The sequence below is a fragment of the Eublepharis macularius genome, chromosome 2 (genome assembly GCF_028583425.1).
Source record: "Eublepharis macularius isolate TG4126 chromosome 2, MPM_Emac_v1.0, whole genome shotgun sequence".
Lineage (NCBI taxonomy): Eukaryota > Metazoa > Chordata > Lepidosauria > Squamata > Eublepharidae > Eublepharis > Eublepharis macularius.
The window spans coordinates 116,746,676-117,035,033 of NC_072791.1; the positions used below are offsets into that span (position 1 = coordinate 116,746,676).

At 43.5% G+C, this 288,358-nt stretch overlaps 1 protein-coding gene across 1 annotated transcript; it reads left to right on the top strand.

The window, feature by feature from the left end:
- Positions 1-302: 302 nt before the first annotated feature.
- Positions 303-151,249, top strand: SYT9 (synaptotagmin 9). Its single transcript, XM_054971964.1, has 7 exons — positions 303-450; positions 85,784-86,129; positions 96,958-97,504; positions 148,639-148,759; positions 149,078-149,249; positions 150,444-150,573; positions 151,142-151,249. Exons 1-7 carry the CDS (start codon positions 303-305, stop codon positions 151,247-151,249), a joined length of 1,572 nt encoding a protein of 523 aa, XP_054827939.1.
- Positions 151,250-288,358: the final 137,109 nt, after the last annotated feature.

The window sequence follows — 288,358 nt, forward strand, 5'->3', positions numbered from 1 at the left end:
GACTGGCGCGCAACTGGTGGCGGGGGTCCGCCTCCCGGCGCCTTTTCCCCTTCGCAGGCAAGCTGCTGGGTTCGGCACAGCCCCAAGGCCGAGCCGGCGAAGTTGGGAGCGGCGGAGGCTCGGGGGAGACTACACGGAGGGGCGGCGCTGGTGTGGCTGCCGCCGTCGCAGCTGTTTCCAAGCATGCAAACGGTTCCCCAGTTGCCTCGGCGGTGGCAGACAAACAGCAAGCAGCAGCCGCCGAGGAGGCGCGTGTGAGCGACCGGAGAGCTCTTCTCTATTCACAAGGATGCTGGGGGGCGATGCCTGGCGGCAGGGAGGACGAGATTTGCCAGAAAGCGCTGCGTCTGCTGGACGAGCTCTGCTCCGTCGGGGCAGTAGAGAACGAGAGATGCCTGGAATTCAACTACTTCTGGCGGGACAGCTCCAGACCCCGACTCACGGACTCCGGTAAGCAGCAGAGCTGGTGATGGACGGCTGGAAATGGGAGGAGGAGAACTTAAGCGGGAGAGGGGGGCGCCCAGCGACCCTCTTATTCTCTCATCAGAATTAAACAGGCAGCCGGCCTTGCTGCGTTTGGAGAGGTGTTGCATCAAGGTTACCCAAATTCTGTCCCCCAGATCCATAATGAGGAGACCAGAGTTCTGGTCTAATCGGAACCACCCATTGATTTTCATCCAGTCAGGATTTCCTTCATTGCCAGTAAGTGATGGTGCAGTTGCTGTCCCCATTCTGGACTACTAGAAAGAATACCTTTCTGCCACCCCTCACATCCACTGTCTACACTTCAAATCGAATCTCGGTGGTCATCATAGACATTTCTTTCATAGTATATCAAATTAACATGCGCGTGATGGAGGTGGGAGTAGAACATCAATTTTGTTAGTTTAATCTGATGTGGGAAGAAAATCTGTTGATACTAATTAATTAACTATATATCTATACTGCTTTTACTCACTGCTGAAAAGTTTTCAATAAAATAAGTTAATTATGTATATGAATCTTATTACCACTCCCCCCTCCCCAGAATTTAGAGCCTTACATCCCAGCCCTATGCATGTTTATTCAGAGATTTGTATGTGAGCATGGGCTTGAGCTGTAAGGTGTCATCGGAACTATTTTTAGATCCTGTCTGATCTCTCATTGCCACTGTAAGACTTCTGCATGTGGATGCTTAAAAAATAAACACCTCTGCAGGAATCCAATAATGACAGGAGTGCAAACTGAGAACAAAAGTGAGGCAGAGTTTGTGTTTGGCTATCTTAAGGCATCTCCCTGCACACTGTTGTTGTTTTCCTAAGTGACATAAAGAACTGAACAATGTAGATTCTACTGGCATGGTCTGTGGAGTGTATGCTCTCTTTCTCTCACACACACAATATCAAATAAATACACTGGGATAAAAGTGTTAAATATTTTTTTGGTGCTCCTACTAATATTCTAAACAGGTGTCTGAATGTTACCAGATTACACACTTCTATGCCTTGGATTCCATTAGGACCAAACTGATGATAAGAATCAACTGGCTGTAGATCTTGTATTTTAAAGCATATTTGCTGAGTAAAACAGAATTGGATTGAAACTGCTTGAGCAAGAAGAACAGAGGACAAACTGCTACAGTTTTTTAGTTCTGGTCCTTGTGATGGGTTGTACTTAGATTATGAGAGTTATTTGCTTCCTCATTTGCAACTCAGCAGTTAGTTTTCATAAATTTATTTGGTAAAAATTTGGTAAAGGAACTAAAACATAGTGCACATGCTGAATTGTTAAACTGATGGTTTCTTTTGCTTTTTGAAATAAATATTGGGCTGTGATCCTTAGCAAGAATGTGCTTAAGATGTTGTGTCTTATGGTGGGGTCTGGGGATTGGATTTTGTTGCAGATGAGCTTTAATTTCACAGAATCACAGAGTTGGAAGGAGCCATACAGACCTTCTAGTCTAACCCCCTGCCCAATGCAGGATGAGCCTAAAGCATCCCTGACCAATATTCATCCAGCCTCTTCTTGAAAACTGCCAATGAAGAGGAGCTCACCACCTCCCTAGGCAGCTGATTCCACCTTTGAACTACTCTGACTGTGAAAAAGTTTTTCCTGATATCCAGCCGGTACCTTTCTGCATGTAATTTAAGCCAGTTGCTTTGAGTCCTATCCTCTGCTGCCAACTGGAATAGCTCCTTGCCTTCCTCCAAATGACGGCCTTTCAAATATTTAAAGAGAGCAATCATGTCCCCCCTCAATCCCCTCTTCTTCAAACTAAACATTCCCAAGGCCCTCAGCCTTTCCTCGTAGGGCTCAGTCTCCAGACCCCTGATCATTCTCGTTGCTCTTTTCTGCACCCTCTCAATTTTATCCACATCCTTTTTGTATTGAGGCCTCCAGAACTGCACACAGTACTCCAGGTGCGGCCTGACCAAGGCAGTATAGAGAGTGACTATGACCTCCTGCGATTTCGATGCAATGGCCCTTTTGATTCAACCCAAGACTGAGTTTGCCTTTTTGCCACCGCCTCACACTGACTGCTCATATTTAGTTTACAGTCCATTCTTACTCCAAGATCTCTTTTGCATACTAGTGTATCCCCCATCCTGTATTTGTGCTTCCCATTTTTGTGGCCCAGATGTAATACTGTGCACTTACCTATGTTGAATTGCATCCTGTTCACAATTGCCCACTTCTCCAGAGTATTCAGGTCTTGTTGAATTTTAACTCTGTCTTCTTGGGTGTTTGCCACTGCTCCCAATTTGCTATCATAAGTAAATTTAATGAGTAGACTGTTTACCCCTTCATCCAGATCACTGATAAAAATATTGAAAAGTACCGGGCCTAAAAAAATGAGCCCTGCGGTACCCCACTGGACACCTCCCTCCAATCTGATGAAACGCCATTGACCACCACTCTTTGGGTGCGGTCCTCTAACCAGTTCCCTATCCACCGAACTGTCCTATGGTCCAGTCTCCAGTTTATCCATTGGAATGTCATGGGGGACCTTATCAAAAGCTTTACTGAAATCCAGGTAAATCACGTCGACAGAGTTCCCACGATCCAGTAAGCTTGTCACTTGATCAAAGAAAGAAAGTAGGTTGGTCTGACAAGATCTGTTGGGGACAAATTTACCACCTTATGTCCTGTAGTAGCATTTTTAATACAATGATGAGCATGATGCATTTCTTCCGTGTGATTTTCTATCAGAGCAACTGCCTTTGGTGCTTATTATGGATGTCTTCAGCATAGTATCTTTAGTTTCTTTTCTTTCAATAGTGTTCCTATTGCTACAAACAGAAAATTACATAGTTTCTGTTCCACTTTCTAAACAGATGTTAAAACATTTTAAAGCCTTGAGATCCTAGAATCATTCTGAAGATGTCACAAATTCAGAGTTTCCCTTCTGCAGTTGCAGATTTGTATTAAATCAAGGGTCAGATGAATAATCAAGGGCCTAAGGTGTATCTGAGTCTCTCTGTGTGGCAGTTGCATACAGTACACATCCAATCCTCACAGCCGAAACACATTTAGAAATCTTCAGCACATTCTGCTTCCCCAGCCTTTTGATTGCAGGGTAGGATGGGTTATGAAGCCATAACAACGTGATGCAGACAAGGTTCTCTTGTGCTTCATCTTAATGCTTTATTTTATTTGTTTTTGGGCCAGCTCATGGGTTTGTGGCTTGGTGTTCTAACAGTAAATGGTGACTATGGAAAACTATTTTTTTTATACTTCATTTATACCCCCCTTCTCTCCAGTAGGAACCCAAAGTGGCCTACATTATTCTCTTCACCTCCAATTTATTCCTATAACAACCCTTTGTGGTACATGAGGCTAAGAATGTGTGATTGGGCCAAGATTCCATGGCAAAGTGGAGATTCAAAACTGAGACTCCCAGATCCGAGCCTCTTGCTGCACTAATGATACTCTAATCGGCGGCCACTGGACTCACCTGGAGGCTAGGTTGCCACTGATGGGCGGGGAGGGAGATCAAAGCATGGCAGCTGCCATGTTAGAGGGCTCACCTGGTATTTCCCAGGCGGGTCCTCGACCAATCAAATTCAAATCCCAGACGCCCAGTCAGGGATGTCCAGGGATGGAGCAGGAAAGGGGAGGAGCCTGCCACCGGACCTTGGAAATGCAGTCTTCACTCAGGTCTGGCAGCCAGATATTTATCAGGCTGCTGCCCCTGCCCCTCTTCACTTTGGCTTGGCTGTGAACACCCACTCACCACTCCCTTGTACATGTCTGTACTTTTTTTTTGTCACAACTTTGTCGGCGATTTGTCATTGCATCAGATCCCTTTTGGGGGAGTCAGGGCCTGCGTTCCCAGGCTCCCTGGTAAGGGGATGCCCGTATAGAATCTTGGGAGTGAGTTATGGAAGTGCGTGCCCAGCTTGGGGCCTGCCACGGCATACTCACTCCCATGTGGCAAGGGAATCACTCAGGGGTGATCTCCCCCTTAATGCCACTCCTTCGTTCCCCCCTCAGCTGTGGTCAGGGGAGGTGAGGGTCATCGGCTGGCAGGCGGATCAGCTGATGTTTTTGGGATCCGATCCACATGTATCACCAATGCTCCTTCCTCCTGTTTTCAATAAAGTCGTGGCCAATTTTCACTCCAGCCAATGTGTGGGTCTGAGTTTGTTGCCTTGCTTCCTCCCCTTCCCGACACTCAGCCCTAGGTAGCAACCCCTATACAAAATTACCAAGGAGTGATGTAATTTATGCCCTTCTAAAGTTATATTGAAAACATGTTTGAAAGTACTAAACCTCCTTACTAGCAAGTGCCCATTGAATTCATTAGAATTTATTTAAGACTAACATGTTTTGCATCACACTCTTAAATACATTAACAATGCAGTCCTAAGCAGTGTCACGTGCTTCTGAGCCCACTGACTTCAACGGACTTAGAAAAGTTTAACTTTGCATAAGACTGCATTGCAGTTTACTTAATTTCTGCATTAGGGAAACATGATATCACTGAAACGAACCAAAATAAGTCCAACAGATCTAATTAGTTCATGGATTTCATTGTGGGATAGTGTCCATTGATAGCTGTCTGATTTACAGTGACTGTTGGTTTATACAAATCTCATAGCTTCCATACTGACAAACTGAAAAATTAAGGAAGCTTGAATCAACACATATTGGGGAGGCAGAACTCCTATATCATTGGCCTTGTAAATATGGCTAGAAAATTTGCTACCTCCACATAAATCTTTACTGGTCTGGATGATCATCCGGACCACCTGTGTTAGTCCTTGTGTCCAATCAGAAGCCTTAAAAAGGCCCATATGAACTCCTACAAAATTCGAGATCTTCTGCTGGGTCCCACCCCCAGCTCTGCCTGCCCAAGTTGACAACTATGAAACAGGAGCAATGAGACCTTTTCCAGTCAGAGTGCTCAGACTGCAGAACATTTCCCTTTGGAAACTTACCTTGCCCCCTCACTCCTTGCCCTCTGATGTTCTATCAAGATTGTTTCATTCAGAGGGCATTTAGGAGCATATGTAATTCTGATGCTGCTGTTTGCAAACTGTATATTACTCTGAAATAAGTCATACTGGTTTCAGTGAGCCTCATTCCCAAGTAATTGTGCATAAGATTACAAACTTGGTGCTTTTTTGATACGGACATTTCAATTTCATATGTTGAATTTTTGTTTTTGCTATTTCTGTATGTTCTTAGGTAATTCTTACTCAGCTTAGACAACCAGTGATGCAGCTATGTATGCACCTTGTCTGTTATCAGAAACAATTTCTTGCACTAATTTGATAAGTCCCGAACTATAGTTTAAATATGCTTAGACTAGTTTCTGTATTACCCACCCTTAATTACAAATGACATCAAGTTTATCAAATTAAAGTGCTTAAAATAAAATAAAATTTAATTTGATTATTATAAATGATTTAAACATAGATTTTTCAAATTTAAAATGCACCTATGTATTATATTAGGAGTGACAGATAGGTATTTGTCAAAAGAAATTCAGAAAATTATTTCTTTCAGTATGTGTCATGCACCTCAATTCTAAGTAAAACTTTTGAAGTGATGTCCAAGATGAATTTTAAAAGATAGTTGTTTAGACTGTATTAAAAGAGTTTTGTTGCAATCATTAGCGTACTTGTTTGTTATCTAGGTCTTAATAAGAATATTTGATTTGCTTTTGTTGAGCTGTAGATTAAGCTCTTTAAGTGTTAAAGCCATTGATTTTATGAAAACTTTGGAGATTTCTTGCAGAAGACACCTGACCTTAACAAAAATGGCATTAGGACAATTGCATGCTACAGTGCCCCCCCCCAACCTGGCATTCTTGATCCTAAAGGTATGAGTGCCTGTGGCAGTGAGCAGAGTAGCTATAGCATCACCCTGCCTGTGGAATATAGAACATGTTTATTCTGCTATGCTGCCTGTCCAGCACTTCTTCCACTGGTGTAATCCTCAGGGTTTTTTTTGTTCTTTATACAAGTAAAGAGCTTTTCTGCAGCTAAAGTAATACCCTTGTGTTCTGGATTACAGAAACCATCTTATTTATCCTTGGGCGGGGTTAAATCCTGGTATTTAATCTGCTGTGTTTCTTGTTTGGGAGAGATCATATTTAATTAAAAAATAGTAGATCTGACAGGAGATAGTAACATGCAACCAGAGTTCCACAGGGACTATATGAAGGGGTAAAAGTGTTAGAAATAATAAATAGAGGTTATGGTCTCGCCAGTAATGTGCAGCTAATAACTGTGTTCAGTGGACCTACATAGCACATGGAGATGCTCATTCCTATTTGCATGGGAAAAAATGGAAAGAACACCACCATCTATACACTGCTGTACTGAAGGGCTCACAAGCTTCCAATGTAATTTTGTATCTGGTTTTTGTTGATATTCAATTAGGTGCTTTCTGCCCAGTTTACAATTCAGGTTTTGATACCTTTTATGTAACATCCTGATGATTGGATGTGGTCATCCACCTACAAGAACTGCATGCAGCATCAATTTGCATTTTATAGAGCCTGATCCAGGAGATGGACTCCTGTGCAAAAACTACTTCCGTGCACATGTCTATGACTACTAACTGTAGTTTAGTAAAATGCCCTTACCTAGATAGCCTAGGCAACCCCAGTTTCATCAGATCTCAGAAGCAAAGCAGGGTCAGTACTTGGATAAGAGATCACCTAGAAAGTCCAAGGTTGTTATGCAGAGACAGCCAAAGGCAAACAGAGTTGCCAGATCCCCTTATGTTTCCAGTGGGAGGGCAGGATTCAGCACTCACCTTTCTGTTCCTCTTCATGTGCACTTTTCTGTTTCCAAGTGAAACCTATTATTTCTTATGACATTATATCATGTATAGAGTTACAGTATACACATTTTTAAGACCTGTACATTTAGCTAACGTTTCTGTGCTGATGTATCATTGCAGGAGTGAGGCAGATTAAAAGAAATTGTCTTGTTGTCTGCTTTTTCTAGCTATGAAGTCAATTGTCTTACCCTAATTGGGAAACACTATATTGAGTTTGCAGAAGAGGAAGGTAGTACTCAGTGTGGCTCAGCAGAAACCTATCAATAGTAGACAGGCCAGAAACAGCATTCTTGTTGAGTTATTAGTACAAGGCAGCTAATGGGCCCTGAAGAATGTCTCCCAAGTTTTTGAGGACCGATGGTATCAGCATTTATTCAACTAAAAAACAATCTGTGTTTTTTTTCCTAATTGGTATTATTAGGTTGACATCAACATTAGTGATATTTTAGTTTAACTCACGTAAAACTGTTTCCATACAGAACTTTGTCGTGGGAAGTTTCTAGATGTCTATAAGATGACAAATCTAAGCCCATCTGTGGGGAGGGCGGGGTATAAATTGAATAAAATAAATAAATAATAAATACATAAATGTTTTAGAAGAAGAAAATAAATGAAGAGTATATGCTGATTATCACTTCCCATATTGCACAGTTATTGTAAACGTAAAGCCAGGGTTGTACCACTGTAAATGAGCTCTCATATTGCTCTTTTTTTGTGACCAGAAGTTCTGATGTCAGTACTTGAGCACAAGAGGCACAGATACAAAATCAAGATTCCAGTCTGTCAAGTCTTTTGGATCTCCAAAGTCTGAAATGATTCTGTCTGGAGTGTGTCCCTTGGGTATGGAAACCCTATTATTCCCTTATATTGCAATCTTGTAAACATTACTTTTCTTACTATACTTATGTACCATTAGAATCCAGAGCACATGTTACTCTGCCCTTGGAAATGCTGCCAAAAATGGTATTCCCTTGGTGAATTCTCTACTTCTCACTATAATTTTTAACAGCTATTACTGCAAAGAATGTAGCCATAATCTATTGAGTATCGCTGGCCCTGCTTCATGTCTCTGGCAGCTGATAATGTGTGCAGAAGCTTACAACATGATAGCTGGGTCTTGGTGAACTTGGTGCAAAGATGCCACTTTCAAAAGTATCCCCATAACAAACATATGTGGACACTAGATTTTAGAATAACACCACAGCAAGTGGTCATTTGTTCCCCTGTTACAGAGAATGTAATTTGAAAGAGAATTTACTTACCTGTGAACATTTTCTTTACTATAATACATTTTACAACCATGCAAAGATCTCTTACAGTGGAAAGCTTTGTACACATAACATTAGTGTCTTTTAAATATTTTAAATAAATACGTACATAAATTAGTATGTGTGTATGCCGCTAGTAATGAAAATGGTTTTTGGAAACAGCTGTGGTCCATGCCTTTCATACAAAAAGATGGCATCAGTGCAATGATTCCCTGGAAATCAAGTAATGATCTGACGCTAGGAACCTACCATAAAAAATTCATAAAGGTTATAGGAAACGATTATGAAGCTCCAGAAGAGGATGAAGAGAAATCAGGAACTACTTAGACACATAAAAACAATAAATAAAAAGGCCATGCTATTAATCATGGTGAATTTTATTAGCGCCGCACTGAGTAGAAGAATGACACTGTAGATTTCAAGTAAAGCTTTTTGTTCTGTATTGCCTACTGGGCTGTACATTTTTGAAGACTGGAAAATAGGCATCTTCTACTTGTATTTTTTAAAAGCTTCTGCCAAATTAAAATATAAGTAAATACTATTGGTTTACAACAAAAGACAGAATTTCTGAAGCATATAAGCAAAAGGAATGCAAAGTTATGTTTGGTTATATATTCAAGTTAAAGGCAGATGCTTACATTCAAAGAAGGAGAATAAAAGGATGAACATGTCAGATGGCTTTTGAATGAGCCCTTTAATATATTTATGTTTCAGCCTGATGGTTTTTTTCTCTTCAACTATCCATATAGGACTCCTCGTTTGCTCTTACTAGTCCTGTAGCCAGAAATGTTATGGTGAGAAGGCATGACTGCACTTGGAGGGGGACTGTAGGGTTGCCATGTACCCATTCTAAACCATGAGACTCATTGAGCAGAGCCTGAGGATGTCTTGGGTGGTAGTCCAGCAGTCTAGTGGGATGGGGCTTCATGTTGCCACACTGAATAGCTGTATTAGTAGTCGTGTTTCCACTCACCACTAGATATGTACCACACAGTATCAGTATGGAGTCATAATATGTAGCTTTGAAGAGATGGGGTATTTACCAGATTAAAAAATAAAAATAACATGGAAATTAACAACATTCTAAATATAAAAAGTAGTTCAGCCTTTCATGACAATTATTGCCTCCCATTTCCATTTTATATGTGCAGTAGATAACGCAAGTAGGCATTCATAGAAGTCTTAGGAAAAGCCTTCTGCAATATGGCACACCACCTGCTATCCATGGAAAAGTTGTTTATGTTCATACCCGGAGTCTTTCATTGATTTACTTACTCTGCCTACATTTTTCCCTCAAGTCTTTTAAAACTGTGAGGTAGGATTCAGAGCTCTGTTGGAAATCACTTACTTCAATCTGTACTGAGTGATTATGGGCTTGAGAATATTGTGCTCCCCAAATCGTTTGGCTTTCTATTATGAAATGTTCTAGAGCTTAAACCTTCTTAAGTATTATGCCTCTTCAGTCATTTAGGCCTGATTTTTATGCTGGGTGAGGACAATTATTATTCATTATTAATAGAGATGGGCACGATCTCCATTACGATAAAAAAACCCCACAATAATGGCAATCTCCCAATCGTGACCTGGTGGATCGTTGTCTTCCACGGCAAATGATCCCGCAGTTGGGAGGGGGCTGGACCGGGACGATCGTGATAGGACCGGAAGGCTAGACATTCAGGTGCCAACGATCTATTCCCCTGGCAACGGAGGCAGGGGAATGCCTTAGCTCTGTTTGAAACTTGATAATATTTCCCCTAGCGAGGAAAAGCAAACAGTTGTGAGTGAAAAGGTGGCTTCCTGAGAAAAATATAAGCAAAGTGATTGGGAGAGGAATGGGTTAAGAGAGAGAGAAAACTTTGAGTGCGGCTATCAGCAGAAACTGTTTTGCGCTCCTCCTGAGTTCATTCAGTGCGTTGAAAGAGTTAAGAAGAGATCTCTTCTCAGTGTTAACTCTTTCAAAAAACCCTTGCTTTGAGAGCAGCTATCAAGCTGTTTTGTGCTCCTCTCCTGACTGAGCTCGTTCAGTGCGTTGAAGAGTTAACTGAAAAGAGATATCTCTCTCCTCCTGGCTTCTTAGCCCAGTGCTTGATTTTTGCAAGAAGTTGGTATGTGATTTGATGTTTCATTTGTGTTTTTCCTATTTAAAAAACCATAGGATCTGCGAGGATCCGTGTGGATCCTGGTTTTACTTTCTTCCTGTTTAAAATATGCTTTTGGAAGACTGCCTGCTTGCTTTTAAAATTGGGTGGGATGGAGGATTCTATCCCTGCTTTTTTTTAAAAGCTGGCTGAAACTTGTTGATGGGGTGTCTCTCTATTTGGAGAGGCAGGGACGGGTTAAAAACATTTTCCCCCTCTGCTGTAAGTGCATGCATGCATGCGTGTGTGCGTGTGTGTGTGAAAACGTCCCCTCCCTGAGGGGAGGTGGCTCGTTGCCAGGTTAAAAACTCCCCCCCCTGCTCTAAGTGTGTGTGTGTGTGAAAATGTCCCCTCCTTGAGGGGAGGTGGCGCGTCGCCGGGTTAAAAACTTTTTTCCCCATCTGCTCTAAGTGTGTGTGGGGGGGGCGCCCCTCCGATCCCATGTTCCAGATTGGAAACGGGACTTGATCGGAGTGAATCGGTGATCTGGGGTCATCACCAGAGCAGATCCACGAACAGCTTGATCGGTATTTTTTTTGGATCATGCCCATGTCTAATTATTAACGATGATTATTCATTGATGAGGAAAAGGCATTTTGGACATGCTCAGAGGCTCACATTCTTTAATATAGATAAGTTACAGAAAAGTGGTTTACAGTTCTTGTAATTGATGATTAAAACCATATACCTGGTTGAATGAAACTGGGCCTGATCTTTCTGCCCCCACTCCCATGGTCCTACCTATTCCCAGGGCAAATCTTTCACTGAAGACAGAGGAGGCAATCCTTCCTTCTCAGGCACCCAGTTCCCCCCCCCCGATGTTCTCACCTCTGTGGAAATAAAAAAAGGAAAAAGGAAAGAAGCAAAGGACCCAGGAAGAAAAGGTTGTAGGACACTCAAATAAGAATGAAAATGGCTAGAGATGATCTTTTTTTAAAAAAAGGAAAGCTGGAAATTAACACTGTCCATAAGTCTGCATGTTCCACACAGTCAAAAGCTTTAATGTAATCTAGAAAATGCAGGCTGATTGTCTTCTGAAATTAACTGGTATGCTCCTTTTCTGAATCCAGCTCGAACATGTGGCATTTCTCATTCCATATATTGTAACAGTATTTGTTGTATAATTTTGAGCATCACTTTCTTTGCATGGAAAATTAATGCAATGATCCGATAGATGCTGCAATCTTTGGCATCTCCTTTTTTTGTAATTGAGATTGAGATTTAGCATTTCCAGTCTATGGCCATTGTTTTGTTTTTCATACTTGTTGACATATTCTTGTTAAGATTTTGATGTACTCTGTTTCTGTAGTTTAAAATAATTCTGTTGGTATACCATCAACTCCAAGTGATTTGTTTCAGTTTCTTTGAGTACAGACTATTGATGCATTTGAGTGCAGTTTTCACTTCACTTTCTAAGATTACAAGTTCTTGGTCAAAAGATTCTTCTTTGAAGGAAACTGCCATCCTTCCATCTCTTCTATATAGGTCTTCAGTGTATTGTTTCCATCTTTTCTTTATTTTGTCTTGTTTGGATACTGTATTTTTGTGCTGATCTTTCAGCATCCCTCGCTGTGATTTGAGTTTCCTTTTGATTTCCTGGATTTTACAGTGCAGATTTCTTGCTCTTTTTTGTTTTTCTCTTCTGTTTCTTGGCATTGGTTATTATAATTGTTCTGTTTGTCTCTGCATGCAAGTTGCTGAAAAGCTATATTTACAATTCTAATTCTCTGTCTGTCAACTTTTACTCTTGCTTCTCATCTGTTTTTAGCAATTTTAAGAGTTTCATCTGTCAGCCATCTAGGCCTTTTCTTCCTTTTGGCTATAGGAATAGTTTGTACATTCTTCCTTGATAATGGTGTTTTCAGCACATTCAGTTTATGGTGATTCAGATTCCATTCTGCTTCTCTTGATCTTCAGAATTCCACGCAAGAAAAGGAGGCATGAGATGCAGAATTGAGTTTTCTCTGGCTTTCCCCCAACTTGTTCCCCTGCGCTCATACAGTGACTTTTTTTTGAAGCTGCTGTTAAGTTGCTATTGATGCATTTTACGTGCGCACAGAATTCTGTACTGCTTCCTCCCCCTTTCCTTTCCATGGATGTGAATTAGTTGGCTACCCAGTGGAAATCACTCCCTCTCTCCCTCCATCCATTTCTCCCTCCCTCCCTCACCAGCTCTCCACACTTTTTTTTTTAAATGTGGGAAGGGTTATAACGTTGTGATGTCATTTCTCATATGGCTGTATTGTGAAGTCAAGATTGCAAATTCATAACCTTACAAACTGTGCCCACAAATTACATTTTCCTCATCTGACCAACTCTTTAGCATTAGGAGAAGCCTGACGACAAACCCCAAGCAGCTGACCATCCAACCCCCTCTTTTTAAATTAAGGAGGAGTTGCAACACTGTGAAGTTCATGCGTTCTATCCCTTTAAGCAATGTCCATCCTGTTTCCTGATGGCGATCCACATTTTCCACTGATTGTTTCTTGGGTTTATTTTTTATTTCCTTTCTTTATAATTGGGGCTCACAATCACAGTGATTTGGAAATGGGGGTTGTGAGGCTCATCTCAAGGATCTACCCTCCCCATCCCAGAACACGGCCATTTGATGTGAGGAGGCCAGTGAGAATACTATTTTTTCTGGGCAGCAACATTTGAACATTTTGTTCTGGCAGAGAACAGAGAAATCAGAAACAACTGCAATGGCTGTGAAACAAGTATGAAAAGTGCTTTATAGGTTCTCCCCATACTTCACCGCCAATTTCCTCTCCAGAATTGTTTTTTTAAAAAGGTGGGCATGGGACTGTGAAATCAGCGAATACAGAGAAAGAGAGAGGGAGGTGTATAGTGGATACACTGGGTTCCACGTCGCAACATTACAATTCATGTGCTAACATTTTTTAAAAAAGTGACGTTGGCTGCAGTCCCCACAAAAGACAGCTCCAAACAGACACATCTCAACACATCTGGAATAAAAAGCAGATGCCAGACTGCTTCACCACTGTGCAGTGCACAATCTGGGGACCCTAAGCCAATTCAGCACTGATCAGCGTGAATACTCAGAACTGCCGGCTTAACATGTGCCATGCAAAAAGGACCCAAATCTCTCATTTCAGCCTACAGTTTTTCTGGTTTTTGCTCAATTAAGCTAAGTAATGCAAATCTGTTCTTTACATTTTCTGACTCTGTACTCCTCTTGAATACACACCTTAACGTGGTGAAGGAGTTTGAGTGTGTCAGTGAAGCTAAGAGCAACGCTGTCAGGAGCACAGGCTTGGTCAAGAGTCTAAACTCCTGGAAGAGTCACTCAGGGTGGAATGGTCAAAGCTGAGATGCATCCACCCCCTTCAGGAATCAACGGTCACATCAGCAGAAAAAAATTGGATGTTCCAATGGTGATGGGAGCGGAGGAATTCTTAAAGTTTAGCTACTGGGCAGCAGCAGTAGTGGAAAGTGACAGTGATGGAGGATCTTTCACAAACGATGTCAGTGTCATTTCAACTAACTCTGGTTCGTACTGCGCAGAAAAAGGCAATGGTAAACCACTTCTGCTAATCTCTTACCTTGAAAATCCTATGATGAGATCATCCAAAATGAAAAAAAGATATAGTGCTGGAAGACAGGACCCCAGGTTGGATGGCACTCACTTGGCTAACGCGGAAGAGCCGAGGACAAGTATGAATAGTGCTATTCTTAATGATAGGACTGGATTAAAGCCAAAAGGATGGCATTAGAGATCACATTGCAAATTTACAATGATTAGTGGAACATACTAGGGAATTTCTGAAGAAAATCAGCTTGTATTTTATAGATTACAGCACATGTTTTGACTGTGTGGATCATGAAAAGCTGTGGAGAGTGTTAAAAGAAATGGGTGCCACAACATATGATTGTTTTGATGTGCAACTTGTACTCAAGACAAGAGGCTACTGTCAGGACAGAATATAGGGAAACAGAATGGTTTTGTCAGGCAGGCCAGCCAGCCTGCCTGCCATACCTGTGAATGTGTATCTACTGGAGGAGATGGGTAATAGTATCTCCCTTCACTGTATCTTTGCTATGCTTTGCTTGGGCTGAGTGATATTATCAGTGCAGCTGGAACATCTGGGAACCGACCTTGGGAAATTCAGCTCCGCTTCTCTTCTAGACCTTTCACTGACTTCAACTGACTCTTGTTTGAACTGGAGAGAGGAGACTGGAGGTATAACCTCTCGGGGAAGACTTTTCTTTGGCATTCCAGGCAATTACTATGTACAAGGGCGCTTCTAGGGAGCAATACCTATTAAAGACCTTTAACTCATACAACTGTGTTTGATGAAGTGGAGAGTCTGAGGGAATCCCTTAGACAGGCCTGACATTAGCCAGGCCTGACAGGTTTCCAATTGGCAAGATGTCGGTCAAGAGTATATATTATCTCCCTACCTGTTCAATTTCTATGCAAAGTATATCATAAAGCAAGCTGGATTAGATCTAGAAGAAGGTGGAATGAAAATTGGTGGAAGGAACATTAACCATTTGATATATGCAGATGACATCACGTTACTGGCAGAAAATAGTGAAAACTTGAAATGACTACTGATGAAGGTCAAAAAGACAAAAGTAATGACTACTGAGGAATTACAGAATTTTAAAGTTGACAATGAGGAAATTGAAATTGTTCAAGAATTTCTGTTTCTTCGCTCAATCATCAATCAAAAGGGAGACTGCAATGAAGAAATCAGAAGACTGAGACTTGGAAGAGCAGCTGTGATGTAGGTAGAAAAGATCCTTAAAGATAAAGATGTGTCTCTGGGAACAAAGATCAAGATAATCCAAATTACGGTATTCCTGATTACTATGTAGGGATGTGAAAGTTGGAAAGTGAAGAAAGCTGACAGGAAGAAAATTGATTCATTTGAAATGTGGTGCTGGAGGAGAGTTTTGCGGATACTATGGATGGCCAAAAAGACAAAGGGGTGGGTACTAGATCAAATCGAGCCTGAATTCTGCCAAGAAGCTAAAATGACAAAGCTGAGGGGATCGTATTTTGGTCACATGAGAAGACAAGGTTCTCTGAAAGCCAAATCCTCCAATTTGCAGGATCTTAGCAAGTCTTTTAATGATAGGATGTTTCGGAGGTCTTTCATTCACAGAGTCGCCCTAGGTCAGAGGCGACTTGATGGCACATAACACACACACGACATGATCTTTAAATTCTTCTAAATGTTATTTAGATTATATTTTGGCACTATGATTCCTCTTCAGCTTTATTCTACTTATTAATATTAAGAATGTATTGTCTCTACCACAATCAGCTCCTGGTTTATTTTAGCAGAGAGAATAGAGCTTACCCATCTTCTACTTCCAATCATGTAATCTGTTTGATTGTTGTATTGGCCATTTGGTGATTTCTGTGTATACAGTCATCTGTTTGGTTGCCTGAAACATGTGTTTGCAATGAACAAATTGTTGGCTTCACAAAATTCTCTGAGTCACTATCCTGCTTCATTGCATAGGTAAAGGTAAAGGTAGTCCCCTGTGCAAGCACCAAGTCCCCATGGGGTCGGGGGGGGGGGGCGGAATGTCGCATCACGACCTTTTCTTGGCAGATTTTTGTTATGGAGTGGTTTGCCATTGCCTTCTCCAGTCATCTACACTTTACCCCCAGGAAACTGGGTACCCATTTTACCGATCTCGGAGGGATGGAAGGCTGAGTCAGTCTTGAGCCAGCTACTTGAACCTGGCTTCTGCCAGGATCGAACTCAGATCATGAGCAGAGCTTGGGCTGCAGTACTGCAACTTACCACTCTGCACTACGGGGCTCTGTGCCATGGAGCATAACCCTAGTCAAAATTTTCGGACAGTGTTTGACTCTGCTTTGTTTCCTACCTTTACATTCTAGTCATCTATAATTATCAACGCATCTCATTCAGGAGTATGATCAATTTTTTCTTGGACACTTGCATAAGGGCTTTCAATTTCTTTCTCTTCAGTATTTGTAGTTAGGGCATAAATATTGATATTATTTTGTCAGACTTTTGCATTGTAGCTCTTGATTGCTTGTGCTACATATTGCCATACTATTAGAGCAATAGTTTGTCGTTTCCAGAGTAAAACAACTTTGTACGTTTTTGACTTAAAATGTCCTCATCCACCTCAATTTAGATCATTCACACCAAGAATTACAATGTTTAAATGTTACGTTTCTTGTTTTACATGTTCAAGCTTATCCCAATTCATACTTTTTACATTCCATGTTCCTGTTATATGTGTCGCACAGTTTTGGACTTTCCTTTTGCATTTATTTACATCAACAACTGCTGTCCTTTCAGCTTTAATCCAGTCCTGTCATTAAGAACAGCACTATTTGTACTTGTACTCTGTTCTTCCCCAGTAACTGATTGAGTGCAATCCACCCTGGGGATCCTGTCTTCCAACACTATATCATCTTTTGTTTTAGGCCCTTTCTCCATATGAGGTTAAATCCAACATTTATAAGTAGTTGCTCAGATCGATGTTGATTCGGCTTGGCCTTCCTGCCTTCTGCATTTTTGGGGCCAGATTCAATTTGGTGTCTGGTTTTTCATTCTAGACATTTGAGAAAACGTTGGTGTAGTGTCAGGCTTTCTGAGCTTTGTGATCCATGTTACATTTTTTTAAAAAACTTTTGTGCATGTGCTGTAATGTTGTAATGTTGCAACAACAGATACTCAGCATTCCCCTCCCCTTCTAAGTTCTACTATTGGCTGATTGGACAGGATTTTGGTTCCCAGAGATGAAGTTCCACTATTGGACATACCCAATCACGTGATCATGGCTGGGGAGGGTCAACTATCGAGCAACCCTCTACTGCTGCTGCATCCCCCATTTTGTTAGCCCTCACAAAATGGAACCTAGAAAATCCTTTAAGCTATAAAATTAATACATAAAATAAATAAATTAAATCTTCAACCAAAGGTGCACAAATTTGGGATCTGTGCAACCCACAAGCAAATGTATTTTTATTGCACAGGCCTGTCACAACATGGCAGCATTGAAACCCTTTAAAAATGCTTCAGTGCTGTAAAATATTAAAGCAGGAGGAGCGCTACTTCCTCTGGCACTCAGAAGGTATTAGCGAGCTACCTTGATTGTGGTCTGCTTAGACATTACTAAGAAGTAAACCCACAACAGAAGGAATGTCAATACAGTAATGTTTCAGTTTTACTATCCTTTTTTCTAATTTAAAAAATAGCAGAAAAGGAGTTCAGAGAGCTGAGGAGCGTGAGAGTGGTTACTGGCAGGCGGCCAACCAGTCAGCTCCTGGGGAAAGGAAAGGGGGAGAGGAGAAGCAGAATGGGAGTAAGAGTTCTGCTCATACATAAGATGCAAAACACCAAAATGACCGTTACCAACTAACTAATCACTATGAAAGAATGTTAAACACGTCTTGTGCAAAAATATGAAATTTACTCACACTATAGATATGTCACAAGGTTGTTCTAGCCACTACTATTAGAACAACTGGAGCAATCTATATATTTACACTTCAGTAAGAAACCTCAAAGGGGCGGTAGAACATTCAATAAGAGCCCCTATTGTTTGCAGAAGCATACATTCAGGATACTCGGGATTTCATTAATAAAGTAGAGGGTTTAATTGTACCCAAAGAAGCAGTGTTTGTTACTTTAGATGTAACTTCCTTATATACAAACATCCCACATGAAGAAGCACTACGGACCGTCCAATCCTTGTTGGATAAACGAGATATCCAAGAACCTCCCACACATTTTTTGCTAGATCTTTTAGACATAGTACTCACAAAGAATTATTTTCGGTTTCAGGAGACTTTTTATTTACAGACATGCGGGGTAGCCATGGGCTGCTCTGCAGCACCAAGTATAGCAAACTTATTCATGTCACGATTAGAAGATAATTTTTTTCAGAACCCAGACCAAAATCTTTTTTTCACACATATTTTGTTTTACTGCCGTTTTATTGATGATTTATTTCTTATTTTGTCTAATAATTCATACACAATAGAGCTTTGTAATTGGATGAATACGGTGCACAATAATATCAAACTTACATGGTCAGCTGATGGTAATGAAATCAACTACCTGGACGTGTCGGTGTATAGGGCAGAGGGTAATGTAGTTCATGTGCGCCCCTACAGGAAACCTACGGATAGGAATGCCTTGCTGCATTATCAATCTTTTCATCCACCCCACTTACGGTGTAACTTACCTTTCAGCCAGTTCCTACGCCTCCGTCGGAATTCAACTAAGATGGTAGATTTTTCAATACATGCAAGGAAGATGGGGGATCAGTTTATATCCAAAGGTTACCCAGAAGATGTTGTTGTGAGAGGCAGGGAACGGGCGTTAGAAAGAAATAGAAAAGATCTCTTAAAGGAAAGTGGAGTGGAAAGAGAAACTAGGATTTGCTTCGCACTGGATTACACCCCATTAGCGAAGCAAATCAAACAAATAGTATACAAACATTGGCATTTAATAAAAGATCTTCCGGGGTGCACAGATAAACCTCTGGTAGCCCACCGAAGAACCAGGAACTTCAGAGACCAGCTCATTCATACAGACTTGATAAATCATAAACCACATAGGAATTTTCCTGAAGGGCATTATAGATGTGGAGGTTGTAACAGCTGTGACTTGGTTATGCCTGTCCAGAGGTTTAAAGCTATGGGACTGTATTGGAGGGATTTTTCAAACTGTAACACAAGAAATGTGGTTTACCTTATTGTATGTATTTGTAATAAGATGTACGTAGGCTGTACAACTAGAGCTATTAAAACACGGATACAGGAACATCGCTCTAGAATACGTCGGGGAGTGGAAGACGCGCCTATGGTCTCACACTTCATGGCTTTGAAACATCGTGAAAATGACTTTGTTTACACAGTCCTACATGTAAGCCACTATAAGGAAGAAGTCTTTATACAACGGGACTTGTTAAGAAAAGAAACGTGGTGGATCTACAAACTGCACACGGAGGAACCACAAGGAATGAATGTTAGTTGCGAGTTGACATCTTATTTGTGAGGACTGTCTGGGGACTCTGTTCCTTTAAAAATTAATCAATGATAATAGAGGAGAATCACACAGCAATTTTTAAGGAGTAGGTTACTCCCTCTCCTTTATACACGCCGGTGAGCGATTTGGAATCATGATAGAAATGCTGTTCGATGCGCTGTATGTAAGTAGGCGTTTGCAGAGCCATGGAATGAAGGCAGAATGGAGATTTGTTTAATTTATATTGATTTATACCTTTTATGTATTTCTTACAGTTGTAACTGCTCTGAAGAAGGGGATACCGGAAACGGGACCTCTTGCTGGCTGACCCGTTCAGTTACAATTCTGGAAAATGGCTGTTTGAAATTACTAGTTGATTTTCTGTCAAAATTGAATTGGGCAACCTAAGGGTGCTTTGATTTTTTGTATGAAAGTGAATGAAATTGGATGAAATTGCATAGAGGCTCTTTGTAGCTTTGATAAGTTTGTATGCTTCTGCAAACAATAGGGGCTCTTATTGAATGTTCTACCGCCCCTTTGAGGTTTCTTACTGAAGTGTAAATATATAGATTGCTCCAGTTGTTCTAATAGTAGTGGCTAGAACAACCTTGTGACATATCTATAGTGTGAGTAAATTTCATATTTTTGCACAAGACGTGTTTAACATTCTTTCATAGTGATTAGTTAGTTGGTAACGGTCATTTTGGTGTTTTGCAAGTCTATACCGTTACTCTCTCTTTTGTATGTTGGGGTTTTGACTAGGAGAGCTATGGCTAATTCTTCTTTTGAAGGTTTCTTGACTTTTTCAGAAGCAGATAAGGTCAGAATCCTTTCAGATATGTCCTCTATTGTAAATGCAACAGATGCCCCACAGGATGAATCCTGGGGACAGTTACAATTTATAAAAAAGAAACGAGTTAGATACCACCTTCACGCGACCTCGCTAACAGATTATATACGTTGTAACAGGATCCCGCGGGGTTTAAGAGTCAACAAGCCCCCGGGAATGTTTCAACGTAATGAAGAATTTAAAAGCAAATGGGCGGCGGTGCTTAATAAATGTTCCTTAGACCTCATGCTTTTAGTAGTGGAACAATCTAAATTGGAAGTGGAGAGTCTGGATAAGGAGATTAAGAACTTAGAGTCCACCTTAAAACAGAACACAGCACAAACTTCGTTTGACACGAAATTAGCCGAGTTGGAAAATCAGGTCCTAGATTTTGATCGTAAAATGAAGGAAATAAAAATCAAAAAGTTCCATAGGGATGCGAAAGATTATACAAATGGACGGGTGTATTCTTGGTGGTTGGAGACAGATACTTCACGTAAAAAGGTCACCTGGTCTAACCCCTTAGAGACCAACTCAGAACTAGAGACGACTGATGGGGAGGACACAGATACCTCAGTTGAAGAAAATACTTACATTAATGCCCGCTCGGGACGTTTGAGTAGGAGCAAAACAAGAGGGAATTTTTTACGTGGAGGCCCCAGGAACCGGGGACGGAAAACCTAGTGGTTAACTTATCTAGGAGAAGGCTTTCTCCAGAAGAGACCAGAGTGCTTAATTTAGGATTAGGTTTTGTTCCGACCCCACGGTATAACGCGTTTAAAACGAGAATAGACCTGTTTAAATTGACCAGATTACTTAAACTTAGGAACTTCTTTGGGAATACACCTGTTAATCAGCAGATCCCCTTTAATTTACGCCCCCATTCTACCTTTATCCCTCCAACAACGGACCATAGGATACAGACCTTTGAGGCAATGGTAATTAGGGATTTAGAGCAAATTGAGAAACAACAGCGTCATAAGAGATGTAACCTTAGTGTATCAGAGTTAAAAGTGTTGAGTGAACTCAGGAAGGATGAGTCCATAATTATAAAAGAGGCAGACAAAGGGGGAGCCATTGTTATACTGAATAAGGAAGATTACATAGGGGAAGTGAAGCGGCAGTTAAGTGACAAAAAAAGCTATAAGGAAATTCCCAGCGACCCTACAAAAAGTATTACCGGTCTAATTAAAAATTCTCTACAGGAAGCGGTAGCAATGGGTTGGATTTCTGAGCAGTGGTTTAGGGCATTGTTAAATACGTATCCTAGAGTTCCCATCTTTTACATACTCCCTAAGATTCACAAACCCGGTTCACCCCCCCCTGGACGGCCGATTATTTCAGGGTCCAACTCGATTTTAGAGCCGGTGGCTAAATATTTGGACTCTTTTTTACAGCCATTTGTGAAGAAAATAAAATCATACATTCAGGATACTCGGGATTTCATTAATAAAGTAGAGGGTTTAATTGTACCCAAAGAAGCAGTGTTTGTTACTTTAGATGTAACTTCCTTATATACAAACATCCCACACGAAGAAGCACTACGGACCGTCCAATCCTTGTTGGATAAACGAGATATCCAAGAACCTCCCACACATTTTTTGCTAGATCTTTTAGACATAGTACTCACAAAGAATTATTTTCGGTTTCAGGAGACTTTTTATTTACAGACATGCGGGGTAGCCATGGGCTGCTCCGCAGCACCAAGTATAGCAAACTTATTCATGTCACGATTAGAAGATAATTTTTTTCAGAACCCAGACCAAAATCTTTTTTTCACACATATTTTGTTTTACTGCCGTTTTATTGATGATTTATTTCTTATTTTGTCTAATAATTCATACACAATAGAGCTTTGTAATTGGATGAATACGGTGCACAATAATATCAAACTTACATGGTCAGCTGATGGTAATGAAATCAACTACCTGGACGTGTCGGTGTATAAGGCAGAGGGTAATGTAGTTCATGTGCGCCCCTACAGGAAACCTACGGATAGGAATGCCTTGCTGCATTATCAATCTTTTCATCCACCCCACTTACGGTGTAACTTACCTTTCAGCCAGTTCCTACGCCTCCGTCGGAATTCAACTAAGATGGTAGATTTTTCAATACATGCAAGGAAGATGGGGGATCAGTTTATATCCAAAGGTTACCCAGAAGATGTTGTTGTGAGAGGCAGGGAACGGGCGTTAGAAAGAAATAGAAAAGATCTCTTAAAGGAAAGTGGAGTGGAAAGAGAAACTAGGATTTGCTTCGCACTGGATTACACCCCATTAGCGAAGCAAATCAAACAAATAGTATACAAACATTGGCATTTAATAAAAGATCTTCCGGGGTGCACAGATAAACCTCTGGTAGCCCACCGAAGAACCAGGAACTTCAGAGACCAGCTCATTCATACAGACTTGATAAATCATAAACCACATAGGAATTTTCCTGAAGGGCATTATAGATGTGGAGGTTGTAACAGCTGTGACTTGGTTATGCCTGTCCAGAGGTTTAAAGCTATGGGACTGTATTGGAGGGATTTTTCAAACTGTAACACAAGAAATGTGGTTTACCTTATTGTATGTATTTGTAATAAGATGTACGTAGGCTGTACAACTAGAGCTATTAAAACACGGATACAGGAACATCGCTCTAGAATACGTCGGGGAGTGGAAGACGCGCCTATGGTCTCACACTTCATGGCTTTGAAACATCGTGAAAATGACTTTGTTTACACAGTCCTACATGTAAGCCACTATAAGGAAGAAGTCTTTATACAACGGGACTTGTTAAGAAAAGAAACGTGGTGGATCTACAAACTGCACACGGAGGAACCACAAGGAATGAATGTTAGTTGCGAGTTGACATCTTATTTGTGAGGACTGTCTGGGGACTCTGTTCCTTTAAAAATTAATCAATGATAATAGAGGAGAATCACACAGCAATTTTTAAGGAGTAGGTTACTCCCTCTCCTTTATACACGCCGGTGAGCGATTTGGAATCATGATAGAAATGCTGTTCGATGCGCTGTATGTAAGTAGGCGTTTGCAGAGCCATGGAATGAAGGCAGAATGGAGATTTGTTTAATTTATATTGATTTATACCTTTTATGTATTTCTTACAGTTGTAACTGCTCTGAAGAAGGGGATACCGGAAACGGGACCTCTTGCTGGCTGACCCGTTCAGTTACAATTCTGGAAAATGGCTGTTTGAAATTACTAGTTGATTTTCTGTCAAAATTGAATTGGGCAACCTAAGGGTGCTTTGATTTTTTGTATGAAAGTGAATGAAATTGGATGAAATTGCATAGAGGCTCTTTGTAGCTTTGATAAGTTTGTATGCTTCTGCAAACAATAGGGGCTCTTATTGAATGTTCTACCGCCCCTTTGAGGTTTCTTACTGAAGTGTAAATATATAGATTGCTCCAGTTGTTCTAATAGTAGTGGCTAGAACAACCTTGTGACATATCTATAGTGTGAGTAAATTTCATATTTTTGCACAAGACGTGTTTAACATTCTTTCATAGTGATTAGTTAGTTGGTAACGGTCATTTTGGTGTTTTGCAAGTCTATACCGTTACTCTCTCTTTTGTATGTTGGGGTTCATACATAAGATGCAGCAGCGGCAACTTAACAGTGGCTTCAAAAAAGGTTGTGGTAAATCCACAGGGAAAATAAAAGCTGGAGAAAATTTGATTCTGCATCTCATGTCTCTCTTACACATGTGGAACTGTAGAGATCATGAGAAGCAGAATGAAATCTGAACTGCTCCAATTTGACCATGCAGAAGAGAGCTTGGATTGTCTCATCATAGAGTTTTTGAGATAAGAGATGATCGGAAGTGGTTTACCATTGTCTTCTTCTGTACAGTACTAACCAGAGTTAGCTAATCTGTCACTGTGCCTGTTTGTGAAAGATTGCCAGAGTCAAGTTCCACTACTGCTGCTGCCTGGTAGCTAACCTTCATGGATTCCTCTGCCCCCATCACCGTTGGTACTGTCAGTTCTCTTCTGCTGATGTGATCCTGAAGGGGGTGGATGGATCTTAGTATGGTATCTCAGCTTTGAGTATTAGGCCTTGAGTGACTCTGCTAGGAGTTTAGACTCTTGACTGAGTCTGCACTCCTGACAGTATTACTCTCAGCTTTAGCAACACACTCAAACCCCTTCACCACATTAATGTGTGTATCCAAAAGGAAGTTTGGCTCTTATATGGATCCTAATTGGATAGCCAACTCTGGAAATACGGCCCTCACTCAAACTGTGTTTCAGTTGCTCTTAGTGATAATATGCACTACATGGTCCCTGACTGGGTATCATTACAGAAACAAAGTTTGGGAGGGCAGGGGAATAGCAATGATGCAGAAGTAGTTCAGGGAAACAATGGTTATAAGCAGTGTCCTATGCATCCATCTATGTAAGGAAAAGGAAAAGGAAAAGGAAAAGGAAGGAGCAAGGGAGAGAGAGAGAGAGAGAGAAGGAGAAATGTTACATAGTTAGGTTTAAGGAAACTTAAATGTATTGCTTGTTTTACTCCTAAAGCTATTATACCTATATTGTTTATATGTTTATTGGTTGTATAAGATTGTATAACTTTCAATTTACTGTCTAATTTAGAATCTGTATAACTTTTATATTATGCACTTACTTTACTTCAATTTCTTTGCTTTAATAGAATTCTTAATTAAAAAAATAAGAAGGAAATTCTTTTTAAAAAGGCATTAAAATATTGATATCTAAAAAATGACTGTGTAAAGATTTGTTTAAAATATTTTGTTCCTCATCAGATGAAAGTTTAGATTAAATATTTCTTTTTTCCTTTTCTTTAATTTCTTGTTGTCATATATGATATAGGCTTAAAAATCAAATTACCGTTAAAAAGAACAAGCCCCCAACAAATGTGAAGTTATCTTTAAAAAAGCAACTCTCTCTTTTAAAAAGTCTTTTAATTTTTAAAGTATATAATATTTTATGCTTGGATAACTCTAAAGTGACTCAACTGATTTTGGTCAAACATTTTTGTAAAAGCATAGTTCTTAAGGAGTAATTTAAGCATGACAAATTTCAGCCACAGGGGAAGAACATTTATAAATCTAAGACTGAGTGGAGATGTATAGACGAAATAACTCTTCTACATTTTAGTACAGTTTGTAGCAAGCACGTTAGTTGTGAAATTATTCATTCTGGGACATAAACTGCCATTTGCTATAATACAAGTGAGAGCAGATTGAGTCTGGGTAAATAATTTAACTGTTCTAATTAAGTAGCATTTTATTGCCAGTTTGTACAGCTAGAATGATTCCAAGATAGCAACAATTTACCATTCTAACAATACCAGCAAATAAAGCTGCAATGCTAAGAACACTTTCTTGGGACGACAGTGGACCAAACTGAATAAAATTGGGCTTACTTCCAAGTAGGCTTGCTTAGGATTGTGTTGTATGTTTTCCTTATCTAAATCCGGAACACCTAATTTAACCCTGCTATATTTTCAAGGTTGTAACTGGTCCATTCATTGTGGCGGGGCTTGGCAGTCAACTACTGTGGAATGTAAAATCCAATACTATCACAATATTACTTATAACAATAATTCCTACTAATCAGATCTTATATTGACTGGGTTAATAAACACAATACAATTATTAAAGCTTACAAGATTTTAATTGCTATCTTCAGCAGTTACTATCTTCAGTCTTTCCTGAGTTAATGAACCCATGAGCTGATTTTTACTTTTAAGCTATGATTAATTTTATATCTTTGAACTGTTTGAACTTTCAAATTTACTGTTTTGGGCGGCAAATCAATATTTTTACAACAGACTCACATACCCTTCAACATATACATTTCTAATGAAGGAAGTTTGTTTTCATAAAATGTGAAGAATTTTGGCCAGTCCAGTTAGGGTTATCATACCCAGCCTGACAACCAGCAAGATACTGGGGGGAGGGGGGATAGAGGGGCAGCTTTCGGTGATGCTATGACATCATTTGGGGGGGGGAACCTGGTTGTGATGTCACATCTGTATAGGAATTGCTGGAAGCTTTGTGGTTTTTGGCTATTTCTAGAGAGGAAAGGCTTTATTTTTGTTTTTTTCCATAGACTTCCTAGCAACTCCTAAATACATGTGATATCTCTTCCAGGTATTCCTTGGAAGTGACTTCACAGAAGGCCAACAACCTTTTTTTTTCTGAGAGAAGGGTATCCCCCATCTGGGGTGTGCTCAGCACATATTCGGGTTTACCGAAGCAGGGAAAAAATGGTATTTAAACTACTTTGGGATTATTAGGTAAGATTCGGCCACTGTTTCTAATGGGAAATGCCATTCCTGGCTATCCGAGGGGCTGGGGGGGACTTTCTTACCTAATAATTCCAAATTTGCTGGGAACCCTCTCCTAACCCTCCCCTCATGACCCTCCAAATTTCAGGAAGATTGGACTTCGGGGGGGGCATGTTATGGCTCCCCAAAGAAAGTGCCCCATCCACCTCCAATCTCCATTATTCCCTATGGGGAAAACTAGGGGGGTTCTAGGTGAGTGGGGGTGGCATTTTGCAAGCAAAATTAACCGAATTCACAGAGGACCTTCATCTGCCTGCCCTCTCATGATGAACTAAATTTCAGGGAGTTGGGACTTTGGGGGCCATTTTATAGCCCCCCTCCAAAGATGCCCCTATCCTCCAATTTAAGTTCTTGCAGCATTTTTTAAAAAGGCACTTTCCTTCCAGTGAATCCGCATTGGCTGGAAAGAGAGATGCTGCAGGATTGGTCACTCTAAATCACCCCTCCCTTCCCTGATCCCCCTTCCTCCTCCCCCTTCTGACTGTCACTCCAACCAGCTCCTCCTCCCATCGGCTAAAAAAAATGCTAGGAAGCACTTTTTCTCTTGCTGGAATGGTAAGGGAAAGAGTGCTGCTGCTCCACTTAAAGCTCACTAAAGTGTTCCGAAGCACTTTGGTGAGGTTTACTTCAGCATTCTCGAATTGTTTCAGCAATGCTGAGTCTGATTCGGGAATGCCAAAACTTCCTGAATCGGGCCCAATCCAGGTAAAAAACCCAGATCCCGAATCCGAAGCACACATCCCTATTGGCAACCCTACCTGGAACTGACTTCAAAGAGCTGTACATATGGGTAAAATCTTCCCTTCCCTCCAACCCCGCCCCCCCCACACCCATCCATTATGGCTCTGAAGATGTTCAGATGCATGTATATTTCATGGATGTAGCTGGGAATGGGATTGTGTCCATTGGGCCTACTTTCCAATATGTGTTCAGTCAATGATCTTCAGAGAGCTATATGTGTGTAAAAGTACACACAAAAGTAACTGGAATGTTTCATTAAAATAGCATTGATATCAGTTAACAATTAAAGTGAATGAAGGTGCAGGAAATGAGGCACTTTACATCCCAGGTATTGTGGACTCCAGCATAGCGATGACTGTTAATTAGCAGTACAAAATACATTCTTTGTATAGTTGTATCCTTCCTCCCCTATAATTTAAAAAAAGTATTTTTGTTAAATTGTAATGATTGTCAAATATGTCTGTGATTATTTTAATATTATGACTGAATATTTGAATCCAAAATTGGACTTTTTAAAATCATAGGAGGGTTAAGGAGCTGAATAATTTGATTTTAAAATGCATTCAGTTCCTGTAATGAAAATGAAGAGGAAAAATTTTCACTCATATACAAGAAATGCATGCTGCTTGCCTTTAATTTGAGATGCTATACTTACCTAATTGACTTTATTGTTAGGTCCCTGCAAGTCCTAATGCAGTTTCGTAGGGCTTGTAAAGCAGTGATGTTCTGCTAGGCTTTCGGTCGAGGACAGTGACGGACGCCATCCTGCTGGCAGTTCCTCCTCCTTCCCTGCTTCCTCTTTTTCCTTCCTTCCTCCTTTCTGTTTGTTGTGGGGCAATAACAAAATTTGGAATCTGAAGTGTTATCACCATCTGGGAATATCTTAATTATGGATCATCAAAATAGTTTATTATTTATGAAGGTTTTATCATTATGTTGTTCACAACCCTGAGGTCTGTGTATTCAGGGATACAGCAGTTTATAAACTGAAATTATAAATAAGTAAGTAAGTAAATACTAACTATAAAAGAACAGGCTCCTTATGTTATCCGTGTCAATGGATAATGTTGAAATACTTTAGGTAAAAGTGTCAAATAGCATTTATTTACTTTATTTATACCTCTACCTTTCTCCCCGGTGGGAACCCAAGGTAACTTAAGTCTGGCGACTGACATACATAAAAATAGTCTGTTAATGGGATCTGCAGGCTTTGTGTGGCAAGACTGGCCCTCTTTACATGGTAATGTATACAATACTGACAGTGCACCTTTATACCTTTGCTGTGATACCTTTGCTGAGTATAAAACGAAATATTTCCATTTAAGCAAGGTTTATAACTTTTGAGCAATGCCAGCTACTGAGAAGCAATAAAAGACAAGACAACCCTTTCAAGAAGCTTCAGTTGTTTTGAGGAGATATCTATCCTTCTGTGGGTCATTGCAAGTTTGTTAACAACAGAACTATATCTTACCCTACCATGTTTTACGTAGTGGGCTAAGTCACTACCTCTGAGGTTCCCTGCCTGCAATATGGCAGTTATAATACCTGCCTACTGTATCCAGAGGAGTTAGCCGTGTTAGTCTGTAGTAGCAAAATCAAAAAGAGTCCAGTAGCACCTTTAAGACTAACCAATTTTACTGTAGCATAAGCTTTCGAGAATCACAGTTCTCTTCGTCAGATGAGAATCTTTTTGATTTTGCCTACTTTATGAGACTGCTAGAAAAATTACTGAGATAGATGAAGCATTTTAACCATTTTGGAGGAAAGTGCTATATGAAAATTAACAATAGTGCTATTAAGATAGATACCAAGAATGGATTAACTGGTTAGTGGCAGCTTCAAGGACGGAACCAGTATAAGGTAGCCTTTTTATCTCCGCTACAACCCGTCTGGACACTAAACTGGGAGTACATGAGAGGAGCTGCCACTCAGGCATTCTTCTGGGTCTTCCCTCCTAAAATGATCAGGTCCTGAAAATCTGAGGGTTCTTTCTTTCTTTCTTTCTTTCTTTCTTTCTTTCTTTCTTTCTTTCTTTCTTTCTTTCTTTCTTTCTTTCTTTCTTTCTTTCTTTCTTTCTTTCTTTGCACCAAAAGTATTGCTCCCTGGTCATTACTTACATGTGATGAGTTACTTGAGGGTAAATTTACATAAGACAAAATGCTTCATGTGCCTTTCTTCTATTGACAGTTGAATTAGTTAGATCTATAGATAGGAATTTGTCCTGGTAAAATAGTCTTTTAATAGCATGGGAGCCCAAACTGTGTCAGAGCCCATAGAAGAGCATGGAACACAATATAGTTTGCCAGTGTCACAGGGCAGTTGGAAAACTATTCCAAAGGAGTCATCTGAGCATTTATCAAAAATGCCAGGTAATATAGCAGTGCTATTTTGCTATGTGTGATATCACAGGCAAGCTCACCTATAATAACTGTATGCTGATAGACCTAATACAAAGCAGTGATTATTATGTGTTTGCTATTAGCAATTCATTTTTTTTTTTTGAAAAATTTTTTATTGGGTTAGAACATTTTTATTTTTACATTACAATCAATTTTCCCCTAATTTTTCGTTTCTAACCCCCTCCCTTTCCCCCCCTTTTGTTGACTTCCAACAGCTTTCCCACCCTCTGTCCCTTTTCCCTTACTTCTATTAAATTCCTCTGTCTAAAACAGATATACATTCTCCATTATATTAAGCAGTGCATCATTAACTCCTTTAATTATTATACACCCAAACTATACGTCTTTAGATAAACAATTTATCCCATTTTCCAGTTTTGAATAATTCTATATAAACCTATAAAAATATATAAACCATAAAAATTTCCCACATTTAAATCAAACAATTTGATTTATTCTCTATATATTACTCATTTCAACTTTTTATGGTAATTCTATATAACTCCTCAGATACTCAATCAATTTAACTCTTCTATACATTCAGTTTGGTGCATATAAATCTTGTCAAAGAAAGAAAATATTGTTAGTTAGTCAGTCCTCATGTTTAAACCTTATCATTAATTATTCTCTATCAGTTGACCTATACATATCTATATATACCTCAATCAATTAATCTAACTGCTTATAAATTCACATTTCTCTTCCTCCCCCGGTAAAGTCACCCCTCTCTTTTATACTTTTATTATATTTCAGTAGTTCTCAAACTGCCACAGTTTTCCTCCCACCTCCCATTTCTTCTCCAGGTATTGTTTCAGCTTCTCCCAGTCTGTGTTGAACTGCCCTGAGTCCAGATCTCTCAGTTTTCTTGTCATCTTGTCCATTTCAGCCATATACAGCAATTTGTAGATCCAATCTTCAATAGTTGGTACTTCTTGTACTTTCCATTTCTGCGCATACAAAAGTCTAGCTGCTGCAGTCATATAAAAAATCAACGTCCTATGATGGGCTGGAATTCCCTCCATTCCCAAGTTTAGCAGCAGGAGTTCTGGGTTCTTATTCATTTGAAACTGTAAAATTTCACTCATTTCTCTTATTATTTCCCCCCAGAACTGCCTAGCTACCTCACACGACCACCACATATGATAGAGGGAGCCCTCATGTTTCTTACATTTCCAGCATTTATTAGAAGTATTCAAATTCCCTAGCGCAATCTTCTTTGGTGTCATGTACCAACGATAGATCATTTTGAAAATGTTCTCTTTAATATTGATACATGTCGTTGTCTTCATTGTAGTTTTCCACAAGTATTCCCATGCCTCCATTGTTATTTCTTTATTGAAATTTATAGCCCATTTCACCATCTGTGTTTTAACTATCTCATCCTCAGTATACCATTTCAGCAATACTTGGTATACCTTGGATATTCTTTTCTTGTCTTCTTTAAGAAGGGTCTGCTCTAGTTCCGAGTTCTCTGTTCGTATGCCCCCTTTTGCAAAGTCTGAGTTATATAAGTCTCTAATCTGTCTATACTGAAACCAATCATAGTTAGGTGATAGTTCCTCTTGCGTCTTTATTCTAAGTTTAGATACTTCAATCTTAGTTATTTCTTTGTACGTTAAACATTGTTGTTCATTATCCACAGCTCTCGGATCTATCACCTCATATGGAACCACCCACAAGGGGGTTCCTTCTTGTAGGTAAGTTCTATACTTCTTCCAGATTGTAAATAGACTTCTCCTTACAAAATGATGCAGGAACATCGAGTTGACCTTTACTTTGTCATGCCATAGGTATGCGTGCCATCCAAAGATTTTTTTATATCCCTCTAGGGCTAATAGTTTCTTATTCTTTAATGTCATCCACTCTTTTAGCCAAACTAGGCAGATTGCATCATGGTAAAGTCTCAGATTGGGCAGTTGCATTCCGCCTCTCTCCTTTGCATCTTGTAAAACTTTTACTTTCACTCGAGGCTTCTTGCCTGCCCAAACAAAATCTGATATTTTCCTCTGCCATTTTTCAAATTGTTTAGAGTCTCTGATGATTGGTATTGTCTGTAACAAAAACATTACTCTTGGTAACACATTCATCTTAACTGCTGCAATCCTGCCCAACCATGACAGGTTCAATCTATTCCATTTGATCAAGTCTCTCTCTATCTGAGTCCATAATTTTTCATAATTATTCTTGAACAAATCTATATTTTTTGCAGTCAGCTCAACTCCCAAGTATTTCACCTTACTAGTTACTTCACAATCCGTTGTTTCCATTAACAATTGTTGTTTCTGCTTAGTCATGTTTTTGCATAATATCTTTGACTTCTTTTTGTTAATGAAGAAACCTGCCAAATCTCCAAACTCCTTGATCTTGTCTATCACTTTTGGCATGTTCTCCAGTGGGTCTTCTACAATTAACATTATGTCGTCTGCAAATGCTCTGACCTTATATGAATAGTCCTTTATTTTTATTCCTCGTATTTCCTCATCTTGTCGAATTTGTATCATCAGAATCTCCAATACTAAAATGAACAACAATGGAGATAACGGGCAACCTTGTCTTGTTCCTTTACTAATCGTCAATTTTTTGGTCAATTCATCATTCACTACAATTGCTGCAGTCTGGTCTCTATAGATTTCCTTGATTACTCTGACGAATCTTTCTCCCAGTTGTAGCTTTTCCATAGTGGCAAACATAAAGTCCCAGTTTAAATTGTCAAACGCTTTTTCAGCGTCTACAAAGAAGAAACCAACCTCTTTGTCACAACGCTTGTCGTAGTATTCAATAGCATTGATCACTGTCCTTAAGTTGTCTCTTATTTGTCTGTCTGGCAAAAAGCCTGCTTGTTCCTCCTCTATGACTTCCGAGAGCCACCCCTTCAATCTCTCTGCCAATATCTTCGCAAAAATTTTATAGTCATTATTGAGTAGTGATATAGGCCTATAATTTTTCACGCTAGTCAGATCTTGGCCCTCTTTTGGGATCAATGATATATTCGCTTCGCTCCAAGTGTCTGGAATTCTTTGATCCCTAAAAACTCCGTTCATCACCTCTTTTAGGAATGGTGCCAGTTCATTGGCCATTGTCTTATAAAATTTAGCCGTAAGTCCATCTGGCCCTGGCGCCTTTCCTAGATTTGCGGATTGTATTGCCATATTTATTTCCTCATCAGTTACTTCACTGTTCAGCTTATTTCTCCAAGCTTCCGAGATCTCTGGAAGTTTGGTTTTCTCCAAATATGATGCTATTGATTCTTTGTTTACTTCTTTTTTATTATACAGCTTAGCGTAAAATTTATAAAAGGCTCTGCTAATGGTAGTCTGCTCCAAATACGTTTTGTTTTCTTCACAAATTTTATTTATTATTTTCTTTTCCCTTTTCTTCTTTAATTGCCATGCCAAATATTTCCCAGGTTTATTAGCACCCTCAAAAGCTTTTTGATTCAGTCTTTTAAGGTTCCACTCCAATTCTTTGTTACTCATTGCTGTTAACTGTTCTTGAAGAATTTTGATTTCCTGATGTATTTTCTTTTTCCCTGGTCTCTTTTTTAACTGTACTTCTTTGGCCTTTATTTTCTCCTCAATCTCTTGTCTTTTCTCCTCTTTCTTTTTCCTTGCTCTACCATTTAAGTCCATTAATATGCCCCTTACAACCGCCTTGTACGCGTCCCAAACTTTACTGGTTGGTACTTCTTTATTCACGTTGTATTGTATAAAAAACTTAGTCTCTCTTCTCAGTGTTTCCATATTCTCACTTTCCTGTAACAGGTCCTCATTTATTCTCCAGGCTTTCCTTTTTCTCCTTTTTCCAAATTTCCACATAATTGGGTTGTGATCTGAGCCTACCATCGGCATTATTTCTACCTCCTTAGTCCATAGCGCTAAGTCCTTTGAGGCCCAGATCATATCAATTCTTGATAATGTAAGATGCCTTGCAGAATAAAAAGTAAACTGTTTGGTTTTAGGATATTCTCTCCTCCATACGTCTTCGAGAGTCTCTTGTTGAATCAACTCAAAAAAAAGCTTTGGCAATATTCCTCTTTTCTTTTGTGCTTTTGTAGTCTTTTTGTCTAATTCCAAATCTGTCACTCCATTGAAATCTCCAGCAAGAATTATCTGGTCATATACAAGATCGTCTAGGTGCTTCCTTAAGTCCTCAAAGAAGCTTTCCTTTGCACCGTTAGGTGCATAAAGTCCGACTACCAACACTCTCTTTAAGTTCCAATTACATTCCACTGCTACAAATCTAGCTTCCACATCTCTCATAACAAATTTTGGCTGCAGCTCCTCTTTTATATACAACACCACTCCTCTTTTTTTCTTGTTGGAAGCCGCTACAAATTCTTTGCCCAATTTTCCAGATTTTAAATATTTTACATCCTGTTTTCTAATGTGGGTCTCCTGCAAACAAACAATATCACATTTTTGTTTTAGTAGCCAATGAAAAATATTTTTTCTCTTATTCGGTGAGTTTAGTCCATTTACATTCCAAGATAATACTTTACACTCCATATTCATGGTTTTGTTGGTAAGTCTTTTTCATTGTCCTTGATAAATCTCTCCATCTCCCGCTCAGATCTGATGCGTTTTTTTGCCCCTCCAAACTCAAAGGACACTCCTTCCGGTAACTCCCATCTGTATCTGATATTCATGTCCTTCAAAGTCTGAATTAGCACTCTATATTTTTTCCTGTCCAATAACACTGATCTGGGCAGTTCCTTCATTATAATAATCGTCTTGCCATCAATCTCCAATGGATCTTGAAATTGTTTGGTCACAATCCTCTCTTTCATATTTCTAGTTGTAAACTGCACAATCACATCCCTTGGTAGTTTCCTCTGGGTTGCAATTCTCGAGTTCACACGATACGCCACATCTAGGATAGCCACAATTTCCTCCTCCTCCTTCCCCAGGTAATCAGCCAACACCTCAGTCATCTGTTCTTGCGCTGACTTCCCTTCCACTTCTGGCAGACCGCGAAAACGAAGCTGCTTCTCCATGTGTTTAGTTTCTGCAACTGACATCCTCCCCTTCACCAGCCTCATCTCTGTTTGTTGCGTGTCTATTAAATTCTCCATCGCGTCTTCTACTGTTTTAACTCTCTGCTGCGTTCCTTGTAATTCACTGCTAATCGTTTCCACACCTTTTTTCACTTCTGACAGCTCCGACTTTACTGTCTGTGTAACTTCCTTGACCTCTTTAATAAGCTCCAATTTCGTGTCCTTAAGTTCTTTCATCATGTCTATAAGTTTTTTGTCCAAGTTTTCTATTGCCGATTGCCACTCTTTTTTCGACATCGTGGGGCTTGCTTTAGCTCGCTCCCACGAATCTGCTCTCTTCCTCAGCTCCGTGGCGTATAATTAAACGTTTTCCTTTTTTTTTAAATGTCCCAATCTTTGCCAAAATTAATTTTTTATATCCAAAATGTCGGGCGTCTTTTCTCTATGGTTTCTCTATGTTATTATAATCCAAGATGGCCTACTTCCTCTTCCGCTGAAGCCACGACCCTTCCACTATCAAAGATGGCGATTCCCCACTTCCTGTCCTTTGGCAAGGGCCGCTTCCCTCCAGCCACTCTATTGTTGTTACGCACTTCCTGTCTCCCGTCTTCCCACAGCAGGTCTCGCGATGGTGTCTTTTTCCCACAGCTCCAAAACCACAGGTATTCAAAACAATAGTCCGATTTTTGTAATAACTTCTTTAACCTTAGTCTCTTTTAAAATACAACTCCTGCCGAGTCTTCACCTCCTTTTCGCTAGTCTGTTGCAGTTTAAAAGTCTACTTTCTTTCCTCTCTGTTTTTGTCAATCTGTCCCGTTTCAAGAGATAGCGATCTTTACCTTCTCTCCAGCTTTCTCGGGTTGTAATCGCTGTTTCGATCTTAAATTCTCCTCTCGACTTCCCTCCCCGATCGAAGCTTGGGTATGTAGGTCTTATGCCAGCCGAATTGGCCCCAAAATTGCCGCAGAGACTATAGCCGACCCGTCGCAAGGTGGGACCTCAAGGATCGGGGGGGAGACTCCTTGTGTAGAGCCCCCCCTCGTCCGAGATCTAACTCACCCTAGGGTCTTGAGCGTTCTTTGCCTGCTCCCCGCCTGAGAGCAGTCGGCCGCGGGTTATTTTCACCCCTCCGGCCGGTTAAAACGGCAATCCGGTCAGCTCCACAAATGGAGCTGCGTTAGACCTCCATGAATCCCAAACCGGAAGTCCCCTATTAGCAATTCATAATTGCTTAGTTATTCTGAGAAGCTGTGTTTAGTTACATTGAGAACTGAAGGTAAGAATTGAGAGCTTTGTCTCAGGAGATAACGGTACAGGCTAGCATTGTGCGTTTGCCAGATTCATTCACACAGAAAGGAATTCTTAAAAGGTAACATATTCAGACAATGGCTTATTCTGTAGGATCACACATGCGCAAATGTAACATGAGCTTACTTTGCACTAAAAAGATGACATGCATACTAAAATTTCTAACTGCGACATACATTATGAACCAATCATATTGCAATTAGGTACAATGATGTTGTGATGTCGTAATTGCTATAAAACTCTTCTGCTTAAGAGGATGAGCTAGAGGGAACCATTTTTGGTATTTTGTTTTCCTCCTATAGTTGTAAAGAGTCCAGTAGCACCTTTAAGACTAATCAACTTTATTGTAGCATAAGCTTTTGAGAACCACAGCTTTCTTTGTCAGATGCATCTGAGGAAGAGAGCTGTGGTTCTCGAAAGCTTATACTACAATAAAGTTGGTTAGTCTTAAAGGTGCTACTGGACTCTTGTCTATTTTGCAACTACAGACTAACATGGGTTGCTTCTCTGTCTCCTATAATTGCAATTAAAGTTCTATAGACCAGTCACTCCACTCCAGCCCTTTGTGTCTAAATGGGAAGGGCACAGAGGGTTAGCTGTTTTCAGGCATAACGTGTATCCTATAAAAGTGTTAGATCAGTGGCACTTAGGAGGTCTGTAAAATGGGACTAGAATAACCTGTATTAGAGTACTGTTTCGAGGAAAGATAAATAAAAATTTATAAATAAGGATAAATAAAGACAAATAACGGTAAATAAACATTAAAAAGGACTTTACACATTAATATTACAGATAGATGCTGCTGTTGCTAGCTCTGTATATCTCATAAGGCTTATGATAATACTGGTGGTGCCCTATTCTTTCTGTGTCTTTCTGCATTCATGTGTGTCCTGTGTTCATCATAAAAGATAGTATGTTAGCCCATCTTGGTTCAGCCCATCTGTGGTTCTTTTGAAAGCATATAAGTTACATTCAAGGGAGGGCATGTAGGATAAATGAATTCATAATGTTCTGATTAATTATTCAACTTAAAAATCTTAGGAAATGTCACAAGGAAATAACAATAGAAGTTAAGAGAAAAAGAAGTCAAAATGGAGGTCATTTCAGCATTACTAGAGAACAGCCATATATTTTTCTCATATCAGATCAATTTAAAGAATTGCATATTTTATAAATTAAAATATAAAATGCTTCTCACAAATGAAATAACATATATATACCTCAAAGATATCATATTATATATGTATGAAATAACATATATATACATATAGAAAAGAGTCCAGTAGCACCTTTAAGACTAACCAACTTTACTGTAGCATAAGATTTCGAGAATCACACTTCTCTTCGTCAGATACATGGAGGGTAAGAAGAAACTGGTCAGATGTATAGGTGGAGAGGGGAGGGGGGAGTAGATGCAATCAGTAGCTTCTGATAATGGGATCAGTTTGCTTCTGATAATGACATCAGTTACTTCTGATAATGAGGTAACCATTCATAGTCTCTATTCAATCCAAGCCTGATTGAGTCAAATTTACATATGAATTCCAATTCAGCAGTTTCCCATTGGATTCTGTTTTTGAAAGGTTTCTGTTGAGCTACAGTGACCTTTAAGTCCTTGATGGAATATCCTGATAGATTGAAGTGTTCTCCCACTGGTTTCTGGATGTTGCCATTTTAATGTCAGATTTGTGTCCATTTATTCTTTTGTGCAGAGGTTGGCTGGTTTGTCCAATGTACTGAGCAGATGGACATTGTTGCCACATGAGGGCATATATCATGTTGGAGGATGAGCAGCTGTAAGAGCCAGAGATAGTGTAGTTGATGCCATTGGGTCATGTAATTGTATTTCCTGGGTAGATATGAGGGCAGAGCTGGCATCTGTGTCTGTTGCAGGGTTTGGTACCTGTGTTGGTGACTCTGCTAGCCAGTTCATGGTTGTAAGTGAGAAGTTGTTTAAGGTTGGGGGGGCTGTCTGTAGGCAAGGAGGAAAGCCCTTCAAATGCCCTCAAATTCTACCACCAGTCCCTCAGGGTTTCCCAAAGCTTTAGGAGGGGAGGGACACCACTCCTAGCCTATAAGGGAACTAAATATAGCAAAGTCTACCTTGCAAGAATATTGTTGGAGGCAGAGTTCACAGCCAAAGATAATTGTAAGGTAGGTGGTTCACGAGAACTTGCAAGACTGGGTTCGGCAAAAGTACCTTGCCTCCCAGCAACCCGCGCTGCTGCCGCCAGCTCCGAGGTGCACCGGGGCAGCTGGCTTGCCGCGCGGGGCGGTGTGCTCCACAGTGCGTGATGACGTCACGGAAGTGATGTCATCACGCAGCACTGGGAGCATGTGCACACTGTGCGTGCACGCATGACCGGACTTGGGTTGCCCTGGGCACCAGCAACCCTAGATCCGGCCCTGCACCTATGTACTACCTGTGCTTCATGTTGTCTAATGTCAGTCCTAGAACTGATTATGTTCTGTTTCAGCAATTATTCAACTCCATATTGGATCCTTGTAAAAGGATCCAATGTCTTTGTAAATTTGTTTTTATTTATCCTATGACATGTCCTTGACACTGTTTGGAAATGTCCTTAACACTATCTGGAAATGTCCTTGATACTGTATTGATTGTATTAATCTCATGCTATGTATTCCGCCTTGAATCTCAGTGAGAAAGACGGCATACAAATGACATAAATAAATAAATAAAATACTTTATTCTCTGATAATCAGATCCAAAATTGAGATTTATTGAATATGATTCATCGGTTGATGAAATAGATTAATTCTGTTTCACATTTTAAAATTCTTGTTTAGTTGTATCTGGCAGAAGTGTATCTTTTTCCAGATAATGAGACCTATTTTCTCCTTTTTATGATTTCTGTCTTCTCAGCAGCGTTTACTCTTTTTATCAGCTCAGTATCATCTGATAATCCCATTAACAAAGAATGTATCTTTCATTTTTTAAAAAAGTATTGGGCAGAATTAGAAATGATCCAGAGGCCTGGTCATAGTGACACCTAAGTATTTGAGCTATTTTTCAGCTTTGGGGGCAGGTGTCAGGGCTTGTTGCTGCCACCGCTGGGCGGGGCCCCAGCTGGGCCAGCCCTGATGTCAGAGGGGCACCAGGGATGCTGCAGGACCCTGCTCTGTGGAAGGAGGGGTGGTATACATCACCCTGACTCCCTCTCAATCCACTCGCTGGCCTGCTCAACCTGGTCTGCTTACCCTCTGCATCCTCCATCATCTCCTTCTCCCAGAACTCTCCTCCAAGCCTCCACTCTCACACTGCTCTGCTCTCACTCCACACCATCTCTCCTTACTCACACCCACCACCTCAGAGCTCTTCCCAGCCACCAGTTATAGGGTTTCCTTTCCCCGCCCCGCCCTCCTTCTAGGCTTGTTCCGTCTCCTGACTTGGCCCAGCTGTGCCTTCCCTCAGGTGTTTCCCTCCTACCACTAATCCCTTCTGGCTTCCTTGCCTTGCTGGCAGGGTGGGGTTGAATGTGAGCCATCCCCAGCTGAGGTCTCCTTTGCCTTGCTCACAAGGAGCTGCCCCAGTAGGCCTTGGAACTGCTGAGCTTGCCTGGCCTTGCTCGCGAGGAGCTGCCCCAGCCGGCTGCTGCGCTGCTGAGCTTGCCTGGCCTTGCTCGCGAGGAATTGCCCTGGCCAGCTTCTGGGCTACCTGCTCATTGCTGCCGGGCGGGGCTACCCATCTCCTTCCCCAGAATGCCTGTGGCAGCTCCTCCTGGAGGGGCTTGGCTCCTAGCAACTCCTGAGCCAGGCTACTGTCCTCTCGCCAGGGCGTGGCTCTGGGCTGTAGTGGCTGCTTCTCCTCCTTGGCTGGTAAGGGCTCTGTTTGGGCTGTTGCTGGGGCCCTGTTCGCCCTGCCTTGGCCCTTTTCCTCTAGCCTGCTTAGTCCCCTCTCTTCCCCCTGGAGGGTGGGACTAGCTGGCCTCTCCCTGCTCCCCCCAGCCTTCTGAGGCTTTGGCCTTTCGCCCCTTCCCTCTGGAGTAGCCACGTTCTGGCTCTGTTTGCCAGTCAGAACGGTTGAACTGCTGTCTCCCAGCTGCCCCCCGCCGCTGCCTGCCAGCAAGTCCGGGGGCTGGGCTGCTGACCCTGGACAGCAGGTAACACCAAATTTGACACCAAATTTTACATATTGCTCTCAGACACTTTCAATCAGACTTGTGCATTTTTATGCAGAGCCACTCTTTTGTTTCAGGTCACTGATAAAACTTTCAATGCATAATAAGTGTTCATATTCTCTTTGATGTTTTAATTAAGATTTCAAAAAGAATTAAATGTCTGTCTCTCATGGTTTATGACTGCTAATTAAAACTTGTACTGAAGTAGCAAGGAGTCCAGTCCTCAAAGCTCTTTTCTTTGCTCAAGATTGTTTCTTTCTGTACACCTCTTGTTTCTTCATTTAATATTAGGCAGTCTTTCTTATATTATTTTACACAGGGCTCATTTTGAGGGGGAACGCACTAGAATGGCGGTCCGGCAGTTCCCCCAAGTCATATGGCCCCGCCAACCTGACTTTAGGGCTGTTTAGGCCTCAATTGGGGCCAAAATGGCCTGAATCCCGGCCAAAATGGTCTGGATCGGGTTGGTGCCGTGCGGGGGAACCTTCCACTACCCGGCACCGACCCGATCCTGGCCGTTTCCTCCCTGAAACGAGAGGGAAAAAAGGCCCGGATCAGGGCCAAAACGGCCTGGTTCGGGTCAGTGCTGGGTGGGGGAAGCCATTTTGGGCCCGTTTTGGCCCAGAAAGGGCTGACACAGCCCAGATCGGGTCAGTGCCTGGTGGGGGAAGCCTCCCCTGCTGGTCACCAACCCGGTCCTGGACATTTTGGCCCTGATCCGGACTGAAATGGACCCAAAATGGACATTTTTGGCCATTTTCAGCCTGGATTGGGGCCGAAGGGGCCCGGATTGGGGCCAAATGGGATCAGATTGGGTTGGTGGGTGGAGGAAGCCTCCCCCGCCCAGCAACAACCCAGCTCTGATTGTTTTGATCCCAATCTGGGCCCAAAAGGGCCATTGTCAGCCCTTTTGGGCTTGGATGAGGGCCAAAACAGCCCAGACCGGGTCAGTGCCAGGCAGGGGTGGGTTACCCCACCTGGCTCGGACCCAATCCTGGCCATTTTGGCCCTGATCTAGGCCTGAAAGGCCCAAAATGGCCACTTTTGGCCATTTTGGGCCATTTTCTGCTGGGATTGGGTTGGTGCTGGGCGGGGGAAGCCTCCCCCTCCAGGCACTGTCCCGGTCCCAGCCATTTCAGCCCCGAAATGGGCCCCAAATTGTGATATTCAGCCACTTTGGCCCCATTCCCGCTGGGATCGGGGCCGGAATGGCCGGGATCGGGTTGGTGCCGGGTGGGGGAACTGTCCCCTGTTTGGCACTGACCTGGTCTTGGCTGTTTTGGCCCTGATCAGGGCCCAAACGGGGCTGAAATGGCCAGGTCGGTGCCTGGCGGTGGATCCCTGATTTTACAGATAAAAAAGTAGAAATTTAGTCATCACATTTTTCTGCGTCTTGTTTTCCCTTCCTTATTTCTGTCATACCTTTTCCTTTTCTTTGACCCCTTTCCATATAATTAATACCATGACTCTAGTTTATCCAGAAACCTTTGTCAGTGTTCTTGATACCACACAGAGAAAGAGGAAAAACATGGCACATACCAAAATGGAGTTTGATAGACATAAAAGAGTTTGTTTCCTTCACTGAAGCAACTTCTGAGTTCAGAAGTACTGCTCATGTGTTTATTTATTTGTTTGTTTGTTTATTTATTTGTTTATGTTATTTTTAGTCTGCCTTTCTTACTGAGACTCATAATGACATAGTGTAATTCAATGCCCGGACATTCCATAAACAATAGGGTATGGATTTCAGAATTTTGAAAAACAAGCAGAAATCTTATACAGAGCTGAAACAATGTTGAAACATAATGTTAACATAACACCATAAATGACTGTAATAGACAGTGTCTAGTAGTATAATCTACAGTCTCTTTATTGAAGCATCTCTTTGAAGCATTTCCTTATAATACAGCCCTATTACCTGAATAATAGGGCTGAATAATTTGGTTTTGCAAAGTTTGCGGAAAACCAGGAGAGAGGGAGATTTCCCGATCCCTTCAGACAGGCCATTCTATAAGGTGGAGGACACTATAGAATATAGATTATAGTATAAAGAATGCAAGTGTATGGGCTGCTGTTGATTTTGCCTATTTTCAGGGTGGCATCTGCAGAAGTCCCTGCTCAGATAAGTGAAGCTGCCATGGTGGAGCACAAGGAGAGAGACTTTTCCATAGATATGAGGGACCAAGGCCATGAAAAACTTGATAGTGATATGTGATAGCCAATTCAATGAATTGAACTCAGTAACTGAGAAGTAGCCAGTGGAGTGACTGAAGAATGAGAGTAATATGCATGCTCTGCCTAGCTCCTGATGATAATTGAGCTGCCACATTATTTACCAACTGAAGTCTACCAAGATGACTTTCACAGGAGAGCTACATAGTGTGCATTACAGTAGTCAAGTCTTGATGTTACCGTGCCATGGATCCTGGTGGCCAGATCAATAGTGTCAAGGTAAGGGGCCATCTTCCAGGCTAGACTGAGTTTGTGGAAGGCAGTTTTTGCAACTGCATTAACTTGCTTCTCTAGCAGCAGTGCTGGATCCAGTATAACCCCCAGGCTCTTAACAGTCTGCAAGGATCAGCTGTGCCCCGTTGAAAGTCAGGAGCACAATCTCCTTCAGCATCCCCACCTTTCCAACCAGCATCACTTGTCTTGTTTGGGTTCCATTTCAATTTGTTTGCTTTCTACCATTTGTTCACAGCTTTTGTTTGCTTCAAACATTTGTTCAGGCAGCAATTTAAAACCTTTGCTGCATCACCAGGTGATAAGGATAGAGAAATATAAAGGGGGCTGCCATCCACATATTGATGACATCTAATTCCATAGCTACGAATTATTTCTCCTAAAGAATTTACATAAATATTGTATAACATGAAACTCTCTGTATCATGCATCTGACGAAGAGAACTTGATTCTCGAAAGCTTATGCTACAATAAAATTGGTTAGTCTTAAAGGTGCTACTGGACTCTTTTTGATTTTGCTACCACAGACTAACATGGCTAACTCCTCTGCGTACAAGATTACTCTCATCCTGACGATAGCTGGTCTCCAACAGCAACTGTTTGCGTCATGAGGGAGCTATTGAAATGAGTCCAAAGCCTCAGCAGGATGACATGATCTGTTGTGTCAAAGGCTGCAGATAGATCCAGGAGGGGCAACAATGAAGGATGGCTTTTGTCTGCATTCAGGCAGAGGTCATCCAGTAAAGCCACCAGAGCCGTCTCCATCCCATAGGCTGGCCTACAACCAGACTGAAAAGGGTCGAGAGCACAAGAGCTGTCCAAGGAGACCTGCTCTCTCAGTCTCTTTGCCCACATCATTGGCCACATCATTTTTGTCTTGGGATGACTTTTTAAGTAGTGGGCAGATAATTGCTTCTTTGAGTTGCTAGTGAAAGGTGCCTTGTGTTGATGACTGATTTATGATAAACAGGGTGTTTGTTGTGGGGATAATAATAACATACTTTGTAAACCGCTCTGAGTGGGCATTAAGTTGTCCTGAAGGGCGGTATATAAATTGAATGTTATTACATCAAGTGCTCATTTATGCAGTTGATTTTAGTAACCAAGATGAGCAAGGATCCAGTGCAGAGGTAGTGGCTTTCAAAGATGCAAGGATTGTGATGACTTATAAAATGCCATCTCCTAGTACTTTGTATTATTTAATCCAGGAAAACAATGAGTATCATGGGTGACTGGCCAGCAGTTTCAGAGAGCTGTTCACTCCGAGCTGCAGTGGTGTTTCCTGTGTTTCCCATTTGCAGCAGAGAGGGTGCCCTGGCATACTATTGTGCTGATAGCCCTCCTGGCACCATAGGCTGCAATTCTAGAAGCACTTTCCTGAGAGTACACCCCACTGAATGGAATGGGACTTACTGCTGAGTAGTCCTGCTTGGGATTGCTTCCATATGCACTTACTGCTAGCTTTGACTTTGTTTTAGCATTATTGGGTGACACCTGGAGTGTGTGTATGGGGGAAGGAAGATGACTCTCAGACCAAGGCCTCCAGTCCCCCAGGTTTCCATACCTGTTTGAGATGCAGTGCCCAGCCTGCTGTTGGCGATGGGGAAACCCTTTGGTGTGTTTTTTCTGGACATGGAGTACCTGTAAGTGTTCTGAGCAGAGATCTGTTAAAAACACCTCAACACTGTTTAAGCTTTCCCTCAGATGTTAATGCTAATTGCCCCCTTTGTGCATTTCTCACCATAAAAGTGCAGCACTATATGCTATAAGTGTGCTCGATGGTCCCAAGAGATATGTTCCTGTTTTGCGTGTGATATCATCAGAGCTATGGGTGTCTTGGCTGTTTTATGTAGTGCTTGGAGGGGACTGTGATTGGGTATAGGGAGGATGTACCTGGCCACTGGGGAGTGGTGTCGTTGGCTGTAGATTTTTAAAAATGGAAAACTAAGTTATTGTTTCTGCACTGCAAAAAGTTTATCAGAAGAGTTTGCTGATTCATGCTTAAAAGCTAAAATAATTGGGTATCAATGACACATTTTGTTTAGATGAAGTATGAAAAACCACTGCTGGGCGAAAAAGTGTAAATGCATTCTTGATTGCACTACAGTTCTTCTAAATTTGCCCAGTGAATCAGATTCTGCTGGTTATTACAATGCTACAGAACCTATATGGTGAGCTTGGAAAGAGACTCTGCATTCAGTGCATTCAGTGCAAGACTTCCCCAAATAAGACACCTGACAAAATGTTTGCAGGTGTCAAGGCAGCGATATATAGGAACAGACACCATTAATTTTCTTCTGCTTGACTGTTTCATAAATGGATCTGAAACTACTGAACTATAGATAGGTTTTCATCAGAAGTGTTCAGCAAGATGTTAGGAGATAAAGTTTTGGCCTCCCCACTGTTACTATCTCTGAATGTCTGACTGTAGACTTTTCTACTATTCTTTTGCTTGGTAAATCCGAAGTACCTCCCCCTTTCAAACTCCTTTCCATTCATTCATTCATTCACATTATTTATAGTCATTCATTCATTCATTCACATTATTTATAGTCATTCATTCATTCATTCACATTATTTATAGTCCGCTTTTCTCACTGAGACTCAAGGCAGATTACAGAGGGTAAGTCAATATAATCAATGGTTGAAACATTTATAATGGACAGGGATACAGCTGTGATAATGAAAAGCATGACCTCCCCAAAATCCAGATCCGCAGTTAACACAGACATGTTTGAAGTGCATGTGCCTAGCAAAGTCTCTACATGCCTAGTTCAAGACTTGAAGTACTGTGTCATGTCATGTCACTTTTGCATTCGTGTCGTCTTAAAGGGTCAGTGTCTGGAATAGATGTCTAAATAAAGATGCAATTTCAGGAACGGCCCTGAATAAAGATGCAATTTCAAGTATTTCCTGTCTGTATTTCAAGGGAGAGTTTCCACATGCCACAGTTGGAGGATTGTGGGTCTGGCTGTATATACACAGTTCATGTGCTCTTGTACAGCCAAGCACGGTAGTCTGAGGAATTATGCTGCTTGCAAAACAAGTGAAGCGAACTTTCTGTGTAGATAAACTTAGAAAATACAATGTGATCAATAATCTTGCTTACAATTCCCAAAGAGCCAGCAGTATAGACTTCAAATACAAATAAATCAAAGCAAAGTAAAATTGTGTAACTAAAATCTAACTAAAAGCTCCAACATGTAGGTAAATGTTTGAAGCTTTATTTTTAGCCAGGCTCTTATAGTGCCACCAAGCCTATCATAAGTGAATGTCCTTTAGGGTAACTGCAGAATGACAACATTACTCATTTGTGACAGAGTAAGCTTCTTTATGCTCCAGGTTTCTAAATATTTCTGAAAATATGGAGCACTGAATTTTTCTGAGGTTCCTTTGTGCTTTGTGAAGCTCAGCTTTATAATTGTGTTAGGAGTTTTGTTTGCAACAAATCAACAATAATCATAGCACTATAGCTTTATAAGACATTTTTGCTCTCTTAAATTGCATTAGCCTGGAAATTTGTAGGAATATTTCCTGTACTTGTCCTGCCTGATTTATGATGTGGTTTTACCCAGTCTCTGGGTTGAACACAGCATCTTGTTCTGATTCCATTATTACTGTCCCCACTTACACCTAGATCGATGTTGTTGTTATTCTTCACATTTTTATCCTGTTTTACTCCTTCCTCCCTTCAAAGCACATCACCACAAAAGAACATCCCTCTACCAACGTTCTTTTAAAAGGTTAGAATAAGAATAAAAGCCGTAAAGAATTGCCCCACAATTCCAAACAGCTAGACAGCCTTCTCATCCTCATTAGCCTTATTTCCTATCCTGCCTGGCTGCCAGAGATCAGGAGGATATTTCCAGTCCAAAATAGTAATAACAAATGAGAGTTTAAAAAAAAACTACCCCATAGTTTTCAAGGGACTGCTAACAAATGACAAATTTTGTGGATCCTAAGGAAGATGAGGGAGGTTCTGTGGTGTGGTGTTTAGCCTTCTCTCTGAGTATTTAAATCTATGCAAAGCTCTGGGACTTCTGCCTCTGCTAACAGGTACATGCAGGAAGGGAACCTTTATTTTAAATCTTCTCCTTAAGTTCTGTATCTTGATGCAAAAAAAACCCTTCACTGGTGGCGTTTTCAAACAACCTTTAGCTAATTAACAGCACAACCCTAAGCATGCTTCCTCAGAAGCAGAAAGCATGAAAAATGTTTCATGTGTAAAGATTCCTTGTTTCATAAAACTGATAAGAACAAATGGATGCAATTGGTAATACTGACTGTCTTAACTATGGTATAACTGGGGAGCGGTCGCAGGCCCTGTGCTAGGAGGCCCCCAACTGCTGTGCAGCTACCCTGGCTTCCACTACCCTCTCTGCTGCAGCCACAGCAGCGACTTGAGAGGTGACAGCAAGGGACAGGCTGCCCTGCCAACGTGCAGCTGCCCTGCTTGTTGTTGTTGTTATTGTTGTTGCTATTTATTATACTTTCTGCCTCTGCAACCACAGTAGTCACTCAAGAGGCAAGGGTCAGAGGCTGCCTCCCCTGCAATTGCCCTGCCACTGGTGAGCAGCAATTGAGTCAAATGAGGGCCAGAGGGAGGGGGCACTGCACTTTGTGGCACCTGTTAGCTTGCCCATTGTGCCAGCCTGCTATGGGCCAGCAACTAGCTGGCTGGCAGGTTCTTTACAGTGCCACTCTCCCTCTATCAACCAGTCCCTCCGTGTTGGTGGCAGAAAGGGCCTGTATGTGTGCAGCCAGCCACTGTTGCTATCTGGCTCACTAGAATGCCAGGTTGCAGCTGAAGGCAGTACTCATATAATTGCATCATGTGGTATGTCTAGTCTCTTGCAACACATGTAACAGCTGTCCTTGCACTGCATGTTGCCTAGTGCCCACCACTGCCAAACATTCCTCTACTGTGGCTGCAAATGAATCACAGGTGACAGAGATATGTGATGGGGGCAATCAAGGGAGTAGGTGGGGGGGACATCTTTGACTTTTGCTTAGGGCCTCGGAATCAGTATGACTGCTCTTGATAGGTAATACAATATTAGACCCTCCTGACAGTTTCAGAGTTGTAATTATTACTTTTCTGATGATTATCCCTAAGAGAGAGTACATGCTTTATAGGTTTGTAAATAGGGAGGGGGTATTGGGCAAAATACAACCACAAATACATATAACAATCCAAAATTTTGTAATTGGCTTCATGAGTTAAAACTGTTTCACATTGTGGAAGGAATATTGTAATCACCAATCTGATATGGCACTGTCAAGAACTGCAAGTGGTGACTCAGGTAACGAAGAGACCTCCAAGGAACAAAGTCAAATTCTTTGAAATAGGTAACTAGAAAACCACCTCAGCAGTATATCATGCACAGTTTGGGGGCGGGTATGCTAAAATTAGTGTGTAAACAGTTTTGAGTGCCTTTGGGTTTTTCCCTCCCTTACATTTAAACAATATGAACTACATTCTATATTATCTTTACATTTTTACAAGTATTGCAAGATCTATGTTTGAGTTTAAACCACATGTATAGACTTCAATGGACATAAAAGAGTGCCACTCTTCCTAGGAGCTGGCTGCTTTTCAAGCCCCAGAGAGGGGGACAGATGCCCATAGTGGCTGCTGAGCCAGTTGCTGTATGAACCCCAGAGAGACCAGTCTAGCTACCCAAGAGGTGGAAAGAATGGGTGCAAATTGCATTGGAAGCCTGCCAGCTCTCTCTCTTCTTCCCCCTTCTGTCAGGGCAATGGGGGCATGGTGTAGGCCTATAGGGGTGCCCTCCCCTCCCAAGGCCTGGGGCAGCAACTCTTGATGCCCTGTAGCTAAAACTGCCCCAGACTATATTGTGAATTTCATGGGAATTCCATGGCTGTTCTGTGCTTAAGGGCCAAACTAACTGTTAGTCCTGGAGATTCATGTCTGACCATTAAAAAAAAAGTTGAAAGGCAACTGGTGTGGGTGAGGGGGCTTTTCATTTTTTTCTTCCTGCTCAAAATATATTAGTTTAAGATGACAAGTGCCTAGAGCAGTTGCCATAACACTCATAGTCAGTATCCATCAATGAACGCCTGCTGCTTCCCCAATTTTCATTAAAGGTAATTGAGATAGAAGCAATAAGCTTTCTATAATGCACTCTTTCTGGGGCTGCCTTTGAAGTGGTTCTGGAAGGTACAACTAGTTTAGAATGTGTTAGCCCAATTTATTTTATTTATTTACTATATTTATAGTCCAACTTTTTCACTAAGACTCAAAGCGGATTACACAGTATAAGTTGATAAAAGTCCATATGAAGAGACATTTAATAAGCACAATGTAAGTCGATAGAATCAATATGATGGGACATTGAATGATCAGTATACTAGGACTACCAAAATCTGAATGAGCATAGCATATTAGGCATGATGCAGAGTGTGGATATAATGAAAAAAATGGTAATACATCAATAAAAAACAATGAAACAGTAAGAGGGTAATGTGTCCTGTACAAAGTGATATAATCCACTGTACCTTTCCCTTTATGAAACATCTTCCTGAACTATTCTTATTTAGTCCTATTACCTCTATAGAATACTTCTCTTGAACATCTCCATTTTACATAGCTTGCAGAATAAGAGGAACATGGGAACCTTCTCGGGCAGGCTATACCACTTGGTGAGGACTACAACAGAGAAAGCATGCATATGGCATTTGATGATCTTGCCTATTTGCTTGCTGGCACTTGCAGAAGACCATGAACAGATGTGCATGCCCCATCTAGCTCCTAATTATACATGAGCTGCAGTATTCTGAATCAATTTTAGTCTGAATTCAAGGGCAGATCCATGTAGAGCACATTACAATAGTCTAATCTCGATGTTACCATGGCATGGATCCAGGAGGCTCAATACACTGAGTCAAGGTAGAGGAGCATCTTCCAGACCTGACAAAGTCGACAGAAAACATTTTTTTTTTTGCAGCTGCATTAACTTGATTCTTCTGTAGTAATGTTGCACCCACTATAACTTCTAGGCCCTTACCAAGGGTCAGCTGAATTCCATCAAAGGTGGGAATTACCTCAGCCTTCCTAACTAGCATGGCTTGTGTGTCTTACCAGGATTCAGTTTCAGTTTGTTCTGTCTTAGCAATTTAAACACAATGGTTGAGCAGCGGTTTAGGATGAATATCTCCTTGTGGATACATATGTGGAGCTGAGTTTCATCAGCATATTGATGATGCTGAATTCCCACATATTTTTTTGTAAGGTCTCAACATGGAGGTTGAATAGTAAGGGGGAGACTGCACCCTGTGAAACTCCTCAGCACAAGTCCTACACTGATGACAGCTTGTTTCTGATAGCAGAAGTTTGAAAATACAGTACTTTTTAAAAAGCATTTAAAAACCTAAATGGACCACTAACTCCAATAGAAACGTAGCCACACGTTAAGATCTTCCTCGGAGACATTTGCTGGTGTGCTTGTTGGAATTTTGGTGGGGCGACTCACTGGAGAGGGCCTTTTCAACAGTGGCACTGAGTCTCTAGAAGTTCCTCTCCAGAGACATCTGTCTTGTTCCCTCACTGCTAAACGTGTAGTAAAGATGATGATCTTTAGAAGGATGCTTTAGGAAACTCTTGTTATGTTTGTTTGTTACTGCTGTTGTTGACATTGGTTTTTGCCTTGTATTTCTTGTCACCTTAATTAGTTCTGCTGTGGCTTTAGTTTTTTTTTTTTGTTCTGTGTTTTTAGTTGGCACAAATTAGTCTTCATGTTGATTATTTTTATCCACCTTTCTTAAAGCGTTAGCCACCTTTCTTGAAGTGAAAGATAGCATAGAAATATTTCAAATAATTAAACACATTGTTTGAATATGGCAGGCTTGTTACCACATTTTTCCATGGAGGCTTGATATTGTTGACCAACAACAACTATGGGTGGGTAGCAGAGGCCCCAAAAGCATTGCTTTTCCTGTGTGGATTCCTGGGGGGGGGGCAGGCAGAATAGTCCTGCTTATATATAATTGCCCATTCAGTAGATTCTCTCTATAGGCTGTGATCACACAGTGTGATTTACATTCCTTTTGGGAGCTCATCTGGCTTCATTTACTGCCCTAAATGGGAGAGCTTTTTGTAAATGGGGTGCATGTTTTTGAAACAGCACAAGAAGAGGTTAAGCAGGTGTTAACAGAAAATAAAAGATAAAGGCAATTTTAGCTGAGTTTCTCCAGTTGGTTGCCCTGCTTGCGGTCAATTGTTTTATCCTATTATATTTTCCATAACCAGCTGTTACAATTCCAGGCAATAGGGTTCCATCCCTGCAGTCAGTGGAATGAAGTAGTGTCAGGAGAATGTCATTTCATAAGTAAACACTCCTTTGGTTCTTTTTTTGTTTTCTTTTTTGTCCATGTGTTTGATTTGATTTCAGATTCTGAATACTGGTCCTTTTCCTCTGGTAACACTGTCGAGACGCTTAGAACACTTCCGAGCACTTACGAGAGCACCCTTGCGGAATCTGTTTTTAACAGTCTCTTTCCCACACTGAGTACTTAGCATTGATTGCTGTGGCTTTATATGGCATTCTGAAATACAAATTCAGAAATATTAGTTTTCTCCATAAATTTTACCTTTTGATCCACTTTTTGTTCCTCTCCAAGGCAATGATATTATGTAGAATTCATGTTTGTACACAAGCAGTATGAATTCTACATTTTGTAATAAAATCTGCACGTTATTTATTATCTATTCTTTCTCAATACTGGTTCAGTTTAATTAAACTTTACATTTGAAATAATATCATTTGGGGCAGTGATTTGCTATTTATTTTTTATGCTTTCTGTTATCTCAGACTAATAGATACCAACAAACTTCTTACTATTAAAATTATAAAATAACCCAGTAATTTTTCTTTAAAAAGTTGTACAATTCCCACACACTTTCATAGATTATATTATCTTGGGCCATCCTTTGTACACACAATAGATAATATTCCATAAATCTATGAGTGATAAACCAGGGGACACAGTGGTAAAGAAGATGAAAGGATGGCCTAATTATTGCACTCTCTTCTATGAAATAGTAAAGAGTCCAGTAGCACCTTTAAGACTAACCAACTTTATTGTAGCATAGGCTTTTGAGAACCACAATTCTCTTCATCAGATGCAGTGAGAACCACGGTTCTCTTCTGTACAGTGAGATGGGTCATCATTGTTATCAGAAATAATAACTTTCTCTGATCTTCATTGCCAGCCCAAACATGTTAATTTCACAAGGAATTCTGGTTCAAGTAATTAAGCAATACTTCCTGTAAAAATTACCAGAGTGCTAACAGTCTTCTTTCAGTTGATACCAAATGTCCATATAGGAAAGATGTCCAGGGTGACAAAAAGCTAGACTGAGGTCCTCTGATAACCACTAACTAATTTCTAGTAAACCACCCAATGTCTTCTGTGCTTATTAAAATTCTTAGAATACTGAAAGATGGACCTTGATGCACTGTAGCAAGGCATTTCTTGCATGTTAGAGTCACTTGACAAAATTAGTATACTAAGAGAGCGTTAGCATCTACCTTACTTTATAAATCCAGAGGAGTTAGCCGTGTTAGTCTGTAGTAGCAAAATCAAAAAGAGTCCAGTAGCACCTTTAAGACTAACCAATTTTATTGTAGCATAAGCTTTCGAGAATCACGTTCTCCCTCTGAGTCGGAGGACATCCTGGGTTTTCCCTCTGTCCAATCAGGGAGGCAGGAAAGTTGATCTTTCTTCCCCTTCCTGTCTGTATGTGGGAACACCCCCTGTACTTCCAGATCCAGTTCCTTTCCTGCCTCAGGGGAGAGCAGTTCGCCTTAGGCTAGCTCTGCACTGCCTTTACTACTTTCTACCCTGTATCTTCTATTTACACTCTTTCTTCCTCTCACCCCTTTTTTCTACTTTATTTCTGCTTTCTACTTCACCTTTATCCTTTCCCCTTCTCCTATATCCTTCCTACTTGGGACGGCCTAGGAGAAGATTGAAAGCTGAAGCCAGAATGGCCTCTGCGGCCTCGTCTGATTCAGAGGAGAGCTTCATGGAGAGGGCGAGCCACCCCCCAGGAGCTGTCTTACCGATGGCGGGGGTGTGCTCAGCCGGCGCCGGCTTGCCTTGCGAGGCTGAGCGGCTCCCCGGCGAGAAGATGGCTCCCGAGGAAGATCGGCCCTCAAGGAAACGGCCCCGTCTCCAGCAGAGGGCGCCGCAGAGCTCTTCATTCCAGCAACAAGAGGCCCCGAGCAACAGCGACGGCGCAAATTTCTTTTCGGCGGCAAAAGACGGCGCGGCTAGCGTTTTCCCGCCAATGCCAACCGACGCGCTTCCCAACCTCCCGGCGGGAGAAATGGGACAAGAACGCGGCTGCGAAGCCCAGAACAACCAAGTAAGTGCCGCCTATCTCTCTATGCCCCCAGAAGTGATGGGTTTCTTACGGCAGACTATGAGGGAGGAGATCGTGGCCCTACGTAAGTCTGAAGAGGCACAGTCTTCCCAGCCGTCTTGCTCCAGGGGACGTCAAGCTTCCCAAGGGAGACCCGATATCGCTGCGCCTTGGCCCACCAAGGCAGCTAGAAAGACCCAATCTAATGCTACTGGGGGGACAAGGGGCTGGATAGAGGACGTCCCTTCCCCTAGTGAGGACTCTGAGGGTGGAGAATTCCTCTCTGAGGAAGAACAGGAGGATGAGTCTTCTAATACTGAACATCCGAACAGGCTGTTCCAGATGGAGGATTATCAATATCTCCTTGCAAAGACCCTATCTGCCCTCGAACTCCAAGAGTCGCCCAGGGGGGAGGATGAACCATCTCCTAGGGACCCCAGTATCAGACCCAAGGGGAATAAAGAGTTCTTCCCTAGGTCAGAGGAGAGAACCAAGGTCTTTCCCTTCCCTGAATTCTATGAAAGACAATTAAAAGCTGAATGGGCCACGCCATCTTCTTGCAAACACTTCTCTAATAATGTTAAGAAGTTGTATTCTCTCCCTAGTTTTGCCACTGAGCTGTTGCAGGTTCCTGCTGTGGACGCACCAGTAGCCGCTTTGCAATCTCACGGCCTTCTGTCAGAAGACGGTCAAGGGGCAATTAAAGACAGCCTGGACAAGAAGGGTGACATTGCCCTGAAGTGAACTCATGAGGCGCTCGCCATGGCAATTAAAGCGTCGGCCATTGCATCTACAGTTTCACGAGCGTCAGTGGTCTGGACCAGAAGACTGATTCAATTGCTGCCAGACAACAGCAAACGTCTCCTGGAGGGAGCAAATAGGATGTTGAAAGCCAGCACCTTCACGGCAGACGCCACTCTTGATGCGATGTCCTTCTGTTCCAGAGCTATGGCATCTACCACTGTCACTAGACGTCTGTTATGGCTCAGAGCGTGGCAGGCCGACATCCAATCCAAGGTCATATTGTCAGCCTACCCCTTCCAGGGGAAGAAGTTGTTTGGAGACCTACTAGACAAAATACTGGTGGAGACAAAGGACAAGAAAAAAGCCTTACCTCGACATCTCAGAGGGAACGAGAGACGACCTTTTCGCTTCCAGTCTTTCAGAACGAGCCATACCTTACCCAGACCACGGCAAGAGACCAAGAGAAGCTGGTCCTTTCCTAGATCGCAGTCCCGCAGAGGCGCCTTTTCGTCCAGACCTCACAAGCCATCGGGACCCCGGAGCTTCAGGTCAGACGTGGAGGACAAAGGTCAGAAGCCCTGACTCGAAGGAGGCCCCGGTGGGAGGGAGACTGCTTCTTTTTCGCCAGCAGTGGGAGACTTCCCAGGCGGACGCCTGGGCTATGGAAGTGGTGTCGTCTGGCTACTTAATAGAATTTTACTCTCTTCCACCGGAGCGGTTCCTTATATCTCCTCTCAAGAAAGACCCAAGCAGAAGAGCAATAACCATACAAGCTGTGCGTCACCTACTGGATATCAGAGCTGTGGAGCCGGTACCACAACGCGAGAGGGGAACCGGGGTATACTCCATCTTTTTCACGGTCCCCAAGCGGAACGGAGATTGGAGATCCATCCTGGATTTAAAGTTCGTGAACCAGTTCATCAGACTGCGACATTTCAGGATGGAGACCCTGCGTTCCATCGTGGAGGCGTTGAGACAGGGGGAGTACCTGACGTCTGTGGACCTGACAGAGGCCTATCTCCACGTACCCATTGCTCCACCTCACCGACGCTTCCTAAGGTTCTGTGTCAAGGACATGCACTTCCAGTTTCGCGCCATGCCCTTCGGCTTGGCAACAGCGCCAAGGGTCTTCACGAAACTGCTAGTTGTTCCGATTGTCCGACTGCGAGAGATGGGTCTACATCTACATCCCTATCTGGACGACATTCTAATACGGTCCAGTTCTCGAGAAGGGTCAATCAACGACACGCTCCTAACGATACAGACCCTGGAACAACACGGCTTCCTGATCAACAGAGCCAAGTGTTCTTTAGAACTGTCTCAAAGTCTAGAACACTTGGGACTGATAATCAATACGCGTCAATGCTCCTTCTTCCTCCCGGAGGGGAAGATCAAGAAAACCAAACAGTGGACAATGAACATCATCAAGCAACGCCGGTCCTGCATCATGGAGCTGACCAAATTGTTAGGTCTTCTCGTGGCCAATTCGGAAGCCATCTTCTGGGGGCGCTTTCATTCCAGACCTCTACAAGCTCTGCTACGGCCTTACCAGCACCATATTGCTCAGAAAAGAAACATCAAAATTCAAGTGCCTCCATCGGTCAAGAACAGCCTTCGATGGTGGACCATCGTGCTCAATCTTCGACAAGGCAAAAGTTTCCTGACTCCTCAGCCCATCCAGGTTTTCACGGACGCGAGCCTCTCAGGATGGGGCGCATCATTGAATGGTCTACCGGGACAGGGCCGGTGGCTGCCAGCAGAACGCCAACTTCCCATCAACGTGCTAGAGTTGAGAGCAATCCATCTGGCCCTCATTCACTTCCGGGAACATCTGACCTTCCAACATGTTCTCATCCGCACGGACAATGTGGCGGCGAAATCATACATCAACCGGCAAGGGGGTTCCAAATCCTCTCATCTACAGAAGGAAGCGCACAAGATCATCAGCTGGGCGGAGGACAACCTTCTATCTCTGCAAGCGGAGCACATCAGGGGAGTGCTCAATGTGGAAGCGGATTGGCTGAGTCGAGAGTCGTTACATCCGGGGGAGTGGTCTCTCAGCAGAGAAACGTTCACACTGCTAACGGATCACTTCGGCACTCCAGAGGTGGATCTTTTCGCGTCACCGCAGAATCATCAAGTGCCGAGATTCTTCTCCAGATACTTTCACCCGGAGGCAGAGGGCACGGACGCCATGACATCGCCATGGCCCAGGGGCCTGCTGTATGCGTTTCCCCCTCTTCCGATTTTACCGAAACTTCTGAGAAGGATCCAGGATCAAGCAGCCACAGTGATCCTAGTGGCTCCGTACTGGCCCAGGAGACCGTGGTTCTCGGCCCTGCGGTCGCTATCGACCCGCTCACCATTCCGCTTGCCAGTACTTCCGGATCTGCTTCAACAGGGACCGTTCTGGCATCCTCACCCAGAATGGTGGTCTTTGACCGGATGGAGATTGAAAGGCGGTCATTACTCAGTGTAGGATATCCAGCGCGTGTCGTGGACACCATGCTTTCCTCAAGAAAGAGATCTACGAATAGGATCTACAATTCCACGTGGAAAGCCTTCGTACGGTGGGGAAAACGCAAGAAAATTGACCCTATGTCCCCGTCTATACGTGACATCTTGGGGTTTCTACAAGAAGGCCTAGACAGGGGATTGAAGCCGCCCACCTTAAAAAAGCAGATGGCGGCAATCAGCACGGTGCTTCCAAAGGTGGAGTCGTCCACCTTGTCCACTCATCCTCATATTAAGAAATTCCTGCGGGGAGCCACCTTACTGAACCCCCCTACGGTGCATCGATTCCCAACCTGGCGATTAAGCGTTGTCCTCAAGGCTCTTACCAAACCACCCTTCGAGCCCGTACAGGACATCCACCTCAGGTGGCTGAAATTAAAGACTGTATTCCTAGTGGCCATTACATCGGCACGTAGGATTTCTGAGTTGAGCGCACTATCAATTAGGCCGGATTTATGCATCTTCCACAAAGAGAAAGTGGTTCTCAGGTCGGATCCAACATTCCTCCCCAAGGCGTACTCGAGATTTCATCGAGCGCAAGAGATTATACTTCCTTCTTTCTCACCTAATCCTCAGCATCCAAGAGAAAGAGAGTGGCACACCTTAGATGTGCGCAGAGCACTCAAGACCTACATTATTAGGACTGAACACCTACGTAAGACGGACTCCTTATTCGTCAATATTGCCACGCCTAAGGTAGGACAGAGAATGTCTTCATCGTCCATTGCCTACAGCATCAGGACATGTATTGGCGAGGCATACAAGGCTCTTAAGTTGGAAGTTCCGTCAGGTATTACGGCTCATTCTACCAGGTGTGCAGCCACCAATGCGGCCTTCAGACGGAATGCCTCCATAGAAGAGGTCTGCAAGGCAGCCACCTGGTCTTCTGTTTCGACCTTTATCAGACACTATCAGTTACACACGTTCTCGTCATCGGATGCAGCATTTGGTAGAAGAGTCCTGCAACACGTCATAGAGGACGAAGATCATCTCCCACCCGGACCTTGAAGGGACTGCTTTGGGAGCACCCAGGATGTCCTCCGACTCAGAGGGAGAACGGCCCCTTGGATACTCACCGTGAAGGGTCCTTCTCCTCTGAGGTAAGGAGGACATCCTGCCCTCCCGAGCTCTTCGTCCTCTGCCTAATTGTGTACTAATCTGTTCCTACTCTCCTTCTACCGCTGCATTAACAACCTGACTTCTGTTAATATTCCCTTGTTCTAACAGTTTCTAGTTAAAAAAGGGTTCATAACTAGTCATAGTCTTGACAGTTCTTTATTTGAAAGTTTGTTCTCGTTTCAGTAATAGTTATCTAGTAGAGTGACTGAATTGATGACTGCTGTGGGGAGACCTCTGGATCTGGAAGTACAGGGGGTGTTCCCACATACAGACAGGAAGGGGAAGAAAGATCAACTTTCCTGCCTCCCTGATTGGACAGAGGGAAAACCCAGGATGTCCTCCTTACCTCAGAGGAGAAGGACCCTTCACGGTGAGTATCCAAGGGGCCGTTCTCTTCGTCAGATGCATGGAGGGCAGAAGGAAACTGGCCAAATATAGAGGAAGAGAGGGGGGAAGGGGGGAAGGAGGAGAGGGGTGATGTAAACAACTCCTTTGATATGGAGATGCAGACAGCTCCTTTTGGTGTGGGGATCAGTTTGCTTGTGTAAAGATTCAAAGGAGTTTGCCGTGTTAGTCTGTTGTAGCAAAATCAAAAAGAGTTCAGCAGCACTGCAGCACAAGCCCTCGATAACCACAGTCCTCCCTGCCTGATGCATCTGACAAACAGAACCGTGGTCCTCGAAAGCCCACGCCAGGTGCCACTGGACTCCCCCTGACCCCGCCTCTGTAAAGGAAATCAGTTACCTGTGATAATGAGATAACCATTCATAGTCCCTATTCAGTCCCAGCTTGACAGAGTCAAATTTGCATATGAATTCCAATTCAGCAGCTTCCCATTGGATTTTGTTTTTGAAAGGTTTCTGTTGAACTACAGCGACCTTTAAGTCTTTGATGGAATGTCCTGGTAGATTGAAGTGTTCTCCCACTGGTTTCTGGACGTTTCCATTTCTAATGTCAGATTTGTGTCCATTTATTCTTTTGCGTAGAGGTTGGCTGGTTTGTCCAATGTACAGAGCAGAAGGACATTGTTGGCACATGAGGGCATATATCAGATTGGAGAATGAGCAGCTGTAAGAGCCAGAGACAGTGTAGTTGATGCCATTGGGTCCTGTAATTGTATTCCCTGGGTCGATATAAGGGCAGAGCTGGCATCTGGGTCTGTTGCAGGGCCTGGTACCTGTGCTGGTGACTCTGCTAGCCGATTCATGATTGTAAGTGAGAAGTTGTTTAAGGTTGGGGGGCTGTCTGTAGGCAAGGAAAGGTCTTCAACCCAGGGCTTCTGAGAGAGAGGTATCATTTTCCAGGATGGGTTGTAGCTCAGTGATGATATGTTGGATGGGTTTGAGCTGGGAGCTATAGGTGACAACCAGCCAGATTAGCAGTCCATTTGACTGCACGGCCAATAAACTGAGCTTCCCCTGAAGTTGTGCTTGATCTCAACTTGACATGAGATATGACCCTCTATTTTCCTATAGAGTCCTAGTATTTTCTTAACAAAGGAAAGATAGTCTTATTTTACAATCCATGGTAGAAAACCTTTTCCTTGTCAGAGAAAGAAATTCAGGAAGTGGTCATAGTAAAGATTCTAGAAACAACTGGATTTTGGAGTCCTCTAGAAGACCTATTTTGTAGTTAACGTATTTTGTGAATTTTTGTTTCTTGATATTTCAAGAACGTGTCTATTATTCTTTGAGAAACTATTAATCTCTGACCAGTTAAAATTATTTGGAGGTTGGTTTGAACATCTCTAATTTTGGGGAACTCAGAAGACTGTGTATACTAAAAAAAATTGCATAGCCTAACTCAAGCAAAAATTGGTCTGTGATGATGTACTTTTTCTGGGAATAAGCTCCATTTAATAGACCTCAGTAGGATTGTGAGTACATCTGCTTGGGTTTGCTCTGTGTTCTCTGATTTAAATTTTTCGTCCTCTGTGATAAGCACAGGAATGTATCTTGAACCAGATGTTCACTAGGGGAAATCAACTTTGCTGAAACAGCTTTGGAAGTTCAAATATTCATTTGTATTTTCAAATTAGTTCTGTACCCTGTTTCTGGTTTTAATTGCCTAGGGCAATTTGTAAGTAGCCATTTGTTGTTTGTCAGATTTACCCTATAAAAAACCAACCTGTTCTCAAGCAAAGGTATTAACCTAAAAATTCATTTGATTCTATTTGCCCTACATTATTATTACTAGTATTGTGCTAAGGGCCTATTTTGCCAGAATTTATATAAGTGCCCGGTCCCTCTTCCAGAAGGGCTTTTGAGGCTATCTGCTAAAAAAACAAAAAAAGATCTCAATAGTCTCTAGGGTTGCCTGATCCCCTGGGCGTGAAAGTGGGAGATGGGGGGTTATGGGGGAGCACTTACTTTGTGTGCACTTGCTCCAGAGCACTTCCATATAGTGCCAGGAATGATGGGTTGCTAGGGGCTGATTTGATATAAATTGGCCTCAAACACTAGATTGTGTGTGTGTGTGCGCGCGCACGTGCGATTTTTACCAAATCAACCCTATGCACAACCTGTCACTTCTGCGTCACACTGGGAAATAGTTCATTCCGAGCACAACGCAGAAGTGTTCTGAAGCCTTCCAGAGTGCAGTGTGGAGTACCTAGGCCCTTTCCCATACCTTCCCTCTCCCCTGCCAACCAGGTGAGTGGTGGTGGGAGGCAGACGCTGGGAGCAAGGGATCCCCCTGCTTCCACCGGGAGGCTACTAACCCTGGTATTCTCTTTTTTCCTCCTTAACTGAGTATAAAGCAATACCTACTATTGGGCTATTGAAAAGGCACAATAGCATTCTGTCAGTCACAATTAACTTCCTCCTTTTCCCAAGAAGTCTACATTGTAATCATTTGGTCACTGAAACTGAAGTCTGTTAAATAACATGTAGTTCTTATTTGAACAGCTCATCAGCAAATACCACTGATTGCTCAACTGATTGTCCATCTTCTGAAAGTACATAATACTAGAATATCTCTCTGCCAAGAACTCATGAAGTAGAAAGGCAATTTGTCTGTTAAAATGTTAGTTCAGAGATGTGTAAGAAGCATGTTGGAATGTTGGTATTAACAAACAAAATTATTCTCTCACTGGATTTGTATCTGAAAGATGGATTGGTTTCTATATGTGGATGATTGACATAAATTGGCCTTTTACCTCAGCAACACATTTGCCATTATTGTGTCTCCCAACATCTGTTCACAGGTTAAAAGACTTCACCGTGATATTGGCAGGGGAGGGGCAGGAGGAGGACTGTCACTTCAGTAATATGTCAACAATATAATCCGGGGAGACCAGATTCGAATCTCCATTCCACCATGGAAGCTTGCTTGGTAACCTTGGGCCAGTCATACATACTCAATCTAATCTACCTCACAAGATTGTTGTGAGGATAAAGAGAAGCAGAGAAGAACAATGTCAGATGCTTTGGATTCTCATTGGGGAGAAAGGTTAGGTATGAAACAAACAAACAAACAAACAAATAAATAAATTTAACCAATCCTGTAAAATGGCAGGACTTCCTATTGTTAACAAATTTGCTCCGATCTTGCAAACTGGTGGACGTGGCTTCTTTTATTGAGTCAAGCCATTTCATTTTAGGTCTTGCTCTTTTCCTACTGCCTTCCACTTTTCTTAGCATTATTTTTTCCAGAGAGTCTTGTTTTTTCATGGTGTGACTCAAGTAAGATAGCCTCAATTTTGTTATTTTAGCTTCTAGAGAGAATTCAGGCATGAATTGATTTAGAACCGACTTATTTATCTTTTGGGCTGTCCATGGTATCCGCCAAACTCTCCCCAACCACCACATTTCAAATGAATCAATTTTCTTTCTGACCTGTCTTCCTTCATTGTCCAACTTTCACATCCATACATATTAATGGGGAATACAGTTACAAGTTTCCTTTGCTGTCAAACTAAAACTGGAACTCTTGCAGCCATTGTAATGGGGAATACCATAGTTTGGATTATCTTGATCTTGGTCCCCAGAATGACATCTTTATCTTTAAGGATCTTTTCTAGTTTCCTCATGGCTTCTCTTTCAAATCTCAATCTTCAGATTTCTTGGTTGCAATCTCCCTTTTGGTTGATGATTGAGCCAAGGAATGGAAAATCTTGAACAATTTCAATTTCCTCATTGTCAACTAAAATTGTGTAATTCCTCAGTAGTCATTACTTTTGTCTTCTTGATGTTCAGCTGTAATCCCTGCTCTGGCACTTTCTCCTTTAATCTTCACCATTAGTCATTTCAAGTCTTCACTTTTCTGCCAGTAACATGGTATCATTTGTATATCTAAAATTGTTAATGTTCCTGGCATCAGTTTTCACTCCACTTTCTTCTAAATATAATCCAGCTTTCCTTATGATATGCTCTGCATAGAGGTTGAACAGGTAGGGAGTTAATACGCATCCTTGTCTGAAATCCCAGTATATGCATAATAGGCCATTCATTTTGGTGGATTATATGTTGCACAGGCCTCACCTGATAAAAATATATATTACCATAGCTAGCCGAGTGTTCTGCTTCCAGTAGTAAATAAGACAACTGGAAGAAAAGGTTAGATTGGAGAATTACAATGTACTTCATGAAGTGATTCAACTCAAGTCAGATACAAATCTTTTCCAGTATTTTGGGGCTACTTTCAGCATTCTGTCCCTCTATCATTAAATTAAATGTATTGAGTCATTTGTTGAATCCAGTTTTGAATCTGTTAATTTGCATAATATTATTTTAGATGCAGATCTGCTGTGTTCTATACGAAAGAGCTTGTTTGTGTATGTGTTTGTTGTTTTATATTCTGTTCATGTCATTACTTTTACTATAGTTCCTTATTCATAACTGTAGGCTTAGTTTCAGGTGGGTAGCTCTTGGTCTGTAGCAGAACAACAACATTTGAGAACAAAAAATCTTATACTCCGGAAGATTTTGTTGATCTTTAAAGTGCTATTGGACTAGGGATCCCATTCTCCCAGTGGGGACAGGGGATCCCCCTTGCCCACTTTTTGCTTCCCTCCACTGCTTACCTAGCCAGTGGGGGGAAAGGTGGAGAATGGGCTCCCCTGCCTTGTGCAATGATATCACTTCCTGAAAGTGATGTCATCATCCAGTGTGGGCTGTGCACACGTGAGGAGGCTTCTGGGGAAAAGACCAAGGTAAACCCCAGGTCTCCTCCCTCCCTATATTGGACTCAAATAGTGTGCATGTGTGATGTTAAGTGTTAATGACAGCAATGACAGCATCAAGATCATTTGTATACTTGTTTGTGAATAACACTTATGAGTAGAACCCAGTTATGAGCAATATGATTTGAGGTGTCCTTTTAATCTAGCATCTAGAACACCCTTAATCTGGCTCGTACTGCTTCAACAGATCACCTGAATAGTTCTAGTAGTTGATGTCTTTTATGCTGCATCTTGGCATTTCTGAAAGATGCCAAGCTATCTTTCACAATTTTAGAACTGATATTCAACAATCTTCTTTGACTACAGTAAGTGATGACATAACTTTACAGTTGCCTTTGATTTCTTTCTTCAAATGTCTGTCTGTGGGACATGAGATGATAATATAATCCTCATGGCAACATGTTAGTTATCTAGCAGGAAAGGACTGACCCGGTTTGACTTCAGTTTTTATAACTTAGTGATGACAGGGTATCTCGAGACAGCCTAATTATGTTAACCTAGAATTGCACAAGTTAGGAAGGGCAGTGAATGCCACATAATACTCTTCGATGGCTCTCTGCTTTAAAATTGGTCATTGCTTGTCTGCAGAAGTGGCTTTTCTGCTGCTAGGCTGTGCTGTAAGAGAGAATGCTGCTTCTGTGTGGGATGTACTATAATGGAAGAATAACAAGGTTGCTTGCCCTGTTCCTTGTTTTGCAGTTTCTCATGAAATGCAATTAGTCCATCTTCAGTTGTTTCCTGCTTTCCAGACAAAATGTTATCAATTCTGAGTGTGTTATGTACATGAATGAGCAATGAGTAATGAGCAAGTATGTTGTTCTAAAAGGTTTGCTCACAGAATTCACAATTTCATGATAGTAGTTATGAGTAGAGATGGGCACGATCCAAAAAATTTTAACGATCCAATGGATTGTGGATCGGCGCCGCCGACGATCCCGAATTAATGATCCGCGCCGATCATCTCCTGTTCCCGAGCCGTGGATCGTAGAGGCCAAAGTGGGGCATGCTGGTATTATGAGGGAAGGTGGGTGGTGCTGGCGGCCGCCGGGCCTGGCGGGCACGGGGAGGCGGCGACGAGCCGCCACCCCTCAGGTCCCATTCAGCAACACAGGAGGTCTGTGTTTGGCCATCAGAGCTGCCTATCAGGGTTTGCAGGGATGAGATTGGAGTGCCCATGGCTACAGAACACCCCCTTCCCCCTCCCTCCCCTGGGTGCCTTCTCCCAACTGGTGACTGCTTTGCTGCTCCATGGTTGGAAGGAAGCCCTGCTGATCAAGGAAAGCTGGGCTTCCATTCAGGTTTCCAGGGCGACAGAAGGAGGGCAAACAGAGCTCAGGCATTCCCCTGGCTCCGTTGCCAGGGGAATAGATTGCTGGCGCCTGAGTGTCTGGATCCCCGATCCGAGCCCGATCACCCCGATCCAGGCCTCTCCCGATCACCAGATTGTTGGTCTTGGCCAATCACGATCCGCCGGGTCACGATCGCACAATCGCCATTATCGTGGGTTCTTTTCGATCGTAATGCAGATTGTGCCCATCTCTAGTCGTGAGTCATGGGTGGCTATTCTGCAAAATAAAAAAAAGGTTATAAGGAAGATATTTCTTTGAGAATTCCTGGGGCATCCAAGGAGCTCTGCAGAAATGTATAATAAAATTCTGTTTTGTTTGTTTGTTTGTTTCAAATTGAGAGGAGGTAAAGGAGCTTGGTTTAATATTATGTATTAATCCCATTTGGTGGTTCATTCACTTTTTTTACTCTGTAGAAAAGCTAGAATAAACATACTAGTGAATAAAGAAGTTAATTCATGAATAAGTAATACAGAATATTCCCATTGTTTCAGTTCATGGCAACATATCAAAATTTTATATTCTAGCACTGATGAGGATTAAAGACTTCTTCACTTTTTAATGGAAAAGAAGATAGATTTCAGAGTGCCCTTTCATTCAGATAGGTTGACACAGTAAGCTCATTTTACATTTTCTGACATTTGCATCTTTTCAGGTGTTAAGTGGATAAAGATCTTTTTTCACAGAAATCTGTGCAGAGGTTTGTGTGTGTTTTCTCTTTTAAAGAATGTTCAACATTTCCATCATATATTCAGTACCATTTTGCACCAAGCAAGGTGATAGGTAACAGCAGGTGAGGAAAAATGTCCTGCTTATATTTAGCTACTCCTTTCAAACTATAACTTCCTCCTACATATAAATTTAGATAATGCCCCAATAATTTAACAATCCTTTTTGTTCATGAAATCATGAAACTTAACATCTTAAATGAGTGGTTTAATTCTGAGCTATTCTAATGAGAGAGGGAGGGCATTCAGTATTCTGCACCAAGGTAATCAAAATTCAGAGTAGATTCAACCACTGCACATTGAATGTTATACATAACATGTTAACATAGATGGACTCATTGCAAGTAATTTCTTTTGTTTTACAGTAGTCAGGCTTTTGGGGAAATTACATATAGAGATAAGGCTGATGCCAGGAAACCACAAGCATGGAAAAATGTTATGGTGCAGTACAAAGCTTTGAAAACTCACCTCTTGGCTATGCTTAGCTCTCTGGCTTCTTTCACCAGGAAGTATCCATCAGTTTCCAACTTTGTTTGAAACTATGAAAGCTAGGGATGTTGATTTCTATGCCACATATCAAGTCCCACATGTGTGCTAATCTCACAAATTACTCAGCGGCATGCCTTTCCTTGCCACTAGAGCTCTAAGGGCTGCTTCTCTTATGACATGCTCCCCTTATCTATGCATTTCATTCGACTCATTTGTGAGTCAGGATTTTATTACAATACTGTTAGGTATGTTTGAAAATGGTCCTTTCTAAGATTAAACAAAATGCTCTGCAATCAGTGATTGGGGGAAAAAAATCAAGCTTTCATATATGAAAGCAATGTGAAGTACCATAGCACCATTGACTGGCAGCCTGTTTTTAAAGTTACACCTAGAAAGTGTAAACTGTTTTTCTTGATAATGCTATATCAAGATACCATCACCAAGTACTTCTAACTAACCAAGCACATGAAATGAATGCATTGCTGCAGTGTCACAGGAAAAATACATTATTACTCAAAACTCAGGAGTATATTTGTGAAGATAAGGAACCACCTTAGCCTGGCTGTAATCCCAGTCATTCTGGCCATCTTCTCTCTGTTCACACAACATTGGTAGGGCTGGCAGGCAGAAGTGGCATATGCTATTGCCTCATGTGATAATTGGTAGTTCACTCAAACAACTGTGCATTTTCCCATCCTAATTATGGGGGTGGGGAGTTGCAGCTTCCCTCCCACTCCTCAAAGTAAAATTGTCTCCCTAGCCAAACTCAAAAGGCATCTAACAGCCTTACGGGTTTACATTGTCTTCAGAGGTTTGTGGGTGTCCCAGTGAGCAGCCTGTCTTCTGACACCATTTAAAGCACAGTCTTGGGTTAAAGGTTAAAGGATTGGTGGTATTGGTGTCCTGATGGGTTAGGAATGAAGTTCCCACATGCATACTCCCACACTCCCCTGTCATGCTGAAGCCCAGTTTATTAAGAATATCCTCCAAGTGGGTGATGTTTAGTGAATTGGGCTTTTGAGCGATCTGCAGCTTCCTCATGGTGCTGGACATTTTTTCTGGTGTGAGGGGGGAGGTAAGTATCCTGCTGACCCTTGACCTCCAGTCTCTGCATCCCAGCTTTGACCCCTGGGGGATCTGTCAGTTACCATGCTCAATTCAAGGTATTGGTTATTACATACAAAGCTCTTCATGGCCTTGGTCCGGCATATCTGTGGGACCGCTTCTCTCCCTATGTTCCTCTATGGCAGCTTCGCTCATCTGAACAGGGTCTCCTGCAGGTGCCAGGTTGCACATGGGTGAAATCAACAGCAGCCTGTACACGGGGTTTCTCTGTGGTGGCCCCTACCCTGTGGAATGTTCTTCCTAAGGAGGTCAGGAGAGCCCCCACTCTCCTGGCTTTCTGCAAATGATGCAAAACTGAATTATTCAAAAAGGCTTTTTATTTGAATGGGAGGACTGTATTGTAGAGATGGGGTCTCAGATGCTTCATTGATGAGTTAGGGACCATAGACTTCACCACTATATTGCCTTACATATTATCTGTTGCTTTAAATATGTACTCCTATGTACTACCTATGTTTTATGTTGTCTAATGTCAATCCTAGAAGTGATTATGTTCCAGTATTTTCTTCTACTTTGTATTGGATTCTTGCTAACACTATGTCTTTTTAAACCTGTATCTATTTACCCTATGGCATTGTTAATGGAAATGTCCTTCATACTGTATGGAAATGTCCTTGATACTGTACAGAAATGTTGGTTATACTAAGCTTGTACTGTGTAATCTGCCTTGAGTCTCAGTGAGAAAGGCGGACAATAAATGACATACATACATACATACATACATACATACATACATACATACATACATACATACATACATACATACATACATACATAGAAGAGCCCAGACCTGGCCAGCCTGCAGAATATAGGACAGTACTTACACTCTCCAATAAAGATCAGAACTGGGAAAGCTTGTACAACTTTTGATGGAGTGCCAGTGGAATCTTGTCCCATAAAAGGAAAATTTTGGTTCAATTATCCTTGCATTAGTAATTCCTTAGCCAGACTACTATAACGTGTTATATGTTAGCCTTCCTGTGAATAGTTTTCTGAATTTGAACTACTCCAGAATATTCTGGCCAGGTTACTAATAAGGACTTATTACAGTGAATCCATCAAACATCTTTACTCACTCACAGTTTCTTTCAAGGCACAATTCAAAATGTTGGTGTTAACTATTAAAAACTTAAGTGATCAGGGAGTAGATTGCTTTTTTTAGAAGCTAGAAAGTTTATAAGCTACCCGGAGATACCTCACTTACAGTCTTCTGAGAGGTATTCACTGTCTTCGTAATCTAGGTGCCAAGAGTATTAAAATCTCTTTTTTCCCCATTCTTGATGCCTAATCTCCAGTGGAAATTTTGCTGATACCTTTAAATGTTGCTGCTGTTGTAACTGAATGTCACTGTTGTTGATTTTGTTGCTTTAACTCTAGTATGAGCTGTCTTGAAGGCTCATTAGTGCAGAAAGGTGACTGGGACAGAGGTAAATACCTCAGTTCTTAACGCTTTGAGAGCTTTTCAGAGACTATGCACCTTTCCCGTATCAGGCTTCTAGATGGCCTACAGTAGGAAGAATCTATGGTAGTGGTTCCCAACCTTTTGGATATTGTGCCCTACTCCAGTCCAAATGTACTTGGTATAGTGACCCATCCAGGGTTGGTCCAAGTGTTTCTGGTGGCATAGGCAAAGTATAACCTTGGTGCCCATCTATTCTAGCAGTCCATTTTGTGCAGTTTCTGACCATATGTTTTTGAGTAGAGATGGGCATGAACAGGAAAAAAAAACGAACACGACGTTCGTTGTTAGTTGCCATCCACGAACAGGGATTCATGAACATCAACGGACATGACATGTTCACAAACATGTTCGTAGTTGGAGGTTCGTGGGAGCCAGAACGGCCCCCTTGGGACTTGGTTGAACTTGAGCCTGGAAAGGCATGATCCATGGGTCTCCCCCTTTCATGTCATTTTCTCTTCACAGTGGCAAAAACTGGACTGTCTGCTGGAAGCTACTTTGAGGGGTTACAAACTGACCTTCCAATGTCCAATACCCACAAAATTTGCAGCGGACATAGTCCTCGCTGTCCTCTGAAGACACCCCCCCCCCCTCAAGTTTCAGAGAGATTGTACTCCAGGAAAGGCATGATCCATGGGTCCCTCCCTTTCCTGTCATTTTCTTTTCACAGTGGCAAAAACTGGACTGTCTGCTGGAAGCTACTTTGAGGGGTTACAAGACAGAAGGAAAGCCAGAAGGAGTTCAGACAGAGTCCAGAGAGTTTGTTTATTTATTTATTTATTTATTTATTTCAATTTTTATTCCGCCCTCCCCACATTTCCAGCAGGCTCAGGGCAGATTACAAGATATATAAAGGTTAAAATATTTAAAACAATTATTACAATTAACTATTCTAAAAACATCTCATTTACACAATTAAAATACAATTATAAATTATAAATATCTGCATCGCAGCACAGAATTCGACTGATCAAAAATTTAAATTTAAAACAACTTCAGAGCACCTCTGCATTAAAAAGTCCATGCCTATGTTGCCTGGAATTGATTGAAAGGCGCCAGATTGTCAGGTTTTACGAACAGCAGATGAACGCCAAGAAGAGGGCTTGGAACGAACACATGTTCACCAGGAACAGGTCTTCATGAACAGCTTGCTCGCGAACAGCAGATTGGGTTTTCATGGCTTTTTTTTTGTTCATATTGCTGTTCGTGCCTATCTCTGTTTTTGACACACCAACAAATACCACATCCTACTATTAATCTCAGGTAAGTGGCATTCGGAAATACACAGCCTTTAGATAAGAGGGCTATATTCCAGCCTTCAATCACTCTCCTCTTCTCCATTACTCCCTCTAATTCCCTTTTAAAATTCTAAGAAAGTCACTCTAGTAATAATCAGGACATATTATACTTGATACTTTACCAGTCAACATGTATATGCAGTGACGATAAAAACCCAACTAATATATGACATGGAAGATACTGTTTTCTGGGTCAGGTCTTAGTTTTCATAAAATAGGTCAAATCCTTGCCTCAAATTAAGCATTGAAATTTGTTCTAATAGGAGCCACTTCACACATGATGATTTTCCTACAGAAATATTATTCTACATATGGAAATATGTATACCTGTACAGTTACCAATTGCTGGATGGGTCTCCACCCTCATTATTGTTGCAAAGAGTGGGAGAAGCAAGAATGTGAAAAGCTGGCATGGAGAAAGAGGACAATACAAAGGGCAGGGGTGGCCATTAGGGAAGGCTTATCTGCATCCCACTTTAAGAGGCTTCACAATCTACTTCTGGGTCCCAACCCACAGGCTGGGAAAGACTGCTTCTTTTTCTTTTCAACCATGCCAGATAGTTTAGAGCAGGAGGACCTAGCCCTCAGGTTTAACTCTAGGAAAGGAGAAAACTCTGTTCCCTAACTGTTGAAAGGCTCTTCTCCCATTATTATTTTATTTTATTTATGTCATTTATCATCTGCTTTTCTCACTGAGACTCAAGGCGGATTACATAGTGTGAGATTAGTATAGTCAGTATCAAAGACATTTCAATAAATAATGCCATAGGGTATATAAATGCAAATTTATAAAAACATAACATCAGCAAAACTCCAATACAGAGTTAAAGAAATGCTGAAACAGAGCATAAGCAATTCTAAGACAGACGTTAACTGCAGTTAATATAACCACAGTAGTTAGCCAGCATGCCACTGCACATAGAATGAATAATGTTTTCATGTGAGAGGAATGATCTTTGGCTGATAAGTTGTCCTCCCTAAGTATGCTTCCTCCCAAATTCTCACAATGCACTAGAATTGTGCATGAAATGTGTCGTGCCATTTACAGAGTCTGCCATTCCAAAATTGTAACCTTGTAACTTTAAAGATACACAAAGGGGTTTTTGCAGAATAGCAGTGAAACCCTTGACATATTCTTGAAATGTTGACTGAATCTAAAGTGGCAAAAGAATGAAATTGTAGGTGTGTTTTGGCTGGGCAAAAATTTGGTTGCAAACACAAACACTGAACTTCAAAGCAAATATTTTTAAACTGCTTCCTCAATCACTGATTTTAGAAACCTTTGCCAGATTATACACCTCACCGGGTAGATTTTTTTTTGGTAGCAAATTTCAGTTTGATTTTAGGATAAGCAGAATTTTCTAGCAGTGTAATGCTTGAAGTTTAAAAAAACAGGACTTAAAAATGGCACAGTATGATCCCCTCAACTCTACAACTACACAGTGGGCATTTTGTAGGAAACATACTTAATAAAGCCAATTTGCCTGCCATAGATCATCTGTCAACAGGCAGTCCCACATGGAAGAACTTCATTTATCATTCTTCTGCCTGCCTATAGGGAATTGCTCAGAGTAATTTATCCTGCGCTCTAGCCTAATTTTCTGAAGGGACAAAGGCATAAAACAGTGGCTATATGTATAGTATCCAAGTTCAGCGCTTTCACCTTGTATAGTACAAATAATGAACAAGATATAACAGTACATACACAGATCACTTTCAAATGATGGAGAACAACTCTATAATCACCAGACCATATGTGTTTCAGCCATAAGGTATTTTTCAGTGGTTATTAATGATTTGTTCCACAATGTTTATCTATAAAATAAAATAAACCTGACCAGGCACAGAATGACTCATAAATAAAGAGGGAAAATAATATATATTATATATTAAAATATAATATTTAAAGGCTTCCTCCTCACCAGAGGCAGAGCTGTGCCAGCTGGGCTGGGAGAAGGAGCACAGGAATGGGTTGTTGGAGAGGTGTTTTTCCTTGCCTTTTCTAAGCTGCCAGGGTAATAATTGATGGAGGCTTGCTGTCTGTGCTTGTGCGTGTGCAAACAGGTTGAGAAGGAGCTAGTGCTTTTGGCCTGAGAGTGAATGGTGAGCTTAGCTTGCAAGACAGTGGTTTTCTCTTTGTTTGTCATTGTTCTTCTGTGCAGCCCCATATTGGAACTGCACTTGCGCAGACCTGCCTCGGAGAGAGATTTATAGCTCTAAAAACCTTGAAAAATGGACGGACGAAAAATGGGCCCTGCCCAAAGCACATGTGTAGCATTTCGCACCCAAACGCAGTGTAGAAGGGTGGGGCGCCCATTTTGTCCCTCAGTTCTCTTTTTGCCACCGGTGAGAGAGGTTGTTCGCTCTCCTCTCCTCACTTTAACCTCTGTTGTTAGTTAGTTCTAGTTATAGTAACGAGTAGTTGTAGTTGTTAGTAGTTATAGTTATTAGTAGTTATTATAGTTGTTGTTAGTAGTATAATTCCTCTGTGGCAAGGATGGCACAGAAGGCGTTATTCAAAAAGTGCTCAAAACGTGACATGAAAATGCCTCAGGCAGATGAACACTCCTTATGCCTGCTTTGTTTGGGTGAGTCCCATAATGTCTCTGCTTGCCGCCATTGCCAACGTTTCACACCAAAGGCGCGCGGCGATCAGGCAGCCAGGCTTAAGGTGGCCCTTTGGGAGATGGTACTATCGGGTTCCACTAAATCAACAGCGCAGACACCCACTGATTTGGACCCGGTGCCCAGTGCTGAGATTGCAACTACGAAGGCTGGGCATGAGGGCCCTTCAACACTACAGGCCCCAACTCCCTCAGAACCTACTCTTTCCGCTGATGCTTCTGGTTCTGAGCCGAATCCAAAGGACAAGCCGGTTCCTCCCAAATGCTGTTCCCCAGATCTGATCGGATTGGAACATGCTTCCTCGGAACCATTGCCAAAAAAGGCCAAGGCAAAGACAAAGCATCTGAAGAGGTCCTCCTCTACTTCTTCCCATAAAGGGAAACATCGATTGACGTCCTCCATGCCATCTCTGGTTATTGATGAGGAGATCCTACACCCTCCTTTGACACCGTCTCCTCCACCCACCCCAGTCTTCCACCAAGACTTTGAAGGGGAGGGACTGTTTGAGGAGTCGGAACCTGCCTTCTGATCCCAGCCCTAACTGCTCGGATCGGTGTACATCAGCCCAGCGACAGCCAGTTTCGACTATGTTGGTTCCAACATAGGCACAGACTCAGTTCCAATCTACGTAGCAGTATGCACCGTTTCCATGGCTGGTCCCAGTCTCGGCCCTGCCAGCACCCTTTGTCCTGGACCATCCTGGGCTTTTCAAACTCCTTACCAAGTGCAAGCACCTTACTGGCAGGAGTTTGTGTCTTGGCTCCAGTCAGCTTCTGCATTGCCACCCCCTCCTCCTCAACCTATCTCAGAGCAACACCAGCAAGCTTGGAATTCGGGTCCTTCCAGAAACCAACTAACTGCATCCATGGAACCTGCCTCTGGGTCGGAGGAGAACATCGAATCCATACCTCATTACGGGAAAGGTGTCAGACATAGCTTCTGAACCATCTCCCAAAGAGACAGTTGGAGACCCCGCTTCATCCTCCCCATCTGAGGATTATAGACTTTTTGCAGAGCAGATGCTGCGGATGGCCCGGGCTCTCGAATTAGATGTATCCAGCACCTCTTCCAAACCAAAAAGTAAGGTGCTCCAGGCACTGTACTCCAACTCCACGGCATTGGTAGCCTTCCCAGCAGTGGAGGACCTTTTGGACATTGCCCATGGAGTCTGGGAAAAACTGGCTTCTGTACCTGCCACTTCACGCAAAGTGGAAGGCTATTATAATCTGAAACAGCAAGATTTTGTTTTTCTTTTCAACCATCCTAAGCTCTCCTTCCTCGTAATGGAGGAGATACAGCCTAACAGCAAGTATGGTCTGCACTCTTCTCCAAGTGATAGAGAGGGTCGCAAACTTGATCAGCTGGGGCAGAAGATCTACTCTTCGGCTGCTCTGAATTGCCGCATCTATAACTATCAGGCCACTATGGGATCGTACAACTTATTTCTATGGGGATGGCTGTCTTCGTACATTGCGGACCTCCCAGAGATCAAGAAATAAATATTCTTAGTTCTTCAAGGGGTGGCGTCTAGACTTGCAAAACAACAAATGATGGCTGCCAAACATGAAGCTGATTGTTCTGCATGAGTCATGGCCTCGGCGGTGGTACTCCGCCATCATTCCTGGTTAAGATCCACCTCTCTGACCCCCGACAAACGAAGCAAGATGGAAGACTCCCCATTTGAGGTCACCTCACTTTTCTCTGAAAAGACTGATGATTCACTGAATCAGATGAAAACGAACAGACAAACAGCTCGCTCTCTGGGGGTCATTGCACCGCAGCAACATCCCCAACATCAACAGCAGTATAAGTATCGCAACCAGGGATGGCAACAATACCAACACAATGCGAGGGACAGTTATCAACCTTACCATCAGTACAATCAATATAAGGCATACTCATCTTACCAATGAGGCTCTTTCAGGCGATCTAACAGGCCAAGGTCCAAACAGAATCATTCACAATCTCCAAAGCACCCTCAATCTCAGAAGCCTGTTTTCTGACTGACCACCCTTGTTCCGGAACAGGCCTATCTTTTTTGGAACAGGCTGTTTCCCTTTGTTCAGGAATTGGAGAAGATCACTTCCAGTTCCTGGGTTCTGGCCATCATTCATAATGGCTATCGTTTACATTTTGAGGACGTTCCCCCTTTGCGTTGTTCTGGGAGTTCAGCTCTACCCTCACAAGAACTGCAGCTTGCCATATCTGAGCAGCTACAGAAGGGAGCTGTACAAAGAGTTCCTGCTGGTGATTCCAAGTTTGGGTTTTATTCGAGGTATTTTTAGTGGAGAAGAAGGACGGTAGAGTCTGTCCGATCCTTGACCTAAGATGCCTGAATATGTTCATTAAAGTTGAAAAGTTTCGCATGTTAACTCTCTCTAGTGTAATTCATTACCTCAAACAAGGAGCCTGGCTTGCCGTCCTTGATCTTAAGAACGCTTACTTCCACATCTCTATACACCATAGCCATAGGAAATATTTGCGTTTCTGTTATGGGGAGGACATATTTCAGTATACAGTGTTACCGTTTGGGTTATCATCAGCCCCCAGGGTTTTCACTAAGTGTGTGGCAATGGTGGTGGCCTTCCTATGATCAAGGGGATGTACAATTTACCCCTATTTAGATTACTGGCTCCTTGTGGACCAGTCTAGGGAGTCCCTACTGGAACACATTCAGATTACCACCACCACCATCTCACAGTTAGGCCTATTGGTTACCTGGAAGAAGTCCAACCTTGAGCCTTCACAGTGTGTCCAGTTCATAGATGCCACCTTGGACGCCACCGTGGGGAGGACTTTCCTTCCCATAGGAAGAATGCAAATGATTCAATCCCTAGTGAGACAGGTGAAATCAAAGCGGTTTCAGTCTGCAAAATTCATTCAGAGGTTGCTGGGTCTTATGGCCTCCTCCAAAGGAGAGGTTCCCTTTGCACACCTTTTTATGAGGCTTCTGCAGAATTGGTTCATCAGGGCCTTTGACCCTCTTACAGATTCCCAATTAAAAAGGCTCTCTATCCCTAGGTCAATCACTAGATCCCTAAGATGGTGGAGAGAACCATCCAACTTACTCCCCTTTGGGACTCACCCCCCAGATGTTACTTTAACTACTGGTGCCTCCCTCCAGGGCTCCCTCCAGGGAGGAGGGGCACCTTGCGGATTTCACTGTACAGGACATTTGGTCCCCTAGGGAATCGCGGATGCATATAAATGTCTTAGAATTGAGAGCCATACGCTATACCCTTGCTTCCTTTACAGAGCTGGTACGAGACAAGATAGTGCAGGTGCAAACAGACAATACCATCACTCTCTATTATCTCAACAAACAGGGTGGGACTGCTTCCCTGACCCTCTTCAGAGAGGCAACATGCCTGTGGCTACGGGCTATTTGCAACAACACCTGCCTGCAAGCAATTCACATTGCTGGCCTCTCAAACTCCAGAGCAGACACATTGAGCAGGTTCTTCAAGCCACACCATGAGTGGACAATCAACGATTTATTCCTTCACCCAGTCTTCAAGAATTGGGGATGTCCGGATGTAGACCTGTTAGTTACCTCCCAGAATGCCAAGGTGAGGGTTTTCTGCTCGAGGGCGGGTCTTGACAGCCACTCAATCGGGGATGCTTTCCAGATCCCTTGGGACAAAGGGTTGTTTTATGCCTTTCCCCCAATACCCCTGCTCCCTCAAGTTCTGTGCAGGATCAGACACTACCAAACTCATTGTATTCTCATAATACCCTTCTGGCCTCGCAGGGAGTGGTTTCCCCTTCTATGAAAAATGGCAAAAGCAGGTTCTACCTGTTACCAAAGACCCCAGACTTACTTCACAGGGAACAATTACGCCATCACAATGTCATTCCCTCAGTCTGGCAGCATGGCTGCTATTCCCGAAACTGTAGGTTTTTCTAAAGAAGTGGCACAGATCTTGCTGAATGCTAGGAAACCATCTACTAGGAAATCATATGCCACGAAGTGGACGGCATTTGCAAACTGGGTGACACAGAGAGGTTTCCCACCTTTTTCCTGCCCAGTCCCCAGAGTATTTGACTATTTGTTTTCCGTGTTACTTAGGGGCCTTATGGCTGTGTCCGTTAAAGTCCACCTGGCTGCTATTTCAGCCTTCCACAAACAGGTGGACAGTAAGACACTTTTTCTCACCATGCATCCAAGCAGTTTTTAAAAGGGGTACTTCATACGTTTCCTCCTAGACGAGTCACGACTCCTCAACAGAGTCTCTCTCTGGTAATAGCCCAGTTAATGCTTCCCCCCTTTGAACCACTAGCATGTTGCCCGCTTGCCCTGTTATCTTGGAAAGTTGCCTTCCTAGTAGCAATTGGATCATTAAAGAGAGTGGGCGAGTTGGCTGTGTTAAGGGTAGATCCTCCTTTCTTACAGTTTTTCTCACAAAAGGTAATACTGCACCCTAGTTTTCGGTTCACCCCCAAAGTGGTGTCTTCTTTTCACTTAAATCAGAAACTCACTTCCAGTTTTCTTCCCTAACCTGACTTCAGACGCAGAAAGGGCATTACACAGTTTAGATGTGAAAAGGGTTTTATTGTATTATTTAGATAGGACACGGTCCTTCAGGAAAACTAGGTCTCTGTTCCTTTGTTAGGCGGGCCCTCATATGGGTTTACCCGCTTCTAATCAATCCCTCTCTAGGTGGATCGTGGCAACGATCAGGAGGTGCTATGCCGTAGCAAGAAAGCCATGTCCCGGCATGATCAGAGCTCATTCTACTCGGTCGCAGTCTTCCTCAGCGGCTTTCTTTCGGCGAACACCCTTAAAGAAGAACTACCAGGCTGCCACGTGGTCATCATTGGATATGTTCATCATCAGTAGATGCCAGTTCCAGATCGGATGCTGCTGTGGGGAATGCAGTTCTTCAGTCATTATTTGCCTAAAAAAAAAAAAGGAAAAGAAAGAAGGTAATAACGACTAAAAGAGTGAGAAGCAAATTTTTCCCCACACCCGCCCCCATTGTTGAGTAGCTTGCTATACTCCCAATGTGGGGCTGCACAGAAGAACAACAATGAAAACTGTGTTGCACTTACCTGTAACTGTTCATCGAGTTCATTCTGTGCAGACACACATTCCCTCCCTTCTACCCCGCTGTGAGGAAATATACACTTGTTTACCTCTGGCAGCATAGGAGAACTGAGGGACAAAATGGGCGCCCCGCCCTTCTACACTGCATTTGGGCGCGAAATGCCACGCATGCACTTTGGGTGGGGTCCACCCATTTTTCGAGGTTTTTAGAGCTATAAATCTCTCTCCAAGGCAGACCTGCGCAAGCTCAGTCCCAATGTATGTCTGCACAAAATGAACTCGACGAACAACAGTTACAGGTAAGTGCAACACTGTTTTTCTCCTTGCATGTATTGTGAGTAATTGATGATGGCCTGTCTGCTTGGGAATCATTGCTACCACACCCTCTGCTATTGTTAGCCTGGGGATCCTGTAAGGTCCTCCACCCCATTTTATTTTATATATAGACTTCTTTTGTTATGTTACTACTTTTGCTCTCACGAGGCAGTAGGTCAGGTTTTTTGGGCCCGGGTTCCTCACAGAAAAGAGATTATAGGGAGAAAATCTATTTTGTACAGCAATCATAAGCAGACTTCTTTTTTAGAAGAAGATGATGGCTACTGGGCTATTTCCAGTTACCTACCAAGGGTGTGCTATGTTTGTCTTTCTCCCTATGGACAAGAAGAACTTCATATGTAATAAGTGCAAGCTGATAGTCTTGTGTGTGTGTGTGTGTGTGTGTGTGTTATGTGCTGTCATGTCACCTCCAACCGATGGGGGTGACATGGAGACCTCCAGAATATCTTATCATTAACAGACTTGCTCAGATCTTGCAAACTGGGGGACGTGGCTTCTTTTATTGAGTCAAGCCATGTCATTTTGGGTCTTCCTCTTTTCCTACTGCCTTCTACTTTTCCTAGCATTATTAACTTTTCCAGAGAAACTTGACTTCTCATGATGTGACCAAAGTGCGATAGCCTCAGTTTTGTCATTTTAGTTTCTAGGGAGAATTCAGGATTGGTTCAATCTATTACCCACCCCCTTGTCTTTTTGGCCATCCATGGTATCCGCAAAACTCTCCTCTAGCACCATATTTCAAATGAATCAAATTTCTTCCTGTCAACTTTCTTCACAGTCCAACTTTCACATCTGTACATAGTAATAGGGAATACCATTGTTTGGATTATCTTGATCTTGGTTCCCTCAAATACTTACCTTTGAGGATCTTTTCTAGCTCCCTCACAGCTGCTCTTCCAAGTCTCAATCTTCTTCTGATTTCTTCATTGCAGTCTACCTTTTGGTTGATAACTGAGCCAAGGAATAGAAAATCATGAACAAATTAAATTTCCTCATTGTCAGCTTTAAAATTGTAATTCCCTCAGTGGTTATTACTTTTGTCTTCTTTATGTTCAGCTGTAATCTCGCTTTGGCACTTTCTCCTTTAACCTTCATCAGTAGTCGTTTCAAGTCTTCACTATTTTCTGCCAGTAACATGGGGTCATCTGCATATCTCAAATTTAGTGTTCCTTCCACTAATTTTCATTCCAGTTTCTTCTAGATCTAATCCAGCTTCCTTATGATATACTCTGCATAGAGGATGAACAAGTAGGGAGATAATGTACATCCTTGTCTGACACCTTTGCCAACTGGAAACCATTCTGTTTCGCTATATTCTGTCCTGACAGTAGCCTCTTGTCCAGAGTACACTCTGGATAAGCAGGGATCATGAGTTTACCCACTTGTGCTCTGTTTGACAGGTCTACTGAAGGTCTTACTGCCCAGGTTTGTCCTGGGTAGTGGCTGGAAATTGGGGCATCTGGAGAGTGGGAGAAAACATCTTCGCGCAGCTACAATTGGAATTCAAAGGCAACCTACCCTCAAATCTTCAAAGAATTAACCAACTTTACAACACAATTATTTATGGTGTGGTGAGATAATACTCTGCTTTCCTAGACTTTCTCTTTTTTTCTTTTCTTTTAATCAAGATAAGAAAATTGATGATTCATCATTAGCAGAAAGCTTTTAAACTACATATGAGAAGGAAAGATTTAATGGACTAAGGGTAACCAAAAAGCTTATTATTTGTTTTTCTCTGTTATTTGTGAATTTGTATTGGGAGAAAGTGTTTTGGCTGGACTGGTTAAAGGAAAACTGAGTTAAGAAGCTAAGGTTAAAGCAATGGCCTTGAAATTTGGAACTGGAATGTAAACAAAATGAATAGGAAGCAACACTATCCGTAAAAAGACTTCACAGACCATTCATAGAAAAATAGAGTTATCTAGCGGAAAATGTCTTAAGGTACAAGAAAACGACATACCTCTATAGACACTCTTATATCCACAGATCTGATGCAAAAACTCTTTGATCAACTAGGTCATAAAATATATTCATTTGAAAAGAGAATGGAAGACAATTTTATGAAATTTAAAACATTTAACTGAGTAAATTAAAAATATTGAAGGTGCTGTTAAAAAAACCTCTGAGGAGGTTCCACACCCTGGGAAACTTACAGAATGGCGCAACCCAAACCCACCTTCCTGAGTAGATATAAATTACCTGCTAACATCTTCTCCACAGTTTGACACTGAGAGATCTCTGTCTTTCAGTGCTACACCTCTGAAGATGCCAGTCACAGCTGCTGGTGAAATGTCAGGAACTACAATGCCAAGACCACGGCGTTACAGCCCGGAAAATCCACAACAACCATCGTTCTCTGGCTGTGAAAGCCTGCGACAATAAATCATTCAGTTTCTTTAAAGAAATATCCTTTCTTCTATATAAGTTTGAATAATACTTTAAAAAGGGTCTTTTGGATGGCTCCATTTTCTGTATTCCCATCTTGCAATTTTAAGATTATTTTTTTCTCTCTTTTCTCAGTCTATTAGCCAACCACCTTCCTAGTTTATTAGCAAATTCAACATTTCTCTGTTTAGTATAGCTTGGGTTTTTCCCACCAAAGAGTCACTCTGAACAAGATGTGCACTTTCAGACACCAAAGCGCAAGAGAAATCAAAAAACTGTTAGCTTTTATGGCGTCTCTGACACTAATAGTACCCTTTGCCAGACTTCAGTTCTTGCCGTTGCAAAATTGATTTGTTAGGATATTTCATCTGCACTACTAGAACGTGTACAAGCAGTTCTTGGTTCTGAGGAATATTCACAGATCCCTTTTATGGTGGAACGATGAACAGAACCTAACAGTAGGGACCGTGTTCAGTTACAGTCCCATCCACCTCTTCATCTTTACCACCGCCTCCCTGTCGGGTTGGGAGGCTTACTCTGGAGACAGTCATATGAAGCTGCTCTGGTCTCAACATGAGTCCAAGTTACACATCAGTCTTCTGGAGCTAAGGGCCATACGGTTTGCTCTGAAAGCCTTCCTCCACCTTGTCAGAGGCAACAGTGCTCAGATATGCACAGACAACACAACTGCCATTCATTATCTGAACAAGCAGGGGGGCATGGTCTCTCTGTCCCTCTCCTGAGAGTCCTCCCTGATTTGAGAATGGGATATTCAGCATCAGGTTTCCCTCACAGCCATCCATATCGCTGGAGATGACAACACTCTGGTAGATGCCTTGAATCAGTCCAGGAACCTCAATTACAAATGGTCCATTGACATGGATTTATTTCAACCCTTGTTCCTGCAGTGAGGGTTTCCCATCATAGACCTCTTTGCTACTTCACTCAACAAGAGGCGCCCCCAATACTGCTATCGAGCAGGCAAGGGAAAGTCGTCCCTAGGAGATGCCTTTCGGATATCCTGGTCAGGCGATCTACTCTATGTCTTCTCTCCTCTCCCTCTCATAACTTTAACACTCAGCAAAATGATAAGGGAGAGGGCATCAGTGATTATAATCACCCCTTATTGGCCAAGACAGGCTTGGTTCTCCACCCTGTCCAAAATGTCACAGGGAAGGATTTCGCAGTCACCAACCCTTCTTCAGGACAACGTGGTTCTTCACCACAATTTAGACACACGGAAGCTAATGGTTTGGCTTATGTCCCCCCTGAAGTAGAATTCTCTTCCCCAGTCAGGAACATACTTTCTCAGGCCAGAAAGCCTTCCACCTGGAAGTCATACTCTGGCAAGTGGAAATGTTTATCCCTTTGGGCTTTTGAACAGGACTTAGCCCCTTCTTCGACATCCTTGCCATCTGTCTTAGACTATCTGGTCCTGTTAAAGAACCAAGAACTCTCCAACTCCTCTGTGAAGGTCCATTTGGTGGCTATCTTGGTCTATCATGAGGGGGTGAAGGGTAGGTCCCTCTCCTCCCAACTGGAATGCAAATCCTTCCTTAAAAGGTTGGCTAATGTTTACTCTCCAGTGTCCAAGCCCACTCCTCCGTGGAGCCTGTCTTTGGTTTAAGCAACTCTCATATATAAGCCTTTCGAGCCTCTAGCTATATGTCCTTTCAGATTTCTGACAGCCAAGACAGCCTTCTTAGTGGCCATAATATCAGCTAGGAGTGTGAGTAACTGCAAGCACCCCGGCTTCCTGGGTTCTTTTTGAGTGTGTGTACCTCCTTGGTAAGCAACACAGGACACAGGCTGGTGAAATATATTATTGGAGTTTATTAAAGAAAGAACATAGGCACGTGTGCAAGGCAGAAACCACTCTTTAGAAGCATTTAGGCAAGGCAAAAAACAACAGCTTGCTGGTCTAAATATGTTCTAACGAGCTAAAATACTATTGGCTATCTGACTATGCCTTCTCTGAGTTGGTTCCCAAGCTGGTTGATCTTACCAAAGTCCATCCATGCCAGCTTATTCTAGGCATCCTGGAAGTGGCATGGAGCTGAGAAGCTCTCTTTCTCACATTGCAGGTAGTTGGCAATGGCTACAATGTAACAAGACTGATAAACTGTCTAGAGACAAAGAGGCTTCTTGAAATCTGGAGGGGCATCAGCCCACTCGATGAACCATTCAGGGCTCAGTTTCTTAATTGGACATTACAGCCCTGTAAAGGATTAGGGAGTATTGCTGTAGCTGAGATCAGCATCAGGCTCTCACCTTCTCCAAGGCCACTCTCTCATGAGAAGAAAGCAGCCCAGGTGCAGCTAATTAACAGAGTTTGGGACTTTTCCAGAGAATAGGCCTAGTAAGAAATCTGCAGGACATGAGACCTGAACCATAGTTTCAAATTTAGCATTCTGTATTAAGTGGTACAAAGCCTGGTCCTTATAGGGTTAGGGTTATAAGCAATCCAAACAACCTTGCCCTTTGAACATCAGGGCGCATTCTACAAGGGCCCAATCTATCTTGTCAGTGTTTAGCTTTGGCATTCCACTTGTGGACTTAAGCAAGGCACCCAGCTGGTCAATGCCATCCACCTTTATTAAGCACTACGCAATTGACGTAGACTCCAGAAGGGATGCTGCAGTCGGTAGAGCAGTCCTGAAGAGTCTTTTTCAATGAAGAGTGACACTCCCACCGCCTGGGTGTAAGTTAGCTTGCTAATCTCCCATGTAGGATTGCACAGAAGACATGACAATGAAAACAGGGTTGCACCTACCTGTAACTGTTGTTCATCGAGAGTTCTCCTGTGCAGGCACACATCTGTCCCTCCTTTCCCCGCTCTGTGCTCTTTAATGTGCTAATTTATCCTCCTTCCCTAGCAGCTTAGTGAACTGAAGGAAGGATCCACTCTCCACACCTTTTATAGCTGCGTCCATTCAGAAGGCATGTGAGGGGGCCAAGCAAGCATCTTGCGCCTTTTGGAGCTTTGATGCATCTGCAGCTAACCTGGGCATGTGCAGTTCCCCATGTGTGCCTGCACAGAAGAACACTTGATGAACGACAGTTACAGGTAGGTGCAACCCTGTTTTCTTTTCCTCTTAGAGATATGAAAGCCATGTGATGGGAAGGAAAGAGGGAGGGGGTGGAAGAGAAAAATACTACATACCATCTAAACTCCTCGAGATTATAATTGTCTCCTGCAAATGCCACTATAGACCCTTTTGTCCAATTCACTTGAAACTTGGGGAGTCTTTAGAAGACAGCGTGGACTAGGTTCTGTGGTATTTTAATACCATATGGTGGGAAAAGTCCATTCAGAAAAATCTGCCATTTTCCACACATGGAAAACAGTGGGCAGACGTAAAATCCAAACGTAATGATAATAGAAATGGAACTCATGATACAACAACATTTCCAAGAATTATTTAAGCTGCTACACATTCCCTTTCATCAATTATGATATGGAATTAAAATGATGATTTTTTTTTCCATGCACATTCCTAGTTTTCTAGCCTAGCTTTGTCTTCCACGCACTGGTTTTCTGTGTCGGGGGACTTTGTTTTTCTATCAACCAAAATGCTACAGTCTGAAATGCTGCAACCTGCCTTGAGTCATCTTGAGAAAGGCAGACTATAAATGCTATAATATATAATATCAGATTCCCAGTAAGAAATAGGTCATAGACATACATTCTGACCAGCCTCTGCTTCTTGAAAACCCTGGACATTTTCTCATCAAGTACATGACCTTACTTTGTAGGGTTTGGGAGTGTTGGGGGTGGGAGGAGGCAGTGTTCTTGATGCAGCACCAATGCATGATGCTACTTCCAGTGAAAAAGCAGAAGTGATAGTATTGCATCAGAGTAACGTTCTAGGATTAATGCAACATGTTATGGTGACATTACCAAGGAGTCCCCTTAATTTTTCCATTCCTGGCCTGCTAAGTGGCAGCAAGGAATGTTGGGGAGGGGGCTGGCTTGGAGGTCTCCCACTGTTGCAGTGGACCTGCCCCTCATTATTTAGGCTACATTCATATGGAGGGTTTTTTCCATCTCTGTTTTCAAACTCCAGTGGGGGATTTTTGGAGAATTGTCATGATGTTTTCTAATAGTCCACGTTTCAGACTTTCTGCACCCTTGATATATTCTGTTTCAAGCCTCTCTTGGTAAAATCCCAGAAAGAATGCAGATCAAGCATGTTACCAGGTTGTCTGGACAGGAAGGTGTGCATTTTAGAAGTTCCCACCAACATTGCCATCATCTTCCTTGTCTCAAACCTCTGTGGCCACCATCCCTCTCCTTGAACCACCAGAGGGATTTTTTCAGATCTTTTAAAATAATGGTAATGGCTATTGCACTACAGTAAAATAGTCATGAGAATCTATTGCAAGGTCTAATTCCTCTGAATTTCTATCTAGGGGAACGGCAGTTAGGGAATTTGCCCCTGTCTCTGGAACTAAAAGGGCTAGACTTACTCTTTTAAAAAAATGAAAGCTAGCAATTCAGAGGAACTAGTAGATCATGGCATTAAATAGTTATAGTGCAGTGAGAATTACTGATTTTTAAACTGCCTAGGGGAAAAAAACTTATTGTGGTTTAGCAGGGGCTTAGGGAAATGAAAACAATGTAAAATGCATGCAGACTCTACATACAGAGATTTTAGACGATGGTTTTAAATAGTATTAGGGCTATATTTGAAACGAATGTGTTTATAGTTAAAACAAACAGTAGACATGCTTATTCAAAAAATGTATGAATTAAACAATGAAAAACACACATCACTTATTTAAGCAGCCCTGATTTAAATAAATACAGAATGCTGTTGCAAAATTAGATCTAACACTTCCATAGCCCATTAAAATTATAGAGCAGAAAGAGATAAAAATTATTTCAATGTAGATGAAAGTTGAAATAACACTGGGTAAGCATCTGAAGTCCTGGGTTACATTTCAGAAGTTAAGAGCCTAGGGTTATACTAGACCCAGCACTGCAGCTAGAGAAGCAAGTAAATGCAGCTTGAAAAAAGGCCTTCTCTCAATGCAGTCTAGCCTGGAAGATGGCCTCCTACCTTGACGCGGCTGCTCTGACCACCTGGATTCATGGCCCAATAACATTGAGACTAGACTACTCTAATGCACTCTCCCCTCAAAGTTGACTCAGAAAAGCCAGCTGATGCAGAATGCTGCAGCTTACTTACTCTCAGGAGCTAGATGGAGCATGCATATCACTCCCATTCTGCAGTCACTCAATTGGCTACCCATCAGTTATTGGGTTCATTTCAAGTTCATGCCTATTAAATTCAAAGCCCTTCATGGCCTTGGCCCCTCATATCTGGGCAATCACCTCTCCCTCTGCCATAGCAGCTTTGCTCATTTGGTCAGGGCCTTCTGCAGTTGGGCAAAACCAACAACTGCCCGCAAACATGTTCTTTCTGTGGTAGACCCACCTTATGGAACGATTTCCCTGAGGATGTCAGGGAAGCTTCCACTCTCCTGGCTTTCCACAAAGTTTGCAAAATTGAATTATTCAGGAGGGCTTTCTACCCAGATCACAAGACTGTGTCATAAGCAATAGCTCAGAGAGTGTCTTAGTAGGGACAAGGACTAAACAATACACTACTGCATACTGTCTGTTGATATAGACAAGATCCTTCCATGCTGCTAAATATGTAATGGAAATTAGTTATGTTTTGTTTCAGAGAGATTTAATCTGTGCTTGGCTTTATGCTTGTTCCATTTTTTTCTGCTACTATTTCCTATTTTATCTGTTTCCCTGAATGTCATAATTATTGTTCATTATTGTACTTTGTTCAGTGAATGTCCTAGCTGTTGATTATATTGTTTTTTCACTCACACTGAGTAATATGCCTTGGATCTCAGTGAGAAAGGCATGATGATGATGATGATGATGATTTACTTTAACATTATATTTTTGCACATTCCTCACAAAAAGCTTTATTTAAATGTATGTTTCCTTGAGTAGGTCATTGGGAAGAAATACACATAATGGAAGTTTGGAGAGAGGGCTTTCAGTTCTTTGAAGCTTAGCTGTATGAAGATGCATACTGAGTTGAATTCTAATGATAGTAAAAATAAAACAGAATGTTAACATGCCTTTTCTCTTTCTTATTTTCAGATATCTCCGTGAGTTTACTGTCATTAGTTGTCACTGCCTGTGGACTTGCTTTGTTTGGGGTATCTCTGTTTGTGTCCTGGAAGCTTTGCTGGGTTCCTTGGCGAGAACGTGGCCTGCCTGGAAACAAAGACCAACAGGAATCACTGAACTATACAGATACAGACACCAATGATCATGAATATAGTGAGGATTACCCAGGACAGCCTACTTCCTACCTTGACTCCTCTATGAAGATTAGCCACACCTCCCCTGACATTCCATTGGATGCAAAGACAGGGACCAAGGAGAACTGTGTGCACAATGTTCGGATGCATCGGCAAATCACAGAACCAACCCCTTCTGCTAGGTCAGTACTTAGAATTTGTTTGGAGTTTGGAGCTACAGAGAACGAGGTATAGGGTACTGTAGGGAGAATAAATTACTGAAAGAGTAAAGCATTATTATCTCCAGTCACACAGAAATACATAAATAGTCACAAAACAGATCCTTCATAGAGTAAATACAGTGGGATCTTTTCTGTTTTGCTTTTCCACAGATACATTTTATTGCTCCAGTATGTGTGCAGATAAAAAGCCTTTATGCTCCTAAATCCATAAATTGTCCCACGCTATTAAAATACTTTTCCATTCAGTTTTCTGCAACTTGCCCCTGCAGCTTGCCTTCTTTTGCACTTCACCATTGCTGCTAGACCTGACATGGCATTAATACGTCTTAACAAAGCAGCAAGAAGACCACATACTTCAAACAGTATTTTTCATAATAAACTTGGAAGTGGTGACCTAAACTTAGTGAAATCAGCTATTAAGGTTTTTGCCCTCTTCTGCGCACAGTTTAGGCTGCAGGTAACTTCCTTTAAGACTTGTTTATATAATGTAAGAAACATTATGGGGCAGGAGCAGGACAGTTTTATATGTGCATTGATCCTCACAGATACTATCTTGACAAGAAATTGCAGCTTACATGGCTCCTCCTTTGTTATAAGTTTTTAAGAAAAAAAATAGAAAATTTGCCTCTGCCTTTGGTTGCTTTGTTATTTCCTCACACATAAAGGTGAGTACATTATAACAAACTATGGAGGTCCTCTGCATAAACCTGAAGAACACAGTTGTTGGCAGCTGTTTGCAAGAGCTGCACTAGCAGCCCCATGTTTGTACATCACATATAGAAAAATTGGTGCACCTTTTCTTTGTTTTATGAGTTGAACAAAATAGTTAGTCCTGTAGTAAGTGAAGGTGGCCTCAATTTAATTTTGCAAAGTATGCTCATTTGCACTTATCTCTGATGCTGTGAGTGCTGATATAAATCTGCAAAGATTTCAGCAAAAATAGGTTTATTAAAACACTTGTGATGATTAGAAATAGGAAGTGTTAAGATTTAGCCAAAGCTTTGATATTGTGAGTGGGATGTGCAGTTACTCAGAGAGGGCTGACTGAACAAAATTATACAAAGGAGAATGTGTAAAAATGATAGAAGCATGAATGGAAGAAGGCAAGGATAAGCACTTAAAAACTGCTGTGCTGTATCAGATGTATAATTCACCAACTTCAGCACACTCTTGTTGACAGTGGCCTGTTGGAAGCCTTCAAAATCTTATGATCAAGGCATGATAAAAATAGTTCTCTTCTAGTTTAATTTGGCAAACAAAGCCACTGCCAAAAGAGAAATATGATTGTTGGTGATATTTATACCAGTCTACCATAAAACTATCTCAGTCTTTAAAAAGCCACCAATCCTGCAAAGATGCCACATAACTTGTGGCAGTGTTTGCCATACATTCGATACGCAGAATGTATACATGTTCTGATTTATCGCAGAATCACAGAGTTGGAAGGGGCCATACAGACCTTCTAGTCCAACCCCCTGCCCAATGCAGGATGAGCCTAAAGCATCCCTGACCAATATTCATCCAGCCTCTTCTTGAAAACTCCCAGTGAAGGGGAGCTCCCCACCTCCCCAGGCAGCTGATTCCACCTTTGAACTACTCTGACAGTGAAAAAGTTTTTCCTAATATCCAGCCGGGACCTTTGTGCATGTAATTCAAGCCCATTGCTTCGCGTCCTACCCTCTGCTGCCAACTGGAACAGCTCCTTGCCCTTCTCCAAATGGCAGCCTTTCAAATATTTAAGGAGAGCAATCATGTCTCCCCTCAATCTCCTTTTTCCAAACTAAACATTCCCAAGGCCCTCAGCCTTTCCTCGTAGGGCTCAGTCTCCAGACCCCTGATCATTCTCGTTGCTCTTTTCTGCACCCTCTCAATTTTATCCACATCCTTTTTGTATTGAGGCCTCCAGAACTGCACACAGTACTCCAGGTGCGGCCTGACCAAGGCAGTATAGAGAGTGACTATGACCTCCTGCGATTTCGATGCAATGGCCCTTTTGATTCAACCCAAGACTGAGTTTGCCTTTTTTGCCACCGCCTCACACTGACTGCTCATATTTAGTTTACAGTCCATTCTTACTCCAAGATCTCTTTTGCATACTAGTGTATCCCCCATCCTGTATTTGTGCTTCCCATTTTTGTGGCCCAGATGTAATACTCGGAACTTATCTATGTTGAATTGCATCCTGTTCACAATTGCCCACTTCTCCAGAGTATTCAGGTCTTGTTGAATTTTAACGCTATCTTCTTGAGTGTTTGCCACTCCTCCCAATTTGGTATCATCAGCAAATTTAATGAGTAGCCCGTTTACCTCTTCATCCAGATCATTGATAAAAATATTGAAAAGTACCAGGCCCAAAACCGAGCCCTGTGGCACCCCACTGCACACCTCCCTCCAATCTGATGAAACGCCATTGACCACCACTCTTTGGGTGCGGTCCTCTAACCATTTCCCTATCCTCCGAACTGTCCTATAGTCCAGTCTCCAGTCTTCCAGTTTACCCATTAGAATGTGATGGGGAACCTTATCAAAAGCTTTACTGAAATCCAGGTAAATCTTGTCGACAGAGTTCCCAATATCCAGTAAGTTCATCACTCAATCAAAGAAGGAAAGTAGGTTGGTCTGACAAGATCTGTTGGGGACTAAACCAAGTTGACTTCCCCGGATCACTAAGTGGTAATTTAGATGCTTACAGATCGATCACTTTAAAATCTGCTCTAATATCTTCCCAGCAACAGAAGTCAGTCTGACCTGCCTGTAGTTTCCCGGGTCATCCTTCTTCCCTTTCTTAAAGATTGTGATAACATTCGCTCTTCTCCAATTTTGTGGCACATCCCCAGTCCTCCAGGAGGCCTTGAAGATGATGGTCAGAGGTTCTGCAAGTTCTCTAGAAAGTTCTTTGAGCACTCTTGGGTGCACACCAACCAGCCCAGGGGATTTGTATTCATCCAGTGCAGCCAGGTGCCTCTCCACAACCTCTCTGTCAATGTCAACTGGCCCCCCAGGTGTCCTGTCATGTCTTCTATCATCTCTAGATGGGCTCAAGTTCTTCAGGGAGAAAACAGAGGCAAAAAAGTCTTTAAGTCTGTTTTTCTCTGTCCTCCATCAGTTTCTCCTTCCACTCCCAACAGCGGTCCAATTGCCTTTTTTACCTTGCATTTGCTTCTCACATATCTGTAGAAGTTTTTCTTATTGTAGCAAGCCCCCCTGACCAGACCCAGCTCATACTGAGCTTTGGCTTCTCTGATGGCTGATCTGCAGTACCTAGTAACCCTCATATATTCCTGTTTAGAGGTCTGTCCTTCTCTTCATTTCCTGAACATTTCCTTTTTCTCCCTTAGCTTATTCTGGAGCTCTGTTCATCCACATCGGTTTCTTGGAGCTCTTACCATGTTTCTGTCTTGCTGGAATAGTGAGGGCTTGAGCTTGCAAAAGCTCATGTTTGAGGAGAGCCCACCCTTCACTCTCTCCTTTCCCTTCCAGCCCACTCCCCCATAGAATGACTTTCATCAAGCCTCTGAGTTCATTGAAGTTGGCCCTATGAAAATCTAACCTATGAGTCTGGCTACAAATTTCCTTGGCCTCCCACAGGAACTGGAATTCAAGGAGGACATGGTCACTTCCCCCTAAGATCCCCACCACCTTCACCCCATCTACCAATTCTTCCCTGTTGGTTAATAAGTCTAGTATGGCCAAGCCCCCTTTAGCTTCCTCCACCATTTGAAAAAAGAAGTTATCGGCCAGACAGGTCAGGAAGTTGCGTGATTCTTGTCTCCCAGCACACATTGGGGAAGTTGAAATCACCCATAATTATAAGGTTCTGATGTCTGGATACTCTACCAATCTGTTCAAGGAGGGCAGCATCCATTTCCTCTCCCTGGTCAGGCGGTCTGTAGCAGACTCCAACAACTATACCCTTTGTCCTTCCTCCCCTTATTTCCACCAATATACTTTCCACTGTGCTGTCAACCACATTCTCCAGAACTTGCTGACAATCAAGCCCTCTCCTCACATACAATGCCACTCCGCCGCCTCTTCTACCCTTCTGGTTTTTCTTGAACACCTTGTACCCATCCACTACCACATTCCAGTCATGGGAACCACCCCACCAAGTCTCAATAATTCCTACTATATCGTAGCCCTCTGTTTGCAAGAGAAGCTCAAGCTCATCCTTCTTATTACCCATACTTCGGGCATTGATATATAGGCACTTGTAGCCTTGTACCTTTGTTTGATCTGCCCTATTCAGGTGGGTCCCCGCTGTTATCACTTCTTCATTGAAATCCCTTTGTTGATCATCCCCTTCTCCTTGCGGCATCAGTTTAAAGCTCTCCTGATGAAGCTCTCCAGGTTCTTTCCAAACATTTTCTTCCCTGACCTTGAGAGGTGATGCCCTTCATGTGCTAGAAGGCCTTCTCTAAGGAAACTTATCTCATGGTCTCAGAACCCAAAGCGCTTCTGCCGGCATCACCACCACAGCCAACGAGTCACCTCGAGTATGGTCTGTTCCCTTTGCATCCCTCTTCCTTTGATAGGAAGGATAGACGAGAATACCACCTGTGCCCCCACTGTCTTCAATTGTCTTCGAAGAGTGTCATAGTCTTCTTTAATTCTTGCAATGGTGTTCGCGGCCATGTCATTCGTTCCCACCTGAACCAGCACAAACTGGTACTGATCAGTCAGTCTGATCAGTTTCGGCAGTCGGTCTGTAATATCCTGAATTCTGGCTCCCAGCAAGCAACACATCTCTTGGAGTAGGGGATCTGGCCTGGACACATGACGTGCCATATCCCTGAGCAGAGCGTCCCCGGTGACCACCACCGTTCGTTTTCTTCCACTTCCGTGTGGCCCCATACCCTCTTCACTCTCTCCCCCAGGTATTTGTGGTTCTCCTTCCACTCTCATCTCCATCATCATCTCAAACACCTCAAAATGATTCTGGAGCTCCAGTGGACCAGAGTGTCACCTTAGTCCACGTCTTCCGGTTTGCACTGCTGAACTGAGAGGAGGCTCAGAAGGGAGATGGACTCTTCCTTCTCTTGGACTTATTTGTTCATGCTCATGCAGAGCCCCCAGGCTCTTCTCAATAAAATCTTCCTCTTCCTTGATTTCCTGAAGGGTGGTGATCCTCTCCTCGAGGCTCTGAATCTTCTCCTCTAAAAGCCTGACCAGCTTACATTTCTGACAAGTGAAGTCTGTCTTCTCTTCCAGGAGGAAAACAAACATGACACACTCCATGTAGGTGACTGGAAAGGGGCCTTCTGTCAACATCATCGCCTTCCAAGTATATTCCAAGAGTACCCTTCTAGCTGCAGGTCCCTTTCCTTCTCCTTCTCAGAGCCCAGATGGATGTGATGTGCCTCTTGTGAGGAGAAGCCTAATTCAATCAAGGCTCACTCAGTAGAGGGTGGGGCCAGCAGTTAGCCCCAGGCAAAACAGACACTCTCCTATTAGTAACAAGCCCCCTCTGAAATCAGCTCCAACTCAGGCAAAAAAGACAAACAGAAACACTTACCCCAACTGGCACCACTTTACAGCAGGCTCTACACACTCACACAGCCCCAAACACTGTCCTCCCACGCAGTAACCTCAGCAAATTCCCCCAGCAGTTAAGGAAGGCAAAAGAAAAAGACTCACCAGTCTAGCAGCTCCCTTTCCTGCTCCTACTCCTTCTCCTGCTCATTTTATCTTCTTGAGCCTATTGTGAATCAGATTTATTCATTTCTAAATGGTCAGTGCCATCCTAAGCAGAGTTAACTCCCTTCTAAGCCATTGATTTCACTGGACTTAAATGGCAGTAATTCTGTTTAGACTGGTGCTGGGTGAATAGCAACGTGTAGAGCCATTGTAAGATTTGAAAGGTTCTCCCTTGGCAGCAGAGCACAACAGCACCAAAGCACAATGCATGATTCCTATAGCAAGGAGTGTGTCTCTTGTGCTGGCTCTCTGCTATACTGCAAATTCCACCCCTGTCAACTGGACAGTGGCGGAGTTAAAATGAAAAAAATGCAGCAATGCAACGACAAGAGATTATGCTTCTGCGGGAGAGCATTAGTTTTAGTGTGTCCAGGATTTATTTATTTATTTATTTATTTAAGCATTTATATCCCACCTTTCCACATAGTTCAATGCAGTTTACAAAATGATTTAAAAAATTCTATATTATGGGTAGAATTTTCTTTATTTAAACTATAAACTATAACATAAAAACTATAAACAATAAATATGGAGGATAAAAAAAATTCTGAAAAGACACACTAACAATACATAAACAAGTAAAAAAAAAATCCTAAAGCTACACTACAGATTAAGTTCCGATTATCTCTGCAACAAATATGTACCATTTCTAGAGTCTCATTTATTCTAAGTTAATCATAAGAGCCCTCTTTTTCCTATTGTTCATGTTTCTTAATCCATAAATCCAGGTGTCATCAAATCCTTGTTATCCATTTCATGTAAAAAGTCTATAAACGGTTTCCATTCAGTCAGGAAGTTAACTAATGTCCTTTCTCTAATCAATGAAGTAAGTTTTGCCATTGACACAAACTCCAAATTTTTTGTCCACCATTCCTCCACTGTAGGCAATGCTGGAGTTTACCACTTTTGTGCATAAAGTACTCTTGCTGCCATAATAAAATATAAAAACAAAGTTCGAAAGCTTTTTTCCAATTGGCTGTCCATTATCTCAATGAAAAAGTCTATGGTTTCAACTGGATTTTAATCTTCAAAATCTTCAGTTGTATCTGCAACCAGAAACTCTTTGCTTTCTTACATATCCACCACATATGATAAAATATCCCTTCTTGTTTAGCACTTTTCCAACATACATTTGAAGCACCCTTATACATTCTAGCCAATTTTTCAGGAGTCATATACCAATGATCATCTTGTAAAAATTGTCTTTGATGCTAGAGCTTAATATAAATTTCAAACTCCTTGTCCACATATTTTCCCATTGCTCCATTAATATGTAATGCCCACATTTTTGCCCATTTAATCATACGTTCTTTTACTTGCTCTTCTTCTGCCTCAAACCTCTACAAAAGTACGTTCATCTTTTGTACAAAGGGCAATTTCAAATTCAGTTTTAGATTGCTCAAAGTCATGACTCTTGTCTAATTTAAATCTCTCCGAGATTTGCATATAGGGAAACCACTGGCAAGCATGCCGTTTTGCTGCTAAGTCCTTTCTTGATTCAATTTTAGCATGGCCTTGAGAAAATTCCAATAAGTCCTGATAAGTTAACCATTTAGGTGGACTCACCATTTCCCTTCTAAAATGAGCTTCTTGCGATGACAACCAGAGAGGTATTTTCAAACAAAACCAATTTCCAATTTAAAACCAAGATAAAGTCTCCCCTCTCCCACACCAAAAAATGCCTGCCCATCACACCCCCTCAAAAGCCCTGGCCTTGCAGCTTCTCCTGAATATCACCAATGAGGGGCTTCCATCACCTCCTAAGGGAGCCCACCCATTCCATAGTGCAGGCGCCATATTGAAAAAGGCCTCGGCTCTGGTCATTGTCAGACAATACCCTAAGTGGTGAGACAGCCAAGAAATGGCTGCCTGAGGATTATAGTTAGTGTAACTGGACATAATGAAGGACATAGTCCTTCAGGTATGTGGGTTCCAGGTCATGAAGAGCTTTAAAGGTCATGGCCAGCACCATGAACTGAACTCAGAAACAAACTGGCAGCCAATGTAGCTGTTTAAATTTTGCTTCATTTATTTATTTATTTCTAATGACTGGCTATAAGATGCCAGTGTACTGGAACTAGAGGACTGGAAGACTTGTGGTTTCTGCTATCATGATTGTCTAATTCAAAAGCATCCCTTTCCCACAGGTTGGATTTCTCAGATTCAGTAAAAAGGACTCCACCAAGGAATTCTGTACTAGCATAAACAATACGTATGTGTTGATGGACTGTAAGGCTGGGTTCAGAGGTTTTGAAGCAGTATTAAAAATATAGAATTCTAAAGATGTCCCTCTAAAGCATCAGTAACTTTCATAATCATATCTTGTAGAAATGTAGAAGAATTTCATCTGTTCTATAAGTCCCTGAATTATACCCGCTTGTCTCAACTTTGACTTCGCATGTTAATGGTGTGATTTGCATGGGTGGCCTGTGAGTGGATACTCCGTATGTGTGATTGGTACCCTCAGTTTTTACATATGATGGACAGGGTGTGGGGCACCTGTTTACATTTGTGCATACAAGCTTAAAATTCTGTATTATGGGATTTTGAACATATGAATGACAGTTGTGGCGTCAGCAAATGCTGTAGTTCAACATTGCCACATTTCAGGGTCTTTTTGCTCAGAATGCATTGTAGCTCAAGAAGTCAGTGGAAGGCTGATGTTGTTGGCACTCATTTATGTTTAGTTAATTGTGCAACCCCAAATAAAGGCTCAAGACTACAGCATAGGTTTAATTGGTTTTATTTAAATAGCTGACCTGCTTCATAATTTTATAAATATGCTAACATATTTAAATGAGAGGACTGCACAGGGCAGACTACCAATGACGACCTTTGTTGGGCAGATCCACCCTGGCTCCAAACTTGGCCTGCAGATTTCTGGTTATCCAGCCTCGCCAGCACAAAAAATGTGTCAAGTCTGCTGAGCCTCATTCCCCATACCTGATGCACCAGATGGCCTCTACCAGGTCTGAAAGATGTTGCTCAGCATCAAAGGCATTCCTTCCCACACCCATCCTGCCATAAGACCTGTGATAGCCTGTTCAGGTGGACACAACTCTCCATCACTCCCAATGTCTCAGCATGGTTGCTAATTATCCCTACCTGTTGTGAGTAACAAGCCATATTCCTGACATCTAGTTATGACCTAACCATTTAAAGAGCAGGCCTATTTAATCTAAACACCCCCTTCTAGTGATATGGTGAAGCAGGCAAAAAAAAGTTCCCCAACAACCAATTAGGGGAACCCAAATAATTCCTGCTTAGCCCCAGAACCTAGCAACTGGTAATTCCATGATATCTCAAAGGAGGATGAATGGATCAGCAGCCAGTGGCAAAAGCCTACCTAAAAGGGGCATAACTTGCTTATAAATCCTCTCATTGCATTTCCCCATTGGCTAAGGGCTTTCAGTCCCCACAATGCTGCCTCGTGCTTCACTTGAAGAAGGGATCAGGTCCCTGGCCTTAATGCCATGAATGTACCATACTGGATTTATAGCAATTTAGGGGAGTGTTTTGAACTTTACTGTACTTGATTGTTTTATGTACATACCATCATGAGATTGAGGCTTTAGATAATAGGTATAGAATTTTTTTAAAAAAATAAGAAACAGATGCCTGTGGGAGAATAATGAATTATTGTGTTAAATGCAGGCAACTGTTTTGTATATGTGATAATCACAGTTATCACATGGTATCACAGCCTCTTGAAGCTTGTATTTCATAGAGATTTATCATGAGAGTCTTTTTCTAAAAGAAAGAGTTCTTAAGGATTGCTGTCTAGTGAAAATACCAGCTACGATACCTACGTTGGTTATTCTGATTCTCCATTATTTTGCATGACTATTTAATTGCAGTCATAAAATTATGAATGGGGTGTTCAGTTGAAACACAGAAGCTGTAGTTTTGCAAAAATATCAGCATTTCCATAATTTAAAAAGTCACAGAAACTTTAATAAAAGTAATAATATAAAATAAATTCAGTCTGGTTACTACCTTGAACCCATCCTAGGCATTAGATGGGTTCCTGTGATATCCCAGAACATATTACAGACAGCAAAATGCCTTCATTGTAATAAAACTATGTGAATTTTAAAAGCAAACGTGAAATGTTCCAAGTTGTGGCAACCTCAAAACAGAAAGTTTTGCCTTCTGATGGTTGTGAGGAGATTGACTTCCAGACTGGAGACTGTAAGAGGAAGCTTGGATACGTGGGCAGATAAAAAGGCAAAAAGTTTTTTACCGAATGCCTAGATTTACAATTTAAATGATTATCTAAAGAAACAAGAAGATCAGATGCATTCAAAACAGAAGTCTGACTGTTAGGCTGAAGAGCAGCAAGAGCTAATGCCAGCATAGCTAGGCGAGGCACATGGAAGGTTGATGAGACAAACTGTAGCATTAAACAGTCTGTGCATATTTTGGAATTCCTTTAAGAACCATTGGGCTCATAACTATGAAAAGAAGCTGGCAAGCTCTTGGTAGCTTTAACTTGAGCCATGTGATCTAAGTGGGGTAATCTTCAGCCAAATTCACTCCCTGTGCCAAAATAACTATACAGTTATGAAGGGAGCAGGGAGTGATTTAAATTTCTCTATCCAAACTGTACTTCTTAGGAAGGGTACTTATTGCAGTTTCATGATGCTTTGTATTGAAGCATATAGTTCTGCTAGTGTTCTAGCAAAACATTACAGAATTTCACTGAAAAATACATTCCTTTAAAAGTTTGCTTGGAAAAAATGACCTTTTAACAGTTTTCACTATAGATTTGTTATTTGATCTGAACTCATACTACCATAAGGCAGACCACACTACCAGCTGTGCTAGCAGCAGTTCTATTAAATAAATTACAAGTGTAATAATTAAAATGTCAAAAATGAAGTCTTGTGTAAATGCCATCCTAACAAGCAATAAAAAAACTTTGTATTGGCAAAAAAAAATTCTTAATGCTACAAAATCTTGCTTTAACAATTCTTAAGGCTTAAATGGAATACAGAGTAATTAAGTCTTTCTTTCTTTCTTTCTTTCTTTCTTTCTTTCTTTCTTTCTTTCTTTCTTTCTTTCTTTCTTTCTTTCTTTCTTTCTTGTTTTTAAGGCATAACTCAATCCGAAGGCAACTCAATCTCTCAAACCCAGACTTCAACATTCAGCAGATCCAAAAGCAGGAGCAGTTGACAGGAATTGGACGTATCAAGCCAGAGCTGTATAAACAGAGATCGGTGGACACAGATGATGGGCGGAGAAATAATAGCAAGTCTTGTGGGAAACTCAACTTTATTCTGAAATATGATTGTGATTTAGAACAACTGATAGTAAAAATCCACAAAGCTGTCAATCTGCCAGCAAAGGACTTTTCTGGGACTTCAGACCCATATGTCAAGATCTACTTACTTCCAGATAGGAAAACAAAACATCAGACTAAAGTGCATAGAAAAACCCTGAACCCAGTGTTTGATGAAGTTTTTTTATTTCCTGTTCCTTACAATGATTTAAGCACAAGGAAACTCCACTTTTCTGTGTATGACTTTGATCGGTTTTCCAGGCATGACTTGATTGGCCAAGTGATCGTGGATAATTTTTTAGAGTTGACAGATTTTCCCAGGGAGTGTAATATTTGGAAAGATATAGAATACGTCACCAATGTAAGTACAATTATTTTTTATTTTGAGGCTTCATTTTCTAATAATAATTTACAGCTTTAGCCAGTTTAGCAGCTACTAAATTGGGAGACCTTTGGAGAAAATATACCTTTATTGTCCCTACCTAGAATTGCTGTAATCCAAAGACTCAATATTTATGTAAAAATTGCTACATTTTATTTTCTGGTTGTTTGTATTATTTAGCATGCTAATTTGTCATTTTAATGACTAGCAGCATCTAATAGGTCTTCTGCACAAATGTTCAGTGCAGTTGGGCTTTTATTCTAGGATCGCAAGGATCTTTTTCTCCTATGTGCCCTCTCCAATCCAGCAATGCTTTCAGAACCTAACCTTCTGGCAGCTGTATTTTGGGGGTGCTCTGAAGACATCCCCAGTGTAGGAGGCCTATACACATTGATGATGCAAACTACAATATCATATTTTCCATCAAGTCCAGATTGGTTCTGCAGGACAGACCTTAAATTCACTTGTCAGTTAAAGAGCTTTACAAACTACAAGGATAATACTTCTGTGTAGGGTTACCAGTTTCAGGTTGGAAAATTCCTGGAGATTTGAGGGGTGGCGCTTGGAGAGGGTGGGGCTTGGGGTGGAGAGAGACCTCAGTGGGGTATAATGCCATACAGTTTACCTTCCAAGGTAGCCATTTTCTCCAGGGGAACTGTTGCCGTCTAGCGGTGATGGGCAGCCGGCCGAGCCAGGAGCGGCGGCGAACAAAACACACAAGTACACAGTAGCTGGGGTGAACAAAGGCCACAACTTTATTGGTTACAGTGAAAAGGAGCATTGGCCCGCATAGGGATCGGATCCCCAATTGACTGACCCACCTGCCAGTCAATCCCTCCGGCCCCGACAGACCCCAGCTGTGAGGGGGAAACCGAGGGATGGCAGTTAGCGGGGACAATCGGGTGTACACCCCTTATTGCCCCCCTGCCACCAGGGAGCGTGCCGCCATGGGCAGGGGCCCCCGAGCTGGGTCCCGCCCAGGGCTTCGCTCCCTGAATTCCTTAAGGGAATCCCCAAAATGGGGTTCGATGGGGCCACCGGGCCCATCTCCCCCCAGAGGGATCAGATCCCAATGCAAAACCGCCCCAACAGAGTTGTGACAGTAAAGAACAGCAAATACAAAGCCAAACAACAGGGAGGGGAGGGTGGGGCTTGCCTGCCGAACACGGACTGAGGAGCCCGGCTCGGCTGCCTGAATAAGTGCTAGAGAGGCAGACCAGAGAGAAAACTGGCCCCCTCCGGTCCGCCCCCCACACCCTGCCCACCCGGCCCAACCATTCCGCGAGCGAGACTGATTGGCCGGGCGGGATTTGAATCTGATTGGTTGGGGCGAGAGGCAGCCGAGGCTCAGCACGCCGCCGCACACACCAGGCTCCACCGGCCGCCCTGCAGATGGCAAACCGGCCACCCAGATAAGTCTGGGGGCCGCTGCTTGCCGTCTAGCGGTGATGGGCAGCCGGCCGAGCCGGGAGCAGTGGCAAACAAAACACAAGTACACAGTAGCTGGGGTGAACAAAGGCCACAACTTTATTGGTTAAAGTGAAAAGGAGCATTGGCCCACATAGAGATCGGATCCCCAATTGACTGACCCGCCTGCCGGTCAATCCCTCCGGCCCCCACAGATGCCAGTTGTGAGGGGGAAACCAGGAGATGGCAGTTAGTGAGGACAATCGGGTGTACACCCCTTATTGCCCCCCTGTCACCAGGGTGTGCACCACCATGGGCAGGGGCCCCCGAGCTGGGTCCCGCCCCAGGCTTCGTTCCCTGAATTCCTTAAGGGAATCCCCAAAATGGGGTTCAATGTGGCCACAGGCCCCATCTCCCCCCAGAGGGATCGGATCCCAATGCAAAACCACCACAAGAGCCCCAAAGCGGCTCCCGCCAAAGCTCCTAAGACTGCAACCACACACGGAGGCCGTCCCGGATGTCCTGTAGCCACAGGTCCTGGCCCCAGCTGGACAGATGCACACCGTCCAGGCGGAACAATGCCTCAATCCTGAAGGAAATGTCCGGGTGTAAGATAGTGGTGCCACCCACTTCGCTGATGTGCAGCTCCATGGCCCTGGCCAGCCTCTGCCTGATCCTGTCTACCTTCTCCTCGCTCCGCGCCCAGCGGCAGCACCGTCATTGCAGCAGGTCAGACCAGAACACTTGAGCCCCAGGGAAAAGCTCTTTGAGCCGCACCAGGTCCCTCATCATCGCACAATTCAGCTCCGGCCCCTCTCGAATGCCCAGGTCATTCTCTCCAAGCTGGATGACCAACGCGTCTGGCGACCCCAGCCGCTCGTCGTGCTGGCGCAACAAAGGGACTAGGCCATCCCATCTCATGCTGCGAACACCAATCCAGGCGACCCTGACTAGGTGGTCCAGGCCCATGTGCCTTCCCCATCCAGATGCCGCTGCGTACTCGCCGGCCCAGTGCACGATACTGTGCCCGCAGATCCAGACCCGCTTAAGGCGACCTGCCAAGAAAACGTGGACAGACAGGAATTATAAGGGGTTGCCCCATGGGGGGCGAATGTATGAGCGTAAAGCCCGGGACTTCCACTGGCCTATGGCCTGAATTTCTGTGGGACCCAGGCCCCACTCAGTGGTGGACGTGGCAGCCCCAATCCTGAAAGAGTGGGTCCCAAAATCCCTGGGAGGGAGACCAGAGGCAGCAAGGCATGCCCGCAGCACTGCCGCGAACTGGAAGCGAGAAACCGGGGAGGAATCGGCATGAACCAGGAAAGGACCGGGGGAGGTGGGGCGAACAGCCAGATACTGCCGGCTGCTCCTTACAGGGCACACGAATGCCGCTGAGGAGGGATGGAGGAGAATGCTCTCCCCCTTCCCCAAATGATCCATTTTCAATCGGCGGACCCTGATCCGCAAAGACCCCCGGTGAAAACTGATGTCCCCCAAGTCCAGGGCCCGTCCCGAGGTGTCATTGCGGGAGGCGCAGACCAGCTCCCCCACCCTGAAGGCCCCGAAAAGGCCAGGGAAAAAGCTGTGCGGAACAGGAGTGCCTCAAAATTGGACTGGCAGACTCGGGGGGTGAGGGCCACGATGTCCCTCAGAATGCCCAGTGTAATGGGCTTCTGGCTGTTAGGGGGAGGAGGGGCCAAGCATTTCCACCCCTCTACTGCCCGTTTGGCCATGAAGCAATCACACGGGTCCGGGAACCCCCAGGCTTTGCTGAAAAAGGAGATCGCGGCCAGGTCCCTGCGCATAGTACTTGGGGCCTGTCCCCGCTCCCACAGGTGCACCAGGTACAGCAGGACCCAGCTTTGGGTGACCACTCAGGTGAGGGGTCCCCCGCCGGCCCCCACGAAGGCCCAAAACCGCCTTTCAGCTGCCTCATAAGCCCAGAGGGTAGCCGGGGCTATGGAGCTGAATACTCCCTCCATCACTGATCGCTGCCAATCCGCCACAGGTCCTCTGGGAATGTGTCTGGGTTGCGATGAGCTGCTGGAGCCAGGCTGAAGAACCGAGAAGACTGCCTGTTGATGACCCGAACGACCGCCTGGTTGTCACACCAGAAGGTAACCCTGCTGTCCCTTAGCATGTCCCCCCATATGACAGCTGTGACCAGGATGGGGAAAAGTTTGAGGAATGTAAGGTCCCTGAGGATGCCCTCCCTCTCCCAAGCTGATGGCCAACGCTGTGTGCACCACCGGCCCCTGAAGTAGACCCCAAAGCCCAGGCTACCGGAGGCATCCGAGTGCACTTGCAAGCTCGCACCCAGGTCGAGGGAGTTCTGCCACATGGAGACCCCATTGAAGCTCTCCAGGAAGCCCAACCAGGTTTTGAGGTCCTCCCAGATGCCCCTTGTGATGCGAATATGGTGCCGGGGAGAGGGAACCCCCCTGGTGGCCAACCTTGCACAGAAAGCCCTCCCGGGGGATACCACCCTGCATGCAAAATTCAGGTGGCTAATGATGGATTGAAGCTCCTTGAGCGTGACCTTTTTGTGTGACACGATGGATGAGAGCATGGAGCGCAGACGGGAAACCTTGTCCGCCGGTAGGCGGGACCGGCCCGCCACGGAATCCAGCTCTATCCCCAAGTACGTTAGGTGGGATGAGGGACCCTCTGTCTTGTCCGGTGCCAGGGGGACTCCCAGCTCAGCTGCCAAGGCCTGGAATACACGTAGCCGGTCAGCGCACACCGAACCTCCGGGGGGCCCGGATATCAAAAAATCGTCTAAATAGTGCGTGACGTGGGGGGGCCCCCATGCGCCCCTTGGCCGCCCACTCCAAGAAGGAACTAAAGGTCTCGAATGCCGAGCAAGCGACGGAGCAGCCCATGGGCATGGCCTTGTCCACGTACCATTGACACCGAAACTTGATCCCTAGTAGGCAAAAATTGACCGGGTGGACGGGCAGTAGCCTAAAGGCTGACTGGATATCACATTTTGCCATGAGGGTGCCCGGCCCGCATGCCCAGACCAGCCTAACCGCTTGATCGAAAGAAGCATACCTGACTGAGCAGAACTCCTGGGGTATGGCATCATTGACCAATGAGCCTCGGGGGTAGGACAGATGGTGGATAAGCCGATATGCCCCCGGGGCTTTCTTGGGGACCACCCCCAGAGGAGAAACCCTCAAGTTGGGGAGCGGAGGGGCATGAAAGGGGCCCACTACCCGGCCGGCCGCTATTTCCTTGGCTAACTTGGCCTCAACCACATCGGGCAACTCCCTGGTGGACTTTAGGTTGCCCGAGGTGGTGGCGACCCGTGGACCCGTGAACGGGATATGAAAGCCTACGGAGAAACCCTCGGACAAGTACCTGGCGGCCCGCCTGTTGGGGTAATGCAGTAGAAGGGGAAGCAAGGTCCTAAGTGCCAAACCCCCCACCCCCGGGGATGAGCTACTTGGCTGCTGCACTGGGCTGTGGCGTGGCCGCGCCAGATCCACCCTCCTTGTGGGGGCCGCCTTGGAAGGACCGTCCAGAGCGAAAGGGGATGGGGACCAAAACAGGAGTCGCAGCAGTGGTCATACTTGCACCTAGAGCGCTGACACCTGCCCTGGTTGTACTCCCAGCAAAGGCCCCTGCTCCTGTCATGCCGACTGGAGCCCTTCCAGCCGTGGGAGGCCTCGCTCCGGCTCCTGATGTGGGGCCCCACTAACCGTAGCCAGAGCTTCTGACTAATCAGATCCCACCTGGCTCTGGGGTTGTGCGAGGCCCTCTTGCGGAAGGCCTCATCGTATTCTATGGCAGCCGCCTCCCCTGCCAGGGCCCTGGCCCTGAGAACATTGCCTTGGTGGTTGGTCAAGTGCCAGCCCCTCTCAGGGTAGGCCGCCTGGACCACTCCTATATACACGGTGTAACCCTCTAACCAGTTGCTGAAAGTACGCTCCACCACCTCCCCCTTGGCGGCCTTCCTATCATTTTTAGAAGAGGGAGTGCATTTGCCGTCCTCGGCCTCTGGCCTGATCAGGGCAAAGACGTCCACATAGTAGCCATCCTAAATGCGCTCCCTGACCTTATGTGACAAGTGAATGCCAGGAGGGTCTTCGTCGTCTGCGAAGGACGAAATAGGTCGAGGGCTTTCGCCGGCCTGGCCGGCGGACCAAACATCGAGGGCGTCCCCTTTTCCTCTCACTGCCCCCATCCTACGCTTGAGGGCCCACCTGGGAAGCCCAGGGACCTGAGCTGCCACCCCCCAGTACTCCTCCCCCGTGGATTCATCACCTTAAGACGAGGACGTACCTGAGGATCCATCGCTGTCTGTGTCATCCCTTCTCCGATGTCCCCTGCATGCCCTGGGCTTTGTTTTCCTCCTCTTTGCCCTCTGCCTCTGCTCCGGGCTCCTGGAGGCCTCCTCGCTGGAGCTTGAGTCCAGCTGGCCCTCTCCTCCCCTGCTGCTTCTGCTGCGTTTTTCCTGGGGCCCCCGGCCCCGGCTGCGGGCCTGCCCTTTTCCCAGGGGGGGCTGGGCTAACATGAGGGAGGAGGACTTCATCTGCTCCACCCTTGATGTGAGCTTTTCTATTGTCCGTGTAATGCCCTGCAGAGGGCCCTCCTCCCCAGAGCCTGCTCCCCTGCTGGCTGGGAACCCTTGCTTTCCCGGCCCCGCGGCTGGTGCCCTGGCCGCTGTCAGCTTCCGGCTGCTAGGCCTGGGAGGGCTCCCCGGCTGCTAGGCCTGGGAGGGCTCCCCGGCCCTGATGAGGCCTCGCTGAGTCCCCCGGAGGTGGGGGCCCTGGAGGTGCACGCCGGTGAAAACCCCACCCGTGCTCCCGATGCCTTCCCCGAGCGCCCCCTCCCTCCTTGCCCCGAAGCTGGGGCCAAAGCTCGCCTAGGGCGCGATGGCCCCAGTTTGGGCTTCCTCGTGGCCTTGCCGGCTGCCTTCCCACTCCTCCGCTCGGCCGCAGAGCATCCAGCCGCCGTCTTCCTGCTCGCCGCCGGCTCAATGCAGTCTCGTCGGGCCGCTTGTAAGACCTCCTCGGCTCTCCTCATGCCTAGTCAATTACCGCTGCTGAGGGACCCCGCTGCTTCGACGACTGTCCGTTTTTTGCGCCAAAGCTCCAGGCGCCCGTGTCGAGTGCTGCACCGAGTGATTTCTACACTTTTTTCCTCCGCCTACGCAGCACCGCACGGGAACGCCTGCCCACTTGCCTGCCGAAAATGGACTGAGGAGCCCGGCTTGGCTGCCTGAATAAGTGCTAGAGAGGCGGAGCAGAGGAAGACTGGCCCCCTCCGGTCCGCCCCCATGCCCCGCCTACCTGGCCCAACCGTAGAAATAGACGGCCGCCCAATCCGGTTGATATAATGTGAGAATCTCCAAGCATATGGAACTAGAGGCAGTGCTCCTGTAGAAGAGGACACGGAATCTGTGGTTTCTAAGCCGGCCCCAGATCGGGCCTGAAGAGGATTTCTACATCCATCCCACCTCTGCGTTTGCTCTGTGCATGGAAAGGTCACAAGAAAGAAGGAAAGAGACCAATGCAAGGATTTGAATTTGTACTGACTTTATTACACCCGGACATGTTGCAATATTCATGAATGCACTTTTTGTATGATGGATTTATTCTTGTTCCTGAAAGAGTTGCACAAATATGTATGAATGTATGAATTATATAGCGCTGGCACTTTAAAAATTTAACACTTTGTGAAGCATTGTTTCATTGTATTCCCCGTGGGCTTCTCCTTTCTTACATACCAGATTATAACGGGGTTTGCCATCCCTCCCCTTTTCACCACCTGGTGATTGGCAATCCTACTTTTGTGAGGCTTTGTTATATTTTTAAAATGAGGTATCGTTTCTGCATACAAAGTCTCTCGTAACAAAGTCAAGGTGTATATTTGAGATCATATTAGTAAGCTTCTCAGTATTAAAAAAGTCAATTCTATGCATATGAAAAGCATATTCTTGAATGCTCCTTTATGAATTTGCTGGTTTCACAAAGCAGTAAAGTCTAGCATACAAAGCTTCATGTCATTGTAACATTTTTAAGTCTTCACATTTTTAATCTAAATAATAACAACAGAGAAACCAAATAAACTACATACTGAGCTGCATTTCAGCTCATCTGTATATTCTACATAGATTCTTGGTTTTCAGTTGTTCTTGTTTCCAGATGAGAATTGATTGAAAATTCACTAACTTTGAATAGGCCACTGGTCTATTATGGTGAGCCTAGTTTATCTGGATTGAATAAAGAATTCTGATTAGAGATGGGCACAAAATGAACCACGGAACAAAATTCTGGACAGAACAGCTGGTTCGTAGTCAAACACACATTCCGTAGGGCCGCGTTTTTACGAAACAAATGACTTTTCCCTAGTCTTCCATTGCTAGTTGGGGAAGCCAGACACTTTGGCGCCATTCAATCCATCACCCAGGCAACGGTGGCGGTCTTTTGGTTGCCCCCAATCTGAGGCCTCCATGCTTGATTGGCAGCTGTCCCTGCGAACTGGAGAGCTCCCATTCTGGCCTATTTAGCCAGGAAAAGGGCCAGCCCCTCAAAGTACCTGCCAGCAGACACTCCAGTTTTAACTACTGTGAAGAGAAAATGACAGGAAAGGGGGGTCCCACAGATCATGCCCTTCCCGGGGTTCAATCTCTCTGAAACTTGGGAGGTCTTTAGAGGACCGTGAAGACTAGCTCCCCTGCAAATTTAGTGGGTATTGGACATTTGGAAGGTCAGTTTGTAGCCCCTCAAAGTACCTGCCAGCAGACATTCCAATTTTTGCTACTGTGAAGAGAAAATGACAGGAAAGGAGGGGACCAATGGATCATGCCTTTCCTGGGATTCAATCTCTCTGAAACTTGGGGGTCTTTAGAGGACAGTGAGGACTAGCTCCCCTGCATATTTGGTGGGTATTGGACATTGGGAAGCTCTTGTTTAGTTTGGCTGTGAGCATGAAGGGGCCCCTCGAACCATGAACCGGATCGTGAACCAGCTCAAGTTCGGCAAAGTTCATGGTTTGTGTTCCGTGAAACTGAATGAACCACAAACCATGTGGTTCATTTTTTTCCCGGTTCGTGCCCATGTCTAATTCTGAAATATTTTCTGATTGCACTGCAAATGATTCACAGTAAGTGCCATAACCCAATTTGAGATAAGAATAGTTTCTTGATAAGAAAGTCAGGTAAATTAAGTTTTTATAGCACTATTTCCAAATTAGAACTTTCCAGCATTTAGTTCCTTGAATAATATGATTCAAACACTAACAGGGGACACTTCCACATGTTCCATTTTGGGGGGGAGTCCCTTTTCCAAAGCCACGTCTTCCTGATGCACTTTGAGAACTAACCTTTCGCATGCATCGTCCTCTTGTGTGTTTTGTGGGTTTTGTCGTGAAAAAAAGTCCCAAAATAGAAAACACGTTCTTTATCTGTGCCTTGTCACAAATGGCAGTGCATTCCCACCCAACTTCCTTTTTTTTTTTTTTTGAGCGCATACGGGATTGTGCTATACCATTGTTCTGTCTCAGCTTCTGTAGAAACTGGGCATGCATAGTACTCCATTCTCTCCCATTGATTTCCTGCTCAAAGTTTTAATTGCAAAAGTATTTAATAAATAAGTGAACAGTAGATCGCATGAATCTATATTTAAAATAAAATCAGAAAAGGCATTCCGTTCTCAGTGTTGTTGCCAAGAGATCCAGTGTAGCAAGCAGTGCAGTATGATTTCCTTTGTATATGTAAATACCGTAATAGTGCAAGGACCATTAAAAAAAGTAAAAAGGGGAAATCATACAATCATGCATGCGAGCCAGACACATGTGTGATGTTTAAAGGGGGGGTTATGGTAAAAGGAGGGATTGTAGATTTGTGGGAGGGCTCTTTGGAAGTGCAAAAAAGCCTCCACATGCATTGATATGGTAGGATAATGGGGTGAAAAACCTGCATAAAAAATAAACATGTACCAAAACAGGTGTCCTAAAAACGCTTAAAAACTGGGCTCAACGTGACCCACTTGCACGTGGGAAATGATGATGTGTGTAATGAGTGAGATGACCCGCCAGAGTTCCATTGGCAGGCCATCCCATTAAGAATGTGGAAGCGGCCATGGTAAACCAACAACATAACTTTTCAAGATTTTACTCATCATTCTCTATGTCTCTGAAGTTGTTCACAAATTGTAAATGCAATCTCAACTAGAAATGGGCACGAACCACAAAAAAACCGAACCATGAGGTTTGTGGGTTTTCACGAAACAGGAACCACGAACTGGCATGAACTGGAGCAAGTTTACGAACTGGTTCGTGGATCATGGGATTTTAATGCCCCTTTCCAGCCACCTGACAGTTTAAAGGGCCCTTTCCTACCTTGCAAGTGGTAGGTCCTTTTAAGCTATCAGCTGGCAGGCAGCAGAGGGGATCCCCCCATCACCGCCTGCCAGCTGATAGTTTAAAGGGATCTGCCACTTGCAAGTGGCAGGGCTCTTTAAACTACCCAAACCCCAGCTCCCCCCCAGCCTGCTTCCCCCCCCCAGCCCCACACTTACCTTGCCCTGCGGGCCCGCAGCGTCCTCCCTCTCCTCCCATGAGGGTCGGAAAGGCCATTTTTGGCCTCTTCCGCCACTGCATGGGCCCGCAGGGCAGAGGAGGAGGCTGAAAATGGCCTTCTCACCTCTTGCGGGAGGAGGGGGAGGACACCGTGGGCCTGCAGGGCAAGGTAAGTGTGGGGCTGGAGCTGGGGCTAGGGGCTGGGGACTAGGCAGTTTAAGGGCCCTGCGGCTTACAAGCGGCAAGTCCCTTTAAACTATCAGCTGGCAGGCGGCAAGGGGGGATCCCCCCTTCCACCTGCCACCTGCCAGCTGATAGTTTAAAGGGACCTGCTGCTTGCCAGCCGCAGGAAAAGTTTATATGGCCATTTCCCTGGGGAATTGGCCATTTAAACTGCTCCTTTACGACCCAAACGAACCAGTAGACCAATTCGTGGAAGTTCGTGGAAACAAGCTTCCATGAACCACTGGTTCGCAAACCGTGAACCAGCCTGGTTTGTGCATTTTTTTGGGTCGTAATTCAATTCGTGCCCATCTCTAATCTCAACTCCTTGTGTGACACATACCAGAGCAGTATAAAACTCCTTCTTTCAAATATTTGGATTCTTACTAGAGTTCATGAACCTTTCATCTGAGCTGAGAGATAAGAAAAATAGGACTGGTTTACTGTGCAGAATGGCAAACACTCACAGACCTTTTCACCATGCTTAGCTCTGAGTCTTGGGCATTTCAAACATCAAAGGGAAATTATTTTAATAATTCATCTTTTTGTACTTGTACCTAGAAGTAAGACCCCTTGAAATCCGGTGACTTAGTTCTAAGGAAATCAATTTAGGAGTGATGTTTGCCACTGTTTGGCTTACCTCTTTCCAAGGGCTCATCATTACGTGCACAGAGATACCTTTTTAAATCAAGTTAATAGAAGTTAGATTAAATTGATGAGTTTTCTAACACTTTGAAAAATTCATGAGTTTGAATAAGAAGAGATCTTACTTTCATTTTAGGTTTTATGTGAACTCATCCAGGAGATTAGATCAAATCTTGCAATCTCTCTTAGGTAAACATCTTACTATTCTCTGGGTTCTTCTTACTGAGAACAAAAACATCCTTTCCAGAGCAGTCCATTAAGTGCCTCCAGTAAATATCACAGAATATTGCCTGAAGTCACATGATGCAGCTTTATTGCTGAAACAATAAGTAGATTTGGCCCTTTCAGTTGTCTAGATGGAGACTGCCTGGGAACCATATGTATGCTGTCTTCAGCTCTTCAGAGGAAGAGTGTGTTGTGTAAGGGTATTAATTAAAATGTAAATAACACTAGGTCAGAATCATGGAAGAATCATTGTATGATCCTTGTAAGGTTGGAGAATTCCTTTTTCTGAAATTCACTGTTTAGGTATAGCCACTAATTCTTCTTATTTTCTTTTTTCCTCTTTTAAGAAAAAAACGGCACCCTTGTAATTTCAGCTCTTGCAGTTGTTTTATGTTATGCACCTCAGTGTGTGGTGCTCCAGTGTTACCAGAACTGGTCTCCTTGCAATAAAATGATTTGTGGGGGAATTAGCAAGCAAGGATAATGGCTATGCAAGAAGGGTAACAAGTGGGACATCTCCACCGATTTCTACCAGGTCCCAAGGTAGCAGATGAGGCTGGTTCTTTTAAGGTCAAAGAATAATTTTATTTAAAGAGGAAAAACTAACATACACACCAGAAGTTAATTGAAAATGGTTGACACACACACACAGAGTCCTAGGAGGCTAGCCAGAAGTTGGAATAGAGTGGGGGGGAGCAGCGTGGTCCATAGAGGAAGAGAGCTTCAAACGCCAGCATTCTTGGCCCAGAGAAAGGGAGAGACTTAAGGAAGCAACCCTAAGGAAGCAGCACTTGGACTCAGGAAGTGCACAATTTGAATGAGGTCAGGGCTCTACCTTTATAGGTAAACTGTGCCCTGAGGTGGAAGAGCCCACCTAGCCATTAGAACAAAGGCTCCAATGGTCAGTTCCTGGGTTTGACAAAAGGTTTGATCACCTTGATTGGTAGCTGCCGGGGTGTGTGAAAGCAAATGCAAAACATGTTCCAGCACTGTACAAAAGGGATAGTTTGTTAGTGAATTCCACTGGAGCTAAGTAGATGGATTTTAGGTGGGACTGTACTTTCCCAGGAACAACTATATATACTTATGAATGTCATTTGATTAGCTCCTCAGTCAAGGACAGGAGATCTCATCATGGAAGGAGGGAAAGGAATGTGTTAAGTGGGGAATCACCTCTTAATCACTCCGCATTCCTGTGCATCATTCCATGCATGACGTGTTCTCCCGGGCAGGACTCAGCAACTGTTGGAGGCTCTCTGGTTGCAATACAGCTGCCATTTTAAATCCAGAGGCCTGGTGATATTTTAATATCACAAGCAGCCATATTAAAAATGGCGGAGGCCAGGCCAACTGCTTACACCAGCAGGAAGATAAGAAGGCTTGGGAAGACATTGCCTGCCTGTGAGCATCTACAGAGTGAAATTCTGAAATTTTGTAGAGCCTTTTTTAAAAATCTTTTTCTTTTTTTAAAATCAAAAAAGAGTTGATTAGAAACTAACTCCAATTTCTTAAAAAGAGGCAAAGAAAAAGATAATTGGATGTCAGGCCCAGAGGCGCCCCCTGGCGACGGCGACGGCGGGTTGGAGCGGGGCGACCTCAGCGGGTCCGTCCTGGGGGCGGCGGGTAGGCTTGGTGGGGGCAGAGCGAGCGTGCTCCCCTCTCCTGGCGGCCTCAGATAGGGCAGCCCCTGTCTGTACCGGGTATCCCGGACAGCACTTAGCTCCACCCAGCCGGCTGCACCTTGACTTCAGGGCAGCCTGACTTCTCTCCTCCTCCTCGGCCTGCCAGGGGAGTGCTCTTATATACCCTCTGGCTCCTTTCAGCCCCACCCCCTCTCCCATGCTCCCCCGCCCAAGGCCATCCCCACCACCTGGGCCAGGTGTGGCCATGCCTGCCAGCCCCGCCCGGCCCTAGCCCATTGGTGGGCTCCGGGGGTTCTTCCCGCCTCCCAGGCCCGATTGCCCTCCCTCTCTGTGATGGACGGCGGGCTGAGCTTTTCCTGCTTGTGCTCTGCCCGGTCTGCCCTCGCCCGAGGGCCGAGCTGGGCCTGGTTGGCTCCTTCCCCTCCTCCCCATTGCTGCCGCTGGGTGGGGCCCAGGTGGGCAGAGAGCACTTGCGCCGGTGTCTGCCCGCCTGGCACAGCCCGGCCCATCCTGCTCCTGGCCTTTCCACCGCCCGGGCCGCACCACTGCGGCTGTGGTGGCAGCCGCCGCCGAGGCCGCTGGGGCGACACGCCGGCAAACGGCCAGCCGCCCGGGCTCTCAGCTGGCGGCAGGGTGGCGGCCGCGGCGGCGAGCGCTCCGGGAAGCGGCGGGCCGTTGCGTGGGCTGCCCCGCCGAGCCGGCTCCGCATCTTCCTCGCCTGGCCCGGCGTCGCCCTCCAGGTGAGCGGTGGGGTGTGTGCGGGGGTTGCTGTGGGGGCGGGGGGGGCGCGGCGGCGGCGAGTCTGAGGCCCCCGGGCCGGGCCTCAGACATTGGAATATAAAAGTTTTAAATAAATAAAAACTGATGAACAATTCACCAGCCTATCCATAGCTATAGACTATCTGTTGTGGCCACAAATGTAGCTTCATTGTTGGGACGGAAGCAGCATGCGGCGGCATATAATAATAGCCTGATGGCTGCTTCTCCAATACAAAGAGAAATGGACAGTTACTAACAACAGAGAAGTGGTGGAGGAAGGAAAGCCTAATCCTTACTCCATTACTTTTGTTCCCTTGAAATTCATGACTTTCCAAACATTTCACCCACACTATAGTTCTAGGATTGTGTTTACCTCATGTGGTTGAGTGGAAGTGACATGATACTGAGATAAGGAAGTGATTATGGACAAAAGAGGCTCAATCGGGAATGGTAAGTATTCCCTTTCCAAACATTGGCAGAGGCAAACAGACAAGTGTCTTCTAAAAATTAATTTAAGATTAATGGGATCCTAATTCAGACCAAGGCCATGGGAAAGGAGGTGGTTCAACTCTTTCATCACCGTTTCCCAAATAAAAATCAGTCCCAGCACTGTTACATCCCTTTTTTAAAAAAAATAAAGAGGAGCAAAAGACAGGTGGCCATTACTTTTACTTTTAAAAACTAATCGTTTATAGGGGAATTTTAAAATTCCCCTATAATTCCCCTATGCAAAGATTAAAGAGTTATCCCTTCCTTCTTAATTTTGTTTTGAGTTTGTCTTTATGTCTCATCATATGCAAATAACAACTAACTGCCAGCCCTCAGTTTTGGAAAGTTTGGGGTGCTTCACTGTCAAGTAAATGGTCTTGTTCAGTATCCTTGCATATAAACAGGAAACAAATGGAAATCCATTAATTTGTCTAATTGTCCTTCTCATTCATTAAATAGGCAGTGCCAAAGACATATGAGGCTGCTTGAGCACTACTTTCCTCTCTGTTTACTTGAAAATCATTATATTTAATAATTATATAGTGACCTATAACACTGCACCATTTTTATAGTAAATATCTAAGAACCCATGTTAAACTTCTGTTTAAATCATTTATTAAAATTTGTTTCTTCCTTTGGTAATTTAAATCTACTTGATAAAATAAAATCTACAGTGTGTGTGTGTGTAAAATTATGTATTTAGCGCTGTTCTGATCAATGCAATAGGCTCTTACTTTTTTGCATCAATTTACTATATCATTTATAAAATTGCTTTAATTCAGGATGATGTTGTAATGTTATAATGTTGTAACTGATTGCAACAAATTATACCTTCAACAAGTATCTATCATTTGCCAGCATTTCTCCTAACATAAGCCGAGAATGAGGATAGAAGCCTCCTTTTTTTTAAGGACTGATAGCATTCCTTTTGGTCTTGAGTACTTAGATTCTTAAAGCTGTTTTCTTTTTGGATACAAGAAATTTATTTAACACAGCCCAATACTGGTGTTGTAATCACAGAAACATTCGAGTATATGTTGCCTTGATAGTGTGTACAGAGCCTTATGTGAGACTTCCAAGTTCTTTTGTTTGGAAGCCACCTATTCTATGCTACTGAAAGATATTGCTGCCAGGAAAAGACATAACTGGAAAACCCTCACTGTATGTGTGGATACATATAGTGTGTGTGCACAATCCCTTGCACACACCTGAATGGGCTTATGAGGTGTTTGAGATAAATAGGAGCAAGTTGCAGACTTGCTCAGCCTGAATTTCCACAAAATTAAACTATATAAATGGTATCAAATAATAGACAATGTACTTTAGATATTAGTTTTCAAGATTTTTAATAAAAGAATTGGGTAATTGTCACCACAAACTAGTGTTTGTGGATCTGCAGGTCTGTAATTCAAGACATGTGCAGTACCACTAAACTTCCAGTTGAAATGTAATACGGAAAATGCACTTTGTGTGCTTTGCGCTGTTTACTTGCCTATGTGAAGGCTCTCAATTGCCCTTTATGGTAACTGTGGATAATGTTTTTTCCTACTCCAAACTTTCTGAGATGGCAGAGGCATTAGCAACAACACAGCATGAGAAGGTTGTAGTAAAAATGATGTTGGCGATAGGAGCAACAATGCAGTTTGCCATTTCTTTCCTCACCCTTTTCCTATAGATCAAATAAGTGGCAAATAATATGGATAAAATAAAAGGTGCAAACAAGAAGCATTAATTCATATTGTACTTGTGTTAGAGCCTCAAAGATGAAGAATAATGCCAGTTAGTGGTCTTTGAGGGGTGCATCCAGGAGAGACATTTGGTAATAGTTCTTCCTTCTCAGTCAAATGTGCCGAGAAGGTTAAACAAGGTCTTGAATCAGGTGGCAGGTTTGCAACTAAAAAGTTTTGAATAGTAAGAGGTGGAAATTGCTCAAGAAACAACTCACAGTTGAGAAGAGGCGAATAATTGCTCTTCACACTTGGCACAGAAGAAACACTTTCTATAGCACTTCAGCTGTTTCACTTTACTATCAACATTTTTTTAAAAAGAAAGAAACCTGTTTTATACTGTGTGATAATTCACATTTTCTAAGCCACCTTTTTATTGCATGATTTTGGTTCTCTTTTTAAAACATTGACAAGTTTTAAAACATGTTATGAGAGTTCACGTGAACTCTCACGTGAACTCTCTCACGTGAACTGAAAGCTGAAGATCGTTTTTTCATTGAATATGGAAGAGACATTGTTACCTGTGGTTGGCACACGTATCTCACGGCCATCTCTGTTAATGATGTTTACTTTTCTGTAATCCTTCAAAGACTGCAAAGCCTCTTTGACAAGAGAATGGAAATGAGACAAAAGATGTGTATGCAAATCATGGAAAAGTCTTTAGCACTACTTTCAGCTCTCTTAAAAACTTTGCCTGATTCAGACCCTTATCTGGCTGCAACAGTCCTTTTGTTGTAAAAGAACAGGTGTGTGCCTCTTTGTCTGCGTACAAACCCTGATTAGTGTAATCTGGTGCCATCCAATGTGCAGTCTGAAGCACTGTCTCAAGCTACAAGTGACTAACAAAAAAGCACTTAATTTGGTTTTCAAAATAATGTTACATGTTACAGTTATCAAACATTTGCTCATTAGGAAACTGATTTAGTGATACTTCTCTACACAGGCCATAGCAGCTCCGTTGAGGCAGGACATTGGGACAAAAGTCCATAACCTTTCAAATGCATCTAGCTGCAATTAGAAAATGGCATTTGAAGCTGCACGCATGTACATGTACTACCTTGCCAAGCTGTGCCTCTGGATCCCGGCAGCACATGCTTTGGGTGAGAGCGAGACAAGGTTAGTGCAGCTTGGGGTGAACATGTTTGAGGAATGGAAGGACTTCGGACTCATACATTCATGTGTTTAACACACTCTAAGAGGTGCTCTATTCCTTAACTCTGTTTAAGGCCCATTCCGCATGGTCAGTTTACGCCAGTTCAGATTTTATTCTGCTTCTTTTGACCTCCAGGTTGACACACAAGAAAAGGAGGCATGAGATGCTGAATCAAACTTTCCCTGCTTTCCCCTGACTTTTTTCCCCTGCACACATACAGTGATTTTTTATTTGAAGCTGCTGTTGAGTTGCTTCTGATGCGTCTTATGCGGTGCAGAATTCTTAATCCTGTACTGCTTCTCCTCTCCCCTTTCTTTTCCTTGGGTATGGATTGGTTGGGCACCTGGTAGAAAACATTCCATCCCCAGGTCTTCACATACACCCTCTTTATTTTTTAAAAAAATGAAGGAAGAGTTGTAACACTGTGATGTCATTTCTCATACAGCTGTATTGTGAAATTAAGCCTAAAAATTCATAGTCTTGCAAACTGTGCCCGCAAATTATATTTTTATCATCTGACCCAATCTGGCATTAGGAGAGGCTTGAAACAAGCCCAAAACAACTAATCATCCAACCTCCCCCCCCCTTTTTTAAATTGGGGGAGAGTCGCAACACTGTGATGTTTGTACATTCTACCCCTTAAAGCACAATGTCCATCCCCTTCCCTGATGACAGTCCACATTCCTCACTGATTCCTTCTTTGATTTACTTTTTTATTTTTACTTCCTTTCTTTACAACCAGGGCTGCTGATCACGGTGATTTGGAAACGGGGTGGGGGACTCGTCTCAAGAATCCACATGATGTGAGAAGATCAATGAGAACACTGTTTTGTTTGGGCAGCAACATTTAAACGTTTTGCTCCATTTTGCAGCAAGCAGTAAATTCAAACCACATTAGAGCGATCTGCTAGCTGTGCTTTGTAGGGCTGTTTTCACATGCCCTTAACCCTCTGGAAAATCATGCAAAACTCACAGCATGAAGCATCTTCATAGCGCAATTGCCCAGCACGATCCCCTTTAATGGCGCTTTTCTGATGTCATCATGCCATTAAAGGGGATCGTGCAGGGAAATAGCACTAGGAAGACGTTTCATGCCATGAGTTTTGCATGATTTTCTGGAAGGTTATGTGCGTATGTGAAAACGGCCTAGGTTTCCCCCTAGAACTCTGCTGCAAATTGTCTGTCCAGAATTTTTTTAAAAATTTTTTTAAAAAAATTCTGGACACGGGACTGCCCAATCAGCAAATACAGAGATGGAGAAGGAGAGGGATGATAGACTAGACACACTGGGTTTCAACACTGCAACATTATAACACATGTGCTGAAATTTTTAAAAAAGGATAAGAGAGTTATGGGAGTCGGGAGGAGACCTCTACACGGTGTCTCTGTAAGGAAAGGGAGGTGGGAAACAAGCCCAGAGATGACTGTGTGGAACAGTATTGGTCTGGTATTTGCACTTTCTGTAGAGGCATTTGGCATGTATGTTTGGATATATGCAATTCCCTTGCTAGTCCTTATCTTAAGATTGTGACTGAAATTGCCATTTTCAAAGACCTGCTGTAACAGAATGGGGAGGAGTTATTGCAGTTTTCCAGAGACAAGTTTATCTCAAGTTTTTGCTGTCTCTGCCTCAGGCAGCCTTGTTCATTAATCCTCACTACTACTGTGAAACCCCACTGTGCTCTCACTTGCACTCACTCCTTTTCTATTTTCTTTATATTTAACTTGTTTAACTATGTAGTTACACTGGGCTAAGTCTGGGCTAAGTCTAAGCATAGGATGAGGCTGAGAGTCTGGCATCTTTACTGAAGAAGGATTAAGAATGTGCTCATAAATCACTTTACAGTCCAGCACATACTCAGTTGCCCGATCCATGGTCAAGTATTGTATCTCTCTGAACCTCAGTGTTCCCCATCAATAAAATGGGAGTTTATGGTTAAGATTTAGCACACTTTTCATAATGTGCTAAAGTTGAGGTGTACATAAAACCTGGTCAGAGATAATCAGTTTTACCAATGAGCGACACTGATGCTGGTGATAAATGATTAGCGCATGACAATCCACTGTACCTATGAAAGTAGTAGAAAAAATAATTTAAAGGAAATGAAAAGTGTGTTATATTGTTTACAGACAAACTTTGAATCACTCTGTTAATTGTGCATAGAAAAACCATTGACAAGTATATCTTCTTACAATTTCATTTTACATTCACCTTGTAAAGAGTCTAATATATCTTTTTTTATTAAAAATTTTAATTGGATGGTTAACATAGCATATAAATGTTATTACATCTTACTTACTAATTATCCTCTATAGATGTAGTATGCTCCCCACCCCCTCCCCACCCCCTTTCCTCTGTTGACTTCCAACAGCACTGCAACCCCCCGTTTCTTGTTACAAATACTATCTCTTAGTTGTTATTTTAAACTTAATGGTAAAGATTTACATTATATCTTATCTTACTTACATTATCTTACTTAATACATTATATCTTATCTTACTTAATAACACTCAAAAGACCGTAATTGTCGTTTAACATCCCATCTTTTTTCTAAGTATTTTTTCAATTTCCCCCAATCCTCAAAAAATTCCTTTGGATCTTGCTCTCTCAATTTCCTTGTTAATTTGTCCATTTCCGCCATATATAGCACTCTTTGTATCCACTCTTCAGTTTTCGGTATTTCTTCTTTCTTCCAATATTGTGCATACAAAGTTCTTGCCGCCGTTATCATATAGTACAGTATTACTCTATCCCTTCTATCAATGTCCTCTAGATGCAAGGATAACAATAACATTTCTGGATTCTTAACTACATTATTTTGGAGTATTAAAGACATTTCAGTACATATTTTAGTCCAACAGCCTTATCACAAGTCCACCACATATGAAACAGAGAGCCTTCATGCTCTTTACATTTCCAGCACTTATTGGATAGCTGCTTATTAGCAATGGCTAACTTTTTCGGTGTTAAATACCATCTATATATCATTTTATAGCCATTCTCTTTGATACTGGTACAAGTTGAAATTTTTAAAGTATTTTTCCACAACTGTTCCCATGCATCCATCATAATCTCATTATTACAATTTATTGCCCATTTTACCATTTGAACCTTAATCGTCTCATCTTCAGTATACCATTTTAACAATAATTTATACATTTTAGAAATTATTTTATTATTATCCCCCAATAAAAGTTCTTCTAATTCTGAGTTTTTATTTCTGAAGCCTGCCTTCCTTTGATCTGATTCAAATAAGTCTTTAATTTGTCGATATTGCAGCCAACCGTATTTAAATGGTAATTCTTCATTCGATTTAAGTTTCAACTCATTATTTTCGATTTTTAATAGTTCTTTATAAGTAAGCCATTCATCTCCTTTATATTCCAAATTCGGGTTAATTACTTCTGCAGGAACAATCCACATTGGTTTCTCTTGCTCTATAAATTTTTTGTATTTTAACCAAGTTGACAGTAAATTTCTTCTCAAGTAATGGTGCTGGAACATTGCGTCCATTTTATACTTATCATACCATAGGTATGCATGCCATCCAAAAAGTTTGTTATAGCCTTCCAAATTTAACAACTCATGATTGGATAAGGACACCCATTCTTTTAGCCATACCAAACATATTGCTTCATGGTACAGTCGAAAATCCTGTAATTGCATACCACTTCTTTCTCTTGCGTCACAGAGCACTTTCATTTTTACTCTAGGTTTCTTTCCTGCCCACACAAATTCTGATATTTTCCTCTGCCATTTTTCAAACTGTTTTTTGTCCTTAACAATTGGTATCATTTGCATCAAAAACATAACTCTAGGCAACACATTCATTTTGATTGTAGCAATCCGACCTAACCATGATAAGTTCAATTTGTTCCATTTTATCATATCTTTTTCAATTTGAGTCCAGAGCTTTTCATAGTTGTTTTTAAACAAATCAATATTTTTAACTGTCAGCTCTATTCCCAAATACTTTGTTTTTTGTACCACTTCGCAATCTGTTACTTCCATCAATTCTTGTTGCTTCTTCTTCGTCATATTTTTTTGTTATTATTTTTGACTTTTTATTTATATAAAAGCCTGCTAAATCTCCAAACTCTTTGATGTTTGCTAACAGTCTTGGCAGAATTTGTACTGGGTCTTCAACTATAAACATCACATCATCTGCAAATGCTCTTAGCTTGTATGAAGAACCCTTTAATCCCTTTTATATTCTCATCTTCTCTTATCTGCCTCAATAACATTTCTAAGACCATTACAAATAACAGTGGCGACAGTGGACAACCTTGTCTTGTTCCTTTCCTTATTTCAAATTTCTCCGTCAGGTCATCGTTAACACAAATTGCTGCTCTTTGGTTCTTATAGATTGTTTTTACAGCTTCTTTACCTAGATCCATCTTTTCCATCGATGCAAACATAAAATCCCAATTCAAGTTGTCAAAGGCTTTCTCTGCATCCGCAAAAAAAAGCCGACTTCTTTGTCTGGACGCCTGTCATAATATTCAATGGCATTTATAACCACTCTCAGATTGTCTTTTAAGTGTCTGTTCGGTAAAAACCCCACCTGATCATCTCCTACAAAATCCATTAACCATATTTTAAGTCTATCTGCTAGTATTCTTGCCAATATTTTATAATCATTGTTTATTAGCAAAATTGGTCTGTAGTTTTTAACATCAGTCAGTTCCTGTGACTCTTTTGGTATCAAGGTAATATTTGCCTCATTCCACGTATCTGGAAGGCCCTCTCATTTTAGTATATCATTCATTACAACTCTTAAGGCTGGAGCTAGGTGTTTCTTCATTGCTTTATAAAACTTCGCTGTAATCCCATCCAGTCTGGGTGCCTTACCAATCTTTGCCGCATCTATAGCTTGTTCAATTTCTTCATCTGTTATTGGAGCATTCAGCTTCTCTTTCATGCTAGTTGATATGGTTGGTAAATTTATTCTCTGCAAATATTTATCTATATTCTCTTGTGGTATTGCTTTCCTTTGAAATAATTTTGCATAGTATTTATAAAACACTCGTTTAATTCTGTAGTGTTCTTTAATTTCTTCCCCTTCTTCAATTATTATACTAATTATTTTCTTTTCTCTTTTTTTCTCTAATTTGCCAGGCTAGATACCTTCCAGGCTTATTCGCTCCTTCAAATGATTTTTGTTGCAATGTCCTCAGTTTCCATTCTAATTCTTTATTTTCCATTGCTCTTACTTGCTCTTGCAATATTTTAATTTCTTGTACTATTGATTTTTTCCCTGGTTTCTTCTTTCATTCTTGCTCTTTTTTATGTAATTTCTGTTGAATTTCTTGAGCTTTCTCCTGCTTCCCTTTTTTATCTCTGTTGTTTAAAGTAATTAATATTCCCCTTATTACTGCTTTATATGTATCCCATACCATCCGGGTTGAGACTTCATTATTTTTGTTAGTTTGAAAAAAATATTTTGTTTCTGTAGATATTCCATATTTTCTTGATTATGCAGTAGGTCTTCATTTATTCTCCATCATAATTTCTTCTGTCCCATTGCAACTTTCCAAAGCAATGGATTGTGGTCCGAGCTCACTTTTGGCATTATTTCCACTTTTTTTGTCCGTAATGCCAAATCTTTGGTTGTCCATATCATATCAATTCTTGAAAATGATTGATGTCTCGCTGAGTAGTACGTATAATCTTTGCCGTTAGGATTTTCTTTTCTCCAAATATCCTCCAGTTTTTCTTGTTCTGCTAGTTCAAAAAATGATTTTGGTGGCTTCCCCGATTTCTGTTTTCCTGCTCTTATTTTTCTATCCAATTGCAAATCTACAACCCCGTTGAAGTCTCCCATCATTATAATCTGTTCATATACATCTTGATCTAATTTGTCTATTAATTCCCTATAGAATTGGTCTTTAGCTCCATTGGGTGCATATATACCTATTATTAAAGTCTTCTTATCACACACATTAATTTCCACAGCAAGATATCTCCCATTTTGATCTCGAAATACTAATTTTGAATCCAAATCTTCTTTAATATACATCACTACTCCTCTTTTCTTTTGTTTTGCCGATGCAATAAATTCTCTTCCTAGTTGTCTATTTTTTAAAAACTTGACATCTTGATCTTTAATATGTGTTTCTTGTAGACAAATTATATTACAATTTTGTTTTTTTAGCCAGTGAAAAATAGTTCTTCTCTTCTGTGGTGAATTTAGTCCATTTACATTCCACGATATTAATTTGTGCTCCATCATTCTATTTTCTTACCAATCTAGAAAAGTCATTTACATTCTCAGAGAGAAACTCCTCCATTTCCTGTCTTGATTTAATTATGACTCTCAAACCATTAAAGTAGAAGCTCAACCCTTCTGGTATTTCCCATCTGTATCTAATGTCTTTCTCTCTCAACTTCTGGGTCAATTCTCTATATTTTTTCCTCTCTTAGAGAATTCTTCTAGGTACCTCTTTCATTGTCTTGATCCAACTTCCCTCCAGTGATAGGGGATTCACAAAATGTCTTTGGATAATCTTTTCTCTCATTCTTTTCGTTATTAACTGCACAATAATGTCTCTTGGTAGGTTCTTTTGTTGTGCATATGCGGAGTTGACCCTATATACTAGATCAAAATTTGCAGTGATTTCTTCTGGTTGTTTATTTAAAATTCTACTAAAATATCTGTCATTTGGTCTTGAACATTTTGTGCCATCAATTCTGGAACGCCCCTAAATCTTAGTTGTCTTTCCGTTGCCTTACATTCCATAGCTGCCATCCTCTCCTGTATCATTTGATTTTCCATCTTCACATTTGTAGCTAAATCATTAGTCTTCTGTTCCACTTCTTGCACCTTATTGTTTGTTGCTTGTAGTTCATTTCTAATTCCCTCCATATTCTTAGCCAATTCTGCCACCTCCATTTTAATTACATCTTTCAAATCTTTTACCAATGTTTCATGCATCTTTTATATTGATTGGTTCAGTTCTTTATAACCTTCTGTAACTTTCTTCTCCAGACCTACAATCGCTGCGTATACTGAGGCTTGCCACTCTTTATCTAATTTTTTCGCCATAATTGGACTTGGCTTAGTGCCCGCCCACGTGTCCGCTCTCTTTCTTAAATCCGTTTTGCTTTTTTATTGTTTTCCCCTTAATATTACTCACTTTGCTGGTCTCGGTAAAAGAAGAAAAATTTTTCAATTTGGATCCAAAATGTCGGGCGCAATTTCTCTATGGTAACTGCAATCGCTTCTTCCCTCAGCTACAATGGCGTATTTCCTGTTCCTTTAGTCCCAATTTCTTGCGATGCTTACTTTATTTTGCTTATGGGTCTTCTTTCTTCTTGCTGTTCTTCCTGCTTCCAGCTTATTCTTGTCCTCTCTAGGCAGACGTTGTCTCCTCCTCTCCCAATCTCATCTCCTCTCGCGATGTTTCAACGCTATTTCCCAACTCCCTCCTCCTCTCTCATGCCAGTTATCTCTCTTCAAACCGCAAGTATGCGTAAACAATCCTTTGTATCACTCTTTTTGTCCTTAAAAGCTTGCCAAATTAGGGATTTCTTACTCGAATATTGTTCCTTATTTTTTCCTCTATTTAATTAAGTCTTATTATTACTTTAATATCTGGTCTTTTTTCTGCTTTTTCTGTTCAAAAGTCCGATAGCAATCTTTACCTTACGCTGCTTTCTCGGGTTGTCTGTGCTGTTTCCTCCGTTTCTAGTTGGTCAAATCTGGTACTGAGGCTTGGTTTCTGACGATCTTATGCCAATTCAATGACTCCAGAGGTACTGCAGAGTTAGTAGCTCGCCCTTCTCTGAGGGGACCTCAAGGTGGTGGGAAGAATCCTTGATTCAGAACCCCCCCATCACCAAGATCACACGCTCTCGGGGCTGCGTAGCATTCAAGACCCCCTTCTCCCTGAAGGGGGGACAGTAGCAGGCGTTCGAGCACCTTGCTTCCCAAAAACAGTATCTCGGATAGCCCAGCTCCCTAGGCTACTTCAGATTGCCATTAATCCCAAACCGGAAATCAAGAGTCTAATATATCTTGATAAATTAACCACTTATGTTTAAATATTTCTCATCTAAAAAAGGCTTCCTGTGTTGAAATCCAAAGCAGAGTTTTAGGGCACAACCTAAATTTATATTTATTTGATACTCTCAGGATGACATGCCTAATATAATGATTTTTGAAATCCACATAAAGGTTGTTAGAGGCCCATGAGATAAGGTACAGATGGCATGCCTATTTATGGTATGACAAACTAAAGGTTAATTTTTCAACATTAACCACTCCTTCAACAATATCAAACAACAAGCATCAAAATGTTTCCCATGGTTGTTCTTACAATAACTCACTTCCCAGGTACTTGACCCAAACAAATCACTAGAATGCTAGAATCTCTGCATTTGGATATTTATAATAAAGCTGTGATTTAGGAATGGTTTCCACAAAAGCCCAAAACAGGTGACAGTTCACTGAATGTGCTGGGATGGAAAGTGGGCACAAGCACTCTGGCCTCACCCCCTGCCTCTGCAAGCACCTGGTCATCTGCACAGAGGAAGTGGCCATGATCCTGTGATCAGCAACACTGATCTACAACTGCTGCTTATCACATGAAGGGAAAGTTTTCACAGCCACTTCCTCTACTTTATTGCCGCTGTAGGCAATCAAGCAATCACACAGAGGCAGTGGGGGGTGTAGCCAGCACACTGGTGAACGCTCTCCCGCCCTCAGCCTTGAGTGAACATACGGAACTGTCGTCTGTACCAGGCTCATATAGGAGGCTGCTTTGTGAAGGTTTGGTTTGCGGTCCTTAGAGTATGGTAATCCTTTGAGTACTGTGGTGATGCCTCAAGCTATCATCATTCTGCTGAATTTATCCAAAAAGATAGGTTTGAATTGCTTAAGTAAAATTTCTCACTCTGAGGGGTGAGATGCTGAACAGAAAAGACAAACTGTCACAACATTTGCCATGTGGCACAACTTAAGAAGTGCCAGTCCCAGGACTGTGTCATGCATACAAATGGTACAAAAGAGGGAGGGACCAGTGGTTTCCCCCCCCCTTCTTTAGTAACCATGGTCCCTTGTGTTTGTAAGCTTACAAATGCTGCAAAGCAGACAATTGCCTTCAACAATTGATTGCATTTCAGGGAGACAAATGATCAAACCTGTCAACATTCCACTTGTCTGAAACTAGTATAATTCTATTGTCTAATCTTTACTTGAATCTCAACAAATATGAAAAACTATCACGAGTGGGTATTGGCAACAGATGACTAAAAATAGAAAAACAGCTACATCTGTTATGGTGTTAGGGAAACAGACCTAGTTTCACACTTCTTATAATAAATTCTCACCTGTTTGTGAGGCACCTGAAGTGTGTGGCGTGATGCATGTGACTAAAGTGTCAGCAGTTTGGTAAGTGAAGTTTCACTCAGTTTTTCCTTGTCACATTTTCTGGTACCCAATTGCATGTACATGGAAGTAAATTAGGACTGTGCCAAATTTGTATTAGTTTTTAGATCAAAAAATGATATTTCAGAGGCATGAGGTGTTCTCCAGAAGAACAGTGTCTCTGGAAGAAAAAAAGAGTTACTTCCAAAATGGCTGTCTTCTCTTTTACATTTTGGAACATTGATTTCGTAAAATATTTTGGGGGTTTGGAAAAGTGTCGTTCCTCTTCTCTTTGCCGCCCCTTGTATCTCTGAAATATTATTCCTGAGGGTTGGGGACGCACTCATTAACAATATGCCACGCAGCACAGGAAGAAATTATAATTAAAATGTTTCTACATCGAGCATACACAATCACAATGTAAAAACTCAAGCAAAAACTCCAAAAGCAATTTCTTGAACACTTTTATAGACTTCCAGAACACAAAACACAGGATATCAAATAGCACATCTAAGAAATATAGCCTCATCTTCCTAAAACTGCAGCTATGAGGACAGATGTAAAAATATAAATTCCTGATGGTGCAGCACAAAGACTTAACAATTCTCAAAGACCTGGGTAAATAAAAAAGCTTTGGAAAGTTAACAGGCATTGTTTCTGTGAGCTATTTCATTCTCTGAACCTCCATGCACTACTTACAAAACTAAGTTAAGACTGTTTGCATGCTATACAAGGCAGAGGCTCAGAATCAGACTCCAGCACAAGGCAGCCTGATGCAGAAGTGAAAGCTCTCCCCAGTACTGAGCTGAGCACGGTCCCTACTTCAAGAAATGGAGAAGGGACCTTAGGTCTCACTCTCTTACTCACTGTCTCTGTGGCTGTTGATCTTGCCAGCACCTGTGAGATAAAAACAAGATGGCCATTTAAGGAGAAAGGGGATCAAATGATATCTCTCCCTCTTGCCAGTGTGCAGGCAGATGAAGCTCAGTAGTGGCTGATTTTCTAATAGAACTTGCTTTAATTCATAGAATCATAGGGTTGGAAGGTACTTCTAGGGTCATCTAGTCCAACCCCCTTCACAATGCAGAAAATTCACAACTACCTCACCTCCCCACACCCCCACTGACTCCTGCTCTGTGCCCTGAAGATGGTAAAACACTGTCAGGATCCCTAGCAAAACTGGCCTGGGGAAAATTGCTACCTGGCCCCAAGGTGGCGATCGGCCTTACCCCGGGCATGTAAGAAAGCGCCACGAGAACTAAGCACTGATGTAACCCTTCCTGCCCTCCCTGTCCATTGCTGTCAGATATCCATCTAGATTCTGCTTTAAAACCTCACCACCACCTCCCACGGAAACCTGTTCCACTGAGGGACTGCTCTGACTGTCAAGAAGTTCTTCCTAATGTTTAACCAAAAACTCTTTTGATTTAATTTCAACCTGTTGGTTCTGGTCCTACATGAGTTGTTAAAATAACCATAATATAAAATCAATCCAGCTCAGAGGGGGAATTATTGGGGGTACAGCCCTGCTAGTTTTGGGCGGGGGGGGGGGGGTACCATCTACATGAAAGAATTGGGAGAGAACTTGGCAGGGGTGGGGGTTGGAGGTGGAATAAGGTTTCACAAATAGGTTGATGACATAAAACATTATTCCATCTTTTTATCAAATTTAGATGGGCTGGATGATGTCTAATAAATTTAAAGTCAGTCCAGACAAGTTGGAAATGTTCCATCTATTCATGCTGGAATTGCATTTTCAAAGATCCGTTTCACAGCTTGGGCAGAGGGGACTATTCAACTAGAGACTGTTTAGTGTCATTTTATTTTTGGAAATAAGTTTTGAAATGCAAGGCATAACTGATATAAATACATACCACACATTAAGATCTACATGCGAGTATAAATAGAAGTGGCTTCTACATCTAAAATTCTAGATTAGTTCTATGATGAAATTGACTAGATGTACATCAATTGGCTCAGAGTATGATTGGAGGCTTCATGATGCAGCAACCTTGCTAAAGCTAAGCAAGTCAGGCTTTGGCCAATTCCTGAATGGCAGATCTCTTGGAGCATACCACTTTGAGAGCCAAGTTACAAGTGACGAATGACACTTGCCTGGCAAGTGAACAGACTCACGTGTATTCCTCCCTGTTCACTTGCCATTCACTTGCGCTCCACTTGATCACAGGTGTTCTTAGAAGGCTTTTCCCCTTCCCATTCTCTTCCTCCCCCAACCCACCTCATACACCTTTAGCTGTTTGTGCAGGTAGTTATTTCTCTGGTAAACACCCTTGCCTGTCAGCTTTTAACGATGCCAAATTTCCTCACACTCTGTGTATTGTTGATCCAAAGCAGACCTCCTAAGGCTATGAGAAGGCAGAGGGTTTTGGCTCAACTTATTTAATGATGATATATGCTAACAAAAGGAACTTGGCTTCCAGAGGGCTGGGAAGTAAGTCCTCACCTGACAGAAACACATTTGAACAGTAGAGGAATTTGAAGTTGCTACAGCACAAACTTTAACTCCAGATCTGGATGTGGTCATTCAGAGCAAGAGGTGTCAGTTGTCAAAGATTGTTTAATAAAGGAAATATTGTAAGAATGTTTTAAGCATCTTTGTATTTTGAGTAAGAATAATATCATTTATTGGGTTTGCCTGTGTCCTTTATAAAGTTTATATCTCTGATACCTGGCATTAAATTTTATGGTACACATGGCCCAGCCTGGCCCAACACAGCAACATTTTTGTCAGATCCGGCCCTCGTGAACAAATTAGTGTGAAACCCCTGCTTTAGAGGCTTGCATTTTAACCACAGTAAACATACATTCAAAACCACACATTAATTGGCTGAAATAAAACACACACAAAATATTTATATGGCAAAATATTACACTCATATGCAATTACTCCATGTCACAAAGAACTCAGAAATGAAGGCTGGTACTCCACATTTCTCCATAAGAAGGAAGGGTGAGCACTGCTTCTGTCACCAAGTTAAATAAAATCTATTTACTCAGTTTTTCAGATATAATTTCATTTTTCTTTTTTCTGTTGCAATATTTTATGTTACCATTCTGATAATCTTTACAAATTCACAACGTTTAACCCAGTAACCCAAACAGTCCACTGAATATAGGGTTCCCAGGTCCCTGTACCCTCCCAGTGGAAGGGGGGACCTGGGACTTACTTCTGGAAGTCTTTTCGCTCCTGGAGAGGCTTAATGACATCACTTCTGGGAAGTAACATGCTGGCATGGGTGTGCTCCCATGCTTTGCATGGAGCTAGTATTGGCCCATTTGAGGTCAGTTTGGTGTAGTGATTAAGAGAGCAGGATTCTAATCACGAGAACTGGGTTTGATTCCCACTCCTCCTCTTGAAGCCAGCTCAGTCACAGCTTCTCCAAACTCACTCAGCCCCACCCACCTCACAGGGTGATTGTTGTGTGGATAATAGTAATAACACACTTTATAAACAGTTCTGAGTGGGCATGAAGTTGTCCTAAGGGGCAGTATATAAATTGGATGTTATTATTATATTATTATTAAAGTTGGTCCCAGCGAAGCATGAACGCACACCCTTGGCCGGCGCAACAACATCACTTCAGGAAGTTGTCATGCCCTACCAGGAGCTATCTTCTAATGGTTCCAGTTGGCTTGCTGTTGCATTTGCTGTAAGAGTGAAACCTCTCCTTTGATGAGTTGTATGTTCCTTTTCAGAAGCTTCACCATCTTCCTGTTGATTAGATTCAGAATCACTTTCCTGTTGTGGTACTCCATTAGAGGCCTCTCTACATCATCCTTGTCGCTGATGTAAGCAGACTCACCCTGCAGCTGCTTGCAGCGTTCAGCAGGGAGTCTTTTTTGCAGCCCCCATTGGATGAACGGAGGCAGGCTCCCTCCCATCCAGGGCTTTGACCAGGGGGGCGGAGCCTGGAGCCTTTATAAGGCGGCTCCGCCCTCTTCCCTGGTGCCGGGTAAGTTGTGATCGGTGAAACAAGAGCTCTTTGCTCTGCCTTCCTTTGAGTGGTGAAGCTGAAGGGAGGAATGTGTGCTGAACAAACATTGATGGCGGCAGTGGAGGCAGTTGGAAAGCAGCGATAGCAGCTCTTGGAGGCTGTCGGAGGCAGCTGGCCCCTCATGCCGTACGGCTGCGGCGTTAGGTGCTTGCTGGGGGGATCCATTGCCTGGCTGGACCGGGTGGCAGCCATTCTTGGAATGGCCTATACCCGGGGCGATGGGGCTCGCCCAGGCAGGTCAAGGCGGAGGTCCAGGTGTTGACCCCAGGGCTTGACCTGTACCGCATAGTTGGCCCTTGCCTTGTTGTGTTATGGTCTTGTTTAATAAATGGCCCTTTAATCCAAGCCTGTGTCTGCCTCTTCATTCCGGGTGGGGTTGCAAGCAGACTCACCCTGCAGCTGCTTGCAGTGTTCAGCAGGGAGTCTTTTTTGCAGCCCCCATTGGATGAACGGAGGCAGGCTCCCTCCCATCCAGGGCTTTGACCAGGGGGGCGGAGCCTGGAGCCTTTATAAGGCGGCTCCGCCCTCTTCCCTGGTGCCGGGTAAGTTGTGATCGGCCCACCCACCTCTCCCTGTCTTTAATGTAGGATTAGCTGGCTGCTTTTCGGAGCCGGGTAGGAATTTTTTGCTCGTCTTTCCTGATTGGCATTTGGAGAGCGGGTTTTTTCGCCTACCTTGCACTAATGATGGAGCAAGAGATTTAAAAGGTGGAGCTGTTTCGGGTCACTGGCAGGAGATTTTGGGAATAGGGTGCGGGATGGTGAGCTCCCAGTGGTGTTTCCCCAAGTGTGGGGAACAGGGTCTGCCAGTTATGGCGGTATGCTTGTTGACGGCTACCGTACCCCTGGCAGAATACAAGGCCTCCCCTCATGCCGTACGGCTGCGGCGTTAGGTGCTTGCTGGGGGGATCCATTGCCTGGCTGGACCGGGTGGCAGCCATTCTTGGAATGGCCTATACCCGGGGCGATGGGGCTCGCCCAGGCAGGTCAAGGTGGAGGTCCAGGTGTTGACCCCAGGGCTTGACCTGTACCGCATAGTTGGCCCTTGCCTTGTTGTGTTATGGTCTTGTTTAATAAATGGCCCTTTAATCCAAGCCTGTGTCTGCCTCTTCATTCCGGGTGGGGTTGCAAATGTTCATATTTAAGTCTAAGCTGTCTGCATTGCACAGCCTGTCATTTTTAAAAGATCATGCTTATGCACTCAAGTTCACCTTTTAGTACAAAACAAAAACTAGAAAAGTGGTAAAGTGGGTTGCTTAATTGGTTACCAGTTAGTGAGCAGTCAGAAGGAATACTTCTCACCAACCCCTTCTTCAGTGTTCGTGACTTTCTAATACCATCTTTATAGACAAAGAAGACATTTTAATAACAGGATTCATACTTTTGGGCCTGTGATAAAGAATGCCTCAGATGTTATAGACTAGACAGAGCCTGCATCAATGAACTTCTGTCTTTACACAATAAAAATAAGGCCTAGAGGTTCTGGAGGAAGACTAATTCTGCCGATGTTAAAAATTCTTGCAGGCCTCAGTTTCCTGGTCATAGAGTGAGTAAGGACATACGTCCTTGAGTCAGGCTACAGTAAGTTGTTGTGTGGATATGCTTTTGAAGGTAATGCTGAGAAATGTTGATAAATTGATAGACTTCTGACCAATCTGGATGAACTTACATTTACTAAATGTTGATTTTATGCAGTTCCAAGTTTCTCTTCAGATATTATAAGAGTATATTTCAATAAGAAAAAAGAGCATATTTCAATTGGGAAAAATTCATGGTGGTGATGTTCAACTGGTATATAATGTGAAGAAAATTATAACTAATAAATGTGTGTGTGTGCTGTGTGCCATCAAGATACCTCCAACTTATGTCAACCCTATGAATTTACAACCTCCAGAACATCTTATCATTAACAGCCTTGTTCAGATTTTGCAAACTGGAAATTGTGACTTGCTTTACAGGGTCACACCAATAAATCTAACTCCACATTTCTGGGAAGCACACATGACACATGTTTTTAAAATGGTAAATATTTGTACATGTATGTCAAGGCAACCTTCTGGATATGTCTGGCCGCTAAGTTATTTATTATTTGATACTGCAAAGTGGTTATCCTGAGCCTTACAGCAAACAGCTTTTACTATTAATAATTGTGTGTTTATAGCTTTAGATTGCAGGTGACTGGACTATTTGCAATTTCTTGTCATTCCAGAAACCTTGCTTGCAGTCACAACATGACTATAATCAAACTGATAGGACCACAAGAGCAATTATTGAAATGATGACTGGACAGTTCATGTCATGTTTTAGGGTACCTCATTGCTTGGAAGCAGCCTAAAATGCTATTTCAATTTTCTGATTGTCCTGGTACTTAGAAATTAACGTTGTTACTGTGTGTATTGTGCTGCATAACAGTTGCTGCCTAGGCCGAGTGGAGGGAGCAGGGGGGACCCGCAACAAACCGAGACCACACACAGATTTGGATAAAACATGGCCACAACTTTATTGAGAGCAACGAAACCAGGAGTATTGGCGCCGCATGTGGGTCAGATCCGCAAAAGCATCGGCTGCCCCGCCTGACAGCCGATGAGCCTCAACCCCCCCCCCCCAGACCCAGGCTGGGGGAGGGAACCCAAGGAGTGACATTTTAAGGGGAGATCACCTGGGTGTACACCCCTGGGTGATTCCCCTGCCACCTGGGAGTGAGGATGCCGTGGCAGCCCCCGAGCTGGGCATGCATCCCCATGCCTCACTCAGCTCACCCCAAAAGGAATCTGACCCAATGCCCACCGCCAAAGCTGTGACAGAAATAAAAACCTGAAGAAGAGGGAGAGGTGGGTGGGAGACCGTCGACCGAGCCGAAGTGAGGAGGGCGGGGACGGCAGCCGGGTAAATACCCAGCTGCCAGACCTGGGTGAAAACCGCGGCCCAGAGGTCCGCGGCCAATCCCTGCCCCTCCCAGGGCCGACCTGGGTCGCCGGGATTGGCCGGCCCCAGGTTTGAATCTGATTGGGCGCCGGCCCGCCCAGGCGTCCCAGGCGAGCCGGCACCCAGCCGTTGCAGCTCCCTGTCTCCCTCCCGGCCCGCCGGCAGCAACCGGGCGCCAGGTAAGTCTGGTCGCCCCCGTTTGCTGCCTAGGCCGAGTGGAGGGAGCAGGGGGGACCCGCAACAAACCGAGACCACACACAGATTTGGATAAAACATGGCCACAACTTTATTGACAGCAACGAAACCAGGAGTATTGGTGCCGCATGTGGGTCAGATCCGCAAAAGCATCGGCTGCCCCGCCTGACAGCCGATGAGCCTCAACCCCCCCCCCCAGACCCAGGCTGGGGGAGGGAACCCAAGGAGTGACATTTTAAGGGGAGATCACCTGGGTGTACACCCCTGGGTGATTCCCCTGCCACCTGGGAGTGAGGATGCCGTGGCAGCCCCCGAGCTGGGCATGCATCCCCATGCCTCACTCCCAAGACTCCTTATGGGAATCTCCTTACCGAGGAGCCTGGGGCCCGGAGGCCCCCAGCTCCCCCCAAAAGGGATCTGACCCAATGCCCACCGCCACCAGAGCCACCTGTGGCTCCCGCCAACACTCCTACTGCTGGCACCAATTCAACAGGCCATCCCGAAGGTCTTGGAGCCAAATGTCCTGCCCCCAACTAGATAGGTGGACGCCATCAGGGGAAAAAAGGGGGGCGATGCGGTAAGAAATGTCCCAGTGTGCGATGAAGTGGCCGCCGACTTCCTCAACGTAGCGGCGCATGGCCCGAGCCACCCTCTGCCTGATGCCATCGACTTTCTTAGGGCACCGCGCCCCATGCCAGACCTGCCGCTGGAGTAAGTCCGACCAGATCAAGGCCGTCTGGGGGAAGAGTTCTCGCAGATGGACCAGATCGGCGCACATGGCCCGTTGCAGATCCGGCCCCTCACGCTTGCCCAAGTCGTTCTCCCCGAGTTGGATGATCAACACATCAGGAGGGCCCAGCCGCCGGGCCTGACGAACCAGCATCGGGAGGAGGGAGTCCCAGAGCATGCCCCGCACGCCCATCCAGTGGATCCGCAGGCGATCTTCCAAGCCCAGGTGGCCGCCCCAGCCTGATGATGCCGCATACTTCCCGGCCCAGTGGACTATGCTGTGCCCACAAATCCAGACCGACTTCCTTGGCCCTGTGAAAAGGACAAACAAACAACCACCGTGTCAATGCCCACCTTCCCAGTGCGGGCGGATGTAGGAATGAAAAGCCCGTGACCGCCAGCGTCCAATTGCCATGATTGCCCTGTCCGGCAGCCCGAGGTCGGCTGCCTCTGTGGCGGCTCCAATTCGGAAGGAATGCGTGCCGAACTGGGAGGGGGGGAGCCCGGCCGACACCAGGCAGGTCCGCAGGAGGGAAGCAAACTGATAGCGGGTGAGGGGAGAGAGATCCCTGTGGATGAGGAAGGGGCCCTGCCGGGGGGGGTGGACGCGCAAATAAGCCCCCACCGCCCGCACTGGACACACCGGCCCCCGCCGGGTGGCCCGTAGGCAAATGGCAGCCCCCTTGCCGCGTTGGTCTGTCTTGGAACGCCGGATAGTAATGAGCACCCGCCGGGGGGACCAGGACACGTCCGTGAAGGCCAGGGCCCTGCCGTTGGTGTCAGCTTGGGAACCTGCCACCAGCTCACTCACCCGGAGGGCCCCGAAAAAGGCCAGGGAGAAGGCCGTCTGAAATAGCTGCACCTCGAAGGAGGACCAGCAAAGGTCAGGTAGCACCCGTAACATGCACCGGAGGATGGATAGGGAAATTGGCCGCCTCTTGTCTGGAAGGGGAGGGGCCAGCCTAGCCCAGCCCTCTATGGCCCTGCGAGGGATAAAGCCGCAGCATGGGTCAGGGAAACCTAGCGCTTTGCAAAAGAAGGAGACTGCTGCTAAGTCATGCCGCATGGAGCGGGGAGCCCGCCCCAGGGCCCGCAGATGAGCCAGGTACCGGAGCACCTCCTCCTGAGAGGGGGGCCATAAAGCCCCACCCCCAGCCCCCCAAGTGAAAGCCCCGAAACGCTCAACTGCAGCCGAGTAGGACTTGAGCGTGGTCGGGGCCACCGAACCAAGTACTCCCTGCATCACGATGTCTCTCCAGCCAGCCATAGCTCCTCCGGGAATGGATCGGGGGTGCGTTGAGCCTCTGGAGCCAGTGCGAAGAACCTCTCCATCTGGAATCGAGACAATGCGTCTGCAAGGCCATTGTCCACACCTGCTACATGACGGGCCGAGAAGGTAACGTTAGCTGCCAGACAGATCAAAACGAAACGGCGAACCAGCCACATGACCCGCTCAGAGCGAGAGGACTGCTTATTGATGACTCGGACAGTAGCCTGGTTGTCGCACCAGAACACCACCCGTCTGTCCCGCAGGACCTCCCCCCAAATGGAGACCGCCACCAGGATGGGAAAAAACTCGAGGAATGTGAGGTCCCGAAGGACCCCCGACCCTTCCCAAGAGGGTGGCCAATGCTGGGCGCACCAACGCCCCTTGAAGTAAACCCCAAAACCCAGACTGCTGGCCGCGTCAGAATGGACCTGGAGCGCGGAGCCCAATTCAAGGGGGTCCTGCCAGAGGGAAACCCCATTGAAGGTGGACAAGAATCGAAGCTAGACCTCAAGATCCGCTTTGATCCCCTTGGTGAGGCGAATGTGGTGGTGGGGGGCAACCACCCCCCGGCAAGCCCAAGCGAGCCATGCACAGAAGGCCCGCCCTGGGGAAACGACCCTGCAGGCAAAATTGAGGTGGCCAATGATGGACTGTAGCTCCCTAAGGGTACATTTCTCCCGGGCCAATGTCCCCGCAATTAGCTCCTGAAGGCGCCTGAGCTTGTCCGACGGAAGCCGGGACAGCCCAGCCACTGAATCCAGCTCGATGCCCAGGTAGGTAAGGCGAGATGCCGGGTCCTCTGTCTTTTCCGGGGCCAGGGGGACCCCCAACTCTGCAGCCAGCGCCTGAAAGATACGCAGGCGATCGGCGCATGCCGAGCTGTCAGGTGGCGCCATGATCATAAAGTCATCGAGATAATGAGTGATAAAGGGGGCCCCCATGCGCTCCTTGGCAGCCCATTCCAGGAACGTGCTGAAAGTCTCGAAGGCTGAGCAGGCCACCGAACAGCCCATCGGCATGGCCTTGTCCACGTACCACATGCCCCGGAATTTGAATCCCAACAGGCACTGGTCACCGGGGTGAACAGGCAGCAAACGGAAAGCCGACTGGACGTCACATTTTGCCATAAGGGCACCCTGCCCGCAGGCTCTGACTAACCTGACCGCGTGGTCGAACGACGCATACCTAACCGAGCACAGCTCTGGCGGGATGGCCTCATTGACCGAGGAGCCCCGTGGGTAGGAGAGGTGGTGTATGAGGCGGTACTCGCCTGGGGTTTTCTTGGGAACTACCCCCAGCGGGGAAACCCTGAGGTTGGGAAAAGGAGGGCTGGGGAAAGGACCTGCCACCCGGCCGGCAGCGACCTCCTTAGCAACTTTTGCTGCCACCACCTGGGGCAGCTCCCTGGCGGATTTTAGGTTGCCCGCCGAGGTGGCCACCCTGGGGCCTGTGAAGGGGATGCGGAACCCGAGCGAAAAACCCTCCCTCAAGAAACTAGCGGCCTGCCTATTGGGATACCGTGCCAGGAGGGGGATAATGGCCCACAGCCTGATGGGTGTGCGGGCAAGGCCAAGAAGCCCGCAAGAAGGGCTAGTTTCCGCCGCCGGCGGATTGGGAGGCTGCGGTGCCGGACCCTCCATCCTTGCGAGCATTGTTGCTGGAGGGCCGGCCGCCTCGAAAGGGCTGGGATGCCGCGGACCCGCGGGGGCAGGCGGGGCGTGAATGGGCGCCCCCGCAGGCATCACAATTGTGCTCGAAACGGCACCTGGGCCGCTGGCATCTCCCTTGGTTATACTCCCAGCATAGGCCCCTGCCCCTGTCCCTCCGAGGGGGCCAACGGCCGGAGCGGAATCCCTCCCCTTTGCCCTTCATGTGGGGACCCACCAACCAGAGCCATAACTTCTGATTAATGAGGTCCCACCGTGTCCGGGGGTTATGGGAGGCCCGCTTCCTAAAGGCCTCATCATAATCCAAAGCCGCCATGTCCCCCGCCAGAGCCCGGGCCCTGAGAACGTTCCCCAAATGATTGGTGAGGTGCCAGCCCCTGTCAGGGTAGGCAGCCTGGACCACCCCTAGATAAACTGTAAAACCCTCGAGCCAGTTGGAGAAGGTGCGCTCTGCTGCCTCCTTTTTTGCTCCTTTTTTTTCCCGCTTTGACGAGGGGGCAGACCTGCCGTCCTCCGCCTCCGGCCTTAGCAGGGAAAGGACGTCTATGTAAAAGCCGTCCAATATGCGCTCCCGGGAGGTGAATACCGGGGGGGTCCTCGTTGTCTATAAAGGACGAGGTGGGAGGGGGGGAGTCGTTAGGGCCCCAAACCTCCCGGGGGTCTCCCTCCCCGTGACGGCCCCTGGCCCGCCTGCGCTGGGCCCACTCAGGGAGACCAGGAACGCCCGAGGCCACCTCCCAATAGCTCCCATCCTGATCCCCCTCGTCCGAGGATGAGGACCCACCTGTGGTCCAGTCGCTGTCTGAATCCTCCAGGCGCCGCCTGCGGCCTCCCCTCCTGTGGGCCGTCCGCCTCCTTTTGGCCGACCATTTTCGTTGTCTGCTGGTTGAGCTCTCGGGGCTGGATGAAGGGGAGCGCGATTCACGCTGCCTGGCTCGTTCCACTCCTCTCTTTGACTTGTAGCTCCCCTTCCGCTGGGGGACCTCAACAGGCTGCGTGGCTGCGGAGGCTGCCCCGGGCCTGGAGTTCCCCAGGTTCTCCACCCTGGCTGTCAGGGCCTCCAATGCCCGGCTGATGCTTTGCAATGCAGAGGGGTTGGAATCCCACTCAGAACCCCCTTGTGGGGCACCATTCATGCCCTTCCCCCTGCCCTGCCTGCGAGACCTAGCTGCAGATGGGCCTGGCTCAATGGTTGCTCCACCCCCCTGCATGTGGTTTGGCTCGTGGCCAGGGTGCGCCCCAGGCTGTCTCCTTGCTCTCCTGGGAGCCCGGGGTAATGTGGGACAGCTGCCGGCAGCCTTGCCCCGAGTGGGCCTTGGCTTGCTGGCCCCGGTAGCCTTGGGGGCTGCAGCTGAGGACCTGCGCTGAGGTGCCCGCCCCTGCCCTGAACCCTTATTGCCCCCCCGGGAGCCCTTCCTCCCCCCGGCTTGCGTCTTAGATGCCATGTGCGCCGGAGGCACGGCTGAAGCTCTGTCCTGAACGAGGGGGGAGGGAGAAGAGGAAGAGAAGCCAAACCCCCTTGAAGGGAATGCGAGGGGAGAAGAGACGGGAAGAGCCTCCCTCAAAATCGAGCGTGGGGACAGGAACCGGCAAGAGCCTCCCTGGGTTCCTGCCGCGCCGCTTGCCGCTTTGCTGAGGCACAGAGGGCCGAGGCTCAGCTAAGCCTCCCCTCGTGGTCGCCGCCTCCGCGTCTGCCGCTGCTCGGCTGCCTCCCACGCTGCCCGCTGCTCCTCTCGGCTCCGATGAAGCACGGGGCTGAGGCTCAGCTAAACCTCGCCTCCGCGTGCTCTTCCGGCTGCTCGCCTCCGCCGCGCTGTCGTCTCCTCCGCCGCCGCTTGTTCGCCGCGGTTCGTCGCCTCCTCCTCGGCTCGCTGCTGCTCAGACCGCCGACCGAGCCGAAGTGAGGAGGGCGGGGACGGCAGCCGGGTAAATACCCAGCTGCCGGACCTGGGTGAAAACCGCGGCCCAGAGGTCCGCGGCCAATCCCCGCCCCTCCCGGGGCCGACCTGGGCCGCCGGGATTGGCCGGCCCCAGGTTTGAATCTGATTGGGCGCCGGCCCGCCCAGGCGTCCCAGGCGAGCCGGCACCCAGCCGTTGCAGCTCCCCGTCTCCCTCCCGGCCCGCCGGCAGCAACCGGGCACCAGGTAAGTCTGGTCGCCCCCGTTTACAATTCACTCCCTCTCTCTAAGGATGAAACAGAGGATGTTGATGCAACCTCTATTGTATGGGTTCTATGGGGCTAATGTAGGAAGGAAACTCACGCAATTTTAAATTATTATTTTTTTCTTTTTCACCAGACTTTTTAACAATTAGAACAATACAACAATTTTTGTCTTTTCTTTAACCAAACTTTAGCTTGGTTGTCATTTCCAGTAACTACAGCCAGTTATGCATGTGCAGTGAAAAGCATGGCACAACAGAATCATGACAATAAAGATTGCGAAACTCACAGAATGGCAGTGATATGATTTATACCTGGTGGACGGGCAGCAGAGGTGATAGGAAGGCAAATTCTTGATGAATTCAGCTCTTCAGGTCTATTCCATTCCATTTATTAGTAGTTATGTGTATGTGGCTCATAGGTTTTTAGACAGGACAGAATTCTACAGTTAAAATAGAAAACTTCAAATAAAACCAAGAACACACACCCCCAACAATTTATAACTGACAAAAATCAAATTATTACAAGGAGCTCAAATAAATTAAAATAAAAGGGGGGAACTAAATTCCAGAATAGTAATCAGTCTGTATTTAAGTAAATATTTAGAAGTCTCAGAGTCACAGAAATGCATTTAGCAACTGTCAACACAGAATCGCTGTCATAGCCAAAGAGGAGGTTAAGCAGATGGAAATCACTGGAGTGACTCAGAAAAGGCACTAAAAAGGAGAAATCAGAGATGCTTTCAACTCCATGTAAAGCCTACAGGAAAGAAGAAAGTGTTTGATTGATTCAGGGATCCAGAAACCACAGAAGCAAAATCATTAACTACATGGAATTTTGGGAAGTCTTCCAAAAAGTTTTGGGATCAGGAAAGCATTAAATCTAGTCAGAAAAGACAATAAGCTGACAGAGTAAGAAAGTAAAAGTATCAATTGCACATAAAAGGGACCAAACGTTAAAAAGCTCCAAGTAAAAAGTGAGGTCAGATATGAGGTCTGACCGGTCTTACATCTTGAAGCTGCTTCTTGCTGCAGCACGGCTACTGACACCAAGATGGCTATCAGAACCATTATGTGGTTGTGAATTCAAAGACAAGTAGATGAGCAAGGATGCAGTCAGTCTTGGACAACATCACTCAAAATGGAAACGTCTCAAAAGTGATTTTTGCTTAAGGCCATAAGGCAGATGAAGAATTATGGTGTCCTTAGGTCTGGGGGTTCTGGGAGGTTGCAGGGAGACCCGTATTCAAAGACCGGTCTTTTTGAAAAGAGGGAGTTGCAGGCACAATCATTTGATTAATCTGCCAAAGAGATATTAGAATTGTTAAAGTAAAAAAGAAGCATATCTTCAATATCTTACTACATTACTTACTATATGTCTGCCTCTTAAGCAACATTATATAGTTCAGTAAAAACACTTCCAAAGGGGTGGTTTTCACAGAGCTTGGTTTCGGCACACACTGTGATTCCTTCATCACTGGCGCAATCAGTGAGTGCAAGAGTGCATGCACATACTTCTCCCCATCCCTGTTCCTTCCCCCCACCAGCTGGATGGGTGGGGCTGGGGGGAGGCAGGTGGGGGTGAGGATTGCCCCATCCCGGGTGGGGAAATGGCAAGCCTAACTGGTTAATGTGGAGGTTTTAATACAAGACAAACAAAATTAAGGAAATATATTCTTTGACAGCAGTGTAAACCATTTGGGGACACTAAAAAAAAGCAGGGAGGCAGCATAATAGGCCATTCAGAGCTTTATAGCAAGTTGTCTTTACAGGAGATACAATCATTTGATTCATCTGCCAAAGAGATATTAGAATTGTTAAAGTAAAAAAGAAGCATATCTTCAAGGTAAATGTACAGTTATAACCAAGTGATTCCATGTGTGTAAGTGTGCAGACCTAGTAACTCTAATTTCATTGCTTATGAAGTATCACTGCAAAAAATGCACACAGACATTTTAATTCAGTTTGTTTTTGAAGCATCAGTATGCTTTACCTCTCTATTATGTTAGTGATAATTTTTTTCTTTGACAGTGAAGACAGTAAGCAGCAATCCAGATGAGGATATGAAGAAGTATGAGTGCTCCTACACAGAGTGTTGAAAGAATTGAGCAACTACTCATGTAATACTGAATACTCGTCCCCTGGCCAGATCTCTCATTGTACAAATTCTATTTTCTTTTTTGGAGGGGATGTTAATGGTTATTAAAGAGAAGTAGTTCATAAATTGTTCCCATTGGGGTCTTTTTTCCGAAAAATCAACAACTCTGTTGATGTCACAGCTGCAGTACAACAAGTACTGCAGTATCATCAGCGCTTTCAGTAGCCAGTAGTGTTCCAAATGATTTGTCTTGCACAAATGGAAATTCCTTTTTTCTTAGCACGTCTCTGTACTGATAAGAAAACACTAGCAGAAGGAGAATGGAAGATACCGGCTACTGTTAAGAAAATCCACTTGCACCTTTAAAACTGATTTTTTATTTACAGAGCATGAACTTTTGTATGCTATTAACTACTTTATCAGAAGTGCACTTACAAAGTGTCTTATCTTATTAGACTCTTTCAAGAAGTTCCTTTAGTAGAGACCCATTTGAGCATACCTTATGTAAGCCTAATGATACATCATTTTGCACTTACAAAAGTTTTTTGTACAGTTTGGAAAGAACATCTTCAGCACTTGCTTCTGCCAGCTTGTTCACTGCCTAAGTGTTCGGCTTCTATGCTTTTCAATATGGTCTGATTAGAAGTAGTCTCTTACAGACAGTGCAAAAATGAGTAGGCAGACTTTATTCATCACAGCTAGTGACATACAGGAACTTGTTCAGTACAAAGAAAGATGAATGACAGTCAAGAGCCAAGCTCTCTTTATTTCACCAGGTATAGCTGGGTAACTGTGTCAGCATAGGGTTTTCTCAGTCTGCCACACTGTTAGATGGGATTTAATCAAGAGCAGCTGTAATTTTTCTGTTCCTCCCTCTTCCAAGTATTATGGCATAATGCTGTTTCCCTGTTCATCTGTTTTTTAATGAAGCTGATAAGAGCTAAAATGTTACAGGATGTTATGGGTAGGCTTAGATCTGTGTAAACATTCAGATGAGATTCGGATGAGCAAACGTATTTTAGGTGTGTTTTTAGCATAAATTGAGTTTCTTGTTTTAGCTTGCAAATATGGATGATATGGACTTGATGGATAGAATGTTGTATTTAAAGATTCTATACTTCACAGTTAGTTTGCAGTCTGGGTTCAGGGAAGACTTGAATAGTTAATACTCTGATATTATTGGGAAAAAGAAGTAGCACTGGCAAAAACGCCTACCAGACTTTCTGTTTTCTTATGACAATATATGTAGCGGTTTTTAAGGAAAGTGAGTAACATATGTCAAAGTTGGCCTAATTCAACAGAGCTTTCCCTTCATCCTCTTTGATATTAATATCATTTTCAACTGTTTTGTAAGATAGCCAAGCCAGGGGAACCTGGATCAGTCTATTCAGAGGAACCTGAATCATCAAACAGCTGCAGAACTGCCTTCAATTGTGGCTCATTAGCTCCCTGCCACTAATAATAATAACATAATAATAACTTTTGATTTATGTACCGCCCTTCAGGACAACTTAATGCCCACTCAGAGCGGTTTACAAAGAACATTATTATTATCCCCACAACAAAACACCCTGTGAGGTGGGTGGGGCTGAGAGAGCTCCAGAGAACTGTGACTACCCCAAGGTCACCCAGCTGGCTTCAAGTGGAGGAGTAGGGAATCAAACCCAGCTCTTCAGAGTAGAGTCCCGCGCTCTTAACCACTACACCAAACTGGCTCTCATAATGTGCTATGGTTTGCACTAGGAAGAGAAGGGGGTATGAAAATGGTACTTGGAGGCGTAAAGGCAAATAATGCCACCCTGTGATGTTTCCAGGAGGAAAAACAGCATGGGCAGAAGGTAGGACCCACTCTTCTGCATGTGTTGTGGTGGATCAGGCCTCTGCAGCACAGTGTAAAGGAGTTCTGGGCTGGAAACTCACTTTCTAAAAGAGTGCTTCCCAGAGCAAACCTAGGGTGCGTCGCACATCTAGATGGGTCCTAACTTGCACATTTTCATACTTTCCATTACAAAGTCTATTTTCTGTACAAGAAAGTAACTACTTTACAAACATCATTTCATCAATAGGACATCTTATATAGCATTTCAAAGTAAGCTGTCATATTCTTTCAGGAAGCAGAGTGCTACACTTGTGACTGCAGGGAGAGATAACTGATTGGGCTTCACTCTTATTTTTATCTTTTAAAGATTTGAAGCCATTTCATCCATTTTCTACATTTCTAACTTAAGCACTTTTAAAATACATTTTTGTCAGTTAGAGAGTTCCTTTTCTTCCTTCCTATGCAGTTGTAAAAAAAAAACTGAAAGAGAAAATATTACAAAGGAGGCAAGAGCACTTAATCCCGGTTGGATATCCGGTACAATAGATCCCTCTTTTACTTATGATTCCACACAGAGGTTTTTCTCAGTTTCAGTGACTTCTTTTTTTCTCTACATGACATTATCCTCCATTCCTGCAAAAATTGTGAACAACCTGTGTTTTTTTTTCCCTGCAAAAAGATTACTTTTTTTTAATCTGGAAAAAACAGTCTGTCCCAGCATGGTGTTGGGATGATCTTTTTCATCTGTCTGGAAGGCATGCCTTGTGTTTGAAAGAAAAGAAGTGCCCCCTTTGCCTCCCTTTTCATTTTCACAGCAGTATCATGATGATACCTGTAAAACTAACATCTTAAAAAATATTGGGTCAATGTAACATTATATAACTGTTACTACATTATGACAATGCACATTGCAAATGTTTTTTGTTCCTGAAGTGCTCTCTCTCCTTCCCCATACAGTAGGGGAAGTGCCAGTTATTCTTTTCATAATACATGACCACTGTGGGAACACCTCGTAACTTCTAGCAGTTAGAATTACCAAAGGCTTATGCTGTTTCCAAGCAGTGCTGTGCAAATATACAGGGGGTGTTGTTGTTTTTTAGTGTAGCACTGTGCTATTCATTAACAGTCTATGCATGCACCATATTTTTTTCAGTGGTTGGCAGAGAATCATGGTGGTGTCATGACAATAGCAAAGGGCGTGATTTAGTTTGCATCTGGTATGAAAAGGAAATAATGAATAACGAGGGTGAAAAATTGTATTACCCTATACAGTGTATAATCTCTGTTGCAAGTGCAATTTGAGCGACAATCGCAACAGCAACATGACTGCCACAACAACAAAAAATGGAGTACAATCCGCATTCATTAATTTATACCTCCTATTGAGCCAGGTTTGCTCCCAAAGAGGTTTACAATTCTAATAATTAACAATATGCAATAGAAATAATATGGAAATTGTTACCATTTAAACAACTTGCAACAATTTGTCAGATTGGTGGAAAGGAAGAATTTGCTTTTGGAAAGAAGAGAACTCTTGGTTGTTCAGGACAGTTTGCATTTTTCAGTGATTGATGTATTAGAAGTGGGGAGCAGATAAGTAAAAAATAGCATCTTTGTCCTCCTTTTAAACCTAGCTCTAGTCTTCTTCACAACTTTGTACTGACCCAGCAACTGTTCTTTTCTGCTTTCTCAGCAGCCCTGAAAAAAATACTCCATCCCAGATGTTGATAGGAATTAATAGGGGATTTCCTCACGTTGGCCAAGCTGTTGGATGGCATCTCTGGTTCTCTCCTCTCCGAACTTTCTCATGCCTTCAGAGACTTGGCTAGCATCTGAAGGAAGGGGTGAAAATAAAGAAGCATGGCAACAGAAGATTCGCTAAGGGAAGCTTTGCCTTGGTTGGATAAAGATTTTAGCTTGAGTTTTAGACTTAGAGCAATCTCCAATGAACAAGTTTGCTTTTCCAGGTTTGCATTTGCTAAGCAAATGGCAAATCCTAGATGGCTGCTACTGATCTCCCAAGGATTTCTATTATTCTTCACATATGAAAAATGAAAGGTTTATTTTAGTAAGTAAAGTTGGTTACAAAGCAGCATATATAATTCTGAACCTTGATTTTTTTCATTTTTTGAAGAAAAGTACAAAACACAAGAACAACAGTGGCTATCATTGAAAATATATTCTGCAGTTAAAAATGATTTTAAATTCCAAACATAGATTTGAATTAAGAAACTGAACAGGTGGTTTAAAAGGCATGCTATTCACATTTTCTGTCAGTCATTGTTAATATGAGTTCTTCATACAAATTTGCTTAAAGCAGTAATGCAGTCCAGTTTTACTACATCTCATTATTTTGACAAAATATCACAAAAATAAAATTTTCAGTTTAAGTTCCCATGTTAAGATGACTTCTGAACTCGATATATCTATTTGTGAAGCACACCATAGAGGGAATGATTGATACCATTGCAAAATGTAACTAGGTACAGACATAGGGGAATGCCCACTGAACTCTCAATGGCTTTTGAGTGTTCCTAGGCAACCACAACCTTTTTTTCTGTAACACAAAGCTGTTGTGGGTTTAGAAGTGGACTGGGAGGCCAAAGCCACTCTAAAAAAGGTCCCCCCCTCCACTGTCATGTCCTCTGATGGAGAAGGATAACACAACCACTGGAAACTCACTACCAACACAATTTGGCCTGGCCTGGCCTGGCCCAGCGCCCCCATGCAATTCAGTTTGGCCTGATGGCAGCCAACACATAAATAGGCCAAATCACTATGTAACCCGGTGCCAGCTGACATACAGTCTGGCCAGTTTTTTTCCAGGGAGATGTTTTTGGATGGGAAAGGAGAGGAAGCTGAAGACATGGGGGGCAGATAAAGGTTGGGTAGCAGATGGGAAGAAGACAAGGAAACAGGAAAAGAGGAAAAGCTATGGAGACTGCCAAGGAAGGGAAAGAGGAAAACATGGGGATAAAGGAGAAAATAAGATGTCCTCCAGCAATTCCTTGGATACCCATCACCTGTATAATAGCAATACATAAAGCATTAGACCCGGGGGGGGAGGGTGTTAATCCAGTTAAAATGAATTGGTTTGAACAGAGTTCCTCTCCTGATGTAGCTTTTGATTACCACACTTCACATGGAAAATGTGCTCTATTATTACTTTAAAACAAATATGCAACAGGTTAAAATTTAGTGTCAGTAGGGTTGTCTGTCCTCTGGAATTTTACTTCTTCTTGAGTCCCAACAATAATATCATTCAGTAAAACAAACATTACACAGAAAACCAGTGGCATCTTAAAGACTAATAAAATTTATTTCAGCCCAAGTTTTAATGAGTCAAGACTCACTTTATCAGATGCATGAAATGCACATCCATGGCAGTTATTAAAGTTACAAGAAACAGAAAGATTGGAGTGAGAAGTTCGTGAGAGATTCCACTGGTACTTCAACAGTTTTCATCCCATTGTCAGCCTGAGCCAGTACAGATAGCATGTACATTTTGTGGACGCTACCATGCAATTATGTGAAGGATGCATAAGCTTCCATGTGCCACTTGAACTAAATAAAAAAATCATACATTCAAGCATTACATCACAATTGTACTCAAATGTATGATGATACACTATGGAAGAGTACAATGTTTTTAATGTTATAAATCTTAACTTTATATCCAAATATGCTGCTAATCCCATCATGGCTGTATGAAACTATATTCAAATAATATACCTCTTTTTGCTTACTATAACATTTGTGTTTTTTAATTTTGAACTGGATTTCTTTATTTCTATCTCTAACTTTTTCCATTCAAGAACCTTCTCCTGCTGGCTAACTTCCCCCTCGCCCCGCCAGACATACGCAGGCCACACTACAATTCCCACCCCACTGCCTGCAGTTACATTAAGGGGGGGAAGGGGGCAGGGAAGTTGGACAGGGCCCCAAGGCACCACTGGACACCTCCTTCTGGTAGCACAGCCCACCCCATTCATCCCAGCCCTGAGCCAGGAATAATTCACCAGGATGTGTGAAAATACATCCCTATGGGGAGTTGGGGGGTGCTTCTATCATCTACAGGCAAGTAAACAGGCAGTTAGTTGTTTTTCAACACATATTTTATTAAACTGAAAAAGGTGAAGAGGTTGTCTGGATATGTGCCTTACCAATGTCCCTCGACAAAAGGGAGAACAGGCAGTTTGTGCAGCAGTCAGAGCCACAAAATCCGTTCCTCATCCTGCCCTCACAGGAGTGAGGTTGAGATGTGGGCTGCCTTGGGGAACTGCTCCCTGGACTGGACCTGAATGGCACTTGAGGAGGATCACTGAGGGCTGGAACAGCCATGCTCCTTGGTGTCCCTGATGAGTTGTGACCTGCCTGCAAGGGACCTTGTCTGCAAGGGACCACATGTGTAGGAAGGGATGGAGCTCTGTCTGAGCCCCAGCCCTGTCTGCCACATTCTGGGAGAGTGTCCATTGTTGGGAGCAGCAACAGCAGCTCCAGTGTCACAGCTGCAGCCCACAACCAGGTGATTCATGACCCTCTGGCAAGAAATTACTCTGCATTGGGATGATCTGATCCTGTGAGGGAGACAGTCAAGAGGCTGAGCACCTGCCATCAAATGGGAGTTACGAACACCCAATCACCCCAACTTGTGCCCGCACTTCCTCCTGTTCCAGGAGGAATCCCAGCTGAGAGAGTCTAAACAGAGCTTCCAAATGGGTAGCTGGAGTACCCCCCCCCATCTCTGTATCAAGAGCAGTTCTCTTGGCAACTGCCTCCATGCCAAGCAGGTGCTGCCACCACCACCCTACCAGCAAACCTCACCTGCAGAGGCTGGCATTCAGGAGGGTGCAGGTGAGGGGGCCAGCTGGTGCAAATGAGCAAGCCGGGGTGGCTGCTGCCCCATTCCAGACTTAGCTCTTCTTCCCTTGAGCAAGTGCAAAGTACTCAAATTTCCTCAAAGTCTCCCCGGTGCACTTGTGTCCCACCACTGTGAGAACCCTCTTCCACTTCATGCTCTAAGTCCTTGCAACGGGGCTGTCAGGCAGAGCCTCCGGCTGCCTCCCTACTTACCTGGGTTCATGAGTGCCTTGGCCAGAAGTTATGTAGGGTGTATAGGGAGTTGCTTGATCATGCAGAGGGGGGCTCGGCCACCACAGGGGAGCACGCAGATTGGTCCGCAAGGTAGTTGCCATCCTATGCTCTATCAGGCCACGTGGGCGGGTCTGGGTGCCAGGGGAACCAAATTTTTCCATTCAATGGGCATGTATGGGCTGCACCACTTTTTTCTGGCATAACTTTCTTCCACTGCAGGGGGTGTGCCCTGGCCTGGAGCAGCTTTGGAAGCCAACTAACTCATGGCCCGCCCCCTGGCCTGCCCCCTATGGTGCCAGTGCAGAAACTTGCTCCACACACTTCCATATGACCACCAAGTGTGGACACTGTCAGCGAGCCACAGCGGTGGCATGACTCACCCAGCCGCCGGTGGAAGATGGTTATGCCCATGTGAGTGCAAGTTGTGACAGCATAACCCTTAGTCCTCTCCCTGAGGGCTTTCCACACACACACACCCCACTTAGGATTGGGCAGCTCTTCTATCCAAAATGTAGTATGTCTCTCATATTCTTAATGACTATGTATCCTTGCCCAAGGAGCCCATATATTATACTTTCAGTTATGAAAAACCCTCTGTATTTTGGAACTCCCATGTTCATAATAAAGGACAATGAGCAATAGAAATAATAGTTACCTTAATTAATACTTAGGTAGATAGCAAGAAACTAAGATCATATGGATTTCCCTTGAAGTAAACCTAAGCTGTTCTAGACTATTGAAGACAATGGCTATGGGAATATTGAATAGGGTATACTACTTTTAAACGTGTTCCATTTAGCTGTAATAGTAGTAGTGGTGTGAACTGAGAAAATTTCTCTCTGAGTTTCAAATCAAGTGAAATATATACCGTTATTGGTTTTTTCAGATGGAGCATTGCTGGTTCAGATTGAATCTGTTTGATTTTTCATTTTCATGAGTTTTGGACCCATTCTCTACAATGAGGGATTCCAGGCTCTTTGGGGCAGCTGTTTTTGCAGTTACAGCACCAAAATCACACAGAACACAGTACTCCCTCTAAACCATCAACCCACTGCATTGTAGCATACACAGCAATTGGGTTCAGTGTTTACAGAAGAATGCTTGGGGAAGGCATCAAGGCAAGTGTTGGGCAGCTGGGTACACTCACACTGTTCTTTTCCAGGAGGGGTTGGGGAAACTAGGCTCTGAAGCAGCTGTTTTCGCACTCAACCAAAAACTGCATCAACCATTAGTCCTTCTAGCCTAAATCATAGATCCACCGTTTTTCCTTAAGCACAATAACACATACAAACAGCAACAGATCCAGAAGAAGGCAAGTGTCAGTGGGCACACACTATTGCAGGAAATTGGCTGGTAAAGTGGTAGTGGGGCAACAACAGTGGAGCAGCTCCCAAACGTGAGAGCAGTCCAACCAGTGCAGTGCAGCGATATTAAAAACAATCCTATTCATATTTGCTTTTTTTCTTTTTCTATAGTTTCAGTAAATTACTACCTTTGCAGAGTTCCTTTGCCTGTTGCTGCTGTGTTTCCTTGTGCTTTGTAGTTTTGTTCTCACGATGAGGGGTGAATCCAAATGCATCCTTTTGACACTGTGTTCTACCACAAATGGGATGCTCTCACATTAATCACCAATCTTCTGCATTGGCCAAGTGCAAGCAGACAGGCAGAATGATTGTCTGAATCCTCCCTCCCCCACTCAAACTTGTTTTGTCCACAAGTTTTCCTTTTGCTGTGGAGACAGGCAGGATTGTTTTTGAAAGGGCAGAGTAAGCCAATGGCTCACGGGGCTTAACTTAAGCTTGATGTTGAGAATTTGGTTTTTTAAATAATGTTTTGGTAGATGTTGGATTGGAGGGGTATTACAGTAGGATGTGAAATCTGAATAGGAAAATAGATTGGTTGATGTGTAGGTGGGAACTGTGAAGAAGCAGAAATTTCATTGGGATACATGTTTGTTATTTGACTCAGAAAAAGAGAGAGCCCCCAAAGACTATGGAAGCCATCCCAAACAGGCCTGCTCAGATGTGAGTTCTGTGTTACTCAATAGTGCTTACTCCAGGTGTCTTGGTGGATGCTAGATAGGGGTGGAGGGAGTGGGGAGACTGCTAGTTTGAAAACCTGAAGAAAAAAGTAGATTTTCCTCACAATGACCAACTATCCAAGTTCCCTGATGGAGGTGGGGGGAGAGACCAGTGCCCAGGTAGTGCAGCAAAAAAAAAAAAAGCTGTTATGCACACATTCCCTATTTCAACCGAGTTATGTGAGAGCTCTCCCCTCTTGGGATCTGTTTGGTAGAATGCAGTTAAAGGAAACATAATGCTGCCAGCCCAGTGCCTGCTTACCTTCTGCTGCTGCTTGTGATAAGAACCAAAATGAAACTCATGATCTTTTCAGTGTGAGGGTACCATTATAACTTGGTTCCCAAGACTTGGTTCACCATTCCAGAAGCTGCTTTAACAAAACAGCAACTTCAGAGTGCATTTCTGGCTTGTTTGTTTCATTTTGCACACCCCTAGCTAATAAGCATGGGCAGATCTATCTTCCATTAATTTATATATTCTTTTTTAAAACCATATCAGCTAGTCTCTTCATAACATCTTGTGGTAGTGAATTCATAAGTAAATTACTACTGGAGAATTAATAGATGAAAACATATCCTTACATACATCAACACTTAAGTAATATGAGAAAACACATGCATAGCACCTAATATATTTGAATATAATTGTATCAAACATATGGCTACAGAAGAAAAGCAAACTCCAAAATTAGTTTACCTGTTAACTGTGCTGTCCTGTCTTGGGATCCTTGTAGAGGTAAGAATGATAGTACTGATTTTAAAAGTGGTGACAGATATTTAACAATAATTGTTCTCTTTTGTAAAGGCAAACAACATACTTTATTTGGAATATTGATTAGAGAAGCACAAGAATGTTTTTAGTATGGTGTCAAATGTTTTTAATTATTTTCATAGGACAAGGTGGACCTTGGAGAGTTGATGTTTTCACTCTGCTATCTTCCAACAGCTGGTAGATTAACCATTACTATAATAAAAGCTAGAAATTTAAAGGCAATGGACATAACAGGAGCATCAGGTAGGAATCTCATGCCAACTTTATACCTAAATAACTATTTTTAAAGTGACCATATAACTCTCTGTTAGATTTCCAGGTGTCATGAATGTATCCATCACAGTATTCACTTCTCTCTTTCGGCCTTTCTCAATAATCATACTGCTTCATTAGATGAGATACTGTATAATCACTTTTTATTAATTACAAAACATGCCTTGTATTCTAAATACAGGTGAAATTATTAGAAGAGGGTAGATACACAAAGTGAAAAAGAAATTCCATTTGCTTTATATTAATTCTCTTTCCTTAATATAAATACTTGTTACATTCTTCATGCAGATCCGTATGTGAAGGTCTCACTAATGTGTGAAGGAAGACGACTGAAGAAGAGAAAGACTTCCACCAAGAGGAATACCCTCAACCCTGTTTACAATGAAGCCATAGTATTTGATGTCCCTCCAGAGAGCATTGATCAAATCAGTTTGTCTATAGCCGTTATGGATTATGACCGGTGAGATAAGTAGAAGTCTGCTAATAGTCTCATCCAGTGACAGTAATTGTTTGCATCTTCTCAGAACGCATCTCTGAAATACCAGCAAAGGTGAAACTAAATCTGCCACAACTTCTCCATCACTGGAAATCTTAAATATATTGGATCTTAACAGCAGTTGATGGATAACAACCTGAACACTTTCATACAACCCATACTTGGCTTCTGAAACCCAGTGTTGCATAGTGGTTAGAGTGTCGGACCATTGGACTGGGACCAGAGAAACCCAGGTTTGAATCTCCACTCTGCTATGGAATCTCACTTGATGACCTTGGACCAGTCACACACTCTTAGCTAACCTACCTCACAGGGTTGTTGTGAGTAAAAAAAAAGAGGAAAGTAATGCAAGCTGCTTTGGGTCCACAATGGAGAGAAAGGCAGCGTATAAATCAAGTTACATAAACAAGCAAACAAATATGCTCAGAGGGCGTTAATGCACTTCTAAGTCTTAATCTGTTGAGAGGTAGTGAAAGAAAGCTTTCCTGGGGCTTGAAATGATAGGTGGGCACAACTTTTATATACAGCCTTCCCACATTTTCAAGGGAATATTCTAAAATCCTTTACAGATGTCTATTTCTAGGAAGGGAGGGTAAGAATGCAAAGACAGCATACAACATCCCTTCTGTGGCCTGACCCATTTCAGGCAAATGACTGTTTACTATGATCCCCAGACACGAGTTAAACTGTTGAGAGCATGGGCTTCTAAATGTCGAAGGCCCCACATGCCAACCATCTAATAATGATACCGATGCATTTCATTTATACCCTTCTTTTCTCCCCAATGGGGACATGAAGTGGCTTACATTTTTTTACTCCCCTCCATTTTATTCTCCCAACTGCCCTATGATGTAGGTTAACCTAAGAGTATGTGATTGACCCAAGATCATGCAGCAAGCTTCCATGGCATATTGGGGATTTAAACCTGGGTAGCCTAGATCCTAGTTTGACACTAATCACAGCACCATTATTAGCACAGTACATCATTACTGATATGTTACTGAAAGCAAGTCAGAAGGAGCATTATGCTCATTCATATATTGAGCTCAGTTTTATAGGCAACAACTAAATTAGTATTACCTAGTTGTTTTATTCTTGAATTTCATGATTCCTGAATGTATAATTTTAAGAAATAAATATTATGGAAATTTTTCACAGTGTAGGTCACAATGAGGTCATTGGAGTGTGCCAAGTAGGCAACGATGCTGAAAGCCTTGGGCGAGACCATTGGAATGAAATGCTCTCGTATCCACGGAAACCTATCGCCCACTGGCATCCACTTGCAGAGGTAAGAATCCTTTATCGCACACACTGTCTTTGACAGTATGGTAGAAACTCCATTAATATGATACAGGTGTTGAAGAAAATACTTTTTCAAACCAGAATATATTTGCGTATTCTAAATCTTATTAAGGCTCATTGGAATCAAGGGGCTTAAAGCAAGACTGATGTAGTGTGCAAGTAAAATCTGGTCCCTAAAGAGTTTCTTTTTAGTTCACTGTAAAATACTTCCAACTTAGAGTAAAAGCCAGACATGATGCATATGAGGATTTTTATAATATCTAAAAGTCTGAGTAAACACCAGTGCATCCTGGCCTACTGAATATCTTTCCTTTATGGATGACAGTGTCTACTGGATTGCACATTTTGAGAAACATTTGAGGAGAGTTACTGTTCTATTAATGCAAAAGATAAATATGGTTTCAGATCTTGCAATAATGTAATTCTACTACAGTGTCCAGTGGGATGTCAAATTACATGGAAATTAAAATGTTTTAGGAGATTAGGGTACCATGTAGTCAAAACTTCTCTTTAAGTTACAATTAGATTCCTGTGTTTCTTTTGTCTTCATTTAGGGCCCTATTCCGCAGAAATGTTATGCAGGCCTTCTGCGCATGGATGGCTGCCGAAGAGGCTTCCTCACTCTTTTAACCTATTCAGCAGAAATTTGGCATTCCTGTTGAACCCTTTCTTAGCCATTTTCTCAGGGGCCATTCCGCAGAGAGTCCAAAGGGGTAAAGACATCCCTGTAATCCCACTGTTTAACCCTCCCCTCCTTTCCCAATCCTAGAATATATTAGACCCAAACCACAAGACAGAAAACTTTTTGTTAAATATAGGTGTACTTTTGTTTCTGCATCTTTCTATAGTTTAGTTCTAACATAGTTACCCATGTCTATCAGTAACACCCATATTGTCATCTGTTCCCCTTAAATTAATTGCACTGCTAGCCATATTGTATAAAATCAGATAAAAAACCATATTCATACATATTTTTTACATGCATGGAAAAGAATGTGTTATTTTTATTATCATATATGGGGGGAAGAGTTGCCATGTTTTATATTCCTAACATCCCTGCCCACCGTATATTAATAGACATTTATACTTATACCTTATGAAATAGAATATATTAGTAAATGGAAGTTTAAGTAGGTTGTACGTATGTGTCATCCCATCCAATCTTCAGTTGGCAACTACTGGAAATCTCATATCACATACAGTGCTAGGAGGCCTCTGCAATACATCTGAACTTTGAGCCAGACGCACCATAGATTTAAGGATTTTCTTTTCTTTTTTACAAAAGGTTGTGAAATATTGTATGAGTAGATTATGGAAGTTGGAAACAATTTAAACATAACTAAGAACACAAATTTAAGAGTGAAAACCACAGTAGGTAAAAGGATACCTCATTACCTTGAGCATTTTAACAGCATTTGATGAGTAAGCTTATAAAACTCAGGTTTTGTTCAAAATGAATGCAAATTAAAATAGGTTTGTGTTCTGACAGGTTCATAGGTTTTAGTTGCTGGTAGTCTTTATCTAGGCTTTTGTTATTTGGATTACAGTTTGTTTGGCCTAATTCAAATTATTACATTTGCAGCACTGTTCCTAAGGAGTTTGAAACCTGTGCCCTTTGGGCTAGGCCAAATAAACTGTGGTCCATTGAGCAAATCTTGCAAAGCAAATTCCAGCAAAGCAGCAATTCCTTATCTGGAAAAATAACCAAACCAGTTAAGCACTTTTTACATGGTAGGCGGAAATATGTTATAAACCGAAATGTGGAATTAATTTCAGCCTCTTAGTAGAAGAAATGTAGAACAGTAATCTTGTGCCTCCTGTTTTTAAAACAGGGATTGAGTGCTTTTTCCCTTCGGATTCTGGAAAGCCAAGGTTCCCTCAGTCTTTCTATATTTGAGGATACCTCATTGCACCACTATGCATATAAGCAAGAAAGGGCAACCAATAATTTTAAAATTCATAGCAATTCTGCTGTTGTAATTCTGTTGTAATAGCCCAGGTTTGTAGAATGAATTATTTCTATAACTTTACAAGTAAGCATCTGTTGTAAATTATTAGTTGATTTTTAGATGTCTGGTATATAGGGTTGCAAGGTTTCCTTACTTTCCCAGTGTTGGGGGGGGGCTGGTACTCACCTGTTGGAGCTCCTCCCAGCATCGGATGATAATGTCACTTCCAGGAGTGATGTCATTGCCCTGCACAGAGAAAACAGTTGATAGACCCATTCCTGTGCATTTCCCCCACCAGCCAGGTGAGAGTGGGGGGGCAATGCTTGGAGCAGGGGGGCCAGCAACCCTACTTGCATAATGGTAGGATAGAATATAAAACTTGGAACTTTGGCATACTGCATGCACACACATCTTAATTAGAGACGATCACAAACCGGAAGAAAACAAACTATGAGGTTTGTGGTTCGTTGCATTTCATGAACCATGAACTTTTACAAACCTGCCCTGGTTCGTGAACTGGTTTGTTTGGTTCATGAAAATGTCACTTCCATGTCAGCAAATCATCACTTCCGGTTCAGCAGAAGGTCACTTCAGGGTCAACAGAAGTTCTGCAGAAATCCCAACCCCCATTGCCTAGGAAACTGATTGATTGGTGCCAGGCTGTCTGCAGTGACAAACTGAAAAATGAATCAAATGAACTGGCCTAAAGTTTGTGGCGGTTCGTCAGAAATGGGCTCTGACAAACCACCAGTTCGCAAAGTACGAAACAGCCAGGTTCATGCCGAACTTTGGTTTGTATTTCAGTTCATGCCCATCTCTAATCTTAATCCATTTCAGGCCAAACTCAAACCCCTTTCGTATTTGGATTGATACAAAATGTGATAGAAGGAAGCTTAGGAACTAGATTCCTTTATGCTCTTGTGCAATGCTTATAAGAATATCCAGGCTTGCGATCCTACTTTTACTAAGATCCTCTTTACCCTCACATTGCACCTATTCAATCATTTCAGAATATTAAGAAAGGAGGGCTACAGCAAGGAAGATGTGCATACTAGTCTGTTTCGAGAAGCCTGTTCCTAATCCACTAATACAGCACAGTTGTAGTTCAGGACAATTATCCAGTAAGACTCAAAAATGATTTTTTATACAGCTTTTCTTGCCATGTTTTTATGAACAAGAGAAGCAAACAGTGGGCACTTAATTAAAAAAAACTTGGTGATATTGATGGAAGAAGATAACTATGCACTTGGTTTTTTTATGGCTGGCCATATGAAAAACCAAAATTGTAAAGGAGTGTAAGTTCATGCAATTTAAACCAAACAAAAGATGGACCTATTTTTGTTACACCATAAAAAAAATTATAAGCAACAGTAAGTAGTTTTCACAAAGACATATAGGGGGGGAAATAATTAATGCATCGGAAAGCATAATCATAGTTCCCAAGTGCCCTTTTTTGAGGGATATTCCACATGTGGTTTATTTTTAAAGCTCACCTGCCTTTCCTCTTTGATATTGCTGCAACCTGTCAAACTCTAGTGTGAGGCTTTGCCAAATGCAAGATGCCTTTCAAAATAAGGAGCTCTTGAAAGAGATATAGTCATTGCTCTTTGCAGAAACTTTTTGCAGGAGATTTCATTGTAAAAGCATAATAATTCAGCACCCATGGCACCTATTGTTGCCTTGAATATAAACAATTCCATCATTATAAGTAAATAACATAATATGGATTCTTTCCAAAAACTAGCACAGGATGTGGTAGTGAAACTATACCTGGTATTTTGCACGAAATATAGTCTTGTAGTGTCCTTTTAGATAAATTTTAAATTTCAAGCTCGAGCTCATGCGAAATAGATCTTAATATGTTAGACAAAATCAATGTCCTGTTCTAAGATACTGAAGTCCCATACAGTGTGGTCCCATGGGTAGAGCCACGCGGATAGGGCTACCAGTCCCCTTGTGGGGACTGGCCGGTAGAAGGGAAAGTGTGGGGAATGGGCCCAGGAGCTACGGAGCATGCTCCCACATGCTCCAGAGCTCCCACATTCCCACACATTCTGGAGCTCTTCCTTGTCACGGCAGAAATGATGTCATTCCCAGTGCAACAAGGAAGAGCCCCAAAGCGCTCATGTGTTTTGTGCACGTGTGATGTAAGTTCCTCCCTGCATGCCCCCACCACCCTGCCCCTAAGCTGAGTTCCAGGGGACCTGGCAACCCTACATGTGGAGGAAGTAGCATATCAACCAAAGTACCATGCAGCTTCCCAGAGGCAATTCACGTGTGCTCAGTGGCACATGTTTATGTTCTCTGAAAAGCTGTGTGATCTGGTTCTATGGGGTTACCACATGTAGGGCCTTGTTTGCAGGAAGTGAGCCTAGTCCTTTGAGGCAGGAGCTGAGGTAAGAAACTACCCAGCTGAAGTGTAGCCAGTTGGGGATGCTGTATACTGTATTTGTGCAAAACAGAAACCAGGCAGAAAGGAGCAAGGGAAAGTCCAGAAGCTGCTTAGTTACATGAAGAAGAGGCTCTGCTTCTGTAGCCCACCTGACATAAGTGAGAAGGGGGACTTGAGGCAGCAAAATGCCTTGTCCTTCCCTTGCCTATCACTTGAGCAATTGCCAGCATAGTCCAAAACCATAAGGTCCTGAATCAGGGTGACAAGCTGAAGTATAGAAGGTGCACACCTCTTCCCCAGTACCTATGCCCTTGCTAGCAAGGTCTGGAAAATGTGTTGACATTCAGATGTGCTTTTCTACCACTGGTATGCAAAGCAGACTCCCTCAGCAGAAGTGGTATGATACTTGGTATTGTATGATACTTGGGCAGTGTCAGACTGAGGCTTGAATAAAAGTTGCAATCCAGACTACCCCTTGCAATGAGACAAAAGTCCATCGATTTCAAAAGGCTTTACTGAAGATAAACAACCATTATAAGTCCACACTCCCAGATCCAAGGATCAGGGCTGAGCTTAGAAATTGTTACGAATGACAGGCAAAAGCAAAGGTACAGAATAGCAGTTCCCTGCGGGCCCCATCCTCCCCCTCAGTTCTCAAAACAATCTGCCCGAGGGTGAGAAAGTGAAAGTTTCCCAAGGGTGTCTGAAAGGCAGATATATGTAGACATAACATTCCTCTTCTCTCTGTGAGCTTCCAGCGGAAGGCTTGCCACCTGCAAAGAAAATACTTAATATACAGACAGGATCAAAATGGAGTTTCTTTGGTTTAAACACAGTCAGAACCTGACAGGCAGAGTGAGGGGATGACTCTTGTTGGGCTCTATATCCTCTTAAACCTGGGGGAGGTTTAATACTTAATATACAGACAGGATCAAAATGGAGTTTCTTTAGTTTAAACACAGTCAGAACCTGACATTCTGCCCCCTCTAAAAAGTTCCTCCCCCAGGTTTAAGAGGATATAGAGTGTGAAATGCTTTCAACAATTTAGGGGCTTGAATATGAATAGACTCCACCCACTCATCATGCCCAGAGTCAAAATCCTTCCACCTAATGAGGTAAAACAATTTATTGTGTCTAATTTTAGAGTCCAAAACTTCTTGCACTTCATAGTGGATTTGATCATCAATCAAAGTAGGTATTGGTGGAGAGGTGGTACGCCATTGATTTGCAGGGGGAACCTTTTTCAGCAAACTGATGTGGAATGTAGGATGGACTTGACGTAATTTTTTGGTAAGTCAAGTGCTACAGTAACTTTATTGATCACCTTGCGAACAGGAAAAGGTCCCAGGAACTTCAGAGCCAATTTACGGCTTGTTTGAGTCACTCTTAGGTTCTTTGTTGAAAGGTAAACAAGATCTTCTGCATGTAATTCCCATTCGGCCACACGATGGCGATCGGCGTATTTTTTTATAATCCTGTTTGGCTTTGTTAAGATGTACTTAAATTTGAGTCCATTGTTGCGCAGCTTCCCCCCACCATTCTGAAACATCTTTGGGAGCCGTTGGAGGGGAAAGAGCTTCAAAAGGATAGGGTTTAAAGTCATAGCCATAAACTACTTTGAAGGGCGTTTCTCCGATAGAGGCATGCACACTGTTGTTATAAGAAAATTCTACCAAAGATAGTAGATCAGTCCAATTGTCTTGTTGAAAATTAATATAACATCTGAGGAATTGTTCTAATATTTGATTAGTTTTTTCCGATTGTCCGTTGGTTTGTGGATGGTGGGCGGAGCCCAAGCCTTTTTCCACGCCCATAAGTTGAAGGAGCTCCCGCCAGAAGTTGGCAACGAACTGCCCACCGCGATGGAAAAGAATGTAGTTTTACAATATGTTTCATAAAAATGTCCGCTAATTTATTTGCTGAAGGTATAGTGGTACAAGGAATGAAGTGGGCCTGCTTTGAAAATAGATCCACTACGACCAGTATACATGTGTGGTTTTTGGAGGAGGGAAGATCAGTGATAAAGTCCATCGAAATAATTTCCCAAGGTCTGCTTGGGGTTTCAAGGGGTTGTAATAGTCCTGGAGGCTTCCCTTTTCGCGTTTTGGCGCTGAGACAAATTGGGCAGGAAGCCACATACTGGGAAACATCTTTGCGTAAGCCTGGCCACCAGAATTGTCTCTGTAATAGGTGAAGGGTTTTTAAATATCCATAATGGCCAGCAGTTGGGGCATCATGACAACGTTGCAATATTTATTTTCTTAAGCTAGCAGGTACATAAAAACGATCGCCCCAAAGCCATTCCCCCTGTGCAGATTGAGTTAGCTTCTCTTTCGGCACATTTCCCCCCTCCTTTTCCACTTCGTCTTTCAGTGTTTGTCTCCACCCCTGATCTGGGTGAGGAGGTTGGGTTGCACGGCTGCACATTGTGACCACACCTCCTAATTGCATAGGCGAAAATACTGTGTCTACTGTTTCCTCCCTCTTGCTTTTGAGTTGAGGCATGCACGATAGAGCGTCCGCTAGGAAATTTGTTTTGCCAGGCAAAAACTTGAGAGTGAAATCAAATTTGGAAAAATATTCTGCCCATCGTAACTGTTTTGCATTCAATCTCCTAGGGCTGCATAGGGCCTCCAGGTTTTTGTGATCCGTCCAAACTTCAAAAGGATGACGGGCCCCTTCTAGCCAATGCCTCCAAGAGGAAAGCGCTGCCTTAACTGCAAACGCTTCCTTTTCCCAGACATTCCAATTTCTCTCTGATTCCGAAACTTGCAAAACAGATAAGCACATGGTTTAAAGCTATTATCTTCCCTCCTTTGCAGGAGCACACCCCCTATGGCCGTATCGCTGGCGTCTACCTGCACAATGAAGGGGCGATTTTCATCAGGGTGTTGTAGTACCGGCTCGGATATAAATTGCTGTTTTAAAAGATTAAAAGCCAATTGGCATTGTGGTGTCCATATTAGCTTGGAGGATGGCTTTTTGGCTTGTTCCCCTTTGTTCTTTGTCTTAAGTAGTTCTGTGAGGGGGAGAGTGATTTGGGCAAAATTCTGTATGAATTCTCGATAGAAGTTGGCAAACCCCAGAAAGGATTGTAGTTCTTTACGGGTTGTGGGGGTTTGCCATTCTTGTACTGCTTTAACTTTGCCTGGATCCATTTTTAGCCCATTTTTTGAAATGCAGTATCCTAAATAACTGAGTTCAGACTTGGGAAATTCACATTTGGATAATTTGATGGGCAATTTATTGCACATGAGGGTGGTTAATACTCGTTGTACTAATTGTATATATTCTTCTTCTGTCTCAGAGTAAATTAAGACATCATCCAGATAAACGACCACCCCTTTATATAAAAATTCATGTAGTACTTCATTGATCATGGACATGAAAACTGAAGGGGCTCCAGCCAGGCCAAAAGGCATGACTAAATATTCATACTGTCCTAAGGGCGTATTGAACGCGGTTTTCCATTCATCCCCCTCTCTTATGCGAACGTGGAAGTAAGCATCTTTTAAGTCCAATTTCGTAAAGATCTTACCTTGAGCCACGACGTTGAGTAGATCTCTGATGAGGGGTATTGGATAAGCATTTGTGGAGGAGACTGCATTGAGTCCTCTGAAATCGGTACATAGTCTTAATCCTCCATCCTTCTTTTTAACAAATAGTACTGGGGCAGCATGAGGACTATTAGCTGGTTGGATAAATCCCCTTTCTAAATTGGTGTCAATAAATTTGCGTAGTTCCTCTCTTTCGATAGGGCTCATTGGATACAATCTGCCCTTGGGTAAGGTGGCTCCTGGAAGAATTTCTACTGCACAATCGGTCCTCCTATGGGGAGGTAAGGTGTTAGCTGCTTCTTCTGTGAAAGCTTGTAGATAGGCTCGGTATTCTTTAGGTATTTGGTTGATTTTCTCTTGGGTTAAGAGAGCCTGTTCCATTAGGATAGGATTGGTACCCCAATTTTGATTCCAACGGTGATCTCTGCAGTCGTCTTGCCGAAAAGTAATGCTCCCGGCGGCGGGAGTCTCGGGGGTTGCTCTTGGGGCTGAGGCTGTTGGTCTCTTGGTCGAAGCGGTTGCTCTTGCGGTTGAAGAGGAGGCTGCTCTTGAGGTCCCTCCTGGCCCCCGTCTCTCGGTCCCAGCGGAGGACGATTATCATCAGCAGGGGGTCCATCCTCTGCAGGGGATCCCTGAGGGAGATCTTCTGGTAAAACATCCGGTGGACCTTGAGGAGGATCAGGCGGTGGGTCCCGATTCACAGGGGGGGCCTGACCTTGTGCCTGCGTTAATACTGGTGACCCCCTCGGAATAGGTGCTAGCTGTTGGAGGGCTGCTACACCTCGACCTATCGAGATCCTAGGACACTCCCCAGCTTCTTGTCGCAGCTCCTCACCTCGTCCTTCCATAACTAGCACCGATAATAAGTGCACTGCATGGGCCAAGCTCTCCTCCATGGTGCCAATTCTATCTTCCAGTCTTTGAACATGAATAGGCACCGAAGTATCGACATCCTCATAAGGCAATTCTTGGGGCAACTCCGGTTGGAATGGCACTGCATCTGCATATTCTTCAGAGGAGGTGGTTGCACGGGACCAAGGTCGAATCTCTCCCATTCCAGTGGCCCAGGTAGTTTCACCTTCCTCAGATATGCCAGCAAGGATTCCTTTCGCTAGCCCCGTTATTGCCGAAATTCCCGCGTCGATGGCTAAAGTTCGGCCCTATAATTGCTGCCAACTTTGATTACTTGATTCACGTTGCCCCGTCCACGTGGCGACTTCGGCATAATCCCAACTCATCAAGTCATGACGGGTGGTCTCCCAATCCTGGGTATACTCGGTCCCTCTGGGATCCCATTCCTCCAGTTGCTCGGATTCTTTATTCCACATGTACCACGGCTGGTTGCTGGCCCGCACCTCAATTGGTGTTCGGGATTGCTTGGGAAGCTCCCAAATGATGCTAGGTCCTTCCTCCATTGATGAACCGACCGTCCGCCTCACGTCAATGAGCGACCTGGAAAACACCATGCTTGCTCTCCTCTCCCTTGTCTCTCTAGGCCTGGAGCCCCACTGCTTCGGTGTCGGCAAGGATATCAGGGGTTCCGCCGCCGCCCGTGGTCGAGCTCCCAAGTCCCTCCGGACGTCATGGGTGCCAGCTCTGTCAGGTGTGAGGGGATACACTGTAGCAAGACCTGACTCCGTTCCCCCCGGAACGGGTTGAATTGTTGTTGTAGGTTCCACTCCTTCCGTGTTGGAGACATATGGATCAAACAAAGGGTCCCTGTCGGGTGCGGCCTTGGTATCCGTCTCCTCCGGCCAAGGCATTGGAACAGAGGTGATTCGTAACAAAATGTCAGACTGAGGCTTGAATAAAAGTTGCAATCCAGACTACCCCTTGCAATGAGACAAAAGTCCATCGATTTCAAAAGGCTTTACTGAAGATAAACAACCATTATAAGTCCACACTCCCAGATCCAAGGATAAGGGCTGAGCTTAGAAATTGTTACGAATGACAGGCAAAAGCAAAGGTACAGAATAGCAGTTCCCTGCCGGCCCCATCCTCCCCCTCAGTTCTCAAAACAATCTGCCCGAGGGTGAGAAAGTGAAAGTTTCCCAAGGGTGTCTGAAAGGCAGATATATGTAGACATAACATTCCTCTTCTTTCTGTGAACTTCCAGCGGAAGGCTTGCCACCTGCAAAGAAAATACTTAATATACAGACAGGATCAAAATGGAGTTTCTTTGGTTTAAACACAGTCAGAACCTGACAGGCAGAGTGAGGGGATGACTCTTGTTGGACTCTAGGTAGTTTGTGTGCATATGCTCCAGTTTAACTGGGACATCTTCTGATTTCATGACAGGGAAAGGAAGTATGAATTTATGACCTGACAATAACACCAGCCAATAGAAATTAGGCTAACCACAGTGAAGCTTTGCCTTATTGAAGCATTTTAATACAAGCTGGGATAGTAACCACTATTCTTTTTAAAGACAATGAGAATGCTCTGAAATCAGCATTTGTTGAGGCAAGCTACAGTTATCTGTTATCTGCAATCTAAATTCTAGTTTCACAAACTAACCATATTTAAAACATTGTTTCTCACTATGTCAGAACTCAAAGAGACACTTAAAATATAGAGTTAAAGCACATGCTGAAAATGTATGTATTCAGCCTTAACTGCTTAAAAGTTTTGGCCAAAGTTAGCAAAACACAACTGTTTTTAGGTACTAGACTTTCAGAAAATATCACTGGCGAGAGTCTGGGGTATAAATAAGCATGAAGCATAGTGACGGTTTTGTGTGTTATCATGCCTGAATCTCCACTGTGGTAAAATCTGTATTCAGGTAAAAATCCCATGAGTCTAATGGATGCTTTGACTGAATGAGTCTAAGACATAGGTTTTTGAGAGAAATGTTATAGTTTCCTTTCAGCCATTTGCTGTTTCTAGTTTTTATTAGATTGTACTACAAATATTAGGAGTTTTTTGCTCACATCATAGTTTACTTAGCATTAATAGTCTCTGTAAGAATTCATAATAATTTATCACTGTTTTGTTAATCTTAGTATAATTAGAAATGAGCCTCAGATTTGTCCCTGAATAAACTTCTGTTCTTTTGGTAGCTTTATCTGACTGATTTAATAGTTAATACATAAAATAATTCTTTTAAGTGTATTTTGAGAGTATTGTTGTGCATTTGCATTGACAAGGTTGCCCCAGATAACTTACAAGCAGAAGCAAGTAGATTTTACAGTTCTATGAGCAAGTATTTCAAATTAAATTAGCTCCTATAAGCCAGTATAATAATAATTATCCTCCAGACTCATGAATCTGTTGGTTCAGCAGAACCCAAATCAAAGAGCTGTTGACCAGTCAGTATTCAAAATGCTTATCTGTTCCATATAGTGGAGTGGATTCTGATACTCTGTTTGTATTTAAGATGACACAAATTTATTGGCTGTTTTTGCAAAAGCAGATTAGCACAGATACTACTCTAAAAACTCCAGAATGTGTTATGCACGCTTCAGTATAATCACCCGAGTTTTCGCAAAGTACATCTTACACACATATGGCTGGAGTTTGTGGATCTTTCTTACATTTCCCTCCCCTCAGCAGTCCTTTCTGGCCCCAGGGTCATGAGATTCATGTAGACTAATAGCCATCATGAAATCAAACCCATTGAATGTTATTGCTATATATGAAGTGCTAAGCATACATTTGCATATGTGTACATATCCACATTTCATTTCACTGGTTTTGAACTTCATCTGGGAGTAATGATCTTCATATCTCTTGTGCATGCTTCTTTCTTGCAGAACTGTGAGCTCTTTTTTTAAAAAAAATACAGTTAATAGTGCAGTTATACCTTTTCACAAGTAGACCAGGTGGGAGGGTTTTCTGACCTATGGTCCCCATAGTCAGGAGCTAGAGCTGGGACTAGGAATATGATCCATAGTCATAGGTGGGTTTCAAATGAAAAGAGCATGACAGTGACTAGATGGAGAGAGACATTTGTTTATATAATTTGTACAAAGGTTAACTTCTTAACATCTTATAATGAGGCATCAGTCTGATCTCATCAAATTTCAGAAGCCAAGCAGTGTCTGCCCTGGTTAGTATTTGGATGGAGATTCTAAGAAAGTCCAGAGTCACTGATAATAATAATAATGATAATAATAACAACAACAACAAAATTCAATTTAGATACCGCCCTTCAGGACAACTTAATGCCCTCTCAGAGCAGTTTACAAAGTATGTTATTATTATCCCCACAACAAAACATCCTGTGAGGTGGGTGGGGTTGAGAGAGCTCCAGAGATCCAGTCCGTGACTACCCCAAGGTCACCCAGCTGGCTTCAAGTGGGGGAGTGAGGAATCAAACCCGGCTCTTCAGATTAGAGTCCCGCACTCTTAACCACTACACCAAACTGGCTCTAAGCAGAGGCAGGCAGTGACGGACCATCTCTGTTCATCTATTGCCTTGAAAACCCTATGGGTTTGCCATAAATCAGCTTCAGCTTGATGGCACTTTACACACACAATCTTCATATAAGAAATCATGAACTGGATTACCAGTGAGAGAATCATTAACAGTGTACAGCTGTTTTTTTTTTTTTTGTTAATTAAAAAAGTGCTGGTACTCATATATAAGGTTGCACTGATTTCCACCAATTCCTCCTCCAGGACTTGGGAGACTCCTTGCAATAGGTGCCGGTACTCAGTATTGGTAAATATCCCCACCAAAGAAAGGGGGGGGCCTGCTATGCAGGATCTGATATAGATTGTTCCAGTTCCTCATGCTGCTTTTGATAATAGATTGTTTTTAAATGCCTTGGTGCATGTATAAAAAGGGGTGCAGTTAGGTAAGTTGTTAAAGACCTGTTCCTGGATATCCCATCTCTTTAAACAGTAGAAGGGGGTCTACTACTTTAAATAGTAGTAGAAGGGGTCACAGTTTGGATACTGGTGGCTGAGTGGTTTATCACTTTGGTTTTTTTTTTCAATTGGCCTTCAGGTGGTGCTATTTTCCCACACAGAGGAAACATGAATTTTGCAGATGAGCCTGATCTCGTCAGATCTCAGAAGCTAAGCAGGGTGGGCCTTGGTTAGTAATTGGATGGGAGACCTCCGGTGAAGACCAGGGTTGCAGAGTCGGAAGTCAGCTATGATTTGAGGGCTCTAAAAAAAATCTCCCTACTAAGACACCACCAGAGGACCAGTGTACATCAAGGAAAAGGGAACTCTGAAAATGATTAACATTTTATCATGCAGAACTGTGATTCCGATCCAAATTCTTCTCCTGTTTTTTACAGCAATTTAAAGAGAGAGAATATCTAGTAATGGATCTCCAATATTCTGTTTAAGTATCCCCTGAAAATCATAATTTCAGAAGGGTCATATCATATACCCTTAAAGTCTACCCACACTAATACTTGCTTTGCATAAGTAATATGTATCTCAGGTATGATATAATCCCACAGCATACGTCCTGCTTGATTGAGACGCAGGATGAATCACAGATTCCCATAGGATCTACAAAGACAGATGAAGGTCGCCTATACAACTGTAATGTAAGGATCACTAGCATACAAAGGGGCCTTTAGAGTTCTTGAGGTTGTCCTGAGTTCCAACAGTTTAAATTGCTGTAAGTGCATCTCAGTCTATTTCATAATCATTTGTTTAATTTTGTCATTAACTACCAAGTGATGGAAGGTAATGGAATCTAGCAGCATCACTTCTATCTTCATTTAACTCCATTTGTCATGAACATAAAAAGCACAGTGTACAATTAATTTAAAACAGAGGACCATACTGTCACTGGAAGTCCCCAATTAAAAGATGGTTAAAATTCTAATTTCATCAAAACTTGTCAAACGTTTAAGAATATTGGGGGGAGGAAATCATCCAGAGTTGCTGGAAAGCAATTTAGCCTAAAGGAATTAATGAATGGAGTACTCATTTTAGAGCTATATTTTCTCAGCATGCTCCTGTTCAAATTGTCTTAAAATACAATGTTGTTATTTGAATATAGCTAGCATAATGAGGAAGAGAGGAAAGTTAAAGCTAGACATAACTTAGATTTGGACAAAAAGGATGGAATGTTCTGAATTACCACCGTGTTCTTTCTTTCTGTGAAGAGCAATGTACTATAAAATGACTGTACCTCAGAATAAAATTGGAAAATAATGGCACTGGTATTCATAAGAAAAAAATCTGTCATACAGTCAATTTTTATAAAATAGCTTGTTCTTTGAAAAACCACAACATAGTATTTCTTACAAAAAGCAGAACACTGATGTCTACACTTTGGTTCCTACTGTCATAAAATGGCAGGTACCTTCTTCATAATTGTGCTTCATAGAGTTTTAAAAAAACAGTTAAATAAGCTATGCCCAAATGAGATATAATATAAATGGAACTATGCATTCCATGAAGTATATCTTCAAGCATTACATTAAAAGGTGATTTCTAATACAGTGGGTTGGGCAAGGAACTACGACTGGAAGCACGCCAGGGTCCTGCAATTCTCTCAAAGGGCCTCCATCTCCATGAAGAAAAATGAACTGTTTAAATCCAAATGACTGTGATGGAACCACACTCGGGAAGGATAAGAACATGGATGCACACCTCCGCTGCTAAATAAGTTAACAAACCTGATACAGATAAAGCACATATAGAAGGACTTTAAGTATCTGGGTTCTTTTTTCAGTTTGTTTTCCATATCTTCCTGTTTCTGGGTTTTTAAATTTTTTTGGCTAATAACAAGTGAACACAAACCATTTATCAAATAATAAGGTGTGTATGCAGCCACTTGGTAAAGCTTATTTATATTAACTGATAAAGAAAATTTTGCTACCATTCCTCACCTGATCAAGCTATCTGGAGAAGGAGGGAATAGTATAAACCTCCTGATTACTTGATGTAAAAATGCAGCCAAGTGGTTACAAGCACACAGTGGTATGTTACCACTTGGTAAGTGGTCATGTGTGTTAATTGTGCCAGCTATGGTATTTTACCTATAGTCATCTCACAGACTGGAATGTTTTATTTAGCTGCATGCTAGACAGTCATGGTCTTTTTTATTTTTCTTTAACACTCATTTTAAAAAAAGTACAGACCTGTGTTATTCAGAGATCACTTTGTTTTTACAACACATAAACATTGTGTTATACTTTAATGTTTATTGTTCAATGAATAGTCCTGGTACATCTATGTTCAATGTCTAATTTGGGAACATTAAGCCACATCTTTGTCAGGGTTTTGTCAGTTTGGTGGATGTTTTTATATTTGTTCAGTAGAGATAATGCATGATTCATTTGCAGTAACAGTTTGAGGGTTGAAATAAACTTAACATTTCTTAATTTTTTAAAGAAGTATAACATTCTTATAAACACACGTTAAAACGTATTGTGATTTTATTTATATAGCTCTAGTCTGTAAAAGCAATTTTGTTCTTAATAAAATGATGTAAGAAATTGTGCAGTTGTAATTTATGCCAATTTTGTATTTATGTATTAAAGTTGAACTGAATGTTTGAAGAGCATACATTCCACGCTTTTAAAATCTTTTAATTCCATGTTCCTTGATAGACTCTGTGGGGTGATTTTCTCTAGTGCAAAGCTGTAAATTTATGCTTGAAGCAAAATTACTCTTGTGCACCTGTGAGAGGGCAATATAGCAGATACATTATCTGGGTTCTCTATTGGAATGAAAATCTACAGGATAAAAAGCAGTTTCTGCAGAGTTAAGTATTATTTCCTTAAACACTACTGAGCAATTTAAGGGCAGTATTGTGATTTGGCTTACACACCCACCATGTTTCACATTTTAATGTAACTTTCCAAAGTGACAAGAGTATAATTTTCTTGTTTAAATGAGTAAGACTGACTTTCTACCTGCCACTGTTTGACATGTCATTCAGGGAAATTGCTAGGTGTGCTCAGGTAGAGTGTGGTCATGCATGGGAAAAGAGGTATTGGGAGTAACTAAGCATCATTATGAACAAATTCATGCACATTTATTTCACTCACTGAGAGTCATTGTATTAAGAATATTGCTGCTAACTCAGTGGGGCTCACTTCAGAAGATGCATGCGTGGGATCTAGCTGTAGAACCCAGGTCATATTTTCTATATATGGGTTGACTCCTTGCCAGATGCCTGTGACTGAAGAAATGTACAAATATATTATGCAACTGTTTCATGCATTCTATAAGCTGAAGGACTATGTAGTCAGTAAAGGCCTTTTTTAAAGTTCCATGGGAAACAATGCTGATCTGTGAGTCATTAACTCTGATTTATTTTTAAAATGGATATCCCATTCCCTCAGCATAGTGTTCTCAAAGCAGCTTACAAGTTAAAAGCGACAATAAAATAGTATTTACAACATAATAAACCTCATGGAATAAGACATTAAAGGCAGCGTAAATCTTCTCTAATTACCACCAATAAAAGCCAGTATAGTGATAAAATCAAGGATAAACGCCAGCCAGTCAGAGTGGTCATGGATGAAAACAATACTACATTATGGAACGTGTTTGCTAATATTATCGGGCATATGGGATGAATATAGCATAAATCAATTATAGGAAAAAAATCAACTCTTAGTATATCTCCATACAGAGTTAAGACTTAACGTTGTTATAATTGCACTGCATTGGTCCTAAGCGTTCTATCCCACTCTTGTCAGAGTTTGACATATGGTAACTGTCTTACTAACAAACATCATAAATCTAAGTAAAGTGCCTTCTTTCTATATTCTTATGCATGAGTATTTTATATGTAGAAGAAGCTTCTTTATAAGGTGCCTGTTCATTTAAGTATATATTATTTGCAAAGAGGGAACAGCCACAGCTGAGTGGTAGAGCATAGCACATGATGCCTCCGGAAGACCCCAGATCAAATTCCTAGCATCTCCAGTGGAAGATCCTTAGGGTGTCAGTGTTGTGAAAGACTTTCCTCTTTCCTTCTGCCTTCCATGCATCTGACGAAGAGAACATGATTCTCGAAAGCTTATGCTACAATAAAATTGGTTAGTCTTAAAGGTGCTACTGGACCCTTTTTTATTTTGCTACTACAGACTAACATGGCTAACTCCTCTGGATCTATTTCCTCTTCCTGAAACTCTGGAGAGCTGTTACTAGGCAGAGTGGACAGTACTGACCTAGATGATACAGTGGCCTGACAATAAGCCAGCTTCATATGTTTAGCTACCACTCCAGGGAAACAAGAAGTAGCTCCATGCATGTAGCAGAGTCCTAGATCTAAAAAGGATCATTAGGTGCAAGAGGCTATCATATGTCAAAGCATTTTATTGTTAATTATGATAGGTGGAGCCCATATGCTTATAGCTGTTAGTTGGAGAACCTGGACTATGTACAAATGATTCTCATTAAGTAAAAATTAATTCCATTGATGTCAGTGGAATTTACTGTCATTTTAAGTATTCTCAGGACCACAGTTTTGTCTTAGTCAAAAATTTATCCAGCTCCTGTGGTTTATTGTATGTCTAGAAGAGCTACATCCATCCTGCATCACCAAAGTTCTGTTCAAATGTGCGTGAATAACTATTTGCAGTGTTGCACAACTAAACCACTTTGAAGACCAGTCTTTACCTTCACACCTGCCATGGCTCTGTAATTCTTGAATCTTAGGGTAAACTGTATTCTGATAGCATGAAAAACAAAACATTGTTGCACTTCCCTGAGCAATCATAAATGCACCTTCTGGCTTGAAAAAATACAAAAATCTGTAATCCATTTGATTGCAAAGTAAAATAAAACAGTATTCTTGTTTCTTTCTGTCTAATTATAAATAGATGAAAACATTTGCTGCTATCTCCATCTGCCCCTAAGCCATTACTCGGTGCCTAATTTTTTCTGTCATATGGGCAAACAAAAAGAGAGATAGGAGACAAATAAAAGATTTCAGCAAAACAATGGAAATGGTTGTGTATTTTAGCTAAATGCCATAGTATTATTTATACGGTGACATTTTATACAACATATCTTGCATAAAATGTCTTACTTTCAATTATTTTTCTACACATATTTCTGAAAGCTGACACCTGAAGCCTTTTAGTCTAATCTAACAAGGTTTCTTTTTGATGTTGTTGGCAGTTGGCAAATGTCACATCCAGCTCCCGGGACTGGTCACATACTGGCACTTGCCAGTATGCAAGTGCATATGCACCCACCAAATACTTAGTGGGGAAATGGGAGATGATTGCAGGAATGCCAATCTGAACCAATGTCAGTCCCTGGCAGTTAGGTCCCTCAAGTTCTCCACAGTTAACACACAGGTGTTCCAGTTGAAGCAGCTTTATTAGAGATCCATACAGTTCAAGATGTTCACACAAAGGTAGCAATTGGCAGAAGTGACTATTCAAAAAAAGGCACTACTAATTATAGGAAAACTTCCCGCTCTTTGGGTCCGTTGACATTCTGGCATGAAAACCCTAAAGAGTTACATGGGAACTGATTAGTTTAGGCTAGACATAGTACAGAATGAAATCATCCCAGACTCTGAGAAAAGATACATTGCTCACTGCCCTCAGCTTGCGTCCAAGGACACTTACCGTAGAAGTGAAAGTAAATACCTTCAAGAGATAATAGTCAACCCCTACTGGCTCAGTACATTACATGTCAGCAGTTAACACACACTCAGATGATTTATACAGTTTACAGAATACAACCTCAGCAAACAGTTATAATCAGTACAAAATGCAAAACACATTAATGGCAGGTATGCAGGCATACATGACAACCAGGTTCCTCAGTCTTCAGGCAGATCAGAGGACTCATTGCCTTAGAGAGCTGTGTTCTTTTATTATCGGGACCTAAATGCTTTTTCCACTCTATATTGATCCCCCCCCCCAACACAGAAATGGGCTTATATATCTTCCTTCTTTATCCTGCATACATATAACAACCACAGTGGAAGCTAACAGCTGCAGAGCTATCCCCAGCATGCATACTGCTTAACACCCATTTTCCAAACCAGACTAATGTAAATTTATTGGGATTATTAGATATACCAGTTCATCAACCATATGGTCCATTAAGCGAAACGCTGGTCATTTATGGCATTCCTCTGGCCCCTTGATATACTGGTTTTGTTTTCTCTCTGCTTACAACTTAAAAATTTGGCGGTGGGGGACAAAAATTTTATTCATGTTTAGTTTGCTTTTTAAAAAGCTTAATTTTTATTATTTCGCATGTTTATTTTCTTTCATTTTGTGGTTTCAGTGGGAAATTTTTTTCTAGATCTGTTTTCAGCCTACGTTGCGTGAGATTTTCACAGAGTGTACCTCTCACTCTTTGAATCCTCCTGCTGACTTACACTTGAAAAGATGTGCCCATTTTACAGATAATTACAGATACAATATATTTCCGGTTGTAACCTTTCCCCACTCCATTTGGGATGAGGTTCTCAGGGATTGTACTTTCATTCATGAGATCCTTCCTGTCAAATTTCAGATAGATAAGAGAAGTTCTTTTGATTTAAACAATTAAAAATTCACTTGCAGTCATGAGTCATCTTAGCGATTCTCGTGTCCCAGACAAAATTCCAGGATGAGGCTCAGGTAATCAGGTGTAGGGAAATGGGGACACCATCCAGCTGATCACCCCCTCATGCTGCCTGAGTCTCAGTAAGCATGGATGGGATCAGGTGTAAAACAGCAGGGGGCCCACCCCCTACAGCTGATGACCCCCCTGCACTGTCCAAGTCTTGGGTAGTTCCGGGATCAGCAGCCACTCTGCAGGCAAAGGCTTCAGGGTAGCAGATGTGACATCTGGCTGCATGGCTATGGAAGCTCCCCCAGTGCAAGGTCCAGGACAGCTGCCTTGGATGCCCTGTGCCTATGACCCTCCTCCCCACTTGCAGAGTAGGCACAAGGTGTTTTGCAGCTTCAGAGACAGGTGAGTAGAAGGACAGTGCAGGCTCATGGAGGTATTTGGAAGATAGACACTGGAACTCCACCATGTAGGGGACAAAATTACATTGTAGAGGCTTGTCACATGTAGTTCAGCCGTGCAGTAACAATAGCAATCTACACAGCTGATTAATCCACACTAGCCATGTCTCAGTCATAAAGGACTCAGAGCCAAACTACAAGTGATGCTTGACACTAGTTGGACACTTGTCAGCTTCCCTCAAGTTTTGATGGGAAATGTAGCCGTCCTGGTCTTGCAGCTTGGCTCTCCAACTGCTGTCCAATGGACTTTTCAACTGTCACTTGTCCAACATTCCGCCAAGCTGCCTTCATTTCCCATCAAAACTTGAGGGAAGCTGACAAGTGTCCAACTAGTGTCAGGCGTCACTTGTAGTTTGGCTCTCAGCAAGCCTAGGGAAGGCATTGCTCTTGCTTATAATGGCTGGTCAAACATGTCTGTCACACCTGCTGCCTCACTGTCTCCCCCTCCTGTGGCCTTTGACCAACTGAAACAGCATCAGCAAAGTTCCAGAATAGGGTTTTTAAAAATAATTTTATTAATTTTTCTAACACAACAACAAAATCCACCATCTAAACTACATACATAGCATACAATATTACATATTAGAATAAGGAGTGAGCATATAATACAACAAAAAAGATTAAATAAGAAAAGGAAGAAAAATGAGAGGGAGAGGGAGAGAGAGAAAAGATGAAAAAGAAATCCGGCAATGTTGAATCAAACTGTTAATGGAGGACTTTTCAAATTTATCTTGCACAATCGGGGCCGGATCTACGGTTGCCGGCACCCAGGGCAACCGAAGTCTGGCCATTTGCGCGCAGCCCACATGCCCTCCTGGCGCTGTGTGATGATGTTGCTCTGTGACGTCATCACGCAGGCGGTGCGTGCTGCCCCACGGCAAGCCATCTGTCCTGGCGCACCGCAGAGCTGGCTGCAGCAGCACGAGTGGCTGGGAGGCCGCCCGTGCCATTCGCCTGCCCCGCAGGACAAGGGCCGGCCAGCTTGCCGCATGCCCCTTGTCCTGTGGGGCAGGCAAAAGGCAGCAAGGGTGGCTGGGAGGCCGCCTGCTCCATTCTCCTGCCCCACAGGACAAGGGCCGGCCAGCTTGCGAATGGCGTGGGCGGCCTCCCAGCCACCCATGCTGCCTTTTGCCTGCCCCGTAGGACAAGGGGCACGTGGCAAGCTGGTGAATGGCGCAGGCGAATGGCGCGGGTAGCCTCCCAGCCACCTGCACTGCTGCTGCTAGCTCCACAGGACAGGGGCAGCAAGCGCGCCCCCTGTCTTGCCGCCCGTGTGCTCCTGGGGTGGCAGCTGTGCCCAGTGCCCCCTCTTTGGCAGGGCCGGGGGCAGACTACTCCCCCTGCCCCCCCCCCATCGATCTGGCCCTGTGCACAATATAAATCAGAGAGAGGAAATTTTTAATGGCGTATGTGAGTTTTTTTAAAAAAACATTTCTATATATACTATAAATCTGATCTCTTTTCCATAACTTAAGGAAGGGTCCAGATAAATGTTGGTATTGGGTACTATTCTGATTAGTATATGAAATGAAGTCTTTCCATGTTTCATCGAAATCTGACATTCTGGCATTACCTTTAACAACTCAAACTGATGTGTCTATTTTTCTGCCATAGCTATTTGCCATAACTCAGAGTACGAGTGATGTAATGATAATGATTCTGCAGATTTCTAGCACTTTGCTATTACCTTCCAGAATAGTCAGGTTCCGGAATAGTCAGTATTAAAGACCTTCTCCTGTTGTTTGTGAACTTTTTAAAACTGCTGTTTAGTATAATAATTATATTAAACTTTAGGGCTACGTTTGATTTGGTTTTTGATCAGTTATGATCAGACCATACATTCATACTTGTCAAATACATGATGAGACCAGCATATCTGAAGGATCACCTTCTCTCATATGAGCCTGACCACATTTTCAAAGGCCCTGTTTCAGATGCTCCCACTATCTGAGGCTAGACAGGTGGCAACCTGAGAAAGGGCTGCCTTGGTCATGGCACCTAAACTTTGGAGATCCCTCCCCAGGAAGGTTTGTCTGCCTCCCTCTACCATTGTCTTCCACCAGCAGATGAATACTTCTTTTTGGTTCTTTTGTCATTTCCTCACTAACTCTTACTAGCCCCTCTCCCTGTCTGTATGTTTTTATGTTTCTATTTTATTTGTTTTAAATATTTTATATTTTTGTATTTTAAATGCTTTTTAATGTTTGAAATGTTCTAACATTTGCCACCTTCAAGACCCTGACTTAAGTGAGAAAGCAGCATAGAAATGTTTTAAACTAACACATATATACCTACCAGGCCACAAACTGTGGCTAGTGAGTAACACTCAGCTTACTGCATCTTAAATTGTGCAAGCCTGGTGAATGAATATGTATGTATGTGAAACTACTTTACCTGTCCCTTAATAAGAAAAAAAATGTGTTTCAAGAACCGTCTGGAATCTTTTCTGTCTCTGTACTGATTTGCCCTTTTAACACAGTGATCAATAGTCTAATAACTATATATAGTAGTGTTAGCCTTTTCCAATTTAATTAAAGCACAAGCCTCAGTTTCATTCATGGAGTCACAGACAAGGTCACAGATTATAATTTATGTGATAAAACTTGAAATCATTTAACATTTTGCAGTTGCATATTGCTTTATTTATGGTTGTGGATTTTCCGGGCTGTACAGCCGTGGTCTTGGCATTGTAGTTCCTGATGTTTTGCCAGCAGCTGTGGCTGGCATCTTCAGAGGTATAGCACCAAAAGACAGAGATCTCTCAGTGTCGCAGTGTGGAGAAGATGTTGGCAGGTAATTTATATCTACTCAGGAAAGTGGGTTTGGGCTGAGTCATCCTGTAGGAGTTTCCCAGGGTGTGGAATGCTAATGGAGGGAAAGTGCAGATATGTGAACCGCACTTTCTCAACGAGGAAATTAATCATCTAAACCACACACTTCAAGCAAATGGCTACTCCAGAAATGAAATCAGAAGAGCGAGTAAACCAAGGACAAATCAAACAACTAAGGAAAAACAGTCTCCCACAGGAAAAGTGTTTTTGCCATATATCAAAGGAATCACTGATCAGATGGGAAAGCTTAAGAAAAAGCACAGCCTACAAACAGTGTTCACACCCACCAGAAAAATACAACAGATGCTACGTTCAGCAAAAGACAGTAGAGACCCCCTCACCTCTGCAGGAGTATACCGTATACCCTGCAGCTGTGTACAAGTTTACATCGGGACCACAAAGCGTAGCATCCAGACAAGAATAAAAGAACATGAAAGACACTGCAGTCTTGGCCATCCTGATAAATCAGCAGTGGCTGAACATAGCCTAACTCAAACAGGACACAGTATCCTATTCCAGGACACTAAAATACTTGACAACACTTCCAACTACTTTGTCAGATTGCACAGGGAAGCCATTGAAATTCATAAGCATAAACACAATTTCAATAGGAAAGAAGAGACTTTAAGAATGAATAGAGCATGGCTTCCAGCCCTGCAAAACACCAGGCTAACGAAATACTCCACATCCCACAATAGCCTGCAGAGAAGATTAGCATATCAAGCACCAATCCATATGCAAAAGAACCTCCTCAGGATACAGTGACGCCTCCCTCCATTAGCATTCCACACCCTGGGAAACTCCTACAGGATGACTCAGCCCAAACCCACTTTCCTGAGTATATTACCTGCCAACATCTTCTCCACACTGTGACACTGAGAGATCTCTGTCTTTTGGTGCTACACCTCTGAAGATGCCAGCCACAGCTGCTGGCAAAACATCAGGAACTACAATGCCAAGACTACGGCTATACAGCCCGGAAAATCCACAACAACCATCGTTCTCCAGCCGTGAAAGCCTTCGACAATATATGCTTTATTTATATTCCCTCATACAACTGTAAATATGGTTTATGATTCTCAGGAATTTGCAGTTGTTCCAAAGAATCTAATTCTGGGTCAAATGAATTTGCTTTTGCCTGAAGCTTTACGTCAACAGTTAAATTTACAGCCTGATAGTGCTTCCCAAACTACCTATAAATGAGATTTATTTTATTTTAGCCAATAGATAAATGCACATATTATGGCTGATATCAAAGTTATACCAAGATTATTGTCTTGCTCAAAGCTGACATTCAGGATGCCAACAGTGTTATCATAGACATTGTTCCAGCAAAGGCTGTTAACTTAGATACTACTGCAAGGGGGTGGAGATACTGGCCTCTCCCCTCCAGGAGCAGGCTACTTAAGGATGCCATTTGGAGTTATGGCTGGGAGTATTGTGACAGGTCTGAGGTGGTTCAAGGCTTGGAGAGGTTTGAAGAATCAGCTGGGGAGAGATCTCTGGCTCAGCAGCAAGCTCTAAGGTAGAGGTTCAGAGTCCAAGTTGTAAGTCCAAAGGCAGGACTATTTCCCAGGAGGAACAGGCTGATTCGCTCTTGGGGCTCCTCCTGAACACCAAAGAAGGCTCCTTGAGGTGCCCCAAGTGCCTTCTTCTATGGTGATGTTAGGTGTCCAGTTCCTTCCTCCTCTAAGTCTTCGCCTCTTCATCTGACAAGGACGAATCTGTGTGTTGGTGCATGACATATGTTCCAGCAATTTTAATGGGACATATCAGTGTTCATAGGACTGCAGTCTAAGGAAATTTTAAATGTAAGATAAAACTATCATTAAACCTTTAAAAGGATTATATGACTACCAGTGGTATGATTGGGTCCATATTTCACCAACACATGCAATAGTGCAACAGATATTGAATGCCTCCTCCTTAACTCGACTATGAAAGACTATTTAAATATTACTCACTTCCAGACCTTCTCCATATCCTTTTTCATACGTTGTGTCACAGATAGAAAAAATACAAGAAACCCACAATGCATATATAAAAAGTTCCTAAATATCTGCTCTGTGAAAGCACTTCAGCAGACATCAATAAAAATTGAACTTAACTATGTAGGACCATCTAGTGCTGCTATCCACATCAGTTTCTTAGGTTTACTTCCTCTAAATATAGCTAAGTTGAGGTTCTATTTCCTCTGCACTATTCCACAGGTAACACGATAAGCCATCTGCTCATGAAGATTAACTGCACAAGAAGGTCAATGACCTATATCAAACATGCCCATCTTATTAAGTGAAACAATGTACCCAAGTGAATTTCAACAAATGCATGCCTCTAGACTAGCCAGGCCTTCTGGGCAATACAAAAGGGAGTAAGTAGATCGTTCCTACCTTTCAAACATTCATGATCATTTCCATTTATGTCCTGAGCAGAAGCAGAAAAGCCTAGTTTAAGATTAAGTCTGGTGTGGTTTCATATTACGCAATCATAGAACTGGAAGGGATCTCAAGGGTCATCTAGTCCAATCCCCTTCACAATGCAGGAAATTCACAGCAAACCCCACCCCACCATTCCCACTGTGACCCCAGCTCAACGCCCAGCAGGAGGCAAAAAATTCTCCTTTTGCACTACCGTTGCAAATGCACTGTTGCAATGTTCTTATCAGATTCAACAACTGATGAAGGAATCTCAGTGGAAGTGTTTGTTCAACACATCCATGCTAAAGAGACCTTAAAATACAAGAAAAGCCTTCCTAGATTAGACCAGTGGTCATCCAGTATCCTGTTTCTCAGAATGTCCAACCAGATGCACTGGAAGGCAAGCAAGGGCACAGGAGCCAACGTTCTCTTTTTTGTTGATCCCCAGAAACTGGCATTCCAAGATACACTGCTTCTGTACATGGAGATTCAATTTAGCTTTGTGGATAACAGACACTGATGGACCAATTCTCCGTAAATTTGTCTAATCACTTTTTAAAGCCCCCTAAGTAAGCTATCATTGCATCCTATGGCAGTAAATTTTACAAATTAATTATGCATTGTGTAAAAAATTCAGTTTGTTCTCAATCTGCTTCCCATCAACTTCATTGGGTACCCCTGGGTATTCATGGAGACAGTGAGAAAGCCTTATGTCCCAGCCAAGGATAGGACACATGATTGTATGTGGCCCTCACTAGATAAAGGGACAAATGTGTGTTGTATGTGCAATTCCTGACTCTACAAATCCCCCATTAGTAATCAGGATCAGGACTACTCCCAAATAGCCCCATTATTGGATCTTTGACGATAACACCCATCATCTGTGCTACTGGGAAACACGCTATAGAGACCTACATGCTAGGGGTACAAATGCCCAAAGCAAGCCTTTTAGAGTAACAATTTCTGACATTTACCAGTTCATTTCAAGAATCACAGTATGCTGATCACCTTCATTTCTATTCTTTATCAGTAACTGTTGGCAGGCTAGAAGCTGTACAGACCATGTCTGTTATGCTCCATGACTGCAATTCTGCATCTTGTGCATGGAAAGTACAGGAAGTAGGACGGCTTCAACAGACTTCTGTTACAAACCCTGCTTCCTCTATGCCTGTTTTTCTTGAAAGCAGCCAGTAGCCTTGGTACCTGAATATAATGACCTACTTGATACTTCTGGAGATGGATGTGCTGGAGCATATTTATGATGGCAGTAGCTTGCAAGACGTACAAAGGAGAGTCAGCACCCTGCTGTCAGCACAAGAAAGATGCTGTTTTGTATGTTCCAACTTTGCACAAATACAGTTAACATTTGGGACCTTCCCTGCTGTTATAATTTAGTGCTGGTTGACACAAAGTGTAGGAAATAATAGCATCTCTAGCCCATTCAAGAAGAGTATATAACAATTCATTCAAATTCAAAACCTGTTAACGTTTTGCTTTGCTTTCCATTCTTGTGTTTTCCTGTCTACCAAGAAAAATAGCTCCTGTGTTTTCACTATCAAAATGACAATATTTCACTTTTCACTATCATTTTATGAAGAGAGACAGGCTTGTTGGAACCTTCCAGCAACTGTTCGAGCCAAAGGATCTGTGAAACGTCTGTGTTGCCAGTCTAAAAAGATCTGCTTCTTCAAAGGGATGGCATCATATGGTTCTATCTGCCAAATCCTTGGCTTTTAAACACAGCTTTAGCAGCTGTTAATAATGTAGGTCCACAGAAGCTACATCACAAGGAAGTGCAACCATGAATGTGTTCCAATGTGTGAATAATACATCCAACTGTACATTCAGCGGAGATGCATATCTCCATGCATGCATTTAATAACCTGCTGTAATATCTGTATCAATACGCACTGATACATTGTTAATTTAATTTACGTGCTCACAGAAAGTACATAAGTGCACACCACAAAGCCTTTGTTCAAGTACTGGTATTCAGTCAGTGCCTAATTTCAGGATAGAGGTGCTGGGACTCCCATCTCTCTAGATGCCACATCCTGTGGTCTGGAAGTCTTTCCTACTAATCCTATCTATGCATCCATCCATTCAGTGGCAAAGGTATGTACCTTGAATCTGGCTCAAGAGATACCTTCTGGTATTACTTCAAGCATTCCAGGGTTAAGTCCTATCCCTTAATCATTCTGGGGCCCTGGGCAAAAGTCAAGGATAAAGGCCCCAGAATTACTAAATGCAAGAGGCAGGGCAGCACCTCTCCATAGGTGATTGCCCTTGGCTGCTGAGAATCAAACTTACAGGAAGACATGACATCAGGGAATTAATCTTCCCAACCACTCCAGGGTCCAATCCAGTTCAGTCACATGTCAGAGGAAGGGGAGGGGGTTCAGCCTTCCCTCCCACACTATTTTCCTGAACCAGGATACAAAGTACATGGAAACGGCATGATCCTGCAGTACTGATTTCAATAGGAAGATTTAAGTGCATAAGCCATTCCATTGAAATCAATGACACTTAGTGCTAACTTTAGCTCAATTGTGCCCAAGAATATTAATAAACTACCCCAAACCCGAGAGGCATCTACAACTTGCAATACCACTTTTTTTTTTACTGACTTGATTTTAATCTCCTCCTCTACTGCAAGTTCCAACAATATGTTTCTGTTTGTTTTGCTCAAGAAAACCAGCATGGGCCCGCTTTGCCTAAAATTGCAATTGGTTTGTAATTACTGTCTGATACCCAATTAATAAGAGCTTGCAGCCCCCTGAAAAGATATAATTAGAGAAATGATTTTGTACGTACATTTTGCCTACACTCTCAACCATCAATTAAATCATTACTTCTAATTCTGTTGTCAGGCTGGGAAGATGTTCTGTGAGTCAGTGAGCTCCTGAAGCCACCAGAAGCTTGGTTTCCAGTAGTTTTAAAGCAAAAATACTGAGCTTATTGAGTGAGTTATGGCAAGTACATTTCTGCTATGGAAATGATGGTTGGTGTGCATGTTATCACTTTGAAATGTGAAAAAGCGGCCAAGTCTATTCATAACTAATAGCTCTTGTTTAATTGTTCTGACTTAAACAGCTTAGGTTCAATTTAATCCTTACACTAGTGGGGTGGTTGCCACCGAAAGCAGTTTCTAGTCCCATATGGTCAAGCTCCATGCAGCTAAATGTTTTGTGATCATTTCCTACATAAAACTGCTACTTTGAATAAATCCCCCCACCCAGCCAGCACTGATTTTCCCTGGGGGCATATCTAATGCTGATGGGAGACGTTTGAACTGTGTTTTAGGGACATTGAAAGGCTGCCAACTCTGAGTTGGGAAATTCATGGAGATTTAGAGGTGGAGCCTCTGGAGGGCAGGGTCTGGGGAAAGGAGGGGCCTCAGCAGGGGGATAATGCCATAGATTCTGCCTTTCAGAGCAGCCTTTTCCTCCTGGAGATCAGAGAGATCAGTTGAAATTCCAGATCTTCAGGTTTGACCTGGAGGCTGGCAACTCTAGGGTATTGCAATTACTCTGTCAGTGGCGCAGGGAGGGAGGGTTAGCTTTAGTTTTCACTTGCTATCCAGACCAGGAAATATCTCACTCCATTCAGTCTGGAATGAAGGGCCCTGCCTTTTTGCAATTTCTCTCTGGTTTTTGTATTTTGCCGCTTCTCTAGAATACATTCATTTCTTATCTCTGTTTTACTTCTGTTGGCTGAGGATGAAGGCTCCATTACAATCCTTCTGCACCATCATTCTCATCATCTTAATTTATGCTCTTTGTCACTTCTTTGCCTCCTGTGGCCTTAATTGTCATTCTGTAGTTAACAAATCAGTCTTACTGCATGCAGGATCTCAAAGTCTTTTTTAAAAATAGTTTCTCTGAAGCTGGATTTCTGACATGGGCATTGCTACTTCTATTCTGTTGTCTTTAATATTATCCCAGTTGCTCTGGCCTGAAGAAATGAAGTGGGGTGCCTCTTTTAATTTTCACGCCAGTTCCATATTCTTTCTTTTCCTTTCTCCTTTTAATTCTCTGGTTTCAAATGGTATGTTTGCTGACTCTGATTTGCAGATTGTTGTGGATACGGTCTTAATTCTTGTTCATCTTTCTGACTTTGTTTCTTGGCATACGATTTTCTTCTTTTTTTACATTTATTCTTAGTGATTTCAATATTCTTATTAACTCAAGCTCTGAATCTTCTGTTTGGAGGGAGGTGTCCAGTGGAGTGCCACAGGGCTCAGTCCTGGACCCAGTGCTTTCCAATATTTTTATAAATGATTTGGATGAGGGTGTGAAGGAATTACTCATTAAATTTGTAGATGACACCAAACTGGGAGGAGTAGCAAACACCCTTGAAGATAGGGATAGAATTCAACAAGATCTGAACACATTGGAAAAGTGGGCAGATTTCAATAAGATGCAATTTAACATGGCTAACAAAATGGTAACAAAAATGGAAAACATGCATACTGGATGAGGGATACACTTCTGAGTAGCAGTATATATGAACAAGAACTCGGGAGACAAGTGGTTAGGAATCTAAATTTGAGCACTCAGTGTGATGCAGCAGCAAAAAAGGTGAGCACAACCTTGGAGTGCATTAAAAAGGCATAACATCCAAATCACAGGATGTCATTATCTCACTCTATACCATGTTGGTCAAGCCCCACCTGAATTATGGTGTGCAGATCCGTGGACAAATTGGAAATGGTATAGAAGAGAACACTCAGGATACAAGGAAGGACTGAGGGACCTAGGAACATTCTGTTTGGAGAAAAGGAGGTTGAGGAGAGACATGATTACTCTCTTTAAGTATTTAAATCTCTGTTGCTTAGAGGAGGGAAGGAAGCTGTTTTTGTGGGCAACAGAGGATAGAACTTGAAACAATGGGTTTAAACTACAAGTGGGACAATCCTGGCAGGACATTAGGAAAAATTTCTTCATGTTAAGAGTAATTCAGCAGTGGAACTGGCTGCTTAGGGTTGTAGTGGGTTCCCTTTCATTGGCAGTCTTCAAGGGGTGGCTGGACAAATTCTTGCTGGGAATGCTTTGGGCTGCTCCTGCATTGGGCAGGGGGGTGGACTAGATGGTCTGTAAACCCCTTCCAGCTCTATGATTCTATGATTCTACAATTCTATGATTCTGTTCAGCGAGAGTCTTTGGCTCTCACCCATCTTTCCCAGCCTCCTCCTCATTGTGCTAGTCACAGCTTACACCTTGTCTTTTCTTCTTGGGGCTTTGTTTCTAACAAGGCATGGCTGCATATGTCCCCCTTTCACTCCTTTTTTGGTTTTGTATGTAATCATCACTGGTCTCTTTGTTTCACCTATTTTCAATCACCTAGACTGTTCTGTGTGTAAACTGTCCATGAGTTGCAATCAGCACAATGAAACTAGTGACAATGGTTTGTATTTGAATTGATCACATATGTCCTCAACTGTGCAAAAAAGCTGGTTGGGCCTTCACAGCCCGCTTTCCTCCAGCTTCTCTCCTCCACCACTACCACATATCTCACTGCCACCTTCCCTCTCTTTGTTCTGTCGGTCACATTCTAAATAAATAAAAAATAAAACATCTCCGTTTCACAATGAGTGGCTTATGGATGTGAAGGATTCTATCAATTGAGCAGGTTTAAAAACTGCACAAACACCCTAACTTTAGTTGCTCTTTAAAAATATTCCATGAGACCCAGGGCATAGTAATCAGGCAACTGAGATCATCAGTTTCCCAGTCCGTATGTCAAATAGGGTTGCCAGGTATCCAGTATTCACCTAGGCAGTCCAGTATTTGGGGGTACTGTCTAGGGGAAATGTCCCCTAAATACCACGCATCTGGCCCCTTCCTTTCCGCCGTCACCCAACCCAGCTGTCTGCAGCTGTGTGGCATCACAATGGGTCAGGATGGACAGCAGCTCAGGTGCCCTACCTCCTATGTGGTGGGAATGGACTGCCTGGAATGGACTCCTAGGGATGCCAGTCCCCAGCCAGGGGCGGGGTATCCCCTGCTCCGACCCTTCACCCTGCCCCTGCTTACCTGGCCAGCAGTGGGAAATGTGCCTCTCAGGGTGTGCTCCTGGGCGGTGTGGCACTTTCCTGGGCAGCATGGCTGGATTCAGGACACGGTGCATTCCTGAGTAGCGCAGCTAGATTCGTGATGGATTCAGCCAGAATTGGGACCAATTTGGTTCAAATCAGGCTAGGTTTGCCCCCAATTCGGGCTGAATCGGGCAGCTGCAGAGTGTGGGAGCACTCCCACTCACCACAGCAGCCAGATTCAGGCCAATTCGGGCCCAAATCTGGCTACTGCAGAGCACAGCAGTGCTTCCACGCTTCACAGCAGCCAGATTTGGGCCAAATCAGGCCCAAATCCAGCTCCTGGAGAGCACAGGAGCACTCCTAGAGTGGCACATGACCCACGCGATGACATCACTTCCCAGAAGTGACATCATCATGCACACTGGAGGCACACAACAGGGAAAGCCATAAGGTAAGTGTCAGGCCTCCAACCTCCCACCTGGGTGTCAGGGGAACCTACCCCCTCCCCAGGGTCCAGTATTGTTCTGAACCTCATCTGGCATCCCAAAGATCAAAGAAATAAATAAAACATACTAACTTTCTATTGAATTAGATTTTTTAGAAATGTTGCATAATGCATTGCTTCTGAACCACCAATCTGCATCCAGGCCACTAGCCATTTTTAGCAGCTCAGCTTACTAAACTTTCTAAAATGGCTGCCTGAACTGCAAACTAGGAAGACAGTCAAACATCAAGCAGGCAACAATATATGGCTGAGGAGCTGTGTTTATATCTTGTTCAGGCTTGTGATACACAGTTGTTTTTATATTGTTCAGGACTGAGGTTTTTTTTCCTTTTCCTTTTGCTTGCTTTGAAACTTTTAAAGATCCCTTAATACTGGAGGACAGTTCTTTTGATGCTAATAAAAGATGCCACCACATTTTATAAGGTTGTGTCAATAGCAACTACATTCATTCACAGAATTTCCTCTTGAGAAAGCTCTGGAAAAGGTGCCGGTACTCGTACCAGTAAGTACCATCGCTTAAAATGCCCTGCGGGAGGAGGTGAAGGAGGAGGAGAAGCTATGGAAACTGATGTGTATTTATGATCCTTTGTTTGGGCAAGCTTTGGCCAAGATCTCTGTGTTCCCTTCCAATGTTACTGGGACAGACTCCCACCCCAGACATGGGGACTCCATAGTATCTCCTTTCAGTTAAATGGATGAAATGTATCAGTTGCCCTCCTTTGCACACACAGATCTAGAGTTTCTGCTTCACTTTATCACAGTATTCTCAAGTGTTCTGTGTGTGATCTGGAGTGCATATGTGTACATCTGGATTCTGTGATCTAAACTCCACTGCTCACCCAGTGTTCTGAAACAAATATGACAACTGTGATTATCTCTCCAAGTATGAGACTGTTGGCACTCAAAAAGGTCACAGAGCAGGATTTTAAACTGATTTGTGGGGGCGGGGAGAAGCTGACAAGAACTGAGAAGCGGCATCTGGTTTGGAATATCTCATCCCTCAGGGAAGCTAATCTGATGGTGCTATGCCATCAAATTATAGATGGAAAAAGTTGATTATGAACAAATAGCAACAACAGATATTCAATCAAATAGCCAAAAATATCAGAGAAAAATAACATGCATGAAAAGACACATGGAGACAAAATATATACAACCGTAAAATCAAGATAAATTGTTTCATATTTTAAAAGATCAGAGATATGATCTATCTGTTTGTGACCCAGTGAGTTTCATGGCTGAGTGTCTTCCTAGTATTAGTCTGCTCCAACCACTACACTACATATCACTAGTGAGAATGTCAAAAACTGCTGGCATGGTAATCATAAGAAACAGGTATCCATTGAAGTAAAATGTGAAGATAAATTGCATTCTCAATCTTCTGTACAGCAAAAGGAGCACTGAATTAATTAATTAGAAAATTAGAAAATTCATTCACTGGTGGTAGAAATGCCTTAAATGTACTTTAATACTTGAGACATACCATTGGTCCCCTGACTAAAGTTATTCTGTTGATCTTGAGGTGGATAATGAAATAAGGATCTTCCCCACCCAGTTTGCTTATTGATGCCCTCGATTACTATGTTGACTGTGTAAACCATATTCAGCCTCACAGAAATGTTTCAAGATTACATAAATGATTGCACCTTGGAACAGTTAGCCATGAAACTGACAAGAAAGGATACTTTCCAGACTTCCAGAAGACCATGAGCTTTACCCAAATTAAGTCTATAATAAGGCAAGCAAAGAAGTGATTTGAAGAGCAAATTGCTATAGATACGAAAACAATAAGCAACTTTTAAAAAATTGCTGGACAGGAAACATTTACAGAGTTGATATGACCTTTAGATGACAAAGGAGTAAAAGCAATACTGAAGGAAAACAAGGAGTATTCCCAGGAAAGTTGAGTTCAAGGGAAATAGAACCTGCATGGACTAACCTACATGGATCACAGAGTTTCATCAAGGAGAGAGAAAGGGGCTAGATTATCCTCTCCTCTCTTTTCTATCAGAACAGTTCCACTGATGAATGCCGCAGGAAATACAATTTTGCCTTCCCCTACACTGCAGCCCCCCCCCCAACTTGCATGGCAGTTAGTCTGTGCAGGTCCCATGCAAATCAGTCTCTGGGATCATCTGGGACTTGTGACAGGAAAGGTATGTGGGAAAGATCCATGACCTCAGAGCTTTCTGCCTTCTGCTGAGAGATCACAGACTCCAGCCACAAAAAGGATAAATGGATTCTTTGTATCACAAATAATCTAAATCACAAAGTTAACAACCTTAAAAATAATGTCCATAAGAGACTATTGTCTCCATATACCCATGCACAAATTTATTTAAGCTCAGGCATTCTTTTCAGTTCTATGAATCATTTCATCAAGTACTTTCCAATATTTTATTTCTCATTGCTGTATTGCTTTTTATTGTCTTCTAGGGGATAGAGTATATTATTGGAGGGACAACTCCTGGATTAATTAGTTTGAGAAACTGCATATATTATTAATGAGTTTCCGTAATACAGATTAGTTGTTGTGTGACAGTTTTGACAAACAGGCAAGTCTATCCTGTTCTTTGGAAGTCTATGGATAGATATCAGTTGATGTCAGCCTTAAATCTACCAAGCTTCCAAACTCTCTCACAGGCTGTCATCAGTATTTTGAGGGCATAATTCTTCTAAATTGGTGGCTGAGTAACCATTACAATATTAAATAAGAACCAAAAATTACAATAAAACAACAGTATATAAATACAATCAGTTCAACAATATAACTAGAAAATAGTGTCCAATTCAGCAGGCTAGAAGAATAACTATAATTAAAACCAAACAATATCACAACTAACATCTGCTAAAATATATATATATCCATGTCTACAGAGGCAGAAAAGGGGGGGCAGTAGGGGTGGATTGCCATCGCCTCAACAATAGGCTGAGACTCTTCTTCCACCTTTCTGTCAGGAGGGGAATCTTCTTTTCACTTTCTTCAAACATGGCCACTTCTTCTTAAAATATGGGCAGCCATTTGTACATTGAAATTGCCACCCTCTTCCTGAGATGTTTTTTCATCTACATCTTTTTTCTCTGCATCTTCTTTTTTCCTCATTAATGTATGTAGGGAGGAGGAGAAATTTAGCTGGCAAAACTTTCCAGGAAAAGGGTTAACAAGCTCTTCACCCCCAGCCAATTCGCAATATTCCAGAGCCCCTTAGGTGATTTTCTTTGGAAAATAATTTGGAAAAAGAGTCACAGTTCGACATGTAATAGATACTATGACCATTATAAGTAGACAAAGGGCTTAATTTTCAGCTTCAGGTTTAACTTCAAATTTTGAAGTGTTTATACTTCATCTCACTTTCTACACTTTGTCTTTCTATACTTTCTATACTTCATCTCCAGGAACTATCATCTGCATAATGCACTTTCTGCTAATTGTGGCTGCCAATACTCTGCATTTGCACAGAAGTAACATGGAACGGAAATAAGCAAGCTGGTAGGGACTGAGTTCTCAGCAGCCACCATCAGTAACAAAGAAAAGTATAAGAGATAATGATGGTGAGAGGGCCATGGAAAGAAAGAAGCGGGATATAGGATATGTTTGGCAAGATATGCCATAGGCCCCAAACTGAAGAATAAGGTTCTAGGATGATCAAATCCATAAAATCTTCATTGTATAAAATTGTAATCACAGGATTATATCATTGTAACTATAATTGTTGCCACTGTTTAACCACATCTAAGGGCCAAACTAAACGGGATGCCAAGAAGTACATGAATGAATCTGTTAAGAAGTTTTTATTGGAAAATAACAACTTCAGTGGCACCCAGTGGAGCCCCCACCTGGTTTTTGCCATTTGCCCTTTCAGTCAAAGCCTATAGGCAACATACTGATTACCTATCTGTTTCCCCCAAAGTGACCAACAGTAACTGCATGGGGTCATTTATGGGGTCAATAAAACAGGACAGGAGAAAATAATTAAACATCCCATAACCATAACACAGCTCAACCTGAATCCCCCTTCTTGACATGGCTGCTATTTAGCAATTTTAAAAAGTTTGGTATCTGTATCTATTTATCTACGTCATTTCTTCTTAATGGCAGCCCAGTGCAGCTTACATCACTCTCCTCTCCTCCATTTTATCCTCACAACAACCTTGTAAAGTAGGTTAGGCTAAGACAATGTGACCCTCCCAAGGTCACCCAGCAAACTTCCATGGAAGATTGAAGATCTGAACCAGCATCTGACAGATCCAAGTCTGACACTCTAACCAGTGCATCACACTGGCTCTCTGTGACCATTCCTCACAGTATAATGTGTTTATCTTATACCCTAGAATGTTATTGTCTGTTCTTCCTTCTAATATCTGTGTGTATTGGTTTAGTCTCATGGAATGGAGTCATTAGTTTTGTTTGTTAGTTGGAATCAGGGCCCCCATGTGGGATGAAGAGTATACTTTACAGGGGCTCAGAGATCCACAGCGGCCCAGCTCGGGTTCCCAGTTGCCCATCAGTGATGGGCAAACTCCCAGCAGTTTGCCCCATAGTCCACTGATTACTGGTGATTGGCAAGAGGTAGCAAACCACTTGGCCATCGCCTACCACAGGCAGGCATCCCAAACAAGCATGCAGCAGGCGCACTCTCAGTGGGGCACAACAACATCATTTTCTCAAGTGACATCATTGTGCTGGCTGTGGGAGTGATCCTGCACTTCATGGGGGCAAATTTTGCTCCAGGCTGAATCAGCCCTGTGCAAAATACGGGAACATGCCTGCCACTAGCAAAATGACATCACTTCCAGAAGTGACATCATCATGTTGGCACCAGGAGTGTGCACGCACACAAAGATCATTGTCCTGGTGAGTACTAGGTCTCCCCTGCCCCAGCAGGAAAGTATAGGGACCTGGAAACCCTAGTCCCAGTCCAGGCTGCAATCTTCTTTACCAAGAGGAAAAAAATAAAGATAAACTGTAGATCATGCCTGAGGATATTTATACAAACTTATTTCCTTGTAGCTATGTATCTGTTGTCCAGATTGCATAAAATTAGCTGGAGTCAATCAGTAGTGCTGGCCATTTCTGCACATCTTAAAAATTGTGTGACACTCACGGAATGTTGGTGGCTTCATGCCATGATTTCTGACATCATGGCACCATGAAAATGGAATCATTGCTGCCTGACGTCAGAAATCATGCCATGAAGCTGCCAGAATTCCTTGAGTGTCATGCGATTTTTAAGACATGGGGAAACAGCCAGTGTTAAAGCAGCAATCTCAAGCAGCATTCTGAACTACTGGCTTCCTGGGTCTATCATATCAAGAATAAGTCCCAGAGTTCCTTGTACATAGGCAGGAGGCAGAAATGGAGGAAGGGACACCTGGTGGGAAGGGTAAAACAAAAAACTATAAGATGGTGGGAGGAAGTGCTCTACTGCTGCTGCTTCTGATATGATTTACAGGCCCAAAATATGTGTAAGAGTCTAGTTCACACACATTCATAAACACACATGCCCTGCTCCCATGTTTGGTGGTGGCTATAAATACAAATCAGGCAGCCAGAAACATAAGATGGTAAAATAAAAGGAACAAAAAGAAGCTAAAGGACACCAATCTATCCTGCAGTTTTTCAAATCTGACAAGATCTTTCTGCAGTCAGGCAACAATACAGTAACTGGGGAAGCAGATGAACAAAATCAAGATGAAAATTATCTCAATATATCTGTGCACTGAAAACTGATGGCAAAGAAAAACTACCAGAAACAATAGCTCCCAGACGAGATTGTGGGCGATGCAGAGGAGGCGGGCGGGGAGACAGCATGGCAGTCACCATGTTGTGGAGGGGCGGGGAATGACCAGGGGCTAGGGGAGCACACTCAGGGAGGCTCCTGGTCTGGGAAGCTGGCCCCCGCCCCTCAGCACTTGACTTGTGATGGCATGCAAGGTTGGGCACTGATCCGTTTGAGGAGGAAACAGGGCCCTCAGGCTCAGTTTCTCTATTATGGGGATCCCCATAAGGGGTCTGGGGAGCGATGAATGGCCGGTGCATGCCCAGTCAGAGGCTGTCAGTCTGCCTCACTCCCAGATGGCAGGAGATGTTTCACACAAGGGTGTATACCCACGTGGCATCCCACTGACTGTCATCTTATGGTTCCTCCCCTCAGCAGGGGTCTGAGGGGGGTGTGGGTCATCGGCTTGGCAGGCGGGTCAGCCAATGCTCAGATCCGTGCCCTATGTGCGCCTTTGCTCCCTGAGCTGTAATCTCAATAAAGTTGTGGCCTTCTTTCCTCCAGTGCTGTGTCCAGGTGTTTTGTCACCATGCCTCATCTATTTATTTACTTATTTACTTAATTTTTTATTTGCGTCATTTATAATCCGCCTTTCTCACTGAATCTCAAGAGGGATTACACAGTGTGAGTCAGCCCAGTCAATTTCAAAGACATTTCAATAAACAATGAAATACGACAAATTTGCAAAGATTTAAAGTCAGCAGAAATTCAATACCAAAGTTGAAGAAATGGTGGAACAGAGCATAAGCAATTTTAAGACAGACATATTCTAAATGTATTAAACATAAATATATTATAAGACTATTAACATAGAAACTACCCAGCGGGATTATACAACAACAGTAGTAAAGTCTATAGTCCCTATCTCTTTACTGATCCATCTCTTTCAGACCAGTTCATTACAGTACAACTCACCTGAGTAATACAGTTTTGCAAAGCGTGAGAAAACAAGGAGACTGGGAGTTTTCCTAAACTCTTCAGGTAAGCCATTCCATAATATGGGAGTCACCACAGAGAATGCATGCATACGACCAGCTGTTGATTTTGCCCATGTGCAAGGTGGCACCTGAAGAATGCCCTGTTCAGCTGAGTGAAGCTGCTGTGGTGGAACATAGGGAATGAGGCAGTCCCATGGATGTGATGGACCAAGGCTGCGAAGAGCTTTGTATGTGATAGCCAATACCTTGAACTGAGCGTAGTAACTGATAGGTAGCTAATGGAGCGACTGCAGAATGGGAGTAATATTATTCATGTGCCTCCTAGTCTCCAGTCACAACTGAGTTGCAGTATTCTGCACCAACTGGAGTCTCTGAGTTAACTTATGTACAGTTCATTCCAGTAATCGAGTCTCAGGGCCAAGCTACAAGTGACGAATGACACTTGAACGGCAAGTGTATTTCTCCCTGTCCACTTGCGCACCACTCAATCCACTTGCCATTCAAGTGTCATTCGTCACTTGTAGCTTGTCCCTCAGTGTGAACATTGGGTGGATCTAGCTAGCCAGATCGGCTATTTGAGGTAAGGGGTCAACTTCCAGACTAGACTGAATTTGTGGGGAACATTTTTGCAGCTTTTGCTTTTCTTGCAGTAGTGCTGGATCCAGTGTAACCCTTAGGCTCTTAACTGAGAGTCTGTCTACATGAGACCTCTTACACGAGGACACTCAAATGAAAGGAGACACAATATTAGCCAGGAAATGGAGTTTAAAAATTCAGAAGCAAAGGCTCTGTCAATTTCCCTTCTCTATAGAGCCAGCAATGATGGCTCATCAGAAGGTTTGTTAATTTCCTCTTCACTGCCCTAAAGGGAAATTAACAATCTCTCTGAGGAGTGATCTTTGCTCTGTAGAGAGCGGAAATTGACAGAGCCTTTGCCGCTGTCTTTTTAAACTATGCTTCTCAGCTAACATTTAGTCTCCCTTCACTTGAGCAACCTCGTTTAAGAGGTCTCGTGTAAGTGACTGAGTTTACAAGGATCAGATGAACTCCATTGAAAGAGGGAGTAGAATGACTTACGGAGACTTACTAAAATTCTCACAAGCAGATTGTAAATTGAAGACAAGGGAAGATTTAATAGCTAAAGGTTATAAATGTCAATGGCTTTTCTATGCCCAACTTCTAGAAAGGTTTAAATCAGATAAAAAATTATGGGGCTTTGATTACAAAAGGCAGAGTTTGAAAAAGAGCTTTTTACAAATGACGAACATGTTATTTCCAAAATGTACCAACTTTAGCTGAAATTTGAAACAGAAGAAGAATGTGTGAAAGACTGTATGGTGAAATGGGCTAAAAATGTTGGGTATAATATACAAATGGACCAGTGGGAAAATATGTGGCCAAGGGGCTCAAATTCACTTTGAGACCACACTTAAAGAAAATCTCTATAAAATGATGTATCGGTGGTATATCTCACCTGATAAATTAACAAAAATGAGTAAAAGTATGTCAAACAAACGTTGGAAATGTGAGCAACATGGTGGACTTGCTCTGAAGTAAAAAAAAATTGGTCACAAATTCATATGATAATACAAAAACGTTTTCTGCCCTAGCCCTGGCGGAATGCTCTCCTAATGGAGATCCAGACCCTATGGGATCTTTTACAGTTCCACAAGACCTGCAAGATGGAGATGTTCCAGCAGGCCTTTGACTAGGGGCCAGCCTTTTGTCCCCCTTCTGACTGCCATAACCTCTTTTTCCAGCTCCCCTGGAGTTATATCATGGCAGTGTTCATGGTTTATGGTGACTGCAGTAGCCTGATTTGCTTGGTGGCACCTGGATTTTTATGCTATTTGGATTAATGTGGCAATAATATTGTATTGTATTTTAACAGTATATTTTGTTGGAAGCCACCCTGAGCCCACTTACAGGAAGGGCGGGGTATAAGTTGAATAAAATAAATATTGAAAACGTAAATTTTGGAGATATTAAAACTAAAGTTATAATGTTTGCTAAAATATTATAGGTGTCGCAGAGAAAAATGGAAAATGAAATATGTATTATTTTTCTTTGTTATTTTAATTTTTTGTTTTTGTTTTTCTCTCTTTGTACTCTTTTTTCTTTACTTTCTTTTTTTATTTCTCTGCCCTTTTTATTGGGCTTTTAATTTTATCAAGTATTCCTGAAAAAAAAGAAAGTAACAATTGCTACGTTCTATGCTAGTTCAAGAAGTTTAGTATACAGTTTATGCTTTTTTCACAATTGGTGAATACCCTTACTTTTTTGTCAGCATACTGTGTTGTTACCTTCAAGAAATAGTTGACATGGAAAACAATACAGTGCTTGATTTGTAGCACTCCAACAAGCCAGTCTCTTGGTATCTTTTCTCTCCTCTTGGAAGTGCTAAAGTTCAGAATAAATTCAGCCAGATTATACCCATCAGCATATTTTGGCATTGATCTTGCCAGTTTCTGCAGTTCTTCAAAAGTCAAGGCATCAGCTAGAATAATTTTTTGGTAGATAGAATCTATAATGTTTTCAGGCCACAATCCTGGGTCTTCAGAAATAAAAGAATTAATTAGTGTAGAACTACTCTCTCCTGCTTTTTTAAACCCTCTGAATACCATGCTTCTTTGCTGCTCCTCTTGAATCTGAATCTGAATCTGAATTTGAATCTGAAGCCATCTTGCTGAGGTATTTGGAGGCAGATGCAGGAATGTGCCTTGGACTGGTTCAATTTTTTTCTTGTGGAACAGACTCAAAGGCTTGCTGTTGAAAACCAGCTATTTCCAAAGTGGTAATTATCTTGTGGGGTTCCACAGGGTGTACTCTATCCCCCATGTTATTCAACCTCTATGGAAAGCCTTTAGGAGAACTCATGTGTGCTATGGATTCCATCAATATGCAGATGTCACCCAGATCTAAATCTCACTATTCAAATCACAACCATGCAGTAGATATCTTGGGTTGCTGCCTGACAGCTGTGGTCAAATGGGTGAAAGTAAACAAATTGAAACTGAACCCATACAAGATGGAAGTGATGTACTGTTCCTTTAAATTGTACCTCCTTCTTTGATTTTTGTTTCTTTTTCTGTTTATCTTGGCCTGCTACTCTTAGTTCAATAAAGAAGCCTCAAGTTACCAAACTGTCTGGTAGTGCATCCTTCACTGTAAAGACCATGTACATGATAATATGTGATTGAAAGAACCTGAGAATTTAACCCTTTTTGCAATCCAGTTTTTGGTATATATTGTATCACAAATGTTTTGTGCATGTGTGTTCTCACTCTGCTTTGCTATGGTGTTACTGAACCTCCTCCCCATCTATCATCTTCCCAATCTACCTGAGAGAAGAGGTTATTTTCTCAGTTGACTTAAGCTTGCTGAGATAGTTGCGTTACAGAAGCTTCATGGGTTGTTTCCAGTTTTGCCTGCCTGATTCCCAAAGCCAAGTGTGTTCATGTTGATCAAAAATTCTAAATTGGATTACAAATAATTTGCAAGTTCTTGCCCTGCCTCCTAGGATCTGTAGTTCAGTCTAGGAATTTCTGAGCATGCATCAAAATAAACCAATGTGGTAACTGCCACAACTTCATTAATGGCATTTATTGCACAAGTATAAAAATAATACGTATATTCAAAATGTATTTGATTGTAAATGATGTGTGATCTGTTCATAATGGTCCTTAAATCCAGAAAGCCACTTTGTTTAAACAAAGTAGTACAGATTGAAGCCACATGATTAAAAAACCAGATTGAATGTGAATGCCACCAACACTGCTCATTTTAAACTGAGAACAAATCAACAACAGGAAGTATGAACAGTTTGCAATGTCCATTTCCCCCCTCTTATCAAGTACCTTATATTATCCCACTAAAGACAGTTTAGACAGCTGGGTGCACTTTTCCATTTCCCTATTTATCTTCTCACCAAATGGATCATGATTTTAATTTTCTGTTCAGAAGAACTGAAGTTGAGTTGTAATTTATCCAAGACAAAGACTGGAATCTGAGCTGAAATCTGAATAATGACTTACAATGTCTATATCCATAAGTCCTCATCCAAGATATACTTGGATATTTCAGTATGGGTTCTGAAGATAAAAGATGAATGAATCTTAACTGCATTCGTACAAGGTTCTCACACAACTTAAAACTGAGGCAAAAGCTGGGGGCGGGGAGGACAATGGAGGCTTGTGGTACTTAGGCCTGAAAATGAGGTCAGACAAATGATGTGAACTTTAACATTTCCCCTTGTACTGGGAAACAAGAGAAATTAAATCCTTTTGTGTGTCCTAAAGAATGCTATCATACATGCTTAATGTGTGATGCAGGTCTGAATTTGGTGGTCTGTGGTAGATGTGACCACCACTCATCCTCACTGCAGTTTGGGGAAATGGACAGAAGGATGGAAAGACTCATGGAATTTGAACGTGCCATGGACTGGAGTATGGGATTTTAATTGTATTTATTTATTTTCTTTATACATCACATGTCTCCACAGTGAGGATCCAAAGCAGCTTATATTGTTCTCTCTTTTTTCCCCACAACAACTTTATGAGATAAGTTAATCTGAGAGTGTGTGGTCCACAATACGTTTCCAAGGTGGAGTAGGGATTTGACATCAAAATAAGAGAAGCTACCATGGACTAAGCACCAGAACAAAAGGGATTCCCCCCGTGGTATATAGTCAACACCAGTATCAAGGTTGAAAAACTTATTTCTTAAAGTGCAAAAGTTCAGAAGTGAGGTATAATCAATAAATGTCAGTATCAAAAATATCATATAAACACAATAATAATAATAAAATAATAATACCCCAATAATAATAATACAATAATAATATCATATTATATCTTATTAATAATTATATCATATAAACACAATAATGATGACCAAGATACAAAGTATAACAATAAATAGGTTCCAGCTACAATCTCTGCTGGTTAGGCAGTAATCATACAGTGTAGCTGTTTTCTCCTATTGTAGATAACAATATTCTCAAGCAGAGGCTGCTTCCTGGATCTGAGGTAAATAACAATTGTATACTCTCTATATAATAGTCCTTGTAGTAAATATGTCTTGTCTCTTGTGTTTTGCAGATGATCCCAGGTCCAGAAGAAGCTGCAACAATCACCCTGGCCCCAACAGGCTGCTAGTGGGTGGCCTGTTTCACAGAGCTTCGGAACCCTGAGGAAGCACTGCAAAACGAGTCACCTGCTAGCAGCCTGGGGTCATCTGCAAAACACAAGAGATGACATATTTACTATAAGAACTATTATATAGAAGCAATGATAGTGTCCAGTGTAAGGTAGACATGGAGTAGACAGTGAGATTCAGAAATAAATATTAATAGAAGCTACAACACGGAAAGAAATATTGGAGAAATTGTTGAATGTTACCTTATTCTTTGCTTCAAGAAGCTGAGTATTCTAAGGAGATAATAATCTGATAGGTGACCCACATAATGATAACTTTCTTGGAAATCTTCAGATTATAGCTCATTTTGACAGCACCAATGTAATGTTTTGCATGTAAATAAGGATGTGCAATTTGGGTTCAATATTCCTTTAAAAATACTGAATTTTACCTGATTTGGTACAATTTGGTATTACCAAACTCAGAAGAGAATACCAACTCAAATATATTGAATGAATTCAGATTCATTTGGTAAAATTCAGTAATGACGACTGAGCTGTTCCTTTCCTAAGGAACAGCAAAGAAACACTATTTTTTACCTTATGAGAGGGAGGAGAAGGGAGGGGGAGTGAGGCAGAGGCAGAAGGGAAAGAGGAAGGAGGAGTGAGTGGCCAGTCCTTGCAGGAGCTTTCCTTCTCTGGCCAATGGGATTCTCTAGAAGGGAAGTGCCTTTTTTAAACTACTCTGCAAGGAGTTAAATAGGCAGGCTTCCCTCAGAGTAGCCTGTATTTTGTATACTCTGACTGCCTAGAGAGGTCTGAGACCTTGCCTGTTGCTGGCTGTGGACTTTCTCTCTGGTGTCAGGCCTGGACCTGGCATTTTGGACTTGATGTGGACTATGACTGGACCTGCAGCCCAGTAGATTTCTTCCTGCTGCTGCCTGCTTGAACTTGCACTTGGAGGACTTCTGCTGCTGCCTGGTTTGAGAGTCATATACTCACTGGATTTTTTTCCTCTCTTTGGGAAAGGAGGTTGGCCTGGTGTCTGGGAAAGGGTTGGGGAGGAAGGGAAAAGTTTTTTTTTAAACTTTGCATTTTAAAAACTGGTTTGGGGGGGTGCTATGTGGGGGTGCTTTGGTAGGGTTGGGGCTTTGATTTGGAGTTGGTACTGTTCATTTTCTGCTTGTTCTTCTGGGGGAGTCTTTTTTGTTCTATTCTATTGTGGGTGATTTGTATAGTTCCAAGTAATTTTATTAAATTGCCCTGTTATTCTGGGATGCGTGTGTATGTTTTCCCATGTTGATGGGGCTTGGGATACTGTTTCTTTATAGTGTTCACTGTTTTTTGCTTGGTGTTTTTTGCTGGGTTCTGTTTTCTGTTGCCATAAGTTTGTCTTGGTGTTCAATTGTTGTTGGTTCAGGGTTGCTGTTCAAGCTTGGGTGCTTGATTCAATTTAGCATAAATTACCTAGAGGTGTTTGGATGTACTTATTGGATATCCTGAGAGGGTTGTAAAATGTGAACTTTTAAAAAGTGTTTTTAAGACAGGCTAGTTGTCGATCTTGTAAAGCAAAACTTAATCGATAGCTTTTAGGGACTAAGATTTTTTCCCTCCTCCAATAGGCTTGTGTAAGAATTAGGAACTCAGGTTCAACTCAAATTTGGTAGATAAATAGGCTGCCCAGTAGTGACATTTAACTAGGTTTCCCCTGCCCACCTCTGGCTCCCTTGCAGCAGGGCCAGGCACAGTAGAAGTAGGTTTTTTTGTCATAGGCTTAACTGGTAGATTGGGGTTCAGGGGTTGCTTGATTCTTGAAGAGAAATTAAGCTGCTTGTTAGTGTAGTGCCACCACATACCTAAATAGGGCCTTTTAAAAAGAGATTTGTGTGTTCATCTCAAGGTTCAGATGCACAAAAGGTAATCTTTTAGAGTTGGGCTAGATGCTTTGGGTGGTTTGGTAATTCAGCTGTTTAATACCGTTAATTACTAGTTAGTGCAGAAAAATGAGTAACAGAACACCAGAAAGGGGGCCTGGAGGGAAGGTGAGGGATGGGACTAGAGGGGTGGAGAGGAGGCTGCGGCTTTCCCCCCACCTGTGTGGAGGAGGCCTACCCCAGCACAGCTGCCATTCACCAGCTTCTGGTGACAGCAAGAAGGTTCACAAGACCCTCTTTCCTGAGGCAGCTGCAGGAGCACCACCCCCACTACAAGTGCCTGAGACAGAAGCTGGCATTGGTCAGGAGCCTGCTGCTGAAACACCCCTTCCTCCAACTGTTGAGACCCAGCAGTGGGAGGAGGAACATAATGAGGAGTCTTTTGGGGTGGGCTTGAGGGACATGCGTTTTCCATCCCTCATGCTCACCCCAGGTACCCAGTGCATGTTGGAATAACTGTTGGAGGGGCCCACCATCAGTGAGCTTTCTCCAGTTTCCTCTGAGGACAGCAGCAGGCTTTTCATGGCAAAGCAGGAGGAAAGAATGGTCAGGGAAGAGGAAGAGATTATGGAAGTAGTGACCCTCCCCATCTCTATTCCTTTGCCATCTTCTTCTGTCCAGCCTCGACACAACATGTCTGGCCCAAGCGTGTCACAGGTGGCATCTCCTGGTGTGCCCACAGCTGTAGGGGTCAATGCTATTGCAGCCCGTACTGAAACATTAACATTTTGTGTTTTTCAGTGATAGCCCTATGAGGTGGAAGATTATAACAGATAGGATTCACTGCTCAAACCACTTTCAGACACACTGGAGTACACATGAAGATGCTGTCCTTCCACTGACAAAGCATCTTCCAAGTATCCTAGAAGCACTGGAACATGCTCTATCGTTAAACTTGACACATGAAGTGCAATCACATGTAGAATCTTGGAAAACATATTTCAGCTCATTTTTTTGCCTTTTGATATCTCGCTTCTAGTACGAAGTTCTTTCAAGTACTGAGGACAGAGACAAGATTCTACAAGCCAAAAGAATCTTCCTTGAATCAGAGGTAGATCTCATTGCTGATATATTTGGTGGCCCAAAATTCTACAGGAAGCACATCTTATAACATAAAGTATAGGAATGCTGGCACAACTGCAAAACAATGATGAAATAGGAACAATTTTATGATGAGAAATCTGAGCCTGAGGAATCATGTCTTATAATATCTGGTGAACTAGAGTCTTTATTCAGAAGAAATGTTTTCAATGCAACTTTGAACAATGTCATCTGTGCATTACAGCATAGATTCAAAGCAATGAATAACATTTTATTTATATTCCATTCAGTCCTAAAATAAGTGACACTAGAGCCTGGGAAACAAGAAACAGCTTCTTAATATCTACTTCACAAGTATCCCACAGACCTTTTCCTTGTAAAATGTTGCACCTGAAAAAATCTTCAAGTCTACTTTTGGAAAAGAATATGAACTATCCCAACTTATATTATATTAAATAAGATTTACAAGAAACTACTGCAACTAATTTTCAGTGAAGTGAAGTGTGCATAGCCCTACAGATTTTTTGCATACTGCCAGCGTTGATTTGGAACACACCCATCTCTGTTGTATGAACCTAAAAGTGAGAACTTGAGTGAGTACCCTATCTGGGTTTTTTTCTCTCTGTGTATTCGTCTTTTCCATCTCACTTTTGAAGACATGGAAATAACTTGTAGGAACATTTTCTAATCTCTTAACTATAATATGTGGTCCTCGACAAAACAGTGCTACAATACTGTGACCAATCTTGACAAGGGGAGAAATAATTATTACCTGTTTTAAATAAGAGATTTGATGTGTACATGTGTATGGACTTAAATCACAATGAGGTAAATTTAAACATTGCTGTCCTGCTCCACCAAAGGAAATCCACATATGGAAGCTGGCTTTCCTGAGTATAGCTAATGAAAACATAGATTGGTATCAAGATTGGTGACAGGAGTGATGTTACCTATCCAAGCCCTATTGACCTCCTGGATGAATCCTCTGTGTGGATGGGAAGATGATGCTACCAACTGTGGTGAACATTTCATGGCAGGTGACTACAGCTGGAATAGGCCTCAAATTTCTTATTCTAATTTTTACCTACATAAATTGTACTGGTTATAGACAAACAAGAGAAAAGAAGATGTCAAGAAGGGGACAACAATAAGTAGTTAAACACATTTATTTCATTTACAAATTCCATCTAATTGGAGCATTTTAGTTTCTCTGAAATGTGTGCTTTTACATAACTGAAATCACTAAAAAAAGAGACATTTTACAAACACCAGACCAAGTACATCAGGCAAACATTAATTTATTTAAAGTGTAACAATCCCTGTTAAATTAAGATAATTAATAATTAAAAATATTGTTATGATTTTTAAAAAGATATGCACCATAGATTGAAGTGCTAAAAACTACTAAGACTATATCAGGAACCCAGAATTAAAACTTAAATGCAACTCTTTCAAAGTTCATGTTTTGTTTTGTTTTAACCACAGTAACAAAAACAGCCAACAGTATTTGAGTGTTTTTCTTAGTTATCAGCTCAAGAGCAATATGAAAATTACCACCTTGAAATGATATATCAGAATGATAGACATTTCACAACTGGAAACTAATTGGAGACAAGGCAATCTCGTCCTGCATGAAATTGAATTTGAAACAATGGAAGATGTGCTTGTTTTTATAAGAACTGTAAACTTGTGATCTGAATTAGTGATCATGCCACTAAAACAAATCTCCAGTTCCTAGATCAAGTCTGCAGCTATAATATAGATTATAAGGATGCACAATAGTCTTTTATAGAGCAATCCTTAAGAGGTCTATTCAGAATCATACTCAGGTACATTGATTGAGCGAGTGATTGAATTTGTAGTCCACTCTCCCCATAAATTGTCTCAGAAGGGATGACAGGAAGATTTCCATCACATTAAATTTTTTACATTAAAATCATAAATAAACAAGTCCATCATAGAAACAATCCTAGATGGCGGCCCATTTTCCCCAGCCCCCAATAAGACACAGAATATTACATAAAATATTCAGCTCACTCACTGAAACTCAAAACTTTCAACAGCTCTTTTACAGTGAAATCCTAAGCAGAGTTACTCCAGGCTAATAGGCTTAGACTGCCGTAACTCTCGATATATTGTCGAAGGCTTTCACCAACGGAAAACGATGGTTGTTGTGGATTTTCCGGGCTGTATTGCCGTGGTCTTGGCATTGTAGTTCCTGACGTTTCACCAGCAGCTGTGACTGGCATCTTCAGAGGTGTAGCACCAAAAGACAGAGATCTCTCAGTGTCAAACTGTGGAGAAGATGTTAGCAGGTAATTTATATAATCAAAGTGGGCAGTTCGGGCTCACTAACGCGGGAATCCCTGTCAGCAAGGGAGTGAAGCAAGGGTGCATTTTAGCCTCCCTACTTTTTAATTTATATATTAATAACATTGTTCACAGACTGTCAGGCCCTGAATTTATTGCTCCCTCCTTAGATTAGCAAAAAATATCAATCTTACTATATGCAGATGATATGGTTTTGATCTCTTTAACCAGAATGGGACTGAAGAGGCTTTTGCACAGTCTAGGTGAATATTGTAAGGAAGAAAAACTTATAATTAATTACTTGAAAACCAAAGTTATGGTTTTTCAGAAATGGCCCAAAGTGTTTAAATGGAGCATACAAGATACTCCAATAGAACAATGTAAATCATATAAATACCTTGGTTTAACTTTTAGCGAAACCCTCAAGTGGGATGTTCACCTAGAATCAGCTAAAGCATTAGCCCTTAAGACAATGGAAGTTGTGATGAGATTTTATCACACCAGGGGAGCTCTCCTCATAGACCCAGCATTGAAACTTTTTGTTAGGAAAATTATCTCCCAATTGCTGTATGGTATTGAGATCTGGGGGTGGAAAGATCAATTACTTTTAAAGTTAAAAGAATCCAAAACCTCTTTATGAGGAGAATTCTGGCACTCCCTCAAGGGACACCGGCTGCCCATTTACAAGCTGAGTTGGGACTCCCTTCAGTGAGGGCTCGAGCCCACCTGATGATTATATAATTTGGGGGGGGGAAACAGCTAAGAACTCCTGACTCATACAGTAAACTTAGTTTCCATCTACTGAATAACAAAGATAATGCCCGCCTTCAGTTTATTGACTACGTCGTTGCCAGATATACTATCCTTGATGATCTATTGCAGCCCTCAGGGAATAGCTTTGATCTTCGCGATTGGGTCTTTAGAGAAGATGCCCTAATTGATGCTTCTCTGATTTCTCAATCAAGGTTTGTCTCTTGGTTTAATATGATTAAAAAAGATCATTGTAAGGCCTCCTAATTAACCAACATAACTGCGTATAATCTTAGGAGGACCTTTACTTCATTGAGTTTTCAAACAATGCCTACAGAGATGCTAGTGTGTCGATATAAAAAGACGCCAGTTGACCAACGCATCTGTATATGTGGTCATTCAGTGGAGGACCTCCCTCATTATATCCTGGCTTGCCCTTTATACACAGAACCTAGGAATAAATTCCTGGCTAAGATCTTGCTTGCTCTACATCCCTTGTCTGTCTCTGATAAGATTGTTACGATGGTCTCCAACAAGGATTCTTTTATTTCCCTAAGACTGGCGCTTTTTGCTTTAGCTGCTAGGAAGATCAGAGCAAAGGAATCAGCCATTGATTCGCTGTGATTGCTTTTAGAAGGTTTTATTAATTTTAAAGGTTTTTAGTAGGGCATTTTATGTGGTTTTGAAGTGTTTAATTACCTGATCATTTTGATTATGTATTATACTGACATTCAAGAGTGTTTTGATATTGTGACGGCCAATGGCCATATACAATAAAATGAATCTGATCTGGGTAGGTAATTTATATCTACTCAGGAAGGTGGGTTTGGGTTGCGTCATCCTGTAAGAGTTTCCCGGGGTGTGGAATGCTAATGGAGTGCTAATGCTTCACTGTCTCCTGAGGAGGTTCTTTTGCATATGGATTGGTGCTTGATATGCTGCTAATCTTATCTGCAGGGCTATTGTAAGATGTAGAGTATTTTGTTAACCTGGTGTTTTTCAGGACTGGAAACCATGCTCTATTCATTCTTGAAGTCTCTTCTTTCCTGTTGAAGTTGTGCTTATGCTTATGAATTTCAATGGCTTCCCTATGCAATCTGACAAAGTAGTTGGAAATGTTGTCCAGTATTTTATTGTCCTGGAATAAGATACTGTGTCCTGTTTGAGTTAGGCTATGTTCAGCCACTGCTGATTTTTCTGCAGTAACTCTGTTTAGGATTTCACTGTTAGGCAATGAGACACTGTTAGTGTCTCATTGCCTAAATCCCATCAGCTGTCTCGGTGTGGCAATATCTGATGCAGGCTCTGGAGCAAACTATTCTCTTAAGACCTCATCATGTGTTTTTAATTCCCATGCATTTCTGAGAAAAAAAATTTTCAAACAGAACTGTCTCTTGTTTCTCAAACTGCCTCCAATATACAAAATATAATCTCAGTTAGACATGTGGTACATTTTATACAGCAGGGAATTTGAAGAATAGAATCCATGGCTTTGCATATAGCATAAGAGATGAAAGCTTTAATATAGCCCCACAGTGACTCATTAAAATGTTTCAGAACCAAGGCTGAGTTCACCTCTCATGCAATTGGTGTTTGCACTTTCCTCAAGATTTTTTTTAAAAACCACAAACATTCTCCCAAAACAACATGCTACAACTCCTTAGAAAGAAATTATCTATTGTAAATGCTTAACAGAGGCAAGCAAGGCATTTTAAAAGCTTAGATTGTGACATCTCTGAGTAGTAAAAAAGGTTTAATTGAAACCCTGGGAATTGTAATTTTTCAGTAATGTTAGAAATCATCTTCTACTGACCATCTTTAAACTGTGGCCACAGCTAGACCAAGAGACAATGCTGCCATTTTAGGCCTGAATGCAGGCCATTTGAAAATGTTACCTGGGCTCAAAAGAGAGAGGAAAATATGCTCTAATCTGCATGTCAGTTGTAACATAGGTCGACCAGGCCTAATACACTGTTTGGTCTATTTATGGACCATTTTGACTCAATTTTTGTGAGGGATATTGACTATACCTTGGGATCTGTGAAGGCAACTAATTGTGCCCTGAATTGTTGCCCATCCAGGCTACTAAAATCATATATGGACCACCCTTAGTATCTATTATAAACCCTTAGTATCTATTATAAACCCTTAGTATCTATTATAAAGCAGTCACTAACTCAGGGCACATTCGCCTAGTTTCTCAAAGAGGTTATTTTCTGTCCACTATTCAAAAAAACATTCCTACAGAAAAATTATGTGGTAAATTATCACCCAGTCTCTAAGCTGCCCATTCTGAGTAAGATGGTTGTGAGAGCAGATCTCCTTGAATAGTTCATGTGTTCTGGACCCTTTTCAGTGCGGCTTCAGTCTGAGATACGGGACAGAGACAGCCCTGCTAGCTTTAGTGTAGTGCAGTATCTGAGTGTAGATGGAGGCCATGCTTGTTTGTTGCTCCTATTGGATTTATTGGACAGTAGACCAATAAATTGGATTTATTGGACAGTAGACCAATAGGAGTTTGTTGCTCCTTTTGGATTTATTGGACAGTAGACCATGCCACCTTGTTGACATGCTTGTATGCAAAAGAAGGTATCAGGGGATGTGCATGGAACTGGTTCAAATCATCTTCAGTGTGGGAGTTGTCCTGTGGGATTCCACAAGGTGCAGTCTTATCCCCCATGCTATTAAATCACTATGTAAAGTCCTTAGGACAAATTGTTTGTAGTTTTGGGGTTGGTTGGTTGTCATCAATAGGCTGAGAATATCCAGCTCTATATAGCCTTATCCAAATCTCCTCATGATGTGGTTGAGGTCCTGAATCACTGCCTTGCTGCTGTGGTTAATTAGCAAAGAGTGAACAAAGTAAAATGAAATCCTGAAAAGACATAGGTAATGCTTGTTATAGTGGTTAAGAGCGGCAGGACTCTAATTTGGAGACCTGGATTTGATTTCCCCACTCCTCTGCCTGAAGCCAGCTGGGTGACCTTGGGTCAGTTACAGCTTCTTGGAGCTCTCTCAGTCCCACCCACCTCACAGAGTGATTGTCATGAGGATAATAATAACACTTTGTAAACTGCCCTGAGTATGGCATTATTCTGAACGGCAGTATATTGCTATTGTTGTACTGTACAAAATGGTTCAGGAAGTTACATGGGGAAGCATTAGGGTCTGTGGTCTCATGCTCATACTGCAAATAAGTAGGATCCTAGTATGTAATTTTTACATCATTTAATATATCATGTTAAAACTTATGCTTTCCTTCAGTTCTGTTTTCAAATTTCTGGTTGGTTCCTGTTTTCTACAATCCAAATACTATTGTGCAACACTTTTATAAGAGTTCTGATCTATTGTGATGTTTCTTTATGTATCACCTTGCTTTCATTGCATTGTCTTCTACCCAATCACAAACCAACCTGAGGCTTGGTTTCCAATGTATAAGGGTGTGTTACATCAATCTGCAGTAAAGATAGAATGGCACTTTAACCTAAGAAGGTTCAGCTATATGAAAAAGTAGAAGGGTGATGCAATGTCTCCCATGTGATAAGAAGATATGCTCTCAAAGGAGGTGGAGTGGGGGAAGAGAGAGAAGGAAGAGAACACTGAAGTGGCAGAGATACAGAACATATTCAGTTAGGGCCATTGTCCAAATCAAGTCAAATCCATTTCAGACACAGCAAGTCCAGTCCACTTCTTCATTGCCATTCTATCTTTACTGCAGATTGATGTAACTCACCCTTATACATTGAAAACCAAGCTTCAGGTTGGTTTGTGACTGGGTTTTGAGAACCTGGGGGGATAATTAAGAGCTTGTTATGGAATAATTATCTAATTGGTACATTTTTTCTATAGAGTACAACAGTAAATGAAGAGTATTGTGTGAATGCAGTCCTGGGTCTACTGTAATATTTGTATTTTATCACACAATATTAGAGGTAAATTTTGATTTAGTATTTTACCTAAAATAATTCTAGCACTTAATAATAGACTATATTATATTTTTTAAAATTTCTCCTCCCCCCTTCTTCTTTTGTTACAGCTCTAGGTAAAACACCAGGAGCATTTCATGATTGGTTTCTATATGTGTTGGTGTGTTTGATTTGACCACTGAGGAAGGCCTTAGGGCTGAAACGTGTCTAGTCGGGTTTTTTTTACTGTACCTCGGTCTATTTGTGTTAGTCATTGCACTGCACCATCATCTGTACCTTGAGATGTTTTAGCAAGTTTTAGCATATACATGTAGCCTGCCATTCAGGCCTTATGTTTTTAACTTGTTTTTAATCTACATTTGTGCACATTTATAATAAATACTTTCTAATATATATTTTTAGGTTGTTACTTAATCCCTCTACTTTGTTCCCCTGCTTGTTTGGGTTCAGTTTGTGGGGACTTTCCCCCACACTCCCTTTTTTCTTCTTTGTTGTTTCTACCTCTGTTGGCCACTTCCTGTATGGTATGTCATGCCTTAGACAGGTTTTGTTTGTTTTGTTTGTCTGTTTCTTTGTTTGCATTGTTTTCCAGTTCCATGATCCTAGTCCTACTGCATTGTTTATTGGATGTCTCATGCTGCCTGGTCAATTTTTTTATATTTCATTATCTGCCTTGTGTCTCAATGAGAAAATCAATCAATCAATATTTAAGAAGAAGTGAAAGTTTTTTAAAAAAAAGTTTCTGATGTTCCTCCTAGTGGGGAAGCATCTCATTTTGCACTTATATAACAAGAGCCCAAGCATCACAACGTACTTATCCATACATTCCTATGAAATGTAACTTTTCTATTTCTACAATTACAAATTGACCATATCATCATAACAAGCTTGCAGCCTAGCCTTCAGTCACCCACTTGGTGAACTTTTACCACATTACTAGCATAAAGAGGCATCAGATCCTTATCAACAGGAAAGAACTGTCCCTTGTCTCTCCTTTATTTATCATGTTAAAAATGCTACTTTGCAAAGACAACGTTGCAATTCTGACTAGATCGAATCCTACCCGTTGTACATGAACTGACTACTTTGCTGCATAATTTTGCAAACTCAAACCAAGGAACTGTGCAGTGGCAAATGAGAAACTGGTAATCATTTGTGTCAGATAGATGGTGAAGAAGTGAAGAGCAGTTCCTACCACTTCACATATTTAATTATTTATCAACATTTACATTACTACATTACTGCCTCAGTTGATCAATATAGGGAATGACAGTAGTGAGCAAAAAGCTAATTGACTCTAAACTCGAGGGCTTATTCATACACTTGCAAACTTGATTTATGAACTGAAGATACCTGGATGGCAATTGTTGAATGATCATCTTACAATTATGCCATTTAGTTTTTCATAATGGAAATAAATTATTGTCATTTGCTGTCATTTGCAGGCCAGAATATGGTAGGAAGGCCCAAATTAGTGAGGTACATACTATGCTACTAGAGTTGCCAACCTCCAGATTCTAGAGATCTGTTCCCCTGGAGAAAATGGCTGCTTTGTAGGATGGACTCCATGTCATTATATCTTTCCCTCCCAAACCCCATCCTCCCTAGGCTCCGTCCCCAAATCTCCAGGAATTTCCCAATCCTATATGTGACCCATGTGAAACAATTAATTTGATTGAACGCAATTCAGTCCTGTAACTGTAGAAATAACAAAGCTGACTTCTACCTGTTTGAATGAGATCAGAACTAGGTAAGCATTGGCCAGTGGCCACTGTCCACAATCTTATGAGACTAAGCTAAGCACAGTGATCAAGTAGGAAATATATTGTTTATTCCCACTCAACACTTTTTACGTTTGTTATTTTATTTATTTAGGAAATGTATATGCTGCCTTTCCAGAGTCCTGCTCCAGGATGCTTACATGTAAAATACCATAAAATTATTAAAAGATATACGTGAATATCAAAACAAAAAAATGGCAACTTCCCCTAACAGAAACATGTTTGCCCACCCCAACAAGGTAGAGCTGTGTGCCATGATGCAGATGTACATTGCAGTGCTCATTAAACTTTACTAGCATTTATTATATTTATATTCTACCTTTCTTCCTTCATAGAACGTGCCATTCTCAGTTCCCCTATCCAGGCAGTGACAAGGTCCATACCTGCTTACCTTCAGCAAAGTTGCCATGTCACAGGTAGGGTTGCCAATGCTGGCTTTGGAAATTCTTGGAGCTTTGAGGGCAGTTCCTAGGAAGAATAGAGTTTGGGAGACAAAGCTCAGTAGGGATGTGATGTCACTCCAGGACTTCTATTTCTCCTAGACTCTCCTAGATTACCATAGTTTTAGAGTGCTGACTCCCTGGTAAACCATAATCTCTACCCTCTAAAAGTGCTATTTCCTCCAGGGAAATGGATGTCTGGAGGTCAGTTGCAATTTCAGGAGAAGTCCAGGTCCCAACTTGAAGTTGGTAATCCTAGATGTGCCTGATATGGATGGAGATGGACTTCATCTAGGCATGTGTCTAATGCAAGACACATGTATTATGAAAAAGGCTAGATCAGAGCTATTACATGAGGACTGGATAATGTCTTGGATGTTGCCTTCTTTTTAAGATCTCTGTAAAATACCTGAATATACACATTTCAAATTCTAAACCAAATGCAATCACACTTTAATCCATACTCTTGTATTCCTCCGTTGTTTTATATAGCTTAGCCATGTAGCTGTCAAACAAAGAATGGGCGCCCTGGCTATTTATTTTCTTCTGTGCTGGAACTGAGTGATTTAATTGTGACTGGCAATTTGAGAAGAATAATCAATGTGATTAGCTGTAGGGTAATTAGGGGATAACTAATTACACTACAGATAATACCAAACAGCCCCTCACATAGGTGTTGGTTCCAGTTTAGTATCAGTGCTCTGATATGGAAATGGTACAAATATATAGAGAGTCTGATCTTCTTTGTCATGTGGAGAAACTATCCCAAGCAGTGCAGGGGGGCGGGGGGATGAGAAAGCAAGCAAACTCAAGGTAATTATACTGAATATCCAGTGACAACATTACTCAGGTTCTGAGGGGAAAGATCTATAAGCACCATGACAATCAGGAATAAACAACTGTCATTTGAATGAAAGTGTAAGATTTACTGGGATAATATTTACCGATTGTTTCAGAATGCCAAAGTAACCTGGCTTTCATATGCAGATGACCCACAGCATATTAGGAAATATAGGACAGCCAAGATGGTGTCATGGTTAGAGGCTTCAGGTTTGAATCCCCACTCTTGGATGACCTTGGGCCAGTTACACATTTTCAGCCTAACCTAGCTCACTGCGTTGTTTTGAGGATAAAATCAAAGGGAGAAGAACAATTTATTTATTTATTTCAAATTTCTATTCCACCCTCCCCACGAGTTGGCTCAGGGTGAATAACAACATATTAAAATAAAATAAAAAATTCATCTACATTAAAACATTAAAACAACAGTGTATTAATACACATTTAAAACAGGATGGTGGACAGCCTTCACAGGGAGGGTTAAGATTTTATACATCCCTTTTTTCAGGCCAGCAGAGGCACAGCCTCAGCCATATGCCTGGCAGAACAACTCTGTCTTGCAGGCCCAGTGAAAGGATACTAGGACCTGCTGGGCCCTGATTTCAGCAGAAAGAGCATTCCACCAGATGGGAGCCCGGACCAAAAAAGCCCTGGCTCTAGTCAAGGCTAGGTGGGCCTCTTTGGAGCCAGGGACCACCAACTGCTGTTTGTCCCCTGATCAGAGTGTCCTCCGGGGAATATATGGGGAGAGATGGTCCCATAGATACTCTGGTCCCAGTCCGCACAGGGTCTTATAGGTCAATACCAGAACCTTGAATCTGATCTGGTACTCCACTGGCAACCAATGCAGCTCGCGTAAGAACGGTGTTATATGCACCTTATTTGGCACTCTTGTAATAACACATGCCACTGCATTTTGTACCAGCTGTAATCTCCAGGTCAGGCTCAAGGGCAGCCCCACATAGAGCGAGTTACAGTAATCTAGCCTAGAGATGACCGTTGCTTGGATCACTGTAGTTAAGTGATCTAACTGGGCAAGGGGGTGCATATAGATGTTAAACAACAATGGGGAGAGTATTGCTCCCTGTGGGACCCTGCACACCAAAGGGTGTCAGGATGACAATTTCTCCCCAAGCTCCACCCTCTGTCCCTGACCATGGAGAAAAGACACAAGCCACTGTAAGGCAGTCCCTCATGTCCCCACATTGGCGAGGCAGTGAGTCAGAAGATCATAATCAACTGTATTGAAAGCTGCTGACAGATCCAATAATCTCAGCAGCGCCGAGCTGCCTTGATCCAGATGTCTACAAAGATCGTCTGTGAGGGCGACCAGCAATGTCTCTGTCCCATGTCCCGGACAGAACCCAGACTAGGGCTACGACATCCTTCAGGAAGCCCTGCAGCTGTTCCATCATCGCTTGCTCAATCACCTTTCCCAGTAATGGGAGGTTCAAAATCAGGCGGTAATTGACCAGGTCAGTGGGGTCCAGTGATGGTTTCTTTAAAAGAGGTCTCACCACAGCTTCCTTTAATGGCTCAGGAAAAACCCTGGAGCCTAAGGATAGGTTAATAATGGCCTCCAGCGAGGACCGCAGCCCCTCGGCACTGGTCTTTACCAGCCACGATGGGCATGGGTCCAAGGGACATGTGGTGGGTCTAACTGATCGCAGGGTCCTGTCAATCTCTTCCCCAAAGAGTGGGCTGAAATGATCAAATATTGGCCCCGAGGGCAGCCAAGGGGTCTCTAGCTTACTCACTGAATCAACTGTGGCTGGCAAGTCACAGCGGAGAGACAAGATTTTATCAGCAAAAAAGCTCTCAAAAGCCTCACAGCTAATATGTGAATTCAAAATTTGATGGCCTCCCTCTGGCAAGGAGACCAATAACAGAACCACATTAAACAACTTTGCCGGGTGTGAGCTAGCTGACATGATGGATGCTGTGTAAAGCCCTTTCTTCACAGCCTTCGCCGTCACCTCATAGGCTTTCATAAATGTCCTATAAGATGATCTTACCTCTTCATCCTGAGATCATTGCAACACTCGCTCAAGCTGTCTTAGCTCCTGCTTCTGCCATCAGAGCTCCTCTGTATACCAGGGAGCCCGTCTTGCAAAGAGGGGCAAAGAGGGCGACGGAGGGCGATTTTGTCGATGGCTTCGGAGAGCCGGCACTGCCAGTCCTCCATCTGCTCATCTAACGAACCACCATGAAGCACTGGATCCCGCAAACGTTCTGGAACCCAATCGGGTCCATAAGTCTCCGCAGGTGAGCATAAATCAGCTCACCGCCCTTGCGAGGGAGGGTGGTATCCCCAGCCGAGGCTTCAGGACCGAATGGTCTGACTATGGCACTGGTTCTACCACTTCCAGATCCACCTTTAACCCCATCCCAAAGATCAAAGCTAGCGTGTGGCCTGCTTGATGTGTAGGGGTTGATAGAAATTTGAAGAGTCCCAGTGCTGCCATGGAAGACACCAGGTCCACAGCCTGCACAGAGTAGGCATCATCGACATGGATGTTGAAGTCCCCCAGCACCATCAGTCTGGAGTACTCCAAGGCCCACCCCGCTACCACCTCTAGCAGGCGCAACAGGGTATCTGCTGGTGTGCTAGGTGGTCAGTACACCAGACAGATAGCCAAACTCTCCTTGGCACCCCACACCAGGCCTACACATTCAATGCCAGAGATCTCAGGGGCAGGGAGCGGCCTGAAGGAGAAAGACTCTCAAGAAGGATTGCCACCCCTCCTCCCCGACTTCCTATTTGGGACTGGTGGATGACAATATCCTGGGGGGGGCAGTTCTCCCAGGGCAACTATTTCACCCTCCCTCACCCAGGTTTCAGTCACGCATACCAGGTCCATATCACTCACCGCAAAGAGATCTTGCAGCATTGGAGTCTCATTGTGTATGGACCTTACATTGCACAGCATCAGTGTCGAAGGAAGGTCCTTTTTCCTAGCTCCATCACCAGTGTTACTCAGGATGGGAGACTAGCTCCCACCATCATACCTCCCATGTCCCCAGAGGACTGGGATCCCTGACCCCATGCCAGCCCTCCTCCCTATGTCCACCATCATCCGACTTACTCTCCATTCTCCACAACAACAACAGGCGAACACAACATTAATTCAAGCAACTGAGACACTTCAAGATGTTCTTAAAGTACCTTGGCACAAAGAAGGATGGTGCTGAGAGGCTGGCTTCACTCTCACAGGCAAGGCAGGTGTTTGCTCTTCTCCCTCCCTCCCTCTCTGGCAGCACAGGTTCCTTGAGGCAACATTCTTAAAGTAACTCAGGCACAGAGAAGGGCAGGGCTGAGAGGCTGGCTTCTCTCATAGAGGAAGGCAGATGGTTGCTCTTCTCCCTCCCTCCCTCTCTGGCAACACAGGCTCCTGCGCGAGCTACACTGGCTTCTGGTGTTCTTCCGGGTGCGCTTCAAGGTGCTGGTTACCATCTTCAGAGCGTTCCATGGCTTAGGGCCTAGGTATTTGCGAGACCGCCTGCTGCTACCGATAGCCTCCCACAGGCCGGTACGCTCCCACAGAGAGGGCCTCCTCAGGGCGCCGTCGGTCAAACAATGTTGGCTGGTGACCCCCAGGGGGAGAGCCTTCTCTGTCAGGGCACCTGCCCTCTGGAATGAATTGCCCCCGGAGATACGTATGGTCCCTGACCTACACACCTTTCGGCGTGCCCTTAAGACGTTATTATTCCAACAAGCGGGGCTAGCCTAAATGTGTTTTAATTGAGTTGTCCTGTTTCTGAGTTAAATTATTTAATATGTTTATATTTTATATTCTTATTGTTTTATATTTGTATGTTTTATCTTTGCTGTACACCGCCCTGAGTCCTTCGGGAGATGGGCGGTATAAAAATTCAATTAAAGTAAAGTAAAGTAAGTAAGATGTTGTTGAAGTACCTCAGGCACAAAGTACCTCAGGCTCACAATGTATGCTGCTTTGGGTTTCCACTGAGAAGAGAGGCATGCTATAAATAAATAAATAAATAAATAAATAAATAAATAAATAAATAAATGCCAATACATTTCATATTTATTCTTTTTAATTGCAGACTGATATATCAAGAGGCTTTTTACTTAGATAGGAGGGCTGTAGTATAAGGAAGTGGTCTCAGGAGATTCACCAGTAAAGGGATCAGGAGAGACCACAGACTTACTATTGCTGTAAACATTGATGGACCATAGACTACACAACTATTGGTATAAGTATGATCCTACCGAGTAGTTCCTATGTTGTTGTTTAATATGTCAGTCATGGAATTGCTTATGTTCTGTTTCAACATTTCTTCAGCTCTGCATTGGATTTTTGCTGGGTTTTTTAATTTTTGCAAATTTGCGTGTATTTACCAATGTGTGTGACATTTATAGTCTGCCTTTCTCACTGAGACTAAAGGTGGATTACATAGTGTGAGATTAGTACAGTCAGTATCAAGGACATTTCTATAAACAATGCCATAGGGTTAATAAACACAAGTTTACAAAGACATAACGTTAGCAAGAATCCAATACAGAGTTGAAGAGATGCTGAAATAGAACATAAGCAATTCTAGGACTGACATTAGACAACATGAAGCACAGGTAGCTCGTAGGAACACATATTGAAAAAAGTAGGTAGTATGTAAGGCAACATAGTGGTGAAGTCTATGAGAAAGGCAGGCTATATAAATTAAATTAAATTAATAAATAAATAAGAAGAAGGGACTGGTATATTGTAGAGTGAATTATTGGCCATCATCTAGTGGGCCCAGGCATAGCTTCAGCAACCAGCACAGTGGGGTACCCACTGCAGCCTAATGAAACAGAAAACAGGATTGCACTTAACTGTAACTGTTGTTCATCAAGTGTTCTTCTGTGCAGGCACACATGGGGAACTGCGCATGCACAGGCCAGCCATGGTTGTTCAAAAGCTCCTAGAGGTACGAGATGCTCGCATAGCCTTTTCGTGTGCTTTTTAAGGGTCTTTTTGAAAAGGAGCTGTCCTATACTAGTAGAAGAACAAAGCACATTTAACATTGAGGGTGTGCAAAAGTCTCTCTGTGTCAGTCACAGGAGTAGGGTACTGATAAGAAAATATCCTGATCTAAGTGAAAAGCAGAGACAACCTTTAGCAGAAAGGGGAGGCTCGGATGGAGGAAAACCTTATCTGTGAAGATATTAGTGAAAGGAGGGTCATGTCTCAGGGCTTGCAATTCTTTCATTCTCCTAGCCGAGGTTATAGCCATCCAAATCTTAAAGGAGCAGGTAGCTAGGGGCACTAAAGGTTTATGCATGAGTGAAGTGAGAACCAAGAAGAGACTCCATTGGGGAATTGGCCTAGATGCTGGAAGATATAGCTTTGCTAGAACTCTGAGGAAAGAATTGCATTGTGACTGGGCAAAGAGATATTTCCCATTTCTATTGTTATGGTAGGTCGAAATGGCCTCTAAGCAGACTAATGCAAGAATTAGCCAAACCTTGATCCTTTAGCTGGAATAAATATTGCAAAATAGATGGTATTGAGGCTAGGTTCAAGTTGTTGCCTGCGACCCAAAAAGAAAATCTTTTCCATTTGGCTAGGCTCGATTTCCTAGCTTCCAATAGGACCTTCTGAACTGGGGAGGAGAATTTCAGTCCAGGGAACTAGGCTGTCAGTTTCAGAATGCCCAGGTCGTGGTGGAGAACCCCATCATCCTGTAGCAGGTGTGGTGTTCGAAGAAAATGGTAGATTCTGCCCTGCGCCTTCTGGAATAGAATGACAAACCAGGCTTGCCTTGGCCAGTAGGAGGCTATTATGATCACCAATGAACCTTCCCTCATCATCTTGCTGAGTGTCAACATCATGAGAGGAACAGGGTGGAATGCATACAGGAGAGTGCTGGACCAAGGAATCTGAAAGCCATCCCAGAGAGAGGCCTTCCCCTTTCTGGCCCATGAACAATATTAAGCACATCTGTTGAGATCTGTGGCAGATCACTGGTAGGATACCCCTTCATTGCAAACACAGGATGGAGGAAGTCCATGCAGATGGACTATTTGTAGTTCTGGGATTTGGACAAACTTAGAGCATCTGCCAGAACATTGCCCTTGCCCACTATGTGTATGGTAAAGCAAGTGACTCAATGCTGTATAGTCCATTCCCATATCAGTGAGGATTCCTGGGAGAGCCAGGAGAGCTGTGTCCCCTGTGTGTTCAAGTAATGCATGACAGTCATATTGTCCATGCATATCTGAACATTCTTGCCTTCCACTAGGCAAACCAGAGCCTTCAGAGCATACCTTATTGTGCTGAGCTTGAGTAATTTGATGAGTATGGACAATTCTTGAGGGGCCAATGCTCCCTTTACCTGGGTGGTCCTAAAACAAGGTCCCCATCCCAACAGAGAGGAATCTGTATATATTGATACGTGAATTGGGGAGAAGCCAAAAGGGTCTCCACTAAGAGGTTGTGTGCGTTGTTTCGCCACCTCAGTGACCTGTGGATGATCCTTGGGCTAGAGAACTGCTCGTACAAGTTCTAGCAGTGTGAGTGGAACACACTTTGTGTTCCACAAAGCCTCAACCTGGCAATTCAGAGAGACCATAAAACCTAACAGTCTTTGAATTTGTTTTGCACTTTGGTGCCTGTATGAAAGGACTTTGTTCAGAGTAAGGAAAAATTTCCCTATCCTTTCTGGGGTAGGGAAGGCAAGAGATAGGGTAGAGTTTAAGACTGCCCCCACAAATATCATCTTTTGCTGGGGAAGAAGGGATGACTTCTCCATATTAACCCTCAGGCCCAGCTGGTGGAGGATAGTAAAGATCAGAGATGTATCCTGGGACAGGGATTCTCTGGTTTGGCCCACCAGAAGCCAATCATCAAGATAGGGGGGAAATGGTAGACCCTTTCTCCTGAGGTGGCTTACTGACATAACATTTGTAAAAATATGAGAGGCATAGGAGAGGCTGAAAGGAAGAACCTTGTTTTGGTAGTTCTTGGATCCATGTTGAAAGTAAAGGAACTTTCTGTAGTGAATATTTATTGGAACATGAAAATATATATTCTTTAAATCGACAGTAACTTTTAACGGGTAAACACACCTTTTGACAACATTCTGAATTTTTTGAAAGCTATAAACCTGTTTGAAGAACAGAGGTCTAAAATTGGATGGAAACCTCCTGACATTTTGTCAACAGTAAAATATCGGGAGAACACCCCATTGGTGCAAAAAGACAGAACCAGTTCTATGGCCTGTTTTTGCGGCAACAACTGCACTTCTTCTAAAAGTAAGGCAGGAGGAGATGGAGGGTTGTACAGAGGAGGGGGAATATTGGATGGAGTTGTCTTGAACACCAGACGGTAACCTTGGTTATCTATGGGCAACACTCAAGCCTCATGAGTGATCAACCCCCAAGCCTGAAGAGGAAGTGAGTGGTTGACTGACATGGCCCCAGAAAGTGTGGAATCCAGAGTGATTCCTTGGGGAATGGGAACTGTCCTTCAATTTTATTCAGAAGTATCTCCTCTGAGGTTGGACAGAGGCAGAGGAAGAAAGCTGTTGAAAGTCTCTGGGCAATGTGTAAGGCATATATAACCTTGAGGGAAATCTCTGCCTAAAAGGAATTGAGTAGACAGGTATAATACCCAATGACCTCGCTGTAACTTTATCCTTAAGCTTTTTGAGTGCTTCATCCGATCTAGCATACCTATGGAAGTGCCTCCCTCCCTATGTCCCTCCATGGCAGCTTTACTCATCTGAACAGAGTCTCCTGCAGGTGCCCCACTGCACATGGACAAATTCAACAGCAGCCTGTACATGGGCTTTCTCTGTGGTGGGTAGCCCCTACCTTATGGAACGGCCTGCTTGAAGAGGTTAAGAGAGCCCCCACTCTCCTGGCTTTCCACAAATGATGCAAAACTGATTTATTCAAAAAGGATTTTTACTTGGATAGGAGGGTGGTATTGTAGAGAGGTGGTCTCAGATGCTTCACTACTGAGTTAAGGACCATAAACGTCACCACTATGTTACCTTACATACTATCTGTTGATTTAAATTTGTACTCCTATATACTACCTGTACTTCATGTTGTCCAATGTCAGTCCTAGAATTGATTATGTTCTGTTTCAGCAATTCCTCAATTTTGTATTGGATCCTAATGCGATGTCTTTGTAAACTTGTATTTATTTTTCCTAAGACATTATTTATGGAACTGTCCTTGACACTGTGTGGAAATGTCCTTGATACTGATTGTACTAATCTCACACTATGTAATCCACCCTCAGTCTCAGTGAGAAAGGTGGACTATAAATAAATAAATAAATAAATAAATAAATAAATAAATAAATAAATAAATAAATAAATAAATAAATAAATGGAAGTTCTTCTACTTTCATCCTATGATGAGGGGCTAGAGCTCTGGTTTGAGCCATGCATGCCTATGTATCACAATTGTGGAAGCCATAGCTCTCAAAAAGCAATCTCCAATATGCCTAGCCATGTTAATTTGTTGTTAAGCTTGCAAAATTTTTGCAAGCCCTTGCTTATTGTCCAGCTTCTTTGACGTTCCTGGAGTCAAGGCTGGTCTAGATCATACATCATTGGTCACATCAAGTATGCCTTCATTATTAGAAATGCTGCTGGTCTGGCCGTTTCTGAATGTAGGACCTTGAAGATCAGCTCCAACAAGGTCAGAGTAGAACAAGTCACCTCAATATCCATAGATCTCACCACCAGGACTAAGTGATCAGTGTACAAATGGAGATTGTCACTCAAGAATGATGTAGAAGCCAGATACATAGCGGTGGAAATTATTTGGAAGGGAAAAAAATATTGATGATTGGGATTTATGCACCAAATGGTGCTAAAGATAATTTTTTCAAAGACTTGCAGAAACAACTAGATGGATTAACTTACTCACAAATAATCTTGGCAGGTGATTTCAATGGAGTTACGAATTTAAATGATAATAAAAAAACAAAGGGTGCTAAAAAAAAAGACGACTATTGCCAAAATCTTTCTTTGAAATTAAAGATCAGGAAAACTTCGAAGATGTTTGGAGAAGAAGTAACCCTAAAGTAAAACAATATACCCATTATTCGGCAAGGCATTCGACGTTATCAAGAATTGATATGATCTGGGCCGCTAAAGACTTGGTTATATGGACTAAAGATGTGGAAATAATGCCCAAAGTAGGCTCAGATCATAATCCAGTTATGTGGAAATTTGGGAAAAGCACCAAAAGATGAGGATGGAGAATAAATGAAGATCTGCTGCAGCAAGAGGGTAATATAGAGATATTACAGAAGGAAACCAAATTCTTTGTACAGTATAATTTGAATAAGACTGTTTCAACATATAAAGTTTGGGATACGTATAAGGCAGTTATCAGAGGAGTTTTAATGGATTTAGATGCAAGAGACAGAAGGAAAAAAGAAGAAAAGAGGAAAGAAATTGTGGATAGTATTCAAATTAAGGAACTGCAATTGAAAAAAAGACCAGGGAAAAAGAAAATCCATCCAGAAATTAAAATTTTGCAAGAACAATTAAAGACATTGGAGAATAAAGAGCTGGAATGGGAGTTGAAGTAATTAAATCAAACATCATTTGAAGGTGCGAATAAACCTGGGAAATTTTTAGTGTGGCAACTGAAAAGGAGAAGGGGAAAAAAGGTGATAACTAAGATTCAAGAAGAAGGGAAGATGTTAATAGACCAAACAGCTATAAGCAGAGCATTCTTTAAGTTTTATGCAAAATTGTACCAAAAGAAAGAGGTAAATTTGGATGCTATTGAACAGTATTTGAGTAAAATTAACCTACCAAAGATATCAGAAAAATGGAAGGAAAAACTGAATGCTGAAATAACAGAGATGGAAATAAAGGAGGCGATACAGTCGACTAAATTAGGAAAGGCACCAGGACCAGATGGAATTACGGCTAAATTTTATAAAGTATTAGCAAATGAACTGGTGCCTTTCCTGAAAATAGTGATGAATGAAATCTTAAAAGGGCAAAGGGTTCTAGAATCCTGGAATGAAGCTAACATATCATTGATACCAAAAGAAGATCAGGACTTGTGTTAAGAATTATTGACCTATTTCATTGTTGAATAACGATTATAAAATATTTGCGAAAATTTTGGCAGAGAGGTTAAAAGAATGGCTTGTTGAGTTCATTTCAGAGGAACAAGTAGGATTCCTTCCGAATAGACAAATTAAAGACAATTTAAGAATTGTAATAAATGTGATAGAGTATTATGACAGACATTGTGAGAAAGAAGTTGGTTTCTTTTTTGTTGACGCAGAGAAAGCTTTCGATAATTTAAATTGGAATTTTATGTTCGCCACAATGGAAAGACTGCAACTGGGAAATGAATTTATTCAAGTGGTGAGAGCAATATACAAAGACCAATGTGCAGCAATTGTAGTAAATGATAATTTAACCAAAAAGCTGAAAATAAGAAAAGGTACAAGACCAGGTTGCCCACTATCTCCACTGTTGTTTATTCTGATTTTGGAATTGTTATTGATTCAGATAAGAGAAGATGATTCTATAAGAGGCATAAAGATTAGAGAATTTACTTACAAGGTTAGAGCTTTTGCGGATGATGTGATGGTTATTGTTGAAGATCCAATACAAAATATGCCGAAGTTACTCGATAAGATAAAAGAATTTGGAGATTTGGCTGGATTTTATGTGAACAAGAGAAAATCAAAGATATTATGTAAGAACATGCTCAAACAAAAGCAACAAGAATTGACGGAAATTACTAACTGTGAAGCAACACATAAAGTAAAGTATTTAGGAATTGAGGTTACTGCAAAGAATATTGATTTATTCAAGAATAACTATGAAAAGTTGAAAAATGGCAGAGGAAAATATCGGACTTTGTATGGGTAGGCAAGAAACCTCGAGTAAAGATGAAAGTTTTGTGTGATGCTAAAGAAAGAGGTGGACTGCAATTACCAAATATCAGACTGTACTATGAAGCTGTGTGTTTGGTGTGGCTAAGAGATTGGATGTCATTGGAGAATCGCAAGCTTCTAACCTTGGAGGGTTATAAGAAACTGTTTGGTTGGCATGCCTATATGTGGCAGGATAAATTAAAAGCAGATGCTATGTTTCTACATCATTATATTAGAAGAAGCCTCTTCATGATCTGGAAAAAGTACAAGAATTATTTGGGTGAAGGTATCCCTGCATGGGTGGTACCGTTTGAAGTTATTGATCCGAGAGCTATTTATAATAAAGAACAATGTTTGCCATATAAAGAGATATTGATAATGGAACAAAATATGATTAAAATCAAAGCAGAAGAAGAATTATCACTATATTATGGATGGTTTCAGTATAGGCAAATTAAGGATTTATATAACTCGGACTGTTCAAAAGGGGGACTTAAATGGAAAGACTCGGAATTGGAGGAAAATATACTACAAGAAAGTAAGAAGAAGATATCAAAAATTTATAAAATACTTTTGAAGTGGTACACAGAAGATGAATCTGTTAAAGTCCAGATGGTGAAGTGGGCTATCAATTGTCAGAGAGATATAACAATGGAAGCATGGGAGCATTTGTGGAAAAATACACTAAAAATTTCAACTTGTACCAATATCAAGGAGAATGTGTACAAAATGATAAATAGGTGGTATTTGACACCTAAAAAAATAGCGTATGGAAATGGTAAGATGTCGGATAAATGTTGGAAATGTAAAAATCATGAAGGATCATTGTATCATATGTGGTGGACTTGTGAGGTGGCTAAACAGTACTGGGGAGATATTTTAGAAGTGATGAATGAAATTTTGCAGATATCGATAACAAAGAACCCAGAACTGTTGCTACTGAACATAAATATGGAAGATGTTCCTATGCAATATAGAACATTAGTATTTTATATGACAACAGCGGCAAGAATATTATATGCGCAGAAATGGAAGGTGCAAGAAATACCATCTATTGAAGATTGGATACAAAAATTGCTGTACATGGCAGAAATGGATAAAATGACAAGGCGGCTGAGAGATCAGAGCTTAGAAGAATTTTTTAACGAATGGGGGAGGTTAAGACAATATTTAGAGAAGAAGTGGGACGTAAAGGGAATATTGTGGCAATTGGAAAGTTATTAGATTTGGAGATTAAGAGATATGAATCTTTATCTGATAAAGGGAAGTTTTAACTATGGTTAGTTTAAGATTAGAATTAGATTTGAAACTAATGGATATTATTTAGTATAGTAAAGCAAAATGATATAATGATATGTAGAGATAAGTAATAAATTTTGTTATTGGGTTGGAAAGCTGTTGGAAGTCTCAGAAAAAGGGGGGAGGGAAAGGGTGTGGGAATATAGATATTAAGGTTTTAATAGATAAATGTTATTTGTAAATTATGCTCACCTAATAAAATTTTTTCAAAAAAAAAAAGAGAGATTGTCACTCAAGAACACAGCAGAATCCTCAGTAAGGAATTCTGGTGGAGATGGTTCTGATTCAAAATCCAATCCAACACTGAAGTCATTATCAGACTGAGTAGCTTGGTTCACCGTTGGTTCCGGAACTGAATTGTCCTCTGGAACCATGGTTGGAAATGATGAAGGTTTAGTTTTATCTCTTGGTTCTGAGCAATTGGAAACATAAGGGCTGTTGTCATGGAAGAAGTAATGAGGGGGCAGATACATGCCCAGTGAACCTACACACCTGTAAGAGTAGTAATGGTATAGTGTGCCATACTGAGAATAATAGAACTAATAGTGTCTATGGCGACGAGCCCGTTCCAAGCGATCATCATTCTCAGATGAACCTGGGGAACCCATCTGTCTTTCTCCAGGCTGTATTGGTGATGGCGACAATGGAGAAACAGCTGCAGATGGTTTTATGATTTCCAGAATCTCACCATCTGAAAGGGATGGAACCAAAGTGGAACGCCTTCTGGGGGTTGAAGATGGAGTTCTCATAACCCGGGAAGACTCAATGTAATCAAAGCATTCAGAGCTGAAGAAGAGTGGTTTTTCCTCTTTTGTGACTTAGAAGTTGATATTTTATCAGCTTGCTTTGACTTGGGCTTAGCCTTTTTGTAGGTGGCTCTGATTGGCACCAAGGTGGATCCACAAAGGCTGAGCTGGAACCGGATGGTCTTCTGGGTGGTAGAGGCTTATTTTGGGTGGTAGAGGCATTCATACAGCTTCTGGGCAGGAGGCTTATTCTGGGTGCTGTGGTTCTTCATCTGCCGTATTAGTATTGGAGTTGGTAGTGCCCTTCAGAGCTGACTCCCAAAGAGCTGCTTTAAGTTGTGATGCCCTTTCATGGTGCGCTTTGGGCATAAACTGTTACAGAATGCATACTGCAAGGTGTCATGGCCCTTGTCCAGACTAGAGATGGGCACGATCCAAAATAAATTAATGATCCAGCCAATCGTGGATCGGCGCTGGCAACGATCCCCAATAAACGATCCACACCGATCATGTCCCATTTCTGATCCGTGGATCATGGATCATGGAGGCCAAAGTGGGCCGCGCTGCTATTCCCAGCTATGTGGGAAGGTGGGTGCTGGTGGCGGCCACTGGGCCTGGCGGGCATGGGGAGACGGCGACAAGCCACCTCCCCTCAGGGGGCGGGGGGTTCTGTCCTGTGTTTGGCCATCAGAGCTGCCTATCAGGGTTTGCAGAGATGAGATTGGAGTGCCCATGGCTACAGAACACCCCCTTCCCCCTCCCTCCCCTGGCTGTCTTCTCCCAACTGGTGACTGCTTTGCTGCTCCGTGGTTGGAAGGAAGCCCTGCTGATCAAGGAAAGCTGGGCTTCCATTCAGGTTTCCAGGGCAACAGAAGGAGGGCAAACACAGCTCAGGCATTCCTCTGGCTCCGTTGCCAGGGGAATAGATTGCTGGCGCCTGAGTGTCTGGCTCCCCAATCCGAGCACGATCGCCCCGATCAAGCCCTGATCCAGCCCCCCCCCCGATGGCTGCATCGTTGGCCATGGCCGAGCACGATCCGCTGGGTCCTGATCATGCGATTGCCATTATCGTGGGGTTTTTTTCGATCGTAATGTGGATCGTGCCCATCTCTAGCCCAGACAAAGAAGGCATTTGTTGTGTCCATCCAATTGGGCCATCTTTGTCCCACAATGTGAACACTTCTTCTATAAGGCCTTTGATGCCATGTAATTGAAGGCCTGAACTCGCATCTGCCATGGTTAGAACTGAGGTGCAAAGAGAAGTCATGTCCTTCTTAAGTGGCAGCAAAAGAAAAACTGAGGCAGGGAGCTGCTCACCCTGCCTTTTATAGCTGCACCTGAGGAGAAAGCACATGAAAAGGTTAGGTGAACGTCTCACACCTCTAGGAACTTTGGAATGCCCATGGCTGGCTTGCGCATATGCAGTTCCCATTTTGGGACTGCACAGAAGACACGACAATGAACTGAGCTTTCCATGAACTCAAGACCTAACTGCCACTATGTCTATTTAGCCTTGTGCACATTATCCAAATGGGAGTTGTGAGTTGGGGAATTAGCATACAAAAGATTAAACAATGGAGAAAGATCTAGCAGTTTGTCACATATACCCCCCCTTCTTTTATCTTCACCAGCATTATGTTAGGTAAGTTAATCTGAGTGGTTATATTTTATACACAAACATGCCTATACACATAGTGTTATTGCTTGCTCTCTAGTGGAATAATCTAATTTCCCCTCTGGTATTTGAATGGGGTGGTTTAGTCCTAATGGAACTAAACTTTATAGTTATCAGTTGTTTGTTGTAAGCAAGAAGCATGTGCTAGGTTGTAGGAATCGTTTTGCTTGCAGATTCAGAGAAGGCAGCCGTGTTAGTCTGTGGTAGCAAAATCAAAAAGAGTCCAGTAGCACCTTTAAGACTAACCAACTTTACTGTAGCATAAGCTTTCAAGAACCACAGTTCTCTTCATCAGATGCTTCATCAGAAAGCTTATGCTACAGTAAAGTTGGTTAGTCTTAAAGGTGCTACTGGACTCTTTACTACTTTGCTTGCAGTTAACTTTTTGAGCCAGAGTTCTATTTCAAATAAACAGAAGTTATTGTAAATAAATTGCAAATAAACAGAAGTAAGATCAGGACCCACTTGGACTTGAAAGCCTGAGTGAGTACCAATCTCTAGAAACCACAGAGCCAAGTAAAATATCCCATCATTTAGATACCTAGATTCCTACATTAGCTGGTGGTATTCATTATTCTGAGAAATTCATCATGCTGGCACATGCTTAGAATGTTTTGGATTGAACTACAGTTTCCAGGTGGCTGTGCAAGAACACATGAATGTGCTCCAATTAACATCAACTAACACAGTTGGCTTTGGGATGTCAAGCAGAAAGACAAAGTGACAAGGGTGGAAAGCCAAGAACCAAGAAATGTAGCTTGCAATTTACAAAGTATGATCTAAACAGAGGGGTGACTGAGCATCCCTTCACTATACATGTTCTGTGGTCAATTTTTTATTATTTTGTTACATCTCCCAGTGCTCTTCCTGGTATTAAAAAAGAGATTCCAGATAGGGATGGTCACTCAGGAGTAGAGGTGGGCCCAGACTGAAAAATGGACCAAAATTTTACACAGACCAGGCCAGTTCGGCATTCGTGAGTCAGCGGGTCATGGGACAAGCCTTTTTTCATGGATACATCAAACTTTGGCTGGTCCGTTGGTTCGTGAAACTAGACATCTCAGCACTGAGCAATAAATTCCCTAGGCAACATAGGAGCTGCCCACAGACCTTCTGCTGCCTTCGAAACACACCAATCATATCCCAGAAAACCTTGATGGACAGCTCTGGCTGTTGTTCCACACAATCAGTGGTTCAAATGTCCCTTAGCCAATTCCAAAGAAGAGACACACGTGGACTCCTGTGGAAGAAGCAAGTCTGCTACGTTTTTTAAATGTGGAGGAACGTTAGCTACCCGGAGAATGAAGAATCACATGTGCACTACATTCATCAAAATTATAATGGCTGTGTAAGATGTTTTATACCTTTTGGCTCATTACAATATTGGGGTTCCATTGGTGCAGGCATAATCATGACCCCCATTGGCTTGTCTAGGGGGTCACCTCTAATGACCGGGTGGTCGCTTATTGGAGGAATAACTTTGGTCAACAGCTTAATTACAATATTTCCCAATTAGCTTTGCTTATCATTTTAGTGCATTGTTTTATCTTCTCAGGGAATATCTCTTTCCGCTCCCACACTTTCCCATTCATACAGCTTCTCTTTATTCCTTGCCCACTTGACAGTGTAACACTCTCCCAAGGGCACCAAAGTGTTGCTTCGGCAACCTTGTACCACTCAGGCTGCGATTGCTTCTGTTGAGTCTTATGGGAGAGGAGCCCTTTCCCCTCCTCTGGAATGTACAGAAAGTTACTTTCAGTGTACGCAGTTCTTGCTGGGGACTTCTCACAGCCTTGGGAGCTTTAGTTAATCTAATTAGGGGGGGGACACAAGCCCATTCCTCTCACTGAAAGGTTTATTGCTCCCTCCTTAATCCTGTGTCTAGGTACAGGTGTTCCTGATCCTCCCATATGCAGCTGGCTCTTCCTTGTCTACTTTCAATTATTCTCGTGGCTACATGCAGTCTCTACTTGTCAGGAAGCAGGTTTCCCTCATCGATTTCTAAGCACAGCATAGCATTATCTGAATACAGGTGTGGTTTTCTTTGCAGCAAGCTTTACTTGGTAAGCATATCTATTGCCCTGGGCTATTCCCTGCATGTCATGTGTTTCTAGCGTTAGCTGTTTGCATACTACAACAGTACCTGAGAATATCATATAATTGCATAAAGATAGTAAAGGCACATAAGATATTCCAGTCCATAGAATCCATTTCCATCACTGCCAATGGTCCGTGGTCCATGGTCCATGAAAATCAACATTTTTTTCCCAGTCCGTGCCCATGTCTACTCAGGGGCTATCTTAGGTTTGCTCTGTGTAATATGTGAAAGCACTAAGAGGCTCGTACTAAAGATTCTGTGGATGCAGAACTGTCACCAATATGAAATCTTTTCCTCCTCTGTAAGAACACTTGAAACGAAGGTTTATTTTCTTTATTTCATTTGTAAACCACCTTTCTCCACAGTGTTGGGCCTAAAGTGGTTTTGCCTCCATAGTATCTTCACAACAGTCCTGTGAGGTTAGGCTGAGGGAGTGTGCTTGACTCCCTCCCTCCTTATTGGCTAAATAATAGTTGTATCCAGACTACCTTCTGCAATCAGACAAGAGTCCGTTGTTTTCAAAAGATTTACTGAAAAAGCAACCATTATAGTCCACTGGCCCAGATGCAATATCTGGGCTGGTACACGTGTATTGTTACAAATGAGAGGCAAAGAATACAGTACAAAGTATCAAGACTCAGTAGGCCCAGCCTCCCCCCACAGTTCTCAAAACAATCCCTTTGAAGCTGAGAAAGTGAAAGTTTCCCAGGGCTGGAAAAGCTGTAGTCAAAACATTCCTCTTCTGAGAGATAGCTGCTAGGGAACATCTTGGCACCTGTGAAGAAAGCACTCAGAACACTAAAAGAATTAAAATGGAGTCTCTTTGGTTACAACATATAGAGAAGCATTCTGAACCTGACAGACTCAGGGTAACCGTGCAACCTGCCACTGTAGAGCAAGAATTTGAACCCGGATTACCCAGATCCTAGTCTGACACTTGAACCACTATACTGCACTGACTGAATGTTATTATAATGTCAGCATTTTCCTGCCATCCCACTAGTAGACACCTGTGAAGTGGTGCATCTATGTGCAAGAGGACTGTCAAGAATGATAACATCATATAATGTTTTCTTCCTCAGTCTAGACATTAGTGGGGAGATGCAAGTTGATGGTGGCCATGTGTCCTCTCATAATCTTTAGTTTGCGTCTGTGTCTATACCTGAGAGCCAAGCTACAAAGTGATGCCTGACACAGTTTGAACACTTGTCAGCTTCCCTCAGGTTTTGATGGGAAATGTAGGCAGGATGTAGGCAGGATGCCTACATTTCCCATCAAAACTTGAGGTAAGCTGACAAGAGTCCAACCTGTGTAAGGCATCACTTGTAGCTTGGCTCTAAGTCAATAAGTAATACAGAGATGTGCTGTTTGTCCTTCACTGCTGTATAAACTTTGTAATGTCTGTTGTACTATACAAAAGAGCAGTGGATTTAGCAAAGTTCTGAAAATATGGGAAATGACAAAAGTTGGTTGGCTGTAAACAATTCATCAAACCAGCCAAGCTGCCACGTGTCCTATTTTTCTTGTGCCAAATAGTAGTCAAAATGAGATGCAAAGGCAATTAAGAACAAAATAAATTAAAAAACCAGTTACCATGGAGACATCTGCAATATCTTTGGGTGTCAGCAAAGACAATTAATTTTCAGGGTAGCTTGCAAACACTTTTTAATTTCAACTCTCTACAATTTTTGCAAGCTGTTGTCTTTTCTTAAATGCAGTGAAGTGTTTGCAGAAATAATTAATTTAGCTCTCCATGTGCCAATTCTATATTTTATTTCATCTTTCAAAATCAGCATTTAGTAATGGAAAAATCTTTTGAAATATTGTCAGGTAATTTTTTCAACAGGTTGGCTTAGGTGTTGATTGCTGCCAATTAGATTCAATACATGCACACAACTGCTGATTGGCAAGGAAACATGACCCAGTTTCTTTCTTTGTTTTGGCCTTTGCTCCTGCATACATTTTACATTCATCATTTATGTACATTGCTTTTCTTTTATTTGCTTCTCAGAGGAGGTTCCACCATTTGCCTAAGCATTGCATACATCAGTTTGTTCTTTCATCTGCTTGCAATCGATCCAGAGTGTGCCAATGAAGATGCTATCAGGGAGATGTGTGGGTGGGGAAATAGTGACACACATATGTGCTCAAAGTTATAAACATTCATGTGCTAAAGCAATGTGTCCTTGTGTATATTCTGAGAATCACTTTTTTCCTATGCAATGGAGGATGTGCCCCTAAGATGTTATTGGTTCATATATCTTTTACGCCAAACTTGAAGATTTCCCCCAAAGTCCTAAATTGGTTACAGACACAATGTGTGTAATGTGTTTTGATATAATGTAGAATGTACTGTACAGTGAGGCAACCATTTCCTCTGCCAGCTCTCCACTGTGGCACAGTTGTCCCCATCCAGTTCTAGCTGTACACATCCTGAATTGTACCAAATGGATCCATCATTTAAAGGCACATCTGCATTCACTGTGCACACAGATTTCCTTGGCTAAATTGGGGCAAATGAAGTCTTGATTGCTTATTTTGATTTGTAGCACTGTCCTTGGAGTTCCCTCTGGGTCTTTTAAAGAAAACTTTTAATGAAAAACTCAGAAAATGTGAAATATTGCTTATACATTGTTACAGAAATAATTAGGAAACATAGGAGGAAGAAATGTTAATACAGCATACAAATATGCATTCATTGTTCATAAAATTTATGAATATGTATACCATTGTATACCATTGAAAAAGGTCTATACATATGGATTTCAATAATAACATTTTATAATAATAACAACATTCGATTTATATACTGCCCTTCAGGACAACTTAATGCCCACTCAGAGCAGTTAACAAAGTATGCCATTATTATCCCCACAACAAAACACCCTGTGTGGTGGGTGGGGCTGAGAGAGCTCCAGAGAACTGTGACTAGCCCAAGGTCACCCAGCTGACTTCAAGTGGAGGAGTGGGGAATCAAACCCAGGGAATCAAAGTGGAGGAGTGGGGAATCAAATCAGGCTCTCCAGAGTAGAGTCCCGTGCTCTTAACCACTACACCAATACATTAAGAGCCAGCATGTGTAGTTAGAGTGTTCGACTAGGAATTGGGAGACCTGGGTTTGAATCCCTACTCTGTAATGGAATCTTGCAGAGTGGCCTTTAGCCAATTACTCTTTCTCAGCTTGACTTACCTTACAGTGTTGTCATTTGGATGATAAAATGGAAGAGGAAAAAAGAATGTTTAAAACCACTTTGGGTACCCACTGGGAAGAAAACTGTGATATGAATATCTAAATAAATGAACTAATAAATTGTTGCCATGGTATTTGAAATGACAAATATGTGTATTAGAAAGTCTGCCATTATATGCAAATATTCATTATATGATGACATAGTTCCACATACATCACAAGTGAGATTAGTCAATAACACACACTAACACCACATACATAGTTCCACATACATAAATAAAAGTGAGGTTAGTCAATAACAAAGTTACATGTACGCTGTACACATATTTTGTCAATCGCTGTATTGGTTTAGGATCCTTTTGGTGTTGGTTTCTTACACTAGTTTGAATGCTTGCAAAGAAAGATTTCAAAAAGTGAGTGCACATTAATCGCAATCGCCCCCAGAGTCTTTATTCCTTGAAGTTCTCCCCCAAACCCCCATTTTAATTCTTTCAAACTTACCAGGTGTCAGAGAGGCAGCAAACGATCCCTTACAGGTTCTCAGTTCTTTGTGTGCAGTGCTCAAAGTCCCTTTTCTGCTATTCCAGTCTGTCAGCTCTTGGCAGGTAGATCCCCAAGCTCTCCACGGCAAACACGCAGGTGTATTGGTTGAAGTAATTTTATTAGAGATCCATCAAGTTCAAGGTGCTCAGACAACGGTATTAGCAGAAGTGATGTGGATGGGGTTGGTAGTGTTCGTTATAGGAAAGACTCCCGCCATTAGGACAGGGAGTGTTAAAGTTTGGGTGCGAAGGAGTTGGGGGGTGATGAAGAGGAGAAGCTAGGTTTAGGCTATACAGAACAAAGAATGAAATCATCTCACTTCCCAAGAAGGATATATTTCGAGCCGGACGCAGCCAGCATTCAAGGACACTTGCTGAAGGCATGAGGAAAAAGAAAGTAAATACTGCAAGATAGCCTACTGGCTTAACATCAATAAGAAACTTCTCATGCTCTCAGAGGACCAGTACATAACACAGAATGGCAGATATGCAGACAGGCAGATATTACACAATCCAAACTGTGTATTCCACATAAGGGGACTGAGACCTTGCAATTCACACCTGATTTTTACACAGGATGCCCGAGAAGGTCTCACGCCAGTGCCTGTAATGCATGATATTTTATGAACCAATATGGTTCACAGAAGATTATGCATTTGCTGGGACATTCTCTTAAATTACAAACATTTGGGTTTAATTTATTTTATCTATTTACCTCATTTATAGTCCAATTTTCTCATTGAGGCACACAGCAGACAGCATAAGTCAAATACAGTGAACAGAATGGGACATCCAATCAACAGTGAAGTACGGTTTGGACTGAAGAAATCTGAAAACAAGCAGAAAATCTGAAAAAGAGCTGAAACAAACATGAAACAAAGCATAAGGATTTAAATGTAACACACTCAACAATGCAGAAATGACATAGCAGGGGCAGACTTGCAGCAGCAGATAGTACAAAATAGAACCCACAGTCCCTATTCTTTTACCAAAACACCTATCTGAAAAAATTAATTATAGGGCTTTTCTGACCTCTTCGGGTAGGCCGTTCCATTAGATAGGAGCCACTACAGAAAATGTATGTGTATGGGCAGTTGTTCATTTTGCCCATTTGCAGGGAGGCACCTGTAGAAGGCCCTGTTCAGATGAGCAAAGCTGTTGTGATGGAGTATAGGGGAGAGAGGCAGTCCTGTAGATATGAGGGACCAAGGTCATGAAAGGCTTTGAATGTAATAGCCAAAACCTTGAATTGAGCTTGGTAACTGATGGACAGCCAATGGAGTGATTGCAGAATGGGAGTAATATGCACGTGTCATATACACCTCCTGCATATCTGCCATGAATGTATATGGGCTCTGCCTCTGGTCTCTAAAAGTATGGGAAGTTCTTTATTGCTGCAGTGCCAGTAGGTTATCTCACAGATGTTTTCTTTCTCTTTCTCGCTGCGCTGAGCCAGTGTCCTTGACTGCCAGCTGAAACTGGCTTGAAGTGTATCCTTCTTGAGAACCTAAGATAAGTTCATCTTTCTTACTGTCTACTCTAAAACAATGTCTCACTCTAACACCACCACCCCATTAACATTCCTCTTTCCCAAGGCAGGAATATTCCCTATAACTAACATTGCTAGCCTCACATACATCACTTCTGCCAATTCCACTGTCTGAATACCTTGTACGGAATGGATCTCTAATAAAGTTACTTCAACTGGAACACCTGTGTGTTAACTGTGGAGAACTTGGGGGATCTAACTGCCAGGGACTGAAAGCATGCTTTGCCTAGCTCTCGATAATGCAACCCAAAAATGGCTGTTCCTGCAACAATACCAGTTGGAAAGAAGAAGGGAAAATTCCCTGCAGGAAGCAACGACACTCAATGTGCAAAATCTCTCTTACAATAATAAATATTTGATTTACAAAGTGCACGTGCCTCTTACTTCTTCAAACAGTGTTACAAATCCATTCATAACTACAATTCCTAAACATACAATAATCCAAAGACAGCGCAGTATACAAATGGACTTAGGTTTGGTAGAAACTCAGTCCAGCTCCAGTCTTTCAAATACTTCCTTTAGTTAGTTTGTTCATTCTTCTCATGTTGTTATTTCAATCCCAGGTTCTTCCAGGGAAGCAACTAGATAAAAATTTCCTGTTGCAATTATTAGACCTTGTGCTAGAAAAAAAATATTTTTGCTTCCAGGACCAGTTCTTTTTTCAACGTAGGGGAGTAGCCATGGGGTGCTCGGCAGCGCTGAGCATAGCAAATTTATTTATGAGTAGATGGGAGAATCAACATATTTTACACCCATCCAATCCATTCGGAACAAAGATCATCCAGTACTTCCGGTACATTGATGATCTTTACTTTGTGTACAAAGGAATAGGTACAGTGGAGGAGTTTTGTGGGTGGCTTAATACTAGAGACCCCAATGTGAAATTTACTTGGCAATATAATAGACATGAAATCAATTATTTGGACGTGATTACGTTCAGGGGGGTGGGAAATGAGCTTAAGGTAAAGACTTACAACAAGGAAACTGACAAGAACTCATACTTGCACTTTAAGTCCTTCCATCCCCGGCACCTACGTGTGAATATTCCCTTCAGCCAGTTACTAAGAATTAAGCGCAACTCCTCTTCCACAATTGATTTTGAGACAGACGGGAGGAAGCTTTGCAATCAGTTCAGTAGAAGGAGCTATCCTCAAAAGGTTGTACAGACAGCCTGGGAGAGAGCAAACAGTGTAGGAAGGGAGTCGCTCTTTAAACCAGCTGTTAGGGACCAGGAAAAAAGAATGGTCTGGGCTTTGGATTTTACCCCGAGAGCCAATCAGATCAAAAGGATAGTGTATCAACATTGGACGCTGTTAGAAGGCATAGAAGGCTGTGAATTGAAACCCAGAATAGGCTTTCGTAAAACTAAAAGCTTGAGAGATGATCTGATACGGGCAGATATTAAAGACGGAGACAGGTTACACAACTTACCACGGGGGAATTTCAGATGTGGCCACTGCCAAATATGTAATGTATTTTGTGAGGGGAAGGAAATTATGATAAGAGGATTTAGGGTGACCATTGACCATTTTGCAAATTGCAATACTAAAGGGGTCATATATGCTTTGGAGTGCCCCTGTGGATTGTTGTATGTGGGGTGCACGTTAAGACCTGTGAAAGTGAGAATATTAGAACACATATCACGCATCCGCAACAACATTCAGGAAGCCCCCCTTACACAACATTACAAGGAGTATAGTCATGTAGAGAATGCCCTTAAGGTAATGATTCTGGAGGTCATTACTAGGAGTAGTGCTGACACATTACAAACTTGGCTTCTCCGCCGAGAAGCCTTTTGGATACACAGACTTGATACCGTCAGGCCCAAGGGACTGAACAATGAACTGTCCTTGAGTTGTTTTTTGTGAGTGGTCCACATAGAACAGTGATTATGCTAGGTGATGTGAAAATTATGTGCTGTCTTTTTAAGAAGGAGTGTTCCCAATCAACTGGTGTAGAAGATAAGGGTGCAGTTTGCAGGGGTGAATACGCAAGAGAGCGCAGGTCTAGCCATTGTCCAGGACGGGAGAGATATGAAGTGGTGATGGTTCCTCGGAGGGGGAGTGTGAGTACAAAATGACAAGTATAAATGTGGGAGAAGTGTTTATAGCTGGTATTAGACTCATAGATCCTTGTCAACCACAGGTGACACGCTCCTGAAGAAGGTGGCACGAAATCTGTGTTCGTAGCCGGCCCCAGATTGAGCGTGGCGGTCCTACTTTCCCCTTAACGTTGAGAACGGTATCACCTACCTGGAAGAACCTGGGATTGAAATAACAACATGAGAAGAATGAACAAACTAACTAAAGGAAGTATTTGAAGGACTGGAGCTGGACTGAGTTTCTACCAAACCTAAGTCCATTTGTATACTGCGCCGTCTTTGGATTATTGTATGTTTAGGAATTGTAGTTATGAATGGATTTGTAACACTGTTTGAAGAAGTAAGAGGCACGTGCACTTTGTAAATCAAATATTTATTATTATAAGAGAGATTTTGCACTTTGAGTGTCGTTGCTTCCTGCAGGGAATTTTCCCTTCTTCTTTCCAACTAGCTCTCGATAATAGCAGAGCTGTGGCATTCTGTATCATTCTGATCTAAATCTTAGAGATACCTGATGTTCATCTTTGCAAAATGGCTCAACAGAATAATCTCACTTCATTCATTACATAGTTTCAAAACAATTCTTAAAACTGAATTATTTTAAGTTTCTGCAAATTGTAATTTAAATTGCTTTATGACAATAATTTCATTTAACAGAAATTCACCTGCAGACACACACAAAAATTCCATATTTTCACAAATGTACCTAGAGTACAATTATAAATGCTGAGTTGTGGTCTTAAAATATTACTGTGTTCTAAATAGCAATTGCTTTAGTTAAAAAGCACTTCACACTAACCATTAATCTCTCTGATTGTTGGCAATGCTGAAAATCAGTTTCTCTTTGAATTCCTTCCTGCTCTGCAATAGTAGAGATTTACAGTGCCATCTGAAGAAAAATTGATTTCAGTGGGCTTTGACTGCTGTTTAGGATTGTACTGTTGATGTTCTCAGTAAACTGATAGGTTATTTTTTTAGGGTATTGACAACCTATACATCAAAAAATATAAAATAAAATCTAGTTTGCAACAATAAAAAATACAACTTTATATTCCTAGTTAAAAATGGGAGAGGGAGGGGGGCTTTAAATATCTGTTAAGTGTTTTTGAAATACAATATCAATTAAGAAAATTCAGAACATATGATGGGGAGGAGGGGGGTTACAACATGGGTTAGTGTTATTGTTTCCCCTCAGCAGGGGTCATTTCCTATAAAAAGAACTACAGGAACTCATTAGCATAACTCATTAGCATATGCCACACCCCCTGACATCACTGGAAGTGTGTCAGAAGGCAACATCCACCCCTCAGGCCCCTTTCTGTGAAAGTCTCCAGGTATTTCCTTAAAGCAGAATGAACTCAAAGCAGCTTACCCTCCTCTGGAGAGCCAGCCCTGCTTGCACCCACTCACTCACTCTCTCAAGTCACAAATGAAAATAAAGCAGCATGAATTCCAAGCAGCTTGTGTTCCTTTGGAGCTCAGCACCACTCGGCTTGCACTCACTCACTCATTTTCTCGCCCCCCCCCAACAGTCACAAATGAAAGTAAAGGAGCAGAGCAGAATGAATCCAAACAGCTTGCATTCCTTTGGAGCTCAGCACCACTCGGATTGCGCTCATTTTCTCTCCCCCCCCCCGCCCCCCAGTCACAAATGAAAGTAAAAGAGCAGGGCAGAATGAATCCAAGCAGCTTGTGTTCCTTTGGAGCCCAGCACTACTCGGCATTCTCTCTCTCTCTCTCTCTCTCTCCGCCCCCGTCACAAATGAAAGTAAAAGAGCAGAGCAGAATGAATCCAAGCAGCTTGCGTTCCTTTGGAGCCCAGCACTACTCGGCATTCTTTCTCTCCCTCTCCGCCCCCCTGTCACAAATGAAAGTAAAAGAGCAGGGCAGAACGAATCCAAGCAGCTTGCGTTCCTTTGGAGCTCAGCACCACTCGGCATTCTCTCTCTCCCTCTCCGCCCCCCTGTCACAAATGAAAGTAAAAGAGCAGAGCAGAAGGAATCCAAACAGCTTGCGTTCCTTTGGAGCCCAACACCACTCGGCCTGTGCTCGAAGGAAATCATGTGGGCGGGGCCAAAACCCACATGACCTCTTTTTAGACCTACTGGAATGCTGTTCCTGTGCATTCCTGCTCCCAATGAGCCCTGACCCTTGGATATCTTACCAATTCAGTTTCCAGAAAAATGGCAAAACTTCCCTGTTTTTAAAATATTCCAGTAATTCTAGCTAAATGCTTTATATGCCTAGGAAGAGGATCTGATGCTAGTAGATGGAAATGATACCTTAGGTCAAGAAAAGCATATAAGAAACTTCACAGATACTATTTGTTCCAATAAAGAACCATTTACAATGCTGTTTCCAACAGCCAAGCCCATTGGCCAGATGTTTCCCCTCTGAAAGGTATTTCAAGATCCAAAGGTTTGGTCATGATGGTGTAGAAGAAGTACAGTTTTAAAACTAAAATCATCCAGTTTTCATGCTAGAGGTGTACTTTCAGATGTACTTTCAGATAACTAATCAGGATCTGATCTGAATAAATCTCATTATTTAATATACTAAATATAACTAATCTGTCTGCAGTAATTTCCAACATTTGGATCAGAATTTTTTACTGGAAGTTTGCTGTCTTGTTTCACTTCATCAGAAATAAAAAGTACAGTGAGGAGTGAGAGGGACTACCTCTCTCAGGGATATCATCCAACCAAAACAGGAATATCATCCAACCAGACCAATTAGCAATATGTTCACCAAACAGAATTATTCACTGTTTCCTGGCAAAAAGGAGGCAAAATCCATGCTTTTAATTGCTTACGGAGGCAAGTAGAAACAAACAGTGTGTAGATCACCCAGATATCATACAACAATAAATATACTGCCTCAAATCACATTAGAAAAATTCATGAAAAAGTGTATTCCAATAAGTTGTGCAAACAGTGCAAAACAATATCAATCCATACACTCATATGTCTAATGCAGACAAAAAATTCCTGTACAGAATATTCTATAGAACCCCCCTAAGGTACAGAAACCCCAAGGACACTACACTCTATATCATTATTTTATAGCAAGACAGAAATTCTATAGAGTATTCCATTGTGTCTTCTAGCCAAGAAGAAATTCCATAAAGAGTCTCTCATTGCTTCAAAAGACCATTCAGTAATGCAACGTCTCTCATGAATTCAATAATCATAGAGGACCACAGACCCCCACTAGGTTTCTTTTTCAGTGTTGTTCCTTTAAATCAAGGTATGTACTCCATGGGCTATAAAGATGGTAAAAGCATTCCAACAATTAGTTCTTCTGTTGTTCTAAATGCAGATCTCTCCAAGAATCTTCAGTTGGAACCCTTTCTCCGAGGAGATCAGCCACTTACAATCCTAACTGCAGCCAGCTAAATGAAAGCTTTCATCAGGACAGCTTCCTCAGGGACCAGTGGCTTGCTTGTTGTAGATTCATTTAGGTAAACCCAAGGAGTGACATCATGGAAAAAACCACGTGGTTTATATCATTATAAACCACGTGGTTTATATCATTATAAACCACGTGGTTTATATCATTATAAAATAGTGATATAGAGTGTAGTGTCCTTGGGGTTTCTGTACCTTAGGGGGGTTCTATAGAATATTCTGTACAGGAATTTTTTGTCTGCATTAGACATATGAGTGTATGGATTGATATTGTTATTGCACTGTTTGCACAATTTATTGGAATACACTTTTTCATGAATTTTTCTAATGTGATTTGAGGCAGTATATTTATTGTTGTACGATATCTGGGTGATCTACACACTGTTTGTTTCTACTGCTTGCTGGATATTGAGCCTGTTTTTCTTTTCTTTTTTTCTTTTTTTAAAATTTTTTTTATTGGTGGGTAAAGCATCTTATACAATTTCACACTATTTTGTAATATCATTGTTGTCCAATACATAGTTATTTACTCGTTATCCCCAGTTCTCCTGTCTATTCCCTGTATCCACCCCCCCTAACCTCCCTTTCCATATCAGACTTCCAACAGCATTGCATCCCCCCCCCCCCGGCTACTCTTTGTTTACTTAAATCCCCTACCACTTTTATCTTTATACTCCCCCTTATCCACAGGTAAAGATATTTATAGCTTCCCATTTTAATAATTCTCCAAAGACCATAGCTTTCCCCTTAAGTACCATTTTTTCTCTAACTGCACAATCCTATGGCTGGCCCCAACACTGGCGTGCCTGCACAGATGGAGCAGTGGCGCCGCCAGGCCGTATCCTGTGCCAGCAAAGTGCAGCGGCGCCAGCCCTGGCAGCAGCGCAGAGATGCAAATTGGGAGAACCAGAAAGCATTGTGGGCGGGCCTGATGCGCAGCCACCGCCGGGCGCAGCCAAAGGGCGCTGTTCCCCACAAGCAGCAGGGGGAGGGGCCAGGATAGGCGCAGCCAATGGGCGGCACGCGATCCCGGCCAGGCCCCAGAGCAGCAGGCAAATCGCGCCCATGCCGGCAGACCACCCCGGCTCATGCGTTGGGCGGGGCTCGCAGTTGGGAAGGAGAGGGGTGGGCGTGGTCTGAGGAGCCTCTCCCTCGTTTGCCCAATGCAGTGCCAAGTCAGTGGCGGCCGCGTCCAGAGAGGTTGGCATGGGATGGCCAGGCGCCCTGCCCTGAGGAATCCAGGGCAGCAGCCAGTCCCGGCAGTAGGGAACAGCCACCAAGTTGTGCCGAAGAGGAGGGTTGGCCTGAGGCCACCACCAAGAGGCAGACACAGCGGGCCCGCCCCCGTCCCCATCCCAAGGCAAAGACCACAGACACCCGTTACACAGAAATCAGTCTTTATTATTATACCGTCCCACCTCCCCCAGCAGACGTGAGGAAGGGGAGGCGTGTAGAAGAGGGTGGGTGTCGAGGGACCATGGGGAGGCAGGGCTGGGCAGAGCCCATTTGGAAGGACAGGCAGCCAGGGGCCCATCGACAGCCCGGGCGCTGCCTCGCCAGCCCCCCCCTGCTCGCCCCCTGCGCCGTCCGGCGCCTGTGCGAGTGCATGGTCAGAAGCAGCTGCCCCTCCACCCAGCCTTCCCGGCTGCGGCAACCAGGTCACGTGGCCAAGCCCTGCTTCGCTGCCCCCGCCCCCCCAGGACCCTTCCCCCTTGTCTCCAGCAGCTGTATTACACCCTCGGCTGCAGCCCTGCCTGTCCAGCAGAACACCCCACCCCCCGGAAGGTGGCAGCGGGGCTCACCGGTGAGGCCGGCAGCCAGACCCCCTTGGCCGTCCACGGGCCCGGCCCCTTGCATGCAACTGGGCCCGAGGGAGGGGCGCCTCTGGGGCAGGTGGAGCTGCTGCAGAGGGCGGGGCCGGCGGGTCCAGGATGGTGACGAGCCGCCCGAGCAGGGCTTCGGCACGGGCTTGAGAGGCATGGAGCCCCTCTCCCACCTCCAGTACCACGGCCATGAACTCCCGCCCGTGGTTGTTCGCCTCCTCCCATGCGGCGTGCACCTCTAGCCGCTCCCTCTCGATCGCCGCCCACATCGCGGCCAGTGTCGGGGGAAGCCGCTGGGCAGGGCAGGGGCCGCGAGCCCTTGCGCCTGGAAGGACCCCCTCCATGGGCCCCTCCCTGTCAGAGGTGGAGCCAGGTCCTTCCCGCACATGGCCCATGGCACCCAGGAGTGGGGGGGCTGGAGGGGAGGGTGCTGCAGCCTGGGGTGGCTTCTTGAATGGCTCTGTCGACGAGGTGTCCTGAACCAGCGGAGTCCCAGGGCCACCGTCACCCTTCACCGACACAGGGAAGCCGAGCGACTGCAGGAGAGCCGCTCCGGCCGCAGAGGTCCTCCTGGAGGGTGGCAGCTCACGCAGCTGGGCAATCACATCCCCTCCTATCTCCAGGCGCATGGTCCCTGCCGGAGAGAGATGTGGGTGGGAAGAGGGCCCAGGGAAGGAAGAGCAGCGGCCCGACATGGGCCGCCACAGGTCACCAAGCCGGGCCAGGCACACCCATCTCAGCCACGGGTGCAGCCCCCCTCGAGACCGGCTGGCACCACGAGGGGCCTGGGATGCATGGCCGAGGCCCGTGGCCAAGCTGGTCCCTGGCCCCACCAGCAGCAGGGCCACAGATACATACCATGCTCCAGATCCATGCCCCCCAACGGGCCCGGTTGAGGCTCCTTGTCACTGGCAGCAGGGGCTTGCTGCAGCGGTGGAAGGGCTGCCTGTTCCTGGGACCCGCTCTCTGCCAGGAGGGGCACAGACCCTGCTGCCTCTGCCTCCGCCTGGCTTGGGTCGGGACCCTCAGGGGCTGTGCCTGCCCACGGGAGAGGCCCTGTCACACATGCGCCACGATCCATGCTTCCCCCCCCCTCACCTCCCTGAATCCGCAAATACTAACCGGGCAGGACCTCAATGCCCAGGCCGCCCACCGCTGCCTCCGGGATGACCGCTCGCATGACCGCCTCTGGGCCTGGGAGCCCCTCGTCGAGGGCCCGCTCATAAGGAACCCCCTGAGACATGAGGAGGCGCACTCGTTTGCGCGCGGGCCCGAAAGAATCATTCCAGCGCTTCATTGCGGAGTGAGCAGTGCGGGGCACGTTGCCCACGGCTGAGACCTTCTCAGCTGCCATCTGCCAGAATGCCCGTCGTCGAGACCGGGACGAGGCGCCCGTGTTCGTGCTCAGGGCGACCTCTGCATTCTCCACCACGAGCCCAAAAAGCAGCACTGTCTCAGCCTCCGTCCAGTTTGCCTAGCGCTGGCTCCCGCCGCCACTAGTGCTCACAGCAGACATGGGGGCAGTGCCCGCTGGAATGTCCGGTCCCCGAGATAAGTGGTGGGAATCGGCCACCTAGTCATGTGCCTACCCACCCCCTTGGCAAGATGGAGGAGGGCACAGGGAGTGCAGGACCAGGAAGGGCGGCTGGGACGGCCCATGCAGCGGACAGAGGACCCGCTCCCGAGCTCCACTCACAACGGGCCGCTGAGACTGGTAGGCCTGCTGCTTCCAGGTGGGGGGGGTTCAGGGTGCTTGAACTTAACCTGCGCTCCTTTCAGGCAGGACCCCGGTCATCCCCGCCTGGTGCCCGCCACTACTGCCGCAGCTCCCAGCCATTCGGACCAGCCACCTCCTGCCGGCTGTGTATGTCCGAGTGGCCCTCAGGTGGCGCCGCCTCAGATGCCGCCGCCAGTTCCAGGCCAGGGTGCCATCCCTGCTCCTGGGCGACATGACTTGCCTGGACCGCTTTCGCCTGGACAGGGCAGCCATACAGGCTCTGTGCGAGGAGCTCGCGCCCGCCCTTCAGGGGCAAGCTGCGGCTCCCCGGGGCATCCCCGTCCTCCAGAGGGTCCTGCTGTCCCTCCGCTACCTAGCGACCAGCTCCTTCCAGGGAGTGATGGCTGAGGCCTTGGAGGTCTCCCAGTCATCTGCCAGCCACTGCCTGCATGCCTTCCTGGACGCCCTAGTTGGTCGGATCTGCGAGCACATCCACTTTCCCACCTCGGAGGCAGAATTGGCCCCCATCCGGGCAGGCTTCTCCTCCCTTGCGGGCTTCCCCAATGTGATTGGCGCAGTAGACTGCACGCATGTGGCCATGTGTGCTCCCAGAGAGGAGCCACAGGTCTACAGGAATCGGCACCGGTTCTACAGTATCAATGTCCAGGCGGCCTGTGACCACCAGGGGATCTTCATGGACCTCGTTGCCAAGTTCCCGGGAAGCGTCCACGATGCACAGATCTTCACCACCTCCGGCCTGAACAGGCTCCTGTCATCATGGCCCGAGGGGAGAGGCTGGCTCCTAGGTCAGGAGTTGGAGGGGGAGCCGTGGGGGGACGGGGATGGGAAGGGAAATCCTAATGCCGCCTCCCCTTGCAGGTGACCGTGGCTATCCATTGCTGCCCTACCTCCTGACGCCCTACCTTGCGGATGAGCCCGCCGACAGAGCCAACTACAACCAGGCCCACCGGCGCACGAGGATGGTGATTGAACGCGCTTTCGGCCAGCTGAAAATGCGCTTCAGATGTCTCCACCACACAGGCGGCCGCCTGGCCATGCAGCCATTCACTGTGGCCAAGCTCGTGGCTGCCTGTGTCATGTTGCACAATATTGCCGTGCGCCAGCAGCTCCCCTTGCCAGCCACGGAGGGCCCCAGCGAGGACCCCTGGCTGCCTCCTGCCGGCCACCTTTCCCCTGACGCCTCTGAAGAGCCCCAGGAGCATCACCAAGCTGTGTGAGACAGGGTCGCGGAGCACCTGTGGCATGCTGCGCACTGAGGGCCATGCCTGGCCTTGGGGGGGCTCGGCTGGCCAGACACTTGCCCTTTGCACCCCCATGGTGTCCCAGGAGGCCCCTCCAAGTGCCCGCTCCCATGACCCCTGCATGTAGAGAGCATGGGAAAGCCGCCCCGGCCGGCAGCCACCACCCCCATGGATAGGCTGCACTGGAAGAGCACTTAAGGAACTTGACTTTATTCCCAATCGTTTCCAGGGCCGCATCGGGCACCCAGAGAGCAGCTTGCCAACCCAGCACGCCGGCCTCAGCAGCCAGGAGGGTGAGGGCTAGGTAGCGCGCTGGTGCAGGGGGAGGCAAGTGGCCCCGCCACAGTGTCCCTTTTACAGGACAGGGGCCCAGCTGGGGTCCCAGATGCCTGTGGCTGGGACGGCATATCAGCAGCTGCCTGGCCCTCCACGGGGACAGGCTCCAGCTTCGGCCGCTTCCTGCCAGGCTCCTCCACTGGGTCGCCCTCCGGGTCTTCAGCAGGTGGCGGGTAGCGGGGTGGAGTCCAGGCGGTGAAGCCCCTCCCAAGTTCCTCCTCATCTGGCAAGGGGCTCCAGGCGGGCACCGCTGTGGAAGCAAGTGGTGGGGGATGGGGCGTCAGGGCCCCTGTGGGATCTGGGGCCTCCGTCATGGCCGCAGTTCACCCCACCCCATACGCCCATGCCCCCCCTGTTGTTGAGACTCACATGGTGCCGCTGCTCGGGCCTGCTGGAATGCCCCGTGAACCCGGTCCATTGCGGCCATCCACCTGTCATTGATGGTCCCTGCAGAGGGGGGAGGGAGGAAGGGCACCCGTTGGTGGCAGCCCGGCATGTGCTGCAAGCACCTGGAATCTGCGCCTCGACGGAAGCGGCTGGGACGCCTCCAGGCCCTTATGGCCTGCCCTCCGCGACAGCGGAGGAGGCCCCCCAGATGGTGCTGAGGCCCGTCTGGCGTAGAGGGACCCCGACTTACTGTGCGCGGGACCCGCAGCCACCTCCTCTTCCAGGAGGTCATGCTCCACCTCGCACAGTGCCGCGTCTAACCACGCTCGCACGAGACGGGCCTCCTCCGCACGGCCCGGGAAGAGCTCCTCCAGGTAAACTGGGTGCGCTGTCATCGCACCCTCATCTGCCAGGAGGTCATTCCCGACTGCCTTGGCAATGAGCTGTGCCCCGAGCCTGGCCGCCCACTGCTCCCACCACCCGTTGCCCTCCATGCTGCCGGGACCGCTGTGGGTATTGTGTTTCTGTGCTGCCCACCGAACTACACCGCTCACTGGCATGACCTTGGAGGGTCTGAGATGTAACAATTCCGTATCTTCTGTCTGGCAGCTGCATAGGCCAGGGATAGGCTCATCAGAGGCCTCCCGGCTCGGACCTGTGGGTTGGAGGGGAGGGGGCCGCGGTGGTTGGCTTCCTATGGCCCCAGGGCCCTCGTCTCTTTCAAGGATGCTGCGCTTCTCAGGGGCATCCTTGCCACATGCCAACCCTTGGGCCGCGCCCTATGGCGCGCTGCGGGTCTGGGAATAAAGCTTATCTGCCCATGGACCCGTGTCTGCCTGCAATAATTCGGAGATCTGCCAGCCATATCCTGTTCTGGCACCATGAGCCCATGACCAGGCCCGCGCTGACAGTGCATCCCTTCCAAAAGGGAGGGGGGGAAGAGAAGGATGCACAAGGACTGGCCAGGGGCCGCTCTGGCATGTCTTCCATATCGCCCTGACGCACCTGCCCTGCCTGGCATGCCGCCCTGAGCTGGGGTGCTCACGCAACTTGCCATTGGGAGGCCCTCCCGGGGTCTGGGGTGGCCACTCAGCCTGCATGGCCCGGGCGGGGGGGGAAGCACTGTGGCAGCCAGCCAGGGGACCCCGGGCTCCTGTGTTTCGGCCACTTTGCGCGGGTGGTGTACTCCTCCACTGCCCCTGTGGGCGGGGCCAGCAGCCTCCCCTGCAGGATTGGTGGGGCTGTCAGCCTAGGTGTGGGTCCCACCCCCCCGCAAGGCAACGTAAGCGGCCACAGATGCTGAAAGCAGGAGACGGCACCGGGCCAGGGCGGAGCCACGCGCAGCCTCGGACACACCCCACCCCTCCCAACAACCATGGCATGTTGGCGTGGGAGGCTGGCAACTGCCCCACAGGATTGGATGCAAGGCGGGGCGCCGCGGGGCAGAGGGTGTTGGAATGGCCAATGGAGCTGCCACAGGCACCCGAGGGGCCGGACCCGCTCTGGGGGGAGGCCGCTCATGGGACTGTGTTGCTGCAGCTGCGGCTGCAATGGGAGCGACCCTCCTCCGGTGCGCGGGACCTCCTGCCCGGGATATGGCATCCGCCTGCCTCTACCCTAGTTTCTTTGCTGATGGGGCTAGGGCTTGGGAGAGCGGATCGTTTCCCCTGCCATCTCCCGCCCCCCTGCAGCAGCACCCCTGGCAACCCTCTCCCTTGCTTATCAGGTGCCAGCTGCTTGCCCTACCAGGGATTGATCGCCGTCGGTGGCTCCCCCCTCCCCGCTGACATGCCCTGCCCCAACCCTCTACCTGACGTTACTGTGAGGGGAGGGGGGCGGGGAGGCAGAACGGGGTCTGTCAGATACATTTCTGGCGATGTGCAGGTGGAGATATGTGACGGGAGTGTTGGGGGAGGGGCAGAGGACGAAGTCAGGCTCACAGACACAGAAGGTAGTTTTTTTACAACTCGTTTTATTGCACTGGAACAAGTGGGCTTGTTTTTAGGCTAGCAAGGGAGCCGGGGAATTCTTCACAGCCCTCCTTCCTGCTCGGCGGGGCGGGGCTGAGATGCAGGCTGCGGCGCAAAAGTGCTTCCTGGGCTGCAGCCAACCCTCTGTCAGAGATGTTTGGGGAGGGCGGGACGCGGGGGAGCAGCCCTGCCCTGGACGTGCCTGTGGGGGAAAAAGACACATGTGGGCTTTGCCTCGTTCCACTGGCGAGGCAAGCCCCACACTCCGCCATCCGGGAGGATGCACATAGTCGAGGGCAGCAGCGACCAGCTGATGCATGACGGTCTGGCGAGGATGCACTCGGCCTTGGCAAGCCTTTACCTTTAAGGGAAGGAATGAGCTGGTCATAACAAACACCTGGTCGCATGTGGTTTTCGGGGCGCCTGCCTCTGAGGCGGCCAGGGGCGGCCATGGTCGGCCCCCACCCCTGCTGGGCCTCACCCGAAGCGGCAAGTGAGCAGGTGGGGTCAGGTGAATGGGCGGTTTGCACTAATCTGCGGAACGGGTCCCCCCTCCCCTACCTCCTCCTCACCTGTCAGCGCTCTGTCAGTCAACACCAGGCAGGAATACCAGAGTCAGGGTACCTGCAAGGAAATGGAAGAGGCTGCTGTAAGTTCGCCAAGTGTCACTCCCTTCCCTCACGGAAGGGTCAATTTGTTTGTGCTTAGTTAGAAGCAACTAGCTTGCATGAGTCCAGTTAGATGTTGAGTTGTTCTTCCTGTCGGGGTAAAAAGGGGGTTAGCCAGACATTTGCACTTCTTCCCTTTTACGGGAAGTGCCCCCACTTTTTCACAAAGTCCCCCGAGTGCATTCTGTGCCTGCCACCATGAATGCCCTCACCCCCGTTCGGTGTTCAAAGGGGCAACGCCACGCAGCACACGGACAGAGCCTCCGGCGACATGCTCACTTACCTGAGGGTTTTGGCCGGCGCTGGCTGGATGTTTTGTAGGGCGCAGTCGCAGGTGATTGGGTGCGGAGAGGGGGGCTCGTCCACGCCGGGCGCGCATGCTGATTGGTCCCTGGGATAGTTCTCATCCTATGCTCCTTCGGGCCATGGAGGCGGGGCTGAGCGCTCGGAGAGGGGGCCGGTTTTTCGCCGTTCCATGAGCACCTATGGGCTACGCCTTCTTTTTCCGTGGCGTAGCTTTTTTGCGCCGCTGTGGGTGTTCCCGCTTCTGGAGGGGCTTAGGGAGCAGACTAACTCCGACCCCGCCCTGTTCTCCGCCCCCCCCTGTGCCAGCGTGGGGCTCTACGCCACTCCTCCGCCGCCGCCCGGGCGCCTGTGGCTTGCGCCGGTGCCGACCCGCCGGCGGGCCAGCGCTGCGTTCCAGCGCGGGCGGAGGGCAACTTACGCAGGCGTAAAGCCCAGATACGCCGTCGCAAGCCTTAGTTTGGTTCCTATTCACTTTCCCCGCCCCTCTTAGGATTGGGCTGCCCGTAGTTTTTAACTTTCCCCCAAGTCTGCACAAAATCTTCAGGGTCTTCTTCTTTCAATTTGCGTGTCATTTTGTACATTTCTGCCACATTTAGAATTTTCTGAATCCCCTCTTCGACTTCAGGTATTTCTTCCTTCTTCCAGTACTGTGCATATAATATTCTTGCTGCTGTTGCCATGTAAAAAATCAACACTCTATATTTACAGTCATATTTTTCTAAGTTCAAACATAATAATAACACCTCTGGATTTAAGTTAATTTTCTTTTGTAAAATTTCTGACATTAACTCTATTATTTTTGACAAAAAAGCCTTAGCTTTATCGCAAGTCCACCACATATGATAAAAGGAACCTTCATGCTGCTTACATTTCCAACATTTATCCGACATTTGACTGTTGTTAATTGCTAGTTTCTTAGGAGTCAAATACCATCTATACATCATTTTAAACACGTTTTCTCTTATTGTAATACAAGTTGATATTTTCAAAGTATGTTTCCACAAATACTCTCCCATGCCTCAATCTCAATATCTCAGTTACAATTTATTGCCCATTTGACCATCTGAACCTTCACTGTTTCCTCTTCTGTAAACCATTTTTTTAAAAGTTTATAAATTCTTGCAGTCATTTTCTTTCCTCCTTCTAACAATATTTCTTCAATTTCAGAGTTTTTATTTCTAAAACCTGTCTTTCTACGGTCCATCTCATACAAATCTTTAATTTTCATATATTGAAACCAACCATATTGAAAGGGCAATTCTTCCTTTAGCTTAATCAAATGTCTTCCAGCCTGGTCTGTTTTTAAAATATCTTTGTAGGTTACCCACTCCTCGCCTTTAAATACCAGCTCTGGATTTACAACTTCTGCTGGTATAATCCACAGTGGTCTTTCTTCATTTAAATATTTCTTATATTTTGTCCACGTCTTAAAGAGGCTTTGTCTCACAAAATGATGTTGAAACATTGTGTCAGCTTTAACTTTGTCATACCATAGATAAGCATGCCATCCAAACAAATTGTTATGTCCCTTTAGTATTAACTGTTTATAATTTTTCAATATTATCCAATCCCTTAACCACATAAAGCACACTGCATCATGATACAATTGTAGATTCGGTAATTGCATGCCCCCTCTTTCTTTCACATAATACAACACTTTCATCTTGACCCTGGGCTTCTTGCCTGCCCATACAAATTCCGATATCTTCCTCTGCCATTTCTGGAATTGCTTTTGGTCCTTAACTATTGGAATTGTTTGTAATAAAAATATCATTCTTGCCAACATGTTCATTTTAATTACTGCAATCCTCCCTAACCATGACAAATTTAACTTATTCCATTTTATCATGTCTTTCTCTATTTCTGTCCACAGTTTTTCATAGTTGTTCTTAAACAAATCAATGTTCTTTGCTGTTATTTCTATTCCCAAATATCTTGTTTTTTGAACTACTTCACATTCTGTTATTTCAGATAACTGCTGCTGTTTCTTCTTTATCATATTTTTACATATTAATTTGGATTTCTTTTTATTTAGATAAAAACCTGCTAGGTCCCCGAATTGTTTAACTTTATATAATAACTTTGGCATTGTTTGGATCGGGTTTTCTGCTATAAACATCACGTCATCTGCAAATGCTCTTAATTTATATGAAAATCCTTTCACTTTTAATCCTCTGATATCTTGATCGTACCTTACTTGCCTTAGTAGTATTTCCAGAACCATAACAAACAGTAATGGTGAAAGTGGACATCCTTGTCTTGTGCCTTTCCTTATCTTGAATCTTTCCGTTGTTCCATCATTGATAAATATTATTGCACTTTGGTCTTTATATATTGCCGCTACAGCTTGTATAATTTCTTTTCCCATGTCCATTTTCTCCATCATTGCAAGCATAAATTGCCAGTTCAAGTTGTCAAAGGCCTTCTCCGCATCCGCAAAGAAGAAGGCCACTTCCTTTTCTGGATGTGTGTCATAATATTCTATTGCATTCAAAACTACTCTTAAATTGTCTTTAATTTGTCTCTCTGGTAAAAAACCTGCTTGTTCTTCGTCTATAAACTCCATCAACCATATTTTAAGTCTTTCTGCCAAAATCTTAGCAAAAATCTTATAGTCATTGTTTATAAGAGAGATTGGTCTATAACTTTTTACATCTGTCAAATCCTGATGCTCTTTAGGTATCAATGAAATACAAGCGTCTCTCCATGTGTCCAGCATTTCTTCTCCCTTTAATATTCCATTTATTAATTTTTGTAGGGTCTTCACCAGGTCATATTTAAGCACTTTATAAAATTTGGCTGTTATCCCATCTGGACCTGGTGCTTTCCCTAACTTCGTTGTTTCTTTTTTTTTTTTTTTGAAAAAAATTTTATTGGGTTAGGATCAAATGTTTACACATTACAGTCAATATTCCCATTTCCCAATTTCTAACCCCCTCCCTTTCCTCCCCCTTTTCATTGACTTCCAACAGTTTTCCAACCCTTTGTCCCTTTTCCCTTACTCCTTTTAATCTCCTCTATCTAACAAATATATATTCTCCCTTTATTCTAAGCAATACTTCTTTAACTATTTTTAATACTCTGTACCCTGACTATGAGTCCCATTTTCCATAATGGATAAACAATTTATCCCATTTTTCATTATTTCACTTTCAAATATTTCTATATATCATAAACTATGTAAACCATACATTCATATAAATCAACCAGTTTAACTTATACTCTATATGTTATTCATTCTATCTTCTTCTTTCTATTTTAGTTATATTTGTTTACATTAGTATTTCTATTCCCCTTCAGTCATAAGTCTATATATGATATCAATCAATTTGACTCATATACAACTTCAAATAAACATATTCAGTTTGGTACACTGTACGGAATCAAAAAGAAAATATTATTAGTTAATCAATCCTTATAGTTAACCCTTATGATTAATTATTTTCTATCAATATTCTATTTATTATTCTATATATATCAATCTAATATCATAACTGCTTAGAAATTCTCTTTTACCTCTTCTCCTCCCCGGTAAAGTCACCCCCCTCTACATTTTATTGTACTTCAGTAGTTCTCAAACTGCCACAGTTCTCCTCCCACCTCCCATTTCTTCTCCAAATATTGTTTCAGCTTCTCCCAGTCTGTGTTAAACTGTCCTGAGTCCAGGTTTCTCAATTTTCTTGTCATTTTGTCCATTTCTGCCATATACAGCAATTTGTGGATCCAATCTTCAATAGTTGGCACTTCTTGTATTTTCCATTTTTGCGCATACAAAAGTCTAGCTGCTGCCGTCATGTAAAATATCAACGTCCTATGATGGGCTGGAATTCCCTCCATTCCCAAGTTTAGTAGCAGGAGTTCTGGGTTCTTATTAATTTGAAATTGTAATATCTCACTCATTTCTCTTATTATTTCCCCCCAGTACTGCCTAGCTACCTCACACGTCCACCACATGTGGTAGAGGGAGCCCTCATGCTTCCTGCATTTCCAGCATTTATTAGAAGTGTTCAAATTCCCTAGCGCAATCTTCTTTGGTGTCATGTACCAATGGTAAATCATTTTGTAAATGTTCTCTTTAATACTAGTGCATGTCGTTGTCTTCATTGTAGTCTTCCACAAGTATTCCCATGCCTCCATTGTTATTTCTTTGTTGAAATTTATGGCCCATTTCACCATTTGTCCTTTAACTATTTCATCCTCAGTATACCATTTCAGCAGTGCTTGGTATACCTTAGATATTCTTTTCTTGTCCTCTTTAAGAAGGGTCTGCTCTAGTTCCGAGTTTTCTGTTCGTATACCTCCCTTTACAGAGTCCGAGTTATATAAATCTCTAATCTGTCTATACTGGAACCAATCATAATAAGGTGATAGTTCCTCCTGAGTCTTTATTCTGAGTTTAGATTCTTCAGTTCTAGTTATTTCTTTATAAGTTAGACATTGTTGCTCATTATCAACAGCTCTCGGATCTATCACCTCATATGGAACTACCCACAAAGGGGTTCCTTCTTCCAGATAGATTCTATACTTCTTCCAGATTATATATAAACTTCTCCGTATATAGTGATGCAGGAACATCGAGTTCGCCTTTACTTTATCATGCCATAAGTATGCGTGCCATCCAAATATTTTTTATATCCTTCTAGGGCTAGTAATTTCTTATTCTTTAGCGTCATCCACTCCTTCAACCACACCAAGCAAATTGCGTCATGGTAAAGTCTTAGATTGGGCAGTTGCATTCCGCCTCTTTCCTTTGCATCTTGTAAAACTTTCATTTTCACTCGAGGCTTCTTGCCTGCCCATACAAAGTCTGATATTTTCCTCTGCCATTTCTCAAATTGCTTAGAGTCACTGATGATTGGTATTGTCTGTAGCAAAAACATTACTCTTGGTAGCACATTCATCTTAACTGCTGCAATCCTTCCCAACCATGACAAATTTAGTCTGTTCCATTTAATCAAATCTCTCTCTATCTGAGTCCATAGTTTTTCATAGTTGTTTTTAAATAAGTCTATATTCTTAGCAGTCAGTTCGATTCCCAAATATTTCACCTTACTTGTTACTTCACAATCCGTTATTTCCGTTAACAATTGTTGTTTCTGCATAGTCATATTTTTGCATAGTATCTTTGACTTCTTTTTATTAATATAGAAACCTGCCAAATCTCCGAACTCCTTAATCTTATCTATCACTTTTGGCATGTTCTCCAATGGGTCTTCTACAATTAACATTATGTCATCCGCAAATGCTCTGACCTTATATGAATAGTCCTTTATTTTAATTCCTCGAATTTTTTCATCTTGTCGTATTTGTATCATCAGGATCTCCAATACCAAAATGAACAGCAGTGGAGACAACAGGCAACCTTGTCTTGTTCCTTTACTTATAATCAATTTCTTAGTCGCTTCATCATTCACCACAATTGCTGCAGTCTGGTCTCTGTAAATTTCCTTAATTGCTCTAATGAATCTTTCTCCCAATTGTAGCTTTTCCATAGTGGCAAACATAAAGTCCCAGTTTAAATTATCAAACGCCTTTTCAGCATCAACAAAGAAGAAACCAACCTCTTTGTCACAACGCTTGTCATAATATTCAATAGCATTAATCACTGTCCTTAAATTGTCTCTGATTTGTCTGTCTGGCAAAAAGCCTGCTTGTTCCTCCTCAATGACTTCCGTAAGCCACCCCTTCAGTCTCTCCGCCAGTATCTTCGCAAAGATTTTATAATCATTGTTAAGTAGCGATATAGGTCTGTAGTTTTTCACATTAGTCAAGTCTTGGCCTTCTTTGGGGATCAATGATATATTCGCTTCATTCCAGGTATCTGGAATCCGCTGGTCCTTTAAAACTCCATTGATCACCTCTTTTAGGAATGGTGCCAGTTCATTGGCCATTACCTTATAAAATTTCGCTGTAAGTCCATCTGGCCCTGGCGCCTTTCCTAGATTTGCAGATTGTATTGCCTTGTTTAGTTCCTCATCTGTTACTTCACTGTTCAGTTTATTTCTCCAAGCTTCCGAAATTACTGGAAGTTTCATTTTCTCCAAATATAACGCTATTGACTCTTTATTTACCTCTTTCTTATTATACAACTTAGCGTAGAATTTGTAAAAGGCTCTACTAATGGTAGTCTGTTCCAAATACGTTTTATTATCTTCGCAAATTCTATTTATTATTTTCTTTTCCCTTCTCTTCTTCAGTTGCCATGCCAAATACTTCCCAGGTTTATTTGCACCTTCAAACGCTTTCTGATTCAATCTTTTAAGATTCCACTCCAATTCCTTATTATTCATTGCTGTTAACTGTTCTTGAAGTATTTTAATTTCCTGATATAATTTCTTTTTCCCTGGTCTCTTTTTTAACTGTATTTCTTTGGCTTTTATTTTCTCCTCAATCTCTTGTCTTTTCTCCTCTTTCTTTTTTCTTGCTCTACCATTTAAGTCCATTAGTATGCCCCTTATAACCGCCTTATAAGCGTCCCAAACTTTGTCAGTTGGTACTTCTTTATTTACGTTGTATTGTATGAAGAACTTTGTCTCTCTTCTCAACATCTCCATACTCTCTCCTTCCTGTAGCAAGTCCTCATTTATTCTCCATGCTTTCCTTTTTCTCCTTTTCCCTAATTTCCACATGATTGGATTATGATCTGAGCCTACCATCGGCATTATTTCTACCTCCTTAGTCCATAACGCTAAGTCTTTTGAGGCCCAGATCATATCAATTCTTGATAGTGTACAGTGCCTTGCAGAATAAAAAGTAAATTGTCTACTTTTAGGATATTCTCTTCTCCATACATCTTCTAAAGTCTCCTGTTGTATCAAGTCAAAAAAAAGCTTTGGTAATAGTCCTCTTTTCTTTTGTGCAGTTGTTGTCTTTTTATCTAATTCCAAGTTCGTCACTCCATTGAAGTCTCCAGCAAGAATTATCTGGTCGTATGAAAGATCATCTAGTTGCTTCCTCAAATCCTCAAAGAAGCTTTCCTTTGCACCGTTAGGTGCATAAACTCCGACTACCAACACTCTCTTTAAGTCCCAAGTACATTCCACTGCAATAAATCTGGCTTCCACATCTTTCATTACAAATTTTGGCTGTAGCTCCTCTTTTATGTACAACACCACTCCCCTTTTTTTTTTATTGGAGGCTGCTACAAATTCTTTGCCCAATTTTCCTGATTTTAAATATTTTACATCCTGCTTTCTGATATGGGTCTCTTGCAAACAAACAATGTCACATTTTTGTTTTAATAGCCAGTGGAAAATATTTTTTCTCTTATTCGGTGAGTTTAGTCCATTTACATTCCAAGATAAAACTTTACACTCCATACACATAGTCTTGTTGGTAAGTCTTTTTCATTGTCCCTTATAAATCGCTCCATCTCTCGCTCAGATCTGATGCGCTTTTTGGCCCCTCCAAACTCAAAGGACACACCTTCTGGTAACTCCCATCTGTACCTGATTTTCATGTCCTTCAAGATCTGAATTAGCACTTTGTATTTTTTCCGATCTGATAACACTGACCTGGGTAATTCCTTCATTATGATAATCGTCTTGCCATCAATCTCCAATGGATCTTGAAACTGTTTTGTCACAGTCTTCTCTTTCATATTTCGTGTCGTAAACTGCACAATCACGTCTCTTGGTAATTTCCTCTGGGTTGCAATTCTCGAGTTCACACGATATGCCACATCTAGGATAGCCACAACTTCCTCCTCCTCCTTCCCCAGGTATTCAGCTAACACCTCAGTCATCTGTTCTTGCGCTGATTTTCCTTCCACTTCTGGCAAGCCACGAAAACGTAACTGCTTCTCCATGTGTTTAGTTTCTGCAACTGACATTCTCCCCCTCATCAGTCTCATCTCTGTTTGTTGCGTGTCTGCTAAGTTCTCCATCGCGTCTTCTACTGTTTTAACTCTCTGCTGCGTTCCTTGTAGTTCACTTTGTATTGTTTCCATACCTTTTTTCACTTCTGACAGCTCCGATTTTACTGTCTGTGTAACCTCTTTAACCTCTTTAATCAACTCCAATTTCGTGTCCTTAAGTTCTTTAATCACATCTAAAAGTTTTTTATCCAGGTTTTCTATTGCCGATTGCCACTTGCTTGCTTTGGCTCGCTCCCACGAGTCCGCTCTCTTCCTTAACTCCGTGGCGTAAAATTTAATGTCCTTTTATTTCAAATGTCCCGGTCTTCTTACAAAAATTAAATTTTAAAGAGTCCAAAATGTCGGGCGTCTTTTCTCTATGGTTTCTCTATGATTTTGCAATCCAAGATGGCCTACTTCCTTTTCCGCTGAGGCCGTGACCCTTCCCCTTTCAAAGATGGCGATTCCCTTCTTCCTGCTCTCCAGCAAGGGCCGCTTCTCTCCAGCAACTCTATTGTTGTTACGCACTTCCTGTCTCCCGACTTCCCACAGTAGGTCTCGCGATGGTGTCTTTTTCTCACAGCTCCATAACCACAAGTATTCAAAACAATAGTCCAATTCCTTTAATAACTTCTTTAAACTGAGTCTCTTTTCAAATACAACTCTTGCCGAGTCTTCCCCTCTTTATCGTTAGCCTGTTGCAGTTTGAAAATCTACTTTTATTCCTCTCTGCTTTAATCAATCTGTCCCGTAACAGAAGATAGTGATCTTTACCTTCTCATTCACTTTTCTCGGGTTGTAATCGCTGTTTCGATTTTAACTTCTCCTCTCCGTTTCTTCCCTCAATCGAAGCTTGGGTATGTAGGTCTTATGCCAGCCGAATTGGCCCCAGAACTGCCGCAGAGATTGTAGCCGACCCGTCGCAGGGTGGGACCTCAAGGATCGGGAGGGGACCCGTTGTGTAGAGCCCCCCCTCGTCCGAGATCTAGCACACCCTAGGGTCTTGAGCGTTCTTTGCCTGCTCTCCGCCTGAGAGCAGTCGGCCGCGGGCTATTTTTCCCCCGCCGGCCACTTAAAACGGCAGTCCGGTCAGCTCCGCAAATGGAGCTGCGTCAGACCTCCATGAAGCCCAAACCGGAAATCCCTAACTTCGTTGTTTCAATGGCTCTGATAATTTCTTCCTCCATTATCTCTGCGTTAAGCGTCTTTTTAATTTCTATCGGAACCATAGGTAAGTTAACGGATTGCACTTATCAATTTCTGCCGAGTCATGCTCCTTCTTTTGATATAACTTCGCAAAATATTTATAAAAGGCTCTCTCTATCTGTTGTTGTATTAATTCTTTTCCATCATCTATTATCCTATTAATAATTTTCTTTTCTCTCTTCTTCTTCAATTGCCAGGCCAAATACTTCCCTGGCTTGTTAGCTCCTTCAAAAACTTTCTGTTTTAATAACTTTAGTTTCCACTCCAATTCTTTATTGTCCAGCGCTTTTATTTGTTCTTGTAGCAATCTTATTTCCTGTTGTAATTTCTTTTTCCCAGGTTTCTTCTTTAAGGCTCGTTCCTTCTCTGCCAGTTTCTCTAATATTTCTTTAATTTTAATCTCTTTATGTCTTTTCTCTCTTGCATTCAAATCTATAAGTAGGCCTCTTGCAACTGCTTTATAAGCATCCCAAACATTCTTAATCTGAACATCCTGATTTAAATTAAGCTGGACAAAACATTTTGTTTCCTTTTGTAAGTATATTACATTTTCTTGTTTTTGCAAAAGATCTTCATTTATTCTCCATCTCCATTTTTTCTTTCCCATCGAGAGTTTCAGTAACATGGGGCTGTGGTCTGATCTTATTCTTGGCATAATTTCTACTTGCTTAGTCCATACAGCTATTTCCTTAGATACCCAAATCATGTCAATTCGTGAAAGTGATTGATGTCTTGGTGAAAAATATATATAGTCTTTCACCGTTAAATTCTTTGTTCTCCAGATATCTTCTAATTCTTCTTGTTTGGTCATTTCAAAAAAAGATTTTGATAACTTCCCTGCTTTAGATTTAGTCAAGTCTGATTTCTGATCCATTTTTAAGTCTGCCACTCCATTAAAATCTCCAACCAGTACTATTTGGTCATATGTACATTGATCCAATCGGGCTATAATTTCTTTAAAGAATTCTTCTTTCGCGCCATTTGGTGCATATATTCCCAAAAGCAGTGTCTTTTTCATATTCATAATGAATTCTACAGCCAAATATCTGATATTGAGCCTGTTTTTCATTTAATTGCTTACAGGCAGGCAGAACTGCACATATTGGGAATGCGGATACAGACATAGGGTTTCAGGGTTTTCTTACCCCTAGCTGTAGGCATGGCATTTGCCCTGTAGTAATGACAAACACTTCTGTTATATTAGCTGGCAGACTGGGGAGAATAGACCCAGAAGCTCTGTCCTTCTCTCCTGCCCAGTAATCATAAGCAGCCAGCATGCCTGCTTTGCAAAGTTGGGAATGGGAGAATAGAGGCAGAGGCTAAAAATCCACTTCCACCACAGTAAGCCCATGCACACTCAGAACTAGACAAGATAAAATATCAGTAATAAGGATGGATCAAATCTCTCTGTGAGATAACCACAGATTTAGGATCTGAGATCTCTCAAAATTATGCAAAGGATAATGGGTGAGTTGAATCTATTTTACTACCAGAGCATGCATATGAAAAGTGCTAAATTCTACTCAGCTGCAAGTCAGCCTATATGGTGTGTGTGTGTGCGTGCACGCTAAAATAATCAGCACAGTGAAGTAAAATGGAAAGGAAGCATTAACTATAATGAAGAAAACAGCCCTAATAACGTTTCTGCTTTACACCCCTAATTTATACCTCTTGTTCATACAAAATGATTATGAGTAACAGTGCTATTCTAAACCCACAGAAGTAAATGGGCTTAGAAGGAAGTAATTTTGTTTAGGATTTCACTACATATGACCAGTTTACATAATAACTTTACAAATATTCCTGCAACTACAGATTAACTAGATTTTAAAAATTAACTTTAAAGAAAGGGTTTCATGATAGTCTGACATTTACTGATACATAAAGGATATGAAAAAAGATGCATACTGTCATTCACATCCTCTGTCTGTGTTCCATATCTAGACATCTAGTATGGCACACGTTCTAAGTACAGAGAATTCTGACAGAGACCTGAAATCATGGCCTGAAAGATTCTCTCCCCACACCTCTTTTTAAACACACTATTGATAAAGAGTCCTGGGGAACTCACACTTGCATGCTGTGCAGTGTTATTTTTGTTGATTTTAATAAAAGGTATTACATGGCTTTTGTTTTTGGATTCCATGTGATGCTCTGGCTTTCATGAAATGGCTCTTTAGAATCAAAATGGATTTCTGTAGTTAAGCTAACGAATGGCTTAGGTTACAATGGACAATAATAGAAGATTAATCATGCAAGCATAGGCTGCACACCAAATAAGCAAAACTGGAATCCTGCCAATCTGCTATTTGGGAAGATATCTGATGGGGAGGAAACTAGATTCAGTCTCCTCTGTTCTGTCTCCCTTGCCAGATCGGCAAGGTTCCAGATCAAGGTTTGCAGAGCTACGTATGCACAGCCTCCGTTGCCCTGTATGCCCCCTGCACCAGGTTGTCCCCTTGGTATAACAAGGAGCTACGATGAATAAGGTGGGAGCTGAGATAGTTTGAGCAAGTATGGCAGTGGGTACAGGATGAAGAGACATGAACATCTTATAGGACGCTTATGAAAGCCTATGAGGTGGTGGTGAAAGCAGCAAAGAAGGGATTCTATGCCACTTATATGGCATCTGCAAGCTCACATCAAACACAATTATTTAGAATAGTCTGATCCTTGGTCTCCCTATCACAGGGACACTGCCAAATTACTAATTTGATGAACAAATGTGAGACTTTGGGGAGCTATTTTGCTGGTAAAATCTTGTCTCCTCCTGCGACCTGCCTCCTACAGTGGAGGAACTGGAGGCCTCTGGGCCATCTTCTAGGCCTATGTTAGATCATTTCAGTCTACCCTCCTAGCATGAGGTTAACAGGATCCTGCGTGTGGTGAGGCCCATCACTTACCTTTTGGACCCTTGCCTGTCATAACGGGTGAAAGCCAGTGTTGACAAGCTTCGGGCATCCTTAGAAGCTATTGTTAATCTCTCCTTGGGCTCCAGGTTTTTTCCTGGAGTGTTAAAGGAAGCAGTGGTGAGGCTTCTCCTGAAGAAACCATCTTTGGACCTCACCAACCCGACCATGTAATAATAATAATAATAATAACATTCGATTTATATACCGCCCTTCAGGGCAACTTAATGCCCACTCAGAGCGGTTTACAAAGTGTTATTATTACCCCACAACAATCACCCTGTGAGGTGGGTGGGGCTGAGAGAGTTCCAGAGAACTGTGACTCGCCCAAGGTCACCCAGCTGGCTTCGTGGAGGAGTGGGGAATCAAACCCGGCTCTCCAGATTAGAGTCCCGTGCTCTTAACCACTACACCAAACTGGCTCTCAGGTGTACCGCCCAGTTTTGAACTTCCTGTTTCTAGGTAAGGTGATTGAGCGGGTGGTGGTGGAACAACTAGGAGTGTGCACCCGAAAAAGATTCAGGTTTCCCACTTTGAGTATCCTCCCCTTCCTATTGGGGGAAAAATGGGGCGGGTGGGAACTTTGAAAGCAAGCAGCACTTTTCTAGCTGTTTGCAATGCAAACAGCTAGGAAAGTGCTGCGGGCATGGCTGCTGCTGCTTTGTCCAAAGCATCCCGAAGTGATATGAATCACTTTGGAAAGCTTTTCTTCAGGATTCACGAATCTGCTCAGCAATACTGAGGCCAATTAATGAATCCCTAATCTTTCCAAATTGGGTCCGATTCTGGTTAAAATCCTGAATCGGAAACTCAAAGCACATATCCCTAGATACAACTGCAGGTGTTCCTGAAGGACTCCTCTATTCTGGATTCATTCCAGTCCAGCTTCTGCCCCAGTCATGGGACAGAGATGGCATCAGTCACCCTTGCTGATGATCTTCACAGGGACGGGTCCACACTGCTGGTGTTACTAGATCTTACAGCAGCATTCAATATGGTCAACTATGATCTGCTGACCCACCACCTCAGCGATGTGGAGATATGTGGGACCACCTTACAGTGGCTAGCCTCCTTTCTCTATGGTTAGGGACAGAAGTCAGCACTTGGGGAGCAGTTGTCACTGTTTCATTCATTGGTGTGTGGCATTACTCATGGGGCAATACTATACTCAATGTTATTCAACATTTATATGCATCCCCTTGCCCAGCTGGTGCAAAGTTTCAGATTGGGTTTTCATCTGTATGCTGATGACACCCAGTTGTATCTGTTGATCGACGGCCAACCAGCTTCTGCTTTAGATAATCTGGCCAGAGCTTTGGAGGCCATGACTAGGTGGTTAAAACAGAGTCAGCTGAAATTGAACCCCATGAAGATGGAGGTCTTGCATCTGGGCTATGGCTGCTGAGTTCAGGAATCCAGCTCCCCACCCTCGACGGGGCACCGCTTGCACCTGTGCCAATGGTAAGGAGTTTGGGTGTGATCCTGGATGCCTCCTTATCAATGGAGGTTCAGGTCACAGCAGTTGTCAGGTCTGCATTTTTCTGACTTCATCAGATCGAGCAGCTCACCCCCTACCTCTCAACCCATGACCTAACTGTAGTGATCCAGGCAATGGTTACCTCCAGATTGGACTACTGTAACTCGCTCAATGCAGAGATACCGTTGGGTCTGATTTGAAAATTGCATCTGGTCCAGAATAAAGTGGTGTGGGTCCTTATGGGGACCCCATTTAACACCTGTTTTACACTGACTGCACTGGCTCCCAGTGGAATTTTAGGTCACGTTCAAGGTTCTGGTTTTAACCTTTAAGGCCCTTAGTGGATTAGGACCAACGTATCTGTAGGACTGCCTCTCATCAGAGGGTGCTCTGTTCAGTGGATAAACATCTGTTAGTGATCCCTGACCCCAAGGATGTTCGCCTAGCCTCAACCAGGGCCAGAGCTTTTTTGGTACTGGCACCAGACTAGTGGAGCTCTCTATCTGTGGAAACCAGGGCCCAGCAGGACTTACGATTCCACTGGGCCTGCAAGACAAAACTGTTCCACCAGGCTTATAGTGGTTGAAGAGGATGAATTATCCAGCCGGCCTCCTGCTGGGCGGGGGCATTGGGCTACCCTTCTGATCTGGCTGTCAGTGGAAACAGCTGCCACCCTTGCCCCAAGGGGCTGAATGTTCTGGGTTGTGAAATATTGAGCGCTGCATCATGAAGTTGTTTTATTGTATCTATAATATTGACAGATTTTATTTTATATTGTGGGTTGTTTTATCTTTTATATGTATGAAAATATGATGTTGTTATACTCTCTGAGCCTGCTCGCAGGGAGAGCAGGCTATCAATTTAATTAAATAAACAAACAAACAAATAAAAATATTGCCATTGTGCTATAGTGTTGTAATGATAGTTGTAGCGGGTTCTCTGAGAGCCAAGCTACAAGTGATGAATGACACTTGAACGGCAAGTGAACAAACTCACACGTATTCCTCCCTGTTCACTTGCGCTCCACTTGCACTCCACTTGATCACATTTAGCTTGGCCCTAAATATCCAGATTTCATTTTTTTTTAAAAGGAAGTCTCTAGACTCTTTCTTTGTGGTGATATAAGGAAAATAGTTTATCTCTGTATGGGAAAGGGCTAGAGACTTTTTAAAAAAATGAAAGTTAGGGATTCAGAGAAGTTGCTACACTTATCATTACAACACTATAACACTAATCACTATCCATTTTTTTAAAAAGAACACACTGGAAATGGGCAGGAAAATAAAAAAGGCAGTGGTGGTAAAAGCACTGCTGACATTTCAAAAAGTGCACTGCAACACATCAGAAGTGTTTTGTGAATGGAAGAAAAGGGTTTTTTTCTAAAGGCTGTATTGCATATTGCAAACAGGACACAAGCAGCTTTGTCTGAAGAGGTAAAAAAAACAACAACAGCAGTAACTGGCAGCCAAAACTGGTTACAAAGGCTATATGAAAAAGGCCTAAATAACTCACTCTGAATTCCGTACAGCATGCTTCAAAGGAAGTATGTTTGGAACCATGGCCAAGTGGGCTGTGCTAATCATAAAGAAACAGTGGGGCACTAACTGCTTTGTTAGCACTACTAGCCATTATATTGCACAATTACATCATTCTGGTGCAGTTCAAGAATCTGGCTCTCATCTGCATACCACAGCCACTTCCATGTAGCAGCACCATTCTAGCTAAACCAAATTGGGCTGGGAAGGGATATAGTGTGCAATATGCCTTAAGTCTCAGTGAGAAAGACAGACTATAAATAAATAAACAAATAAACAAATAAACACATAAATACATAAACAAACAAACAAATAAATAAATAAATGAAATACTGTAGTACTGTATTTAACTTTCCTTTAGAGCAGGAAATTTGGGGGAGCAGGGCCTGGCTCCAGACCTCGAGAGAGCAGTTTTCACTCAGGTCTGGCAGCTGGGTATATAAGTAACTGCTGCCTCTGCTGCTCTTCACTTCAGCTCTTGACAGCAAAGGAATCAGAGCTCCGAGGGTGAAGAGAAAAGCGAAGAGCCAGAAGCAGCAAAGATCAGTATGGGTGGGGCAGCGTGAAAGCCAAAGGCCAAAGGCAAGAGGTCGAGCTGAGCCTCATATCTCGCTAATAAAGCAGCATTGCTCTTCCCTGGGACCCAAAGAAGAGCATTGGAAGAACCGGGTGCACGAGGTCAGAGCTGAGCCTCGTGCCCTGAGCACCAGCAGGAGAAGCAGCAGGGGCATTGGCCTTTTCCCCAGGTCATTGCAACAGCAGGCAGCTACTTTCTTTTTCTTTCCCACACAGGAGGGGTTTCTTAGGGCCAAGTTACAAGTGACGAATGACACTTAAATGGCAAGTGGATTGAGTGGAGGGCAAGTGAACAGGGAGAAATACATTTGTCATTCATCACTTGTAGCTTGGCCCTTAGAGGGCATCCCTGGGGGGTATGTGTCGTGGTTGATTATGCTACACAGGCATCAGTGGCAGGTTCAAGAGAAGACATGACACACCAAGCTTCAGTACAAATGGTGTATTATACAATTTACAGGTGGATACATTACAGATATATTACGCTGGCTGACAAAGTGCTTCGCCAGCAACTCGCAGAGCTGGAGCTCTCTACAGTAAAAGACTCTTCACCTTTATATATTACTCAGTAGCCTATCCCCACACAGTGCTGACTCACTGTGCCAGCCCAGGTGTCCTTGACATTTACAGAGAAGTACATCACCTGGCTGGTGTCACATGATAGCTACCTGTCATCATTCTGTTACTACTGGTGACTCTGATCAGTCACTGCTAGCTGCCTCATCTCAGTGTTTACTTCATTATCTTGACACTCCTCCTAGGCAGCTCAGAGTGACTCCCAGTTTATTACTTAACTGTACATATTGCTCAGTATACAGACATTTAGTAAACGTATCAGCAATATTACGTTCAGTTGAACATCTCTGCAGCTTTACAAATCCTTTGTCCACACTGTCCTTTACATTCTGATATCGGATCAGAATGTGCTTGCTTCTTGACTTGGCTCCAAAGTCCTCAGCTAAGTGTTGAGCTGCAGTGTTGTCACATAAGATGGAAATGGGAACTTTACATTCAATCTTCATGTCCTGCCAAAGCTGTAAACCCCACTCCAAATGTATGACACATTCACTTAATGCTGCATATTCCGCTTCACAAGTACTTGTAGCAACAAGAGATTGCTTGACTGACTTGTGCATTATCAGGGCATTGCCTAGGAAAATTACCAGACCTGTCGTTGACTTTCCATCTGGACGGTCTGCCCAGCTTGCATCACAATACGCCTGCACTTGTTCTTCCCCAGACACTCTGAGTACAAGTTTGTAACTTATCGTTCCCTTCAGATAACGTAAGATACGCTTGGCTGCTGTCCAATCCCTTCTGTAAGGACAGGCACCTCTCTGACATAGCAAGTGAACTGCATAGCTTACGTCAGGCCTTGACCAACAGGATAAATATAACAAAGAACCTATCAGGGACTGATACCTCTGAACATCTTCCCATTACTCATCGTTTGGCTCTTTTATGTATCCTGTAACCATGGATGTAGCCACATTCTTGGCTTCTGACAACCCATACTCTTGCAGCAGTTTAGCAATTTTATTTTGTTGGCACAATTCATAATACCCTTCAGGGGTCTGTGTGATCTCTACCCCTAGGTAATTGCTTACAGGCCCTAGGTGTTTGATCCTAAACCACCTCTCAGCCATCTGCATGAACCATTGTAATTGTGTGTTATCACCATACACATATGTTTACCTTAAGACCAGACCTTTGTTTATGTGTCCAATACCTGGAACCTGTTGCATATATACCTCCTCCTGAGGTACATGTGAATATATGTTATTATGAAGTCATAATGGTCCACTTGTTTTACTTTGAATCCCTGCCTTACACAAGGCAACCTTTAGAGACTCAGACCTTGCATGGCTTGCAGCCATAATGGCTTCTCTTCCCCCTTAAGAGCACTTCTTGGTAATTACTTGGTTCTCTGGCACACACATAATTAACCATTGGCTCAAAGCCATATCTTACTGGTGGAATTCCTTTTGTACTCCTGCTGGATACACGTATCTGCTGCCCAGAACTCTGTGCATCCTCTGAGGCTTGCCTCCTTGGCGTAGAAGCCTCCTGTTTGAGCACCTCAGACCGTTGGTCTGTACTCTCATCACCATTTGATAAAGGTAACAATGCTTGTAGTTTACTTTCATAGCCATGTAATCTTGGCCAATTTCCATTTTCGCAAACACTGGCGGACCGGCTGTAACTCAGCTTCTTATTTTCATTAGCAAAGCAATAAGACTTCATGTTATTCTGATAACCCAGAAATGTTAGCTTAGTAGTTTTGGCACCCCCCCTTTCTTCTGTGTTTCAAAGGCACATGCACCCAAGCTGACATACCAAACACTCTTAAGAAGCTTAGACTTGGATCCCTTTTGTATAGCATTCGGTAAGGGATGTTGTCTATAGCACTGGTCCACAATCGATTAGTTACAAAACATGCTGCTGACAGAGCTTCAGCCCAATAGGACATTGGCAAACCTGCATCTGCCGGCATTGCATACAACCTTGTTTGCAGAACTCCCCCTTTCCGTTCTGCCAGACCATGCTCCTGGGGTACACAGGTGTTTGTTAACCTCTGAACAACACCATTACATTTCAGCCACTGGCTGAACCTTGTTGACACAACTTCTCCACCTTGATCAGTTTGGATGGCCTTCAGGTCCACCCCTAGTTGCTTTTGTACATGTTTTGCCCAATACCTGAATGTGTCGAACACTTCTGACTTTTGTTTAGGTGGGTAAACCCAAGAGAAACTGGAAAAATCATCAGTTATTATCACGGCAAAATGATTGTTAGAATGACTCCTTGGATAAGGACCTATCACATCCAAATGTACCAGTGCCAAGGGCTTCTGAGACACCCGTTTGCTTTCCTTGGCCACTGGAAAAGCATTAGTTTTCACTTACTTACAAACAGTGCAATCTAAATATTCATTACAGTGGGAAACCTTCTCATTAGTCAACAGTGATAAAGTTTTGCTTACTGTTTTAAAACTAGCATGCCCCAAACGAAGATGTAGCAAATGTATACAGTTCATATGCTTACTCTTATTTGTAACTACTACAGCCTTGGCTGCAGCACTATTTATCATATAAATATCGTTTTGGAGCAAACCTCTTATCAGCACTTTGCCATCCTTAGATATTGAACACTCATCTCCGGCAAAAGTGACTGAGAACCCAGCCTTTGTTAAGGCACTAACACTTAGTAAGTTGTTCTCCAATGCAGGAACACAAAGGACACCTGTGAAAACAAACTCTAAAGCAGGGAAGTGTAACTTTCCCTCATATAACACATTTACAGCGCTCCCGTCTGCTAAGGATACATACTGCAGGCTGGACTGCCTTGTTTCAGCCAGCAAAGCCTCTGATTTGCAAAAATTCTGTGTGGCTCCCAATCCAAAATAAAATACTGGCCCTTTCCAGCCTCCTCCATGGTAACAAGCCTCACCTGCTTGCCTTTCCCTGGACGCTGAGGTGCTTGTCGCCTCCTCCTCAGCTCCAGACATCTGCATTGCAGGTGTGCATCCGACCCACAGTGGAAACATTTTCTCACAAGGGAAACAGTTGGCTTGCTTGCTTCTGGCAGTCGGCTGTCATCCCTCACAGAGCCCCTTTGGCTGGCCCCACCACTCGGCTCAGATTTGGCTCGGTTCCTGGCAACTCCGACTCTCCGCTCCTCCTCTGCAAACATCCACACACATACGATAGTGTTAGTTGAACTGTGTCCAAGGACTCAAGGGATGTTATTAAAACATTGTAGTCTTCAGATAAGGAACTCAGTAATACGTACACTTTGTCCGGCTCCTCCAGGACTTTTCCTCTTGATTCCAGCTGCTGAAGACATTCAGTCAAAGCATTTATATGTCCTTGCATAGAGTCTCCCTGCTTCATAACCAGGCGATACAGACACCTCGTCAGGGTTATGAGGGAGCCAGCAGACACTCTTGCATACACAGTCATTAAGCAAGAACAATAAAACCGTCACCAACTAACTAAAAATAAATTTAACACTACTAAAGACACTTACAGAAACAATTTATGCAAAAGTACAAATTTAATAGTGAAGAAAAATAAACTCTAAATGGACAGCAGAGCATAAACTGCTCAACAAGCAGTGGTAAAACGACTATCCCTCCACCCACAAAGGGGGGGGGGGAAACGTTCTCACCACCAAAACTCAATGTCCACAGAGTAAACACAATTATAACAAGGCTGAAAAGCTCATACCAATTTCATCAGAAATACAATGTTTGAAGGCGTGGATACAACATATGTCCCAAGAATGGAAATTCACATCCAATAGAACTGATACGCTTATCAAGAGTCAGCACATACACATCGCATAAACTGCTCAACAAGCAGTGGTAAAACGACTATCCCTCCACCCACAAAGAGGGGGGGAGAACGTTCTCACCACCAAAACTCAATGTCCACAGAGTAAACACAATTATAACAAGGCTGAAAAGCTCATACCAATTTCATCAGAAATACAATGTTTGAAGGCGTGGATACAATGTATGTCCCAAGAATGGAAATTCACATCCAAATAGAACTGATACACTTATCAAGAATCAGCACATACACATTGCCAGAGTCACTGGTCAATGAAAAAAAATTTCTAGTTATAATATAAACATTTAAATTGTAACCGCTAACGGGTTAGCTAGCAAGAGGTCCCATTTCCGGTTTCCCCTTCTTCAAAGCAGTTACCAAAGCAGCGAATCAGAACAAGTCACAGCCCACAAATATGCATAGCAGCGGCTCGCTCATCGGCGTACACCCGCTTTTATTATTATCTGAAGTAGCCTATATATTATGGCGCCAGAGTATTTTAATGTAAGTTTTTAAATCTGTTTTAAAAGTTGACTAATAATTTATTATGTTTTAATTATGATGTGAACCACCCTGAGCCCATTCGTGGGGAGCACGGGATATAAGTCAAATAAAATTAATAGATAAAATAAATAATCATTTGGGAAATCTGCTCTGGGCCCGGGCACTAGCAGGGGCCCTTGTGGCCATGGATTATGACGAGGCCTTTCACAAGAGGGCCTCTCATAATCTGAGGGCCAGGTAGGATCTCATCAACCAGAAGCTGTGGCGCCGGCTGGAGGGGCCTCACATGAAGGGTAAGGCTGAAGGTTCTTAGGGAGGGTGATGGTCGTTCTGCCAGGATAAGACAAAGGTATTATGCTGGGAATACAATCAGGGCAGGTGTCAGTGGCCAAAATGTCATTTTGAGCATAACCGCAATATCTGTGGGGGGCCCATTTCCCACCCTTCTTGCCTATGTGATGTATTGCCCCTCCAGCCCTTTCAGGGGGGCCGATCCTCCAGCAGCTGTTCCTGTAAGGATGGAGGATCTGGCGGATTCGTTTTCGTTTTCGTGGCCATGTTGGACGCTCCTCTCCGCAGGTCTGAGAGGAAGCGCCCGAGCAGCCTGACCGGGTGGCTGATCTGCAAAGATTAGCCCCCAGGACTCCCAGGGAGGGAGTCAGGGTCCGGGACGTGGCGGGAAGAGCCCCCTGGAAATCGATGCAGGGGGTAAATTGCCCGTTTGTCCCCATGGAGGCCGGCAGACGTGCACGGCACCTTGCGTGCTGCCGGGCCATGGAAAACGGCAAAGGACTAGGCGGAAGCCTGTAAGTAAGCGAATCCCTTCTGTTATTGCAAGTGCATGTGAAGGAGTGGTGGGATCTGAAGTTAAGAAGACTTGGATTTCTTCCCCCTCGCTGAGTTTCAGAAGGTTGGCGGTCCCCCCCCCCCCAAAAATGGCAGCGAAAAAGCAGAGTCCTGCTTTGGGCAAGTCAATTTCGGCTGCCCTGCAGGGAAGAGGGGAGTCGCTCGAGGATCTGGTGAAAAGGTCGGTTATCAAAGCCATAAAACCCTTTGTTGACAAGCTGAATGAAACAGATCAAAGGGTGGGCTTAATTGAGAACGATGTGAAAGCCATCAAGGAAGTAGCGGGGCGGGGGGGGCAGAGAAGTCTGCTCGGGAAAATGCATCACTCATGAGAGCAATGAACAAGGAGCTAAAGTTGGTGGAAAACCAGCTGATCGGGCTGCAAGTGGAACGAACACAGACTATTTTGCGCCTCCAGAATGTTAAAGAGGAGGAAAACGAGGATCTAAGGGATCTTGCCTCGGAATTATTGGCGACACCCGCGAGGGCAACTAAAGAAGAAGTAAAACGCGCCATTTTGGAAGTCTGTCGGGCTTCTTCAAAATATGCAACGAAGCGGCAGCTGCCTTGCGAGATTTTTATTGAGTTTTTATCTAGGAGGGTCCGGGACACTATCCTATACAACTCATATAATGCGGACTTGGACTTTCTGGGAAATAAAGTCAAGATACTGAAGGACGTTCCATTTCTAGTTCAGAAAAGAAGATTTAATTATAAAAGGCTGGCAGCTCTCCTGAGGGAACGTGGGATAAAGTATAAATGGCTATTTCCGGAAGGAATTTGGTTCAGTTATAAAGATCAAGCTTACAAGATAAATTCAGAAGATCAGCTAAGGGATTTTGTGGACAAAAATCAAGAATTTGGGCAAAACACCAAGCAAAAAGAAGAAGATCTGAAGCCTGAAGGGAGGGGGGAGGCAACGAGCGCTGCTGCTGTAGCTGCTCAGAGAGAACTGCGTCCGAGGCCTGGGGGGGGGGGGGAAGAAGACTTAATTTGGACTGTAATTTGTATTTTGTAAGGTCAACCACCCCATCATTACTTTATTAAGGTTTAATCTTTAATTATGGCAGTATGAAGGGAAAGCATTGTAGTGTAGTGTTTACTGTTTGTATGTTGCCTTCCCCCTTTTTCCACCCCCCTTCCCTTTTTCTTCTTTTCTCCCTTTTTTCCTTCCCTTGTACTTTTGTAGTTTTTTGTAGTTTTCTGTTTTAGATATTAAAAATAAAAAAATTTAAAAAATTTTAAAAAAAGGATGGAGGATCTGGCACCACCGCTTCCCAAGCCACTGGTGGCAGTAACTAGCCCCAGTATGGGGGTATTGGCATTGGCTTACACCCCTGTTAAGCTCCAGGCTCTGCTTCCCCTCCTCTCTCACTATCCCAATAAACAGGCTGCTCGTTACCTTTGGGAAGGTTTCTCCTAGGGGTTCCGTATTCCATTTGTAGACTCCCGAGTAGCCACCACCTCTTGCAACCTTAAATTTCCAAGGAGCTGCCTGAGGCAGTGGCTGCTAAGTTAGCCAAGGACGTCGCAGCTGGCTGAATCGCTGGCCCATTTGTGCACCCCTCTATACCTAACATGAGGATGTCTCCACTGGGGGTGGTCCCAAAGAAAGTTCCAGGGGAATATAGGCTTATTCACCATCTTTCTTAACCACAGGGGTTATCAGTCAATGAGTCCATTCCCCTCCAAGTTATGCTGAGTAAGGTATGCCTTCTTTGACCATGCAATATGCTTGGTTCGCTCCGGCAGTGCTGAGGCCCTCATGGCTAAATGTAATGTGCAGTCAGCCTTTTGGCTGCTACCCGTCCATCCCCTTGATCATTGCCTGCTGGGTTTTATGTTTCAGGGCAAATGGTATGTAGACAAGTCCATGCTCATGGGGTGCTCTGTGGCCTGTGTTGCCTTTGGGACCTTCAGCGCATTCATCAAATGTGCTGCCATGGAGTGCATGGGTTCCCCCCACATTATGCACTACCTAGATGATTATTTGTTCATGGCCCCCTCCAGCAGCTCAGCCTGCACTGACCATCTCAGCTCCTTTCAGGCTCTGGCCAAGGAGTTGGGGATTCCTCTTGCCCAAGAAAAGATGGAGGGCCCAGCCTCACATCTTACTTATGTTGGAATCGAGCAAGATTCCACAGCAGGGTTGTCCTGGCACCCCTTGGATAAGCTAAGCCACCTCCCAGAGCTCATTGATTTGGCCATGTCTCGCAAAAAATTAACCTTGAGGGAACTACAGTCCATGATTGCCCACCTTAACTTTGCCTACAGGGTGGTTTCTCCTGCATGAGCCTTTTGTGCTTGTCTCTCAAGGGCTTGCGGGGGGCTTTCTCCCACCACCACCACATCTACCTCACCAAGGGCATCAAGAAACTACAACTGGTCCAGAATGTGGCAGCACGGGTCCTGACCGGTATATCTTACCAGTCACATATCACACCTGTCCTGCGCCAGCTGCACTGGCTTCCAGTTGAATTCTGAATCAGGTTCAAGGTGATTACCTTTAAAGCCCTGAGAGGGTTTGGACTGGCATATCTTCAGGACCACCTCTCCCTGTATGTTCCCCGGAGACCACTTTGATTAGCGGATAAATGTTTACTGGTGGTTCCCAGCCCTAAGAAACCCCCCCTCACTTTAAGTGAGATGGGGGCTTCCAGCCAAGTGGAACGCTCTGTCATAATATCATTCCACCAGGCCTGTAAGACAGAGCTGTTCCGCCAGGCATTCAGTGGTTGAAGGGGGGCGGTGCCATGTCGGTATCCCACCCTTGCGGGTGGGGGGTTCACCCCACCATTGCACTTTAATGTACTTGGTTAATTTATTTTATTATCGCTTATTGTATGTTGATTTTAGAATTATTGTTTTCTTGTTATTATTGATTTTAACTGTTGTTCACCACCCAGAGCCCCTGAAGATGGGCGGTTTATAAATCAAAATAATAATAATAAGAAGAAGAAGAATGGCCTCCGGGTCTGGCTTGATTTCTTATCTGGTTACAATGGCACCTCCTTATGGCTTGTCCTTTTGGACCTTGGCCCTGAATTGCAAGTCCACTCCAACGCTGCAGGCAGCCTCAGCTTTGGGGTTTTCTTTAGGGGACACTGGTGCACTCTGCATTAGCTTTTCTCCAGGTCAGAGGGAGGGATCCTGTCACGCACAGGGCTGGGCACAGCAGGCAGGAGGCTCACTGGTACTGCAGGGCTGAACACAACAAGCAGGAGGTCAGTAGTCCAGAAGGCAGCAAACCAGGGTCAAGAAGTCAGGCTAAGTGTCAGGACCAATATGCCAGTCAGAGAGAGGAGCAGGCAGAAGGGTAGTCAGAAGGCAGGCCGGGGTCAAAGTCCAATCAAGCAGTAGAGCAGGGCACAAGGCAAGAGCATCCAGGCGTAGAGCTCTGGTAGCAGGGAGTGGTGAGCTGAGTTGTTTCCACGCTTTGTTTCCTCGGCGTCTTCCTTTTATGCTGTCCTAATGAGGAACAGCTGTTGCCTCTCTCTCTCTAACAGCTCCGCTCGGTGCTGTGCCTGTAAACGGCCACTCCTCTGTCTCTCCAGCAGAGCTGTCTTGTCTCTATATTTCCTCCTTTCAGCTGGCCCCAGGTGCTCGGGTTTCGCTTTTGCCCTGGGGGACTCTTTGTCTCTTAAAGCCTCTGTGGAGGTTTCTGGCTGTTCTTGCTGAATTCCCTCTGGAGCAGCAGCAGTGGTTTCTGACTGCTCTTCCTCTCCAATAGCTTCTGCAGGGGCTTCTGGCTCTAGAGAAGATCCTGCTGGCCCTTCCTGCTCATCTTCTGAGGAGGACTCTGAGGCAATAGGTAAGGTGGGCAGTCGAGGCTGGGGCTGACTCATGACAGATCCTCAGGGACCTCACCTTCCAGGAGCTGTTCCCTATCCTGGTCGCAGTGGCAATTTGGAGGGACCACTTGCAGAATAGGCAGGTCCTTTTTTGATGTGACAACCTAGCCATGGTCAGAGTTATAAACAAGCAGTCCTCTCATTCTGAGTGAGTCATGCATCTAATTCACTATTTCATATTAATATGTCTTGCTGCTAATATCATCTTCTCAGCCTGTTACATAGCAGGTATGGATAATGGTATTGCAGATGGCTTATATTGATTCCAGATGGAGAGGTTCTTTGCCTTGGTACCAGAGGCTCGTTGCACCCCCAACCCATTCCCAGAGAACCTCTGGCTGATTGGCAGGACACAATAATGCAGCTCACTGGCCCCATCTACTCTCTGGACCTATTTGGCAGCAATCACATGCTTTCTAACCTTCTGCAAGGCCCAGGGTTTCCCTGACCCATGTGCATGCTTTGCCACTCTCAGGGCCACAGAGGAGTAGGCAAAACTGTCCCCTCCTTCACCAGACCAAAGATGGCCCATCACCTTGCTCATATTGCTCAGCATTTTGCAGGTGGTCCCTGACCTCTGCTGGTCTCCCTTTGTGGAGCAGATTTTTCACATGGCATTTGTTCTGGCCTTTTTCAGGGCTTTTTGGGTCAGCAAGCTGGTAGCAGGCTCCCCCTCTCAGACCTCTTTGGGAGAGCCCTGAGCAACGGTGACGTGGCCTGTTTGCCTCACAAGGTCACCATCACACCACATTGGTCCAAGACGGACCAGTGAGGGTAGGGGTCCACCATCCATATGCGGGCCTCCCCCAACACCACACTGTCTGCTCTTGGCTGTCAGGTCCTATTTGGGCATGTGCCCCACCAACAAGGTCTTCTCCTGCACAGGGACCTTTCTCCCATCACATGTTATCAGTTCTCCGCCCTCTTACGAACCTGCTTGTGGGCTACTGGGTTCACTCCCCATGCAATTCAGTTTGCACTCCTTCCGCATTGGGGTTGCCACTGTGGCTGCAGGCTTAGGCTTCCTGGACCCCCTCATCCAGTCCATTGGCCAATGGTAGTCTGGGGTCTTTTGGTTATTGATCTGCCCAGTAAATAAAAGGGGTTGCTAATGGTGTTCATTTATTCAACCTTTTCCTTCAGGTCTGTGGAAGACTGTCTGGATATGTGGCTGCAGCATCGTGCATTGAGCTGGGAAGTATGCAGTGTCGTCTGGATGGGGCAGGCACCTGGGACTTGAAGGCCACCTCAGGATCCATTGGCTTGGCATGCGGAGCATGTGTTGGGAACCCTTGGTACCCATGTTGGTTCACCAGGCCTGGTGGTGGGGCACACTGGATGCCATAGTCATCCAGCTGGGAGAAAACGACCTGGGCAAGTGGTAAGGCCCAAATCTGAAGCGCTCCATGATGGTGGACTTGGACTACCTATGGGGACTTTTTCCACAGATGTTCTTTATCTGGTTGGATCTGCTGAAAAGGCACGTTTGGCGGGGGGCTCTTTGCCCCAAGAAGATTAATGGGGTCAGGCAGAGACTGTCTAGAGCCTTGGACATTACATCCCCACAACAGGTGGCCTGCTCATCATACAGTGGGACATTTCCTTTCAGCTAGAACCCCTTTTTCGACCGGACAGGGTTCACCTTTCCAGCTGGGGGCAGGATATTTGGTTGTAGGACCTAAGGGATGGCATCTTGAAATGGTTGCTGTTGTAGGAGCATTAGCAGGAGCCAATTGTGGTGGTTTTGCATTGGATCATATCCCTTTTTGTGGGAGGCAGGGCCTGTGTGCCCAGTCTCCCCATTAAGGGGATTCCCTCAAGGAATCCTGGGAGTGAGTTATGGAGGTGCATGCCCAGTTTGGGGGCTGCCAGGGCATACTCATTCCCAGGTGGCAGGGGAATCATGCAGGGGTGAACACTCACGTGATCTCCCTCTTAATGTCACTCCTTGGTTTCCCCCCCTCAGCTGTGGTCTGGGAGGTGAGGGTCATCGGCTGACACATGGGTCAGCTGATATGTTGTTGGGGATCCAATCCACATGCATCGCCAGTGTTCCTTTCTGCTGTGTTCAATAAAGTTGTGGCCAATTTTCATTCCAGCTACAGTCTGGGTCTGAGTTTGTTGTCTTGCTTCTTCCCCGCCTCTTACCCTCAGCCCAAGGCAGCAATCCAATAGCATCTATAAGACTAACAACATTTATGGTAGGGTATGAACATTCATGAGCCACAGCTCACTTCTTCAGATACCTAGTTCCCGTTTGGGAACTAGATTTGTTTTGAAATGTAAACTTTCCCTTCAATTTCTAAAGGTTCTTATGGTAGTGACTGTAAAGGCTTTAGGTTCACTATTGTGAGGTAATTTTTGTATTGTGCCTGAAGAGTACAGAGATCACTGAAGCAGGATGTCCAACAAAACAATAAAAACATTATTTATATAAAGGTAGTTTTAAAATTATAGAACAGCAGCCCAGGTTTCCAGATAGTCACAGGAGAAGCCTGGCTGAGGTACTTAAGATAGTTATGACTTCAGGTTGTGATTTAAATTCCTTTTAATGCTTGGGGTTATAAGCAGGCTTTAACTGTCTAACCCCAAGGTTATATCCTTTCACACAAAGGATTCCACCCACACCAGCCTGCCTTTTCCCAAATGTCAAAATAAATGGTACCAGGTCGGCTCATCACCAGAGACAGGCCTCACTACTGAGTATTCTCTCCTCTCCTGGAGGTAAAGCTAAGCCACTCTGCCACAGTGCCAGGCAGAACTACCTTGATACTGTCTGCTCTTTTGCTGATCCAAACTGCTGCTGTGTTTCTGTCCAATATTCCATCTCCCCTCTGAAAGGTGATTGGATGCCAGGAAGCACTCCTGTAGGCTCAGGGATGAAACAAATCAGTGGCTGTTCTATCTTTCAGGGGCAGGACAGCCTTTTGTCAATCACATCTTCCAATTACCACAACTTAAAGATATGATTTTCCTTTTGAAAAAATCATATTTGGTTCCATACTGATCCTTATTGGCTCTAGAGTCATAAGTCGCTAGCCCCTGCTCTAAAGCATCCTCATAAAGTCATAGGTTGCAGACCCCTGCTCTAAAGCATCCAGGTGGAAGGGCAGTTCTATTCTATGTACTGAAGGATGAAACTCACAGGTGGCACAGCAGACTGGTCTTGCTCTATTTGTTGAGCACTTGATACTGCTGTATCACAAACTGTTCTGTACCCTATTATAGTAATGTGTGTTTGTAGGATCAAAGTGCACATGGATAAGATGGGGTGGTGGTGGTGGTATAAACATCTGTTATGCATTTATTGCAAATGAGACCATAACAGATAATTAAACGTTTGAAGTGTTCATTACCAGATACTAGTTTTAGAGTTGCCCTCTCACTCTTTGCATGCACTGATTCACTTAACTATATGCAAAGTTAATATTGCCGACGCAGGCTCAGAAAATAACAGAACAAGTCTATGCCAGAACAATGGAGAATAAAACCCAAAGGTCAGGCAGGTATAGCAGGCCAGATGGAAACTCTGACTGGTTTTGTTGTTCTTTGTATGCATTAGTTATTTAAATAGGTCTCTTTTCTCTCTTTTATTGCCAAGCATTTTGTTAAATGAAGTATAAAAAACTGGGCGTGGCTATTTTGGTGCTGTGGAATCATCTCCTGGCACAGGTCATCCACCAGGGTGACAAAGGCTGTTTCAGTACTCTTCACACAGGTCCAGTGTGTAGAAAAGCCTTTGCCCTGCCACCAGCCCTATCTTTTTAAACTACCCTTCCTGGCTAACATTGCATCTCCCAACACATGATCTTCATGTGTTAGATGTCTCATGTAGAGAGACTCATTGTTTCTTTACCTTCAATGGCCTTTGTCCAGGATCTTTACCCAGAACAGTCACTGAGAAGGCCAATACAAAATGCTTTGTCAGGATATTAAGAAGCTGACTTACCCAGAGGCTTGAGTTTTTCTTCACACATAAAGCCATACATACTGTAAGGTCTAACCCAACCCAGAACCAAGACTGAATCAGTGTAATCTTCTATTTCCCATAGATTATAAAGGACAATTTAATAGGACAGTAGTAGGCCTGGCTAGTAAGCAAGAGGCCCTGTGACTTTAATGTCTGCAAGAAAAGCGACTCCCATTATCACATTTGAACATCAAAGTAAGTTTAACTTTTAGATATAGGTGTTAGAGGAGACACATAGAGCCTATGCTTTCATTAAAAGAAGTGATCATCATGCTTGGAAGTGGGATCTTGTAAATGAAGATGACAAGGGCTCAAATGAGAGGTTTTTCAGTGGTGGCTCCCTCCTCTGTATGGACTGAGCAGTGAAAAAAAGATGTATAACGAAGAAAGTTCCTTAAGAGAGCTTTTGGCTAAACTACTTTATATTCTGTTATGATGATCTGATGTTTTAGCAGGGTAGCCATTCCCCTGGTAAAGGTGGGGAATCTCCTGCCAATAGTAGATGCTTCCCACTGCCTTTCAGCTGGACTGCAGGGGGGAATGGGCAGGAAACTCGGGGAATCTGGTGTGTGATTCATCAGCACATCACCAGGGGATGCTGGGGATGCTCTAGCATTTGTGGGAAACTCTTTAGTTAAACCATAGAGTTTCCCAAATGCTAGAGAGTCTCCAACAACCCCTAGCAATATTGTGACATCAGGCCCATTGGGAGTGACAGTAGCCCATCACCACAGACATCATTACTTCACCAGCAAGCCACTCCCCAACCCCCTTACATAAGTCTCCACCACCAGTTGCCAGCCCATATCTGGCAATCCTGTGTTTTAGTGATTATGCTGTTTTATTTATTTATAAAAATGTTATGCCACCCTTCAAGAAACCTGTCCCAAGGCAGCTTGCAAAATAAAAATAATAAAAAACAAAACATTAAAAGATATTAATTATAATACAGCATTAAAAAACCAGTCCAGCATTAAAACATAGAGTATACAAACAGACTACCAACAGCTTAAAATAAAAGGTTCCTGACTAAAATAACATAGAGTATACAAACAGACTACCAACAGCTTAAAATAAAAGGTTCCTGACTAAAATAATGTTAAAAAATCTACCCCGATCATACTTTGGTCACATCATGACAAGACAAGATACTCTGAAAAGTCAATAATGCTAGGAAAAGTAGAAGGCAGTAGAAAAAGAGGAAGACCAAAAATGAGATGGCTTGACTCAGTAAAAGTCACATCCTCCAGTTGGCAGGATCTAAGCAAGTCTGTTAATGATAGGATGTTTTGGAGGTCTTTCATTCATAGGGTCGCCATTGGTCGGAGCAACTTGACAGCACATAACACACACAAAAGCATGAGTGAACAGAAATATTTTGGTCTGATGCCTAAAAGAAAACAATGTAGGTGTCAGATGAGCCTCAATGGAAATGCATTCCAAAAGTGATGCCACACCTGAAAAAGCCCTGTCCCTAAAACTTGGGCACATTTTAAAGTTCTCTTGCACATGCCCCTTTGAAATGAATGGTACCCAGGGCTTTTCTTCTGTGAAAAGAGGTGGTGGATCACTCTATTATCTCATGTACGTGTGCAAAGCGTGTGTGGGCCGCCAGAATCAAATGGAAGTGACCTCACGGTTATCCCCCTGGGCGCTCTTCCTTTTCTCCCTCGGCAGGCGCCTCCACCAGCACCACTGTGAAGTTAGTGGGCAGGATTGGGGCCCTTTCCCTGCAGAGCAGCTGAGGGGGGAGCGCCCCACTGAGTTGCTCCTTTTGCACCACCTCCAGCTAGCCAGCCGTGCGCTTCCTTCCTTCTCTTGCCCCTTGCTTAGCATGGTGGCAGTGGGAAGAGCAACAGGAGGGCGGCTTCCTCTTCCTTTCTTCTCCTTCCTGGCCTGCCTCTCAGCCAGCCAGGCAGCGGTCGTGCCTCAGGAAAGAAGGTAAAGAAAGGGAAGAAGAAAAGACATGGAAAGAGAAAGGGAGGGAGGGAAAGGAAGAAGGAAGCAAGGAAAGAAGGAAAGAAAGAGAAAGGGAGGGAGGGTGGGAAAGGCTGGGGAAGAGGCCGGGGAAGCAGGCGGCCTGGGAGAAGCTCCACCCAGGGTGATGGCCATGGGCCTTTGGGTGCCGGGGGTGGGGGTGGGGGTCACCAGTTACATGATCTTTTTTCAGAGGTGCTGGATCTCAGCTCCTGGGAGATCCTGCTGATAAAAAGCCTTGATGGTTCCCACACAAGAGCACACAGGATTGTGCCATTCATTTTCAGAAGATGAATGTTTGGGAATGTAGTGTGTATGTAATTATGCTTTGCATGCTGTTAATGTTTCAAAACATTGAGCTTTGGAACCCGAGTGCATCTGTGTGAATTTATGCATATTCCTTAATTATGTAATGAGGAGAAACACAAAAATGAATCATTTTCATCAGCTGCAAAATTATTGTAAAGGAAACTGACAATCTGTTTTGTTAACCTAGTTTGCAGAGCCGGTAATGCTTTAAAAGCTCAGCTCTGTGTTATATTGCTATGTGCATTTTTATTATTGTCAGCTTAAAAGAACAAGCTGGGCCTATTAATTTGAAGGACAAACAGCAAATGGTTATGTTAGTGGACTACTGAATGAAATTAGCAGGGACAAAGGTATGCATAGTAATAGAAATCCTACATGGGCTAGAATCTTTACATTGTATTCATCAAATAGCCTCATGCTGAAGAGGGGTGAGCATTCTGAGGTGGCAAAGAGAGCATTCTGAATTGCTGTGGTCTGCCTGAGTCACTCAAATTCTTAATCATAGCATGCCACAGTTGTAGTGCCTTTAAAATGATTATTATGTTTCAAGTGCTACTATAAATTATACCAATTAATATGTATTGTAGATATCCTAACCCTACCCCAAGCACTGTTGATAGTAATTCATTTTGTCTGATATAAGGATCATTTCACAGATAATGCACAGCAAGAAATCAGGATTTATGAGCCACAGCCAATTTCAAATGACTGACTGGTTTACCTGTGTTTTATATCCATTGTCACATTCAGACATTCATACATTCATACAATTTAAATATACAATTATAATTAAATATATGTCTGAGGGCCGCCGCGCCCTTGGACTTGGCCTCTCCCTCCCCCGACGTCACCCCTGCCTCACCCAGCACTCACAAGCCGCCCTGGGAGCTGGGCAGGAGCTCCGTCGGGAGGGGCATAAGCCAGGGCTCCAGCTGGCCGGCGGGTTGGGCAGAGAGGCAGGCCGGGCCAAGGGAGCTGATGGCCGCGGCTACAGCGGCACCGCCATGGAAGGCCCGGAATCGGGCGAGCAGCGGCGGCGCAAGAAGAAGAAGGCCAGCTGCTGGGCCAGGCCACCAGCCCCCGCGGCAAGGGTTCCTGGGGGGGAGCAGGGGAAGCACAGGGGAGACAAAGGGCTGCCGCCCGGCGGGCTAGGCTGCAACGAGACGCCGGCCCAGGCACCAAGGCCCAGCCCAGCCTACAGCTCCCAGAGGGCCCAGGGAAGGGGCGGGAGCTACCGGCTGGAGAACGGCCCACCCGGCCGCCTCCCTGAGAGGGCCAAGCGGCCGTCCATCAAGGGGAAAGGGGGCGGCGGGGAGGAAGGGAGGCAGGGGTAGGAAGGGAAGGACCAATGGTGCACGGGCAGGTGGGCCAGCAGGTGCGGCCACACCTGGCCCAGGTGGTGGGAATAGCTCTGGGGGCGGGCACAGGGATGGAGGCGTGGGAATGGCTCTAATCGGGAAAGGTATTTAAGGGAGCTCAGGACCCTGGCCAAGGAGGAAGGAGTAGCCAGCCGGTCCCTGACGCTGAAGGGATGGCTGGCCAGGTGGAGCCAATTGCTGACTGGCTCGCCAGCTCAGACGGAGGCCGCCCTGCTGAGGCCAAAGGGGAGCGCCCTCCACAGACCCTCAGGCCACCGCCAGCCAGGCTGCTGCCCGGTCGGAGGGGGGCAACGGACCCAGCATGGACCCATCGCAGGCGCCTCGCTCCGACCCGCCACCGACACCACCACTAGGAAGCGCCTCCCAGCGTGATAAAGTGGTGGAGAATGCAGGCACAGATCCCGCTGTAGGGCAACCCTTGCCGCGCCTACCAACTCCGCCTGGGTGGACCCCGACCCGCAGCTATGTCCGGCCCACTACCCTTCAGCCTCCTACACCAGGGCTCACTGGGCCAGCAATCCTACAGGAACCAATGGACCAGGTGGCCGCTGGCACCGGGGCAAACCCTGCCCCAACCAACCCCCTGATGGTGGATCTGGGCCAGCTGGGGCAGTGGATCGCGGAGCAGCAGATACGGCTCATTCGGGACCTGACGGCCCAACAACAGGAGTTGCAGGCCATGCTCCTCCGGGGGCTGACCCAGGCCCTGGGCGGGGGGCATGGCGCCCCCTTCCAGCTGACCAAATTGGGCAAAGCCGACAAGATTGATGCTTATCTGGAGGCCTTTGAGAGGACGGTGGAGGCTGCCCAGTGGCCCAGGGACCAGTGGGCCTTTATCCTCGGGTCCTATTTGACCAGTGAGGCCCAGGCTGCACTACGGGCCTTACTGAAGGAAGAGAGCGCTGACTATCAGGCACTGAAGGCAGCCATCCTCGACCGCTACGAGGTGACCCCGGAATCCTACTGACTAAAGTTCCGGGCCATCGCTTACCAGAAGCTAGACCACTCCAGGACCCTCGTCAACGCCCTCCGCGATGCCGCCTATCGCTGGCTCCGACCCACAACAGAGGGAGAAAAGGGGATCGCAGATCAAGTGATCCTAGAGCAGCTACTGAATATCCTCCCGCCAAAGGCCCGCCAGTGGATGGCATGCAGCCAGCCCGCTAGCTTGAAGGAGGCCACGGTGCTGCTCGAGAACTTCGCGGTGGGAGCAGACCCTCGGGAGCCCGGCCGGGAGCCCGGGACAACCAGTCGCCCCGGCGGGCTGACGGCCCAAGCAGCGGAGATCCAGAGGCCTGGCCGAGCCCGGTCGGGGGCTAGGGAGGGGCCGAGTGGGACCAGTCAGCCCACCCAGGCCATGCCGGCACGAGAAGTAACATGGGGACACCCTCCCCCCAGGCCCAACCGGGAACCCGGACCAAAGAATTCCCACGAGGGCGAAGAACACCGGCCCTGCTTTAAATGCGGCCAGCGGGGCCACTGCATTCAAGACTGTCCGCTAATAGTATGCAACGCTGGCTGGGAGGAGACATTCCCGGTGACAGCTCAGGCCCTTCGCCCCCCGCCATTGCTGGTCCTGGTGGAAGTGGCCGGCCGGCAGCTCTCAGCATTCCTGGACAGCGGCAGCTCCATATCAATGATACGGACCCCAGTTACTCCCCGCAGGGCTACCGGTCGTCCGCACCGCAATGTTGGCCTGTTTCCATGGCCACTCTGAGTCCTACCCGGTGGTCTGGGTCTCAATGACGTGCCAGGGGCAGACCTGGGAAGTAGAGCTGGCAAGGGTCACGGCCCTTCCGTATCCCATGCTCCTAGGTCGGGATGCCCCGGACTTCCATCACCATATGGAGGTTGCCTGCAGCCCGGCCCAAGTCCTTCCCGCCGTAGAGGTGCAGACTGCAGACCCGGCAGCCAGACTAACCGACTGGCCAACCAACCCCGGATTCGTCGCCCATCAGTCAACAGACCCGACCCTCGAGAGGCTCCGTGACATGGTGGTGGTGGATGAGGGGGTGGTGCGGGACCCCCAATGAGTGGGAAGGCTGTCACGGATAGTCCAGGAAGGGGGCGTGTGGTTCCGCATCACGACAGAGCGGGGGAAGGAAGTCCGGCAGCTCCTGGTTCCCCAGGAGTACCGAGGAACTGACCTCCGCCACGCTCCCAACCATAGCTGGGCGGGGCACCAGGGGCCCAATAACACCCTTGCCCGGGTGCTGGCCCAGTTCTTCTGGCCGGCGATAGATCAGGATGTCAAGACCCACTGCCGGACCTGTGAGGCCTGCCAACGAACATTGGGGAGGCCCCCCCAGGGCCCCCCTGGCACCCCTACCCGTGATCTGTACTCCTTTCAAAAGGGTGGTGATGGACTTTGTGGGGCCCCTGCCCCAGACCACCTGAGGACATTGCTTCCTCCTCGTCCTCATGGACTATGCCACTCGCTACCCGGAGGCCATTCCCCTCCGAACCATGCAGGCCCCTGGGGTTGCCCGGGCCCTAATCTGGTTCTTTGCCCAGGTGGTACTACCCTGGGAAATCGTCATGGATTGCGGGACGCCCTTCACGGCCACAATCACCCGCCACCTCTGCAGGACCATGGGGATACGCCAGATATTCACGTTGATCTATCACCCACAGACGGACGGCCTGGTGGAGCGGTTCAATCAAACCCTGAAGCAGATGCTCCGAACTCTCACTCACAACCGCCTCGCCCAGTGGGATTTGTTCATCGATCCCCTACTCTTCACCGTAAGTGAAACCCCTCAGGCATCGACCAGATTCACCCCCTTCGAACTCCTCTATGGCCGCAAGCCCCGGGGAATCTTGGAGGTCGTGGAGGGACAGTGGGCCTCACAGCTCCCCCCACATGGCCAGCTGGCCCCCGAATATGTTCGCGACCTCAGAGAACGGTTGGAGGCTGCCCGTACCTTGGCTGGGCAGAAACTGGAAAAGGCCCAGACTGTGCAGAAGGCCCGCTACGACCGGGGCATGCGACTATGGTCATTCCAAGAAGGCGACCGGGTCCTGGTCAACCACCGGGTCTTTGGTCCTGCCAAGCTGGGGGACCCATGGCAAGGGCCTTCTGGGTCGTCTGAGTGCTGGGGACCCACTCTTATGAAATCCAGTGTGGACCGACCCCGCGCAAAGCCAAACACCTGCACATTAATGAGCTGAAGGGGTGGCGAGAATGTCCCGGGGGGGAGTGTCAACTGGCAGACAACCCCCTGGAGCCCACCAAGGGCGAACTCCCCTGGACAACCCGTCAGCCCACGGAGGCCGCGCCAGGTATCGATGCCGCCCTGAACCCCTAACAGCGGGGGCAACTCCAGGCCTTGCTGGACGAACTGCCAGGCTGTTTCTCGACCCGGCCAGGATGCACCACCCTGGCAGAGCACGCCATCCTGACAGCCCCCGGACAGGTTGCTCGAGCAACATGTAGGCCTCTGCCCTGGAAACAGTGGGACACGGTCGCCTGAGAGGTGGGCGAGATGCTGCGCCTGGGGGTGATCCAGCCCTCGACCAGCGAATGGCGCAGCCCCATCGTCCTTGTACCCAAGCCCAATGGCATGGTGAGATTCTGTGTAGACTACTGGGAGGTCAACAAGGTGGCAAAATTTGACGCCTACCCGATGCCCCGGGCGGAAGTCCTGATCGTCCAGCTGGGAACCACCCACTATCTCTCAGCCCTAGATCTCACCAAGGGGTATTGGCAGATCCCCATGGCCCCTGGGGACCGGGTGAAGACCACGTTTGCCACACCGCAGGGACTGTTCAAGTTCCAGGTGATGCCATTCGGGCTACACGGGGTGGCGGCAACTTTCCAGAGGCTGGTGGACCGAGCCCTCTCGCACTGTTTGTTTGATTTAAATGTAAGATTTTTATGGTTTATGATATATAGGTTTATGATATATAGAAATATTTAAAATTGGAAATGGGATAAATTGTTTATCCAAGACGGAAACAAAGATTTACAGTTTGGGTATATAACAAGAAAAGTAGTTAAGGATGTACTGCTTAGTATAATAGAGAATATATATTTGTTTTAGATAGAGGAATTTAACAGAAGCAAGGGAAAAGGGACAAAGGGTGGGAAAGCTGTTGGAAGTCAACAAAAGGGGGGGAAAGGGAGGGGGTTAGAAGTGAAAAATTTGGGGAAAATTGAATGTAATGTAAAAAATAATGGATTCTAACCCAATAAAAAATTTTTCAAAAAAAAAAGAAAATATCCAGCTACAAATTTACACTACAGTTTTAAGCACATTTATTAAAATCCCATTGAACTCACTCAGAATTGTTTAGTAAACATGCTTAGGATTGTTGTGCACATAGCTAATCCATGCGCTCCAGCTAAACTTTTAAGACTTCTCTCCCACAATGATGGAATCATAGTTGTGAGTCTGTAAAAAATAATCAGAATAACAAAGACTACCAAGAACCTGGATGTGTTTTCTAGAGACTATAATCTATTATGACTAAGTAGAATTGGTATTGTAAAGGGATGTCTGAATCATGCATTTTCTTCATCGTATATAAGAGTTCTTTGAAATAAAAACAATTTACATCCACTAGTGTGATTTTATTTTCTGAAATAAAATGTTTTGAAATTGTTTGAAAATGAGAAAACAAAAAAACCCACAATATTGGATTTTTGCTATAAATTTAACTGTTCATAAATATATGAGCTTGTCTCATTTTCTGTTGATGGAGAGGGTGATTTTCATGTTCATAAGGGTTCTCTGACTACCAGGAGCAGAATTTCAGGTAATACAGGTAGACTGCTGCTATGGGAGGGCCATCAGGAATATCCTACTTTAGGTGGAAGCCTAGCAAACCTGCTCCTTCCTTTCTCCCTTCCTCAGGGGACAGGGCCCTTTCCTGGGCCATTTTTGCCTTCCATTCCTTCCCTGCATGCCAAGCTGTCCACAGTCTGGACAGATGAAATGCTATTTGAGGCTCCTTGGGGCCAATATCCTTTACACTTTCTCCTTTCACTTTAATTACTTCCTGTTCTCTTGCAGCCAGCTGGTTCTCTTGAAATATTCATGAATCAATTGCTCATTGTTGGAGAGGGGAATACTCCTATTTACATGCAGCCAGCCAAATAAATTGTTCACTGTTTTTTTAAAAGCTTCCATGATACTTCACATGGATCAAAGAAAAGAACTGTTTTGATATCCATTTTTTTTCTCATTAGAAGAAATCAACATAGTGTTTGGGGAAAACAGAACATTGAACATGAACAACAACACATGACAGTTTCTAAAATTCCTGATACCTTCCAGTTTTTATGATATACGCTTTACTGAATCTTTCAGCATCAGAACCATGCTCATTTCTCAATTTACAGGCACACAAACAAAATTATAATAGCTTCTTAACCTTCAGCCCTGTTCTTCGATGCTGGTCTAATGACCCAATAATAGCAACTTCTCTAGATGGAATCACACACTCCAAAACGAAGTTTTAAACAAAAATCAGCCAGGCTAAATGCCATGACCAAAAACTTCTAACAGAATGAATTGTTTGGTTTATTTTTAAAAATCCCCTCCATTTATATTAAACAAGATGTAGTCCAGGCCTATGCTGGTTTTCTCATTACTAAATCCCACTGAAAGTCTCTCTACATAAGACTTCTGACAAATGTTCTTCATGTGTCGGGAGATGCAATGTTAGCCGGGATGCATTGTTTTAAAAGACAGAGCTGGCGGAGATCACTTGGAAGGGGACTGATTCTCTCACAGCACTCCGCTGCCTCTGCCATGCTGGACTGTCTCCCCTTCTGGAGCCTTGCCCTGCTGAGGCTCAGTTAATTCAAAGTTTTAAGCAGCAAGGGCAGTAGGGTAAAAGCTCTGGAAGGTCTGACCATTCTGGGGCAACAGAGAACAACTCCATGCCATCCTCTATATGACAGCCTTTCAAGTACTTGAAGATGGTTATCATATCACCTTTCAGTCATGCGTGCATAAGGGAGTGGAATTATGCCCACTGGCATGCCTCCTACATACATTCTGTATAATTTGTAAACAAGAGCCCACACATATAAAATGTGAACAGCTTTATACATAGGATCCAGATCCTGGATTTGCCAGGGTTCCTGTAATCTGAACAAAGTCTACATATAAATACATACACATGCCAGGCTCCTGTTCACAAATTACAGTGAATGGCAACAGGCATACAGCAGGGTTACCAGATATGATCCCATTCTCTACTGCATGTGTTCAAGGTTACTGTAAGGATAAATTAGATAAGAATGATAAACTCTTTTGTACACTGAAAAATACTAAAGAACTGGTTCATAATAATAACTTAATAATTGTATCCATACAGAAGCTATGTTCTGCTGGGCTGCATTTTTCAAACTGGAAATTTTTTTCTAATAAACAAACACAAAAGTATCTGTACTTGTAAAAATAGAGAGGACAACCATCAGTTGGCTCTCAAAACATAGGTAAAATATATTACTTGGGATAGGGTTGTATTGCAAATAGATGATAGTGGAAGAACTTAAGGTCATAAGAAATAAGCTCAAAGCAGCAGTCATGGACCAATAGTAGCAGTACTTTTTTTTTTTTTTGAAAAAATTTTTATTGGGTTAGAATCCATTATTTTTACATTACATTCAATTTTCCCCAAATTTTTCATTCCTAACCCCCTCCCTTTCCCCCCCCTTTTGTTGACTTCCAACAGCTTTCCCACCCTTTGTCCCTTTTCCCTTACTTCTATTAAATTCCTCTATCTTAAACATATATACATTTTCTATTATATTAAGCAGTACATCCTTAACTATTTTTCTCATTATATACCCAAACTGTAAGTCTTTGTTTCCCTCTTAGGTAAACAATTTATCCCCTTTTCCAGTTTCAAATATTTCTATATATCATAAACCATAAAAATCTTATATTTAAATCAAACAATTTGACTTATTTTCTATGTATTCCTCATTCTATCTTTTTATGGTAATTCTATATAGCACATCACATAGTCAATCAATTTGACTCTTCTGTACATTCAGTTTGGTGCATATAAATCTTATCAAAGAAAGAAAATATTGTTAGTTATTCACTCCTTATATTTAAACCTTATCATTAATTATTTTCTGTCAATATTCTATCTATTAACCTCTATATATCTAATTATAATTATATATCAATCTGTTAACTGCTTATTAATTCACATTTATCTCTTCCTCCCTCGGTAAAGTCACCCCCCTCTAATAGTAGCAGTACTTGAAGGGCTATGTAACATACTTACATAAAGCAGTAATTGAACTCCATGATGGCACCATGATACAGTAAGTACACATTGCCTTAAATGACCCTGAAGTTGAGTGCAGGGACACCTTAACTGAACCTACAGTCCCTATTACCTTGTGAGTTTATCTCAGGACAGATGGAGGCAAAAGGAGTTCATAGCAATAAAAATCTAGAGTGGGGATCCAATCAGGAAGATACAATTAGAGCATAAGAACATACGGTCTAGTGGTCCATCTAGTTCAGCATTCTCTCACATAGTGGCCAACCAGTTGTGAACAGTCCATCTAGCCTCAGCCGTTTAGTAACTGCTTATGATATAAAAATCATAAGCCACCAAATCTAATGCGCTCCATGCCACAGTAGCCAAACTGCCCAGCAGGCAAAACATTACCAACTCCTGCCCAGGAGACTGAAACGCACATACCATGCAAATGGAACGCTGAGTGATTAGATGCTAGTGTCTTCTGTCACCCATGCTTTAGAGTGCAGATTTTTTACAAGAAAGGTGCTCGTGAGTCACCTCTCCTTGAACATTCCAATCCCCCCTCTTTCCATTGATTAGATCCTGTCCATCAATCAACTCTGATAAGTTTAAAACTGTTCCTGGGAACATGTAATCAATTTAAAACTCTAAATTCATCGGTCAGCTCTCAGAACATTTAATTAACTGCAGTTTCTTTGTAAGACACCAGGAGCAACCAATCTAATTACACCCTGGCAGCACCAATCAAGGTACTCAAGTCTTTTGTCTATCCAAGGAGGCAACCATAAGGTTTTTAACGGTTGAAGTCACTCTCCAACCTCAGGGTCCATTCAGCCGTATAAGAATCCTGGCTCTGCCCCAGCTAGATTGAGCAGTGTGGTGGGTGCCTACTTGAATCTTAGCACTACTTCCTCAGATCTCTCTGAACCTTCCTCCCTGGCCAAAGATGCTGGACGTTTGAAGCCCTCTTCCTCCATGGACTACTCTACTCTACTCCTCTGACTGGTAACTATCTCCTGAATCCCACACTCTATTCCATCTTCTGGCTAATTTCCTAGGACTCTTGTGTGCTTGTGCAAACCATTTATTTGCCTCTTGTGTGTTTTTCTCCTTCAAATAAAATACTTTTTAATTTAAAGAACACCCATCTTGTCAGTTGACTTTGGGAGGGGACACCGTAAAAATTGGTGGAGGATTTTGCTTGTTACCCCTCTCCCATAGCCTTCTCCTTGCTGCTAATACCCCCAACTCACAAAGAGACCAATTCCAGTAACACAGTTGCTATGGAGCACCAATAACAGGGCATAGAGGCTGAGGCCATCCCGTGAAGTTGCCACTTGGCATTGGGATTCAGAGGTTTACTGCCTCTAAATGTGGAGGTTGCCTTTAGTCACCATGGGTAGTAGCTGCTGTTAGACCTATCATCCATGACTCTGTCTAGTCCCTTTTTAAATTGTAAGTCTTCACAGAACTGCCAGGTGTTTGCAACAGCTTTTGAAAAGGATCTTCCCTGTTTTCACCATTAATAATGCTGAAGAGTTGTCATGTTATGAAGATGGATAGTTGCCAAATGTTTCAGACTTTGTAACATGCACATAGGTTCATAACTGTGACAAAGAGACCCTGACAGTTTGTCTAATATAGCCAGCTAATTAGAAGACTTAAATGTCATGTGGAAAGTAGACACGTGTGGTATTTCTTCACTTGTTAACCTTTTATTCAATTTTGTTATCTAGCTGAGCTTCCAGATGGTTTAAATATCAGGAGCAATAATTCATTGTATCATGTAAGAACTATGCTGCTATCTTGGGCTGATCTCCACTAGTCCAAATGATAAGGTGACAGCAATCTACCCAGAGGGTATAAGAAGAGGGTTAAAGGAAAAATCGGAAGGTGGAATCAGGAACTCACCTTTTTCAACATCCTTGTGTATGCGCTTTGTGTGTGCTCCTGGGATGATGCAATGATATCATTTCCAAGAAGTGATATCATCGCGTAGGGGCCAGGAGTGCAATGATGTCACTTCTGGAAGTGATGTCATCATGCCACCCTGGAAGCACACCTGAGAGGCCTATGTCCCTGCCTCTCCCCCCCCCACCAGCCAGGTGAGAGGTGGCAATGGGGTGGAGTGTGGGATCAGGGGATCTCCACCCCCACCGGGGGACCTGGGATCCTTAGTGGAAAGGGAAGTTGGAATGGTGTGCAGGGTATGTAGCGTGTAGAATGACTTCTTTGAGAGGAAACAGTGTGTACATATGAGAGAGAGAAAAGGTTCTAAGTGCTAACTAGAGGTGTGTCCAAACCTAACCTACATCAAACAGAGGATCTGCTACAGAATGTGCTTGCCATATTTTGTTCATATGTATGAACAAAATGCAACTATAGGGAAATTGGTTAGGTGTGCTTTCCAAAGCAGGTCAAGTCTGCTGCTGTGGGGCTCCATCATTGCCTCCCTCCCTCCCTGCCTCTTTCTTCCTCCCCTCTGTGCTTCCACCCAGTGCAAGCTGAAGCTTGAAGAGGGTTGGAGGTGAAGTTCATTCTCTTCTGTGCACCTCTTCACCCTATGGTGGCTCTTGTCATCAAGCAGGCAGGCAGCAGCCCAAGTCAAACTGTGTCAGCACCAGGCCCATGGTGGCAAGCATTATCAATTTTGCTTTTAACTAAATACCAAGATTAAAGAGAGTATCATGGTAAAGAGACAAAACTAAAAGATGCAAGCCGTGACCAACTAACTATATTAAATTGAAAGAACCTTTATGCTAATTCAATAAAGGACCATTTATACTATTACTTATCAAAAGACCTTAATTATGGAGACAATAAAGTGGTACATGTACATGAGTCTGGTTACACATAGAAGGCAAAGCATAAAACAAAAATGAATGTCACTTTAACTCAGTCATAGTTAAAGTGCAAAGTGCCATGTAAACATGTATGCAGTTCCTATATTTATACAAAGTTCCAGTGCCTATTTTTCAGCACAGCTATAATATAATAAGTAACCATGAAATACAGTACCACAAATATTTTTAACTATAAATATAAATGTATTTTTCAAGGTGGTGCAGACAAGTCCAATTAATGTGCAAAAAGTCTATTTCAAAATATTTCAAATTATCTCATAAGGGATTCTTCTGTAAGGATCCAATAGTTGAAGTTGAGAAGTTGTCAGTAATAACTGTGATGGGAAGTCAGCAAATAAACCCATTTCAAAATATGTTCTTCATCCAGGCATTTATCATTAATATAAGTTGATCCTAGAGAATTCATCAAATGTACATCCAGTAATAAATATTCAGTAATATAAAAATCATTTAAATAGTTCAAAATCGTTATCATAAATTTATACTCAAAACTACAGCAAACAATCAATATATTACAAAAACAATCCGCATTCATCCTCCATTTTGAGCATGTGTTACAAATTACTTAGATCTCCATTTTAAAGGGTAAGTAAACTGTTATTCTTAAAGAGCTAGTACTACCAGAAAAAAGCATCCTCATAAATAAGATGATAAGTCCATATATATGTTAAGTCCACATGGGCTGATGGTGTTAAGCCTGAAAATCCACCATGTTTCCTTTCGATTTTGGTTTCAGACCAGGGCATGGGACAGAGACAGCACTAGTAGCATTACTGGATGATCTCCGTCTGAATATAGACAAAGGCCATGCCTCCTTATTGTCCTCCTGGATCTGTTTGTAGCCTTTGACACAGTAGATCATGCCATCCTGTTGAGGTGTCTAGAAACAGAAGTGGGCATCAAAGGATGTGCCCTGGACTAGTTTAAACCATTTCTTATGGAATGGACTCAAAGGGTTGCCGTTGTCGATCAGCTATCTCCAGAATGGGAACTATCTTGTGGGGCTCCACAGGGCACAATCCTATCTCCCATTCAACCTCTATGTAAAACCTTTAGGAGAACTCATTTGCAGCTATGGAGTTGGGTGTCATCAATATGCGGACGACACCCAACTCTATATCTCACTATCCAGGTCCCTGCAGGTTGCAGTAGAAATCTTAGATCGTTGCCTGACAGCCATGGTGAAATGGCTGAAAAATAACAAATTGAAATTAAACCCAGATAAGAACGAAGTGATGCTTGTTGGGAAGTCAGATATTCTGAAAGACATTGTACTTCCCACTTTCGATGGAGTTTGTTTGACCCTTGCTGACTCGGTTAAGTGCCTAGGGGTTATACTGGATCCAGTGCAACTACTAGAAAAACAAGTTAAGGCAGCTGCAAAAAAATGCTTTCTACAATCTCACTCTAGCCCTGGAAGATGGCTTCTTATCTTGACACAACCTGGCCATCTGGATCCATGCTATGGTAACATCAAAACTTGACTATTAGAATGCACTATATATTGGTCTTCCATCTAAGTTAACTAGGAGGCTCCAATTGGTGCAAAATGCTGCAGCTCAACTGTTGGCAACCAAAGTGGAACAAACCACGACTAAGGGATGTAGCCAGTCAATGTTCTATACAAGGTTCTGGGTCTCGGTCCTGCAGAGTGTTCCATCTCCTTGTTCCATCTGTTGCAATAAAATGAAAAGAGTACATCGGATCAAGAACTTACCTTGAACAGGAACGAGGGGTCCTCACGGTTTCTGTGGTCCATTTATCTTCGTTTCATCTTTGTTGTGAACTCTGTTATGAACTTGGTTGCACCATTGTTTCTATGAATATCTCCATATTGGCCGACTTTAAGCTGTTTACTGTACATTGTTTATTCATGTGACTTTACATGTCTAGAATATTACTAATGTTTACACTGCACTGCGCCACTTTATCACACTAAAAATTTTGTATAGGAGCTTGACTGGCTACATCCCGTAGTCGTGGTTTGTTCCACTTTGGTTGCCTGTGTTGCTGCTAAGGGAGCTTCTCTTTGTTTTGTTTTGCAGCTCAACTGTTAGCAGGTACAAGCAGGACCATGAACATCACTCCCATCCTGCAGTCATTCCATTGGCTACCTATCAGCTACCATGCTCAATTCAAGGTACAGGTTATTACATACAAAGCTCTTCATGGCCTTGGCTCGACATACCTACAGGACTGCCCCCCTCCCTATGTCCTTCCATGGCAGCTTTGCTCTTCTGAACAGGGTCTCTTGCAGGTGCCAGCCTGTACATGGGCAAAATCAACTGCAGCCCATACATGGGCCTTCTCTGTGGTGGCCCCTACCCTATGGAACAACCTGCCTGAGGTGGTCAGGAGAGCTCCCACGCTCTTGGCTTTCCGCAAACAATGCAAAACTGAATTATTCAAAAAGGCTTTTTATTCAGATAGGAATGCGGTATTGTAGGGAGGGAGGTCTTGGATGTTTTGCTAATAGGAGCATGGTATTCTGGGGAGGGGGTCTCAGATGTTTCGCCAA

Excerpts from the sequence above, each read along its gene's own strand:
- SYT9 (XM_054971964.1), top strand. The coding sequence starts at position 303 with ATGCCTGGCGGCAGGGAGGACGAGATTTGCCAGAAAGCGCTGCGTCTG. Across the intron at positions 97,505-148,638 it reads ATATAGAATACGTCACCAAT|GACAAGGTGGACCTTGGAGA; the intron begins GTAAGTACAATT and ends TTATTTTCATAG. Across the intron at positions 148,760-149,077 it reads GGACATAACAGGAGCATCAG|ATCCGTATGTGAAGGTCTCA; the intron begins GTAGGAATCTCA and ends TTCTTCATGCAG.